Here is a 288358-nt window from a genome sequence, read left to right on the forward strand (position 1 = left end):
AGTCATGGCTGGCTCTCTCAGCCTGTGGAGATCGGGCAGCTTCTTTGAGCGACAGACCTCTTTTATAACATGAGTGGGTAGAACGAGGCTGGGGGTTATGTGCCGCAGTATTTGTGAGAGTTACTGTTGATTGCTGACAAGATCTAAAATCACCTAGGAGACAAACCTCTGGTCATGTATATGAGGGAGTTTTTAGATTACTTCATCATTGAGGCCAGGACACTGTCTTCCCTTAACCTGGGTGCCTGGACTCTGTAAACAGGAGAAAGCTGGCTGTGAACCAGTTTTTGCCTCTCTCCGCCTCCTGACTGTAGGTACACTGTGGTCAGCCTCAAACTCCTACAGCGCCTTCCGTATCATTGATGGACTGTACCCTCAAACTGTGAGCCAAAGCAAACCCATCCTTCCTCCCTCCCTCTCTCTCTCTCTCTCTCTCTCTCTCTCTCTCTCTCTCTCTCTCTCTCCTTCCTTCCTTCATTAAATTGCTTTTGACAGGTAGTCTGGGAATGTTTCCCATTGAGCAGCAGTGGGAAGAGTAGCTAGGACAGCACCGGATGAAAAGTCATGGGCTGGTGAGTTGGCTCAACCTGTAAAAGTTCTGGTCATGAAGCTGGACAACCTGAGCTCAATCCCAAAAACTTATAGAGAGACTTGGCTTCCATAAATTTTCTACCTGATCATTGTGGGTTGGACACACACACACACACACACACACACACACACACACACACACACACTACAAAATAAAGCTGTTATTATGAACTGTCAGGTGGTAGATCCAGGACAGCTCCAAGTCTGCTTGGCTCTGGAGCCTGTGCCACTGTCCTCTTGGGATTCAGTGCAACACGTATGGTATTGCCTTCCCATCTGTCCACTACGGAGAGAGCTACATAACCAGCAGCCACAGGCTGGATACAGTATAGCTCGCTCCATCCCTTCTGCAGGTTCCTTGGCTAAAGTCTCTACTTCTAACTCACAGCCAAGAGCCCCTGTACGCTCACTCTAGGTGGGGACTCAGAAGCTTAGGGATTACTCTTGCTTTCTGAGGAAACAGAAACTAGCCAAAGTCTTTCAGACCTATCTCCTAGAGCTTCTTAGAGGACAGAGCCATGGGTTCGAGGAAGAAGACCCATCCAGGCCTCTTCAGGCCCTGCCCTCCTCCTTGTAGCAGGCAGGTAGTGATGCTTCTCGGGCCTGGAAGCAAGGCTCTCAGCTATCTGCTTTCTGCTAGGGCAAGGAAAAATGCCAAAGTGTCTTCAATTGGACTGCATCTTTTAAATCTAGTATCCCAGAATTCTAGTGGTGAAAAGTCCTAAATTAAGGTGTTAGCCAGTTCACACTGCTGACAGCCCCTGTTGCGCTGATGTTTCCTGGGAGCCCTTAGCTGTCCTTGGTGTGTAGTTGCATCACTCTAAGTACATGGCTGTCTTCCCCATGTCTTCACGTGTGCCCCTGCACATGGTTCAGATTATCCCTTGTTATAAGGACACCAATGACGATGAATTGGAACCACTCTGATGATTTTGTCATCAGTTGATTTCTTCTGTAAAAGACTTGTCCCCAAGTAAGGTGCTCTCTATAATACCCAGGACCTAGGACTGTAGGCTGCCCTTTAGCGGATACAAATCAACTCAGCACTTCCTGTGGTTAGTTTTACAGGTCAACTTCACTAAGCCACACTGTGTGGAAATTAGGTCACATATCATTCTAGGCCTTTCTGTGAAAGCATTTCTTTTTCCTCTTCCTCCTCTTCCTCCTCCTCCTCCTCTTCCTCCTCCTCCTCCCCCTCCTCTCCTCCTCCTCCTTCTCCTCTTCTTCCTCCTCTTCCTTCTCCTCCTTCTCTCTCTCTCCTCCCCCCTCTCTCTCTTGCTTGTTTAGATTTCTGAGACAATCTAATGCAGCACAGGGCTATCTTGAACTTGCTATGTTTCTGAGAATGTCCTTAAATGTCTGATCTTTCTTTCTCCACCTCCTCGGTGCCAGGATTATAGGTATATACCACAAGGGGGTTACATGCAGTCCAGGGCATTGAACCCAGAGCTCTGCACATGCTAAGTAAGGACTCTATCACCTGAGTTACATTCATAACCCCTCTGAGCCATTTCTTAGATAACATTAATGTGCAAGTCCATAGCCATTGGGGAAAATGAAATATCCTCAATAACATGGGTGAGCCTCATCCAACTAGGTGAAGGATGTAATGGAAAAAGGAAGACCTCCCACACAGACAATCTTTGAACTCAAAATGAAACACTTGCCTGTATCCCCATCCTTCCAGTCTGCCTTGGAGCGGGTCTGTGCCACAGGCTTCATACCCAGATTCAACCAACCACACATGAAAAATGTTCAGGAGACAATGGTGCTCAAGGATCACGTAGATTTTTTTCTTCTTGTCATTAGCCCCTCAATATTACACCATAACAACTTTCTGCATAGCCTTTACCCTGTACTAGATATTGTGGGCAAGCTAGAGGTGACTCAGGAATATAGCAGGATGTGTGTGGGTTCTATGCAAAGCTACATCATCTGATGCATAGTTGGACATCCTCAGTGGGTTTTGAACCAGTCCTCTTGGGTACCAGCATCTTTGGTTTCATTTCTCTGGAGATCCCTATTCGTGTCCAACGGTCCCTGTCCCAGTGGCCTCCCAGAAGGCTCCAGGCCCTTGGCAATGGCGCTGCAGCTGGGTAGCATAGGCACAACTCATCTGGGCAGAGGAGGTCCACTGGGGATGCCTTCCATCTCCACACCCATCGTCGTCCTGGGGCCAGCCAGTTGCTGAGCAATCATTTCAGGACCTTTATTATTCCTTTTGGCAAAGCAAAGTTAAACAGTCCAGTCTCAGTGTGAATTGCTGTGAGAGGTGACAAGGTGCTGTGGGGAGGAAACAAGAAGAAACATCTTAGCCTCACAAGTTAACACCATCCCAGAGGCTGTTGTTAGAGGGGTTAGAACAGTCAGTTTTCTAAAGCCATTGTGTCAGATATAAAGTATCTATCATTGTTCTTCATCCACCCACTGCTGTGTAACAAACGGCTCCAACTTGAGTTCTTCAAAATCGTAGCGGTTTTATTTGTTCATGATTCTTAGGTCAGTGTCTTGCGCTGGGCTCAGTGGGGTGGCTCTTCTGCTTGGTCGCTTCTGGGGTCACTTGGGCAGCGACTCTCATCTGGCAGTGTGACAGGAACTAGAGAGTCCAGTGTAAACGGATATCAAGGAGTGGCTGCATACATTCTGTTGGTTTTGTGGTCCTCAAAAATACAACTAGCAGTTGTTGCTGGCTGTTAGCTGTTCTCTGTCAATGAGAGGTCTGGTCTTCAAGATGGCTAGCCTGGGCTTTCTTATCTGATGTGGTCTGTGTTCTAAGACAGTGAGACTGGAAGCTGCAAGGTTTCTTAAAGCCTAAGCTTAGCTGTTGCCAAAATATCACATCCATAGCATTCTTTTGATAAGTGTTTTTCTCAACTCTTGCAGGGAGGAATCAATAGATCACACCACTTAGTGGTAGACAACACCATCACATTGCAGAGACAGGCAGGCACTGACATGAGGCTTCATTACAGCCAATCTTGCAAACAACATGGCCTTCCACTATGCAGATTACGCCAGTGATCGGAGGAGGTGAGTTATGTCTGGATGCATCAGTCGTGGTGACAAACGCAGAACCGATCAGATCCAAGGATCAGAGGGGGTCTTGGATGTGGAGGACATCACTGTGGGCTACACATGTGATTGAGAACCTGGCCGAGGAACCTTCTGGACGCTGCCCGATGCACAGGCTAGCCTATAATTCTTTTTCCTGAGAAATTAGAATGTACCTCGTTCCTGCTCAGCGTAGTCAGAGGCATCTGGTAGGGCTCGCTAACTTATGTTCCTAGATTTTTCTTGGCAGGAATTAATTTTTCTCTCTGAAGAATCCTTTTCCTCTCCAAGGCTGTTGTTGGGTTAATGCTGAAGATCTACAATTCATAAATTCTTCCTCTTGCTTTATTGTTTCAAAATGAGACTTTTAATAGATTCCAAGGTCTTAATAAGAGAGCTGCCTAGACACATAATGCAGTTACTGTACACATGGTTGATAGGTAGTGATTTATTATTATCCTAAGCCTCTGATAAGAGTCACACCAGACACAGTGGGTGTCTAATAAATATTAGTGATAACAACATGGCAGTGGAGAGAAATTTTGTCTCCGGTGTCTCAATCAACCATTAATAATGCACTCTATTAACTCTGTGTCTATTTTCTGTCAATGTTATCAATTATCTGTAAAAAGGAGCTAGATTCAAATGTCATTATTACTGTTAGTCTAAATGTCCTAATTCATTCTGCCACCTCGTTTTGCTTAACAGAGCACGTCACAATATTTTTCTGTCCCTGCAGTGAAAGACTGCCGTTAGTTGATCTAGCTAACAAGGGATAATTATTAGCTTCCTTGAGAATGTTACCCCGTATGCATTCCTAAGCATTCAGGAGGATTAATATTTCTATGAATTTTAGACAAGGTTAGGTAGCAGCAAAGCCAGATAGAGCTGTTTTCATATTTGTCCCCTCTCATTTGCATACGTATCACTGGCGACGTGTTAATAGTGCTTGCTTGCGTCTCTGTGGTCACACCAGGAATGAACAATACCTATTGAGTAGCTGACAAACTCCATTCAGAAGTGAAATCTAGGCAAGTCAGGGTTAGGGGGAGTCGCATCAGGTGCTCTAGGCAATCACCAAGTCTGAGTTCTCTAGAGCAACTTCCCACAGGGCGATGCTTTTCTGAACAGAGCATGGGGAAAGGGCCGATTTGAAGCACGGTTCATTGCTGGTCAAGGTTGTTTTCCTTGGACAAGCAGAGCTGTCCTGGGGCTTGGGAGTGCACAGCAATTTTTGTGTCCATTTGGGTTCTGTTGTTTTTGGGAACATGCGGCCGGAAGACAGGGTGGTTTAAAATTCAGCGGAAATTTGCTTTGCTGGGAAGGTGTTGATTACAAAGCTCAGGGACTCAGAGAAATGAAAGCTGAACCCCAGGGTCCATTTGTGTATCGATCATGCTAGACACTCAGCCGCCTGCACATATGTCTGTGGCATGACAGTTCATTATTTTAATATCTTCCCAGTGAATCTTTCTATTTAGGATAAGCCAAAAGAAGGCAGATATCGATATAAGATTAACCTAGGGCTGCAATTTGGCTGCTGCTATTCACCGTTTAGGAAGTATCTTGTTCAATCATTCATTTGATTCTGTTTTACCAACCGACAGATAATTATCAATCACTTCACTCATCGGCACAACAGGTCTCCTCTGTACCAGGTAGTGACAGATTGAAACAGTACCGTGACATGTGCAGGCCAGCATGGAATTTGTGACAGGGTCTGGTCTACAGGGAGGTCCAGAGTAGAGGGTGTTGGGGGTCAGGCCTCTGGAGGAAGTGACCTTCCAAGTGTGATGGCAGATGTCCTGAGAAGTGAAGTGGGTGGCAGCAGTGCCTGGAGGATTAAGACCCAAATCTTCCAGTTTGGACAATGGGTTACATTGTAGGCCTTAAGTAAGGCAGTGATAAGATCAGGCTGTGGTTTCAAAAGCCTGTTCTGCATGCAGGGATAGTGAAACACCTCCAAGTGGGTGACCAAAACACTGGTCAGGAATAGGCTTGTCAGCACAGGGAGGATTGTGCTCACAGGTGAAGTCCGTTTGATGTAATGTGGTCTAGCCTCCTCCTGGTCCTGTGGTAACTCAGAAATATGGATGTAAGCACAGATTCCACTACCATGGACCCTTCTATCTGGTGGATATAGGTCGTCCCCAAAGGGGGAAACAAGCCGGGGCATTGCCAGCCAAGTGAGTGAAAGGCTAAGGGAAGGAACATGATCTGACAGAGTGACAGCTTGTGTGTGTGTATGTGTGTGTGTGTGTGTGTGTGTGTGTGTGTGTGTGATCCAGGAGCCTAGGCAGCACCAATTTTCAGAGGGACAGAAGAGCAGGCCGGGAGGCACTTGATGTCCTCTGTGTGGGGGGGAGGCTGCTTTCAAGGCTGGAAAGGGGAGACCCAATCAGCCCTGTAATGGAAAGCACATTAGGCTTTCTAGAGATTGCTGTGGAATCGCAGGCAGGAGCTCAGGGACATTACCGGCAGCTAGGCTAAGGGCAAGACCTACAAGGCACCTCCATCTACCATGGAGGAGGAGAGAGGCCCGTGATGGAGAATTTATCTGAGACAGAGGGAGGAGATTTGAGTCACACACAGGTATGTGACGACAGGCAAGGCAGGGCCAAGGCTATACCAGTGTTCTAAAAATAAAGAATTCCCTCCTGTTTCCTTCAGAGGCACTCCGGGGTAATTTGCAAACATTTGCAAGCAGGTTTTCATGGTGCTGAACTGCAGGCAAAGCTCTCACTGACTTCAGTGAAACTCCCCAGGGACACCAGCAAGGTGAGGCCTTGGTTCTGGGTAATTAAGACTTATGGCACCCTTGTTAGTGCAGAAATCCCACAGCATATCATTGAAATGCAAGTGGCTTGGGAGCCCGGGGCCCCTACGAAGCCCTGGGCCATTAGAAGCCCACTTGAGCTGTCATTAATTTCACCGTCCCTCACTTTCGGAAATCAGAGAATGACATCACTTTGATTAAGAGGGACAATCATGTTTCAATCAGTCGAGTCAGCTCGCCTTGGTAGCGCTGCACTGGCGGTGGGGTTGGTGCTTTACAAGCAGCAGGAGCAGAAAGGGGTCAGCGCTAATGCTCCTGTTGCCTTCTGAGCAGGAAGCATTCTCCCAGACCCTCTGCTGCATGCTGATAGGACCGTTCCCCGCTTCCTTGTCCCCTTCCTGTCCATTACTCTAAGAAGCAGGTGTCCATGGGAGGGTGGGAACAGCTAGGAGGAAATCTCTCTAGGACATTCTGTATACCACTCTTCGGATTTAGGGTAGAGGAGGGCTGAATAAATAAGTGGGCAGATGTGGGAAATCGGCAAACCAATCGTGACAGCTCAGGAGGGCACACGAATTCAGATTCTCCAAGGGCTTTATACAGGGCAGGACACCTACCAACAGGACTTGGCGCACACCTTTGGGCCCAGGTGGCCCTGTTGTGCCATGCTGACTATGTTATCTAAGCCTCTCTGTAAAATGGGAGTAACAATAGTGACTGTCTGTAGTACTGGTGTGTAATTTGAAGAATAAATAAGTTAGGGAAAGGGCTTAATCTAAAACATGGCCGTCGTGTGGTCTATTTGAGCAAAGCAACCTGAGAGAAGCGTTTGGTATGCCTTACCACATGTAATCTGTGAGTGGGGGATGGGAGACCTTCATTATACCCTGCTGTGGTTTGAGCATCCTTTCCCAAGCATGTTGAAATGTACTTGTCATTTTAATAGTAATGAAATGCCAAACCTGTGAGAGGCATTAGGCCTTGAGGCTTGTGCTAGCACGAATAGATTTAATATCGTTATGACAGGAATGGGTAAGTTATGGGGGGGGCATGCCATGTACCATGTTGTGGTACAATAAGAAGGTGCCTACTGGTTATTGCCTCTTGACTTTGGATTCCCTAGCCTCCAGGACTGTGGGCCTAAATGACTCCTACTGCTTGCAGTTTTCTTGTCTGTAGTACTGTGCTATAGCAGGGGGAAACTTGACCAAGACGTTTTCCCAACCAAGCGATGACGTTTAAGAAAAGTCAAGCAGCCAGTTTAAACCCCAAAGCCAGGATGTGGCCAGTTGTGGGATTTGTGCCCAGAGGCAAGGTACTTACTCATTATTCTATATGGTGTCTCCTCTAGGAAAATCAGTGAGGGCCACGTGTTCTAGTTTTCAAAGAACAAAGTTCCCTGGGAAAAGAGCCACCAGGGACAGCTTGCTTGGAGTCTTCCACTTGCAGGGTGGTGGTTAACATCAATTACCTGTGCCAATGCTCTGTCTAAGCTTTTTACAGGAAGCCCTCAGAGGGACAGGGTTTGTTTTGGTTTACTCTTTAACCCTTTCTTTTGTTATTATCATTTTTATGTTAAATGTATGAATGCGTATCTATATATGGGTATACTTACCTGAGGACGGGTACCTCTGGAGGCCAGGAGAAGGTATCACATCCCCTGATGTTGCCCTCACAGGTGGTTGTGAGCTGCCAGATGTTGGGAATCAAACTCAGGGCCTCAGAAGGAGCAGCACGATTGTCTCTTCAAGGTCTCTCTCGGCCCTGCAGCACTGAGAGTCGGTTTTCAACATGAGAACTTGAGGCCACATGAAACAGCATGAAGGACAGGTAGGATCACGAAAGCCTTCCCGAGAAGGTGGGGATCCCAGGAAAGAGTATGAACAAAAACTCATGGAGATAAAGTGGCAGAACCCAAGGTGATGTAGGATTGCAGGGTTTGGCTGTAGGCACCAGGCGCATCTGACTTTCCTGTTTCCCAGGAGGGGACAGTTCACAGCTTACAGCCCATAGCTAGCCCACCACCTAGTTCTAGATTCTTTACAGGTGAACAGTTGCAATCCATGAGGGTCTCAGAGAATGCTACCTGTAAATCCTACCTGAGCACAATGCTATCCCCATCTTAAAAAAAATAAATCCTAATGTCATTCACACTAGTAGACATTGATTGCAAAATTGTCCACAATTATTATCACTTTTTCCAGATTCAGCGAAGTACAATTGACAAATAAAACATGTATATTCAAGATGCACAGCACAATAATTTGATTTACATATACATTGTGAAATGATTGGGACAATCAAATTAATTTACATATCCATCCTACCGCCCAGTTACTACTGCATGTGTATATGGGTATACACTCCAGATTTGCAGATTTCAAGCACAGAATACAGTTCTATAAACTGTCTGATGCTATGCATGAGATCAACATGCTATGTACCAAGAATCCAGACTTACTTAACTTCCAGTGAAAACTTTGGATCGTTGTAATTTCTTCTGTTAACGGGGTTGAAAACTTCATGTGATCTAGATGGGCTTGGGGAAGCCACATCCATGAGACTGGAGGGGGAGAGGGGCAGGGACCATGTTTAGTGGATCACAGAACCTACCCGCTTATACTCAAACACACACACACACACACACACACACACACACACACACACACACACAGGGCTAGGGGAGGGAGAGAGAGATATTCATCATGTAAGTTACTCCTGGAATTAAACTCAGGCCTATGCCAGTGAGCTGGCCAATCCCCTAGCCTAGCTCCTTAGATCGGTTATGCATGCAATTATGTATTTCTCTTGGCACATGTGGACGCACATACACATACATACGCTGTAAAAGATCATAAAGGTTGTATTTTTTTTTTCGGAGCTGGGGACTGAACCCAGGGCCTTGTGCTTGCTAGGCAAGCGCTCTACCACTGAGCTAAATCCCCAACCCAAAGGTTGTATTTTTAAGTATCTCAGCATATATATTAATGCACACATAACTTTCTGATTAACTGCTGGGGCTGTTGACTTAAAAGCTTTAAACATTTCCAAATAACACTGGAGGAATTCTCAGTGCAATCTAGAAAGTTTAAAGAAGCAAAGTCAAATGGCTTCTCGGTCTTTTGGCTAAGATCAAGTGAAAAAATAAAGTCAAGAGAAGACTCGGCCTCTGACTATAGAAGTCTGAGTAAAGAAAAGAATCTTTGATTATCTATTTATGCCCTGCTGAGCCCGGACACAGAGGAGCCAAACGCAATAGACACAAATCTCCAGCATCTTTGGCTTCCTCTCTTTTCAGGGTCTCCCTGGCCTTGAGGAGTTCTGCGGTGAGAACAGGTAGAACTCTGCCTTGGAAAGTTTTAGAGGAGCAAGGGAAGCTGGCCAGAAGGACCAAGAGGAGGAGAAATGACATCGTCACGACTGAGTCAACCCTGAAGGCCGAGAGGATTCTCATAGATGCATTCCCCCAGAATCCCAGAGAGAGATGAGGAGAAAGGAATCATCCGCGTTTTCCCGAGGAATGGAGGGTGGGTGGAGGTTCTGGGTGTGCCAAGCGCTGGGGATGTTTGCCTTGGGTGTCCTCAGGGCTGCGCCTCCTATAAGATACGGTGTGCAAGGGTATGGATAAGCCACGGACCCTGACCACCACCCCACAAGAACAAAGCTAAGTAATAGCAGTTGAAGACTGAAGTAGCCCCTGTTTGCCTTGTGGGGTGAGGCTGTGTGCAGTTCAGAGCGGCACATATGCTCCCTCCCCTCCCCACCCCCACCCCACCTGCTTGTCCTGTGCACTCCTTTCTAGACTAATAGAATTTTAGAAACCAGCACTACAGGAAACCCAGTGACGTGGCAGTGATCAGCGACCAACTTCACATGTGTAGTCTCACACACCAATTTGCCCTTTACCCCAGATAAACAATAAAGAGGTAGGGCTGGGGACATTTGCCAGGTGGTGGCCTCTAATTTTGCCTGGATTTAACTAGAGGAAGCATCCAGCTGGCACTTAGGAAAACTGAAGCCACGCGTGGAGATTGCTGGGTTTTCTCCAAATAAACCATCCTGTTTGTTCTTAATGGAACTGGAGGTAAACCCACAAAGCTTTTGTAAAGACTACGTACAATGGTCCCACATTCCATATGAGAATGAGATTTTTATGTGATTTCTACGAAAGAGAAAATGTATTTGCCAAAATACAAAATGGTAGACTCAGCTAGAACAATAATAGTGTGTGTGTGTGTGTGTGTGTGTGTGTGTGTGTGTGTGTGTATGCATAGGCTGCATAGGACATAGGTGGGAGAGAGATTTGCATATTTACCTTTGAACTTGATTTGATTTTAATATGCTATCATTTGTGAAGGAGACTTGCTTATTAACACTCTGGAAGTGGCTCATGAAAACAGCTGACAGTCGAAGCTGTGACTCATACCACAGGGTCCCAGTGGCCCCAGCTCAACCAGGCTCTGCAGTGAGTTTAACAAGTGTGCAAACATGTGCTCAGCTGCCTCTCCATGCCAGATCCACAGCTAACCCCGGAGTAAACAAAGATTAATAAGGCATAGCCTGCGTTTGAAAGGAGTTCACAACCCAGCAAGGAAGCAGCAGATTAAAAAAAAAAAAAAAAACCTACTCCACCCGATAAGGTTAAGCCATTAGAGATGAATTGGAAAAAGGCTGCTGAAGTTATATTGATGAAGTGTGCTTCTGTTCAAAGTGCTGTGGGAATATGGAGGGGATATCATCTCAGCCTAGGGGTGCTGAGGGAAAAAATTGAAGGCAGAGACACTTGAAGGATCTCTTGAAAGATAAAGCCCATTTGGAAGCAGGAAAGAGGGATTCCTGGGGAGGGGCGGCAGTGCAGGGAAGGGGTCAGAGGCCAGGCTCTGCACAGACAGCAGAGGCAGAGGAGAGCTGTGGCTGGTCAGCATGGTGTGTGCTGGGGAGGCAAGGGGAGAGGCTGGAACAGACGCAGAGGCTCAGTGTGGATGCAAGACCAGAAAGTTCTCAGGCCAGGAGTGCTTCCGACGGCCTCTGAGCACAGAGAAGATACACTCAACGTGGCGCACTTCAAATGTGCTCTCTGGTGTCTCTGTCATTTGTTTCAAAGTCTCAGAAAATCCATTTCCCAACAGTGTTTTCTCAGTCCTAAATATGGCTGGACCTCACCACAGGGGTCTTCGAACCAGAGGTAATGGATCGCGTGTGAACCACTGCTTGTTCTTGTAAATAAAGTTTTATTGGGACACATGTGTACCTGGTAACTGCTATGGCTGATTCACTGCTGAGCTTAGTGTTTGCAGCAGAGACTAACACACAAGATCCAAGATATTTTGATTTAAGGAGACACTGTGTCGAGCATTTCATTTCAGTTCCTTTTTCCAAGGTCAAGGTCATGCTTGCCTTTTAGATTGAACCAGGAAAATTTGGAGCCTCTTCCTTGGCCTCCTTACCCCTCTGGCTAGCCTGGAACTGCCATGTAATTCTGACTGACAGAAACCCACTTGTCTTTGCCTCCTGAATGCTGAGATTAAAGGGACTCACTAAGCCCCTCCTATTGCTGCCATTATGAAGTGGTCAATTTCAACTGGTAGATGACGTCAGTGGTAGAGGGGACTTGTCCAGAAAAGAGAGAGAGTGAGTACCCAAACCAGACTGATCTGGCCAGGCCACTCTGCTGCCATTTCTGGGGGTCGCTGAAGATGGCTAGGTGGTTATGTTGTTAGTTGTGTGACCACCCCTAAAATATGTGGCTAGTGAGTGCACGTCATGGGCTACCTCTTAGCCAGCCCTGCTCTCTGGTTTCTGTTCTCCCCAGATCCCCATCCTTAGGAAAACATAGGTCTGGTTTATATCTGGCACAGTCCCTAGGGAATAGTGTCCTTAAGGGACCCCGCATCCTCCACCTCCAGGTCGGGGAAGAGACTGGATGTATTTCTACCTGCCTTTCAGCACCCAGCCCTCCCCCCAACCCTCACAAGCGCACATGTACACACACACACGCACACATACACACACACACATACACACACACACACACACACACACACACACACACACACACACACACAGAGCCAGGAAAATGATCACAAAGCCTGGACACACAGTAAGCAAATGGCCCAGACAAACCCCCATCAGCCCACGCCTCACAATCTTCTCCCTAGGTGAAGTTCTGTCTGGGGATAATATTTTTTGGCTCTGTTATTAAAAAAAAAAGGTAGGTGGTGGCGGTCTTTAATCCCAGCACTGGGGAGGCAGAGACAGGTAGGTGGGTCTCTGAGTTTGATGTCAGCCTGGTCATCTACAGAGGGGGTTCCAGGGCAGCCAGGGTCACAGAGAGATACCTTGTCTCAAAAAACAAAAAAACAAAAACAAAACAAAACAAAACAACAACAACAAAACAGAAAGAAAGAAAGAAAGAAAGAAAGAAAGAAAGAAAGAAAGAAGGAAAGAAAGAAAGAGAGAAGAGAAAACTAAATAGAATAAGACATCATGAGTTCCTCTCCATGCGTCTTATTTCACTCAGTGTTTGAGGCTCACCTGCGATGCTGTATGTAGTTGCAGGACACTGATTTCCAATCCTCTACAGCATTCCATCGTATGAGTTCATTCATACAACATCCTCGTTGATGGACGTTTGGGTAGATACAGTGGATTAGTCATATGCTATCGCCATGAACATTCTCGAGACTCTTCCTTGGTGGATATAAACATGAATAAGGATTTTATACTTATAAGACACCGTATACAAGTGGATTGTAGAGTGGTGGATACATTTTGGACATTTTAGCTGAGTTTGTGTAACTGTGACAAAAATTCCTGACAGAATGTCTTAAAGAGGGAAAAGATTGCCTGAGGCTCACTGCTTCAGATAGTTCAATCTGTTGCCCTTGGACCCCGTCACTTTGGAAGAACATGGCAGTGGTAATGTGTGGCAGAGCATAAGGGTTAGACTCTTGGTAGCCAGGGAGCAGAGAAAGGAGAGAAAGGGCCAAGGATAACATACCCCACCCCCACCCCCAGTGATCTTCATCCTTCAGCTAGACTCTACCTCCTAAGGTTTCTAGAACCTCCAAAAGCAGAAAGCACTTTCATGTGGGAGCCATGGAAGTCTTTCCTATCACAATTGTGGGAGCTCTCTCTCGGAGAAGGCCGTTCCATTTTACAACAGAGCCGTCGAGGCTAGCAGTTTTCATGGCGTTGGTTCAATTGGCCCGTGTCCTTACCTGGAGGATTTTCTCTCCTGCAGATTTACCTGCTCCACATTTTCAGGAGTTTGCTTTATTCTTTTCCACAAGACACTCACATTTATGTCCTTGTTGAAAATTTATAGTTTTTTCCAGAAAGGAGAATAATCTTTGTAGGAGTTCTAAGTTTATCTCCAGGCTTCACCTGTCCCCAGTTAAAGAAAGGTAATTGTTTGCTAGTTGACCTCTTGGGGGTGTGTGCACATTCTATTTTCCTCTTTCCCTTGCCTTTGGCTGTCCCTACTTCCTTCCCCTCTCCTCTCCTCCCTCCCTTTCTTCCTCCCTTCCTCTTTTCCTTCCTTCCTTGCTTCACCCCCTCTCTTTTCTCTTCCTCCCTCCCTCCTAGCAGATTCTTACATGTAGCCCAGGGTGGCTTTGAACCCACAGCAGTCTTCTTACTTCCTCGCAATGTCCCACGTGTTGGGACTCACCGACACGTGCGGTCACTCCCAGTACTCACATCATAATCTTCTAACATTTCAAACTCTTTCACACTCAACGGCCAGCATCTTCCTATGCTGGCACAGCATCTGTCACTGTCTGGCTTGCCTCTGAAACCTGGTTTGTGCTGACTGACCTTCACTCCACTTTCCAAAGACAGGGTTGGTTTTTTTTTTTTTTTTTTTTTTCTGAGCAGTTTTATTCTGCTTGAAGGTTCATCTGTTTGTTGCTTGGATTGGTCCCTAAGTCCTCCTGAGGCAACGGACCATGTGCTTCCTTCCTATGAGTCTCCATCACCTGAAAGAACACTCCAGACCCCATAGGGAGCAATCAGTATTTGCTAACCAACTGCCTGGCTCAGTGTAGCTTAAAATCCATCTTTATTTTTATATGATAGTTCAAATGATTTAATGAGTGGTTGTCATTGACAAGGCACTTGGGGACTGTGCATAAAACGACACAATAATATAAAAATAAAGCTTTGCTCAGAGACTAATAGGCAGGACTGCCTTCTGCAGGCACATTGTTCTTCAAGCCAGAGGAAACAATTCTTCTGCTGGTCAAGTACAATTGTTTTCATTGATAAAAATAAGTAAATCTGCATTCTCGCCTTCTGCTTCATCCGAATGCTTACAAAAACCAAGCGTCATATATAATATTCATTTCAGCCATGAATATGCAGAGAACGCGGCGTCTCTTTATTTAGGGATTTTTTTTTCAACACTGCGGTCATGTTTGTGGTGGCGACTGTAGGCTTTTCTACGGAGGACAGACCCATTTCTCAAAGTCATGGTTAAATATCTCGGCTGGCCTTGTGGGTATGGCACAACAGACAACCCGGGAAGGAAGGATAGCCTTGAGGAGGGGATGTAAAACAAGGCTTCGGATATTCCGTGATTAGGAAGCGTGGGGATGGGGGAGACCCAGAGAACGCAACTGAGCCACACTGCCAGAGGAGCTCCGCGCTGGTCTCTTCCTGGAGCCGTGTGTGGGCTGCACGTGGGAGCTGGTTCCTAACTCAATGACGCTCTCACAGAGGTCGATTGGTGTCTTTCTGAATTCCAGGGTCTGTAGGTAAGATGTCCCTTCTGCACCTTGAAATATACTAACAAATCCCAGGACCCCTCGGGTCGTCAAGACCCAGGCATCCTTGACCTCCCTAGCATTCTGCTTCTCAGTGTAGAGCTCAGGACGACTGCACTTGTTTGGTTATTTTTCATTTGTTTAGACTTTAAATGGTTTAGGATCCAGGAAAGTCGCCCAGTGAATTGAATAAACCCCTTGCCACCAAGCCTTGGGCCCCACATGGTGGAAGAGTCAACACTCCTGTGTTCTCCTCTGACGTCACATGGGAGCTGTGGTGTGTAAGCATACATACAGACGCAAACACCCTGAACCACAAGATAAATCTGCAAATGAAATGTGATTTTTAAGGGTGGTTCAGGAATGGTTCCTCACACCCACTTTATGAAGCTGTATCTGTATGTGTGGTGGTTTAGGGTATTGTGATGAGTCCTAGCCAGACTCCATGCCAACAATACACATGTAATAGTAAAACTGCACCAGAATGAAGGGAGAACTACTTGTATGGTAGTGCCAAAGAGGCCTGGGAAGTGTCCGTAAGGAACTGATAGCTTGGACAACCTTGGTCAAGTGAGCAGGTGTGCTAACAAAATGAAGGATCAGAAAGAGAAGCCTGCAGAAACCAGAGGAGTTTGTGCAAAGGCCCTGTGGTGACAGAGTGTGACTTTTAGGAAGGCACCAAGGTCAGTGTGGCAAGAACAGATGGGTGCAGAGAGTGTTGGCAAGGCCTTGAGGGTCCTAAAGGAGCTTCATCGTCACCCTAGGCGGAGCTGAGGTAGCTGAAAGACAGATGGGCAGGAGACAGGAAAGGATCCAGTTTCACAGTGTGGCCCATGAGACTTAGAAACACACAGGTAGAGGATTGTGGACCCCCTTCCAGCCTGACTCAATTACAGATGTCCCCCGACACTGCGAGCTCATCTCCCAAGTCTGAGCTCAAGGAGGATGCTCAGGGGGGGTGAGAGACATGCTCCAGTGGTCTGGGTCTTCCTTCTCCTCTACACACAAAGAGCCGTTTGGGCTGGAAGCCTGCGCGCATTGCTTGCAGATCTGAATGTGTTTACCTGGAACAGTCTGACAGGGAAGCCTGGCTTCAATGTTAACAGAACACGAGGCAACCAACCAGCTCGCGTAATCTCTCTTCTGAAAGGCAATATGTGCCCTGTATGTCCCAAGGCTTCAAAATATAAACACTCTTGATTCCGTGTATAAAGCTAATAATAAAATATATCATAATGGCTTTTCATAGTCTAGGCATTCAACATTTGCAGGTTTAAAAGATCTGGAAAAACTTTCTGGTTCAAGCTTCTGCATGATAACATCCTTGAGAGGGAAGAACTCATCATAGTATGCTAAACACTATACGCTCTGCATCTGTGGAGCGGGGGCTGCGGCAACTCGGGCATGCACAGGTCAGGAGCTGCTGGGAAGATGGCTCCGTGGGTGAAGTGCTTACTGCAAAAGATGAGGACTTAAGTTTGGATCCTCAGCTGGGTGTGGGGGTGCACGCCCAGTGAGGGCAGGGCACAGACGGGTAGGTCCTGGGGGCTCACTGGCCAGACTGAAACAAAAAGTTGCAGGTTCAGTGAGAGATCCTAGCTTTAAAAAATAAAATGGAGGGGGCCGGGCAGTGGTGGCACAAGCTTTTGATCTCAGTACTCGGGAGGTAGAGGCAGGTGGATCACTGTGAGTTCAAGGCCAATCCAAATTACAGAGTGAGTACCAGAACAGCCAGGGCTACACAAAGAAGCCCTGTTTCTTAAAAACCAATGGAAATAATGATAATAATAATAATAATAATAATAATAATAATAATAATAATAACAACAACAACAACAACAACAACAACAATAGGAGAATCATAGAGGAAAATACTTGGTGTTGATCTCTGTCTTCCACAACACCACACACCCACACGCACATACACATCTACACACATACACACATACATCTACACACATCTACACACATACACACATACACTCATACACACACATACACACATATATACACATGCACACATACACACACAGATACACAGATACACACATACACACATACACACATCTACACACATACATACACACACATCTACACACATCTACACACATACACACAAATATACACATATGCACACATACACACATATATACACATGCACACATACACACACAGATACACAGATACACACACACATACACACACATACACACATATATACACATGCACACATACACACACAGATACACACATACACACATACACACATATACACACACATACACACACATACACACATATATACACATGCACACATACACACACAGATACACACATACACACACATACACACACATACACACATATATACACATGCACACATACACACATACACACATACACACATATACACACACATACACACACATACACACATATATACACATGCACACATACACACACACATACACACACATACACACATATATACACATGCACACATACACACACAGATACACACATACACACATACACACATATACACACACATACACACACATACACACATATATACACATGCACACATACACACACAGATACACACATACACACATACACACATATACACACACATACACACACATACACACATATATACACATGCACACATACACACACAGATACACACATACACACACGCATATACACACATACACACATATACAGACAGAGACAGAGAATAAAGGAAGCATTCAAATGTTGACGATCGTGTAAATGAAGCAGGGTCCTCAGTTTCAGTACCACTCCTGTTTTGGATCAGATCGTGCTGTGCTTCAAGAGATGCTTAACTAATGACACTCGTGACCACTACCCTCAGGTGCCATCCCACTCCCATGCTGTGACAACCCCAAATCTCTCCATACCTTGTTACATGTTTACAGGAGACGGTGGAGTTCGCCCACTTCTGAATCACTGTAAGGAGATGTCATAATTAATACAAACCTGATGTGGAGGCTCTTACGAAACAAACACCTGAGCTTGTCTCTCTGTGTGGATGTGTTCATGTGCGTTTACAGATGCACGTGTGCATACACGGTGTGCAAGAGTGTACAGGCACGTGCACATGTGAATGCATGTGGAGGCCAGAGGTCCACCTCAGGTGTTTTCCTCTGTTACTTTCCACCTTGTTTTTGAGCCATGGTCTCTTGTACACGGGGCTTGCAGATCTGGCTAGTATGTCTGGCTTTGAGCCCCAGAGATCCTCTTACCTCTGTGCTCCCTGAGATTTCCAGCGTGTACCACCGCATCCAACATTTTTCTTTTCTGCATGGGTTCTGTGCACCAAATTTAGGTCTTCATGCTTATGTGGCAAATGTTTGCCAGCCAAGTATCTTCTCAGCCTAAGGACTGTTTTGAATTACAACCCCAAACCCCCCCACACCTGTGATGTGGTCAGAAATTTCAACCTGAGACCGGCCTTCTCGCCCAAACACTTCAGACACAGAGCATGTGGATGTAGGGGCTCTGCCTTAACCTAATTCTAATGGATCCCTCTCTAGTTATTGAAGAATGTCGAGCTCAAGACTCCACAGGTCAGCATTTTAATTAAAAGTTTAACAGAAAGGAAAGGAGGAAGGAAGGAAGGAAGGAAGGAGGGAAGGAAGGAAGGAAGAAGGAAGAAAGGAAGGAAGGAAGGAAGGAAGGAAGGGGGAAAGAAGGAGGGGGAAGGAAGGAAGGAAGGAAGGAAGGGGGAAAGAAGGAGGGGGAAGGAAGGAAGGAAGGAAGGAAGGAAGGAAGGAAGGAAGGAAGGAAGACCAAAGCCCAGCAATTGTTTCATTTATAGAGAATAAGAAAGGAAATGGTTGGCTGTTTCCCCTAGAGACTTTACATATTTCTCCCGCTTTGATTTGGAGGGAGACGGAAGGGTATTAAAAGCTGTAATGGAATCATTTGGATTCTTAACTGTGGTGTGGAGGAATTGGAAAGGCCCTGTAAAATTTCCCAAGAGAGCGAGGCTCTCAGACAGGGGTCAGCTGCCCAGCGTCCTCCACTCGGACAGAAATCACTGCTCAGGCACTAGTGCGTGCGGACTGGAGACAGCCAGCTTTCTACCTCTTTACCATGCTGTCCGTGTGTGACCTTGAAAAATGGCAAATCTCACTGGATCTCTACTGTCCTTTTTCTGAAAATAAAACTAAAAGCAGTGGCTGAATGCGTCCCCAGCATGTGTGGAGTTTAATGAGATTGCAATTGGGGGAATGCCTTGCCGTTAGCTGAGGGGCATTGCTCTTCCTCCCGGAGCCTGCCGGGCCTTTCCTAGTATGTTGTCTGTTTCTTGTTGTTATGTGGGTTAAAGAGGCAGTTTCAGTACTCATAAGTGTTCCACAAACATTTCTACCCACCATACACTTATAGCTGGTGTACTGGAAGGAGTATAGGTGGGTGGACCCATTAGATGACAGATGATGGACAGATAAATAGATAGATAGACAGATAGATAGAGAGATTATAGATAGATAGATAGATAGATACATTATAGATAGATGATAGATGGATACATTATAGATAAACATAGATAGATAGTTGATAGATACATTATAGATAAATAGTTGATAGATAGGTGATGGATACATGATTCATATAGATATAGATAGATAACAGATAGAAATAGGCAATAGATACATACATAGGTGATAATTATTTATATATAGCTATAGCTATCATATTATAATAAATCTTTCAACATACACTATATGAATAATGAAGTATCACCTAAAATTATTCACGGTATCATGACTTTTGTCACTTGCAAAAGCTTTCATGTTGCATTAGAAAATGTACGCAATATCCACCCGTCTTGATCAGCATAAGCTGCTCCAACAAAGTACCACAGACAGGGTGGCTTAAAACTGAGGTTCATTTCTCAGTTTTGAATAGAAGAGGTCCAAGGTCAAAGTGCCTGCATAGTTGGTGTCTAGTTAATCCACTCTCTCCATCTACCTCCTTAGAGTGGAGAGGTAGGGGAAGCTCTTTGGGTCTCTTCCTAATATGATGCATGAGGGCTCTGCCCAGAGAATCAAAGCACCTCCCCATCCCATCACGTCGAGAGAGGCTGCAGACTCAGCCATAAGGCAGTGACACAGACAATAGCATCTGTGAGAATATGAATGGAGTTCGGAGGCCTAGAAGGACCATAATGTAAGCTATAGCAGAAACAGCCAGGCAGCCAGCGCGCATTTCAGTCTATCTTTTCAAGGAGGATCCGTTTACAGGTCCTGGAGGAGACTTCGAGAGACGGTCTCTCCTTGTTGCGCTCAGTGGTTCTCTGCTATTCACATCACAGTACTTAGGCAGGAAAGTGCGGGTTTACGTTAGCGCTAAAGACTGATCCCCGACTAATGCTGAAGTTAGCCAACTAAAACTGGGTTGAGTACAAGAGGCAAATAAAGTAAAAAAAGGATAGATCTTTTAAAGCAGAGTGTGATTCTAGAAAGTTCCAGTAGCAGGAATATGAGACCTGTGTCTCACGGAAGAGGGTGGAGAGTCGTGTGCCTGAACAATACAACTTTTATCTCAGTCCCCAAAATGACACTAAAAACCCAGTGAACTCGTGTATTTCACCAAGCACTTCCTTGGCCAGGTCTTGAAGCAATCCACACAGCAATCCTGAAAGTGGCTACTGCCATTTTCAGTGTGGAAGGCTGACTTAGAAGGTCAAGGCATCTCAGAGCCTTTGATTAATAATTGGTGGCATCTGGGCTCAAATCAATCTATTCTGTTCACCAAGTCACTTATGAACGAAGTAGGGGGTGGTGTGACAGAGAGACAGAGGAGACCGAGAGAGTCTTTAAAAATACCCAACAAAATAAAATTTGATAGAAGAAAGTATTCCAAGATGAGTTAGCTAGGAAGCTTGTTTACTTTGTGCAATCCCAGCACACGGGACAGGGAGGCAGGGAGATTGAGAGTCCAGATGGGGACAAGATGATTCAGTGAGTAAAAGTGAGACCCTGAGTCTGATCATAGGCACACATGTGAAAGAGCACATGTAGCAATATGTATCTATGCAGTCCCCACACATCTCTGATAAAATGAGAGACAGAAACAGGAGAAACAGGCCTGAAGCTCATGGGCTAGCCTGAGGTACACAGCGAAGCAGAAACCAAAACCACAAAGACAAGATGCAAAGCCAGGTGGCACACCTCTTCAATCCCAGCACTCAGGAGGCAGAGGCAGACAGATCCCTGAGTTAAAGACCAATCTGCCCTACTTGGTGAGTTCCAGGTCAGCCAGGACTATACGGGGAAACCCTGTATTGAAAAACCAAACCAAAATAAAACAAACGATTGTGGGATAAGAGAACCAACTCTAGGAAGCTTCCCCATCCCCACTTCCACATGTGCACAGTGACCCATGTGCACTCCCACTCACACATGCTCAAACACACACATGAATAATGTAAGGGCCGTACATTTTTAAAGAGTTCAGGCTCACCCTTTGCTATGTGGAGTGGTCAAGGCCAGACCTTGTCTCAACAACAACAAAATGTTTGTTTAAAAACACCTCTCCCTTACCACTCTCTTTTTAGATTTTTACTCCCCGGTGGTGGTTGTAGTAGAAGGTCACCTCCCATTCTAGAATGAGAGGAAAACCTCTCGCCCCTTTGACTGCTGTGTTTGCTTCCGCCCTGTACTTCTGCAAGTCGCTTGCCTGAACCTCAGCCAAGTATCTTGGATAATAATGTAGACTTCATTTCACAGTGACATATACCTGGCTAAATGCACATTGTGGCTTTAATTACTCCATCTCTCCAAGGCTGGTTTGTGCATCTCGGTTTCCTGGTTTTAAGAGGCAGTGTGCAGAAGTCAGTTGCTCTAACTGAGCCCATGTAGGGATTAAGAGCCCACTGTGGAATAAAAGAACCAACTTTAGGAAATTGTCTCCCCTCACCCCCACCACTTCCACATGCGCACTCCTACTCACGCATGCACAAACACACACATAATGCCCACGCGCAATGCCCACGAGCCCCTTGCTGAGCCTCTGTCTCACTCACGACAGACTTTGCTGTGCCCTAGTGGCTGCCACTGTCTCTTGTCTTTTTATAATTTGCTAAATTTTGCTCCATTGTGTTGTGTTTGACCTCCATCGGTTCGGCAGATTTGTTGAATGTTATTGTTATTGATGGTCTCGGGGAGCAGGGTTGTGCTGGATATGTGTACGCGCAGCCCAGGCTGATCTCAAGCACACAGGGACCCCCCTCCCCCACCTCAAGCTCCCAAGTGCCAGGACACATGTGCCACGTCCTGGATCCTGTCAACAGAGCATGGAGAGTAGTTTTAGGAACTGAAAATGTGATAAAACACAAGTTAGTGGATGTTTATTGCTCCCTGTTTGCCATTCGGCCTTGGCAATTCCGCTTTATGTAATACCGTCATTGATATTCTTGATTTAAAATATGTCCTAACTTTGATCTTGAAGGCGGCATGTTTTCAAAATGTGTTCCATTCTGTCTTCTAACAGCGCGCTTCCCCATGGTTTCTGGTAGTAGCTCATTCCCGCATCTGCTTATCTATTTACCTAATGCATCTATCATCATCTATCTCTCCAAACAAGACCTGCTCAATCTGGACTGCTCAAACGGAAAGCCTCCCAGATATATCCCTGAAGTATTCATTAGCCCCAGAGAGTTTCCCCTGTTGTGTGACCTCAGTGTGGGCACAGGGGATTGTCTGCTCAAAGAGAGAATCTGGTTGCTATTCTCCAAGCCTCTTGTCCACTTACGGAGTCATTCTGCTGCCTCTCCACTCAGATTTGAGAGAGTTAATTATTTAATATGTTTGCAAAGCACATCGGGTTCCCTGGAGAAAGTGTGCCACATAAATATATATAAATGAATAATTAATTAAAGTTTAAGCAGATTACTTGGTGAGTTCTTCCTTAACTGCCCCATTTTCCTAATGAGGTGTTTGAAGTTACAGTTTTGTCTCCATTCTCCTTCCCCTCTCATCATCATCACCACCATCCTCTTCCTCATCCACTTCTTCCTGTTCTTTCATTTCCCACAGCTTAACCCTTCGTTCCGGTGACAGTTCCACCAGTACCTACGCTACCTCGAGTACTGTCAGTCACCGTGGCTCAGTCCCAGACCTATAGATAAAAGCCTTCATTAGCGTCTATGGGCATCATAAATTTAGCAGAGCTCTAGATTGAGATTAGGTAATGATTCTGGGTAATGATCTAATGTGATGTGCAAATGCCCACGAAATACTGAACATGCTGTGGTTATGGGTAGCCCAGGAAACTCTTATTTTCTCACCCCATCTCCCTGCCACACAGGAGATTCCATCTGGTCTAAAAATGAATACCAACCCAGTCAAGTCTTCCCTTAACCTCAACAGTCTCTCATCAGGCAGAAAGTTACAGGGGGTTGCGATCTCAGTGGGTTTTGGAGGTCTGGTAAATACTCCTGGTGGCCCCTGCACTGACTTGGCTGGAGTCTGACTGCTCATGGAGCAGTGATGTGCAGACCCTCATTATTCCTTTAAGATTAAGAGGAATGAGGAGAACAATTCATGTCTGTCTGGCTAAACCTGACCTAGTTTATTTACACTCTAATCTTACTTCAGAGCATGAGAGGTAAAAGGAGATGCTCTTATCAATTAATAGCTGAAGAGAATTTAGATTTCAAGTTCAAGTAAAGAGCTGTTTATTCTAAAACAGCAGAGAAGCAAGGAGGGGCTCCTGGTAGTCTGAGGTGAGGGTAGGAGCAGAAGTGCTGCCAAGAATTTATGCTTTATTATTTATTTTTTTTGTGGTTATGCTTGTTCTTTCTTTTTTCTTTCTTTTTTTTTTTTTTTTTTTTTTTTTTTTTTTTTTTGCTTTCCCTCTTAAGAGTTGGACTGAGCCCACACCGGCGGATCCCGGACCGCAGCAGCTCTCTGCTCCCAAACCCCGTGGGAGAGAGACCTCACCGTCTGATCAAGTGGGCACTCCTGAGGCTGCAGAGCGGAGGAGACCACCAACACTGCCCACCCCTGCCCACATCCCTGGCCCAAGAGGCAACTGTATAAGGCCTCTGGGTTCCCGTAGGGGAGGGCCCGGGAGCGGCAGGACCCCTGCGCCTGAGACACTGCCGGAACCTGAAGGAAACAGACCGGGTAAACAGTTCTCTGCACCCAAATCCCGTGGGAGGGAGAGCTGAACCTTCAGACAGGCGGACACGCCTGGGAAACCAGAAGAGACTGCACTCTGTGCACATCCAGGCGCCAGAGGAAAACACCAAACGCCATCTGGAACCCTGGTGCACGGAGGCTCCTGGAAAGAGCGGCGCAGATCTTCCCGGTTGCTGCCACAGCAGAGAGGACTTAGGCAGTACCCCACGAGCCAACTTGAGCCTTGGAACTGCAGGTAGGACCAACTTTTCCCCTGCAAGAAACCTGCCTGGTGAACTCAGGACACACAGAGGCAAAATTCCTCTAAGGCCGGGCACTTCCTGTGTTTACCGGAAGTCCCACACCGGCGGATCCCGGACCGCAGCAGCTCCCTGCTCCCAAACCCCGTGGGAGAGAGACCTCACCGCCTGATCAGGTGGGCACTCCTGAGGCTGCAGAGCGGAGGAGACCACCAACACTGCCCACCCCTGCCCACATCCCTGGCCCAAGAGGCAACTGTATAAGGCCTCTGGGTTCCCATAGGGGAGGGCCCGGGAGCGGCAGGACCCCTGCGCCTGAGACACTGCCGGAACCTGAAGGAAACAGACCGGGTAAACAGTTCTCTGCACCCAAATCCCGTGGGAGGGAGAGCTGAACCTTCAGACAGGCGGACACGCCTGGGAAACCAGAAGAGACTGCACTCTGTGCACATCCAGGCGCCAGAGGAAAACACCAAACGTCATCTGAAACCCTGGTGCACGGAGGCTCCCGGAAGGAGCGGCACAGATTTTCCCGGTTGCTGCCACAGCGGAGAGGACTTAGGCAGTACCCCACGAGCAAACTTGAGCCTTGGAACCACAGGTAGGACCAACTTTTCCCCTGCAAGAAACCTGCCTGGTGAACTCAAGACACAGGCCCACAGGAACAGCTGAAGACCTGTAGAGAGGAAAAACTACACGCCCGAAAGCAGAACACTCTGTCCCCATAACTGGCTGAAAGAAAACAGGAAAACAGGTCTACAGCACTCCTGACACACAGGTTATAGGACAGTCTAGCCACTGTCAGAAATAGCAGAACAAAGTAACACTAGAGATAATCTGATGGCGAGAGGCAAGCGCAGGAACCCAAGCAACAGAAACCAAGACTACATGGCATCATCGGAGCCCAATTCTCCCACCAAAGCAAACACGGAATATCCAAACACACCAGAAAAGCAAGACCTAGTTTCAAAATCATATTTGATCATGATGCTGGAGGACTTCAAGAAAGACATAAAGAACTCCCTTAGAGAACAAGTAGAAGCCTACAGAGAGGAATCGCAAAAATCCCTGAAAGAATTCCAGGAAAACACAATCAAACAGTTGAAGGAATTAAAAATGGAAATAGAAGCAATCAAGAAAGAACACATGGAAACAACCCTGGACATAGAAAATCAAAAGAAAAGACAAGGAGCTGTAGATACAAGCTTCACCAACAGAATTCAAGAGATGGAAGAGAGAATCTCGGGAGCAGAAGATTCCATAGAAATCATTGACTCAACTGTCAAAGATAATGTAAAGCGGAAAAAGCTACTGGTCCAAAACATACAGGAAATCCAGGACTCAATGAGAAGATCAAACCTAAGGATAATAGGTATAGAAGAGAGTGAAGACTCCCAGCTCAAAGGACCAGTAAATATCTTCAACAAAATCATAGAAGAAAACTTCCCTAACCTAAAAAAAGAGATACCCATAGGCATACAAGAAGCCTACAGAACTCCAAATAGATTGGACCAGAAAAGAAACACCTCCCGTCACATAATTGTCAAAACACCAAACGCACAAAATAAAGAAAGAATATTAAAAGCAGTAAGGGAAAAAGGTCAAGTAACATATAAAGGCAGACCTATCAGAATCACACCAGACTTTTCGCCAGAAACTATGAAGGCCAGAAGATCCTGGACAGATGTCATACAGACCCTAAGAGAACACAAATGCCAGCCCAGGTTACTGTATCCTGCAAAACTCTCAATTAACATAGATGGAGAAACCAAGATATTCCATGACAAAACCAAATTTACACAATATCTTTCTACAAGTCCAGCACTACAAAGGATAATAAAGGGTAAAGCCCAACATAAGGAGGCAAGCTATACCCTAGAAGCAAGAAACTAATCATCTTGGCAACAAAACAGAGAGAATGAAAGCACACAAACATAACCTCACTTCCAAATATGAATATAACGGGAAGCAATAATCACTATTCCTTAATATCTCTCAATATCAATGGCCTCAACTCCCCAATAAAAAGACATAGATTAACAAACTGGATACGCAACGAGGACCCTGCATTCTGCTGCCTACAGGAAACACACCTCAGAGACAAAGACAGACATTACCTCAGAGTGAAAGGCTGGAAAACAATTTTCCAAGCAAATGGTCAGAAGAAGCAAGCTGGAGTAGCCATTCTAATATCAAATAAAATCAATTTTCAACTAAAAGTCATCAAAAAAGATAAGGAAGGACACTTCATATTCATCAAAGGAAAAATCCACCAAGATGAACTCTCAATCCTAAATATCTATGCCCCAAATACAAGGGCACCTACATATGTAAAAGAAACCTTACTAAAGCTCAAAACACACATTGCACCTCACACAATAATAGTGGGAGATTTCAACACCCCACTCTCATCAATGGACAGATCATGGAAACAGAAATTAAATAGAGATGTAGACAGACTAAGAGAAGTCATGAGCCAAATGGACTTAACGGATATTTATAGAACATTCTATCCTAAAGCAAAAGGATATACCTTCTTCTCAGCTCCTCATGGTACTTTCTCCAAAATTGACCATATAATTGGTCAAAAAACGGGCCTCAACAGGTACAGAAAGATAGAAATAATCCCATGCGTGCTATCAGACCACCACGGCCTAAAACTGGTCTTCAATAACAATAAGGGAAGAATGCCCACATATACGTGGAAATTGAACAATGCTCTACTCAATGATAACCTGGTCAAGGAAGAAATAAAGAAAGAAATTAAAAACTTTTTAGAATTTAATGAAAATGAAGGTACAACATACCCAAACTTATGGGACACAATGAAAGCTGTGCTAAGAGGAAAACTCATAGCGCTGAGTGCCTGCAGAAAGAAACAGGAAAGAGCATATGTCAGCAGCTTGACAGCACACCTAAAAGCTCTAGAACAAAAAGAAGCAAATACACCCAGGAGGAGTAGAAGGCAGGAAATAATCAAACTCAGAGCTGAAATCAACCAAGTAGAAACAAAAAGGACCATAGAAAGAATCAACAGAACCAAAAGTTGGTTCTTTGAGAAAATCAACAAGATAGATAAACCCTTAGCCAGACTAACGAGAGGACACAGAGAGTGCGTCCAAATTAACAAAATCAGAAATGAAAAGGGAGACATAACTACAGATTCAGAGGAAATTCAAAAAATCATCAGATCTTACTATAAAAACCTATATTCAACAAAACTTGAAAATCTTCAGGAAATGGACAATTTCCTAGACAGATACCAGGTATCGAAGTTAAATCAGGAACAGATAAACCAGTTAAACAACCCCATAACTCCTAAGGAAATAGAAGCAGTCATTAAAGGTCTCCCAACCAAAAAGAGCCCAGGTCCAGACGGGTTTAGTGCAGAATTCTATCAAACCTTCATAGAAGACCTTATACCAATATTATCCAAACTATTCCACAAAATTGAAACAGATGGAGCCCTACCGAATTCCTTCTATGAAGCCACAATTACTCTTATACCTAAACCACACAAAGACCCAACAAAGAAAGAGAACTTCAGACCAATTTCCCTTATGAATATCGACGCAAAAATACTCAATAAAATTCTGGCAAACCGAATTCAAGAGCACATCAAAACAATCATCCACCATGATCAAGTAGGCTTCATCCCAGGCATGCAGGGATGGTTTAATATAAGGAAAACCATCAACGTGATCCATCATATAAACAAACTGAAAGAACAGAACCACATGATCATTTCATTAGATGCTGAGAAAGCATTTGACAAAATTCAACACCTCTTCATGATAAAAGTCCTGGAAAGAATAGGAATTCAAGGCCCATACCTAAACATAGTAAAAGCCATATACAGCAAACCAGTTGCTAACATTAAACTAAATGGAGAGAAACTTGAAGCAATCCCACTAAAATCAGGGACTAGACAAGGCTGCCCACTCTCTCCCTACTTATTCAATATAGTTCTTGAAGTTCTAGCCAGAGCAATCAGACAACAAAAGGAGATCAAAGGGATACAGATCGGAAAAGAAGAGGTCAAAATATCACTATTTGCCGATGACATGATAGTATATTTAAGTGATCCCAAAAGTTCCACCAGAGAACTACTAAAGCTGATAAACAACTTCAGCAAAGTGGCTGGGTATAAAATTAACTCAAATAAATCAGTTGCCTTCCTCTATACAAAAGAGAAACAAGCCGAGAAAGAAATTAGGGAAACGACACCCTTCATAATAGACCCAAATAATATAAAGTACCTCGGTGTGACTTTAACCAAGCAAGTAAAAGATCTGTACAATAAGAACTTCAAGACACTGAGGAAAGAAATTGAAGAAGACCTCAGAAGATGGAAAGATCTCCCATGCTCATGGATTGGCAGGATTAATATAGTAAAAATGGCCATTTTACCAAAAGCAATCTACAGATTCAATGCAATCCCCATCAAAATACCAATCCAATTCTTCAAAGAGTTAGACAGAACAATTTGCAAATTCATCTGGAATAACAAAAAACCCAGGATAGCTAAAGCTATCCTCAACAATAAGAGGACTTCAGGGGGAATCACTATCCCTGAACTCAAGCAGTATTACAGAGCAATAGTGATAAAAACTGCATGGTATTGGTACAGAGACAGACAGATAGACCAATGGAATAGAATTGAAGACCCAGAAATGAACGCACACACCTATGGTCACTTGATTTTTGACAAAGGAGCCAAAACCATCAAATGGAAAAAAGATAGCATTTTCAGCAAATGGTGCTGGTTCAACTGGAGGGCAACATGTAGAAGAATGCAGATCGATCCATGCTTATCACCCTGTACAAAGCTTAAGTCCAAGTGGATCAAGGACCTCCACATCAAACCAGACACACTCAAACTAATAGAAGAAAAACTAGGGAAGCATCTGGAACACATGGGCACTGGAAAAAATTTCCTGAACAAAACACCAATGGCTTATGCTCTAAGATCAAGAATCGACAAATGGGATCTCATAAAACTGCAAAGCTTCTGTAAGGCAAAGGACACTGTGGTTAGGACAAAACGACAACCAACAGATTGGGAAAAGATCTTTACCAATCCTATAACAGATAGAGGCCTTATATCCAAAATATACAAAGAACTCAAGAAGTTAGACCGCAGGGAAACAAATAACCCTATTAAAAAATGGGGTTCAGAGCTGAACAAAGAATTCACAGCTGAGGAATGCCGAATGGCTGAGAAACACCTAAAGAAATGTTCAACATCTTTAGTCATAAGGGAAATGCAAATCAAAACAACCCTGAGATTTCACCTCACACCAGTGAGAATGGCTAAGATCAAAAACTCAGGTGACAGCAGATGCTGGCGAGGATGTGGAGAAAGAGGAACACTCCTCCATTGTTGGTGGGATTGCAGACTGGTAAAACCATTCTGGAAATCAGTCTGGAGGTTCCTCAGAAAATTGGACATTGAACTGCCTGAGGATCCAGCCATACCTCTCTTGGGCATATACCCAAAAGATGCCTCAACATATAAAAGAGACACGTGCTCCACTATGTTCATCGCAGCCTTATTTATAATAGCCAGAAACTGGAAAGAACCCAGATGCCCTTCAACAGAGGAATGGATACAGAAAATGTGGTACATCTACACAATGGAATATTACTCAGCTATCAAAAACAACGAGTTTATGAAATTCGTAGGCAAATGGTTGGAACTGGAAAATATCATCCTGAGTGAGCTAACCCACTCACAGAAAGACATACATGGTATGCACTCATTGATAAGTGGCTATTAGCCCAAATGCTTGAATTACCCTAGATCCCTAGAACAAAGGAAACTCAAGACGGATGATCAAAATGTGAATGCTTCACTCCTTCTTTAAATGAGGAAAAAGAATACCCTTGGCAGGGAAGGGAGAGGCAAAGATTAAAACAGAGACTGAAGGAACACCCATTCAGAGCCTGCCCCACAGGTGGCCCATACATATACAGCCACCCAATTAGACAAGATGGATGAAGCAAAGAAGTGCAGACCGACAGGAGCCGGATGTAGATCGCTCCTGAGAGACACAGCCAGAATACAGCAAATACAGAGGCGAATGCCAGCAGCAAACCACTGAACTGAGAATAGGTCCCCCGTTGAAGGAATCAGAGAAAGAACTGGAAGAGCTTGAAGGTGCTCGAGACCCCAAAAGTACAACAATGTCAAGCAACCAGAGCTTCCAGGGACTAAGCCACTACCTAAAGACTATACATGGACTGACCCTGGACTCTGTCCCCATAGGTAGCAATGAATATCCTAGTAAGAGCACCAGTGGAAGGGGAAGCCCTGGGTCCTGCTAAGACTGAACCCCCAGTGAACTAGACTATGCGGGGAGGGTGGCAATGGGGGGAGGTTTGGGAGGGGAACACCCACAAGGAAGGGGAGGGGGGAGGGTGATGTCTGTCCGGAAACCGGGAAAGGGAATAACACTTGAAATGTATATAAGAAATACTCAAGATAATAAAAAAAAAAATTAAATTAAAAAAAAAAAAAAGAGTTGGACTGAGTGTGAAATCCTGGATTTTCTGGTGACCTATGTTAAAGCCCTGGGGCGAAAGCAGACCCATAATGGATCTATTTCTGAATTGTTCAGCAGTATTGGAGTTTCAAACAGCAGTAGTGGTACATGCATACAATGAGGCCAGCGACTCCTTCTGCATCCAGGAGGGCATCGGTCACAGCTTTTGTGGCCTCTCAAAGCACACGGGAGAGCGAGATCTTCCTTGGCCCGCTTCCAGAAATCTCTAAGGAGCCAGTCCCATATTGAACCAACATGGAAACTTCTTACGGGCTCTGAGATAAAGGATGAGTGAAAGCCCCAACCCTGCATGCCTCTTCCAGTTCTGTCCTCAGGAAGCCATGTCTCTCAGTCAAGGCTTTGCTCTCCATTCTAAGACCACAGGCTGGGGACTACACTGCTTTTACCCATTATGTATAACTTAGTACCTATTTGTGCTCAATTTACTTATAGCAGGAATAAGCGGGGAGAGAAGTTCAAGCCCACTGCCACCTTTCTTCAACCTCAGTTTACAGGCCTGCAAAGCCAGGAGCTAGCTTAGCCCTCCAGGGTCGCTTTAAATCAGACACTGGTGATGATGGGCAGGGTGCAGGGGCTGGGGACTCTGGACACTGTGCTCAAGGCAATGACGGAATAAGTTTAGAAAGTCACAAGCCTGCTCAGGAAATTTTGCTACTCTATGTATTACTTTCTAGCCTTGGGTTTGGGTTCCAGAGTTTAGCACTGAGCCTGGAGCATAGTAAGTACCCAAAACACTGGACTTAACACTGAGAAATTAACTTCTAACTTAGCTATTTTTTTCTAGACTCTCTGAAGTAAAATACCATATGCTGGAACAATACATTTTGGGACTGGGATGTGGCTCACTTGTTTAGTATCTTGAGTTTGGGGTTCAGTTTCCAGCATGGCATAAACTAGGTATGGTGGATTATGCACGTCTTCTCACCACTTGAGAGTTGAAAGCAGAAAGGTCAAGAGTTCAAGGTCATCCTCAGATACATATAAAGTTGGAGGCAAACCTGGGAGACAGGGGGCCCAGCCTCAAAATAAAACCACAGAAAAGTGTAACCTTGCAGTTCAGGAAGAATGGAAATCCAAACCCAAGGCCCTAGTAAAGCTTTGTAGAGCTCTACTCCCTCCCAGGTCTCCAGAGGGGACCCTTCCTTACCTCTGCGGGATCTGGGCCCAGGCACTCTTTGTCTTATGGCCTTATAGCTCTGACGTCATATCCAGCCTTCCATGGCCATCCTCTTCATGTTGTACTGTCACTCCCCTGTGCATATCTACTCTTACCAGGCCACCAGTCACTGAACTGGAGTCCATCCTGTGACGTCATTTTACCATGTCTCCAGCCAGATAGCTCCTATTTCAAAACCCAGCCATACCCATAGGTGTGGTGGGGAGCTGGACTCCTGTGTATCTTTTTAAGCACCACGATTCAACCACAGCAACCTGTGTCACAGACTTGTGACATGCGGAATGAAATAAGACACAGATACAACTGTCTTGAGAAGAGAAAGTGTTGACACAAATTCAGGGCTGGGAACTTGGCTGGGGCTTGAGCCTGGTGCTTTCTCCAGGAAAGTGTCCGCAGACAGAAGCCCACTTTCGGGGAGAGAAAATGGATGAGATGAACGGTCAAGAAATCGAGGTTGAGGCACAAAAGACAACCCTGTTACCTTCAGGAGTCACCTGGGTCCAGTTAGGGTGCCTAAGGAAAGGAGTGGCCATCTGGGCATCTAAGAGTTGAGACCAGCGGGCAAGGCATGCTCATCCCCAGAGCCACCGTGAGAGAACCCAAACCACACATTCTCTAATCTCTTAAAACTCCATGCCGCTCACCTCTCTGACCTCAGAGGTCACTTCATGAAGAACAGCTTTCAGAAGTGCCAGGAACTTCTCAAAGGATCGACGTACAGACCCAAGGACACCGCACAGGTTTTCTGTTTTTCTCCCTTCTGCTTTTTAGGATTAATTCCAGAAAGAGGTGCGTCCTGGTTGATTACAAAGCTCAGGTCTAAATTTCAATTCTGGGCTGAAAAGTCATTTCTCCTCAAGGTTTGAATAAATCATCCAATCTGCTTTGGTCTCCACTATTTTCAGCATTTCTATTTTCGTCATTAATTCTGCCTGCTTAGGACCCTGAAGTCACTGAGCCTGTTTGTGACTTAATTTGGGATGAGTCTGAAGCAGTAGGCACAAGAAATGGTGAAAAACAAACGAGGGGGGGGGCTTGAGCTGATCTGACAGAGTCACCCACAGGGGACTTCCTTCTTTGTGATAACCATGATTCTTTTGGTTCCCCTAGTCAGGCAGGGTACAGAGTCTGAAGGGCTGGGCTGTCTATGTTCTGGTAAACATAGCAGAGACTCCTGAGTGGTTTCAATTTTCATCCTGATTTGTCAACATTAAAGTAGGTTGACTCTGTATTCGTGTAGGGCCTTGTACTAGAAGACAATGGATGCAGCTAATTCATCCTGCTCCCGTCTTTGCTTTGTATGCTAGGAAGCTCTGGGCTAACAACATATTTGAGTTAAAAATATCAAGTTGTTAGGGGCTGGAGATAATGGCTCAGCGACTGAGCACTGACTGCTCTGACAGAGACCTGGGTTCCATTCCCAGCACCCACATGGCAGCTCGTAACTGTCTGTGACACCCTCACACAGACATACGTGCAGGCAAAACACCAATGCATATAAAATAAAAATAGATTATTAAAAAAATTACCAAGTTGCCCAGGGTTCTGTTTTGTTTACCCACTGCTATGGACAAGCTGCCTACAAGATGAGTGGCTCACATGACTATTTATTTTTATCTTTCATGGGTCAGCAGATGGACAAGACTTTATTCAGTCGTTTGCCTAGGGACTTCTGGGTATTGGAGGTGGTGTGCTCGTTCATCTATCAGCACCTGGGCTGGCACAGCTAGGCTGAGGAGAGACCAGCCACGCATCACTCTCGCCCTCTACGTGACTATCGTGGGCTTTCTCACCGAGTGAGGTGATCACGGCATCCCTCACACCGTACCTGGCACCTCCAAGAGGACAGACTTCCCACAGCACTCTAATGGGGCTGTGGCTCATGGGCGGAGCCATCCTTGGAGACCAGTGGCGGGCGTTACATGTGCACCTTTTTCTGTTTTCCAGGATCTTGCAAATCATGCATCTTTCTCTGTGAGCTTTAAAGTGAAGTTGGTGAACACACACAAATGCAGGCAATGTGTTTCTCTTATCCAGGGCCTGCCAATGTGCCCTCCACCATGTGGGCATAAGAGGCCAGAGCAGCCGCTGTGTTCCAAGTCTTACAGACGTGAGGACTGAGGTTCAATAATTATTAGAGGCAGTGGTCAGCTGGGCCTCGGGAAGGTGTCTGCCGTGGCATCCCATGTTCCCCTACAACTAGTGAAGAAGTGGCAGAGATCCAAGTCTGAAATCCACGTGGGACCTCACATTCTGGGCAGAGCCTGGCTACCTCGTTAGTCCCTCACAGCACGAGTCTGATATACTGGTGGGGGAGCACCAGGCCTTGTGTAAAACTGCCCTGAGTGAAACAGTGGCAGTATGCTTGCTGAGCACACACAGCACCCTTTGCTCAACCCCCAGGCCCACGATGATACTAATAACTAATAAATAAATAAGGGCCCGGACTCAAACTGGCTATGCCACCTTCCAGCCGTGGGCCTGGGACTTTCAAGTACCCTAATTTCTTCATCTGTGAAATAAGATTGATAACCGTGGCGGCGCCTGCCTCAGAGGCTTGTCATATGGGCTCACTGAATAGGTATATCAAAGGGATGTTTGATAAGAATGAGGAAGACTTGCCTCCGTGGGAAGAAGTAGGGAGAGCTGCTGCCGAGAGGACCCAGGTCTTGTTGAGCCTTCTCTGCTTTCCCGGGTTTGGTGTGGAGCTTGTTAACCAGTATCTGCCTTGCTACTGCTGTTTTCTTTGGCTTGATAGAGTACATTCCCAATAAACCAGGAGCCCCAAATCCATGCTAATGGCTGCTGGAGGACTGCAGGGTCAGTTACGAAACAGAGCCGTGACGTGTAGGCACATCCTTTTCCAGGCTTTCTCGGGAGCGTTCCTGTATATCTCTTTTTGCTGATTTGTCTGGCACTTTCTCTGGCTACAGATCAGTTTCCCCTTTCATTCCCCAGAACATCTATGCTCAGCCTCAAGTTCTCTCCACTGCACTCTTTTTCCACACACATGCTCTCAACTCACGCACTCTAAGATACCCTTACCCTTACAGATCCAGGTCCTTGGCTTTCTGCATCCTGGGTACCTTGCCTGGATGCTCTGGTAGTTTCTGCGCCCTCTAAGCCTGCAATGTTCCTCTATCCTATCCTAAGTCCCCATGAGGATGGCCAAAGAATCGGACAGGAAGGAAGCAAGATAGGGCTCTGGACACCTGCATCTACCTGACCCGGGATGTTCAGCCCTCAAAACTCTTCAGTGGTCCAAGAAGACCAGAGAAAATTTCTCCCTTTAGCCAACCAGTACTCTGCCCGAACAACCCATGTGCAGGGCAAAAACTGCCGTTGTGAGCTGCTCTTGGTGGCGCAGGTGCTCCTGACCCAGGAAAGGCTTGGCAAAGGGAACTTGCCTGTTTCTCCAGCTCAGGGTGAGGGAAGAATTGAGCTGAACACGCACCTATGCAGAAGGGCAAAGAGCCAAAAATAACTAGGAGCAACGACATTTCATTTGACAGGCCCAGAAATAGAGCTCATTCCGGAGCATACCAGGGCTCCAGCCAGAGAGATTCCGAGACCTTCAATATCCCCCTCCCTCCAAAAAAACCACCAGGATTCCAGCACTCCAGCCCTGCCTTTGTGCTTCTCAGAGCCAGGCTCTGTCGTCTCAGGAAATACTGACTGGTCATGGTACAAGGTTCACGAGGAGTTGAGGATGGAATCTGGTAGGGTGGTCTAAGGAAGGAGCAAGGGGGAGTGGCAAGAAGTGGGAGGGTCGGAAACAAAGAAGGCCCGGGTGAGAGACTCCAGGGATCACCAGAGGTGGAAATACCAAACGTGAAAAGCCACCTGACTTCGGATACAGCCGCCCCGAGGTCATCCATCTAAGGCAGAGAGGAAAGGCCATGATTTCCCTTCCTGGGAGGGCGGCCTGACTCACAGCAAACTCCTTTCTGTTTTTGCCTCCTTCCCTTCTGTTTTGGTCGGAAAGGCAAATGTTCATCATCGACCCTTTGAATAACTGAAATCGCAGAAAAGAGAAGGGAACCCAAGTGTGGAAACGGATCGGGAGATAACATGGGTGGGAGAGGAAAAGAGGCAGGGAGGGAAGGAGAAGGACAGAAAAGCAAGCAGACATGAGAGGATTCGGTGGGTGGGCTGCACATGAGGCGTGTGGCAGGCATATATACAGCAGCACTCAGGAAACATGCACTGCTTTCCAAGACACCGTTTTATTTGAGGGGAATAAGCTGCCACCCAAGCAGGATCTGAGGCAGAAGTGACCAGTGGCTACTACACAACTGACTGACTGCCTGCTTTGGAGAGGGAGAGAGAAGGTGTGTTGGCTTAGTTGGGTGTCAACTTCACGTTAACTAGAGTCATTGGAGAGGTGGCAGCCTCAACTGAGAAAAATGCCTCCATAAGAGGCCTATAGGGCATTTTCTTAGGAATTGACGTGGGGAGGACACAGCTCATCTGGGGTGGGGCTACCCCTGGACTATTGGTCCTGGGGTCTATGAGAAAGCAGACTGAGCCAGCAATGGGGAGAAAGCCAGTAGGCAGTACTCCTCCATGGCCTCTGCATCAGCTCCTGACTCCAGGTTCCTGCCAATTTGAGTTCCTGTCCTGACTTCCTGTCGTGAACAGTGCTGTGGAAGCGTGAGCCAAACAAACCCTTTCCTCCCCAAGTCACTTTAGTCACGGTGTTTCACAACATTAACCCTATCGGAAAAGAAGGCTTCCTAGAGCCACCGACTCCCTGGACCCTGGAGATTTATATAGGAGGGAGTCAGAGAAGAGACATGCCACAGTTCAGAGTGCCTTTCCACCTCTTAATGCCCAGGGGTTATGTGCCTCTGTGGGACTAGATCTCTTTTTGCTGGGTACGCTCTTTGCCTGGGGCATAGTTTCCAAGTGTCCTCATGGACCATACTAGGTCAGAGGTGAGTTCCTACTGACCCTTAGCAGGAGAAGACAAAGAAAAGTTGTGAATTCTTCACAAGCAAATTACATTATAGCTAAATGATTATCTATCTATCATCATCATCTATTTCTGGTGTGTATGTGTGTGTGTGCAGATGTGGAGGGCAGAGGTCAACACAGGGCATCTTTTGTCACTCCTCCATCTTTTGAGACATGGTCAGTGCATCAGTGAACCTGGAGCTCCCTGCTTCGAGTAGACTGGATGGCCAGCAAAGTCCAAGGCACCCCCTGTCTCTGTTCCCCAATGGTGAGGTCTCAGCATGTCTGGCTTTCCCACGACTGCTGTAGTTCCAGACTTGTACAGCAAGTGTTCACCCCCGAGCCAGCTCCCCACCCTGGGAGTTAGTTCTCCTCTTCTGTCACAGCGTAGGTGCTGTGAATCGTACCCAGACCATCGGCCGAGCTGCGGAGTCGGTATCCTGTCTGTGTTCTAGACTGGCCTTGTGTTCTTGCTCCTCTTGCCTCAGTTTCACAAGTGCCGGTGAGACAGGCATGAACTGCCTCTCCTCTCTACCTCCCCCATTCTCTAATTAAAAAAAAAAAAGCCTTGTCCTTTGGATTAAATGACGTTGACAGAACACTTTTAGACTTTCCTTCTCTAAGTGTTTTTTGCTCATCAGGCTTGCTGATGTTAAACCACCTCAGGGCTTGAGAATAACTGGTTGAGAGACGGTTCTTGCAGAGATGAGCAGGGCTATTCATTCCCCATGGTTCTAGATCCTTGGCTTCTTCTCCCACTGGGTCACCTGAACTCCCTTGATTGCCTTGGTTTTGGTCAGGGTTCGATAGGGGTTTGCTCCTCTCTCCCTGTCTCCTTAATGGGGAGATGATAAACTATCTTACTTTAAGGTAGGCACAAGGGAGGCCAGATTCAAACAGCCTCCTCCTGGGGGCCTTTGTATTTTAGTGGAGTATAAAAACTTAATTCAAACCGATGAATTGTGATGATGGAGTTTCAAGTCCTTCCACAAGGCAGTGGGGGAAACAGATCTGTTTCCAAACAAGGAGCTTTCTTCTGAAATAAAGCCACACCCTTCAGGCAATCTAGTAGAGCAGAGCCTTGAGTAATAAGTGATTGTGTCTTCTAGACCCAAAGATCGCTGTGTGAAGAATTCCTGACTTTTCTCTGCCCCTTTCCAATATAGGGGTCATCAGGCAAGTCCATTCTCACTCCCTGGGCAGCAAAAGTATTCACAGGTCATTTTAGAGGAGCAAACTGTATTTAGGTCAGTTTTCTGTGCCCATTGCTCCAGATAGATGTTCCTGCCCACTTCTGAATACCTCAAGAGTGGGACAGTACCCAGAGTCGCAGAAGACAAACGAATACATGTCTGGATACAGAACACTACGTGAAGTATGGCCCAGCTCCAGTGGGACACCTCTGCATGGACTACACTTGGGAAAATGCAACTGCCTGAAGCTGACAACACTGACCATTTGGTCTCCCTGGGGATAGAAGTAATCTGGGCTCCCCAAAATAGGACAGAAACTCCAAAAAAGCCCAGAAGGCAGGTGGACACCTACAAATTCTGTCTTGCCTCTGACACCCTCTTTTCTTAAACAAGCCAACAATTCCTCATACACATATATTAACAACCTAATGTGGTGGTCCTTGCCTGCAGTCCCAGCATTCAGGAGGCTGATGCTGGAAGATCTCAGGCTTCAGGCCAATTTGGGCACATAGATTCATGGCCTGTCTCAAAAGAGGGAAAAAAGAAAGAGGGAAAAAAAGGAGAAAATCAGGGGGAAAAATCTGTGGAGTATTTTTTTTTTCTTTTGATGGAAAAAATACAGATGGGATCTGGGACAAAGCCACCCCATCTTTTGTTCCCTTGGACACTAAATGGAATAAATAGTTCCCTGCATCACAGAGGAGAATTTTAAGTGCTTTGTCTCTGTGGAAGTGGGACAGGCATCCTGGCAACATCTGTCAAACTTCCCAAGTGCTTTATTGTGCCTGCAGCTGGCTAGGCAGTCAAGCATCCTTCCTGTAAGCCAATGGTTCCGAAAGTGAGACCTCCCTGATTTTGTACTGTCACCCTGAAACTCACTCCCCAGGAGGCTTCTCAACACTATCCAGGGCTGACTGAGGCAGAACTCAGGGGCACCCAGCCATCTGTTTGGTTTGCTCTCCAGGTGCCTTTAACCAAACTAAGGTCTGAGAGCCTTCTAGCTGTGATTGGCCTACAACTCATAGGCAACCTAAGAAACTAAAAATGAGCAGGGAGTCCCAGCTCTCTGCTGATGTCCTCACTGTAGCCAGGTCCGTGAACCCCCACTGGCATGACTTGGACCACAGAAGTGACAACTCCTCAGGGAAAGGATTGTGCTCCGTGACTTCCAATCTATTAATAGTTCCCAACCACACAAATCCACACCAGTGCCAAAGGGACAAACTTTTCAAGATGGGTTAACTATCCTCACAGCAGTTTTCTCAGCAGCAAGACAGCCAAGGACTTCTCGGAACTACAGGGCAAAAACCCTGAATTTCTTGCCCTGTGCACGAGGCCCACCTCAGCTGCGACTGGCTACAGAACCAGGTCTACTAGCATCGGTCCCACCCTGCCTCCCCAAAGCCTAGGATGTGTCCTGATTTTCAAAAGGGCTGTTTGCGCACTTCAAGGGCCTCACCTCCTTTCATTTGGGGCTTGGGTACGATTGTACTGGCCTAATTAATTCGTTTTCTTCATGTCCAAGTGGAAGCCACAGCTCAGGGATGCAAATCAAATACAAACCCGCTCTGGGCGCCAATACTCCGGACAATTAAAACAAAGAGCGCAGAGGCAGCAGTGGCTACACCACACAAAACCCTGGGGAAACATCCAGAACGCGTCGCCAATCAGGCGGCAGGGTGGGGCACAGCCTGGGCTCTAAACGTGCAAGCAGGAAAGCGGCCCCAAGCCCTGCAGGTGGACAGGTGGAGGTTGGCAGGGGTCAAAATCCATCCCTAAGGATTAGAAACCAAGCTGCTGCAAGGCTCAACTCCAAGAAAGCACCCTCGGCCCCCGCCCTGCCGGAATGGCGCCCGGGCCACCACTACCCCTCCGCCCCCAAGCCACTAAACAAACCCCGCTGCCTAGTGCCGGGACGCGAAGTGGGAATGAGCGGCAAGCAGCAGGGTGGGCACCGGCTAGAGATACGAGAGGGAGAGATGGAGAAGGGAGGGAGTTAGGGAGAAAGGACGTGGAGGAAACGGAGAAAGTGGGGAGTAGAAGGGGTTGGGGGGTGGGGGTGGGATCGCGGACTGCAAGGGCGCGGAAGGGGCGGAGGAGGGAGCAGGAGAAAGAGATGGGGGCGGCCGAGAGCCCCACGGACCCGGGGGCGAACAGCGGCCGAGGGGCGGGACCACGCGGTCCCCACCTGTGTGGGCGCCCACAGCCCGGAGGGGTGGACGCCGTGGGTTCGGAGGGAGCGACCAGGGAGGCGGGCTGGGCAGGGAGGCCGAGGGAGGGAGGGGACGGGACTGCGAGCGGGGAGGAGCCGGCGCTCGGTTGGGGCTGCGGGGGCGGCGGCGGGAGCGGCGGTGGCGGCGGCGGCGGCGGGTCCGGTGGCAGCGGCAGGTGGCCGGGCGCGCGGCGGGCCGCCGGCCGGGGGCGGGAAGGAAGGTGGCGCCTCGGGCGGGGGCCGGTCCCTGCACCAGGTGACCTGTTCCGGCCGGGATCCGGGCGGCCTCGCCATGCAGTGGCGCGGCGCGGGGCTTTGGTGGCCACGGCGGCGACAGCAGCAGCAGCAGCAGCCGCCGCCGCCGGCTTTCGGTCCCCGGGCCGCAGCCATGGTCCCCCCGAGCGGCGGTGTCCCCCCGAGCCTCGGCGGCCGCCCTGCCAGCGCGCTGCTCTTTCTCTGCTACCTGGTGAGCGCCGGACCTTATTAGGGTCCTTCCTTCTGCGCGGGCCCTGGGGACAGGGTGGGGGTGGTCTGGGACCCCAACCGCAGGAGGTAGGGACCTCGCCGCGACTTTGTCTCTTTTCCTTGTCACTGCGCCCCGGGCGCTCCCAGCCCTTGGGATGAGTACCCGGTGCGTGGACCGGACTTGCCGGCTACTCTCGATAGAGTCCATTCCGCTTCCTCGCTGCCTCGCTGGAGACCAGGGCTAGGTTCCCCTAGAGTACCCTTCTTGTCCCCAGCAACGCTGGACCCTCCCTACCCTGCATTCTTTTCCCGCCCCTTGGAGTGTGGCTGTCCGGCCCTATCCCCACCTGTCCTGGGCTTTTCTTTCACCTTCTTGAAGCTCCTTTCCTTCTTGTGCCCAACTTCTCCTTTTCCTGCCCCCCAACCCCGACCCTCCTTTGAGTTTGCATCGGGTCCTTCCGGCCCAGACGGTTCTGTGCCACCGCACCTCGCGTTTCCAGAGGCTCTTCAACTCCTTGGTCACTCCAGCCAAGTTGCGGGTGCCAGAAAGAAATCTACTTTGTACCACGCTTACCGCCAGAGTGGTGACTTTAGTTGCGTCTTGAACGTTGTCATTTCAGAGCTGCGTTTGGCTTATGCACATCAGTTCGCAGTTTACACACTTCTTGCCTTCTGTTAGACTTACAAACTAGATGGCAGTAACCTATTTTAAATACCACAGAAATGAAGACCCTCAGAGTAAGGTGAGGAGATATTTCCCAGTTCTTTGGATGACTTGCTTTCTCCCATTTGTCCCTGAGTTCTAAGCAAATAGTAAATTTACAGAAGGCTACACCCTTGCTGCCCAGCCTACCTTATGTTCCAGGATCCTGCGATCGAGCTTAGGTTATCTCGCTATATATTACTGTAAATAAATGAAAAGGAAAATGCTGAATCATGAAACTGATGTAATAGGAAATTCACAGAATGCTAAAAAAACAAGCAATGTCAATGTCCTGAACCCCATTCATGTGGCGCTGCCAGTGTTCGGATCCCAGTCTTCTTCAAAGCTCATCTGCTGAGGGGATGCTGACAGGACTTGGAATTCAGGTTTGAAGAATTTTGTCGCCTATGCAAGCTTGCTGTTGTTTTCAACACTCTTTACTTGGCTTTCATTCCTTGAAGCAAGACAGTGTAAAAATGCAAATATTTACTGTGCCCCTCTCTCTACCTGTTGAACAATCTCTGCTTATATTTGCATTTTAGAATTAACAATACCATTTTTTTGTGGTTGGGTTTACTTTATATTTTCATAAGAAGATGCAGGTAATGGGAATGATTTTTTTTTGGCCCAAGGGATGTTATTATTTAATATTTATGCCACAGGGTTACAGTACACAGACTCATAAATAAGGCTGCCGTGACAGATGACAGGGGTTTTGTTTAAACAGATGATCCTGTATACAGGGCACTGCTGGTTAGTGCAGCGCCAGGATTTATGTAGTTGAGCAGTCCATGAAATAGTTCCATTCAGATGATCTGGAAAGTTCCATGCGAGACTCTCAAGGCCTGGCTGGGGGAGGGGCATTTCTTGACAGCTGACAAAATCAGAGTAACAAGTGTAAAAACCTAAAGGCTAACGTGGCAGAGAAGGAAGCTCCATGCTCACCAAGGGGGACTGGGGGTTTGCAAGGATAGATCCAAGAGGGGAAATGATCCAAGAGTCAACAGGAGGGACCAAGGGAGGTGAGCGGTGAGGAGTGGATATGAGAAGATGAGGGAGGCACCTGTCAGGGTCCATGCTTGAGTGCCTCCTTCTGGAGGGTGTGCAGGGGTGGAGGGGGGCAGCGTCTGATAGCAGGATATCAGACACTTGAATGAGCAAGAGAGCCACACATTGCTGACCTAGAGGGGTTTGCCCACCTAAGCTAAAGCTGGTTTCCAGAGGCAGCCTCCATATTCTGTTCTGAGTGGCCAGCCATGTGTTGGTGACTGTGCTGCTCTGGTATGCTTTACCTGAGACACTTGTGGAAGGTGGGGCTTCTACATCTTGGAGACGCCTGGGGCGTGAACTGGGGGAAATGTATAAATCTGTCATGGGGCGGGGACAATGAAGATGTGGTGTGCTATGTATGGGTTCTCCTTGATGAAGGGGTGCTTCCTGGAGAATCTGACTGGTTGGGAGGGAGGTAGAGGCAGGCAGGTGGAGCAGAGTGTCTAGACAGGAGCTGGTGGTGAAAGCCACTTCAGACCTTGAAAGCCATAATGGCGGCTTCCACTGTGCTAAGTCACGTGTGGCCACTGTCCAGTATGAATTAATCTTAGTATGTGAGAGAGTGGCTCTTGTGGTCTCCACTCAGATGAGAGAGGAGTCTCACAGAGGTTAAGCAAGCTGTTGCAGGCCACACAGACAGGCTGAGGTGAAGCCCACATCAACCTCCTTCCCGAGACCCATGCTAGCTCAATTGTCTTCTGGAGTTTGCTTCTGGTAGACCATCCCCCCTTACACAAACGTCCTGTGCATTAGCCGAGCTCCAGCAATTGCCAGCTGCCATGCAACTGTCCAGGATGTGAGGTCATGTCTACAGTAACCTAAGATGGACGGGCCACGGAATAGAAGCAGGATGTTAAAGAGGAAGGCAAACAGAAAGAAAAGTAAATCCAGAAACTGTTTACCATTGGTAAGGGTGAGGTAAAAACTCAGGTGCAGCCTTTGAGCTGCCTTGTGTCCCAAGTAGATGGTGACCGGACAATGGGTGCTACAATGCCAACTTGCTCACGACTTGGTGGTTCATTCCCATTTTCTGTCAGCCTGCTCACAAAGACTGGGATGCAGGTAGCTTTCTGTGCATGCCCTTCTGGAGGAGTCTGTCCCCTGGAGTCAGGGTTCTGAGGAAGGGCACCTCCCTTCTTCATTGGCTGGGACAAAGTAACCTTCAGTGTCAGCCCACAGGAGTTCTGTCCCTGTAGCTAGGATATTGCTAGAGCATGAATAATTGTGACGAGGCCTGAAAGATAGGCTGAGAAGCCATGCCAGGCAGATTGCTGAAAGATGATTCCTGGTCCCAGTGACTGCCACAAAATCCTGAGGTCACCAAAGGTCAAGATGAAGAGAGCCTCCAGAGAGAGTAAGGGCCTCTGAAGCAAACGGTTGGACTGCTTCTGCTGAAGTCGCTGCTGCTGAGAAAGCTCCTCACACAGGACTCACCCTGCACCACAGAGCCTCCTGCTGTGTTCTGACACCATTGGGCTTCCCTTCCTCTCCTTGCCTGGCTAGAACTGCCCCTAGTCCTGCCCTTGACATTGGAGCTTCTGGAAGGCAATTCTGCCAACTGAACTCTTGTCTCCAATGAGTAATTTTTTTTCCTTAAGTGAGAAAATAAATCTCACCGTAGGCAATATGGATGTCAGCTGGATAGCTGAAGTATTCAGAGCGGACATTTGAGCTTGTTAGACAACTAGGGACAAAGAAATAAGAGGACATTAGCAACTTAGATATATAGAGAGATCGTTAGCCGACAGCGACTGTGATAGAGTTCTTGTACCGGAAGCCCTGTTAAGTGTGCACATCCCATCCATTATCATCCAGGATTATTCATTATCCTTTCACAATATCAGCACAGGATGTAAAAAGTTCTTAAAAAAATGTTAAAGACCCTCAGTTACTCAGCTTGTGGAGCTGTGATTGTGGATATTTGGAATTCAGAGGTGATCTCCAAATGTCCTGTTTGTCACTGACATCCCTGTTCGTCCTGACCGTTGCTCTGGACTCCCCCACGCTGTGGTCCCCACCTTTTGTCTCCAGCTTTCACTGCCTGCCAAGAGTGCAGGAGCAATAGGAACTGTGGTAGAGAAGAAATAAAGGACCCAAGCAATTCTCCCAGATGATGGATAGGCTGGAGCAAACCATAAATAGTCCAAAGTGAATTTAGTTACTCTTTCTATTGGCTTGTCCTGTCCCTCAGAGGGAGGATCTGAGGGAAGAGGTTGAGGAATTGCTGACAGGGTTGTGCCTTGGCAGCTCCTGCCTTCTGTCTTCACCCAGAGAATGGGTTACTCATGCTGGAGTGTATACCCAGGCCCATGTGTCTCTGTGTGACATACTGTCTCTTCCCTGAAAAATGTGGAACAGATTGACCAGAGGGAGTCTTGGTCCTTCCCTTTAAAAGATGAGATGCTGGTGTCTCCAGGTCTCCTTGCCTTAAAACAAAGAGTGGAGACAGGAAGCGGGCTGAGAATACTGTTCGGGGGTGCTTCTGGAAGACAAGAGAGACTGTGCTAGAAAGTGGGATGGGGAGGTAGGCTGCACCTGCCACAGTGCCCAGCACATAGTAGGCCTCCAATCTACTTTATTTAGAAACCAAACCAACCCTCATTCGTCCTTATAGGGTGTAAGCTAGAGTGAAAGTGCATGCTAACTAGTATTGAGGGTCTCTGACACAAGCAGAAATATTGATCACTGTTGGGATGGTGAGTCTCTGGTCAGCTCTGACTGGGAAGGGGCTGAGCTTGATGGGAAATGTCTCCCCAGACGTATCTTGATGGTGAAGGCTATGTTGACATCATTGTCCGGTCTGCATAATTGCATGCTTTGTGGGCATCAAGGGAAGTTTTGCTTATTTACTCAGCAGAAATGGAACAAAATGGGACCTTTAAGCCAATGCAATTGCTTTTTTGACCGTGGAAAGTTTGATCCAGCCAGTTTGGAGAGAGAGTGCTCTGGAGCCAAAGTCTTAGGTGATGGATGGAGTGGCCAGCAGGAGAAAAACAGCCGTGGTTATTGTTTGCGTATCTGACCTGCTCCCACACACTGGTAAGTGTAAATGAACTTCCCATGCAGAGAGTGAATGATTTTAGATTCTCCAACCCCTGCCCATTCCTTCAATACTCAGTGGACCATGTAGAGAAGAAAGCTGGTCTCCCAGCTCTGTGGAACAGGGCTATTCAAACAGACTCACTCCTCATTGATTTGTTTAAAGGAATCAAATGCACTCATCCTAAAAGAAGTTTAGGCCATGTGGATAGTTTTGCTTTGTTGCTGTTGTTTTGTTTTGTTTTTTAAAAATCCGGAAGATCTATGGGCTCATCTGTCCTTGATGCCCAGGCTGAATCAATGAGTTAAGGTTTCTAACTTGGGTTCTTCTATTATGAACACACATTCATAATAGAACCGATCTATTCCATTTTCTAAAAATATTACAGTACTCAATTACAAAGGCAAAACAGTTTATGTTTTGTGACAGCGCATGACATTCTTAAATTTGACTTTGATTGGGGCTCCCTTCTGCCGGAACCAGTCATCTGAGGGCTCTGGAGTCTTTCCCCGGTCCCGAGTGAACAGAGCAATTCTTTAGTTTATGGAGTGGAACATTGATATGGTCGCTTAAACAGCATGATATGAAAGGGACCAGAATTTCCCCTTCCCACCCTGAATGCCTAGCTTAGAGCTGCAGTGCATTTGAGGTTTGTGTGTTTTTGTTGGTGGTAGTGGTCCCTCCCCAACCCCCCACATTATCTCAGAAGCCTAGAATACAAGTTCAGAGATGTGGCACTGCCATGATCAACAAGAATGAACCTGTCAGATGAATCAGAATCCAGCAGGGTAAGGGGCATGAGTGGAAAGTTTTTTAATAATAATAATTTTAAAAAGGCTTTAAAAGTTTCTAGAGGCATGGAGAAATTTCAGGATGTAGGCTGGTCGTCTGAAAGATCAGGAGGGAGGAAAAAGCTGGGAGAAGTCTATCCCAACTGGTCCAATTGGTGCCACCTTCTAGAACCTCTCAGGTCTTAGCTCAAGGCTTGTTCCTTGGCCTGGCAATGCTGATGGAAAGAGGGAGCCAGGGAGGCTTCGTGGGGAGTAGGCTGATGGTCATCCTTTATGGGAGAAGTTGGAACAGTAAGGACGGACAGTGCACTCTCAAGTTTGGATCAGCTGTTTGGGTTTCTAGGTACCTTCGAGGGCTGTGAGGCAGGAGATTGACCATCCAAACACCTGGTGGATCCTCTTTCCTAATGCTTTATTTTTTTCCAAGGGACATACTAAATCCCACCATATACCAAGGTCTCTTTCAGAATCTGGAGATGTGACAAGGATATAGGCTCTGGCCTTGGAGTTTCTAGACCTAGGGAAGTGCGGGCAGCCCTTTTAGTCTATGTTAATGCAACCTGGCACAAGAAAATACCTATGACGCCTGGACCCGTGTCACACCCGAAGCTGGAACTCTTCAAGTTAATTGCCTTATTTTCCTGGCAGGAAACAGCTGACAACCACACACATGGCCTGAGCCAGGAAATCAGCTTTGGCTTAATCAATATTTAGAGTGTGATGTGTTACTAATCGGTGTTGGTTTTGTACATAGCAGAGGTAGCTGCAGCTCATGGTGTAGCAGCTGCCCTCTGGGCCTGCTCCCTCCTGGGAGAAGCCAGCTTGCTTCGTTGTGGATGTGTCCCAAAGACTAGAGATCCTAAGGGCTGCTCAAAGGCCTTAGGCCAATGCTGTGCACACCACACGTGGGGTGATTTTAGGACCAGCGTATCCCTATTACATTACAGAGATGCCGCCCTCTTCCTGCAGTCCTGTTTATGCTGCAGCCACCACGAGACTTCTCCTACTTCTCAAATGAGCTGCCTCGCTGCCCAGCCTAGCATCAGGTTCTCATCCAATTTGAATCTTTACTAAAAGAAACAATAGCAGGATGTCAACACCTACCACTCGGGTGCCTTAGAGAACACAGCCAGGCCCCATCAGGTCACTGTTCCTGTGTCTTTCATCCTGTGTCTCCCACAGCAACTCCATACAGAGCTCAGCTTCTATCACTCTGTGTTTCAGAACTCCACCTAGAAAAAAGCTTGATGTTGTTGAACAGTGGTTGGCAAACTACGGGCCAGCCCAGACAGTGTGCCTGTTTGCGAACAGAAGTTGTGTGGTACAACAACCTCCTTCAGTCATATGTAATCCTGTTGACTGTTTTCCCACCACAAAGGAGTGCAAGTGGCCAGAGATACCCAAGATGAGTCAGACTTCACATCCCATGGCTTCTAAATCCTGAAGTTCAACCAATCAAGGATCAAAAATATTGAACGAACGATTGCGTCTGTACTGGCAGATGCTTCCTCGTTATTTTTTCTGGAACAGCATAATATAACAGCTATACACAGAACATTTATGTGACGTAAGTCACCTAGAGATCATTTACAATATATAGGAAGAGGGTCAGAAAGATGACTTGACCAGTAAAATGCTTGCCTTATAAACACAAAGCACCCAGAACGCATGTTAAAAAAAAAAAAGTTGAGCATTGAGCCGACATAGTAGCACACACCTTTAATTCCAGTACTCAGGAGGCAGAGGTAGGCAGATCTCTGAGTTCAAGACCACGCATTTGAAGCTAGCCAGAGCAACATACTTAGACCTTATTTCAAAAAAACAGATGACCAAATAAGACCAGATGAATGTGATGGTGTTTATTTTTATCGCCAGTCCTGGGGAAGTGGAGGCAGGGGGATCCCTGGGACTGTCTGGCTGAGCTTATTTGGTACGTTTCAAACCAATGAAAGACCCTGTCTCAAAACCTCAAAACAACACCACTCTCTGAACAAAACATCTAAACAAACAAAGAAAATTAGGGTGGACAACAGCAAACGTCATCCTCTAGCCATCATATGTGCATGCACACACATGTGCTCCTGTTACACACACAGTTCTACACAGTTACCCTGTACTGTGTAAGGCACCTGAGCATCCACAGACGTTAGTATTGTTTGGGGGATCCAGAAACCAATGCCTTTCAGAGACGGAGAGATGAGTGCTTTCTTACCATTTAGCCTTAAGAAAAAGAACAAGTTCAATGACCTCAAATCTCGAATAGCACGATCCCTAGAACAGTTCGAGCTACGTCTGTAATTTTACATTCAGTAGTTGCCACATTGAAAAAGTAAACAAGAACAGGTATGATTCATTTTAATACATTTCATTTAATCTGAAGTATCCAAATATTATCATTTTGACGTGCAATCAATGTAAAAACCATTAATAAGATACTTCGCAGCCTTTTGTTAAATAACAAAGCTTTGAGATTCAGGGTATGTTTTACACGTCCAGCATGACACAAGTGTCTGCTCTGCCTCCTGACTATCACAGTGGAGAACATATGTGTCGAATCTGCATTCTCTCCGTTTGCTTTTGCTGACTCTCAGGGCTTAGAACCAGAGGAAAATACAATAATCTTCATACGAGTATCCAGGCATTTTCTTTTGAAACGGAATTTGGAAGCAAGGCCCCGGAGAGGTGTGGGGTGAGGTGTGACTCCACCTCCGTCAGCCACAATGTGACGAGTGTAACGCGCTGGGCAAACTGTGGCACTCTGCCCTTATTAATGCAGGAAAGTGTGACGGGCGCATTTTCAAGCAATCAGATGTAAAATAATGAACAGGCTTATTAAGAACCACACTTCGCAGGGGAATCAAATGGCTTTCCCCCTGCTTTTCTGTTCAAAGGAGAGCTCTCTCCTTTCAGCATTGAAAATGTGCTGGGGAAAAAAATAATAAAATAAAAGCAAGAAAACTGGGCCTGGGTGAGTCTTTCAGAAGGTTTGGAAAGAATGGGAACCAGTGTTATTCTCTGGAAGAGAACATTGCTGTGGTATGCGCTGTACCAAGGTGGGCTCTGGACTCTGTGTTTGCCCGGCCTTAAGAAGTGAAAGGTTCTTGCATGGATTCCTATGGGCAAGCATCTGGGGCATCACCCAAGCATAAGATGCGCTGGCCAACTGTCTGCTGGCTTTGGGGAAATTATGTTTGAATGTTGAATGAATGCATTCTTCCTGTGGACCAACACTGGAGTCATCTATTTGTGCAAAAGGAGGATGCAGCACAGAGTTCCCAGGCAGCCATGAATCTGTCTAGCCATGATGTGCTTTGGGGTGGGCATTGTGTCAGTGGTGGGTGTGTGAAGGTGAAGAAAAAGAGTCTGTCTCCTGGGTCAGCTCTGCTAGCCCATCAGTGGGGAGACATGACCGATGCAGATGCTTGCTGTTTCCTCGTCTGCAAAGTGAAGAAGAGGGCCAGCCATTACTGATGGCTCCTGCTCCTTCCAACTATAAGATTATTTGTAATGTGTGTTTCCTCCCTGTAATTTAGTGGTATGGATGAGAGCAGAAAGCAATTAATCCTCTTCCAGAGGGGTGGACAGTTGGAGCTGTTCACACCCCTTACAGATTTCGTCCCCCTGGTTGCCCATGCTGCATGTAAAGGAAGAGTCAGCCCTACCACTCCCTTTTTGCCATTTGTGGAAACTGACACTTTCCTCTCTTAGGATGGTTGCTCTCCACTCTGAATATTCATGTGGTCTAGAATGCAAACTATGATGATATAGCCACACATATCTGCTCCCTACACTGTCTTCTGGCCACCTCGTCCTTCCACATTCCACAGCGACAACTAATCCTATGTGTATTCAAGTGATTTTGTTTTTAAACGGAACGACGCATGCATGCATGTGCTCGTGTGTGCATGTGTGTGCATGTATGCATGCGTGCACGTGTGTGCTTTGCAACCCAGTATGGTATTTATGAACCCTCTCAAAAAATGGCAAGAATAACAAAAGTTACAAACCCAAAACAGCCTTCAGAGATAGTCCCGTCGTCTGTATATAAAGATGTCGAGTCGTTGTGTGGATGTAGAGTACTCTGGAACCGGAAGTACTTCATTTACGTAAGCAGTGGACACGTACACATTTTATCTTCCACTGTGACAGATAGTGCTGACATGAGAAGCCTGTACTTACCCCCTTGCCCACAGATTTCAGACATTTGTAGGATAAGATCCTACAGGTGGGATGTTGGGCCAGGCAATGATTGCATTTCCTCTTGGGTAGGTGTTGCCTGATTGCCTTGCAGAAACAACCAGCAGAGTACATGTGCCTCCCCACGCTGCAGCCGGCAGAACCTGAAATCTAACCTTGATCTTGAGAGTCTAGTAGGTTGAAAATGCCATCTCTGTGTGGCTTTAATCTGCTTTTCTGTCCCCGTGAGTGGAGCCATCCTCATCACTGAGTTATGAGCAGCTCATATTTCTGTTGAACAGTTCCCCTAACCCTCGTGCATTAAATCCAGAAGAAAGCACCACCCCCTTCTCAGAAACCTGCAGAGGGGAGTGCTCCAGCTCTGGTCTGGCACTCACCGTTCCCAGAGCCAGACTCGCTCTTCCTTTGTTTTCGTCTCAGGTTCTCTTGCCTGCTTGCGTCTTTGCCATTGTTCTAGTCTCTGGCCAAACCATACATGTTGCTTTCTCCTCAACGTTCGGATTCTTTGCTTCGTTCCCCGATTTGATTTTGCTGTTCCTATTACGTTCAGCCTCTCCCTTGCATTGTCTCCTGGAGAACCTCTTCCACCCTACAAAGCCCAAATGGAATCCTTCTAAGCCCGATCTAGACCACCCACTCCATTGTGCTTGAGTTGGTGATCTGGATTAGGCTTGATTACCATTTGATTGGCACACTGGACATGTTCGCTTTGCTCTTTTTTTTTTTTTGAAAACAACTATTGACAGGTTTGTTTCCCTGATACAAGACGTCAATTCTCATCCACCTTTGCTCCTACGTGGCTCTAAACTACAATGAAAAAGTGAAGAAGAACCCCCTTCTCTTTCTTTGTAAGACCAGAGTAGCTTTAAAGGTCTACAAAAAATATTTGTTTTGCTTGTGTGTGTGTGTGTGTGTGTGTGTGTGTGTGTGTGTGTGTGTGTGTGTGTGTGCACGTAGGTTCCAGGATTGATCTCCGGTCGTCAGGCAGAAAGGGCCTCTACCCAGTGAGCAATCTTGCCTCCCCTTTCTCACTTTGGAAACAAGGTCTCACTCTGTGCCCAAGTCTGGAGTTCATCATGTAGAACATGTCGGTCTCGAACTTGGCAAAATCTTGCTGTTTTCTGCCTCCGGAGTGGTGGGATTGGAGACATTCGTAATCAAAGCTGGCAGGTGAAATGACCTCTGCTGTGAGACAGTCTTCATTTACACAGCTGACTGTTTTGAAGGGTGGGGTTCAGTAGGGTTACATAAGCTCACATTGTGCACAGCTGCTACTCTTCTCATCACCGGACGAAACTCTCACATCAGCCACTCATCCCCTACACACACACACACACACACACACACACACACACACACACTCATGCACACCTTGTTGATTCCTCCTTTATTTTGTCTCCATGAGTCTGACTCCTCCACCTTCTCCTGTAAGTGCCCCATACAGCGCTTCCTGCTTCGTGCTTGGCTTCTTTCATTTAGCTTATCTTTAAGGTCCACCCATTTTATAGAATCGCAGAGTCCCATGCCACTGTAGTATGCATAGGCCACCCTGTTCTTCTCATCACTGATGAACACGAGAGCTGCTTTCGGCTATCTCAGTGTGGCTGTGAATATCAGCATCTAGTTATTTCCTCAAGTTCTTGCTTTCAACCTTTTGGGCTATGTTTGTAAGAAGAATCATGGGATCAGACCACGTGGTTCTTACATTTTTTAATTTAAAAACAGAAGAGGCTTGAATCTTTACCGTAAAGGCTCTATCATTTTACCCTGCCACCTTCAGTGCACAAGGATTACAGTTTCTCCGAGGGCTCACCCATGGTTGCCTTCTAGGCTTTTTTTTTCTTCCTATTGTTTCTTTTCTTTCAATCATAGCCATCAAAATGGGTGTGAAGTGGTCACAGTGACCTTGCTCTGGACACCTGAATCACAAAGTCATGTCAAGAAGGGCTCAGCTAGTCATAGTTCATTACCTCAGGCTAACAGCACTGCCTAGATTTTTGTAACCAAGCTCCTCAGATGTCTGGAAAGAAATGCACAGAGTGAGAGGACTTGAAGAAACAACCAACTGGGCACACTGCTAACATCTTCCTTGGCACTTGTCCCATCATGCATGGTGAAAGAACAGGACCAAGCAGCTGTGGTCCAAGCTTGCCTGTGTGGAGCAGCAGAGACCTCCTGCTGGGCCATTTGCAGGCTAGGAGGCTTGCAGGCTTGCCCTGGCTTCACTCTTACAGGAGATAAATATGCCAGACTGGCCTTCTTTTTATGTTCCCTGGTGATGCCCTTTCAACTTCTCTCCAGCCCTTTGATTGGCAGTGTCTGGCCACCATTTGAAGTAGTTTGTCCATGTCTGAAGCCAGCTTGCCTCTTTCATTTTAAGACAGGTTCCTTTCCCTGTTATTTCTGCCGGGGACCAGCCTCACCCTTTGGAAGCCAGCTCTGGAATGATTGGCATATAGCTTTGAAAGCCACATTTTGATCAGTAGATGTTCCTGACCTAGGGAGAGACTTCGGCATGGCCCAGTCTTCATTTGTGTGTGCTGGTTTTTCTCCAGTCTAATGGTCGCGTGTTTGACATCTCTTACTGTCTGCATTCATTGCCTTTACATAGATCTGTAGTTTTTAATGCCAAGAAAATAGCAATTTGTGCACGCGTTAATAGGATAATGTTTTAAAACATTGTGTGTTACCCTTTCGCTCCTTTTCAGAATTTTGTGCCATCTTTGGGCAGGCAGACTTCCCTGACGACATCGGTGCTGCCCAGAACAGAACAGAGCACAACGTACACAGACTTTATTTATTTTACTGCCTTTGAAGGGAGCGTGCGCAATGTCTCTGAAGTCTCTGTGGAGTATTTATGCTCCCAGCCTTGTGTTGTCAATTTGGAAGCGGTTGTGTCATCCGAGTTCAGAAGTAGCATTCCCGTGTACAAAAAGAGGTGGAGGAATGAGAAGCATCTTCACACCAGCAGGACACAGATAGTACACGTGAAGTTTCCGAGCATTATGGTGTACAGGGATGACTACCTGATCAGACACCCCATCTCGGTGTCCCCAGTGATTCTCCGAGCCTGGATCACTCACTGGCACAGTGGCGGGGGCTTGAACGTGCGAGGGGAGGAGAATTTGCTGCACGCAGTAGCCAAGAATTACACCCTGCTGCAGACGGTCCCGCCTTTCGAACGGCCTTTCAAAGATCATCAGGTGTGCCTGGAGTGGAACATGGACTATCTCTGGAGTCTCTGGGCCAATAGGATCCCACAGTGTCCTCTGGAAAGTGGTAGGTCACTGCCTCACGGCACAGCACATTCTTGTGTGTGGAGATTGCCGGATGTCATCGCATGACAGCAGGTGCAAGGTCCTTCTGTAAATTACGTGTGTGTGTGTGTGTGTGTGTGTGTGTGTGTGTCTGTCTGTCTGTCTGTCTGTCTGTCCCGTTGACATCAGAGCACAATTTGCGTGAGTCATTCCTCTTTCTTCCTGTCAGTCTGAGGGATAGAACTCAGGTCAGGCTTCGCCAAAAGCACCTTTACCCACTGAGCTGCCGTGCTGGGCCCAGGAGCAAATTCTTAAGTTAGCATCAGGAAGACAAGGGAAACGGAGAGGTCTATTGTGTCTGTCATTTTAGATTTGGAAACAAAAAGGAGCGAAATAAAAAAAAATGAAAGAAAAGAGGAAGATTAAGGGAGAATAGTGAGAAAGATGAAAGACACAAAGGAATCAAGGGGCTGTGGAGGGAACCTCCGAGAGAGCTTAAGAGCTGCTTAGAAACAATAAAGCCTCTGAAGGGGCACTGGCTCCCTAGCAAGAGGGAGGCTGTGCCTCAGGGTAGTAACTTGTGGCTGGGGCCTACCAGCTCTGCTGCTTCTGAGTCTGAAGCCAGCCTAGCCTCTGTTTCCTTAATCTTTAAAACAGGCTAACGGATCCTTCCCTCAGAACAAAGTAGTGAATACTGAACGAGCTGCAGTTGCCTCACAGGTCATCAGCCCTCAGCCCAAGCTTCCACACTGAAGGGAGAGTCTAAATTCTGCAATTTTATCCTAAATGTGGCAATAGCCTACACAGGATCCATACAGAGGCTCCGGGGGCATTCCACGGCCCCTACATATCAGTGCCGGAGACCTATAAAGTAGGTCCAGAGTTCTCCCACGGGAGGAGAGGCACCGGCTCTGGGGGTGCTGAGTGCCTGCCAGTTCTCCTCACCTCACTTGGAGAGTCATCATGGTTCCCAGACCCCCACCCCCCAGGTCAAGTATTATTTCCACCCATGAACAGTTGCAACAGAATCATCTGGTGTTTTTGCTTTAAACACAATATTCTTCCCCTACCGAGGATTGGAATGGACTCAGCGTTTGAAATGGATTCTGATGTACCCAATAATTTCAATCTCTGGGCTAGGGGTGGGACTGTGGATAGGACTTTGATCTTGTTTTGACTATGGCCCAACTCCCAGGCTGGCTTGGAAGGTACAGGAATTCCACAGCCGGTGACAATGGACCTTTCCACAGTCAGTTTCTCAGACCAGGTCTTTTTAGATCTGGCATGGGAGGTGACTTAAGGACATCACCCCATCCATGCTCTGCCTCTAGAGACATGCTTTTTCTCAGCTTTGGGATAGGGGAAACAGTGGTTGTGGTAATTCCTTAGTAGGTCCCAAAGTGGCTTCGTGTGTGTGTGTGTGTGTGTGTGTGTGTGTGTGTGTGTCCATATAGGCCCATAGTTCTTGCTGCATACATTAAACATTTGGCATCTTGAAAGCTCTTTATTTGACTCTAATTGTAGAGCCACTAGAAGTTATAAAAATGGTAGAGAAAGTCCTTTGTGCATGGCCCAGCTTTTCCCACTGTTACTGCATCCAGTAATCACAGCACACTATTAAAACTAGGGAACAAATGCCACTGTATACTGTTATCTGTGGACTAGATTCGGGCTTCATAGTGTTTGCATTTGCTTGTGGGGTGTGTGTGTGTGTGTGTGTGTGTGTGTGTGTGTGTGAGAGAGAGAGAGAGAGAGAGAGAGAGAGAGAGAGAGAGAAAGAGAGAGAGAATAATTGTGGGAAGAGCTAGGTAATTAAATGTCTGGAATACGGGAACTATGTATACATAGGTGTGCCATTCTCCTCCAGGCAGAGCTGCCATGTTAACACCTGTCTGAGCCTTGCACGGGGATCCCTGATTTGTCGAGCAGAAGAGAGCAGTGCAAGGCACATGCACACATAGTGTTGCTTTGCCTCTGACTTCATCAGGCTTAATGATTTCATTTCATGTTTTGAAAATGTATATCTTTCTCATTGAAAAAAATGACCAAATTGCAAGTGGGGTGTCTTGAAACGAAATCATTTATAAACTGGCTCGTTCTCAGGGTGCCCTGAAAACGGGAGCTGCCTTCTCTTTCTTCTGTTGTTCCTTGCCCGGGAATGGCACAGTGGGAAATTTCTACCTGCCTTCTTGAGAACATTACTTTTGGTGTGAGGACCAATCTAATCAAATCACAGCACACAAGAAAACCTTTCTTAGGAGTTAAAAATCACAGAAAATGGAAGGGGGAGCTTTTTGCACTCTCAAACCAGCTCTGCACCTGTAACTATGATTTGTTTATCAAAATGAGACCATTTTCCCTCTCTGTAAAAGAGAAGTCACCTGAGTGAGTGCAGCAGGCTGTGGGGCGTGTTGTGACTTTTGTTCTGGATGGGGTTGTGGGCTGGCAGGAACTAGACGGAGACCTGGTTCCTCACAGAGCCCTTCGTACTTTTGCTTCCAGGCAAAGACAGTTGAGGATATCAGGAGAGCCCAGCTGAGCTTCAGGGGTACCTGTTAGGTCTGGGCCCCTTTGTAAAGTGCAGCCCCATTGAGACAGGGCTTGGGAAATGCTTTTTGAGTCAAGCATCTCACTCACATCCTATATGGTCCTGCCTCTGTAGCCCTGTCTGGCTTCATCTTTTTTTGTTATATATGAAAAGGCTCGATCTCCTCTCGCCTGCGTTTTCCAGGAGAATGGTTGAAGTCCTCTCTATTGCCAGATTAGCTTATGTTCCAGGGTAGGACTGAGTACCTCAGGAAAGGCCCAGGTCAGGCCACTGATTTGACTATTGGAGAACAACTGGCAAGTTTAAGCCCAACCCAGATCCAAAGTCAACAGCTTTCAGATACAGTGTACCAAGACTCTGGCATGTGCCCTTCTGCATACCTGCCCCTGTTGTGTTCTGGCCATGGGGCCATAGGTGGTTGAGCAAGCAGCCCCTGTGGCTCCCCCGATAGCTGTCTCTTTCCTAGGGGAAGGGAAGGGGCCTCATCCCTTAGGTCTAGTCTGTGTCTGACTCATTCCTGAACTCACTAAAACGCAGGGTGGGAGGGGCTGGAGTTAACATTCCTGGGCCGCCCTCAGAACCTCTTCCTTGTCACACCCTCAGGAGAGATTCTGCCAGTGCTGTTGGCTACAGTCGAAGCTGTATATGCTATGTGTTCAATCCCTCTTTGCCACGTGTACCGTTGGCACCCTTGTCTAAGTCACCACCCTCCTGGACTTTGACCACAGCCTCGTAGTGGCTTTCCAGCTTCACCCTTGCCTCCTCTCTCTCACTCTCCTGGGAGTCTGTGTAGTGTAGGCTGGCCACCTCATTCCCCCTTTGAACCTCCTCACTTTGCTGCTTGGGACCCAGCTATGCTGTCATATAGCTGTCGCTGGCTCCATCTCCTAGTCACCCGAGTCTGCTGACTTCTACCTAAATGGGCCACATTCAGCCCCACTTTGGGACATTTGACTGATTGCTGCCACCTAAAATGCTCATCTCCAGACCTCTACTCAGTTTGCCTCCTTCATCCCTTCACTCAAATGCCCTCCTCCACGGCCGCCTGGTCTGAGATAGTGATTTTGCCCACTGTTATCTTTTTTGTCTCCTCCATAGGCCATAACCACTGGATGCTGTAATTAAATAGCCATGGTTTCTGATTTCCTGTAGACCATTATAATGCAAACTCCTTGAGCTGTGTTCCAGTGGGGACCGTACTATGACAACACACTATGACCTAACCCCTGTTGCCACATGGGGTGGAGGACAGGGAGCTGTGGAGCTGGCCATGAATCTTCCCTTGGCCCTCTGCACACAGAGCCACTGGCCATAGCTTCCCAGATGGCATATGGCACTGGCTGAAGCTGCAGAGTTCCAGTCACTTCTCTTGCAAACACTCATGACTCAGCTCTGCCTTAGTAGGTTGAGTCTGACACCCCCACTTTTAGGTCCTTTGACCTAGAATGCTTATTGTCCTACACTGTCCCGACCAGAGCCACCACCTCCATCAGCAGGTAGCCTTACCTCCTGCCACCTTCCATGTGTCCCTGCTGAAATCCTCCCTAAACTTTGACTGTCAGTCCATATTGCCATCTCCCCTTGTCCCAACCACAAATACATGTGTGTTCATGAGCATGTTTTATTTCCACAATCAGAAATTGCCTCTCTGACCTCTAGCTTCCCAGGCCCTCTGTGTGTACCTCTCCTGGGATGTGCACTGTGTTCAGCTAAATGAAGTGAAGATTAACAGAGCCTCTTCCAACCAAATCTGGGAATTCACGGGTGGAGACCTAGTCCCTCTCTTTAAGGTGGGTGTGTGGGAGACAAACATGGCTATGGCACAGTCACAGCCACTCTCTATTTTCAAGTCCTTGCCATGTGCCAGACACCGTGGGAAGAGTTTAGTTACTCTACCCAACACTGCCTTCTAAACTTGCAATTGGGAGTAGACTTGGGGAGTAGAATTGGGGAGTAGACTTGGGGAATAGACTTAGGGAGTAGACTTGGGGAATAGACTTGGGGAATAGACTTGGGGAGTAGACTTGGGGAATAGACTTGGAGAATAGACTTAGGGAGTAGACTTGGGGCATAGACTTGGGGAGTGGACTTGGGGAAGTAGAATGATCCATCTCAGGTCACACAACTGTGAACTCCGGAGCTGGTGTTTAAGGCTGGATCATCTCGCCTTCCAAACATCATATTTAGCCATCGGGTTAGACAGTTGCCTGGGGTTATAAAGCTCATTATTTATTATTTATTTATTCCATGACATTCATGTAGGACTAAGCTACTATAGGTGCCTCACTGGGCTTTGTCACAGAGGAGGTGACATTTGGACAGAGACCTGATGGCTAAGCAAAGTCTCCATTCACAGTCAGAAGAATGGAGATCAAGATCTCAGAAAGGCAGAAAGGACAGAGGGAGCTATGGCGCTGTGTTGGAGAGGGGGTTGCGTGGCATAGCCTCCATGTGCTGGATGGCAGTCAGGCTGTGTACCGCCTTCTTGCGGCAGGAAGTTAAGAGGGTTCTGAGGCCCAATTTGCACTGATGAGAAAGGTTATGTCAACTGACTGCCCGAACCCTCTCTGGGATGAAGATGCAGACTGGCAGGTTCTTGATATGTGTTTGAAGTCCTTTTCTTGCTCTTGAAGGCAGAATGTCCAGTGTGAGTGAAGTTATTCAGGACCACACTGTGAAGATTTTCAAGCACCACACTCACAGTAGTGACCATTCTGCCCTCATGTCTTATCACAATGGGCGTCTGATAAGAAACTCCTGAGGGATCATGGGTGATATTTAAAATTACAGTTATCTATGTATTTGGCACACGTGTGGGGGGGCATACACATGCCAAGTTGTGTGTGTATGGAGGTCAGAGAAAAACCTGAAGGGGGAATCGACTCCCTCCTTCACCACGTGGATTCCAGGGTTCAAACTCTCGGCTGCAAGCACCTTTTTCTCCTGAGCCATCTTGCCACTTCAAAGTATGGTTTCTTATAGCAAAATTCCATTACAATAAGACAACTGAAATTAAAGTCCTAACTTGGATCCAGGCTTGACTTGTCTTTGTGGGAAAAAACAAAATGGACTCCCAGACAAACTGTATATGCAACAGGATTATTCAGGCCAGTGCCGTGATGATCCATTTCTAATTATTAACTATATATTTCAACTTAAAAGAACCCCACAGACTCAGGCCCCCTATCCCCAGTTAATCACAGTGGTCTGAGGTTCCCGGTAACAACACTAATTAGTAGTTCGCATCAGCATTGCCCTTTACAATGAACAGAACACTTTTTCCAGGCACATTGTCTCGCTTAATCCTTCTAACAATCTCAAGGGAAAGACAGTATTATTCTCATCCTCCTCTTAATGAAGGGGAAAACGGAGGCTCAGGGAGATTATTTAACTGGAGTCCAAACCTCCGTTCTTTCGGCTTGGCTACGCCGCCTCTCTGAGATATGCTAATACAGCCCTAACCCAGGTTCTAAATTAGAAAGGAGACTTTTTTTAAAGTTGAATTTTTATCGATGTGAATCATGTTTCCTTCACCCACTGGACTCTGTCTCTTTGAAGCGATTGGGCTGAGCTGAACAGCCTCAGAGGCCCGGGGTGGGGAGGCCAGTGGATACAGCTGGCTTCTTCTCTCTGCCTGCATAGAAATATTCAGAGCCTTTGTTCTTGTCTTCCTTAGCTGCAAAGGTAAAAAATTCAAATCGTGTAAAAAAGGTTTAGCGGGAAGGAGAAGTTCCACCCACCCCAGTCTTCTGGTCCTTTTCCCAGAAGCAAACTCAGTACAAGCATTTCTTGTTTCTCCTTCCAGAATAATCCTCTGCACATGGAAGCCTTAAGTTTAGCCCCTTGTCTCCACAAGCAAATGATAGCCAGGAGCGATTCTGCCTCACACTAATCAGCGACACAGCGTTTTCTCCGTAAGGACATGCTGCTTGGCTCGTTCTTTCTGACAGACCCTTAGCAGCCGGTTGCCTGATGGTCCATCACTATTTAACCTGTCTTCTTGGATGGGAGGCAGGTCAAGTGTGTGTGTGTGTGTGTGTGTGTGTGTGTGTGTGTGTGTGTGTGTGTGTGTGTGTTTGTTTGTTTGTTCTCATGTATTTGGGGGTGCACATGTGGAGGTCAGAGGTCAAAGGTCAGAGGTAGGTTTCTATTACTCTCACGAGCCTGTTGATTTGGCTTGATATGCTGGCCTAGCAATCTCCTGGCTTCCTTCTGTCTTCATCTGTCAGCCCTGTGATTACGGTGAAGGAGGCTATGCTGAGCTATTTTTGCATAGGTGTTGGGGATCTGCTTATATAGGAAGCAGCTTACACACCAAGCATCCCTAGTCTCCATGAAGGTCTTTTCTCTCTTTTGCCTCTGACAGTGTTCCTTCTCTGAACATCCTTAAGGGAATCTTTGCATATATGTATGTTTGGAAGGAAGAGTTCCAAGGACCGGAGCCTATACTCCCAGGACTCCTGAGAGTGCAGATTCCACAGACTTCCAAAGGAACCTGCTTCATCACCCAGACAGACCCCTTTGAAGGCATTTTTTGACTTAAATCATCCCTCTTAGAACATACTAATTTTATTTTCAGGCTTGGCTCTAAAGGCAACAGTGCACACAATATATCCACCGCCTTTTAGGGACCTCTGTTTGGAAAACATTTCTTCTCAAGATTAGATTGAAAATGTGTACTTTCTCTCTCCCTAGCTTCTGTTAGCCACAGAGATTCTTTGCAGGGAAATGCCTAATGTCTCCATGTGTGTTGGGGATCTTTCTCTGTGGTATATTCTGATGTGTCTGAAGCTCATCCTCAGAAGGGTCTCACTGCATGGACCTTCCCCAGTGTTAGGCTTCCAGTCCTTCAACTGGACTAGGCAATGGATTACAAGATTCCTCTAGTCCCTGCCCACCGAAAGAGAAGACTAAAACATGCAACAGGGACTGGGAAGAAAAGTGTCAATAGGCATGATGACCTAGGTTTAATCCCCAGAACCCATGTACAATGCTGGGTAGTGTGGCACCACACCCACAACATAGGTGTGTGTGTGTGTGTGTGTGTGTGTGTGTGTGAGAGAGAGAGAGAGAGAGAGAGAGAGAGAGAGAGAGAGAGAGAGTGTGTGTGTGTGTGTGTGTGTGTAAGACCCTTGATCTTACTGGCTAGTCAGTCTAGTTGAATTGGTGATTTCAGTGAGAGACCATGTCTCAAAAGAAAAGGAAGGAAGGATGAGAGAGAGAGAGAGAGAGAGAGAGAGAGAGAGAGAGAGAGAGAGAGAGAAGCCAGGCATGGTGGTTCACACCTTCAATACCAAGAAGAGGCAGGCAGATCTCTGTGAGTTTAAGGCCAGCCTGGTCTACAGAGTGAGTTCCAGGACAGTCAGAGCTACACGGAGAAACTGTCTCCAAAACAAAGTAAACCAATAGAAAGGAATAAAGGAAGACTGTTGATACTGATCTACACACACACACACACACACACACACACACACACACACACAAATATAACAACCAGGAAGAGATCGGGGTCTACCTACCTCATGGGTGGGATGTTAGCCTTTGTGCTGAAGCAGGATAGTGCTGGATGACCCCTCCACTCATCCAAACTATGCTGAGCCAGGCTCTAAGCTGAAAGTGAGGCAGAGAAGGTGGTAGGGCCTTGGAGCAAGGCAGCATTAATGAGCTAACCATCATCGAAATGTTTTAGTGTTTCAGCAGCCAGTAGGCATGGCAGCTCTACAGCAGCCAGTGTTCTCTCAGAGGCTTGTAACATGTAGTTTGGTTAGTAAAACCCCCACTGGTGTGTTGGGGGGAGCTCCAGTTTGAGTCAGAGCTGGGTCTCTTATTAGCTACACCAATTTTCATCAAGACGTTGACATTTTTCTTCTCTCCAAATGAAGGGATTTGCACCATTTGATAGCCAGGGCTTCTTGCTCCTTTAAAATTTGAAGAAACAAAACAAAAAAATAGTTCAGAAGAATTTTAAACATGCATTGCCTTTATAGCAGTGTGTGCATGTGTGTGTGCATGTGTGTGTGTGTGTGTGTGTGTGTGTGTGTGTGTAAATGTTGTTTCTCATTCTTCAACCACATCTCATACAAGAAGAATCAAAGAAATAGAATTGAGGGAAGGATTTGAAAGGATTATTTGTCTTAGGTAGCTTGGTGCACATTCTAGAATTATAAAAGAGTGTTGGGAAAAAGAGAGACAGACTTGAATTCTAACTTGGATATAGTTATATGTGTTCATTTATTCACCAATATGTATGAACGCCTATCAAGAAGCGGCCACTGTTCCAGGCTCTGAGAATGGAAGGGAAGGAAAGAAGGAGGGAAGGAAGGAAGGTCCCTACTTTCATGGACCATGTAGAGACCATTGGATATGTCACTAAATGTGTCCCAACTGACCTGTAAGTGTTTCGATGGTAGATGATACTATCACTCTCTAGTCTAGAATTATGATAGATATCACTCATCAATGACAAATGATTCTTGCAGATGACAGATTTGTTTAGGATTTTTTAACTTCTCTCTGTGTGTATGATGTATGTATATATGTGTATGCAAGTACGATCACATGTATGTGTACATGGAGGCCAAAGAAGGGCACAGGGTATCCTCCTTTATTGCTTTCTGCCATATTCCTTTGAGATTGGGTCTTTTCCTGAACCCAGAGTTTGAATTTTGGGATTAGGCAGGTAGCCAAAATCTCCAATGATAATCAATGCTGGGATTTATAGACATGCACAAGACCATGGCTGGCTTGTTACATGGTTACCTCAAAGTGATTCCAGGTCTCCTGGTGGGCTAGCAAGGACTCTTAACCACTGAACTATCCTTCCAACCCTGGGAGTTTTAAACTTTTGACAGTGTAGAATAATACCTACACAACCATTGTGGTTCCCATCTTTAGTACAGTATTAGGGAATCATATGAGCCAACACTTCATGGTAAGGTAAGTTTTCTGAAAGATTATTTTATTCAACTTTAGGCTAATGTGCACACTTAAGCACATTTTAGGTAGCTAGGCCAAGCAATAATTATCTGTAGATTAGGGTATAAAGTTCCTTTTTTTGTATTTAATTTTTACTATTGAAATTGTTTGGGATATAATCCCATCATAAGTGGAGGAACATTTGTCTGATATTCTCAGTAGCCACTGTCAGCTAATGGACAAGCCCACATGCTCTCCTGTCTTAGATGGAGTCCAAACTGTCATTCTTGCTAATTAGTTTTAATTGCAAAGGACGCATAAGATGATACAGAGGGAAAACACAACAGAACTATTAAAGCTAGAGTTGCATTTAATTTTATTGGACACCAAGACTGTGTACATTTGCAAAGTTATTTTAGACGTTTTGGTTGAGAGTTCTCTTTCCACAGTCCTTGGCTGTGGGGCACTTTGATCCCAGGGTGAGCAAACCTCTTTCTCAGAGCTTTGTTTTCCTAGTGTTTTGTTTCCTTATGTGCTTCGGGCTTCCTGGCACAAATGTGGCTGTCTGGCCTTTTCTGCTTTTCTCAACACATAGAAGCCAAGTGAAGGTTGAGCTCAAATCAATTATTTTTGATAAACTATCCAGAGTCTCAGGACCTCTTTGCAGTATTTCCATTGACAACTTCCGTCTCCATGCTCATAACAGAGCAGCAAGTCCTGTGTTCCCAGATGGAGCTGAAGTTCATTTCATGATTTAGATGCTTCGAAGGAACTGGCTTGCTTAATCCTATTAAATAAATATATATACAAGGGCTGGAGACTCTAAAAACTGCTTTTGAGATTTTCAGATCATATTAAACTCAAGGTACTTCTACACCTACAACAGTTTCTCATTCCTCTTTGGGAAATGAGCTGAGCTGATTAGTGTCCCAGGCTGAGAACACCTGTAATATATACCGATACTCTATGTTTGACGACTTACGGAAGCCAACTCGTCTCTCCAAGAGTCCAAGGAAGAGTAGGCTGTTTCTACCATTGAATTATGGATGTTTAAATCCAGGAGAATTTTAGGAAAGAGGAAGGCATGGCTATTCCTAGGCCAAGTGAATATGGAGAATAGTAATATATACTTAGCCTTCAGGAAAGCAGTGGTTGTCAGATAAAGCACTGGAGAGCCTGGTTTTCCCTGTGCAATTTGTCAAGGACATACCGGTGCTCTAGAGCCCCATGTTTGTGAAGAAATGCAGAGGTGAAAGTTCTGATGTCCTACTTGATCATTTGTCATAAAGATTACTGCTAGGACCTTTGAAAGGTGCTTATCACACTGTCTGGCATACAGCATTGTTAGTTACTATGTTGGCACGGTTTGTGCCTCTGTTTCCCAGTCTGTACACTTGTCATAATGAGGATTCAACAGGGTAACACATGTGTGGTGTGTACAGCAGCGACTGCACTATCAAGAGTTCTGTCAAAGCCTTCCCTAACATTAAAGGGGTGTATGCAAGGTGGTTACGAACCCAAAAGCTGGACATGTAACGAAGTGTGCTTGCCTTCCTTGTACAAGACCCTGGGCCCATCTTGGAAATGGATGGATGGATGGATGGATTGATGGATGGATGGATGGATGGATGGATGGATGATGGATGGATGGATGGATAATGAATGATGGATGGATAATGGATAATGGATGGGTGGATGGATGATGGCTGATGGATGGATGGCTGATGGCTGATGGATGGATGGATAATGGATGATGGATGGGTGGATGGCTGATGGCTGATGGATGGATGGATGATGGCTGATGGATGGATGGATAATGGCTGATGGATGGATGGATGGATGGATGGATGCCAGAATTTAAACCTAAAAACCTATCCTTTAAAGCTTCTGAACTTTGTGAATTTAACCCTGGACTTCTCCACAGAATGGGACTGATAACAAGACCTTTTCTTCTAAGACTGTAATGAGAATGAATGGGGACAGTCTTACTGACGTGCCTAGCATGGTGGTTCCTGGCTCCGATTCTGTGTTCTGCGAGTGCTTGTTCATAGTTTTAGGCTGCTGCTTTAACCATTTGGCTGGAACCGAGGGTGCCAGGAAGGGTGTGAGTTGGGAAGGGGTGCTTCTCTGGAGAGAACTGAAGGTGGCTTCTGTGATGTTTGCAGATGCAGTTCCCCTCCTCAGCTTTCCCTATGCTTCCAGTGGAGAAAACACAGGCATCGTAAAGAAGCTCCCAAAGTTCCAGAACCGAGAACTAGAGGCCACCCGAAGCCAGCGCGTGGACTACCCCATGTAAGAGTGGGCCGGTCAAGGGCTGGTGGGGTGGGTGTATCTGGCCACCTGGCAGGCTAGGGGAGAATCCCTTCCAAGGTTTTCTGCACACATGCTTAAAGAGAATCGGAGAACCAGGAAACTTTAATGTTAGGTGGAAATCATTTCTGCACATGGGAGTCTTCTATTTTCCTTCATCATTTTAGGCAGCAAGGTATTGAAGCTTAGGTCTGCTGGGGCTTCAGGTGCAGCCATCCACAGCCAGCATAGATTGTAGTCATGGCCTTGGCCCATTCGGTCCTGGAAGATTGGATGATCTGCTAGAATACTCAGGGCCTCTGATCTCCTCCATTGATTTCAGCAGAATCCACATCTATTTTTCCTTCTGCTGAGCTGAAGATCCTGGAAATGGCTCCTCGCTCACCTCCGATCAGATGGATTTAGCCGAGTGATTTAATTCTTCCTGTGCTGCTGGCGGTAGAAAGATCTTGAGTCACTCGGCGAGCGTATGTTCTCGCTAAGCTTCCTTGTAATAACTTATCTTCATGAGCTTGCTCAGCTGGGTGGGTCAGGAGGGAAGTCTGTGACACCATCTGTTTGCATAATGTGACACTGACTTCAAGGCCAGCTTACAAAGCCCAGAATATTCTGAAAGAGTTCTTTGGCTGCATCCTCCAAAGAATTGAGGGTCACCGCCACCTTAACCCAGGCTTCAAATTAGCTATTGGGGTAAGTGGAAAAAGAGGATGCATTTGTTTAATATCGAGTCGTGTGTCAGACGCCAAACACCCTGATTCCCTGTCTCTGAAGTATTGGTCTCTAGCACAGCACACAGCCTACTAGTGTTCGGCAAGTATTTCCTGAGTGACTGATGTGTCACGTATCTTCCTAAAACTGTCCTAGTTGTGCTGGCTGCTGTTATCCTCGTTCCTTAAGTCACAGATGTATAATTTTTCCCCTTGTGTGCATGGGCGTGTATTTTGTTTGTGTGCAGGTAGATACAAGTGTGCATGTGTTTGGAGGCCAGAGGTCAACCTTCAGCTGTCCAAGTTGAGTTGCCCAACATGATTTTGAGGCAGGGTTTCTTACTTTCATGGAACTTGCCAACTAGACTAGGCTGGCCAGTGAGCCCCCAGGGATTCTCCTGCCTCTGCCTCTCCAGTGCTGGGATTACAAGCAAGTATTCTTGGCTTGCTTGGCTATCAGGTCGTTGTGTTTCTAGGCAAGCCCTTTACCCACTGAGCCGTCTACTCTGCCATAGTGTCGTTGTCGTCGTCATCGTCCTCCTCCTCCCCCTTCCTCCGCCCTCCCCCCTCCTCCTCCTCCCCCCCTCCTCTTCTTCTTTTCCCCTCCCCAAACTGAAATAGCCCAGTGCAGGACTGGAATAATTAAGTGAATTGTATCGTATTAGTTGGCTGGAATTGGGCTGCAGCACCCAAGCATGAGAGTTAGAGTGATACATTTGTGTCCACGTGTCATGTGGGGATGCCATTTGCAGAGTGTTACATTTAGGGCTTTTTATCTTTGAAAGAAACAAAATTGCTCAAAAAGCCCTAATTATGTTTTTCCCCCCTTCTAATCACAGATATTAGAATAGCTCCTTATCACATCACCTCTTATTAAAATCCATATTTTTATTCACTGTCTTGCTTTATCAGCCTCAATCAAGAATTCAGATTGCTGGCACGTGAGCGTCTCAGAGAGCACCACTTCCACCCTGCTCCCCACCCCAAACGTCTGGGCGCAAGGTAGAACATCAGCGATTCCATACAAAGGAGCTTAACTCCTATCTTTGCAGTTACTATAACTACCTCTTTTGTCTCAAAATCTCAGGCTTTGCAAGCTGATCTCCCATGATGAACACTAAGGCAAACCCACCCCTTCGTTAGAGAGAAAGCAATTTACTTGGTCATTGTTAACTGTAATTACCTGTTCTTGGATGATATCAATCTGCGGAATTTTCTTCTGCCTCCCTCCTTTAGGGTCACCATTTCACTGTGGCTTTATTTACTCCATTATTGCGAGGCCAGCCTCTGTGGAATTCTGTACTTTGTTGATTCTAATGAGATGTACGGCACGCCTTCTGTTTTTCTTACGGAAGACGGTGAGTATAAACAGAGGCTGGGAATGATCTTGTACTTTCCTTACACTCTTTCTCCTGGCAGAAGCATCTGTGTGGGATAAGGAAGCAATTGCCAGTGCCACAGTCCTAGGAGGGTTAAAATGTGCTTTATTTTGCAAGCAGCCAATGGTGATTGTATGGGTATTGTAATTATGGCACTTAGATGTGTAACCCAATAAAACAGGAGTGGGAAAGAGAGGCGTTCCTTCCATTAACACACACACACACACACACACACACACACACACACAGAGACACGTTGATTATTTTGGGTAGACTCAGCCTTACTAAAAATGATTCTGGAATTATGACAACTGTACAAAGTTGGGAGAAATAAACTGGAGGGAGACAGATGAATTTTGAGTTCAGGTTGTTACAGAAAGGTGTCTTTGTTCTCTTTTCATTTGGAAATAGAAATTGAAACTAGAAACTGGGTGTTGTTTATGCAGACAAGACCATAGGGAATCAACCATGAGCTTCGGATTAAGTCTTTTCTCTCTCCTTAAGGGCTCAGAATAAACACCACATTTACAAAGAAATGTATGTCCAAATGCATTTTGGAGTATGGCTCATTTTGTTTTGTTTTGCTTTTCCCTGTGCTCACTCTCTCTCTCTCTCTCCCTCCCTCCCTCCCTCTCTCCCCCTCCCTCCCAACTTTCTTTCCCTCTCTCCCCCCTCCCTCTCTTTCTCTCTATCTTTCTTTCCTTCCCTCCTTCCTTCCTCTTTTTCCTTTCCTTCTTTCCTTCCCAATCAAGGACTCCCTGTGTAAGAAGAGGGGAACTTACTGTGTAAGGCCAACTAGTCTGGGACTGGGACTCCTGCCTCAGCCTCTCGTGCTAGGATTACAAGGGTTCAGCAGACCTGGCTTGGGGGGATGTGGTTTAGTCTCGTAACTTCTTGAAAGGGTTATTGAGAAAGAACTGCCTCTTCATACACCATGAAGTGTTCCCCGATCCCATGACCTCTCATTTTTTTTTTCATTGTAGGCAGTTTGCATATTCAAATGCATCTCATCAAAGGAGAAGACCTGGCTGTAAAAACAAAATTCACCCTCCCTTTGAAGGAGTGGTGCCGACTGGACATCTCTTTCAATGGAGGCCAGGTATCTGCGTTTTCTCTGCCTGGAGTCCTGGGGGCATCTCTTTGGAGCTAAACATTGTTTCAAAGGCAAAGGAGCCACAAAACCTGGGAGGGAATTTGGCAAACGATGAGCCCTTTACAATTACACACTTGCTAAATCGAACTTTATAGAAGGAAGTTTAAATCATAAGACTCTCATCCCATTTAATTAACTTTTAAAGTGCTTCTTTCCCCACTCTGTGGTGAATGAGTAAATAATATAGCCAGCTCTGTAGCCACAATTATCTGAGTTATTCAGTCCTTCTCCCCGAGGGAGATAGGTTTTGTGCACCTAAGTATCAAAATCACATCGGCCACAATTTACATGGCCTTATGAGATCTAAAACTTTTTTTTAAGGGAATTTATTGGTTAGTTCAGCCTGGAAATGATTTGACTGCTTTTGGCAGTTGAAACAATTGCTTATGCTTGGCACTAAATACACTCGTAATAACCAACACATATAAGTGATGATTGTGGCGGGAGGGAGGGTCTTTATCTATTCTGTACATAAAACATCGCTCATAGCTCTTTCAAACCCTCCATAACAGAGGTTTTTATAGACTGTGGGAAATCTGTTGTTGTAATTGAAGATGATTCCATTTCTCCATCGATGCGATGCCAGCATGCTAGCTTTTTCTGGTTACTTTATTTTCTCATCAGCTTTTCTTATTGATTTGTGATTTCCCCGGAACAAAACTGGAGGAGGCGTTTTGTTTGTCTCGTGCATCACATAACGTATGGCCCTCCCTCGTGCTTAAGGTTCCCACCATTCTGAGTACTGAAGAGAATAAAAAAATTAATCAGGTCAGCTCTTGCCACCTTCCCGAGAGGACCGCGTAAGATGCTAGCTGGGAATTTTTGTATGTTACTTCTTTCTCCTTAGAACATCTTCAGTAACATAGCTGAGGTCCACGTCCCCCATGCCCATGTGTGTGAGGCACACGCTGTGTCACCAAGACAGGCATCACATCACCAGAGCAGATTCATAGATCTGATTCTGCACCTGCTGTATATGTATGGCACCAGGCACCAGGCTCCAGTTACTTATAGGCTATTTATGGAAGTAACATTAAGCACGTGAAGAGAAGTCATAAGGCAAGCTTAATTGCCAAATGATTCATATTGATTTCTAGAAGGAAGACAGCGTTCCATGCTGGGATGCTCAGGGAAGCGTTCGTGTACAAGGCTTTTATGTTTGGGCAGAATTTAAATGGAGAGAAAGGAGCAGGGATTTCTGCTATGATTGGGAAGTTCACAGATAAGCCAAGTGGACTGGTGTTACAGACTCTCCGGAGACAAAAAAGTTAGTTCCTCATCGTTTTGAAAGCTCTCGCTGGCATCCAGTGGGAGCCCTCTTGCTGCATTCCACCACAGTACGGGCATCACTAGATGATGGCCAGAGAGAACATTCTGCCTGAGGTCTCTCTCTCTCTTCTTCTTAATTTTTTATTACATCGATAGACATATACTTGGTTTAGTATGTACATATGATATGTACATGTGAGTGCAGGAATTCTCATGCCACAATTATTACATGGAGGTCAGAAGACAACCTTTGGGAGTCAAGTCTTTCCTTCTACCTCGTAGAATGAAACTCAAGTCTTGAGCCTTGGTAGATCTACCTTCACCCATTCGGCCATCTTTTAGGTCTTCTCAGGTAGCTGCTAATCCCATCAAAGGGACCCATCCTCATGGCTTCATATAATATGAACCCAGAGTTTTCACCTCCAAATTCCATAAACATATACATTTAGGAATTAACTTTCCGGTATATAAATTTGAGAAGCATAGAAAACTAATAAAGTTATGTCTTTGGAGCTAAATGTGAACTTCAATTTGGACTTTAGCTTGCAAGGCCGTAGAGAATCATAGTGTGAACAACTGAAGAATACAGGCCCTTAGGTAGAGAGAAGAGCTGCATAGTGTTGTGGTGCAATGAAGCCACAGAGAAGTAAAAAGAGCAAAAAGGTGGGAAAAAACCCAGGGCTCCCTGGTATGTGTGTGTGCGTGCGTGCGTCTGTGTGCGTGCGTCTGTGTGCGTGCGTCTCTCTCTCTGTGTGTGTGTGTGTGTGTGTGTGTGTGTGTACGTGTGTGTATACTCTTTTCCCAGTGGGTTTCAGTTACTTCCTGACTGGCCTTTCTTGCTGCCTCCTCTGGACCCCTTCATGTACATAGGTTTAAACCTCTGGTGGGATTGCCATACTTACTGCTCTGGTCCAGTGGATCAGCCACTTAAAGTGGTTGTTAAGAGAGACAACTAGTTGGGTTCTTTTTGCTTCTCACATGCCCTGTGACTGGTAGGGGTGGTTTCATTTGAAGGTTGATCTCTAAGTCTTTGAGACTCTAAAAAGGTCAGGATACATTTTAAACACTTCCTGTGGAAGTGTCTGAGAAAAAGTGTCCCCGTTAGTCTCAGGGGCCCACACAGTAGTCCTAGATCTAAAAGGAACCTACTTGAGACAACACATAGCGTCACGAGCAGAACATCGTTCTCACACCGAAATGAGGGTGATGACTCTTGTTGCTTACAGGGGAGGTGGGTTCAACAAGCAGCGAAGAACATAGAGCACCAGACTTCTCTCCCCTTCCTCACCCCCGCCATGGCGCTAGTAAAATCAGTAAAACTTCTACGCCTACTGTACTGTCAGGTGTACTTGTCTTCTTCACAAGAAGTTCAGAAGCACAGATGGACACATTCAGAGCACAGACAGACAGACACATCCAGTCAACCTCTGGCTTGAAGTCTGGAGCATAAAACCCACTGGCAGAAATTGCATTGTAGATATTTTTAGACACAGCATCCAGTCATTTGGGGAGAGCTAAATTTATTAAGGCTTAAAATATACACAGGGCTAGTAAACTGTTAATTTTATTTTTGTAGAAATTAATCAGGAGAAGGACAAGCACATTTCATGAGTAATTTATACCAAAGATTGTATATATTTGTAGCATGGGGTGTGCTGCCTTACCTGACCTTATATTTCTCTCCCGATGTAGATAATGGTCACTGCCAGCATTGGATGGGACTTGAAAAGCTACCATAATCAGACCATTAGGTAAGTGTCATTTTCGTCCACAAGTAGTCTGTTGTAGGGCTAAGGAGTCTTCACACTGTAACTTTCAACCCTAAGACTATTCTGCACACAGCATTCAGCCTTTCCAAGCCAGGCTGTTGTTGTTGCTGCTTTTATTTTGTCCTTGGTTTTTACATCTTATTTCCCACCAGCCCCCTCACGTGTCTGTGCACCACACATACATGTATACAGATACTATGGTGTACATGTCGAGGTCAGCCATGTTGTACATGCAGAAGTCAGCCACCATATACATGTGGAGGTCAGAGGTCAATGACCTTCAGGAGTTGGTTCTCCCTTCCCACCATGTAAGTCCCAGGGATCAAACTCAAGTTGTCAGGCTTGGTAGCCAATGCCAGAACCCACCAAACAATCTCTGGGTCCAAGCTAGGCTCTGAATTTTTATCTTTTAACAAGCATCCATTCTTCCTGCAAGTATATATGTATATTTATTTGGTACTAAGCAAGGGAAAGTAGCCAATCCTTTTTCCAAATCTCACCGTAAATTCTTCCTTCGTGGCACTTCGTAATTTATTTTCTTTGAGAATTATCTTCTACGAAGGATCCTAAAGAAAATAAATCTAAGTATTAATGTTGCTCATTGAGAATGGCTGGAAAGTTTGGTGTAGTGTAGAGCATAAAAGGAGACAGTCTTCATATTTATGTTCATAATCTAGATTTGAAATGTGCACAGCTATTGATACCGCCACAGCTTTTCATCCCTCTGCAACGGTCTCCATAGCATTTGCAGAAGCTGAGAACTGGGGCCCTTGCCTTGTGCTTTGTTGGTTTCTAATTTGTTCCTACACCCGCATGTAATAGTGGGTTTTATAGGGTCAAGCACAGACAGCCTTCATTAGGTATTTGGGAAACCCCATCAGAGCTGGATACCCAGATTCCCTCAGGAACAGGCTACTGAGGAAACCAGAACAGAGAGGGAGTGGGGTGGGAAGAGAAACCATACACTTCTTCAACCTTGTTCACATGTAAAGCTCACTGGTTTCTAGTAGGCTCCAGGAGTTTAGAGCAATTCTTGTTTTTTGTTTGTTTTTGTGGTGAGTGTGTGTGTGTGTGTGTGTGTGTGTGTGTGTGTGTGTGTGTGTGTGTATTAAAGGGTTAGGGTTTTCTAGAAAGGCTAAGGATGTATCATTGCCTAGCTGCCACGAGGTAAGAGTAAGTCCATAGTTATATGGAAGCATAGAGAGTGAAATCATAGAGGATGAAGGCTAGGAATGAAGCAGAAGTCTTAACGTGTGCCAAAATTGGAAGCACCCAACACAGGCAGGTTTTCTTTATGGAAGTTGCTATTGAGACTAGATCAAGGGACAGAGAAGCTCGACAGGATCTGAGGCTCCTTTGGAAATCTGTTCTGTGCAGTAAGCCCTAGATATTAAAAGTCTCAAGATCCTCTCCAGCCCCGCCCATCCCGGTCCCAGGGCATTTTTAACAACTGGTTAGATTGCGAAGGTGCCCTTTCATTTCTCACAGGAGGGCTTCCTTTTCTATAAAATCCCAAATCCCAGAGGCCCACACAAGTGAATATAGCTGGTCACAGTGTGAGGGAGTGAGGGGTGGCATTCCAAGACGAGACATCATACGAGTGACAGCAGCTCAATGCTGGCGTGGCCAGAGCCCAGTACCAAAACCCAGAGTTGCTGTGGCAACAGAACTTCATCTTGTCCATTCTCCAGCACCTGTGGTGTTAGCAAGACCACATGCTAGGAGAAGCAGCCAGGACATTCCTCTAGGTCCTGGTGTGATGTCCCTGTGTGGCTGCCCCTATACAGTGTCTCTTTTGGATAAAGCTGGTCTTGTGGGTTGGGAGCCCTTACTGGTGATGGTGGGGTGGGAGGCAACTCAAGAGTGATAAGAAAACGACGTTTTGATTCAATATTTTAAAAAAAATGAATGCAAAAAAAATCATCTATGAACAGGTCTCAGACCCTGTAAAGACAGAATCAGTATGAACATGGACTGATCGGCAGGTTTGTACCAGTTCCATATCCCCGGTAGAGCATCCGACACGTCATACCGACTCATATTCGCCCCAGCCCTGCGTGTTCTTCACTGCCATCTCTGGGATCTCAACCAGAGCCCTCCTGTTACAGTGATGCCAGCCAGGGAAGTGAACAGCATCACGTTACAGGCTTCCCGGTTGTGAATATTGTGAGGACACCTTGCTAGCTCTCTTGTCCATTCTTGAAATGGAAATGTGGTATTGGCTTTATGAAGGGTTGGGGACAGTGTCACAGGAACAGAAATTAAGTGTTCAGCAACTTGGGCTGGCACAAGTAAGCGACAGGAATACCTTCAGGTTACATCCATCTGTCCATGTATCTATCTGTCTGTCCATCACATATTTATTGAGCATATTTCATATTCCAGACACAGGATTTGATTCTAGGGTTGGGAGAAGATTTAAAAAAAAAAAAGGAATGCAGTCTCTACTTCCAGGAAATTGGGGGAAAATCCGATAAAGGAGAATTGTTTGGTAGAACAATGAATTCACAAATAAATTTAAATTTACAGGCTATCAGAAATGATAGAAGAAAAAAAAACAGATAAAGTGGCTTGAGAGACTCAGAACTTAGATTAGGTCCTGAGGAATTTACCCCAGACAAACACTATGAGCAGAGGCGAAGGGTCCTCGAGTCTCTTCTTGAAACTGCAAGCCTGGCTATCTCCTAATTCTGAACAGGGCTTATCCAACAACATCAGTCAATCTTCTGGGCTCCGGTGCTCTCCGTAATAAACCAGGGCCCTATATGTCCAGATAAGAGAAAAGACAGTTTGCCAGAGTGTCTGGGGTTTTCCAAAGAGACTAGTCGGAGCTCTGGAAGAGTCTAAGTCAGCTTTCATGTCAGGGAAATTGATGACCATCAAACCATGCACATCACAGGGTTGTCTTACAATCTTGTGCAAACACTGAGCATTTCAGAAGAGAAAAATATAGGAACATGACATAGAGATGTAGATGGAGACCAAGACAGTTGTATCTACTGATGGTTGATAATGATGACAGTTTAAAAATTACTGGGCAGTGACATAGAGAACAAGTTCTCTATGTTTCTTGGGGGAGGGAAGAACTGGGGAAAGCAAGAGCCCTTATCTTAAGCATTGTGTACTAACTAAAAGTCATACAGTGGTTCCCCATTACCCAGTTCACTTTCCATGATTTTCTTATGCACAGTCAGCAGAGGCCCAAAACTATTAAATGGAAAATTGCAGAAGTAAGCATCGTGTATATTTTAAAGTGCATGCTGTGATGATGTCTTTTGTACTGTGCATTGTCCTTGTGTATCCACGAAGTGGGTGTTACCTGCCCGTTACGTAGCTGTGTCTTCAGTTATCTTGCCAAGACACCAGCGTTCATTCCATTCTCTCTCCACTTTAACATTCCCCAAAGCACAAGAGTAGTGGTGCTGGAAATTGAGACTCCCAGAGGAGCTGTTAGATGCTTCTCCAACATATCACCTCACTCACAGAGAGGGTGAGCACAGCCCTGAAAGATACTTCAAGGGTATGCAAAAGATAGCACATTTGCATACAATCATCATAGTATGCGGCCCAAAGTGCTCTACTTTGTCTATTGTCACTGCTCGCCCTTTACTGAGTGGACTTTATTGATTAAAGCTGATCATTGATGTGGAGATACAGGGGCAGGAAGCCAGCATAGGTAGAGTTTGGAGCAATACAAGGTTTCAGTCATCCACAGGAGTTTGGGGGCTGCACCCCCTGAGTGATTAAGGACTATGAACGGGGACTGCTGTATAAATTTGCATCAAGCTTTCGAGACAGGGCCTTCCCTTTGCTCTGAAAATTGGAATGCTGTTCTCTCTCTCTCTCTCTCTCTCTCTCTCTCTCTCTCTCTCTCTCTCTCTCGTAATAAACACACACAATTTGTTTTCTCCCTTCCCAAACAGGAGGAAAGAAAGAAACACTTATGAAACAGTTTCAGCCCCAAGCTCTTCCAGATTTCTTTCATCTTTAATAGTTGTTTATTATAATTCCACTACTAAAATAACTTTCCTTTATTGAACCTACTCAAAGTAGTAACGAATTTGCATACGGGTGTGGGTTTTGGTTTTTGTCTGTCTGTCTGTCTGTCTGTCTCTCTCCCTCTCTGTGTGTGTGTGTGTGTGTGTGTGTGTGTGTGTGTGTGTGTGTGTGTGCCTGTGCTACTAGAGACTGAATATATAGGGTCTTGCATGCCAGGTCCACGCTCTCCCACTGAACAACTTTGTTGTTTTATTTTGAGGCTGACTCTCAGGATGTTGTCTAGGACAGCTTTGAATTTTTGGTCCCTCTGACTCATGTTTCTGAGTAGCCGGACTTACAGACCCAGCTTAACTTGCTCTATGATAGAAGGAACTGTCTTTCCCCCTAGTTCTATTTTAATTGATTGCATATTGAGGTCCATGGCAGGATTACAATGAACACGGAGTTGGCAGTATTTTGTCCGAGGAATGAACACATGTGTGTCTCACATGGTAGGAGTAGAAGTCCAGCGGGGAGGTGGGTATTCACACCTATAGCCAACAGTCATGGCCTCTGCCATGTGCCTGGCACTGTCTTAAGTACTTTATGTATTAACTGCTGAGGAGCCACAAATCTAAAACCTAAATGCTCAAAGTCTGGCAATGTCTGAGGGCCATGTCAGATTTTAAAGCCTTTTAGACTTCTGATTTCAGAGAATTGGGGGTTTCTAAGTTTGCTGATTCCGGATGTTCAAACAATTGTCTATGCACACACTGCAATATCCCGAGTCCTCTGAAATATGCAACCTTTTGAAGCATTTTGATCATTCAACTGGTAGTCCAGTCAACCCTCACCACAGCGCAATAAATAGACATGGTTATTTTCACATTTAAAAGGAAGGGGAAGGGATGAGGGTTCCAGAGAGCCTCTACTAGGGAGCACCCCCAGCGTACTGTGAGCACCAAGAGAGTTGCAGAGAACTGGGGACCTCGACAAGCTGAGTCAGGATAAAGCTTCTCATCCATTCAGCACCAAGCACTCACATGAGAGTTAGAACATTCCAGGGTCCTGAGAAACAGGGTCTGTTCTGTAATCAGAGTTACTAACTTGGTGGTCTCTCTTGATAAAAAGGAAGGAGAGAGGGAGGGGGAAGAAGAGGAAGGGGAGGGAGGGGATGGGAGCAAAGGTGGATGGAAGAAGGGAGAGAAAGAGAGACAGAGAGACAGAGAGGGAGATTCTGAAAAGATAAAAACAGGAGTGGAAGGAAGGCCTTCTCTTCCATCAGTGTTGCATGTGCCTAAGTGGATTTATTTCTTGAGAAAGTGGTTCACATTCACACACGCTCATGCGCACACTCGCGCAGTCGCACACACACACACACACACAGACATACACACACGCACACACACGCACACTCGTGCGCGCGCGCCCCAATCCCCACCCTCCCCAGCCTCCTCCCTGACCAGGTATTCCTGCTAGAGAACAGGGTCTTGCTCAGAGGCAGTCAGACCATCACTGTCCTGGAATAACCCCGGGCTGCCTGGCTTCCCGGAGCCACCTGTCAGGAGCTTGCTGTCCCCTGGCTTCTGGCTTCTTCAGCTCCCTGGCTTCTGGCAGCCTGCCTGTCATTTTGTTCTCTCTTCTTGGCTTTTCCATCTGCCCTCTCTGCCCATGGCTCTCTCCCCTCTTTGGCTGGCTTCTTACTTGACTTGTCTCAAGTTTTACCTACCCTGCTGCTCACATATGCTCTGGTCACACGGTCACCTAGTCCTAGTTTGGTTTCTAAATAGGTAATGAGTGCACGAGGTTTACCAAGCCAACGCTAAGGAAAAGAAAAATAACAAAAACGAAGATATGGCCAAGCCTCGCCTCCAGCTCTCCTGACTAACTCCAGCCTCTACCTCATGCCCTATGGGGAAATGGTTTCATTAGTTTATTTCAGAGTTTGTGCAAATACAAAAATACCTGCTTACTGTCCCTACACAGATAGAAACTATCCTCTCTCTCTCTCTCTCTCTCTCTCTCTCTCTCTCTCTCTCTCTCTCTTACACACACACACACACACACACACACACACAGAGTTTCACGTGGCTTACACTGGCCTTGGTCTCACAGTAGTTGAGGGTGACCTTGAGTTGTGAGTGAACCACAGAGAGCCAGATTCAAGAGGGCTTTGGACCCTGAGGTAATTCACTGTATCCAAGACACACATCCTAACATTCCCACAGAGGACACAGCCGTTCTAGTAGAGGACTCACCCTCCTTCCTCTTCCTCTTGAGCGCTGGGATTTTTGTGGTGCCGGGGTGCAAACCGAGAGCTTTGTGTGTGGACCAACTGAGCAACCTCCCCGGGCCTCCACATCTTCACTTTTAAACTTAGCAGCACATTCCTTTTCTCAGGTCTACCCCCTTTTCAATTTACATAGTAAAGAAAGTTGTGCCCGAGCACCACAGGCTGACTGTCCCTCATGGGGAGACTCCTGAAGTTTTCAGATCTTGAGTATAAAGAACACAGCAAGAAGCACCTTGGTGCCCTTCATATACACCAACTGTTTGGTCCCTGTCTCCTTCCCTGCAATATGGGCACAGGCACGTCACATGCTGCTGGCCTCTTGTATCTGGCCATGACCTTTGGCCTTGCCGCGATGCCTCCTCCTCAATGAATTTAACTTCCCATTCTTATCAATCAGTCTAAATTCTAAGTTTCCCCTTAACCTGCCTTCTGTCTACTCAATAAAACAACTTTTCCTTGTAAAGCAAAATATTAAAGGAAAATAATTCCCAATATTTCTCCCAATTCTAAACAGTATCACTAACAGACGTTAGGTGTTTGTTTACCTGGGACCACAGTACATCAAATCCTAACAGTTCATTATGTAGGAAACTATCATTTTACAAAGGACAATAGTCTTTAGGGCTTAGCTTGTTGGGACAAGTTCACACAGCGGCTGACTGGCAGAGCCAGGATGTAGCCCAGGTCCACCTGACCCAGCAGTGGGCTCATCTGCAAACCAGACTGAGAGGCAACTTGAGTTAGGTCAAAGGGTCTGGGGATGTCCACGCAGAGTCTCTTTTACGATAACCAGGTCCCAGTCCCCGGGGCTGCCTCAACCCTCTGTGTTCCTCTCCAGCTTCCATGAAGATTTCTATTACAATGACACAGCTGGATACTTCGTTGTTGGAGGGAGCAGGTATGTGGCAGGCATCGAAGGGTTTTTTGGACCAGTGAAATACTATCGCCTCCGCAGCCTACACCCCGCACAGGTGAGCCGTGGGGATCGAGAAACTTGCCAGGAGTGTGTGTGACAGTGGGCCACTGAGAGCAAGGAACACAGTGTAAACAAAAGATTTACCCAAGCGGACTGAGCCATGCGTGGGCTCAGCCACCAAGCATAATTAATATTGAGGCTTCCCCTGAGCCAGCCCAATAATAGATTTCTGTTACCGTGCGGTTCATTTAGTACTCATAAAATGAGAACCATTTACTTCCTCTGTTTTAATAACTACTAGCTTAATTATAGAGTAGATTTTTATCAGGCGGTTGCCTATCCAGTGATTAAGCTAATGAAAGGAGAGAATCTTAGTTATTTGGTAAAGCTTCTCTTCTACGCTATTATTTAAAGTATCAGAAGAAACTACACCCCAGCAAATTAAAGCCCTGTGCCAGCCAATCTTTCACTCATTTTCCCAGAAGCCCTGCCTCAGCTCATGCTGGGATGGGTGGACCACAGAGAGCCAGATTCAAGAGGGCTTTGGACCCCGAAGTAATTCACTGTATCCAAGACACACATCCTAACACGCCCACAGAGGGCACAGCCATTCTAGTAGAGGACTCACAGCCCCCTACCATGCAGCCTCTGAACAGTGTCTTCTCATCTCTGCTAAGGAGATAGAGGACCCCACCAGATGCCTGAGAGGGAATTGTCCTCTCTTTCCCTTGACCCCGTGGAGTCCAGGCAAAGACACAACAACAAATAGGAAGCCTGACTCCCTCGCTCCCTCCGTCTCCCCCTCCCTCCCTTTGAGATAGCTAGGAAAGGAAAAATTCATGTATCTACTTCTGCACTAAGTGCTTCAGAGTCCCTACTGCAGATCAGACCTGGAGCTGAGAGGAGAAGCAAGAAAGATGGGTGAGGCTGAGCTTCAAACATTTCACTGTTGTGGCATGTAGTGGTGGTGCACACTGGTAATGCCAGTGGTCAGCAAGTCGAGGCAAAGATCAAGAGCTCAAGATCAAGTTGTATGCCAGTCTGGGATACAGGAGACCCTGTCTCGAAAAAACAAAATAAAAATATTTCTTGGTCCTGGAGCTCAAACACCGCCAAGCTTTCTCTCAGCTTTAGACTCTTTCCTTTCTTAAAAATATTTTTTAGATTTTGAGACAGGTTTTTACTAAGTTGTCCTGGCTAGCCTTGAACTCACCCTGGAGTTAAGGCACGCTTTGAACTTTTGATTTTCTGGCCTTAGGCTACTGACTAGCTGTGATGACAGATGGATGTCAACAGACCCAGCTTTAAAGGATGTTTTGAAGATACTCTAATTAATATAACGAACAACAAACAGATATACATATATGTATTTATCTATGAAACTAAAAATAATTTCACTAAGACTGCCTCCTCTTCCTTCTCCTCTAGTGTGCTCTAAAGTTTTGGATCCTTCTATATATTAAAAAAAAAAAAAAAAGAAAAAAGAAAAAAAAGCCAGGACTGGTTACAACCCAGTGAGCCCGTTTCTTGAACCTCTCTTGGGTCCAGACATGCATTTGAAAACAGGGTTAAGTCCCCTGGCCCCAAGGGACTTGCTCTTTGGGACTCCGACCCATTTCTCTTAATAAGTCACATGACATGAGTTGATTCCCACGAGCTCCGGCTCACTGAGGTGCACATGCACATCTGGCCACATGATAAGGTGGTAGGGAATTGTGCTTTGGAACAGAGGCCCATCTTTGGCTCTTGCTGACTGAGGATGCTGCAAGCAGAAGGAAACAGGAGGGCCTCAGGTGGCAGGCACCGCTTGGGTAGAATTAGCATTTGGAAATGGAGATGGATGTAATTTTCTAGGGACTACACATGGAGGGGGACAGGTCTCTACTGATGTGTAAGAAGCTTTGCAGATGAGAAGGTAGCACACACAAGAGGCTGGCAGGCCTCGAATGGATCCTAATGGCATCAGTTTGCTGATCCAGGTGGGGTGGCAGCTGGTGATGCCAAAAGAACCTCAGCCAAGCTGAACACCTCCGTAGGTATGAGCCAGAGGACGTTTGATGACGACTACAGTTCGTGCAATCTCTTACCCTCCTGCAGGTTCTTAATCCCTTCCTTGAGAAGGAACTGGCTGAACAAATCAAGTTATATTATGAGCGTTGCGCCGAGGTCTGGGACATAATATCCTCATATACTGCAACAGTCCAGGCTGGGGGTGAGAGGCGAGAGACATGTAAGTACGGCACTCTGGGGGCATTTTAAGCTCTGCATTTGCATTGACATGTTTAGCTTTGCTCTGGGGCGGACTAAAATAGAAACGTATCCCACGTACCACTCGGCCCAGATTCCAGCAGGATCAGGTGCACCTCAAGGCTTCCAAAGACAGATGGGAGCCACAGTGTGCATTCCGCCTTGATCCTTACCCCCACCCAACCCCCCAAAGCACCAGCAACCGCCATGAACGGAGACTGTTGGAAGCCCCCGCCACACCTGATCTTGTTTAAGAATACAAATGAACCTGGCATGGCATTCTTTCTACCTAGAAGGCATGCCAAAGGGAAGGGAAGGGAAGAAGGGAAGGGAAGGGAAGGGAAGGGAAGGGAAGGGAAGGGAAGGGAAGGGAAGGGAAGGGAAGGCAAGGCAAGGCAAGGCAAGGCAAGGCAAGGCAAGGCAAGGCAAGGCAAGGCATTTGGATAATATAAATTAATCACTAGAAATTATTATACACATCAGTGTATTTTGCCTTGGACCATTACTATCTCTGAACAGTGCCTCTGCTCTCTGGGGCCCTGTTTTATTCTTACATCCTCAGATCAGCTCAGGAAGGCACCAGTAAATTGGGCAGAAGGAATGGCTCTCAAACAGACTGCAGAGCTCACCTGGCCCAGGCTCTCCTTCCTCACCCAGGGTGTGGGCAGAGCTTAGTCCTGTCTTGTCTAGTAGGGTCCCAGCACAGAGTAAGCACTTAGTAAAGTTTTCTGTGCTCTAGATCTCCACGTTTGATTCGGTAACACCACAGTTAGTCACATATGTTCCTTCTGGAAGAGAAATCCCTGTGGGGCGTTTGTCATCCGCAAGAGCTAGTTCAGCATCTCGATCTTGCCTTGCTTATCTCATGCCCCCTCCCCCAAGTGGAACTCCCAGTTCCAGGCTAGGGAAGGAGAGGCCATAGATGTACCTAAGCCATGCGGGGCTGACAGGGTCACATAGTGGTCTGAGTGGGTGGCAGGTGCTCAACCCCCTGCAGTTCTCTTCAGAGGCAGGTTATCACGTGGAGAGGTGGCTAGGTAGGTAAAGGCATCTAAGACCAAGCCTGACAGCCTAAGTTCCCCAGGAGCTGCACTATGGAAGAAAACTGACTTCTCAAAGTTGCCCTTTGATCTCCACCTAAGCCGGGTGGAACACACAGGATCCCCCACCCTAAACAAAAATCTAATTTGAAAATAGTCTTGGGCTAAGGAGATGGCTCAGTTGGTAAAGGATTTGCAAGCATGAAGACTTGAGTCCCATGCCAGGTGCCCATATAAAAATGCTGGCTATGACTTCGCTTTGCTGGAATGCCAGCTCTGGGGAGGTGGAGACTGGTGTTGCTGAGGCTAACCTCACTGACAGCTGACTGGGCTAGCTCCAGGACAGTGAGCAACCACATCTCAAAGGCTCAGTGATGTTTCTGGGAATGATGCACCCCAAAGGTTGTTTGTCCCCCTGCCTCTATATGCAAGTGCATACGTACATGCACACCTACACACGTGTACCCCCTCGCCATGTACATGCAGGTATTAAACATTAAAAAGAAGCCACTGTCCTAATCCCAGCTGCTGCTCTTACCGCTTGCTGAATCACACAGAAACAAAGATGCTGCCAGGAGAGGGGGCAGACACACAGGAATAGTAACGTCCCCTTGATTGTTCACACAGCGCCTGGAGTGAGGCCTTGAGTTGAAAAGCCAGCCCTATATGCCGACCTGTTTGGTGGCATCAGGGAAAGTCTCCTAAAGTCTTCAATTGCCTCGCCTCTCTGGGGGCTTTGGGGCCTTGTTCTTCAACATACATGCCAGCAAAAATGGCCTAGACTATTGGCCTCCTGGGGACAAGTCAGGGGTCAGCTGCTCATTCTGTAGAATTAGTCAACAGCTGTCAGCATCTTTGGCATGTTTCTCTTGGACTTGGCTCCATATGCTGACCCCCAAGGCAGAGGTATCATGGCCAGTTTCAAATCCCCCCGAAAGACCCAAGTCAAATCCAGGAATATTAAGCCTGCTCTCCCATCCCAATTCTCTTTTAGGAAGGACAGCTTTTAGAGGGATAAGATCATTGCCACTCCTGAGCGGGTGATGTCTTCTGCTTTTGTGTAGGTGACTTCCGTAACTCCTACCTGGACCTCAAGCGCAAGTATGGGAGAGCCGAGGTGTGCAGAGCCTTACCCTGGGAGAAGGGGCTGAGAGACAGGCACCCCAGCTTGTTCCAGACTCTGCTGCAGATGGACCTGCTGACCGGTAACTGGGCCTCTGCCTGGGGTTTGGAGCTAGCTAGGAAGGCGCCCTGCTTTTCTGTCTACTCACTCTCTCTCGGTGAATTATGCCTTAATGTTATTTTTAACCCTAGTGTTCTAGTTTAATTTCAGATTTAAATTCTGCCCTTGTGTGTCCACAGCGCTGAATATATCTGTGCGCATTTCCAAAAACTTAAATTTAGGGATCACTCAAGCGATGCTTTATCTAAAGCCAGGGCTGCAAAACGGACAGACCGCCGCCAGAATTGGCCTCCAAATGGAGTTAGTTTGCAAAATACCTTTCTGTGTATTTGAAAAGAATTTCATTATTGGTATCTAAAAACTTTCAGAAAAATGCAAATTTCTAGCTTTACTTGGAAAGAAAAAATATCAAAGACGTAGCTGCTCTGGCCCTCTGTTTCTACAGTCAGTGATCCTGGAGGGGAGGCCTGAGTCCATGCATTTTTCTGTCTGCCCATGGTCCCTCTTCTCTGAGTTTTCACCTCCTGTCATGTACTGTCATGGACGGTTAGATGACGTCTAACCCTTAGGCATTTGAACGTGAGCCTCCTGGTTTGAAGTACACTTCAGTGTCATCTCAGATTCGAAGGTCGTTCTTGGATGCTGATGGCTTCCTCTTAGGCCCAATGCAAGTTGTATTTGTTTAGTTAAGTACACACTGTAGGGCTCCAGGAGATCTTGAAGTCATGCCTCTTAGAAAGAGGAGCTGGTCCCACGGAGCCCGTACTTGTGTCAAGCGATAAAAAGGCTCATTGTGTTCTGGTTGGGGAACCAGCCCTTTGAGTGGAGGAAATTCAAAGATGTCCTCCTGCAAATGGCACTGTCACAGAGCATGGGCTTTCTTTATACGCTGGCCCTGCCCATCCTGGAAGAATTCAAGCTGTACAGGATATTTGATCTCCCGTTCTCTAATATTGACTCACTTGGCTGAGTAAGATGGCAGGAGGTTCCTCCCTCTTGAGTGACAGGCTTAAAAACAAAGACAAGCTGTAAGCCCTTTGAGTAAAAGCCATGGAAGTGGAGGCACAAAGAGAGGAGTGGCTGCTTCTAGACTCAGGTGTCCCAGAAGGGCTTCCAGGAGGAGGTGACATTGAGACTACTTCTGGAGGTATTTGCCAGAGAAGAAAGACAGGAGTGGGTTCTGGAGACAGGGCAGAGGCAAGGAGGAGGGACAGCATGTATGCTAAGGGATGGGAAGCCAGAGATGACCCAGGGTTTAGCCAAAGTTTAATGGCCCACTGGAACCTGTGTGGTTTTTCCTTTCAGGTGTCTGCAACTAGTTGGAGGGCTTCAGGCTGTAGGCAGAGTGTAACCAGAGGGGAATTTCTGATGCTGGCTGACAGCAGTTGGGGAGAAGGAGGTGAGCTAGGAGAGTGTGGAGCAGGGAGGGGATTGCAAAGTCCTGGAAGAAAGGCTGGAGGTCTGAGGAGGACAGAGTGATGGAGACAGAGAAGGTGGCATTGCAGTGTCCACGACTGCTGGGTGATCTGAAGAGTATGTCCCGTGACACCGTGGTCTCTGGAGCTGGGCGAGCTGCTTCCACCTCGGCTAACACTCACTCACTGTGCTCCTAAGCAAGTGCTTGTTTTCGCTGAGCCCTGGTTTCCTCGTCTACACAACGGAATGTGGTGGTAGTGATGGTGTTAAAAAGACCCAAGGAGAAGGAGTGCATGCAGAACTTCCCACCACATCTACTAAAACTCGTGTCTGTGATTTCTAATCACAGTTAAATATAGTTTCACGGTTGGGGAGGAGGATCGAGTCATTTTCACAATACGTTCTTTTTAAAGGAAATACTCTCGATACAAATGTTTTCATGTTATTTTTACAGCTCGAGGTTTTGTTTGTTTGAATCTAGGACTATTTTATTCTCCATGGAAGACTGGAAATAGAATCAAAGGAAAGACTCAAATCATGAGCTTGCAGGACAAGCTAGACCAAGCAAGTCCTGTAGGCCAAGGTCAGGCTGTGGGACTGGTAGAAATGGGGAATGAGTCCCACCGCCTCCAAAGCCACACCTCCACATTAGGACCCACTATGCTAGGCTTGCCCGTCAAATGCAGATTCCAGGCTAAACGAGATCAGCAGGAAGCAATGCCCCCAAGCTCTGTGCCTCTCCACAACCATGGCTTTGGCCTCTTTAGGGCACACAGCCACTGCTTGTCCCCAGTCTCTCAGGGCAGGGGCACTCAGGAGTGGAAAAGAAGGTAAATTTGTGGAGCTAATGCCCCATTCTGCCAGGGGCGTCTACTTTTTTAGGTTGTGTTGGAAGGGCCCAGCGGCTACTGCAGAGGGAGAGCACACATACCGTCAAACTCTTCTCTGCTGGGGTCTATAATAGCATCATCTGGCTAGCCCAAGAGACAGAAAGTGTCATATCTCATACCCAGCTTCCTAACAAGGTTGAGGAAAATGCAGAAAACTTGATCTTGAAAAGTGAAGGCAGAAAATCAGTTTACATATTTAATGGACATTTGCCACGGTCCCTTATCCAAAGAACAGCTGTAAGGCTGCTGTGCCCATGTTCCTGGCTTCTGGAATACCATTTCTGACAAGGTCATTCTGCTGCTAGTGTCTGGCCAGCCCCAGCATGCTCCTCACAACTCATTTGTAGAAAGTGTGTGCTCATTATCTCTGTACTGTCGTCCTGGTACGTCTGACCTCATTGACCGGTAGACAAGATCAGACCTCCCTTCACTATGGTTTGAATGTGGCTTGTCCCCTAAGAGTTCATGTGTCAGAGGCTTGGTCACTAGTGTGGCATTGTGGGAGGAAAGGGAAGGTTTGAGAGGTGGGAGTTGGGGGCTGGAGAAATGCCCGTACAAACATGAGGACCTGAGTTTAAATTCCTAGCACTCAGACGAGGCGATACGTGGCTATAATCCAGGGTCTGGAGAGGCAGAGACAGGAGGATCCAGAAGACTGGCTGGCCACGTAGTCTTCCTGAATCGGTGAGGTCCAGGCTTGGTAAATGTCACAGTCTCAGATTTAAGGCAGAAAAGGAAGAACCTTTGGTTTCCACACATGTGCATACAGGCAAGAAGTAGGCACGAGTTGGAGTGTCTCTCAGACTCTGCAGGCATGGCTCTCAGAAGGGATTATGGCCACTCTCATGGGACCTCTGACCTTTAAAGACGTCGAATTATTGTAAGAGTAAGGCCAGACACAGACTCTCTCCCTAGACTCCTGTTTGGCCCTGTAGAATCTCTTACTTGCACAAGTCCCCATTATGAGATGATCCTCAGGGCCAAGATGACGCAACACTGCTTTAACTTCTACAGATGGGCCTTGAACCAAACCTCTTTTCCAAAAGAGAAAGTACCACACTCCAAGAATTTCACCCACAGTAATACAAAGCACATGAATGCATGCATATTGTGGTATTTCCCACATCTGAGATAAGCTGTGAAAGTGGACTCGAGTGCAGATGCTCCATGCTTGGATCTCTTGTTGTTGAACTGGAATAGACACAAAAGATAAGGCCAAGTGTCGTCCTAACTCATTTCCAATCGTTTATCCCTTTATTCATGAAACAGGTATCGGCCGAATGCCCTCCCTAAGCCGGAACAGAACAAAGAATTAAGAAAGACTGTTAATTTGTTTCTCCGTGTGTGTGACTGGTGTGTCTTTGTGGCTGTTCTTGACAGTGCATGTGTGTGAAGGCCAGAAAACAACTTTGTGAGATGAGATTTTTCCCTCCCACCTTCACATGGACTCTAGGAGCCAACTCCGATCGCCTCACCCCCTGAGCCATCTAGCCTGCCCACGTCTTGATTAGACAAGATGGTTTTATTTTCTTACACTGACAGTTGATTCCAGGGCTAAGCAATCACGCCACCACTGAGTCACATCCCCAGCAAGGCCGTGCTGTAACATGAGTTAGTCTGGCCAAAAGAAAAGATAAGCCACAGGTTCCTTTATGTCCTTAAAGAAATTAATTTGTAGAATTACTATTTCTGGGGTGTGTGTGTGTGTGTGTGTGTGTGTGTGTGTGTGTGTGTGTGTGTGTTGCCTACATATATGTATATCACATGCATGCCTGGGACCGAGGGAGGTTGGAGGAGGGCATTGGATCCCCTGGAACTGAAGCTATGTTCATCTGTGAGCCACCATGTGGTTGCTGGGAATCAAACCCAGGTCCTCTGGAAGAGAACTCGGTGCTCCTAACCACTAAGCCATCTCTCCAGCCTTTGATTTTTCTTTTTTTAAACAAGAGAAGATGAGACCAGACAATGGCACTTCTGATTCCTTATGAGGAATCCTTTTTCCTTGGAAACATCTGTTCCCCTCCAACATTCTGCCCCTGGGCCTGTGCACATACACATTTCAGACTTGAGAGTGATTCCCCACTACACACACTGTGTGACTTCAGCCAGCTCATCAGCTCCCCATTGAAGCCAGCACTTGAAAGCAGAGGTGGAATTTGCAGGGGCGGAGACATGGTGGTTCCATTGGCAAATGAGATGAGCAGAGAGTGGACTGTAGGTCCCCAGCTAGAGGGGTCAGCCGCTGTTTACTCTTTAACTATTTGAGGGCTGTGCCAAAATGTTTAACATAAAAACTGCCATTTTTTTACTATTTCTTTATTGTACAGGTTCAATATTATTAGGAGTATTTGCATGCTATGCATCAGGTCACCAACACGATATCTTGAAAAACTGGTTATATGCTTGTTTTTAAAAAATTTCCATCTGTCTGCCACAGACACTGAAAGCCACCATTCTACTCTCTGTCACTGTGAGCGTCACTATTTCAAATGATCTCTAGAAGTGGAACCATCTAGCTTTTAGTTGTTGGTTCATTGCACTTAACATGATGTCCTCACCCACGGTATAGCATGTGTCAAAATCCCCTTCCTTTTTTAAAGATGAACAGTCTTACGTTGTGTGTCCTGGCCACATTTGACTTACTTACGCATTTGTGCATAAATGAACACTTGGGTCCTCTGCTCCTTGTCTATTTTAAGAGATGCTGCTTTGAACCTGGGAATATAAATGCCTTTGGCCATATTTGCTCTCCATGTTTTGAGGTGTGTATCCACCAGTAGGATTACTGGATCATGTGGAAGTTCTTCTTAGCCTTTTGAGGAACCTCTACCGTTATCACAGTGGCTGTGCCATTTTCTGTCCCTACTAACCGTGCACAATGAATTCAATTCCTCCAATCCTAACCAACACTTATTTCCCACTTATTTTGATGCTAGCCACCATTACGACTATGCGAGTTGATAAGTTATATGCAGTATTTTAATCTGTGGAGAGTCTGTCTGGCTTTATGGTGACACACTGTCTAGAAAAGAACTTCACAGGCAGAAAATGGCCCTGCGGGTATGAGGGACAGGCCCCTGTGGATGGACTGCTTTGACTTAGGGCTGTTGGATCTTCTGTGTGTTCTTATGATCTCCTCAGGGGATAGCTTGTGCAGGGCAGCACATAACATCCACATGATCAGTGTGTGCCAGCCAAGCTTATGGGGGCATGATAGCTACTTAGTGACAAATTCTTCCTCCACATGATCCTGCCCATACTGTTCAAAGAACCCAGCTCACTTTCCCCTTCCTTCCTGATAAGCAGCCTTCAAGGCCCAACTCAGTACACCTTCTCCTGCCTTTCGCCACCTCTGTAGGTCCACAGCTCCCCTCTCATGCCCCCTTGTACAACCGCCCAATTGCTGCCTTCCCATATTACAGTGATGAGCTCTCTTGTCTCCTTCCACTACATAGCTTAGAGTAGCAGTTCTCAATCTGTGATTGCATGAGTAACCCTTTCACAGGGGTCACATATCAGATAGCCTGCATATCCAATATTACGGTATGATTCATGTATCAAAATTACACTTATGAAGTAGCAACAGAAATGATTTTATGACTGGGGGGGGGTCACCACATCATGAGAGACTGTATTAAAAGTTTGTGGCATTAGGAAGGTTAAGAACTATTGGTTTACAATCCTCAAACATGGAGGGCAGTCCCTCAGCTTCCCTTATTTGTGTGTGCTTGTGGTTAGGCTTGTTCATGGAGAGTTTGTGCATGTGTGTATGGGGGGTACGCATGCACATGTGCACACACATGTGTGAGGCCAGAGGTCACTCTCAGGCACCATCTACCTTGTCTTATGAGTCTCCCTGTAGCCTGGACGCTCATCAAGTAGGCTTGTTTGACTGGGTAGTGAGACCCAAGGATCTGCTTCTCCAGCACTAGGATCAGAAGCATGTACTATCATGCCTCGATTTTTAATGTGGGTTCTGGGAATCAAATGCAGGTCCTCTTGGTTGTGCAAAAAAGCACTTTACCAACTAAGCTTTCTTCCCAGTTGCTGTTTGCTTTTAAAACAGAGTTTAGCATGTAGCCCAGGTTACCCCTAAGCTCACAGAAAGCTTCCTCCCTCAGTTTCCCAAGGGCCGGGGACTCCAAGTGTCCAGTACCACAAACAGTTTTTCCTGCTGTCTTAAAGACCCTCACTTCAAAAGTCTGGAGATGCCAAGAACCTCCCAGTACCTGGGAATCAGTGTTCTCACCGTCCTTGCACCTTTGGCAGAGGCCTTGCATCAATGAAGGAATGATGAATTTGAATTTGACTCCTAGGAGTCCCAACATCGAGGAGGTCTGCTTTGACAAAGCTACCGTTCCAGTCCAGCCTGACAGAGTCCACTGGGTTCCCTCTCCTACCTTCTGTATTTCTCTCCTTCCCCTTTCGTCATGAACCTATTCCATCCGGGAAGCTACCATCTTGGTACTGTAAAACACCGCTCAGGTCCTTGGAGCTGTGGACCCCCTCTAGAGTTCAGGAAAGTAGACTGGAATCGTTTCAATTCTATGCGTACCAAAGGATTTTGGAAATGTGGCTTTCATCCTGGTCCTGGTACCAAAGCACTCTTCAAAGGGCTTTTTGGCTATAATCTGGTGGTGAGATGTACAGGTGCCCAGATGTAAAATAGTCCTTGACGTACATTGCACAGCCAGTTTGGAACCCATAGACTGAGTTCCTCCTGGCACTGTGCTAGGCCCTGGGGCAACCACACCGAGAGTGGGACCAGCCCACACACAGCTCTAGGCCAAGTGCCCGGGGGCGCTGTGGGGGAGGCTTGCTAAACGTTGACAGCTGATGTGCTAACATGCTGTAAAACTCAGCTGTTCCCAATGGTGTCTGCAGTCTCAATGTATAACAGGGCTTGTTCTTCACCTCACAGAGTCTGCAAGCCTTTGAATTAAAGATGGCAGCACTCCTGGGGTACCCAGCTGCAGTGCATATAGATGCTCTCAAGATCCCCCTCCCCCAGCGTTCCAAAGATGAGCTCTGCATCCTGATTCCGTTTCTTGATCTGGTAAATCTATCCCTGCTCTGTCCCTGAGTTTCTACTGTGCAGGGCGCTGGGGCAGCAACCAATACAAGATCCTCTGATTGAGATTTCGGTGCATTTGGATAGGTCAGCTTTAAGGCTGTCTCCTGAGCATTGAATTCTCTAGGAAGATGGCAGTTGCTGGAGCATGGAGATAGCCCTGTTAACATTTGGGCTTTTTTTTTTTTTCCTGATGCTGCAACAGTAGAATTTAGCCTACGTGGTTTTCATTACTTAAGAGTTGTTTTGTCCGTTTTGTTCTTATATTCTCTTGTCCCACCATCCTTGTCAAAATGCAGTAGTTTGAAATCAAAAGCCCTTTGAAGAGTGCTTTGGTACCAGGACCAGCAAGGTGCCAGGTAGCACTGGAGGCTGGGCTACAGGCTTGAGAGCTGCGGACAGTGAAGAAGACCTCAAAGGCTCACATCCCGGTTAGGTAGGGCTCCATGGTTAGGACCAGGTGCCATGAAGTCAGGCATGTGTGAGTGAGGCCGGTGTGATAGCTGTGTACCCATGGGGATATCTACCCCTGCCCAGAACTACGGATGGTCTTCTCCACCTCCATTCTGCAAGGGTACCATTAAGTCATATTGCTGCTGCCAGTGCCTAGAGGAAGTCTAGAAGCTGCCAATAAATGGTGCTCTGGGATGAGGCCAGGTCCAAGCCTGGGCTTCTCTCCCAGGGCTGCCACCATCTGCCTTGCTTCTACAGGGCCTCTTGCCCCAGGCTTTGGAGCACAATTTAGAGAAGTGTCTCCATACAATCTGCCGAGGGGAAGGCGGCCGCACCAGAATGCTACTTTAATTTCGATTTTGCCAACAATTCCACTGTTTGCTTGAAGACCCTAAAATACAGAGGACGGACAGAATGGAAATGCAGTTGTGTGAACCAGTAACGGCAGAAGCATCACTTGTCTTAAGAGCTATGCTTGGCTGTGGGAGAGACGTCACCTTTATTACTGGGAGTTGAAAGTATGTATTGTTAGGTTTTAAAATACATTTATACAGAGGTTATGAAGAAGGAAACAAAGACATGGGCTACAGTTTTCCACCTCCACCAACTCCCCAAAAAACAATGCTGAAGGGAGATATGGAGGAAAGGAAGATTCGGGAAAAGAAGAAGGGGGGAGGAGGAGGAAGGAAGGAAGGAAGGAAGGTCCTTTTTGTTTTGTTTTGTTTTGGTTTTGGACGGTCTATTTTTTTTTAATCATAGGTAAATATTTAGAAAATGATGATTGACGGAGCTCTGGGGTAGATGTGAGGCCTTTGGGCCAGTCTTCAGCAGTACCCCAAAATAAAAATCACAAGGGAAGAAATCACATCTGTCATGAACATGTTCAGACATTTTTTCCCCTGTTATTTGCTCCTAAGCCACACAGAGCAACACCTATTTCCAGAGCATTCCCATTGTGTTAGAGGGAAGGGGAAGGAGACACAGCGCGGATAGAACTGGTGTCCCGGTGCTGAAAGGCACAGTGCTGTACTTGAGCACTCCATCAGCCGGCTCTTGAAGCTCCTTGGAGCCATCAGGACCTAGGATCGGAATGCAAATGAGAAGCTCGATGAGTGTTTTTTAAGTCCATAAAGTTGATGAAGAGGGCTCCTCATGACAGTGGCGTGATAGTTCCTCTTCATTCTGCTCTCTTCTTGCAAACTTCTACTCTGGATGCATGTTGCCATTCAGAAGCCCGACACTCAAAATGACTTTCCTATTGATGTCTCCGTCCCTCTCACAAGGAGCAAGGCTGCCTCTCTCCTTCTGAATCCTCAATCAGAAACCAGCTCCAGCTCGTGGGCCTTAAGTGGGTGGTTATCTTCTTCCATTTGCCTCTTTGAACAATCAGCACACACCGTCTGATGGGAAGGAAGAGTAAAATAAGCCATCGCATGCTTAAGCGATGGCGGCTACGGCTTTAATTCCTTACTGTCTGGGATAGAGAGGAAAAGGAAGTGGAGAAATGGGAATCTCCCACTCTGCTTGTTTGTTTCTTCATTATACCATTAATCTCCTCAAACAAGACATGTTTTCAGTTACAGATCGGCTAGGAAAAAAATGCATATGCTAAACCAGATGGATGAAATTAACAGTTTCATTAAGCTGGCTTTAATATCACCAAAGACACCACGGCGTTGATTTTTTAGACAATAGTTATCATCTAAACTTTAACTATTGTGCGAAATGAGTAATTTTACCTTAACTTTATTATTTTTATTAAATTCACCAGTGCAGAAAATTGTTTAGAATCTTGGGCAGAGAAAATACCAGTTGGTGATATTTTTCTGGGAGGGAGTGAAGAATTTTAATATAAGGGAGAAGTGAGCACGCTCTTTTGGTCTGCAGGGTTTTTTGAGCCCGGAGTCGAGACTGGAGAATTCCATGTTTGTTCCAATTTTCCCAGCAGCCTCAGCTACCTGGGTGCTCCTGATGATTTCTGGAGCTCTGCACCAGGGGTCAGAGGGGCAGGTGTTTCATTTAGAGTTTCATTTCTTTTGGAGTCCTCCCCTCCTCGAAGCCTACAGAGCTGCATCCCTGTGGCTCACCCATCATCTTAGTTAGGGATTTGGCAGGGAGGCAAGGCCAAGATGAATCATTAACGATAATTCAGATGCCACTTTGCCGGGAATGTGCACACAGGGGCATCTGAAACGAGCACGTTTAAAACTAAATACGTAAGTAAGGAGCAGTAGGATCTCTCTGTACTATCGTGTTCGCCGCTGAATCCATGGTCCCATAGAGTGGAGTGCTTCCCTCAGCGGACAAAGAGAAAACCCAACAAAATAAGATTACCAGAGTCCTGGTGGAAAGGGGCGTTATTATGTAAATATCATCAGGAAGACAGAAGTGTCCAGGGCTGACTACCCTGCCTTGCTGTAGCAAAGTCACACAAAGCAACCCAAGAGTCTAAAAATAGAGAACTTAGTTCAGCCGTAAATGCAAATGCGGTTGGCCCTCCGTTCCTGTGGATTCAGCATTAGTGCACCACGGACCATGGATCGAGGCTATTTAGAGTATCAGGCTGGGGGTAGAGCTGTGATCTCCAATGCTTGATGTGTGTGAGGGTCCTCAGTCAATACCCAGCACTGGAAAAACAAAACCTACAATAATCAGTAATGAATATGTTATAGACATGTTTTTCTCGTTGTTAATCCTTACAATTCAGGGTAACACCCTCTTCCTTAGCATTCCCAATGTATTAGACACAAGGAATCTAGAGAGGGTTTACCTCCAAGGGTGTGAACAGCCGATTAACAATGTCATAGGACGTTGTCATCCACAACATTCATGCTCTAGAACCATGCAATGGAGTTGAGAAAAAATAATGATCACAAATATCTCAGAATGTTTCAAGTAAGTTTAGATTTCCTGTTAGGCTGAGTTCACACTGTTCTTGGCCACAAGCTGCAGGTGGGACATACTTCACAGAGTGTGCAGGAGGACGAGTATGGACAGGGAGATATATGCTGGAGTATATATAGGAACACATACACTGGAACATACTCTGCCATGTTTAACATGCCACTTGGATGACCGAGAATGGAGGGAACCGGAGGGAACCCTGGAAGTAGTGTCCCAATTACTACCATCTGTTTGTTTATTTATGTATGTATCTATTTATTATATTGGGAAGATATGTACATGTGTGTACCAGTGTGTGTGAAGGTCTGAGCTCATCATTGGTGTCTTTCCTCAATCATGTCCCACCTTTATTTGTTTTTAGACAGGTCTCTCATTGAACCTAAGGCTTCTGGATTAGCCTATGCTAGCTGGCCAGTGAGCTCCAGGGATTGATCTGTCTCACTTGCCCTAAGGCTGTGCTAGGGGCATATATCACAGTGTGTAGCTTGTGTGTGTGTGTGTGTGTGTGTGTGTGTGTGTGTGTGTGCGTGCGTGCGTGTGTGTGCGTGTGTGCTGAGGATCTGAATTCAGGACCACATGCTTGCACAGTACACATTGCCAACTGAGCTGTCCTCCCCTTCTTCCTCCTCCTCCTCCCCCTCCTCCTCTTCCTCCTCTTCTTCTGAGTTACTGGAACATTAAACAGAGCGGACTTGTGATAGCCATAGAGAGATGTTAATAATACATAATTAATTTAAAAGAGAAAGTTGGGCCGGTGAAATGGCTTAGTCGGGTAAAGGGGCTATCACAGAGCTGAAGACCTGAGTTTGCTCCCTGGGATCCGGAGAGGGGAAGGAACGAACTGACCTATGCCCCTCCACATATATACACACAAACACATAAGCAAATCTTAATAAAAACTTAAAACATATAAAAATGAAGTCAGAATCTACAGTGGCATACCATGCCACCGGGGAAATGTATATATGTAAATAAATGTACACATGAATTATTGTGCGTACAAAGGAAAGTCTCCACACAGAGGGAGCAAGGCTTTTATCTCCACTGAGCACAGAGTGGAGGAGCAGAGACTTCTGTTTTATTTAATACCATGTGCATTGTTTGATTTGCCTTACAAAAACAAACAGTTATGTTTCTTACATAACAAATAGTTATGTCTTTGGAGAGTAAAGCAAACAAATATGCAAACGGAGAGGATATGGAAAAGGCACACTGCTCTTCAGGCAGTGAGATGACTTTCAGTTACTGTGGGTCTGGGCTTTGGGATCTGAAGAGCCCATGCAGAGTCTGTCTGCCTTTCAGGGGTCTTTGGGTCCAGATCATAGCTGCCTTTCCGAGGCTCAGGCTCCAGAAGCAACTTGTAAAAGAGTGTATCAGCGTCCATGATTCCAGGCCTGGATCTTTCTGGTGTGTGTGTGTGTGTGTGTGTGTGTGTGTGTGTGTACGTGCACCTCCATGTGCCGATGTACATGTGCCATGTGTATCTCTACTGGGCACCTCTAATATTGTTGCGCAGAAGTCACGTCATGTCCCTTGTTTGTTGAGACAGGCCCTCTCATTGGCCTGAGGGTCACCAGTTCCACTTGGCTGGCTGGCTTGCAAGCTTTGGATAGCTCTGCCTATCCAGTTTCAAGTAAATGTCTCTATACCTGGCTCTCTGTGATTGTTAGGGGTCAAACTCAGGTACTCATGCCTTCTTGGGTAAGTACTTTACCAGCTAAGCCATCTCCCCAGCCCTTCTGTCCCTGTTTCTAAAGTGAATCACTGCAAGGGAATTACTCGTCAGCAAACTTAATCCAAACTTCTCATTCTCCGCAAAAAACTTCTCAGCTCATTCCTTACTGCTGTGCTAAGAAACTGGTGGTTTATCCATTGGCCCCCTGGACACTTTTTTTAAAAATAACTTTTTTAATAGGATGAAGAAAATAAAAATGTTGGAAGCACCAGTTTCTAGGCATGTAACACTTTAGTCCTAGTTGACATCTAACTTAACATTCAAGCTGATACTGTTTACGCTTCAGTCCTGTGTCTCCTGTGAATAACGTCTTTCCATCCTGTATGGTCTTTTGTCACATGTCACCTACAATAGTGCCTTGTCTGTCCTAGAGGCATTTCTTGGCTGCATTAATAAATAAAAGAGATGGGTCGCAAAGACAAATTTTAGAGAATCCTAACAGTCACACTTGGTCTCTCGGCTTGGACATTGATCAGCATATAGATCTATGAGAGGTTTCGGAAAAGAAAGCACCAAGCGTATTTAGGTAGACCTGACAAGTCCCCATCCCTGCTGGGAGGCCTGGTGAACATAGCTGCTTGCCTGTCCCCAAGGGGCTGAGTGTGAACTCTGGCTTGTGTGACCTGCCACCAGGGGTCAAAGGTTGGCCGGCCCTTTGCCAGCCTTCGTAACTGTAGACAAGTTGTTCTGCTTCTTCAGGCCTTCCTTAATCCCCTGTGGTGAAGGAGGAGGTTAATAATAGTATCAACCATCTAAGTCTGTGCAGGTCCAATAGCCTCATTTGCGTAGGATGCCCGACCCCGAGTGTGGCGGCTTGTAAGCCTTCCATAGGAGTTGACTCATTCTTTTCATTATAGCGAGAGACCCACAAGCAAAACTGGAATCGAAAGATGGTGAGGAAGCATCTCAAAATAAAATGCTCCTGCTCAAATTTTGGGAGCGGCACCAAGGAACTATTTCGGGGATAAAACACATTCTTCTTGCGAGTCTGAGAGGAAGAGTCTCTCTGGAAGTTTCAGCAGCCCTGATTGGGCGGTGAATTACACTGAGTGAATTACTCTCTTGAGGCATCTTCTCAGCTATGTGAAGCACATCCTTTTCCCCGGGATACTAGGCTGTCATTTAGTGCCAGCGGAAAAGCTTTTTACACAGTGACACCATAGCTTCCCCCAAAGGGTTTAATTTACTTCCCCAGAGGGTGGTATATTTCAAGGTACTACAGGACCCACCTTGTCAATAACAAAGGTTTTTAATTGGCTGTCCTTCCTTCTTCTCCAGCCACATCAGCCCCGTGGTAATTAATTCTGTGTGCTGTGAATTGTGTTATTTACAGCGCCACGGAACCAAAATGACTCCGTATTAGAAATCGGTGCGAGGATATTTGAGAAGGCTGTAAAGAGACTCTCTGGCGTTGATGGCCTTCACCAAATTAGCTCTGCCGTCCCCCTTCTGATGTATTCCAGCTGCTGTGGATACCATAAAGCATCCTACTACCTCACCGTCTTCTATGAAACTGGGTTAAATGGACCTCGGGATCAGCTGCAGGTGGGGTATTTCATGCTCTCTGGAGCACCTGTCACCTGGGTTATGTGTGCCGAGAGATGCCCCTGCTAGCACCAATGTGTTGCAGCTCCTCAGAGTCCCCTAAAAATCTCTACACCCAGGGGAAAAAAATGTCCTTGGGCTGTGGAACTACACAATAACCTGTTTTCAGGGAGGAAAAAGAAAAACACTTCTCCATTTCTGCACATGGCTTTCATGTTTTGGTCAACCATCCAAGGGGCAGTTTGAGGAGAGCAGACTGGAATCCTGTCCATCAAAATCACGAACATCTTCCCTGATGAATGAACGGTCCTCAGGTCGAAGCCCTCACCCCGGTTTACTTTTTAGCTAATAAAAGTCTTTGGACCTCGTTGTCACCACATCTATCCTTCTACTATCAAAATAAATGCTGCAGTAGACAGTTTTACTTTGGGTCTTGAATCCAAATTGATTATGCAACGTGCCTAACATTTAGAGTCACATTTCCCTAAGTGTATTAGTCAGGGTTCTCCAGAGGGGGAAAAAAACAGAACGAATGAGATTTTATATATATAGGAAGAGAGTTATTCTGAAGAATCAGCTCATGCAATTATGGAGTCTGAGACGTTCTCTGCTCTGCCATCTGCAAGTGGGAGGCCAGGAGAGCTGCTGCTGGGCGGGGGGGGGGGGGGGTTCTAGTCAAAGCCAGAAGGGCCTGCTGACCAGGGAGCTGGTAGTGTGAATTCTACCTCTTCTTAAACAGGAAAAGATCAGAGTCCCAGAGCGGGCAGGCAGGCAGGCAGGCAGGCAGGCAGGCAGGCAGGCAGGCAGGCAGCCAGCCAGCCAAAAGGGATGAGTTCCTCCTTCCTCTGCCTTTGGTTCTTTTCAGGCTCTCAATGGGATGCTGCTCCCCCACCCTGAGGAGGACCATCTGCTTTACTCAGATGCCCATTTCCAAGCTTCATTGGAAACAGCCTACCAGACTCCCTGAGAAATGACTCTGGGCCCCTGCCAGCATAGTCACGTTGACAGATAACACTATCACCAGAAAACACTATGTTCTCCAATCACTTTTAATTTCTGATCTCTGCATATGATTCTTGTCTCTGTGTGTGTTTTGTTTTTGTTTTGTTTTGTTTTAAGGTACATTAACCTTATAACCCAACCTAGGATGGCTGGGATTATAGAGATGGAGCAAGGCAAATGACCTTTAGGCTTTAGGGGGTTTTATAACCTTATCTATACAGTCTTGCGAACACTTTATCGATTATCGGTTTCTTCCTAACAGGGCATGCTATACAGTCTGGTTGGAGGCCAAGGCAGTGAGAGGCTGTCATCAATGAATCTCGGGTACAAGCACTACCAGGGTGTTGACAGCTACCCCCTGGACTGGGAACTGTCATATGCCTACTACAGCAACATTGCTACAAAGACACCCCTTGACCAGCACACACTGCAGGGAGACCAGGTACGCTGGAGATGCTTACGGCCTGGTTACCAGGGCCTTCTGAGCAATGTGCTAGCGTCTGCACCTGCATCTGGTTTATGTGTTGACTCTCTGAGAATGTGCATTGTCGGATGGAGAGAAAAGCGTTAGTGCCTTATCTTCCGTTCCCATTTCCTACATCTGTGCAGGGTTGAAGGCCGACTGCCGGCAAGAGCCTACATCTGTGAGCTGTCCATGAGTGGGCAAAGTGCTATGTGAAGGTAGAGGTGGGCTCCTGAGGCAGATTTTGAGCTTGAAAAAAGAAAACATACCAGAAACATAAGTATTTTGGTTCATATGAGATGCTGGGGTCTGGAGGTGTCAGGAGGGAAGGAATTGAATTGAGAGGAGGCATTAACCTCCCAGCACCTCTATTTGTACAAGCACAGTCCAAGCACTCACAGAAGCCAGCCTTATGTCCATCCCTGTTCCCAGTGCTGGGGTCTGAGAAAGGGCTCCTTTTTGTGGATCCTGCTACTCACTGCTCCCAGGGGGCTGATGCTTAAAGACATCACCATGGCATAGGAGGCTATAGATGAGGGGCCCTAGCGGCAGCCTCTGCTTCTTAAAGGCTTCCCAATCTTGCTGACTCACTGGACAAAGACATCAGTGGCTCACATCTGCCAAAAAGACATAATGTGTTAGATTAGAGTCACTGATGTTGTTTCCGGGATGAGAATAAAAGGCTGCCAGTGAAGGTGTCGACACAGGAATAGCAGCAAAGCCTTCTGGATGGCATAGGCCTAGGCCTGGGAGAGAGGACTGTGGGCTAGTTGGCTTCAGGGACACAGAGTGGCTGGTGAGTATTTCAAGCTTTGACTATGGTGGAGGGTTTTTGGTTTTTTTTGGTTTTTTGTTTGTTTGTTTGTTTTTTGTTTGTTTGTTTGTTTGTTTTGCACCTGCTGATCTCCGCCAGAGAAACATGGAAACAAATAGGGCATCTGAGTCTGCGTGGCCACAGACGGTATAAAGCTCTGTGGCAGGTTTTGTCTGTGATCTATGCCATGAACTTCACCTTTCCTTGCCTGCTGGGCAGGCCTGCTTGAGGGACAGAGCTGGCCAAGTCACAGTTGTTGAATCTCAAGCTTAGTGATTAACTGGAAACCAAAACTGCCCTGGGATTGAGTCAGAAGCCCACAATGCAGAAAAATGCTGTTTGATACTTGGAAATGGATGGTTTCTGAAAGAAAAAAAAAAAGTCCATCACCAGTGGCCGCTCTACTGTTGTGAAATAAGTCACTCGGAGAGATGAGCCCTTCAGTGAATGTTAAACGTCACAGCGTGGGCCTAAGGATGTATCTCAGCCAGTAGGTCGCTTTCCTAGCATGGACATGGTTCAATCCGCAGCACCGCATGAAACCAGGTGTAATCAGAACCAGAGGAGACAGGAGGATCAGGAGTTCAAAGTCATTCTTGGATACAAGCAAATTAATACCAGCTTGGGATTTGTGAGACTCTGTTGCAAGGAGCAGGGAGGAAGGAGGAGGAGGAAGTGCAGAGAAGAAAGAGGAAGAGGAGGAAGAGGAGAAGGAAAAAGGACGGAAGTCATAAAAAGGAGTCTGTCTCTAGAGAGATTTTCTAACTCCTTTAGATGATATCAGTTTTTTTTCAAACAATCCTGCACACACTTAAGCTGACTATTCTTTGTGTGTACACAAATAATTTGCAAACTTTGACCTCCGCCTCACAGCAATTAACCAATATCTTTTTGTCAAAAACTATTGCCCTGCAAAAACACATTTTTACAAAATCAGGTTGTAAGGCAAGAGGCTGCCTTTACCTTTCTACAAAGCCCAAGCGTGTTCACCACATCCTGCATGTATAGATCCCACGTTTAAGAGTTCGGGTTCGGTATCAATTAGCAGCAGGAAGCGGTGCTTTGCTGACAAGCTCCTTTTCTTTTGAAGATTTGGCATGTGAAATGTTATGATTATGAACGAAAATGTTTAATTGGTCAGAACCGGAGGAGATGAACAGAAAAGATGTGTCTCGCAGCTGAAAGGCCGTGTGATTAGGCACTGTGGGTAGGAATTATACACTTAGAGCTGTGTCATCGCTCATTTTCTTAAGAATTCATAATTAATGGCTTCTTGAAGATTGAGGCAGGTGTCACACGTTCATTTAAATGTCCTTTTGTTGAGGTATCTATTAATTCACCAGCGTGATGTAGCAAACGAGGAGCTCTCGAAAGCCAGACCCCTGATTAACAAACGAAGGGTCTGTCAATAAAGCCTCTCCATGCTCGTTGCATCTCCGCCTCTGTGGTCCACATCGCTTCATCTTCATCAGGATTCTCACTTTGCTCCCTACTTGTGACTGATCGAGACTTTGCTTCAGGTAAAACTGGAAGGGCTTCTTTTTTCTGTGGCTTAAATTCCAAATGAGTTCTTTTTCTTCAGCCCAGTTCTTATCTTAGATCGATCTCTCGATCTCTCGATCTCTCTCTCTCTCTCTCTCTCTCTCTCTCTCTCTCTCTTTCTCTCTCCCTCCCTCCCTCCCTCCCTCCTTGCCTCTCCCTCCTCCATCTCCCTCTCTTCCCTCCCATCTCCCCCTCCCTTCCCCCTCTTTCCTCCCCCTCTTCCCCTCCCCCACCTCCCCCTCTGTTTCGTCCCTCCTCCCCTTCCCTCCCTCACACCTCCCTTCCCCTCTCTCTTCTTCCCTCCCTCTCCCCCTCCCTTCCCATTTCCCCCCACACTTTCTCTCTCTGAGGCTTCTGGGAGGCTGGAGTCCTATGGCCACAGCTGTCTGCATATTCACAGTACTCATCTTTCTCTCTACCTCACAACCTTCTTACTCTTCATTACGTCACAAAGGAAGCTTGCCATCCTCGGTTCTCTTCCTTTACAGCTGATACCTCCCCAGAGGACACCAAAGGTCACACTAAGAAATGGGATGGCCTCGACCCCTCAGCCCCTCTAACAACCACACCAGTTTCTCTCTTTGCTCCACCACTGCCTCATGTCCTTCCTCATCTATCCCCTGAGCTGCTGTGACACATCTTAGGGGCAGGATTGTGTTCCTCCTAATTCAAATGTTGATGTCCCGACCCCCCAGTATCCCTGATTATGATCACACATAGACAAAAAAGTAATATACGTGTGTGTACTGCTGTTTATTTTCTTCCTGAGAAGCCACCCTCTCAGATGCAACCTCGCGGAGACTGGAAACATTCCAAATGAACAAGGTGTCTGCCCTCAGGATGTGTTGATTTCTTCTCTTTTCACTGCTCCCTAAGAAACACAGCATAATAGCCATCTGTATGTTGCTTACACTATATTAAGCCTTGTAAGTAATCTAGCAGTGATTAGGAACATGGAGGAAGGGTTGGGGCTGTGGGACTGAGGTCAAGTACATTTAAGGCACATTTGAAGCTCTAGGTTTACAATTATCATATCACTTTAGATAAACAAGAATCAAGGATTCATTGCTTGTAGGGGTCCTGGAACTAATCCCTGTGGGATACTGAGGTGTGTGTGTGTGTGTGTGTGTGTTCATTTGTGAACAATGCACATATGTATATGTGATATGGTATGTGTGCATTTATGTGTGCATGAATGCATGAGTGTGCATGCACACATATGTGTGTGCATGCGTATATGTGCATGTGGTGGTGTGCATGCTTCTGCACATTAGAAACTCATCATTATAATGTGTGGTTAGGATTAAGACCCCATAGTACCCAATCTACTGCAGAGCGTGTAAGGCAAATTTTTGGTGAGTCAGTTCTTTATACAGGTAGACACATAATTGGATGTATTTATTACGTATGGTGCAGTATTTCAGCACATACAATGTAATGGTGACAGCGGGGGAAATTGGCATAGTGTCATCTCAGAGACCTATCATTGGTAATGTTTAAAATTCCCTCTACTACTTCTTTTTAAATATTGACAGCCATTGTTCCCCTACTGTATGACAGAACATTAGATCCTCATTCCCTCTATAGCAAGTTAACAATGGGAGCGGGGACTGTTTCTGACTCCTACCTACTTGCAGGGCCCTTTTCCTCTTACTGGGTTGCCTTGTCCAGCCTTGAAGTGATGGTATGTGACTGGACTTATTATAGCTTGTTATGCTGAGGTTGGCTGATGTCCCCGGGAGCCCTGCCTTTTCTGAGAGTAGGGGGGAGACGGGGGGGGGAGGGGAAAGTACAGTCGGGATGGAATGTATGAGACAAGCATGCAAGTCATTTCTTTCTGGCACTTTCTCCCTCTACCCATCCTAACTCTTGGCTCCCCAGCCTTGGCCACAGTACACTGTTCACAGTCCTGGCTCTGTCCACTCTTCTTGCCTGGCTTTCTCTCTCCTCCCCTACAATTTCCTCTGGAACCTTCCTCCTGTACCTTATGATCAGCCACAGCATCCTCTATGGCCTTGTTGGAGCTTCCCACACAGCGCCCGGTCACATCCCTGTCATGGCTCAGTCATGCCTGTAGAGAACATGTATATTAAAGTTCCCCTTATAATGTGTCGTTAGGGTTTAGAGTCCTTCCACAGACAGCCAGGGCGAGGACCTTGGCAGGCTCTAGCTGTGAGCATCCATGGAATCTTTCTTCCTTTCTCTCTACCGGTATAGTCAATACTTTTCCCTTCTTCACTTTAAAACAAAAATGTTAAATTTCACCTAAGAACCCCCCCCCCCTTTTACACAGGGAGCCAGCAGTACAACTGGCTAGAGCTGGCAACGGTTAGCAGGTGTGCGCGTTGGCTGGGACCCTGGCCCTGCCTCTTGCCAGCTTCTCCTTGGCTCTCTGGGGTTGCCTGGGCAGCAGCCCACAAGTCCTCAGAAAGCTGCATTTCCAGAGAATATGGAGCTGCTGAGGCTGTCCAGCTGCTGCTCAGCCAGCTGTCCCATCCCGAGGTCTGTCTCTCCCCTTCAGTCCGGTTTCCTCTCTTGTTCTGGTCTTCTTTTCTATCTTCCCCATTTCCCAGCACCATCTTCCTTCCCTCTTTCCTTCCTGCTCTTCCTATCCCTGATTCATTTTCTCATCTCCCTCTTCTGCCTCTCTCTCTCTCTCTCTCTCTCTCTCTCTCTCTCTCTCTCTCTCTCTCTCTCTCTCCATCCCCCTTCTGGGCCCTCCCCTCTCTGCCTTTCCTGAAACCAGTGACAATAGCCTTTAACAGGAACAGTACCCTTGGCAGCCTGCAGTCTGGGCAGAGGGAAGGAGGTGAAGTTTCTCCTGGACAATGTGGCGCCTTCCTCTGATGCTTGGTCCAGGGGTCTGAGGCTGGCAGTTTCCAGACACTGGTCCTCCTGGGACTTGGCACCAGGCTCTAACCATGTGATGTAAGGCATGAACTTTAGGGCTGCTCATTCTGCTGACACTGATTTATGAAAAAAGCAGTTAAAGAAAATTCCGGAAACCTTGGCCTTTCTCAGAACAGTCCGGTATGGCGTCCCTAGCTCTGCATACCTTCCTCACTCCAACCACAGCTCCTCTCTATCCTACCCCTCCCCTGGCCACAGCATGCAATTTGAATGGGTGATCAACATGGAGCCCCTCTTACGGCCATTCTGACCCTAGGTGGTTTTACAGGCCTTCTTTCACAGAAGGCGCAGCACCTGATGTGGTTCTGGCTGCCACCTTAGGGTTCCCCGAATCTGCAGAGGCAGCCCTTCCCTGTCTGGGTGCAGCACACAGTGTGGCTGGTCAGATTTGACTGGCTCACTCCAAGTCTGTCTACACTAGGGGTGATGCCCTGGGCCATTCTTGCTCCCCATTTCTCTCTCCTCCATGGGCACCATGACTGTCTGCCTCTCACACAGTTGTTAGAGCACGCAGTAGTCCATCCGGGTGCCGAACGGGGCTCAGTATGGGATATGAGCTCACAAAAACCTTCTCTGGCCTTTATCCATCCTCTCCAAATTGTATTCCTTCTTTTTTCTTTTTCATAGTGAAACTCATTATGTAGGATGACCTTGAACTTCTGATCCTATGGCTCCTACCTCACCAGGGCAGGGATTATAGATATGCATAAACTATATATAGACTGTAGATATGTATAGATTACATATAGGTCTGTAAACCTGTAAGGTCAGTATATTATTTCCATCTTATTGAAGAGGTAGCTCAGAGAAGCTAGTCACTTACAGTCGCCCAACACATGAGTAGCAGATTCTAGATTTCAGCCTAGATCTTCCTTTGTACAGCACAAAATAATGGGTCACATCTTGAGTGTTTTGGAGGTGGGAGGTACTATACTAAGCCACTTTCCCTGGTTGCAGAAAAGCAGGACCATCTAAATAAAGTAACTGGCCCAAAACTCACATTTAGTTAGTGGTGAGTCAGAACTGAAGTCCCCTGTGTCACACAGGAAAGGACATGGCCCTGATATCTTTCTCTTGCTTCAAAGCTCAACGGTAGCCACACAGCAGTGTAAGGGCCATAGAGTCAGGAGCAAATCTGTTCTTTTCTTACAGCTATGCATGCAGAGACAGGGACTTAGCCAAGACCTAGCTGACAGTGCCCGCAGAGAGTCCATGTGTATGGGACAGCAGGGAACATTCAAGCAGTCCCATACACTCCTTTTCAGGTGCACTGCTCCTACAAGGGAGACTAAGGGCCAGACATGAATGTGAGCCAACCTGGACTTGACTCCTAAACTTAAAGCTATGATCTGGGAAGTTTAGTTAACTTCTGTGGTCTTTGTCATCCGCATGTGTGCAATGGGAGCATGGATCGTGATAGTCTCCTCAGATTACCCAGTGTGGGTGTCCACTGGGGTAAGGAGTGGGATAGTGCCTGGTTTACCACTCATGAGGGTCACGGGCAGCTGCTCAGTGCCACAGTCACAGAGACCCATGAGTCGAAGTTCCCAGGGAGAACTGCTTCTGTGTGTCTACTTTCTTTCACTTCTAAGGATAGGAAGGAAATAGAAAACAAACAAACAAAGCAAAGAATTCTTTACCAAGGCAGGTTAAGCTTCTGCCCAACCCAGACTCCACAGAAAACAAAAGTGTTCTTGGAGTGCCAGCTGAGGTCTCATCACTTGGTCAGACTTGCTCTCTCCCAGCTGAGATTGAGGATCTCTGTGGAGTCCTGACTAGCCTGGCTGTCGGGGCAGAACGATGTGAGCTGAGCTCATGTTTTCACTTCAGGAGCCTCCATTTATTACTTTGTCTGTAAGCTGGGCGTGTGTGGAGAGGAGGGGTGAGTCACACTTGGGTGTGGGGATTAAGTGAAGGTGTGTTAAACACTCTGCCGCCATACTTGACTTCAGTAAAGGGAGGAGGCCATCTTTATTGTTTCTGGGTTGCACTTGGCAGGATAAATTGCACTGGGTCCTGAACCTTACTCCTCGGTCCCAGTCCTTTAATGACCCCAAAAGGGACCCTGGGACCCACACAGTCCCAGACAGGAGGCAGCTGAGAGACCTTCTAAGAGATGGAGCTACAGACCAGACCAGAACCTGCAACTGAATAATTTTCTCAATGAACAAAGGCAGTCAGAAGGGAAACCACACTTGGTTCCTCCTTTGCTAAATAGAGCTTCTCTCTGGACAGCTCACACCTGACTGTATTGTGGCAGAGCTGGGGTCGCTTGCTCCAGGGTCCCCTTGTGGCATGCATACGAGCAGTCCACAGAACAATGGGAGCTGGTTTCTAACACACAGCCAGAATGTATACACTGGGATAGATCTTATTTTCTTCAAAGAAGTCAGCTATCTGGCTGGCTGTGTCCCAAATTCCAATTCCCTGTGAACTCTCCCTCTAGGTTCGTCATTGAGAGCATACAGAACATCCCCATCTCAAATTCTTAAGAATTTAGCATGTTTGATTTTTTTTCAAGGTACATTCCTAAATTGGGGGGGGGGATATAACAGAACTGAGGCTGAGCCTGTGAAATAAACGTTTATTATGTCAGATAATGATGCTTCAGTAAAGATTCAGGCCATAGTTAGAAAATATCAATTTACCCTTTTTGGTGCTGTTGGGAATGAGAGCTGGCTCCGAGAATCATGACACCAGGCAGACTTTTGAACAAGCTTGAATAATGAAGTGGGAGTGGAAAAAAAATCCTGACTTCCCCAAACAAATACTTTGATCGGAGCAGACGTCAATGCAGACATGCAAGATGTGGTACATTCGTTTAAAAATAAATTCATTCCTGTGACGGTGTAGTCACGCCTAAGATCTAAGTTATTCATATGGGTTTTGCTTGAACAATTGCTGGCCTGAAGATGTTATGTCCATGGATGCTCCTGGCATTTGGGAGTTTACCGCCTCTCTTTCCCTCCTCCCCTTTTGCTTCTCTTTCTTTTTAGGCGTATGTTGAAACTATTAGACTCAAAGATGATGAAATACTCAAGGTCCAAACCAAAGAAGACGGAGATGTCTTTATGTGGCTGAAGCACGAAGCCACCCGCGGCAACGCGGCAGCACAGGTGTGCATAAGCCCATGTTGGAGCGTCTGTCAGTGGCTTACAGCAGTACTGCTGTATCTTCCGTTTGCAAGCATGGAGCTTTGCCTCCTTACAGCCAGATGGATGAGGCTTCTCCATGTACTTAGTTCTTTATTCTCAGCCTAAGACATGTTAAATGTTATTATTAGCATATATTAATTGTTATGTGATATGGGTTCATTATATTTTCACACACGTGCATAATGTATTTCAATTTCATTTACCCCTCCCACTATTTCCTCTCCTCTTCCCAACTACTTCAGTGAGAGAGGGGATGGAGAGGGAAAAGAGAGGGGGGAGGAGGGGAAAGGAACAAACCCCACTGAGTTCCATTAGAGTTGTTTACAGGAGCATGCGCACACTGGAGACAGTGTCTCCCTAGCGCTCATCAGCTGTTAGCCCCGCCCCCTTCCATGGTAGCTCTCCCTGCCCCCTTCTATGGTAGCTCTCCCTGCCCCCTTCTATGGTAGATCTCTCTGCCCCCTTCCATGGTAGATCTCTTAATAGATGTCACGTGCAGGTAATCACACCTGCTGTGGCTTCAAGAGTGAAGGTGCAGTGGGAGGACTGGAGCACAGCTCAGTCCTCCAGAGCATTTACTGCTCCTGCAAAGAGCCCAGGCTCAGTTCCCAGCACCCACGTGGCGACTCACAACTGCCTGTAACTCAACTCCGGAGGACCTTGTGCCCTCCTCTGGTCACCAGGGACTCCTGCATGCATGTGGTGCACCCAAACTTTCTTGGGTACACACACATACCCATAAAAATAGTAAGTAAACTTTTTAAAAGTGTACAGTGGCCTGGTGATATGGCTCAGTGGATAAGGTTACTTGTCACCAAGCTTGATGCCTAGGTTATCTGAATTTGATCTCTGAGACTCAACTGGTAGTAAGAACCAACTCCTGGAAGTCTCTCCATGCACACGCACACACGCACACACACACACACACACACACGAGTGTAACAGCCATGCCGTGCCTAGAACGCTGCCCCCCCCCCCACTTCTAAAACATTCCCTGAGCCTTCGGAGGTTGATACAGATGTCCTATTTGTGGCCGGTCATTCAGCCCAGAACATTTTACGCTAGGCTTCTTCTCTCCTTCCCTCAAGTGTCGTGCAAAACATTACCCAGGAAACTCACTGTTCTAAGTTGCTTTTGTCTTTAAGCAACGATTGGCTCAGATGCTCTTCTGGGGACAGCAAGGGGTGGCCAAGAACCCTGAGGCTGCTATCGAGTGGTACGCTAAGGGGGCCCTGGAGACTGAGGATCCGGCACTGATATACGACTATGCCATTGTGTTATTCAAGGTAAGAATTGCTTAATTTGAACTAAAATTGTTCGATTCTCATAATAGACATCCTGAGACATTTCCTGTGGGCGTGCAGGCAAACAGAGAGTCTGAGAACAAGTGGCTGACACCAGTGATGGAGAGGGGCGCCCCTGAAAATGAAGAGTCGGAAGCTCTTCCCTGGGCGCATCTTTAATTGACAATCTTACGCTTGACACCCGGCTTCTCTATACTTCTGTGACATTCTGAAGGTGACACCCATGTATCATGGTTTGGTACTTGGCCCGCCAGCCCCACGGTGCTGCCCGTTTGTCACTGGTTCAACAGAGCGTGTTTAGGCCAGATCTCAACAGTCCCCGTGATGGGGAATAAATGAAGCTGGTTCCAGGCTAAGGAGGAAGGTCAGGGAAGAGCTCAGGAGACAGAGGACAGGTATTAGAATCTGACCTCTGTGACCATGTGGACACCTCTGAAAAGCTTATATATTCTGGGGTGATGCTCAGACTAAATGAAACAGTATTACCAGCTGGCTTTAAGAACTGTAACATGAGTATGTCTTCCACAAGAAAGTCATTGTCCCCACTGATGAATGGAGGACCCTGTGTAACACAAACCACAACAGTGAATTCTCATGGCCTGGGAGATGCTATAGGTCATGTTAGTGTCTTATACGGATATAAAGCATCAGAAGCACCCAGCTGGTCCATTTCGAACCTGGAACAGGGACTCAGGCAGGCTGGCTTTAAAGCCTGTGGTCTGCAGGTCCAAATGCACGTGTATAAAATCAGCAATCCCAGAAAAGTCTCCCATCCGAGTGTGAAGCAGACCTGACCCTACTTAGCTTCTGAGGTCAGGCTTGAACAGGTGCACTCAGGATGGTATGGCTGCAGACCCAAGCTTGGAAAATGGAGATGCTTTGGCTTTGGTAAGGAAATCCTTGGACCTTACTTACGCCCATGCCCCAAATGAATGTCATCAAATAACCACGTGCCGCCTGTGCGCCTGGCCGGGCCTGCCTCCAGATCCACAGCTGTGGTCACTCACTCACTGACAACCACGATGTTGCTACAGCTCTATCCTCTACGTCCTAAGTGGAGCCTGAAAGCCTATCGGTTGTTATGGTTTCCAAATTGAGGCCTAGACCTTCTCTTTCCAGGCGCCAAATCAACAGAAATTATTTGAATCTTCTCCATATGCCAGTGTGTTTATCTAATACAGATCCATTCTGTGCTGGCCACATGCCAACCTGTGTGCTCGGTGCTCAGTGGAGGGACATATGGAAGCGTGAGTCACATCCCTGGCCTCAGAGGCCTCATACACTGGAGGAGAAGACAGGGCAGGAGTGGGATAGGGCAGAGACACCTGTCCACCGGAGTTGGGGCTGGACACTGGAGAAGGAGGTGTGGGTCAGGCATCGTTTCTGCCCACCAGGATCTGGCAGTGTAGAATGGGATACATTCTGTGTGTGTGCGTCTGCGACTGGATGCTTCCTCGCCTCTCCTTTCCCAGACAGCAACGCTGTCTGTTTTCCCAGTGCTGTTGAATTCTAGCAAAGCTCTCTCTGGGTCGTAAGCAGGAAGCCTTCCTCTCAGGGAAGACTGGTGCCTGGAGCAGGGAGCTCTTTTTAATGTAGTGCACACAGAAGGGCCTTCCAAGGAAATGGGCATTCTGGGCGAAAAGGTGACGATGTGCATTGGCTGGGCAGGTCACCCAAGGTACCATGTGCAATGATGGTGCCTGAACGAGGGTTATGGCGGCCACATGCATCTCATTTGGCATCCCCTGACAGTGGAGCCTTGACTTTGACTCCCTATTTGTCTTCTGTCACTGTATTCAAAGGTTGCTCACCAAGCACCCACTCTGCTGGTGTATGCCATTGGTCTCCCTTAAGAACTTTCGGTGCTGCTCAGACTAGCATATGGTGCTGCAGTCTTTGTGCAAGAAGTTGTATGATTAAGCTGACTAGAATACTGGATTAGCTAGCAAGGATACCGGAAACATTTCTACCCTAGAAACGGGAATATCTGGATTCAGGGATGTGCTGCAGTTCTGTGAGACTTTGTATAAGTCAACTACTCTGGGCCTGGTTAATTCCTTCAAAATAACTGGGATAGATGAGCCTGGGTTCCATTAGTCTGCAGTTTCTTATTCTTCTTGGGGTCCAAAGTTATCATGTTCCCAATCTAATTCTTCCAAGTGCCCTTCTGTGTTGTCCTTCCTCTTCCTCACTAATTAAATGGTGTAATGGCATTGTCTTAGTTAAGGCTTCTATAGCACCATGACTAAAAGCAAGGTGGGGAGGAAAGGTTTGTTTGACTTACACTTCCACACTGCTGTTCATCATCAGAGAAAGCCAGGACAGGAACTCAGTCGGGTCAGGAGCCTGCAGGCAGGAGCGGATACAAAAGCCATGGAGGAGTGACCTCACTGACTTGTTCCTCATGGCTTGCTCAGCCAGCTTTCTTAAAGAACTCAGGACCACCAGCCCAAGGAGGGCACCGCCCACAATAGGCTGGGCCCTTCCCTGTTGATCACTAATTAAGAAAAAGCCGGATCTTATGGAGGCACGTTTGTGTGTTTGTTTGTTTTTTGTTTTGGGGGGAGTGAATCGAGACAGGGTTTCCTTGTGTAGTCCTGACTGTCCCAGAACTTGCTCTGTAGAAAAGACTGACCTCAAACTCAGAGATCCACCTTCGGCCTCCCGAGTGCTGGGGTTAAAGGTGTTGGCAGCACCACCAGGCCAGAGGCATTAGGTTCCCTCCTCTTAGGTGACTTTAGCTCGTGTCAAGTTGGCATAAACTAGCCAGCGCAGGCATACTCGTGGAAAACATTCTCATCCTTACTTTTGCTTTGGTTTCATTAAATGAGTAAGTTAGAGTCCAGTAGACACTTGGATAGAATTCAACCTTTACTTGGATTTCCACTTTTATCGGAGATCCTGTAAACTGTAGGGCTAAGCACACACGGTGTCTTTCCTATTACCATGCAGGAAGTTAGGAGTCATTTTACTTTCTCAGAGTAGAACCAAACTGCATACTAGAAAGTATAGTATGGGGGTTGGGGATTTAGCTCAGTGGTAGAGCGCTTGCCTAGGAAGCGCAAGGCCCTGGGTTCAGTCCCCAGCTCCGAAAAAAAGAACCCCCCCCCCAAAAAAAAAGAAAGTATAGTATGGTAGTCAGAGGCTCAGTCTGCTTGCGTGGGTTCGAATCCTGCCTCCCATATTGGCATACCATACAGTTCTGGGAGTCTGAGGTGTATGGGAATGTCAGTGGCTCCCCTGTGGGGTTGGGTGTGGTGATGTGGGTGCTGGCCCATGATCACACTGTATGTTGCTCACCACCTCCAGTTCTTATCGAGCCAACTAAACAGAGTGATATCCCTATTCCTGCAAAGAAAGTCCTCTGCACGGTCACATCATGCGACCCCATTAGTCTTATCTAAGTTGAGGAGGATCCACTGGGGCATTGGGAGAGTGGAAGGGGTCCATGATTATGGATAAATCTGGAGCAACAGAGATTTTCAGTTGTCTCCCCTCAGGGACCCTTTTCTTCTCCACACACCAACCCACCATTTCCCTCACACAGCCCTCTAGATGCCCAAGCTAGGTGCTTTTTGCAACAAGAACTCCAAAGCCTGTTTCTATACATAGAGGATGAGCCATCTTTTCTGGAAATCTCACATTTGCTAGAAGGAAATTTGTCAGCTTCTGCCTCAGACGCAGGCAACTGATTTCTCAGGATCCTAGTTCCTTTTCAGCACACTCTCAAACTGAGTCAGAAGCCCCAGTGTCACCACTGGGGAACCTGAGCCAAGAACCATTGACTGATAAACCGATAACATGTTTTATCTGGGTGTCAGATTAGATAACCCCAGAGGAAAGCACCCAGGGTTGGCCAAATTCATCCAACCTGCTTCACAGCTTCTCCCCCAGCATATGTGAGTGGTCGGGACACAGTTCTTGCCACAATCAATGGAGGTGATTGATGGCTGATGAAGCAGAAAATTGGGGCTCATTGCTGTTCCATATATATGAGCAAGATGATGGAGATGATGATGATGATGATGATGATGATGATGGAGATGGAGATGATGATGGTGGTGATGGAGATGGTGATGATGGAGATGATGATGATGGTGTTGGTGATGATGATGATAACAATGGTATCTTGAAATACTGTGGAGCCTAGAACCACTTAAGACTGTGGAGTTTTTGTTTTGTTTTGTTTTGGTTTTTTTTTTAAAGGTTCAGGGTTTATATGTAAGCATTTTATATTGAATGCTGGAGTTTCTGTGTGATGCTTGTGAGGATTCCGGGTTTATTTTTCTCATAATCATTGCTGTTTATCAATGTTTAGGGTCAAGGAGTTAAAAAGAACAGACGGCTCGCCTTAGAGCTCATGAAGAAAGCTGCTTCCAAGGTAACCCATGCATATTGTCAGGAGGAAACAGCTTCTCGCACACCCACGCTCTCAGAAAGCTGTGCAAGCAAATGGCCAGTTTTCTTCCACAGAGCTGAGGTGGAAGCGAGATGGGGAGGGGTCCCCCACCCCAGCGACTAGTCATTTCTAAGTTATAACACACACTTACTCTTGCTACAATGAGGACAGCACCATTCAAAGCCTGAATGTGCCTTGCCACCAATAGAACCCCGGCTGACTTTGTTTGAAGGCTAAAATTATAATCGCAAGCTGCCCTGGTAACCAGCAGTGCGACTCCTTGGCATTGAATGAGGAGAAAGGCCATTGAATCAGGAAAACCCAAGCCTAATTTCCTGGAAAGTTAACCCTCTTCTGGCCACTTCCCATCCACTTCTTGTGCTTCTTCCATGGGCTGTTTACCAACGTCAGAGCTTCATGAGTTATTGTGCCTCTCTCGCTGTTTATATTTCAGCCAGCGGTTCCAATGGAGCCCTGAAGGCTGAAATAGCCCTTGAATAAAAACACATACAGGTGCGCACATGCACACGCATGCACACACGCTTGTCCTCACACACATGCACCTGTGTACAAATATGCAGATGAGTAGATTCATGGAAGCCACTCTGATACTTTTCGGTCCCTGGCTCGTCCTTTCTTCCCAAGGCTTCTGAAACTAACGACACTAAGTTCGTTTCTTGGGGAGAGCTCGGGGCATCCTGCCCCTTAGACTAGGAAGCTGAAGCAGGAAGTAAGAGATTCAGAAGGCGGGGTTGGGGATTTAGCTCAGTGGTAGAGCACTTGCCTAGCAAGCGCAAGGCCCTGGGTTCGGTCCCCAGCTCTGTAAAAAAAGAAAGAGAGAGAGAGAGAGAGAGAGAGAGAGAGAGAGAGAGAGGGAGAGAGGGAGAGAGAGACTCAGAAGGCTTTTCTATCTAGGTGCTAGCAGTGCACACGATCCTGTGTGTTACGTGCGTACCTGCTACTGACCTAAGCCAAGGGATGCACAGAAATAGACATAGCAGCTCAATGATGGTCACTGCGTTTACTGTGTCCAGGGCATCCTCAGGTGAAGTCCTGTGAGGCTTGTTGGGGCAGATGTATCTCTTTAGTCCTCCACACAGTGGTGAATCCCCCTTTAGCCTGCCTTACTTCAGATTACAAAGCAGACCACAAAGAGTCCGTGTCCTTAAGTGATGTGTGGCTCTCTCTCTTTCATTCAGCAAGGATTCACTAAGAGCCCAGCATTTCACAGAGACTAGAAGGGAAGGTTGCCTACAACAGTTTTGGAACTCGCAGGCACACAGGGGGCAGATCTGGTGATCCAGCTACAGAGATGCTCAGAACAAGGGTTGAGTACAAAGCCATATGACAGGATTTCTTATGGACTCGTGAACAGAACCCAGTGCAGTTCCCAGAGAAGACCTAGCTTTCTGCTCATTCATGGCAGGTGCATCTAAATCAGGCTGTGTCCTCTCCAAGTAAGCCACGAGAAGCCATTTGGATGCCTCCTTAGTATACACATGTCCCCCAAAATATTTATTACCATTTTATACACTGCCTTAGTCTATTGCTTCTTTAGACAGAGTGTGAAGCACTTACAGGGAGTTTACATTGTCCAGGCTTAAAAGAATTCGCCTGTGGGTATCACAGTGCTGACTATGCTCAGTTGATGCCCTGAGTCTGGGTATCTCGGTGACCTGCAGGTATGACCCTCCACCTTAAGGGTGTAGGGTTGTGTTTTGCTCCTGCATTCAGAATGTAGCTTCTGTTCATACTATTCATGGCACTTAAGTGTCTACCCTGTGCTGGGCATAAAAACCAAGATGCCAGTCCTTCCCTGATGAGAGGGGAGGCTGAACTATATGCTTTCACAATGAAACTCTGTCCTCACAAGTCCACAGACACAGGGCACTGTTGGTCCCACTCCCCATTCTTTTGGTCAGGCAAGAAGTGAGAAATGAGAGCTCAGTTTGTACCCAGACATCTAATGGCAGAGCAGGAGTTTCTCTCAGGATCATTCTTGTCCTGTAAGATACCCAAACGCTCACAATTTAAGCATCTAAACTCAGTAAGAAGGATGCTAACACAGACTGACATAAACCGCTCCTTCCTTAGAGCCGACATTACCAGCTCAGTTTTGAAACCGTCCTCCTCACCCCCCCCCCTGCTGCTCCAGTCCCTGTCAGACCCTGAGTCCCATCAGAGCTGGGGATGCCAACTGATCTCAGAGCACCAAGGCTGCTCTGCGATGCAAGTGAATTGTCACAGCTGCTGCCCTTGGAGACTTGCTGGTGTTTAGGGCAGAAAAATCAACAGATGGGCAGGCGGGTCACCTAGAAACCATCCCAAGCCAGCTCAGAAGTCAAACTCAAATATCCTGCCACAACCCATTTCTCATAAATGTGAAGGGCACGCTGGGTCCGGCTGGGTGAGGAGAGGCATCTGCAGGTCTATTACATAAGAGCCCATAGGCGTGGAGTGATGATTTGGGGACCAGCATCACTACTGAGCTGGAAGGCAGAAAACCCAGCAGCAGCCGGGCAGAATCCGCCTGGGAAGTCTCTTAGGCGGGCTCATGCTGTCTAGCAGCTAGCTTTCTTTAATGCCATCTGCCCCTCGAAAAAGAGAAAGGGGAAGATTTGGGAAGAATGCTGCCACAGCAACGCCTCCAGATGCCTTTAGATTCCGTTACAATGATGATGATGATGATGATGATGATGATGATGATGATGATGATGATGATGATAATAATTTCCCTCTTGTTCTAAAATTTAGGGATTGCATCAGGCTGTCAATGGCCTGGGATGGTATTACCACAAATTCAGGAAAAATTATGCCAAAGCAGCAAAGTACTGGTTAAAAGCTGAAGAAATGGGAAACCCAGATGCATCTTACAATCTTGGGGTCCTATATTTGGACGGCATTTTCCCAGGACTTCCTGGGAGGAATCTGGTGAGTGAAACTGAGAAAGTTCTATATCAGGTCAATGGCTGGCCAGGAATGATTGTGGATGGGATGCTGAGTGCCCAGCCTGGACTAGGCGTGGCCGGGGTTGGGGGAGGGTATAAGAGGAGGCCCTGAGGTGTGGGCCTGCCCTCAAGGATCTGGGGGTGTAGTGAAGAAGGCGTGAGGGGACATCTTAGGCCACATGGGAGGTGATCTAAGTACTTCCAGGGGCAAAACCATGGAAGGCCAGAGCAGCCATAAAGTTCTTGTAGAGGAAGAAAGGTTACATGAAGGACAGAAAGGAAAATGATCTACTATTGGAAAAAAGAATTGAGGTCTTAGGTAGACCAGGCTGACTTCAAACTTATTTGATCAAATATCCTGAACCTCCTTCCTCTGCCCCTCAAGGGCTAGGATTACAAGTGTGCATGCCACCATGTTTGTCTTCAGAAGCTACATTTTACAGTTGAAGACAAACACAAAAGAGGTTTGGAGAGAATAAGGCCACAGAGATTGTCAGAGAGTGTGCTGGGAAGCCCATGCCTTAAAAAACAAAAGTTCACCACCTTCTGAAAATAATGGTGATCAGTGGGAGTCAGTGTACACACACACACACACACACACACACACACACACTCACATACACACTCTCACACACATATATACACATCCACACACGTATACACACAAACATATATACACATATACAGATGGACATACACATACACACTCACATACACACACATACATACACATCCACACACATATACACACAAACATATACACACACATATACAGATGCACATACATACTCACATACACACTCAAACACACATACATACACATCCACACACAACTATATACCCACACATACTCAGATGCATACACACACACATATACACATATGCACACAGACATACATACATACATACACACATACACTCACACACATATACATACACATACACACACATACATAGATGCACACATACACACACATACATACACAGATGCACACACACATATACACATATGCACACAGACACATACATACACACATACACTCACACACATATACATACATACACATACACACATACACACACATACATAGATGCACACACACATACACAGATGCACACACATACATGGACACACACACATACACACATAGATACACACACACACGCACACACACACACACACACACACACACATCCCAAACGTTTGTTGTCTTTCCTCCCTCCACCCCTCCCCGACTGCACTAAAGCTGAAATTTTTATGCATTGCCAATGTCTGGTACCCCTCCTACACATCTGTGAGCGTGTATTTATTCCCCATTATGTTCTAATTCTCACTTTGCCACTAGAAGTGGTTTTTGTGCATGAGCGTAAAGAAAGGTATTAAGCAAGGTTACGAAAGCAAACGCTTGAGTTGTCACCCGGTGTGACTCCTGTCACGCCCCTCCATGGAGCATGCAAGAGCTTTTGTGAGGACCCAGTGAGGCCGTAGTACATTCCTGGTTACATGGTGTCTTCTTTATTGGCTAAACTTAATCAATAGAATAGCTCTAGGAGACATCCTATATCCTGGGCCTCTGGGATGGGCTGTCTTTTTGGAACTATTTCTTGACCTGGTTTGCTTTAAAGAATCAGAAGACATAAGCCCGTGACAGCGCTGGCCTTAAGGTACCTCCTGCCCTTGGCTCTGCTGAAGCCAGTGTGGCCAGGAGGACTGTGCACTTATGAGAGGGACTCTTGCTCATCTCTCTTTACAGACACTAGCTGGCGAATACTTCCATAAAGCTGCACAAGGTGGGCACATCGAAGGGACATTGTGGTGTTCTCTTTACTATATCACCGGAAACCTGGAGACCTTCCCTAGAGATCCGGAGAAAGCTGTTGTGTAAGATTCTGTCAGATGTTGCCTTCCATTGAGAAGCCGTGTCCTCTGTTCACCTTGCCTAATAAAAGGGATCTCTTTCTTTTCCTCTTGCCCTCCCTCCCTCTCTCCCTCCTTCCATCCCTCCCTTCCTCCCTCCACCCTCCCACCCTCTCTCATTTCATTCCTCTTCCCACTTCCTTCCCCTTTCTGCTGATTTCTTTGTCTCTTCGCACCTTTTAAAAGTCAGTTTTTACCTTTATCAGTTACACGTGAGTGTAGATTTAAAAGAAATAAAACCAGCTAGGGCTGGAGAGAGGGTTCAGAGGTTAAGAGCACTTACAGCCCTTGCAGAAGACCCGAGTCCTTTACACACACACAGCAGCTCATAACCATAGGCCCTCTTTTGACATCCTCAGCTACCAGGCACACATGTGTTACCCAGACACACATGTGGGTGAAACCAATAAAATTAAAACCTACAATTCGTGTATAAAAGAAAACCAAATAGTTGATAGGAGAAGTATTTTAAATTTTTAATTTAAAAAATTCAGCAAGGCAAAACAAGCAACCCCTGCCTCCACCCTTCACCCCATTCCAGTTCCTGGTCCATAGAATAAGACCCTGACTATACTTATCCCTTCCTGGCCCCTACCTCTAGGCAGCGCGTCCTTACCACTGTTTTTAGTATTTTCCCTGCAGGCCTTGTGTAGGGATGCTTCCTGGGAAACAGAGTCACGGTTTTCTCTGCTACCTTCCAGGATCCTTCCTGGTTTTGGTCCTGGTTAAAATAGTATCAGGGTTGAATTAATATTGCAAAGCCATGAGTCACACTATCCTAGCTTTTTCTTTCTTGTCTAAGTATCTTTCGAGGATGTATTATTGTTGTTTCCTATATATGTCTGTGTGCATCATTTTCTATATCATTTAAAAAATAAACCTCTATTTATTTTTAGCCTTATTTTATTATTTTATGTGTCTGGGTGTTCTCCTCCACGTATATGTCTGTATATGATGTAGTATGCCTAGTGGCCAAGGAGACCAGGATGGGGGTTCGGCACCCTGGAACTGGAGTTATGGAAAGTCGTAAGCATGATGTGGAGGTTAGAAATGAAACCCAGGTCCCTGGAAGAGCAGTGGGTGCTCTTCACCGCTGAGCCGTCTTTCCATCATTTTCCAGATTCTTGATCAAATTCGTGTGTCCCTTAAATCCCGCCTTGGTTTGCCCAGATACACAGCGGTTTCTAGCAATTGATCTCTCAGCATTATCTTCCCGGAGTCTTTCTGGGGAACAGTGTGTGACCCTGCACTCCCATCTTCCCATCTGACAGTGCTCCCAGGCCGACCCGCCCTTTCCCAGTCCTCCTCTTGCCAGGGTTTTGCTGGCACAAATCCTGCAATAACTTCCCGAAGATAGGTGAGGAGGCTCATTTTCAAGCAGGACTCGCTCCTTTGTATTTTACGTGCATGTACACCTGTGTACTGTGTGAATGCAGTGCCCACAGTGGTCAAAAGAGGGCGTCAGATCCCCTGGAACTCGAGTTATAAACAATTGTGAGCCCTGTGTGGGCACAGACTCAGGGTCCTTCGCAAAATCAAAAAGTGCTCTTGACTACTGACCCGCCTCTCCAGCCACTAAGGAGGGTGACCCTAGCTTACCCAAAATGCCTTTTAAAGTCTGGCCCGCTGTGGCTCATGGATGGGATATGGGCTGCTGCCTGCTGGGCTGGGCTCTGCAAGCTCCTTGCATTTGTAACACGATACAAAGAAAACAAAGAAAGCCCGCCTGTGGCCTACAAAGTTAAGATATTTCACCCTTTGTAGGAAAAAGGAAACACCCCTCTGGCTACGTCTCACCTGTAGCCTGGCTCTCTAAAAGGATGTTTTCCTAAAGAGGTCTGGGATCAAATCCATCTTGACCTTGCCTTAGTGATAAAACTTAGGCTAATTTGAAGCCTTTTCTCATTGTTATGTAGGGTATCTGGGGTGAACATTGGCGCGGTGTAGATTTTCTTAGTACTCTTTTGTCTTTGATGATCAGACAGCATATTCTAGTGACCTCCGTCCTTGTGAAGCATTCTTGGTGAGCAGTGTATGAACAGTTCTGTTAGAAGCTTTCTTCTGTCTTTAAAACTCTGTTCAAAAGTCTGCACACAAAGTCTACACCAAAGTTGTTGATTACATTGTGCAGAGCTTCTGTATTCCTTCTGCTCTTCCTGCCCTGCTTGTTAAGCCATTTGCTGAAAGAAATGTGTTAGAATTCTCTCTGTATATAGACTTAAACTTGTTTCTTTATATTTATAGACAATTTTATACTGTATATCTTGAATTTATATAATTGGATCACATAGATTTGTTTTGCTTTTTGAGTGAACTCTCATATAATTTTTTTTAATTCTTTATTTTATTTATGTACATGGGTACACTGTAACTGTCCTCAGACACACCAGAATGGGGCATCAGATCCCATTACACATTGTTGTGAGCCACCATGTGGTTGCTGGGAATTGAACTCAGGACCTCTGGAAGAGCAGTAGGTGCTCTTAACCTCTGAGCCACCTCTCCAGCCAGAATTCTTGTATAATTTTACAATGTTCTTTTTATCTTTGTTAGTGGGCATGGCCTTAGTCTTCATTTATTTTAATTTTTTCTCAGTCCTTTAATGTATCACTTTTTTTCTTTAATGTATAATTTTTTATAAGCAGCATAGAGTTGAGTTTTATATGAATGATTCCATCTGACAGCTTTAGAGTTTATTAATTTGGAGTAAACATTTTTTAATTTTTTACTTTTTAATTGGCATATTTAGCCCATTTACTTTTAATGCAGTTTGTAAATATACTTGGCTCTAAAATCTAAGAGCACTTATTGTTCTTGCCTACTACACTCCTGGGGACTCACAGGCATCTATAACTTTTAGAGAATCCAGTGCCTTCTCTTGACTTCCTTCAGAGAGTACCAGGCATGCACGTGATACACACACACACAAATACTCATACATACCAAATAAAATAAATAAACCTTTAAAATATACCATATTATTATTTTCTGTTTACCTTACCTGATTCCTTTTTCATCTTTTGTTTTGTTTTTCTTATCCTTCTTTTGTGTTAATTAATTGTTTTATAGTTTATTCTATTTTTCCCTTCTACTAACTCAAAGCTATTCATTTTTACACTTTTGATTTGGTTTGGCTTGGTTTGAGCTCGGCTTCTCTGTGTAGTTCTGGCTGTCCTGAAGCTCACTATGTAGACCAAACTGGCATCAAAACTCACAAAAATTCTCCTGCTACCTCCCAAGTGCTGGTACCACCACACCTGGCAAGACTTCATACTTTTTTTTTAGTGGTTTAAGTCTACAGATTACAACGTAGTAATTAATTGTTAATAACCCCTCTAGGGTACATTAGGGAGCAGATTAAAGAACACAGGAGCCTTGACCACTGTACCATATGTCAGTATTTTTTTTTTTTTTTGTGGTACCAGGGATTGAACCCAAGGCCTGACACGTACTAAGCCACTGCTGTACCTCTGGGCTGTACTGACGGGTCCAGTAATCTTAGTTTACTAGGAGAATTGTCGGAGATGTCTCTCTGTCAGTAGAATGCTCTAGCATGTGTGGTACATGTCTTTGTTTCCACAGCCAAGTGCTACTCAGCATTTATAAATGAGGACGTTGAACGAGAGCTCTCAAGATGTATTCTCTTTACCTTCTTAATATTCCGTTCTGCTTTGCTGCTTTATAAAAATTCAAACAAGAAAATATTCCCCAAGTGGGATTTATGACGATCGTATGAGGGAAGGTGATTGTTTAATCTGCTGCAGCCTGCAAGGTTCCCCTCTCTTTCCTTTCTTTTTCAGATGGGCAAAACATGTGGCTGAGAAAAACGGATACTTGGGACATGTCATTCGCAAAGGCCTCAATGCCTACCTGGAGGGTCTGTGGTAAGCTGGGGGCCCTCCCCAGAGTAAACTTCCCCACCCCTTCATGTTCAACCTGTCAACATAGTCTTAGAAGAAGGAACCTTAAAATGCAACCCAAAAAGCAATTTGCAGGGAAATCACAGCCTCCCAGTAATGATATTCAGAGTCACACAGACTGATTGGCTGTTGATTGGAAAACATTGCATTTCCATGTTTAATTATACACAAAAATTAGTTCTCTAGGGGGGAGTGTCCACATTCATCAAGTTGAGAAACTCGCAGACGCCAATTTCTCTTTCCCTCAAACCTGTTTTTCTTGGCTGTAGAGTTAGAAACTACAAGGCAGTCCTGGGTAAGACCTCTCTTTCCCCTACCAAGTGACTAGTAGCATACCCACTTGGTTGGTGGGAAGAAGAAAGGCCAGTGCGTCTCCTTCACAAATAGTTGGCCATACCTGGGAACCCAGGATTGTTGGATGTCACTCACTAACAGATGCCCCCTTTCTGAGCTTTGCATGGAGATGAGAAAACTTTTGCAACCCCATGACTGTTTGGAGATCTTATAAATCTGTGGGTGGGCAGCTTCCAAGCACCACCTGCCTCCTCCCCCCCATTTTGCTTTCTTCTGTGGAGCCTAGCACTCCATCTTTGCTCCCTTGGGCCACATTTTCTTGGCCGGCTTATTGCCTAAACGATCTGGGTATTTCCATAATAACGAAAATGGATATGCAAATCATCAGAAATCCCCTCGGTCCACTGCCTCAAAGACATTAGACCAGACCTAGAATAGATCACACTCTGATACGAACCTTAATTAAAAATAAAAGCATAGACCCAAAAGGATGCCATTTTCCCTTCTGGTCCATAGCTGAACCAACAGATCAGTGAGCAAGGACCTTAAATCAAAGCATGCTGGGAAATGAAGCTCTTGGAAAAGCACCACATACAAATGTTTGTTTTGTCATCCCGGAGCAGCTCATTATCTGTAGCTTCCCCTCTCGTGATCAGGAAGATGTTTCTTTAAATGAGAGAACTGTCCCCAACCATGAACATGCCTTGCCATGTCTGTGTTGTGTTATATCTTGTTTCCCAAGTGAAATTTACCTCATAAGAATCTCAACTCCCGGAGCTGGGAGTGGTGGTGCAGGCCTCTAGTCCCAGCACTGTGGAGAACCGAGACAGGAGCATCACAGCAAATTCAAAGCCAGCTGAATGTGCAGAGTGAGTTCCGGGTTAGCCAAGGCTACACTGCAAAACCCGGACTGCAAAACAAACAAACCAAACCTCCTCGAATCTAACTTTAACTTATTTCCCAACCTCCCTGACTCTGCTCCCAAGCTTCTGAGGGTGAACTAAGCACCCAGTTATCAAAGTGCTCCTTTGTGGTGTTTTCCTCAAAGAGGAACGTGTCTATGAACACATTCAGGCCTGCAGCACACCCTCAGATGACTGAGGACTGTCTCTCCATACAGAGGGTTTGCTGATGGTTTTGTTTTCTTGCCTGCTTTTGAATTAAACTTCACAAAACACTTCAGCTCACACATTTCAAAACTTGCCACAAAGGGTTGGAAGATTAGGGGCGTTGCACGGCTCGTTTTCTTTCTTAAAATCCAGCCGTAGCACGGGGTCCCCTACACATTACAGGTCGCAGGGGAAAAGAAGGGGACTCCTGCCCTCTGTGCGTTTCTGATTCACTCTCGTGGGCTGGAAGGTTGGCTGAGTTTAAGAGCACACACTGCTCCTCCGGAGGACCTGAGCTTGTCTCCCGGCACCCACATCAGGCATCTCACAACCAACTCCAGGGCAATATCGTACATTCCTGTGGCCTCTGTGGGCATCTCCACTCATGTGCACATTACTACACAGACAAACACATACACACAATTAAAAATATTAAAAATAAAAATTTTTTAAAACCTTAACTGTATGAAAAAATACTATCAAAGAATAAAAAATGCATTATTTAAAGAAAAGCAAAAGTTTAGCATAGTACCTAAATATAGGGTACCTTGCCACCAGCCACAAGGATGGCAAACGTCGTCTCTCAGCTGTTCACCGTCCTTCCTCTTCTACACTGTGTTTTCTCACGTGGCCCATGTTCAGTCTGACTCCAAGCCTCTGCCCTTATCATTTCTTCTACCCAGGCAGGAATCCTGCCCAGCTCCTCCCTGTTCTTGTTCATGGGGCACGCCTGCTCCTAGCTTGCTGGTTGTCACAGCCTGTATCCTAGTGCCCTGCATGTAGGGGCACCTGGGAAGCGTTCAGAAACTGCTAAATGAATTAACTAAGGAGAATGAAGGATGTTGGCAACGTCTTTGGAAATGTGGATGAAGAAATGATGCTACCTGGCTAGGGAGGCTTGGGGAAATCTTAGCGACAGAATTAGGGCGAACACAGCCCTGAAGGATGGATAGAAGGTCCTCTTAGTCATGCATGGAGCAGAGTTTCTAGCAAAGAAAACTACAGAAGCAGAAGTAAAGAAAAAAAAAAGAGCAAGGTTGGAAAATTTAAGCCATTCCATTTGCAACAAGAACAACTCTTAAGAGATGTAAAGCCTAAGACACTCTGTTTGATGGGATTACGAGTGACAAAGTATCTACTTCTTACATAATTGATGACAAGAATAGAAAGGGGGATAGTTCAGAAACCCAGTTAAGGGAGCCAAGCTTGTGAACTGAAGATGTGGTTTGAATCTGTTGACTGGTTCTCCTTTGTTTACTTAATAGAGACCCACACAAAATAGTGTGTTATGTCAGCATGAGTTCAGAAGCTAACAGTAAAGGTCAACAAGGTCTACTCTATCTAAGAAAATGAGTGTGAATATAGGACCCAATCAGCCCTACGTCAGGGAGGTCCCACTCATGGAAACACAGAGATGGAGATTGATGCAATAAACAAGAGGTTTATTAATACCAGTACACTGGGGTGACCCTGCAATTGGGACAGAGGTGACCCCGAAGAACAAAGGCCCACACCATTTATACTGTTTCGGGGTGCAGGCTTTAGGTTACAGCATGAGTTGGTTATTTCTCATTGATGGGGCCTATTACCTTTTGAATTCATTGGTGGCCGCCTATTGTCCTTTGAATTCATTGGAGGCCCTTGGTGGGGAAATAGCTTTGGCACGCAGACTGGTGGTGACAGAGGGGGTGGTGAAGGATCCCTGCTAAGGGCGGTCAGCTCATTTCCTGGAGCACGGTGTTATCCCAAATTCCACCTCGTGTTTACCTAGGGCAGCCTTTGTCCTTAAGTTTGAATCGTACATGAACCAGGGGTAGGGTACATGCCTTGGATCCTAGCACTGAGGAACCTGAGACAGAAGGTTCTCAGGTTCAAAGTCAGTCCGGGCTGTGTAGTCAGTTCAAGGGCAGCCTGGGCAACTGAGTGAAATCTTTCATCAAGGAAGAAAGGAAGGAGGGAGGAAGGGAGAGATGGCTGAGTGTGACAGCAATCCCAGCAGGCAGTGGGTAGAGGCAGGGAGATCTCTGTAAGTGCCAGGCCAGCCAGGGTTATATGGGGAAGGAGGGAAGACAGGATAGGAAGGGAAGGAAAGGTGAGGAGGCAGTGCTCTGATCCTATGATGCATGTCCCTCCCAGACTGAACAGCAGCAGCTCCACCCTACGACCTGGAAGTACATACCCCTTGGCTGGATCTTCTTATGCACCCACCTCTTGTTTGCTTTTAGACTCTTCTGTCCATGGATGTTTGTATGCAGTGGGTTTAGTTTGGCCTACTTCCGACCTTAATATTACTAAGATCATTATATAGTCTTCCACCGCTTTTCCAAGCGGGCATGTCTCTACAGTTCGATTCCTGCCTCTAGATAGCACTGTGGCGCATCCACAGCTGTCACTCACCAAGGCTGTCTTGTTAATGCATGTTTGTCTTTCCTTTTTGTTGTCTTGAAACCCCGTGTGGCTTGAAACTTGCCAGTGGGGTCCCTGCACCTCTGCAGAGGTATCCGTTACCTGTCCAGCCTCACATAGCAATGCTACTTGCCTCCCCAAATGGTTTCCCTTTGCTGTCCTGCCCTCATCTACGCGTCTCTGTTCCCCCTCGCCCTTGCCAGTATGGCTGATGCAATCAGTCTGGATTTGAGGCCTCAGTCTGACAGGAAAAAATATCATCTATCTCCTTCACAGTGGGAGGATCTTTGTCAAAATATATTTGGAGCAAAGTGCTTCTAAGGTTTCCTGCTCTCCCAGCTTCCCAGCCCTCCCCACAGGTAAACAGGAAATAGACAGTGTTTGCCCCAACCCCCGACTGTGAGATGCCTTCTATTTTGCTGTAATAGAACTAAGGCATCCATCAATGTCCCCAGCCTCTGGATGTTATTTCCAAATTGCCTGTGTCAGTTTGATGTGCTTGTGGCTTTTTCTGTTGTTCTAAGATTTATGTGGGATTCTCCAAGAGAAGACTGTGATGGAGAAACGGGCTTTGCTGCAGTGGCACAACTCGGAAGATAATGTTGTCATGCCCGAGGCGGTCCTCGGACACTGGAAGGAGTTAGCAAGGATGGGCCAGCTGTCATGTTCCATTTCTGTCCGCTTTATTTGTGTTGTTTTATCTTTGAGTTTGACTGCCCTTTGTCATCAATGTACCCCACAAACTTAGCCCTAGAGGTTAGCCAGTACACGGTTGCCTTGCTCCTGGCAGAGAAGCACGCCAAGCTGAAGAATTCCACCGGAGACTCTAAGTGTTGGGTTTTTGGTTTGGTTTATTATTACTATTATTTCCCCTTCATCTTGTCTGAGCTGCTTCAGGCATTAGCACAAAAGAGCACAGAGGAAATAGTATAATTGTTGGAGAAGCCACTCAGAGATGCTCAAGCCCGTCATTCACAGCAGGTGTTCAAATAAGCCGTTATGAAGATGCATCATCAGGAAAGTGCTAAGAACTCTTTATGCCAGTCTGAGGCGAGAGGATAGAAACTGTCTCAGTCCATTGTCTGTGAATCCCTTCTTGTTCGTGCCCACCGCTCTCTCTGTCACAGTGACTGTCCCGGAAGAGTTGTGCTTTGATGCATGGGAATTCTAGTTGCCCTTTTCAATCTTGAGGGACTTCAACGGAAGAACAGGGGAGCTTTGAAGTCTGCCTTTTGGATTCTGAAGAGGAGCAAAAGCTTGTCTCAGAGTGCAGGAGTAGAGATATCTGTAAATAATGCTTCCACATGATGTCGGTTGAGATTGTCAACTGAGTGCTGGGAGGTTACATGTAGAAAGGTCTGTGTGTGTGTGTGTGTGTGTGTGTGTGTGTGTGTGTGTGTGTGTGTGTGTGTGTGTGTGTGTTATGTGGAGGTCAGAGGTGGAAATGAGGTGCTTCTTCTAGTGATCTCTTGTTCTCCGCCTTATTTCTTGGGTTCTGCTGACCGAACCTGGAGTTCTTCATCTCACCTGGGCTGTCTGCCCAGCAAGTCCCTGAGATCTGCCTGTATTCGTTCTCTCCCACCCCAATCCTCACAAGCTCTAGGGTTACAAACACATACTGTCATGCCTGGCTTTTTAGGTAGACACAGGGAATCTGAACTCAGGTCCTAATGAGTGCACAGCTAGCCCTTTCCTCACTGAGCTGTCTCCTCAGCCCTTCCAACATTTTAGTAAGTGGAGAAGGTTAGCCTGGAGTGACTCATCCCTTACACAGGCATCAGGTGATTGGTTCTGCTGGAGGGAAGATGAGGTGAATTCTGTTGAGCACCTATATTGCCTAGATGCTTTTAGACATCTCATTTTGATGGATTTCAGTTCTTCCTTGATGGAAATGCTTCAGAGTCCTGTAAACTTCCCTCTTGGTTTATTTATATAATAATTGGACAACAGAAGTCTCCTTTCTCCCCCATCACCAAGGTAACCTGAGAGATGAGGTACTATTAGAAGCCTTCTTCTAGGTCTGCTCTTATGTAGAATGTCAATCTTAAGCTCACCTCTCACTCAGTTCTCACAACCGGCTGAAGTTTCTCTTGCACAAGAGAAGCTCATAACATTATGTTTTAATGTCAACCACATTCCATCTCTTCATGGCCCAGATCTTGACCTTGGATTGAAAATCAATATCATGTCCTTCCCTTGTGCTACTGCTGCTGCTACTGCTCCTTCTTCCTCCTCCTCCTCCTCCTCCTCCTTCCTCCTCCTCCTCACCTTCTTCTTTCTCTTCTTCCTTCCTCCTCCTTCCCCCTCTTCCTCCTCACCTTCTTCTTTCTCTTCTTCCTTCCTTCTTCCTCCTTCCCCCTCTTCCTCCTCACCTTCTTCTTTCTCTTCTTCCTTCCTTCTTCCTCCTTCCTCCTCTTCCTCCTCCTCTTTCTCCTTCTCTCCCTCCTTCCTCCTCTTTCTTCTGTAGTCCTAGCTGTCTTGGAGCTCCTCATGTAGACCAAACTGGCTTCAAACTCAGATATCCTCCAGCCTCTGTCTCCTCCAGAGTGCTGGGACTAAAGGCGTGTGGTACCTCACCAGGTTCTTGTGCCTTTTGGGTGGAAACCAAGGCATGAGTACAACCCAAGTGTCTCTGAAGCAATTTGAGATGTTGAGAGGGCTAAGGTTGTAACCGAGTTGGTAGAGTGCTTGCCTAGCATACTAAAGCCCTGGCCTTGGGCCCCAGCACCAGTGGCGGGGATACAGCCCTGTAATTTCAGTACTTGGGAAGTGAAAAAAGGAGACAAGGTCACCCTCAGCTACAGAATAAGTTCAGGCCAGCCTGGTGTACAGATACATAAAACCCTATCTTAAAACGAAGACAGACAGACAGACAGACAGACAGACAATATGTAAGAATAGAACCTTGTTACTGAAGGAGGTAGCTTTCTGCTGAGTTCCACTGACATGATATGCTCTCTGGGGCAGCTCTGTTCTGGGGAATCTGATACCAAAGCATCGTGTTGCGGCCTTTGTGGTATTTGCCATCCAGTTGCCTGCTTGTTTCTTGTCTTTGCAGGGGACACTGCTTAGCTGACCTTGTCTCTCTTTAGCATGAGTCACAGCTAATAGGTCTGCTCTCTTGGGTCTCTTATAGCTAAGAATTAACTCCTTGTTTAGTCACAGGGCCCATGGCCCACATGTGTCTGATTGAAGTTCTAACCACCCTAATTTGACCTCCTAACACCTCTTTGTCCCAAGACATGATGACCCAAAGCTGTGTCACAGACATGACTTTAGTCTGCTTACCTGGCTTTGTCTCACCCATACTCTCCCCTCCCCCATCCACTTCCATAGTAGAGCTAAAATGAAGGAAGTGTCACCAATACCAACAGCTCTGAGTGAAGAATAAGCTTCTGAAACAACTACTTATGATTCATTTTTACTCATAAATTGGGTCATATACATAATTAAGGAAGCAGGTAATTAAAAAGAAAAAAATGAAAATTACATGCACTCTCACCAACTGAGATAGATAAGGAGAGATAATTTAGTGTTGGGCAGAAGAGTTTTGTCTTCTGTGTGTGCATTTGCATGTGTGCATGAGTGCAAACACATGCTTTCTGGTTATTGTTATTTTTTGTTTTTTGCAACCCAGACCTTTGTGTTTGGTAGTCAAGCACTCTAACAATTGAGCTTCAAGCCCAGACCCCAGGTTTGTTTGTTTTTTAAGGCAAGGTCTCATATCACTCAGACTGGCCTTTAACATATTGGGTAACCAAGAATGACCTTGAACTATGAATCCCCACCCCCACCTTCTGCCTTGCAAGTGCTGAGATTATGGGCAGGCACCAGCCACCATCTTGTGCTGTTCTGAATGGCCACATCTGAAAGCAGCTACACATGGAGTATCTGTACCACTCACTAGTTGTTAGATGTTTGTTTCCTGTTTTCTTTCTTATGGTTTATATGAGCAGCCCTCCCACAAACTCCATGACTATGAAGTCCTTGTACATAGCTCTGCTTTTTCCCTTTAGAGTAAACCCCACGGGTGAGGTGTATAGGTGGTATATGTGACCATGTGGTACATATATTACTGATGCTTTTTGGGTTGGCATGACGACCTCATCCTCCAGAGCCATTGGGTTCATTGCCCTCCCTCTCCCAGTGGATGTAGGACCACTGATGTAGGATGTATAGCCCCAGGCCTTGTGACAATCCCCTGCAGAAATCCTAGAAAGTTATTTACTGTGTTCACCATCTATTTTCTTGTGTATTTTGACAACGCTCAAGCACTTGTAAACCTGCCTACTTTTGTCAAACTTCTAATGCACAACAAAAGCCCAGATTAATTAAGCTTGTTAGAACTCTAAGCCCCAGAAAGCCTTTCAGGCTGTAAAGCTCTGGGATTTTTCTCAATACCACTCATCCTAAATGATGAAGGAAGGCTTCAGGGACCTAGGACCTGAAGAAAGTCCCCAGCCAGCATGGCCACATGCCTTTTCAACCAGTAGAGGTAGCTGTTGCATCAAGCACTCCCGGCCTTATCTGTTCCTTCAGCTTTTAAGAGAAAATAAATCAGTGCAGGCAGTATTTTTAACAACAGTATTTATTTAAAGGGGGAAAAAAACTCATGATTTTGTGGTTTTAAAAAACTGCTTATTTTGTGCCCTCTTATGTCTGAATATAAAGCTCTTTGAGTATTAGTAAGAGCCACTATATGAAATTTATTATTAATCATCTATTTTTAGGCACGAGGCTTTGCTGTATTATGTTTTAGCAGCAGAAACTGGAATTGAAGTGTCACAGACAAATTTAGCACACATCTGCGAGGAGCGGCCAGTAAGTAATGTAATCTATTCTTCTCTCAGTAGAAGCTATGAGGTTAAAGATAATGAATTGAGTTTTACCGGGGCCAAATTAGTCACTGGGCCGAAATATTAGTGAATTAACTTTCTCTCTCCTTTGCCTCCTAGGACCTGGCTGGGAGATACTTGGGCATTAATTGTGTTTGGCGATACTATAATTTCTCTGTTTTTCAAATCGATGCTCCTTCATTTGGTATGTATAGAAAAACAGGTGCTAAACTGGAGGGTTGGGGGAGGTTTTAGTAACAGGGACCATCTAACAGTTTGACACAGAGTGTGATATTTCTAAACAATTAGGGGAGAAAGTGAAAAATGTCTGCTATTAAGGTCATGGCTAAACTGCTGTCAACCCCCTGCTGTGTACTTCCTGCAAACTGACAACTTCTTCCAAACCAAGACATTTGCTGTTATGATGTGGTTCCCTGGCCTAGTCCTTTGTCTTTGTGCTCACAGAGGGGCTCCTGGACTCTCCACTCTGGTCTCTGGGTAGAGGGCAGCTTCCAGGAGCTACTGTGCCCAGACTCCATTGCTCAGGACATTTGGGTGAATGTCTACCAATTGGAGGCATTGTTGGAAGATTGCGTCTCGGGAGGAGGGGAGAACCTCAGGTTCACCCCCATCTTGTTCTTTGCCCTTAGCTTCTGGCAGTAGCCCTCAGTGTTCTAGCCTCCCCCGTGCATCTCTGTTATCTTTGGTCTCAGCTCACAGAGGACCATGATGCCCTGACAGCATCACAACTGTCTTTTGATACTATCCTCTTGTACCCTAAAGATGACATCTGCTTCCTAAATGCTGCTCTCTGAATCATCTCCTATTTCCCATTCACCCCTATGCTCTTCCAACACCAGCACCCACGAATTCCACATGGTGAATGTCCCCTGTGCAGCCTTCAGAGATGGATCCTGCATTTCCCTTTTAACATTGAGTTATAGCTATACATCTAGGAAGATGAACTACATGGCTGAGAGAAAGTCAAAAGATGCAGGACAGGCAGCACAGCACTGCAGCTGTGACACGGTGTCAGAGGCAACCTCAATGGATGGGTTATAAGTCTGCTGATGGAGATTCTCCCAGCGGATCTGTTCAGGGAGCCAATAGGGAAATACCGCATGGCTACAGATGGAGGCACTCTGGGCATAAGACTTCCACCAAGGAAAACATAAAAATGTTCGTTCTACTTTCCTTGTTGCTGTGACAGAAACACCCCAGTTGAAAGCAACTTGGGGAAGGAAGTATTTATTTGGCATATATTTCCAGGTCACATGGCATCAATGAGGTAAGTTGTTGTGGGAGCTGGCTTGCTGGTTTGTTCCCTGGTATTCTCATCTGTAGGCTTATGGACTGCCTAGGGATGGTGTCACCCACAGTGGACCCAACACCCCTGAACCAATTATTGATTGACCTAGGCAATTTATCAGCTGAGATTTTCCTTTCAGATGACTTTAGGTTGTGGCAATTTTACAATTAGAGGTTGACATTTAAAGCTAGAACAGTGATTTACAAGCCTGTATAAACATATTATAATAGGAAATATCAGTGATTTAACATGTTGGTCTAAAACAGGGGTGTCCACTTGTGACCCAAGAGAGTATAAAATAGAGCCAAATCAGAATCAAACTTTTTAAAAATGATATGACCTTTTGGGGTTTGTTTGTTTTATTCTTCTTTGTTTGTTTGTTTGAGACAGTGTCTCACTATGCAATTCTGGCCAGTTTTGGAACTCACTCTGTAGACCAGGCTGGTCTCAAACTCACAGAGATCTTCCTGTTTCTGCCTCCCAAGTGCTGGGTTAAAGTGTGTACCACCACACCAATCCACTATTGTGGATGTTTTTGCAAAATTTTTGTAACTTGATTGCATGGTTCTAGATTCTGAGATCTTAGATGATAATGTCATATCACAATATAACCCCAAATAAGTGTATATGCTCTCGCAGCCTATGAGAAACAGATTAGATACCCCTGGAAATAAAACCATCCGACAAATAGATACATGGTTGTGTTCTACAGCATATTTGAAAATGGGAGACCTTTACTACTATGGCCACCAAAACCAGTCCCAAGATCTGGAGCTGTCTGTGCAGATGTACGCCCAAGCAGCCCTGGATGGAGACTCCCAGGTAAGCATCAGTAACTGTCTCTCGAGGCCCTGGACCTACCAGCCTGTTCTGTGGCTTCAGGAGCATGACTGGATGTCATCTGTCCTCCTTGCCACACACCCTTCCCACAGTTCTATGATGAATCTTGAACAGAGTATTGACTGTGTTCCCCCAGGCCAATCTCACACCAATCCTGCACAGCTGAAATTTTCACACTGTTTTTTCACCCAGACATAGGTCAAAGTAATAAATTTCCCAAAGCCAAATAACAGATTATAAGCAAAATAGCCAAGGCCACATCTCTGCTGGAAACCTACAGTATTTCTACCATGTTCCATAATACTAACTCACGGGGTAGAAACTCCTCAAGACCCTAGAAGCACACAGGAGGAAGTGGCTTGCTCATACACTGAGCCAAGACTTAAGTGATGGGACATGATCCCCTGGGACCTTTTTTGGAACCTTATCTTTGTAAATTTCAGGTTTAAAGAAAGCTTATACGAAGAACCCAGAGAGTCCACCGTGCATCCAGCTTCCCTAATGTTTACCTCTTACAGGCACAGTTCCCGTTGACTGAAGACATTAACAGAGGGCAGTAGCATTACCTAACTCCAGTCTTGATTTACGTTTCCCCTGTTTCCCACAGTATCCCTTTTCTGTTCTAGAATCTCAAGCAGGATCCCACATGACATGAAGATGTTGTCTTTCTTTCCAATCTCCAAGCTGTGACAATTCCTCGGTCCTGTGTCTTCATGACCTTGAGTTTCTGAAGACTCCGGGTAGATAGTTTGTAGGACAGCCCTCTCTTTGGGTCTGTTTCTTGTTTTCTAATGATTCTATTGAGGTTATGTTTGTGGGACAAGAATAACATGGAAAGTACTTAGTGCACCCAGGAGGCAGAGGCAGGAGGGTTGTGCGTTTTAAACCAGCTTAGGCTACACAGGAAGGTCTTGTCTTGGTGGAAGGCACTGCAGAAGTTAATACCCTAAGCATGGTATCAGGAATGCATACAGTCAGAATGCCTTATCAGTGGCAAACTTATTTTAGCTATCTGGTGTGACAAAATACCGTAACCAAAAGCAATTTAAGGGAGAAAGGGTTTTGGCTTTCCTCTATGTGACAAGAAGGAAGGGAGGCATGCTGGGGAAATAGGAGTTGGCTTATTACACTCTGAAGGCAGAAAGTGAACAGGAAGGGAGCCTGGGCTGTAGAGTATGAAGACCAGTTCCCCTGGCCCACTTCCTCCAGTGGGCCTACAACCTTTCCGAACAGCTCTACCAGTTGGTGTTCAAGGACATGACCCTGTGGGAACATTTCACATTGAATTCACAGCAGGTGATTTCTGTAAAGTTAATATTTTGTATTTCTAACTCATAAATATCTCAGAGAGATAGCTGAAAACTATTCAAGGATTTTGCTTACCTTCAATTTTTCCTAAGAAATTTAGGAGATCTTGTGTGCCACAATTACTAACAGTGTCTAATGATATTTCTTTTTCTCCTCCCCCTTTGGCTTCATAATTGAAATTATGGAAAGATCTCGGGTTCTTTTCTATAATGAAGGAATAGAAGGTTGCTGCCTGCTTGTGTGGGTGGCTGGTTTGTGGTCACAGAGCAAAGTTTGAAGTTTATTTCTGTCACAGCCTTTTTCTTTTTCTTATGTCATAGAGGCATTATATCAGTAAAGTCGGGGGCCCAGGTTAAAAGTCCTGCCTCTCTCCCACTGAGATACTCTCACATGACAGGTCACTAGACCCTCAGCTCTCTATTCTCCCACCTGTCAACTGTGGTCATTATAACCCTTCCCCCACAGGAAGTGAGTACTGAGTGAGATGTCTGTTACAAAGCTCTGATCCCATGCCAAGTACACTTAATGAACATGATGTATCAAATATTACTTTTCCAAGATCTGCTAAACAAACACTCTCACTTGGCTATCAGCCATTGTTTAAAATCAGGCCTGCTAGCTTGTCTTTCAGTTTTATTCTTGTTTGTTTATTTGTTTAAAGAAAAACTGTGTTTTAAAACCAGTAAAATTTAATCTTTAAAGGCAAAAACAAAGCAAACAAACAAACAACAACAAAAACAACCAACCAAAAAACAAAAAGACAGTGAAAACAATAAATGTATCTACAGTTCCATGGAGGGCCTTTTATTTCTTAATATTTATTTGTTTGTTTGTTTGTTTGTTTGTTTATGGGAGGGGGCAAGCATGTCATAGCATGCATGCAGAGGGCAGAGGACAACTTTAAGGGAGATGGTCCTCTTCTTTCCCCATGTCGGTTCTGGGGATCAAACTCAGGTTATCAGGATTGGTAACATCCTGATACATTTACCCATCGAGTCTTCTCTCTGGAGACTATGGCTGCCTTCCACTTCTTCACACTGTCTTCATGTCCCCCTCCAGTCCTGCTCATCAGATGTGTCTGTTACATCACCTCGTTGTTGACTGATGCACTGCACCTTCTGGTACACAGCCTCTCTCATTGGCGCTCATTATGATTGCTCGCTTACTCTTTCATGGGGTGGCGGGGGACAGACAACCCACTATTCTTGCTTTCTTGGGATTGGGAATCTCCTGGTGGAGAAGGGGAGTGCCTCCTCTCTGGCTGTAATGAATAGTTTTGGGTCTCCCCCTCTCCCCCTCATTTGAATACCTCTCTGCTGAGAGACCCTGTTATGGAGTGTCAATGGTTTTCTGACTACACGGTAGGATATTGCTGGTTTATATTTTCATCTCAGGGAGCAGCAGATAAGCAGAGGACAACAACAGAAACCTTGCTGACTTGGGTAGTTTAATTCTGTTAACTTCATAACTACAGGCTGACACTTGACTCTCATTTCAAATTGCTTTTTATGTAATGCCTGGTAAAGAGGGCCATTTCATCTCCACTTGTTGACGATGAACTGCTTTTCATATCTTCTTTATGTGAATTCTTTATTCTTGTTCTCTGCCCGGTTCTTTATCTCTTGGTCCTTTGATAGTTTTAAAAACTCAAGTCATAATTAGTTCTTTATAAAGTCGCCTACTTGATAATGAACCATAAGCCACTGAGCTGCATACAAACGCTCATTCCCCTAGTCTACTTACTTACCACTTATTTTGATCTCATTTCCCCATTGATCAGAGTCCTTACGGTTTTATAACCACTTTCTCTCTTTTCTTCTAACACTTCAAATTTTAAGAGTTCCTTTCAAAGCCAGGAGAATGGTGTGCGCTCTGCTGAATGTGTGTGTGCATCTTAAAGACACATCGCACTCAATTTAGAGGTTGTGTGCTGAAGGTTGAGTGGAGTCCCTGGACCCTGTCCTCTCTCATTTGAATCCTAGATCTGCCATTTTGCAGCTGGGTGACTCGAGCACATCCCTTAACTTCTCTGTGCCAAAATAGGGAGGGTGAGAAAAGGACCTAAATGGAGTCACCTTATGAGATTACGTGAATGTTTATAAAGCAGAGCACTGCCTCCCACACAGCAGGTCCTCCCAAGTTAGCTGCTATTGTGTCGACCATGACTGCATGGGCTGGTGTGTCCTGGTATGTGCAACATGGTGCATCTTTATGGCCTATTAGTTATTACCAGTGACCATTGAAATACAATGTCAAAGGGAGGCCATTAAAATGTGACCAGACATTCTTTGAAGGACAACACCAGTTTGTCTCTGTGGATCTCTAGTCGTAAAGGCCATTTACTTCGGGGGCATCCTAGTCTGGCCACATACCCTCATGTTGAAGGGGTTGTCTCTTTCTGATAGTTTACTGGTACCCATGTTTTAGACACATCCCTACCATCTGGCTCTTGAATGACATTCTTTTATTAGAACTACATAGTCCAAAAGATAGGTCCTGCTCTGAGCGTTGGGAACAAAATATAGAAGGAAGAGGTGGGAAAATTCCCCATAGTTGAGATTTGCACCAAGAAGAATCATGGGAGGGTTTCCATACTTACCTAGAACATCTCAATCATGTGCTCATATATTGTTTATCTTATTAGGTGTCCAGTAGGCTAATGGTTATAAAAGGCATGGCTTCACTGATGATACAAGAACTCATTTCCCCAAGTTCTGTGTGGGCTCTGGAGAAGGGAAAGTTGGCTCACTTTCCTGGCATTTGAGCAGATGGGTTGTAGTGTTCTTTGAAAACCTCCCCACTTTCCTGCAAATAAATTTCTCAGATGCATATATTTAGGGGAACAATTCATCAATGAACATGACAAAACCATCTGGGTCTAGGGACCGTGGGAAAAAAATTAGAGGTTGTAAAAGTTTATATCTTGATGAAGGGTGTGTGTGTGTGGTGGGGGGTATTTCAGGAGTTACTGAGTTCGACTTTTCTCATTTTTTAGGGATTTTTCAACCTTGCTGCACTGATAGAGGAAGGTGCTGTCATCCCACACCACATTCTGGAGTTCTTGGAAATCGACCCATCACTCCATCCCAGTAACACCTCCATACTCCGGGAGCTGTACGAAAGGTGAGCTCTGAGCCACTCTAATCCTATGGAAGGCAGGGAGGGGGCAAGTGGGTGATGCTTTGGCCTTACTTCAAGTTAGCTCACCCCACTTTTGGGATGTCGAATGGTAGAAAGTATTGCCAGAATTGCTTCTGTCAGAGAGCCTTCAGCTAAGCCCAGGTGCTCTTCTCTTTCCATTGAGCACCTGGTTTGTCATAGAATGTTCTAGATCTGAAGTTCAAGTGCTCACCAAGATTTTCTACAAGAGTGGACAAAACAACAACAGTAACAACCACCAAAAAAACCCAATGGAGAAAACAAAATCAAAAACACCTCACCTAGTTAGCTTTTCTAGAAGATAAGGAGGCCATCCTACACCTGGACTTTGTACAGACGCTCAGAAATATTTGTTTCAGTAAACCCTATGCCCAGGGCCTTCCTTAAGAATGAGGTATGACCTTTCCAGAAGTTTCTGCTAGGATCTCCAAACACTAAGTCAGGCCTACGGTGCTTAGAAGTGATTAGTTTCATTCTCCATCATCATCTTGAGGGAGTTTGGGTATGCAGAGCAAACACCTGTGGGGATGAGGGCACCGGTCATGGTTGGTGCCACCAAAGGCAGTGACACCAGTTCCCCTGGGCTTTGTTGCAGGTGCTGGAGTCTCGGTAACGAGGAATCCCTGAGCCCCTGCTCCCTGGCTTTGCTCTACCTTCACCTGCGGCTTCTCTGCGGTGCCCTTATGCACTCCACCCTGGTGAGTATCCTCCCCCAGCCCTACCAGCTCCGCTCTCCCACAGTCATCTGACGCATGCTCCAAATGTCTGCAGATCTACTTCCTGGGGACCTTCCTGCTGTCTGTGGTGATCGCCTGGATGGTGCTTTATCTCCAGTGTGTCTCAGGTAAAGCTTCCTTCAAAACCACGGCAGGAGGGAAGGACAGAGGAGCTTCTTTTTCTCTCCCATCAAGTGGCACACTCTCTCCTCATAATCTTGGTCATGCTTCATTTCTTGAGCATGGCCGTTCATGGTACAAAGGAGTCCTTATGGTGCCCCCCAGTCCCCAACTGTCAGGGAGCCTTAGACTATTACAAATCTTAAATAAAAATGGTGATTTATTGGTTTATCTTTTGAGCTTAAAAAAACGAAAACAAACTAAAGTATTTTCTTTTCCCCTATATAAGCTTGAAACCCCCATTTTAAACACAGCTACTGTGTGAAGTATTCCCAGTCATTCCAGTCATACAGTCAAAAGTGTGAGAGAATAAACTAATATTTATAGTGCATAAGTGTTCCTAGCTAACTTAGAAAGGCCACTTTGGTTCTTGCTAGACATGGTTCTTTTTCAAGCTAGCATAGGAAGTAGTTAACGGAGTAAGCACTCTCTCATCTGTTCTGTTTGGGCTTAGACTCCAGACTTAGCCACTTGGTAGCTGTGTGACTTAGTACAAGTTACTCAACCTTTCTGATCTCCCAGTTTCTCATCAATCTAGAGAGAGTCTAATATAACTTCTAAAAGATGTAAAATGAGGGGAATTGTTTTAAAAAATGCATATAAGATGCCTATCCTAATGGTGACACTGGTTAAATGAGAGCTGTTTTACTTAAGTAGCACATTAAGCCCTCTCAATGGATGTTAGCTACTTTATTTGTCTTTCTAGGGTTAAAGATGGCCCAAATTTTACCATTTACATTAATATTTCACACTCAGCAGAGGCTCAAACCCACAAACATCTCTTGGTGGAAAGCGACAGATTTTCACCAATGGCAACAAGGAAAGGAAGCAGATCACAAAGACCAACAGAAACACTTACAAATGGGCAATTAGGGGCGGAAGGCAGCGGAGTGTTCGCATGGCTGTTATTTGTGTAACAGATAATCAAAAGTGAGAGGAGTGGGCTGGCCTCTCTCTGGAGAGGAGCGCTGGCGAATGCAGAGTCTTCCTCTCATTTCTCCAAGGAGGTGCGGGCTGCCCTCCATAGCCCTGGCAGGCTGGAGGCCTCGTCCTCTGCACCGGCATAAATCTCCCTGGGGCGCATTCTGTCTGGTCCCCGAGTGTGCTACCAGGTAGGGCACATTTATTTTGTATCCTGTCAGTGTTTTCCATTTCAAATTATCTTTGTCATTTTTACTCTGTGGAAACGCTGTTGTGAATGCAGCTCTGTTAAGGTTGCTGAAAATTGCCTTGATGGTTGTAGCCAGCTGGTGGCCATGAAAATTCATGGGCAGGTGGGAGCTCCTCTATCAGATCCTGGCTTCTTCCGGTCTTCATTGTCAGCCATCAGCATTCTCATCTCCCTGTCCCTCCTGCCCCTTCATATGCCACATATATTTCCCTGCCCTGTCTCCCTGGGCCACTCTGTCATTCTCTTTCCCTCACTTTTCAAATTTTTTTCTTTGCTTTTTCCAGTATACCCCGCCCCCCTTTCTTCTTGATGGCCACAGAAGATTTAGTTGGGATGAGATCTTTTAAAAGAACTTAATTCTCCTTGTAGCATGTTACAGACAATGAAACTGAGGCGGGAGAGGTGAACTGCCCTGTTCAACTAAGGAAGTGAGGCCAAGAGGGATGTAAATTAGAAACTAAAAATGTGCTTTCAAAACCTCCACACTTTAAAATGTCTACCTCAAACTAATTACCCCTTTCGCAGGAGGAATCTTTCCTAATTGGTTTTAGTATCTTGAAATAAAATTCATAATCAACCTGCCCACACACATATTGCCTTAAACGCACTATAATGGATAATTAAAAGAAAATAACTTATTAAAAAATAACGTTTCTATATGTAAGTTCTAGCCTACTGTGTCTTAGTTTTACTGGGCACGTGAATCACACAGGAATCAGACCCCATGAGGATTCTGATGGAATGAGCCTAGATTAGACATTTGCAGCAAGCCTCTGGGGTCATGCCCACACTACCGGCCTGTAAAATGTGCTTAGACCAGGCATGGCAAGAATAAAAAGGGGAGGCTCACTGCTTCCAGAATGTGCCTGCCCACAGCAGCCCCACCAGCCCCATGTGAACTCATGCAGAGAGTGGAAGTGTCTCTCTCATTCCTTTTACTGATGTCTAAAGTCCGTGTTCAGAGTAAAAGCACTTCAGCCATTTTGAAATAAGATTGGTCAACCCAGAAGAGCAAGTGACTAAAGAGGTGATGGGCAGAATGATAGGGGCCCAGAAGAGTGGGCTCCCTGGAGACTAAAGCCTCTGCCACTGGCATATCCTTGGAGAGCTGATGGAACCCACATGTTCCTTCCTGGCACCACAGGAATTGGGGGTGTGGATTACTGGTACTTGTGGTAGATGAGGGAGTGGTGCTGGTTAGTAGTGAGTCAAGAATGCATGGACTTGAAAGCTGGGAGCTTCCCCAAAACAGCATGGGGCAAGGAATGTTCCTAGAAATTGAAGTTCTTATTCATCCAGGATTTTAGAGTTTGTTTTTTAATCAATTGATTTTACATTTTAATGGTTCATCAGGAAGTTGTTCACATCTGTTGTGTGTTCAGCTCCAGCCAGTCTCATTTTCCTCCCAAGTTTGTATGATGCCCTCTGACACAGAGACAACCTGCCACAGCCTTTGCCACATGAAATGGTCTCGTGTTCGGTGGTGCAGGACAGGAGTTAGCCCCTCCAGAAATGGGGAAGGGACCTGCTAAGATTCTGACCCTGTTGTTACTTGTGGAACAATGCTGACCAAGGGAGAAGCTTGCTTGTGCCTCCATTTGTTCTATAAAATGGAAGAAAGAATATTTTGCTTACTTCTTTCTGTAGCTGAGAGAACCAAATGAGATGACTTGGTGTATATAAGCTGGTAGCTGTTAAAGAGTCCATCCTGTCCTGTGGGGCATTTTGCCTGCAACTAGAGAATTTTGCCACAAGGAGGTGATCATACTTAACAAGACTCATTTATTTGCCTCTGTTAGAGTTAAACAAAACCTAGCATGCTTTTGCTATGCTGTGGGACTTTTACTTTAGAAGCATTTAAATGAATGTGTAACCAATCCATCACAAGTAACAAGATAAGGGACACGCACTGCACATCTCTTACTGCCATTATCGTTTATGGTTACTTGCTTCCTCAAAGCAGCCACATCTTTTAGGAGACTAGTGCTTCTCAGAGAAAGAATGTCCCTGGAATTACTTGATTGCTCCTAGGGAAAGGAGGGGTGCACTTTGTCAGAACAATCCACAGACAGTTCAGTCCCCCTCTCAGACTCCAGAAAGAGCTTTATTTCACTGCTTGAGATTGTTGCAAAAGCATCACTTCCCACTCGTACCACAGACATCAAGCCTAATTACCTTAATGGAGCAGCAGCCATTTTGAAACCCCAAATATCCCAAAGTAAAGTAAGTCCAGAGTAAACCTCCACCTGTGTCTGCTGCAAACATCCCTCAAACAAAAGAAGCCTGGAGCCTGACTGCTTGCCTGAAGGGAGGAGAAAAAAACAGAACAAAACAAAAAGACAATAGGGGGGTTGGGGATTTAGCTCAGTGATAGAGTGCTTGCCTAGCAAGCGCAAGGCCCTGGGTTCAGTCCCCAGCTCTGGAAAAAAAAAAAAAAAGACAATAGGAAGAGAAAGCAGAAGTGCCATTTCAAAGAAAGAGTCCTCCTTTTGAAAAATTGACATTTGAAAACAGAGTCAGGACGACACTAAATCTTGAGGAGATATATATATTTACATTTCAGTGGTTTCCTGCTAGTGTTCACCTCTGTTAAGTCCTGGGTTCTTAAATCCTGAATCTTGAGTGCCAGCACAAAGCCACAAGAAGAAAATTCTACACCTGACTTCACGTAACAGGTCGCAGTCAAAATGCAGAGGCACTAAAAATAGCATATGAAGTTACCTTTCAATTTATGCACATAAGGAGTATATATGAAACAATGGATTTCACATTTTGACTTGAGGCCATAAGATACTCCATTAGGCATAGTCTAATTTAAGCCCCAAATCTGAACTCTGAAACCGTCTGGTCTTGTTCATTTCAGAAAAAAAAAAAAAAAAAAAAAAAAGACAAAGCTCCATCTGCAGCAGGACTCTAAACTTGATGTCTAAAGAATACACCGCATAAAGCACGATGTGTGGCGCGTCCAGCTCCCAGGGATGACTGTGTAGTCTAAGTCCCGGCCAGTCTGTCCTCACACTGCCCATGTACCCCCCCACACTGACTGACTCATCCCTCAGGCTGTGGTTAGCCTTGGTGTGTGTGTGTGTGTGTGTGTGTGTTTTTAACAGAATGTAAAATGATCTAAGTAAGACTAATTAAACCTTTCTCTGCTCTGTTCCTATCACCTACATTTCTAGCTAATGAGGCCTCCGCTAAAAGCACAGTGAAATGCCACACAGAGTGCTCGTGGAGAAAGTTGATAGTCTTGAAGTCAGAGATTTTTGCAGCAAGGAGTCTTCCCCACCTCTCCTATTCCCCAGCATTTGGTGCCTTCCAGTACCTGCGCTTAGAAACCCCCTGGTGACAGGAATCTTGTACTGTCCGGGACTCAGCAGGCTCCTGAGGACAAACACTCATGGTGTGAGATTTCCAGGACCACCTGTGTGTCCCTCATTCTTCCCAGTGGCCTGCCACTTCAGTATACGCGCTCATATTTTATTTTATTTTTTTGTTACAACCCACATCTGATCAACTGGCAGCTGGCAGCCAAATGTAAGCAATGACTGTAACAGGGGTCGGCAAAGTCCCTGCCAGCCTCAAGCTTGCCCTGTAGTAGAGCCTGACCTCTGAACCTCCTGCCTCTCCTTCCCAAATGCTGGGCTTATAGGCCAGCATCTCTAGTCCAGTTTAATGCTAAAGATGAACTCAAGGGCTTCATGCACATTCGGCAAGTGCTCTACATCCGAGCTACCCCCCAGCAGCACACTGTTAGATGACAATTGCACTGCCTTTTCTACTCTGTCCCTGGAAATCCGAAGCACCTCTCATGGCTAGGCTTCTAATAAAATCGTACTGTGGACACATTTGAATTTCAAATGCTTTCACACATCACAAAATCTTATTCTTGTTTTGATTTTTTTTTTGTTGTTCTCCCCTTTAAAAGTGTAAAAACCATTCTTAGATCGTGAGCCATACAAAAACAGGCAGTGGCTGCCCTGGGGTCCTGTGTGTGCCAGCTCCTGTTTATTCTCACTAATGTACAGAAAATGATCCCCTAGCCAGCAAGTAATCCACAAATCAGTCCTCTTTGGCTCAGGAATTACTCTGTAATTTTTTTAAGCAGCCTGATGACATTCCTGGGTACCTCGATTCTAGCCCAATAATAAAATTAGCATGGCTTCCAGGCGAGCAGCAACAAAGGGGCCACTTTAAAATTAGGACGTGCAGTAGGAGGGCTCATGTAGTGATTGCAGACCCTCCTCCCCCCCCCCCCCAACAGAAGGGAGAGAACCCTCACAAAGATAATAACAAACTTGCTGTGGAAACAGCAGCATTCCTTGCTGTCCTGGTCCAGGGGCATTACGTGGTGGCAGTGCTAATTAGGCATTCTTTCTACATTAACACATTGGCACTTTTTGTTTTCATCGGAAAACCCATTGCTGGTTTATCTTGTTACCATGGTGACTTAGACATTCCCTAAGCTTGAAAGTCCATGCCTTAGTGTTGTATTAACTCCCACAGAGGTCACCGGAAAGGCAAATCTTATGGCAAAAGGGGGTCCAGACACCAGCTGCTCCAAGTCCTTCTGTTCCCAGGAGAGGAAACAGAGGAACCAGTGACTCTAACCCATTAGGAAGGAACTATCCGCAAGTCAGTATCTAGCCCAGGGGTAGATAACAGCAGGTAAAGAAGACACACCCAGACTAAGCCTCCTGACTGTGGCACAGTGGTCTTTGAACCTCCTCACTTGGTCAGCTGCCTCTGAGCATATAATAGCCCTAGTAATGTTCCACCATCCCACAACACCTGGCCTCTCCTCTTCCCTCCCCTCCTTTCCCTTCCCCTCCCCTCCCCTCTTCTCCCCTCCCCCTCCCCCTCCCCTCCTCTCTGGTTCCACATCTCCTGTGGGTGTTGAAAGAGGCCCTAAAGAGAAGTCCTGTGCATCCGCAGAAAAGCCAACCCTCTAGGAAGCTCATGCCCCGATTTCCCGATGTGGCCCTGGGGGCGGGGGTGGGGAATACAAAGACAGGCATTGAAGAGTTGGATTGTCAGCACAGAGTGGCATCTTTCTATAGTACATACATTTCAGAATGGCCTTTAAAAGTGGCTCCAAAGAGCCATCAAGATGGCTTAGCAGCTAAAGAGGCTTGCTGTCAATCCTGAAACCCTGCATTCGATCCCTGGACCCATGTGTTGGAAGAGAACTGGCTCCTGCAATCTGTTCTCTGACCTCCACATGTGCCTGGTGCGTGCACACACTTATACATATGCATTATAAATAAATAGGTATAAAAATGGTACATAAGATAAAAGTCTCTCTCTCTCTCTGTCACACACACACACACACACACACAAACATACACACACCCTGCTCTCTACAAAGTTAGTAAAGCTAAAACTCTACCAAGTTTAATTTAGATCACTGCTGACAGGTAAACCAGCTGTGTCTGCACAGACTTTGACCACTGAGCTAACCATTCATCACAGCTCTGGATGTCACTGTCCCTATTTTTATAGCTAAAGAAACTAAGGCTCGGAGTAGTTAAAAGCCGGCTCAAGATTACCTACCCAGCTGGTAAACATCAGCACTATTCAACTCTCTTCTGGCTTTGATGTTCATGTTGTTTTTATCCTGGAGCGTCAAACAGGGGACTGCAGGCATCCAGAAAACAAATACTTTAATACCTAAAAGGACAGATCTTAACACATTTCCCCAATAACACTTCCCGCATACCTACACCTGCCAAACACTGTTCTAAGCCTCTTAAGTAAGTGCATTTTCTCGTTTAAGCCGTGCCACAGAGCCACCCGTTTTCTCTGTTTCTTGGAGACATGTGGATAACTCACCTAAGTCACACAGCTGTTAAAGGTCAGAGCTTACCATCACCTGGGGCACCTCTGGGTTTTAATTCATACAGCAGGCTTTGTGGACTTCAGCATGGACGGCATTCAGAGCTGGTCCCTCCTAGCTGCAGGCATGTCATGAGTCCTGCAGGAGGCTTAACAGGATTCTTGGTTTCTACTCAGTAGATACCATCATCCTATCCCCAGTCCTGGGGCCAGTGTGACAAGTGGAAATGTCTCCAGACTGGCTCTGTCCTTGGGAAGGAAAAACCAACTACCCTTTGAAAACCACTGACATGGCGGGTGGAGAGAGATTGCCTTAGTTTTTAAGAGCATTGGCTGCTCTTGCAGAAGACCTGGGTTCAGTTCCCCAAACCCACAGGACTGCTCACAACCATCTGTAGCTACAGTTTCGGGGAATCCAGTGCCCTCTTCTGTAGGCACCAGGCACTCGAGCGGAACAAAACGTACGCACTGGCAAAACACTCATAAGATACAAGTGGAAAAAAAAAGAAAATTGCTCCTGACATAGACTTGATATGCACTCCTCTAAAAGCTGGGTCATTATCTTCTCTTTTAAAGATATATTGAAAACCACTGAAACCTAATAATTTTGTGGAAAGGCAACAATTGTATTTTTTCAGTTGTGTTGTGCAATTATTTAAATAAAATAACTTGGGCTGAATTTGACACATCATCCAAATGGGATGAGGATGTAAATAAAACTAGCCCTCCTCTGACTGTGTGACACTATTTATGGTGGTATTATATTGACATCATGGGGGAAGGGAAGGGGACTAGGGTCTTAGCTCATGAAACTGATCACAGCAACTTTTTACCTGAAAATCCTTGCAAATATACAGCGACTTAGAGCCGTAGGCCACGAGAACCACCAGGGATCTTTTCACAGCTGTTCCAACCTGGTATTTTATAGAAGGGAACAGCAAAGTTCAACGAACCTAGATAATGGGTCCAAGGTTTTCTCTCTACCTAGAGTTTGGGCACCCCGCCAAGGAGCACCCCTCCTGCTTACTAGATCCTGGGTGGGACTTGGTGTGGTATTTTGCATGGGCCTCTTTCAAATGCTCAACTCTGTTTGTATGTGTCTCTGCAGCCAGTGGCTCCTCTCCAGCACCAGCCTGGGTCTTGGCAGACCCCGCCTCATCCACCCCAAGTCCAGCTGTGCCTCCAGCTGCAGATGCCTCCGACCACGACCCACCTATGATGGCTAACAACCCCGAGCCTCGTGGGTGAACTGTGCACCTCTGACCTCTCCAGCTGAGAGACCACCCTTTCAACAGTTGGTTCTGGAAGGCTGGGGCCAGGCGTTATACTGATAAATACCTTAAAGGTCTTGTGAACTGGATGCCGACTTTGCCCTTGGTGTCTTTTTGTTTAAGTTTAAACAAGAACATACCCAGAGCAAACAAATTCAAGGATTACTTTGAGAACAGGGGCATGGAGGGAGGTGAGCTGAGGCATCCGACTTTCATTCTTGGTGATTGTTCTGGGAACCACAGTCCGCCTTGCCAAGCGTTCGTATTCCCACCCATGGAGAGACATTTTTAAAAGTTTTAGTCTTTCTTCATCCCCTTTTACCAGGGAACTGGCTGATGAGGCTTCAGTACCTCTGCTTGCCACATCCTGCTCCTCAGAGGCCCAACTGGCAGATTGCTCTCTGAGTCCCAAACCCAGCAGATAGAAAGAGCCTTGAAACAAACGGAACAGCATATATTGGGAAGGCGATAGCATTGCACATTGGTTTACATTTCTTTCCCTGCGGATTTTTCTAGAGGTCATAGTGCTTCCAAATCGTTTGATGACATTATTGGGTATCATTTATGTTTCTGTCATAATACATGCAATAACATCTAGAGAATCTTCGCAATTTAAGTGTAGTCTTCTTCCCATGAATCACCGTTAGCATAGACTGCAACAATGGAATACGCAGAGAAACAAGATGTTAGTTCATAGGTTCCTCACCATCCCCTATGCCTGCCTGTGTCTGTATAGGGGTGTGTGTGTGTGTGTGTGTGTGTGTGTGTGTGTGTGTGTGTTCTTTGTATGTGTGGTATGTCTGTATAGGGGTGTGTGGTATGTGTGTGTCTATATAGGAATGTGTGTCTATATAGGGGTGTGTATGTCTATATAGGGGTGTATGTCTATATAGGGGTATGTGTGCTGTGTGTGTCTGTATAGGGGTGTGTGTGTGTATAGGGGTGTATATGTGGTGTGTGTCTGTATAGATGTGTGTGTGTGTGTGGTGTGTGTGTGTATGGTGTGTGTGTGTCTGTATAGGGGTGTGTGTGTGTCTGTATAGGGGTGTGTGTGTGTCTGTATAGGGGTGTGTGTGTGTCTGTATAGGGGTGTGTGTATGTGTATAGTGTGGTGCAGTGTGATGTGGGTGTGTAGGAGGGTAAAAAAGAACAGCGTGTCTGTGCACCGTATGCTGCTACCGTAGTAAATAAATGAGCAACGCAATACTGTGGGTTCAAACTACTCTCTGCACTGCTTTATTTACAGGAGTAAATAAAATTATTTTTCTACAGTTGACTCCCAGGAAGTGGCTTCTTTTCCTTTCATTGTCACTCTGGTCATTATTCAAAGTGCTAAGGTCCAAGTGTTTTCCTTAGGAGCCTCCCCACCCCCAACATACAAAACAACGCCTGACAGGAGAGATTGTCCTGCTAACCATTGACAAGGTGGAGGTGAAGGCGGCAGGAAGTTCCCTCCCAAGAATCCTAAGCCAACACCTGTGATGTTTGCCCAGCCTCACACTCTGTTAGGGCTGAAATGAGTGTTTTCTTGAATTTTAGATTAGCCTTCCAGTTTACCCTCTCTCCTAGGTGTGTTGTTCTTATTTGAGCAAAAATATCTAAGCCATTTGTGTAAAAGCCAGACTTCGGGCTCTAATAATCCTGGTCCTGCAACTTACTCAGGAATGCTGGGATTAACCCTCCTTGGGCTCCATATTCTTGTGCTATAAAATGAGGATATTAAAAAAAAATCTACTTCTTGGGCATCTCATAAGGCTTACACGAGATTGTGTGTGTGTGTGTGTGTGTGTGTGTGTGTGTGTGTGTGTGTGTGTGTGTGTGTGTCTGTGTGTGTGGCCCACAAGAAAGTGCTCTGAGTGCAGGTTGATAGTGCTGTTGGCATGAGAAATATGAGGAGCCCTCCAAGGCACTGGGCTCTGCCTCCAACATCCATGGAGAACAAACACACCCGTTCCCTTTGTGCTGGCATCTAAGACCGCTGACGGCTCACAGCTACACAGTGGGTCCCACCCTTGCAAGAGTATCCTCCGTCCCACTGCTCATGACATAGGAGCAGTTCCTCAGTCTTGCCTTCACCATTTACTTTTCCGTTTCTGCGGTAGAACACCATGACCAAGAGCAACTTAGGAAAGTTCTGGCTTACAGTTCCAGGGCATGAGAATCCCTGTCATGGAAGAAAGGTAAGACAGTCAGTGATAGGTGTGGAGGTTGGGAGAGCGCATCTTCAGTGTAAACATGAACCAGAGACAGTGAACCAGCAGTGAGATGAGGGTATGAACTCTCAAGGCTCGCACCCCGCCCCCGTGACCCCCAATGACATACTTCTTCAGCAATGCTATACCACATCACTAAACAGCGCCACCAACTGGAGACCAAGTGTTCTACTTGGACTGGATGGTTCTTTGTCATCCAGGGTTCTAGGGTAAGAATCCACAGCAGCAGGGTGTGGATGGTACCAGGTAGCAGGAGCAGGAAGCTGAGGGGTCACCTCTCCTGTCATACACTGGAAGCACAGAGAACAAACTGAAGTGGGTCAAGGCTATTCACTCCTGAAACCCACCCTGAGCGACATACTTCCTCCAGTCAGCCACCGCCTTCTAAAGGTTCCACAACTTTCTCAAACAGCATCACCAACTGGGGACCACGTCTTTAAATACATGAACCTGTAGAGAACATTTTTTCTCATTCAAATTTCATTCATACCTGTCTTCTCTGAGATGTCCTCAGTTCTTTTGCACAGTTTGAAGGTATCCATGCATCTGCATGTGACTTGGAGCGAGATGCACATGGGGGTGGGGGTGGGGAATGGGGATGGGGCATGGGGCTTCAGGATACGGGTGTTGGCTTTAGTTGCTGCCGCAGCAGCTCTGTTCATAGGAATCTGTAAGCACCAATGACGCTGGAAGCAGGACCATCAGTGAGAGGAATCTGAGGAGAACGGCCTGAGCAAAATACTACGTTGCCTCACAGTAGGTGCTGCCATGACAGGCCTGCTGTCGTGGCTGGACAGTATCTAATACATCCCCACCAGGCTCCAGCATTATACCAGCTTCCAGAGGAGTGAGGGTTATGGGGACACATTCCGAGAGTGATGGCATTTGACTTTAAGAGACTATGGGTTTCCCAAAAGAACCTATTAGTTTATTACGTTGGACAAAATAGTGTTTCCAACCTTGCAACCGCCTGCCATTATTGACGTCCAGGGACTCAGAAGGAAAACTTGATTGTAGATAAAAGAGAAGATATTTCAATGTACATCTGAGCGTTGTATAAATACATTTCAACTCCACTACCACGACAGACACAGCAGATGTTTCAAGGTATTCAGCAATGAGTGTGGCCATTTAATACAAAATGATTACAGAGGTGGAGCTGAACCTTGGCAGGTGGGCAGGACTTCTACAGGGTAGATGGAAGAAGGAGGTGTCACCTGCTGTGAATTACCTAGCCATGGGCCTTCACAGTACTGCAGGAACAGTGGAAGGTGGGGGTGGGGTGGGAGGACATAGTCGAGCACCTATTGATTACGAGGCCAACAGTATCCCAGTTGGTCAGAATGGCCCAGAAACCCAGTCATGCATGAGCTCAGCAGACAGGCTCTCCACTGGCCCATACTTGCCTTCTGGAAACTGCGGATAGAAGCTAGGGATGTGTGGCTACCCAGGGCTAGCTGCCCACTTCACAGCTCTGGAAACTGAAAGTGGTCCATCTGACATCTCTCAGAGTGGCAAACAGCTTCCAAGAGTCACTGAGAGAAAGTAGGATCTGTGCTTCAGGGGCAGGTCTGGGACATACAGTCCCCAAACGTTGCTCCCCTCCCGGAGAGCAGCATTAAGAAGCCAGCTGACCCGGCCAAGACAGCTCATATTTTATGCTTTCTCTTTGCTCCACAAAGATGCATTGGATTGATTTTGCAGAACTGGGCTCACATTCCACATCACCTCTGTTGGTGATTGAGCCACTCAGCCAGGCAGAACGTCTTGCTGGAAGAGCATAGATGAGAACAGTGCCAGTCGGTACAGGCTGAGATCTGGGCGTGGCCACCCCTCAAGGCTCCAGTAGGTTCTGCTCAACAGCCCCTTTCTGAATCAAACAATCCCCCCTCTTTCTGTCCTTCCCTGTCTCTTTCTGTCCCTCCCTCCTCTCCCTCTCTCTAACACACACACACACACACACACACACACACACACACACACACACCTGTCATGGGACACATGCAAGTCTATCTGCACAGGATGAATCAGTGTTCTTTTAAAGTGATGAGGGCATGTGAAGCCCAAGGCTGCCCTCTGCATGGCTCCAAAGGAGAATGGGGGGGGGGTGCATGACTCCCACCCTCAAGGGAAACAGATCAAGGAGGGGAGGAGTGGGCTCTGCCTTGATGAGTCTCTGGCTCCATGGAACCATACATTTCTGTTGCTCAGGCCACCCAGCCTGTGACAGTTTGATATTGCAGGCTTTGCAAATAAATACAGAGACACGGCTGTAAGAATTTTGTACACATTAGGACTTAGGAGATGTCTGAAGAGATTCTGGAAAGCCTTAGAAGAATTTCAGCACCACAAGAGGGCTGAGTTGTCCTGCAGAGGACAGTAAGCACCCCATTCTACCAGATGCACAACCCAGAGGTCAGCTTCCAGGCCCCTCCCAGGCCACTGGGGTCTATCTACCTCAGGCCTCGAAGCACTAACATAACTTCCGAAACGCATTCCAAATGCTCAGCATGCAGCTATTTCCTCTCCTCCGGAGTTAGAGATGCTGCAGATCTTGCTTGAATGTGCTCTCTCAACAAGCTGCTGCTTTCCTTGTCACTGTGTGTGGTTAGCACTGTCAAAATGGCACAGACTAGAGTCGCCTAGAAGAAAAACCCCTGCATATCTCTGAAGGAATTTTTAGATTAGCGTTGTGAGAAGATCCATTCTAAAAGTGAGCCACACCATCCTATGGGCTGGGGTTCAAATAGGAGAACGTGAGTTGAACTCCTGCATCTATCTCTCTCAGCTTCCCGACTGCAGATGCCACCTGGCCAGCTGTTCTGAGCTCCTGCAGCTTCCCCTCCCCTCCCCTCCCCTTCCTCCCCTCTCCCTTCTCTTCCCCTCCCCTCCCTCCCCTCCTCCCTAGTGAACCATGTCCTCTCTTATTGTAAGACGAAACAAGTCCACCTTCCCTCCAGTTGCTTTGCCACACCTGTAAGCAGGGATCCTGGTGACACCCAGTGCATCAGGAGGCTTGGTTGTACCCCACAAGAATATACAGACTTGGACCAGCATGGAGACTACAGTGTCCTGTGGGAAAATATCTTGACCTCTGCTGGTGACTAGGGTTCAGATCTCTCAAGTGACTCTCAGTACTCTCAGATCTGAGGACCATCCCATCCTTCCCATCCCACAACCCAGGGGCCAGCATCCAGGTCACTTCCTGGTCTAGCTCTTCGATCCCAAGCACAGACTCCAATGGTGGAGGTGGGGCAGACACTGACAATCTGGGGCCCAGACCCAGCCATAGGCCCTAAAGGCTGAAGGAGACAGGGCAAGTGTATTGTTATTGCTTTCAGAGGATCTAGAAGCTTCTCAAAATCAAATGAGTTGTTTCTCCAAACTGACTTCCTGAGGTCTGAGGAGACTTTGTGGTTCATTCCTGAGCACAAGGAGACAAAAAACCATTTTTGTCCTTGTCCCCATGTCGCCATTTTAATAGTTCTACATCTGGCTCAGTGTAAACTTTCTCCAAGTGTGGGACAGATGTGCCGTCCCACATGGTGGAACTCAACTCTTCTGCTCAGTCACAGTAGCTACTGCATTTGCACTCACGACCAGCCTGAGTCCATTCAAGGGAGCTGAGCCAACTCAAAACGGCCATCTGGCAGAGTTTCAGTCAGCACTTCGTAGGACCTTCTTCTGGGACGGTGTTTTCTTCTGGTCTGGAGAAACCATGGTAAATCAGCCTTCCGTGTAAAGGTGACCGCAATTGCATTCTTGGAGTGTCGAAATCTGAGACTCTGGATAGATGTCTGATTCCCACAATACCACTGCAAATCAAGATACACACTTCCCGCATCTCACAGATGAATCAGCCATTGCTACAGCAATTCTGAAAAAGAAACAACAGCAAGATCTTTAGGCTGGAAGCCAGGCACCTGGGGGGCATATGTGGTTCAACAGATCCAGGCCGGACTCTACTTGTGGTTCCAGCCCGTGGGTGTGGGGATCTGCGCATGCTCTATACAACTCCTTCTTCTGGGGTGAGTGGGCAGCCGGACCTTACTTCCCTTAAATAGACCAGGATATGCCACACGACTATGCTACTTAAGAAGTCTTCAGAATCAGTAGATACAGAGGAAATGTCTGCCTTCCATTTCTCTGCCTAAAAGCAAGGCAAGTGTTCTCCTTGGAGGGTGCCCTCTCGTACCAGGAGAGGAGACTCGTGATCAGTAAGACTCAGTTCAGAGTTGAGCGTGCGTTAAGGCAACCTAACACATTTAAGGCCTGGAGACACTGCTCAGAGGCAGAGTCCCGAGCAAAGCCTTGGGCCAGTAGAAACAAAACAGAACAAAAAACTCTCTGAAACCCTTCTCCTTCACTAACACCCCAAGGTGTCCTAGGGACTTCCCATGACTCACTCTTCATTGAGGTACAGACTCCCTTTCCTTGGTTACAATGATACTCAGGACCCTGTTTCTGCTACCTAGGTTTCTCTTCTTCCTTGGTAAGCTCCCATGCATAAACACAGTCATGAAAACTGTGTCTTTTCACCTGTTATTCTCTTGTTACTTCAATTGGCAAACCTCCCCAGAATAAAACAAAAGAATGAACACACTTCTGTCCTTAGTCAGGCCTCCCTGTTCCCTGATATTTGTTTTGTCTCCTGCATGTCACTGCTGGGTTATTAAGACAAGGGAATTTTCAAATCACTCCTTATTCTAGTTTTCTTCCTATTGAGGCAAAAACAAAACAACAACAACAAAACTCAGCTGCCTACTTTCAGTCCATCATGGAAGGGAAATTCAGAGCAGGAGCTCAAGGCAGAAACGAGAGCGACTCAGAGAGGAGGGCTGCTTACTGGCTTGTTCTTTGAGACTCACGGAGGCTTACTTTATAATACAACCCAGGACCACCTGCCTAAGGGGAGTTTTCATATTAATCATCAATCAAGAAAATGCCCCCAGAGGCTTGCTTATTAGTGTCCCTGATGAAAACATTTTGTCAGTTGATATTCCCTCTTCTCAGATGTCCCAAGTTTGTCTCAAGTTAAAAAACAACTAGCCAGCAAAATTGACCCCTAATCGACTAGACATACAAATACAACTTGACATACAATGACACATGGACACCTGGGAGTCAGGGAACCCCTCATCTCAGACTACATTTTCCCACCCCCAGAGCAGTGCTCAGCACTTCCCAGAAGCACAGCAGCATGGGATAAGCACAGTCTAGCTTCCTGTGTTTTGCCTTCCCAGGGTCATGCTCACACTCCAGAGCTGGGGCTAAACTCGGTCCCACAGGTCTCCATCTATGTTTAAAATGACAAGCTTCCTTTTAGGAAAGTACTTGACTGAAGATCTCAGATTTTCTCTTCTAAAAACAGCTAAGAAACTCGGGCTTTATCTTATTTTTGCATGCACATGTATATTTATATTATATCTGTCCATAAATAAACATATATTATGCATTTATGATTTTTCATATTAAAATAACATGCAAATTATAGGAAAACCTAAAGATTGGAAAAGCACAAAATTTTCCCTGATCCTCCATAGTTTTTAGCCTTTGGAAATTATATCAGCTACCTTTCTCTTTGCTATGATGTAAATACCCAGCATGAGCAGCCTAAGGAACGGTCTGTTTTGGCTCATAGGTTGAGACTGCAGTCTGTGGTGATGGGAAGGCATGGCAGTAGGGAAATAAGGTGGCTGGTTACACTGCACCCTGTGAAGAAGGAGAAAGACAGAATGCTGGTGTTCAGCTCACTTTTCTTTGACTCAGTCAAAGACCACAGCCCATGGGATGGTGTCAGGGTAGGTATTTCCACTTTAGTTAAACCTCCCTGGCTACAGATACACTCAGAAGTGTGTCCCCTAGGTAGTTCTATATCCCATTAGGTTAAAAGTAAAGATTAGCCATCATAGTGATAGATGGAGAAAGAAGAGGAAGGGAAAGCAACACTATACACCTTTTCATTTAACTCTTCTTTTTCACTTACAACAACTTTCTTTTTAAATATTTATTTTATTTTTAAATCTATGCTTATATGGTATGGTCCAGTATCCATGTGTTTTCAGGTGCCTCTAGAATACAGAAAAGGTTGTCAGATCCCCTGGGGCCAGAGTTACAGGTAGTTATGATCTGCCCAAGCAAGTGGGGGTAGGGGGATCAAACTCTGGTCCTCTATAAGAGTAGTTTGTGCCCTTAACCACTGAGCCATCCCTCCAGCTCTAGAACAACTTTGTATTTCAAAACATGACTTATCTTTTTAAATGCTCAAATTGTATTTTATTTGATTTATTTTATCCTTTACATGAGAATTTTATGTCACTTCAGATCTTGGTTATTATTACATAATCAATTATGAAGGGAAATTAATCATTCAAAGTTTGAAACCAGCTTAGACTGTATAGAGTGTTCAAGGCCAGCATACATTACATCTTTAGATTTGTCTCAAAAAAATCAAATCAAAACAAGCAAATAAGCATAACAAAACCAAAATATACATACCGCATACCCTAAGCCCATCTTATCTACATAAATTAAAAGACTTAGCTATATTGGCTCTGGTCTAGTTGACTGGAGGCCTATACACGATTCTATTTAATTGGCTGAAATATATATATAGGCAAGAAAGGCTCCAGATTTAATTAGTTGGGTCTGTTTGGGGCTTATTTATTTATATTTTTGTATTTTAACTAAGATTGCTTGGGTTTTCGCTGACATTCTCTAGTGTGGACCCAGAGCTCAGATCCAGTTCTTATATTTTGTTTTGTTTGGGGTTTTAGTTTTTCAAACAGGATCTCCTTCTATAGCTCAGGCTAGCCTAGAACTCACTATGTATCCCAGGCTGCCCTCAAACTTTGGGCCATCTTCTTGTTTGACCACCTACATGTTCTTTGGATTACAGGCATCTCTCAGCTTCATCTACCTCTTAGAAATCTGCCTTAAATATGTAAATATATTACTATCAAAGCTTCCTAAAATATATACATTTACATGGATTAACGAAAGAAATCTGTCTTAAGAAAGAATATTAACTTATTTTTGCTTCTTGTAAGCATTGATAAGAATATTTCACAGGCCACAGCAAAAATGTGCATTCAGTAAAATGCCAGTTGTAATGACAAGATTGGACCATGTTTGGCATTCAGAAGTATTAGGAAAGCAAATAAAGGAAGTGAACTGTTCAAGTGATGGGAAATCATGTCACCTCCCCTGTCACATGCATGAGCTCCAACTATTGAACTTAGATATTATCATAATGATTTGTATCATTAGTCTTATGCATTTTATGACTCAAATCATTCACTGTGCCACTCGAGTTACTTTTGATAAAGGCATCAACCAAACCCTCTTCCCACTTACAGTAAGTCCTGCAGCTCTGGAACCCCCCCCCCCCCCCAGTGTCCTCTGACATGCTGAGGAGCCTATCTCAGCATCTTCCCTGTGGCTAGACCAAAAGAGGGGTCACCAACTTTTCTCCACTTGTTCATGCCTACTCCAGAGAGGTGGAAATCATAGAGGGAGACCATTCAGTGGGGTTTTTTGTAATATTGGTACTGGGAAAACTGAGTTTTTCCATTGGTGGTGGTGGTGGTGGTGGTGGTGGTGGTGGTGGTGGTGATGATGATGATGATGATGATGATGATGATGATGATGGTGGTGATGATGATGATAGATCTCAAAGTGAATAAACATTCTGAATGTAGCAGCTAAAGCCATGAAGATCCCGTGGAAACCTGGAATAAAATGCTACGACTTTGGGTCTGGTGATGGACTGTGATCTGTGACATCACAGCACATGCAGGAAAAAAAGAGAGAGAGAGAGAGAAATTGGTTAAACTAGACTTGATCAGATATGAAAACTTCTATGCATCAAAAGGCACTATCAAACTAGATTTGGTGGTGTGCACCTGTAAGCCCAGCCTTCAAAGACTGAGACAGAAGGATTACCATGAGTTCAAAGCCATCCCAGGAAACACAGGAAGCACCAGAATAGCTAGGGAAACCTAACAAGACTTTTTTATTATTATTATTATTATTATTATTTTTACAGTCCAGTCATTACCCCCTCCCAGACCATCCTTTTACAGTTTATCATCCCATTCCTCCTCCCCCATCTTCAAGAGGATGTCCCTACCCCACCCTGCTAAACCTCCCTAACTAGACTTTTTCAAAAAGAAAAAAGAATGAAACAAAATTAAAAAGACATTATTAATGAAGTGAGAAGACAACCTACATATGGGAGAAATTGTTTGCAAACTGTGGTGGTTCAAAAGAGATGTCCCCATAAAGCCTCTGGCATTTGAATTTTTGGATACCACTTGGTGGCTGTTGGTGGGGGAGTAGGAAGTGCAGCTTTGCTGGAGGAAGTATATTACTTGGGGAAGGGGGCATTTTAATGTTTCAAAAGACGTACCATTTTGAGTTAGCTTCTCTTATGTTTGTGGATAGAGATGCAGGCTCTCAGCTGCTGCTTCAGCTGCCTGCCACTGCTTCTCCACCACCATGGGCTGTTATCCCAGTGGAATCATAAGCTCCAAATAAACTCTTCTGTAAGTCACCTTGGTCATTGTGTTTTACCACAGCAATAAAAAAGTAACTATCCGTATATCTGGTCAGGGTTTAGTATCTAAAAACCTGGCAAACCTGGGGCTTGTGTTGAGAAGTATTGTACCATACGTTTTGAATCGCCATCTCTTCATGGGCAAGCAACATTTAATATAATATCCTATATCCTCTCAATGTTCGCAGTACTGTGGATTATTCTCTGAGTTTAAGCCAGTACAAAGTCTTTATTATCCTGCTGGCGACTTCACGCTGCGTGTTAGGAATCCCAGTATATCCCCAAGCCTTTCTCAGGTTGAGCTTTTAAGCACAAAAACCATATCCTGGGTTGACTTATGTAGGGGGCAGTTCTGATGCTTTGATCGAGAATCTGCTTGTGAACGCTGAAGGCCCTGTTCCCCAATTAGTTCTTGATCAATCAATAAAGATGCTAGCAGCCAATGGCTGGATGGAAGAGGCAGGACTTCCAGGTTCCCGTGGACAGGCTAAGAGATGCAGGAGGATAAAAAGGATTTACCATGCTTCAGAGGGAGAGATAGCAATGTGAGATCTCAAGTGGAATAGCCATTGGCAGCTTCCACTAGGGTAGCAGGAGGGAGATTAGTAATGTAACTAAGCTGAGGGAAGATTCAGTGTACTGAGCAAGAAGATAACTGAGCCGAGGAAAGATTTAGAGGTGTTGAGCTGGGAGTGAAGGTAAGGGCACGCTACCTGAGGAAGGCTTAGAAGAGCTGGGCCATTGAGCTAAAAGTATATTAAAATAAGTGTGTGTGTGTGTGTGTGTGTGTGTTTCACCCGCAGACCCAAGGGAACCTGGCTGGTCAGGGGCTAGTAGTGTGGTCTGCCCAGAGCCTAAAGCAGTGTAGTAGAAATTACACTCTACAGACATATTTCAGTTAACAGAAACAGGAAGAAGCAGGGCTAGAGAAGCCAAAGAGGAAGGTTAGTACATTTAGAGATTTTTTTTCCATAACTATGGACTTTATTTTCAACGCGGCTGGTGATATTGAGTTTCATGGCCTGAATGGTATTGCCATCATTGTGTAAGTTGTGCTAAGGTCTGGAGACCAGTTACCAGTAAAGCAGAAAGATGAATTCTGGAAGATAATCAATGCTTCATTGTGCTATTGCTACATTGGGGGTATTCAGTGCATTTTTTGATCTATGATATTTTCAATTTATGTTGGCTTTATCTGGACATAGCCCTATTCTAAGTCAAGGAATTTGGTCTAAAGGGCTCTCATAACTCAACAAGAGTCAAAAGTCACATTGAAATTGGGTTGCATTGTAGACATTAGGAGTTGGCACACTTAAGAGGTAATTACGTCATTGTCGTACATTGTGGACTAATTAGTGTCACTATTGTGGAGAGGATTATTAACTGCAGGTGTAGGCTCCTGCTAACAAGAGAAGTTCAGTTTTCTTCCTGTCTCTACTCTCCTGTGTGGTTTCTCATCATTTACCTCCCACCATATCATTGTACAGAACAAAGATCTGGTGCTAAACTTTTAGATTCCCTAGATTCCAAAACTATGAACAAAATAAACCCCATGTACTTGTAAATTCCTAAGTCTGTGCTTTGTGTTGTAACAACAAAACTGGTGAAGACACGAATCAATTTAAAAAATATGTCTACTTGAGGAGATGTTTCTCCAAAGGAAATACACAAAGGGATAGTCAGGAGAAGTCAGTATCATTAGTTAACCACAGTGAGATACAACTTTCTGAACCCATTTGGTCATAAAGAAGGAGAAGGAGAGGATGAGCAGGAGGAAGAGGAAAGAAGAAGAAGAGGAGGAGAAGGAGGAGGAGGAGGAGGAGGAGAAGGAAGAGGAGGAAGAGGAGGAAGAGGAGGAAGAAGAGGAGGAGGAGGAGCCAAGTATTGGGACTCGGGACATAGTACTTGCCTAACCTGCACAAGGCTGTGGAGTCAGTCCCTAGCATCACAAAAATAAATGAAACATGTTGTTGAGCATGTTGAGAAATTTTACCCGTGGAACTGTAAGGTGACTCAACTTCTGAGAAAAACGGTTCAGTGATTCCTCTAAAATGTTTTATGAAGAATCGACGTACAACAGCACAGTACTCTTCCAAGGTATGAGCTACAAAGAATTGAGAACAGAAATGAAAGCAGGTGCTTGTACGTAAATGTTCATCTCTGTGACACACAAGAGGCAGAAATGACCTAAACATTTATCAAAACAGACTGTACTTTGCATACATAATAAAGGATCTCTTTCGTCATGAAGATGCTGGTGCATCCCATGATATAGAGAAACCTAAAAAACACTACATTAAGAAAAAAAAAAAAACCAACCCAGAAACCAGAAACGACAACAAACGCAAAATTAACACCTTGAGCCAAGCATGGTGGCTCTTACCTGTAATTCTAGCATTCAGGAGGCTAAAATGGGAGGATTATTATGAATCTGAGGCCATATTAAGGCATAATGAGTTCTAAGCAAGACTTAGCTACTAAGATCCCATCTCTAAAAGAAATTATGTATATGATTCCCTTATACACAATGTCCTGAACAGGGAAGTCTAGAGACAGAACACAGATCTGTAGGTCCCAGTGTCTGTTAATAGGAAGAATAAGCTTGCATATTCTAAAGTAATTGCATATATAATCCACTATATGCAATGTCCTAAATAGATCAATCTAGAGACAGATTTGTGGGTTACAGTATCTAGAATGGAATAGGAGGAATCTACTTAATGAATAAAGTAAATGTTTGTAAGTTAGACAAAGCTGATAACGATACAACATTGTGAATATAATAAATGCTGTTGCATTTTCCCTTTATAGTAGTTCATTGTGTAAAGATTTCACCTCAGGGGCCTGGAGCTGTAGTACATCAATTAAGAGCACTGAACGCTCTTCCAGGAGACCCCAGGTTTGATTCCTTGTGCCCACATTACAACTCACAGCTGCCTGTGACTCCATTTCCAGGGGATCCAATGTGTGCCCCACCCTTACTCATACAATTAACAATTTAAAAATTAAATTTAGATTTTAAAAATTAATTGGCTCCATCCACATCCTTTATTCCTTTCACTTACCTAAATACCTCTTTAAAAAAAATAAGTAGAGGGACAAAGATTTTCTCCAACAAATAAAGATCCTAGCAGGAGTATAGTTGAACCTGCTTTTCTATTTTTGTTTTGTTTTATTGGGTTTTTTTGTTTGTTTGTTTGGTTGGTTTTGTTTGTTTGGTTTTTTGTTTTTTGTTTTTTGTTTTTTGTTTTTTTTTGTTTTTTTGTTTTTTTTTGAGCCAAGACTACCTCAGACTCTCTAAGTAGCCAAGGTTGACCTTGAACTCCTGATCATCTTACCTCCACTTCCCAAGTGCTGGATTAGAGGCATGCAACACTCTTGCCAAGTGCTATCCTGTAAACACAGCAACTGTCATCTTCAGGAGAGCAGCTATGACTCCCTATATGACATGCTCCAGATTGGGACTGTTGACTGCTCAAGTCTGCATGCAGAAGGACAGGGTGGGCTCCCTGCCAGCCTTCTGATTGTGCCCAATTGTCTGGGCTTCATAGTCTAGGGAAGTGCTAGAGTTCATAAACAGTGGAAAGTTAACTGAAAGGGGATTTTATGTAGCTGTGGGGTTACCCTTGTCCATGCTGGGATGAGACTTTTCAGTGGTGCTGTGTTGGGAGTCACACGGGCTCTGAAAATAAGCTCAATAAATTCACAGTTGCCCCAGTTTGGAGGAACAGTCCCTTGGTTTGCTGTAGTGCCCTGTCTGAGTCAGGAGAGATTTGATCACTTCTTCTAATGGAAAGTTCTTGCGTGAGCCACCACTCCTGGTATACACAAGCCTGCTCTCTGAGCGGTGTTATTTCCTCTTGTATAAAATCAGATTGCAGTGAACCCTGCTGGTACATCGTGTGTGCAAAGTACCAAATCAGGGCTGCAATGTGAGAAACGCCCTATCTATTGGCCACTTTTCTCACCACTGTGACAAAATGCCTGACCAAAAGGACCTAAGAAAGGAAGAGTTTGGTTCCGCTTGCAGTTGAAGGGGACACAGTCCATCAGGGCAGGGAAGGGTTACTAGCCCAAGCAGGGGGTGGTTCAGGTCACAGGGATCTGCAGTCAGATGCTGAGAGACTGGAGGGCTGGCTCCTCCTATGCTTGGGGCCCCAGCCCAGGACACATTGCCACTTACAGTTAAGGTGATTCTTCCTAGCTCAATTAACCTAACTAGATCATCCCTCTTAGACACACCAAGGTGATTCTAGATCCTGCGAGGCAGGCCATGTAAGACACCATACACTGGAAAGATCTGGTATCATTATCACTAAGCTTTGTGGAAGGAAAACTTCCTCAAAAAACCTTGTGCTACAATCACTTCCTCCATTCATATTAAGATTATAGAAATGAACAACCATCGTCTGAAAAACAAAACCCAGACACAGTAAGAAAACTCAGAAGTGACTATCGTCACTGGAATGTGAATGCACTGCCTGCCAAACACATCTCAGGTAGAAGCCATTGAACCTTCCACCCTCTTGACAGCTCCATTCCACAGCTGCAAAAACTGAGACCCAGGAGGCTAAAATAACTTTGCCCACACTCTCTCTGATGGTCAGTGGCAGTCCAGAATTCAATTCAGAACCCACTGCTGTCGCTTCATCCAGAGGCTCCACTCCATGAGATGCTTTCTTTCTGGAGCAAGCTGACTGGTAGATCTGGGATGAGAGGTGAAGAAGGAAAAACCACGGGACCAATGGCAAGTCCCCAGGGTGAAAAAGCCTGCTGACTTTCTAATTGGCTCCATCCACATCCTTTATTCCTTTCACGATACATTAATCCCAAGTAGCAAACTGGGAACAACCTGATATGGTCTCGCCTCGCCACATTACCCCACTGATTTGAAAGGAGTTCCAAGACATTGGCCAGGACAGATGCATGGCAAGTCTGAGACCTCTCCCTGTCCTCTAGTTCTGTCTCACTCCCATCCTGTGCCCTTGCATAACTCACACAGAAAATTCAGTAGCATTTAGTGTGCTTGCATGTGCAACCACTACCCCTTCATCTCATTCCAAGTTAGATCTTCTTACTCATCACTTCACTCACACTGGATGTGGTGGGTTCAAGCAGAGTTGTCCACCTGTCCTCCCGTCCGTCCATCCCAGAACCCCAAGATCCTACCCAGTGGTGTCTAGAGTTCTCTGTCATCAGCAACCCATGGTTGATCAAGCCATGAAAAAATAAAGGACATCCACCAAATTCCACACTTCATAATGACTTTTGGACAAGGCTAACCAATGGCTGAACTGGGGAACCCCTCTGTTAGCAGACGCTGAGCGGGAAATGAGAAAATGTCTAGGGCCATGTGTTTGTTTTTACACTAGAGGACACATGCCTGTTAGCCAGCCTGGTGTGGTTGGGACTGGGTGCAGGTTTCTACCCCTGGACAGTCCTGTTGTGTGGGCACTCAGAACACTGATTCTGTTGAGTCAGTGGAAACCTTTATCACCCGAGGACTCTTTTTGCCCTGTCCTTGGAGTGATGGTGCATCTAAGAGACATGAAAGTTTGCCTGTTTTTTTGTTTTTTGTTTTTTTCTTTTGTCACACCAGGAGCCCGTTCTTTGTTCAAAGGACCTCTCCACCTAGAGGCAACTGGAGTAGGCCTTAACCTTAACTCAAGGCTGTCCTCCCTCTACAGCAAGACTGTTTGTGAGTAGAGATGGCTCTGCGTCATGGCAACTCCTCATGAGTGTCCCAGGCTGAGATTATTAGGGCGAGGCAGACGATCAAGGGCTCAAAGTCAAAGGAAGTGACTGGAAGGTTCTGAGCTGAACGTCTTCCTCAGACCTTCCATCCGGTTGCCTCCCTCTACTCTCTCCAGTTTAGAGTCCCTCAGCCGCCACAGGCTCAGAAATCTGAAGCTGCCCATCAGGTACACTGCAAAGCAGACTGGCTCTCATCTACCGCCCCCAGGAGGCTGGTGATGAATGCCAGAAATTCAGTTTATTCATCTGTGGGGAGATATGGATGTGTGTTGGTAGTCGAATCCCCCCAAAGCAGCGCTTACAGTATGTTCTCTCCACACAAAACGTGGGAGCTGGAGAAGCTGAGCACGGAGTCACTCAGTCAGTGGATCCCTATGGCCACTGTGGGGATTTCAGCATGGACCCTTGCACCAGATCTCCTCTCCCCTGATACTCACTGGAGGGGTCGGTGAAAGGCCTCTGTGGTTCACCATACACACATGCTTTTAACAAGCAGAAGTCACGAAGTCAGTTCTGAGGCAGTAACTTTTGTTGTCTTTCTAGCCAAGTGTTTTGGGTGGGAGTTGTTCTCTTCTGGGTGTCTGTATAGGTCTACTTTGACGTCATTGTATTGCTCTGAAAAGTTCTTCAAATGGAAGCCATGTTCCCCATTACTTCCAAGGAGATGCCACACTGACAATCCTGGACTCTACATGGTCTAAGGTAGACAGACAGGACAGCAGAAATCAAGGCTCAGAGGTCACATTCAAGAGTTTGGCTTCTAGATAAATGTGGTGGCATACTTCTTTAATCCTAGCACTTTGGAGGCAGAGGCAGGTAGACTTCTGTGAGTTCAAAACCAGCCTGATCAATACAGTGAAACAAGAGCAACAACAAAGTCTGGCTTCTCTCTCACCAGCAGTGAGATGCTGTTAAAGAATTGTGGTGGGAGAAGATGGCTGAGTGGATAAAGTTCTTGCTGTGCAAATATAAGGACCAAAGTTCAGGTGCTCAGAGCCCATGTAAAAAGTCAGGCAGATGTGGCAGGTGTCTCTGATCTCCACCGAGAAAAGGAATTCCAAGAGAAAGTTGGCTATCTAGGCTGGCTGATTTGAGCACCTCAGCTTTCAGATAGACTCCACCTCAATAAATAATATGCAAAGCAATCGAGGAAGAGACTTGTTAATTTCAGGCTTTTTGCATGCATGCATACATAAATATGCATAGATACTTATGAGCACACATGCATACATGCATGTACATAACACACACACAAAAGAATTGTAATTAAGAGAATACCATGATCAGAGTTTTACAAAATGGCTTTGCTAACAACAGTAAGAATGATTAGGAAGCAAAGAATGATTTTAAAATAGATCTATAAATTCATTGGTAAGTCTGTCCTGGAGAGATTTTCTTCTCTTTGACAGTGATGCTCTGAGATTCCCAGCCATCTGACGAGAACTCAGGAGATATTCTAACTGATAACAGCACCAGATACAAGCAAAGTAGAGATGACATCAACCAAGCCAGCATTTGACAACAGTTGCTTCAGAGATCTGGGTGAGAACCATCTCACTGAGCCCAGATGTTATGAGTCAAACTGATTCCAAAAAAAGATATGTTGAGGTCTGTATTAGTTATTTTTCTTTTTCTGTGATAAACACCATGGCCAAGAAAACTTACAGAAAAAAATAATTTATTTGGAGCTTATGGTTCTAGAAGATTAAAGTCCGTGATGGTAGAGAGGCAGCAGGTGTCCGGCAGCTGGAGCAGCTCCTGAGAGGTGAAGGCTTACAGCTCAAACCACATACAGGATGCAGAGAGAGCTAACTGAAACCAACATGAGTCTTCTGGAACCTCAAAGTCTACCCACCCTAAGTGACATTCTTCCCCCAACAAAGTCATACCTTTTAATTCTTCCCAAATGGCCACCAGCTTAGGACCAAGTATAAAAATGCTTAAAATGCTTGGAGGCAGAAGAAGTGCATCTCTGTGAGTTCAAGACCAGCCAGAGCTCCAGGACAGCCAGAGCTCCAGAGAGACATTTCCAAGACTTATGAGAAATATCAGCTCTAACTATCACAAGTTCCTAACCTCCAGCTCCACGATGTATCTTGATTTAATAGAAATGTCACCCAGGAAAGTGAGTGGAATGTGTTCCTTTGGGCAGCCTGTATCATTATAACAAGGGGAAATTTGGAACTGTGAACAGTGGACACAGACAGAGACACCATGACGACACACAGGCAGAATGCGCTAAGTATTTAGAAAAGAAGTGCAATGCGTTTTCCAACAAAGAAATGCCAGAGTAAGGGTTGTCCCACAGGTTCTAGGAAGATTGTCTTAGTTAGGGTTTCCATTGCTGCGAAGAGTCACCATGTCACCGCAACTCTTAGAAAAGAAAGCATTTCATTGGGGCTGGCTTACAGTTTTGAGGCTTAGTCCATTATCATCATGGCGAGAAACACGGCAGCAGACGGGCGGATGCAGTGCTGGAGAAGGAGTTGAGAGCTCCACACTTGGATCCACAGGCGGGAGGAAGAAACGATGAACCATTAGGCCCACTCGAATCCCAAAGCCTGTCTGTGCCTAGTGACACACTTCCTCCAACAAGTCCACACCTACTCCAATAAGGCCATACCTCCTGATAATGTCACTCCCTATGGAGCTACGGGAGCCATTTTTACTCAAACCAACACAAGGAACATGGTTCTTTTGAAATCTTCATGTCAGACCTTCAGTCCCCAGAACCGAGAGACTATCAGTCTCTGTGGTTTCAGGTGCTCCAGTGTGTGTAAGTATATGTATATGTGTATAGCTTTGTAGTTGTGGAAAATCAGAGCTTTAATGTATGAAGGCACATCTAACTATGTAGCATTCCCAGCACAAGGACCAGACCCTGCTCCATAAACTGGATCAGTAAAGGAGTGTCTTACCCCCATCCCCAAATGTGAGGGTCTATAGTAGACACCTCTTGCTAGTGAACACTAGGCCATGCACAGGGCTTTGTGACTTATGTCCTGATCTTATAGGGCTTTGGACTAAGAGAAATGACACCCAGGACACGTAGACCTGAGAAATCACCGGCCAGGATCTTCGTGCATACTTGAAGTTAATGTAGGTGACTGAATCTTGGACAATTGACCAGGTCTGGTGCTGTAGTAAACATGTCTGGAAAAGACAGAAGGGAGGAATGTAAATGATTTGAGACCATAGGGTGCATTTTGGGGGTTTCAAAATGTGCCTGCAAGTGTCTGTCAAAAGACAGATTCTATTTCCCATAACTGAAGAGTGCTGTCGTCAGAGACTCCCTGCAGAAGCAGCATTGGAGTTTTTCTGGTGCTGGTGGTGGTAGTGATCTCGTGTGCGTGTGTGTGTGTGTGTGTGTGTGTGTGTGTGTGTGTGTGTGTGCGCGCGCGTGTGTAAGAGAGAGGGAGTGTAGTGATTTCATGTGTATATGTGGAGAGAGAGAGAAAAAGGGAGGGGGAGAAAGAGAGATCCAATATTGTTCAGGATAGCCTTGAATTAATTATTCTCCTACCTCCACATTCAGGGTGCTGGGATTACAGGTGTGTGTAGTGTCACCCGGCCCAGCTAGTAATGTGATTTCTGAAGCTAGGTCATAAAAGATGACACAACCTCATGGGTTTCTTGGAACATTTTTTGTTGATCCCTAGGTGCCTTCTGGTGAATCAGTCCAGGCCACGTGATAACTGCAGTTCATGTGACAAGACAAGATCATAAATGGACTCTAACCCCAGCCACCATCTGGATGCAGAATTTTGCGAAGACACAATTTTGCACTCCCAGAACTCTGGGGGAGAAGAAGTGATCATTGTTAATTTAAGCTCCTAATCTGGGATGTGTTAGGCAGCTGTAATAATGGGTGAAGAGGTTCAGCAGTAGTGTAGATATTAAAACAGATATTGTGACCTCCCTTTGAATATCAGATAATTAAAACAAGGACCCTGTGGTGTTGGAGAGATGGCTCAATGGTTAGGAGCATTGGTTACCTTCCAGAGGACCTGAATTCAATTCCTAGCACACAGAAAACTGCCTTGTAATTCCAGTCCCGGGGGAGTCTGATGCTTTCTTCTGACCTCCTCAGGCACTGCATATACACAGTGCAGAAACCTACAAGCAGGCAAAAAACTTATATACATAAAACAAAAGTAAAGGTTAAAATGTATCCAGATGTGGCAGTGTACACCTTTAATCCCAGCACTTGGGAGGCAAGTGGATTTCTGTGAGTTCCAGGACAGCCAGGGTTATGTGGAGAGACCCTGTTTCCAAGAAAGAAAGAGAAAAGAAGGGGGGATGGGGGAGAAAATAAAGAAGGGAAGGAAATAGGGAAGAAGGGAAGAAGGGAAGAAAGGAGGAAGGGAGGGGGAGATGGACAGATGGAGGGAGTGAAGGAAGGATAAGACACCTCAAGAAACTGAAATTGAATTTCATGCTGGGAGAGGAAGCAAGTTAGGAGCCTGGTGATAGCCAGTGGGGGAGCTTGTCTCCTGGAAAGAGAGGTCATCAAGTTCCGATTATCAGTCAGACAGCCTTGCATTAGAAACTGGAGCTGAACCAATGACGATGGACGTAAGAGCACACCTTCACCAGTACTACTTAGGATACTTCTGACCCTCCGTCTAAACCTCAACCTTAAGTTATGACCCCAAAGAGGCACTCAGGGGGTCCCAAACCTCTCTCCAGTGTAGTGACACTGAACCAACCTCTTTCCATTTTTATTATTACTTATCTGTTTCATTGACATACTGAAGACAAAGGTAGGTAAGCCTGACTTGTGGAGGTGCTGGGGACCAGGTTCTGACTATAACTTCTCCCGTGACAGCATGAGTTATAATATTCATACCTAGTCTTTATTGGACATCTACATGCTACATAAGGTAAGTGCTTTACCCTCACTGTCTCATGTCACCTCCACAATAGCTTACAGGTGTATATATCAATAGGCCATTCCCACTTGACAGATGGACAGACTGAGACCCGATGAGATGAAGGCACTTGCTTAGGCTTCTGTGGTCCCTGGGAATGCACATATACTCAGAGAGAGGCTGCTCCACAGATCACTGCAACACAAGCCCTGAAACAAGAAGAGTAATGGTCCCAAGAGGGGACAAGGTATGCTCGGCATTGATGGTGGTAATGGCGGTCTCCTGGCCTTGCTTTGTGGAGCATGAACCAGAGGAAGCAGCTCCTAGGTCAGGTCTGCACCACCAAGCAGGTGCAGCTTCTTTGACACAATGCAAGCAGAACAAAGCACTTATTTCTCCAGAAATGAATGGCCTGATCTACTTGCGGACCTGTGTTTAAGACCCAAGGGAAGCACAGAAGGAGGAAACAGGATGTGGACTTTAGTACAGTCAGCCAGAGTCACCCCGTGAGGTCCTCTCCAGCTGCACCACAGATCCCGTGACTCCCAGGCCTAAAGCTCCCGCCCCCACCCTCCACCCCCAGCATGGACATGGGGACAGGGTTCAAACTCTTCCACAAGAACAGGCTTGCTTTTCTTTATCTTCATCTGAGTTCTCTCCCTTGCTTCCCTCTTGGTGCCGCCTGCCCAGCAGACAACGTTCTAGTGTCCTAAGGTCCTACTACCCTTGCCTGTGACCTTTGCTCCTTATTCTAGGAAAGCACCACCCTCATCTCCTTTGACTTGCCTCATGACCACTGAGGCCCCACTGCTGTTCTTGCTGTCTCCTGCCTCCCCTGTGTCTGCCCCTGCATCTGAGGTCCTCTCATCTCCCTGTGCTTCCTCTCACAATGGACAGAAGGTCTATCAGCCATACTGGCACCCAGCCTACGTGAGGAGTTTTCAACGCACCCTTCATTGATGCCTACACTGATGCCCTTGGGGAAGGAAGAGCTTTTTTATGTAGTATCTGCTTGAACTTTTAAACTTCTAGTAATCTAATCCTCTAATGCCTCTAATCCTAGCACTCAGGAGGCTGAAGCAGGTCATGAGTTTGAGGCCAGCCTGGTCTACATAGCAATTGTCAGGTCATCCAAGGCTACACAGGAAGACCCTGTCTCCAAAAAAACATAGTAATTTGACTTTACCATTTGCTTTACCATTTATTAGAAAAAATAAGAGTGCACTCCAATCCCTTGACTTCACAAATATTGTTGCTCAGGGTAATGCTAATACAGGGGTTAGGAGACCGAGCTAACTGTTTTTGTTATTCTTTTGGGGTCCCCTCTCTCCTCTTCCTCTCTCCCCCTCTCTCTAGTCTTAGCTGTCCTGGTACTCAGGTTGACCTTGAACTCAAAGATCTGCCTGCCTCTGCTTCCTGTGTGCTAGGATCAAAGGCTTACATCATCACCACCCAGCTTATTTATTTATTCTTATGGAACTGGGAATTGAACCTGGAACCCTGTGCATGCTAGGACCCAAGTGGAAGTTGTTCCCTGACTTCCACATGTGTACTGTGGCAACACACTCACACAGACACACAGACACACAGACACACAGACACAGACACACACACACACACACACACACACACACACACACACACACACACACCACAATTTTTTCTTAAATTGCAGAGTTCTTACCAGGACCCACCGTCATCTCATCTTCTGGTTTGCCATGGTGGGGACAACTTCTTTAGTATAACGGACCCTCAGAGGTACTCAAAACACATTCATAAGATGAAAGGCATAGATAGAATTCACTCTCAGGTTGAGGCCAGCTCCCCAGCAAGGGTTGACACACTGGACACTATTTCTGTGCCTCTCTCCTGGGACAAGGGATGGTCCTTGGAGGTAGGACTGCGTGCTCACCAGCTGGGTGGGTGCAGCTTACCTGCCGTACTCACCTGCGTCCACGGAGACTCACCAGTGTAGGGAGCTAATGAGAGCTTGTCTTCATCAGCTCACAAAGCCCTACCACCAGCCTTTGATTGGATTCTCTGGCCTTCAAGCTGAGAGGGACGCAGATAAAGAGAAGTCTCTCTGAGATGCCACAGATTCCCAGAGACATGGAATGTGGGGGTGGACAGAGACAAGAGCAGAGGAGAGAGGAAAGGACTGGGAATGGTGTAGTTCTCTCTGCAGATAGCCTTGAACCTTGACCCCGATTCCTATTTCTGCATCTTACCTCAGTAGCCGAAAGCCAGAACTTCCTGCCTGTGGCATATACTACCATTTTAAACATTTTATTTGAGACCACTGGGATGGCTCAGTCGGTAAAGCTCCGAGACACTAGACCTGATGATCTGAGTTAGATTCCCAGGACCCATGAGAAAGTTGTTCTCTGACCTGCTCATTTATGCTGTGGTAACACACACACACACACACACACACACACACACACATGCTCACATATATATACATGCACATGTGCACACACACTAAAATGAGATGTAATGAAATATTTTTTGAGTTATATGAAAAACAGTATCCATGGAGGGAAATGAGGCATCACCCCTGAACAAGAATAGACTCTGGGCAAAGCCCAGGTTCCCAATTGTCATTTGAGGTTTTCTGTCTCTTATTATATTTTCTTACTAATGAAAAATAACATAAGTTCATTATGGTAGGTAAGTGAAAAATGGCAGAAGGAAAAATACAAATGGGGTATACACAATGGCTTGTAATTTCACGACCCCATTATGACTATAAATTTTTATGTCATTATAGCAAAAAGGAATAGTGCAGGAAAAGCAGTGGGGGTATGGGGGAGTGGAAGGGAAACTGAAGGAGAGGAGGAAGAGAAGAAAATCAAAAAAAGATAGAAGATAGGAAAGGAGGGGGAAAGGAGGGAAGGGCGTGGCAGGCTTCGGGTGAGTTGTCCTAGAGTTTGACCTTTGCCAGGATTCTTAAAGGCCAAACTAAGGATCACCTAGTCAGAATGACAAGGAACAATTGCTACAGATCTTGTTTCCAGCTCTCCTGGGTCCTGTATTTTAGCGGGTTCTGCAAAATTGAGAGTCCCCCATCAGAACGGTGTCTGGCTGAAGTTGTTTTGGGGGACAGGAGGGCAGTGGGGAGCAATGTTTGTAGAAAGAGAAAAACTATCCCACTGCTCCTGTCCAGCAGGGCATCTGCGACTTTTAAATTAATTTAATAATGTCTTCGAGTGTGTGTAGGAGTGTAGTGATTTCATGTGAGTGTGCGCACGTGGGTGCCATGGTGTGCTTGTGAAAGTCGGAGGGCTTTGGGAGTTGGTTCCTTCTTACTGAGGGTTCTGAGAAGTGACCTCAGGTGTCAGACCCATGGAGCAAGCACTTCTATCTGCTGGGTCATCTCCCCAGCCCACACATGCAATTCCGAAGGAAGTCCAACCAGTCTGTGTAGTAAAGGGCGTGCATATCTCAATCAGCCTGTATGTTAGCTGAGATCCCTAATGGGCATCTGTGGTACAGGGACTTTGAGGGCCCTGTGCCTGGCTGGAGGTTGGAGTCCATAGGCTTTAGCACCACACTGGGAAGCCATGGAGAAAGTTAGACCATAAGGGATTCAGATGATCTGACCATGAGATTTAAGCTTTCATTATGAAAACGTTACCTGCTCTGTTGCATTTTCAAGTTTTTAGAACATCCTCTGGCTTTAAATAGCTGGGGTGTGGTGCTCTGTGGGCTGACAGAAAGGACAGAGAGGACAGAGTGGGACCAAGCTGCAATTCAATGACTAGGAACAGCAGGCCTAGAGTGTGAGGGAGAAAGGATCCCAGAAGCCCGAATGCATGCCAGAAGTCATGACTAGCACTTAGACATCCTCAGCTGAGGGGACTGAACCTGCATCCCATTGTTTTAGAGACAGGGTGGATCCCAAAGGGAACATCTCGGGACCAGAACAACACTTGGGTGTCCACATGTGCACACACACAGCCACAGTCTTGCTCATTTCTCTCCTTCACACTATGAATGCTGTACCCTACGGTAGTGGAAATGTGGAAACATGGGGTAGAGGTGGGGTTCCATTTGTAGAGTGCTTGCCTAGCATGCTTCATGCCCTGGATTTGATCCCTGAAGTCCACTGGGTATGGCAGTGTATGCTAGCCATCCCAGAACCCAGGAAATGGAGCGGGAAGATCGGAGACTCAGGGTGATCCTCAGCTATACATCATGTTTGAGGATAGCCTTGGATACATAAGACCCAGCCTCAAAAAGAAAATATGGAAATAAAAAAGGCCACCTGACTTTCTTTTCTGGTGCTAAGATTATAGGTGTGTTACAACATCTGGCTAAAGATTTGTTCTCGTCTGAAAGGCCTAGAGCCCCAGAAGCCCGAATGCATGCTAGCTGAACTGAGGACTTTAGCCAGTCGGAAAACCTGATCACACAGCATGCTTGCCCTCTGGTGACTTTTACAGCCAGGTGGTTATCATCAAGTTTCCGCTGGACTCAGTGGAGGAATTTGAACTTCAGAGTACGGAAGGGAGAAGCAGATTCAGCCCCGGGTTGCTAAGAGGATAAGAAGAGGCACATTGAGGGTGTACTGGGGAGCAGGCAAGACTTCAGGAATCTGGCAGCTGTGAACTGGAAGTGCATCCAGAAAGGGGGCTCTGCAGGAGGACTGAGATAAAGCCAAAGAAGCACGTGGTCGTTGAGTGTTGCAGCTATGCAGTTCAGTCTAGGCACTAGAAACCCATGGTTCGCTGGCTACCTCTGACTGGTAGAAAAGAGTTCTGTTTTTCTTCGTGTAGGCATTTGTCTCTCTACTTGTTTATTCGTTCATTTGTTATTTGTGTGTATGTGTGTGTGCACGCACACTGGCGCTCACATGAGTGTTTACGATATGTAGGGAGGAGGGCTAGATGTGTTGTGGTGCTTACACTGATATCAGAAGACAACTTCTGTGGAGTGAATTTTCTCCTTCTACCTTTCCCACCCGTGGGTCTCCCGGTATCAGCACAGACCTTCATGCCGAGCCTTCACCAGCTGAGCCAACTCAATATAGAAATTTATACCTATATTGAAAACCAGTATAGGCATTTATAAGAAATAGCTTGGGGCTAAGGTCACAGAGGACGTACTTAGAGTGTGTGTAGCGGCAGACTTGGACCTCAACACAAAACAAACCAACACACTGAGATTAAGTTTTGCTTAAGTTTGTGCAATTCAACCAAGGCTTAGGTAACGAATGAAATCTAACTAGTGTTCTCTGCTCAGGGATTCTTCAGACCTGGTCTCTGTTTCACTGATGTTAACAGCTCCCACGTTTTGATCATCCTCTCAATACACTGATAATCTAATTAAATATAGCACTTCTCCCAGTCAGCACATCTGGCACGCTCCCAGGAGCAAAGCCATATAGATCTTATCATCACTACTGTTTGAGGTATGTCAACGGATGCATTTGAGCAAAGGTCACATAGCCACCATTATCTGAAATAACCATTATCTGAAATAACATTGTTCTGGGCTGGGCTGATAGTACCCTTGAGCTTCCTGAGTGTCTAATTCACATGGCAATTACTTGATATGTAACACTAGCATGTATTTAACGTCTTTGAAGTATGAAACTTTGTGGGGAGGTAAATAAAATGACAATAAAGACAATGATGACTCCAAATTGATTCCAGAATCCTAAGAGCCACATCTCCGATTAGACATTCAAAACCTCCTGTAAACTAAAAGTCCCGAGAAAATGTCTTGCTCAGTTATGTCTTGCTACAAGGCTGTCAGGTTTTTGTTGGGACAGACAAGGTTAGGTATGATCTCTATCAGTTCTCTGTCAGGGTTTCCTGGGATTAAATGTTGTCTTGATCTCATCACTATGAGAAATATTTTGGGGAGAAAATACCTATGTTTCCATAAGGTTGAGTAGTTTTTATTAACTCTAGCTGCATTTAATACAGAGGAAAGTTTCTTTGTTGAATGGTATAAAATTAATCTTAGAATGTTCTAGGAATACTGGAAAAGCCACATTTCATATTAGTAGTTTAAGCTTGTGGTATCAGAATGTACCATCGAGTCGTGTGTGCACTAAAATATCCTGGTAGCCGTGTGGTAGCATACTACTGTAATCCCAGCATTTACAGTCAGTGGCAAGGGAATTGCTATAAAAAGTTTCAGACACATCTGATCTACAGAGAGTTCCAGGTAAGTCTGAGGGACCCTGTCTTAAAAGCAAAGAGGCTGGGTAGTAGTGGAAGGACGCGCACACCTGCACTCGTATGTGTACACGTGCGCGCGCGCGCACACACACACACACACACACACACACACACACACACACACACACACGTGCGCACCTTTAATCCCAGCACTCAGGGATTAAATCCCAGGAGGCAGAGGCAGGTGGATCCCTGTGAGTTTGAGGATAGTCTGGTCTACAGAGCAAGTTCCAAGACAGCCAGGGCTACATCGAGAAATCAAATCTCGAAAAAAATCAAACAAGTATGAGACTAAAGAAATGACTGAAGAAACAGTTAAAAACACTTGTTCCTCTCCCAGAGGATCTGAGTTCGGTTCCAAGCACCCATACCTAGCTTGAGGGGACCCAACATCCATCCTCTGAATAAGTCGATGAATTAATATGTTGTGTTTAACCCAAACTATCCAGGATATTGTAATTTCAGCAAGCACTCAGTATAAAATGTAAGACTTTTATAAGTGTAAAATGCAGGGTGTGTTTTACACTTCAGTTCAGGGCACCTTACAGTCTTCTTACTCCTATTTTTCATCCCACTGGGCTATCATCAGCTAAAATGCATGCACAGAGAGTTTTACACTGCCAGTAGCTCCAGGTCAGCTAAGCAACTGCTAGAGTCAAATGTCACTGCATAGTGACACTGAGCTTGGGTCAGTTGGAGGCCTGGGCTCTGCACCTAGCTGCCATTTGCCTGATAGTGTCAGTTTTTTGAACCGGGACAGTGCACTTGTCCGGATGTGATTATTGAAAGGAGCTGCTGTCCTGACCCTCAGCGAAGACTTGTTCTAGGATCACCTTTGCCCACCACAGCAAAATCCAAGCGGCTCTAGTCTTTTCTGTAAAATGGGGTTGTTTCTTCCAGAATACTTTGAATCGTCTTATCTATAATGCCCAATCCAAAGTAAATGCTCCAAGGAAATGGGCAAGAACAGTCTCCACATCCAATCTATATGTGACTGAGACGTGTGGACTGTAATCCCAGGTCAATGGCTAGAGTGAGCCAATAAAATGGTGTCACAGCACTGAGTTTGGGGGTTGCTTGTTACGAAGCACAAGATAACAAGTGTAGACACTGTCTCAAGTTCTAATTCCTGAATCTCCCCGCCCACCTGTTTTTCCCTGGGCTCCTTCGGTTGAATTCCCTCAGAATGGGCCTCCTGTCTACTGTGGGGGCATAGTGACAGCTCCCAGACTGACTCATTTGTTTTAGGTCACTGGTGCACTAGGGTAGCAGAATTCTCCTCCCCCAGTTCTGGCTAAGGTGGTGCCGATGAGCACAGAATCTTTGAGATGCCAGGAGGTAAAGCATGCTTTCTCTTTTGGTCTAGGTTAATTACAGAGGAGCAGAAGGAATTCCAGGGCCTGCCTACTGGAGTGAGCGGTTTGTAGAGTACATTTTGTTGGTGTCCAAGTCAAATAAGTAATTAACATAATTTACCATATTGGAATTAATATTTTTTATTTTTCTTTTTCACTTTACATCCCACTCACTGCCCCCCTCCCCTTCTCTCTTACAGGTGGAATTGATTTTTAAAACAAGACTGAAAAGATAACCTGCATACAGCTTCAAAAATCAGCTTCCAAACCCGGTAAGATTCATTAACCACAAAATGCTATGCTTTACTTAGCATAGCTCTCAGTAGCTAGTCCACAAGACCAGGGAAAGAGAAGGCTGAGTGAAGGTGGGACTAAGTCCTCTCTGTGTCCCAGTGTCACTGGGAACCCCAAAAACTACAGCTTCCCATGGTGGTGTATGGTGAGGTTTGAGTAAGGAAATACACCTCTCTTGTTTACAGCACCCTGCAATTGGAAGCAGTACTTGGGGGCGGGGGTGCGTATTTCTCCCTTCCCTCAACCCGTTTTAAAAAAATACAATTAACACAGAAACAAAGATCCCATTTTTTTTAAAAAAAGTAATCAACAGAAGGCAAAGCCACTTCCTGGGGTGTACCTTACATATTTACAGGGGGAGGTGTAGCATGACCTCGAGAGTTGTGTTTAAAGGCAGTATTACAAAATATACAAAGGTGTTCTTTCTGTTCACAGTACATAAAAGAACCCTGCCTCATTTCCAAATGAGACACTATAAAACAAGTCACTATTTACTATAAGTTATGAAGTATTCTGTACAGATGCATGGCTATAAATTATGCCGCATAAATGGCTCTTGGGGAACGTTTATCTACAGAGGGGCTCGGGCTGGCCCTCAGCCTCTTCCCATGCAGTATGATGGAAGAGGATGGCCGTGGAACCACACAGCCTGACCCAAGTCAAGCTGAGGCCTGTTCTTGTGGGGAGGGGGATGGGATGGGAATGGTTGCAGAGCCACCATGGGGACTGCACATGAGCACAGCGTATGACTATGGCATCCTGTGCCATACAGGCTCCCACATGCACACTCCCAACCCTACTTACTGGCTTCATCTTGATTCTAAGGGCATTTTAGCCATTTCCCATCTCCTCCCTCCTAAGCAATCCCTTGGAACTTTGTAGGCATGGAAGGGGTAGGAAGCTCATCTGTGTAAGACGATGGGTTTGAAATGAATACATGAGCAGGAGGGTGAGGGGGTGGATGAAACAGAGCATGAAAAGCTGGCCCGGAAAGTCTCCTTGCACAAAAGAGAAAGATAGGCAGACCCTTCACCAGCAGATGACCCAGGCAGTAGCAATGGAGAGAAGGCCTGGGACACAGGTCTTACAAGTTCCATCAGAAATATGTAGCAACAATGTCTCCTATTCTAGTCCAGCCCTAGGCATAGAAAAACCAACAATGTGCCAAACACGTCGTGAACCCCATTCACTCCATCCTAGGAAGCTGAGCACCGCGGACTTCAGAGGACACTGTGGTCAGCTGCTTGGCCTGACTATACCAGACGATGCCTTAATAGAACATGCCCTGCAGTGTGAGCTAGAAAGGCTCACACCTATGGGCTACAAACATTCAGTGTGTTTGAACTTGGCTGCTCTGGGGCAGGGGTGAGTAGGAGAAGTTATTGGGTAGGAGTGGACTTATAAAATGAGAGATGTGGCTGAGGTTTTATACCAAGAAACAACTGCTTTGTACATATATTTACAAATACTCTTTACATTGGATCTTTCCAGAACCTTCCCTAATGCCTCCCTCTTAATGTCTTTGGGTGAGGATGGACTTTGAAGGCATTATAGGCCATGGGTGGATGTGGTCATCTGTGGGCCATGTTCACAGTCTACATCTCTGTTCTGTCTTATGGGAGGGAGGCACCCCTGACTCCTAGGTGCTCCTAGAACACTGTAGTGTTGGACAGGGCCTTCATGCCCAGAACTTCCACTTGGCCCTTGCCCTCATCTTGGCATTCTTTGCTCATAGCTGTATTGTCAAAGCCCCCAGAAGCCTTGACTGGGACGTCCTGCTCCTTTTCCTCCTCCTCCAGGTTCTTGCAGCACTTGCTGCAGCGGCAGCACTTGCAGCCACACACCATGCAGCAGACACGGCAGCACACACGGCAACAGCAGCAACAGCGCCTCTGGAAGCAGGAGGTGGCCAGGGAGATGATGTTGTCCCAGGGTTTCAGAGAGTGCATCCACAAGGGTAGGAAATTCCAGTCCCGGAGCTTCAGGGGCAGGATGCGAGGGCAGCGGGCCTGCAGCATCCGGAGGCACAGGACCAGGAGGATCAGCAGAATGATGGGCACACCCACGCCCACCAGCACTGGCCAGCCAGCCAGGGACAGGCCAAACACTGTCAGCGGGGTCAGGAGGAAGAAGAAGATGAGATAGAAGACTGCGAACCAGCGATACTTGGCAGAGATGTTGCCCAGGCCTTTAGCCAGACGGATGGGCAGACGGGTGAATGGGATTGGGTACCACAGCAATATTCCAGAGATGTTGAAGAAAAAATGGCACAGGGCAATCTGAAACAGAGAGGGTAGGAAGAAATAAAGGTCACCCATAGTCTTCCTTGTGTATAGTATAACCAAGTTGGCTCAGGGCGTTATATTCTGGGAACACACATCACTTTACTGTCTAGAGATCAGGAAAGAAGGAAGCAACCCCACTGAATAGCTCAGCCTTCAGATCCTAACGGTGTCATCTGACATGGCTTTTGCCTGCCGCTTCATCCATTGCCTCATAGCAGAGTAGATGTTCTACATGCCCACCTCTTAGGAACCCATAGCTCCTCATTCACAGCTCCCCATGGCTTCACCCAGTATTAGTTCTCCCTTATGGATATAACAGAGGGCATGGCTCTCATTAGAAAATAGTCTGCATGCTAGGTATGGTAGTGTTGCCCATCCCTTGCCAGCCCAGGAGGCAGGACCTCTCAAGGCCGTTCCTAATACGTTTGGGGACAGCATGGGCTTCATGTGATTCTGACTCAAACACAGAAAAAACACTGTTCTGTAAAACCAGACACGTTTTAACCCACTCAGAACCCAGTAGCAGTTGCTGACCTGGAGGGAACTCCTCAATGTGTTGCCTGGGCTGGCCAAGGCAGCCAGAATGGCAGTCGTGGTGGTGCCAATGTTGGAGCCCAGCGTGAGTGGATATGCCCTCTCGATGCTGATCACCCCAATACCTGTTGAGAAAGCATAGAACACATGGAATGAGCCCAAGTAATCATGGGAAGAGGCAATGGTGATCCAATGAAGGCAGGGACAAAACCTCACCGATGAGTGGCGTCATGGCAGAAGTGAACACAGAGCTGCTTTGCACTATGAAGGTCATGCCTGCCCCCACAAGGATGGCCAGGTAGCCAGTCAGCCAGGCAAAGGGAAAGGGGAAATCTGGAAGACAAAGAGAGGGCATGCCATGAGTCCCTAGGACTGCTGGCACTTCCTTAGTTAGGACTGAGGAGCAAGCCAGAGTGAGTGAAGGGTTATAACCCCACACATGACCTGGAATTACCAGGTAGGCTTCTAAAACCCTTCCCTCATCTACATCATCTTAACAAGTTCACATAAGCCAAGGATATGTTGAGAGCAAGACCAGATTGACAAAGATGGACACCTAAAAATACACCCCCCCTCCTCAGCCTGGTCTGGCATCCCTGCACATTTGGGGATGAGCTGTGAACTCACCCCTGTACTGTCTGTATGGAATTGGGCCCCTGGTTCTGGCAAACCCTGAGATGCAAATGCTCAGAGCCCTACTCAGGTGTCCACACACACACATCCCCCGAAGGCTAGAACAGGGTGCAAGTGTTGGACTTACCAGTATTAAGGGTCTTCTTGATGACAGTGGCAACCTGTCCCCTGAGCACAGAACCCAACAGTTTGACAATCATGATCAGACAGCCGCAAAGGATCAGCAGGGAGACAGTGAGCAGGATGATGCCCACAGCGAGGTCTGGGAGGCTGAAATTCACGAAGATGTGCTGGCCTGAAGAGAGACAAAACAGGCTGGTGAGGAAATCAGGGCCCACCCTGTCCAGATTGCTATCTATTCATTCTTTCTCATGGAAACAATCTTGCCTGGCAACTAGAAATATGGAGACTCACTTGATGGTGTCCCAGTTTGCCTTGACAATGTTGTTTGCTAACTTCAAAAGAAAACTTGGGTGTGTGGGGGGGTGGGGGAGGAACCCACCTGTCTTGTGTGCACACCTGTCGTGCCCATGCCAGGTGCCGTATACACCAGAAGTCAGAATTTGCTACCATAGAAGTGCATCAGTATAAGCACCTGATGTAGGAACTGCAGTTCTTTGCATGAGCAGTATGCTAACTATTGAGCCATGTCTCGGCATCTAAGTTTTGTTTGAGAAAGGATCCGGTATAACCCAGGCTGCTCTCCAACAAGACTAGCTTGATCGTCACTCCTACCTCTACCTCCTATGGTTAAAAGCAGGCACCACCAGGCCTGACCCTGGTCTGTGTTAATTGCACTCCCTGAGACTGGAAAGTCAAGCAATCTTTAAATCATGTGCTGAGGAAGCCCTGGTGCCCAGCCCAGTTCTACCACTGGACCCCTTGATGATTTCCCTAGTGATGGTTACTACAAAGCATTGAGACATTACTAACTAAAGTCCTTCCTATGTATCCCTTGTGTCAAATCCAGGAAAGCATAGTTCTACTGACAGTTAGCAATTAAGGCATTGGGGATGACATGTTCATCCTGATTCTGCAGGGATAATCACACCAAAACATGGTGGTAGGATAGAAGAAAGTGGAATTCAAGAAGGATGAAGGGCTTTCTAAAATACAGGAGTATCAAGTGGCCTCAGTGCCTTGCTCAGAAGGAACTCACTAAGTGAACAGACCCCATATAATCAATTATCCCTGACTTATTGACCAGGAGATCCTAAGGTACACCAAGGGAGCACTGTGGAATCCCATCACAAGCGCTTCAGGTGGCATAGAGTCACTGGAAGTCCGGGCATAGTCTTCCCTTCTTTCCTGTAATCACTGGTCACTGTAATCCTGATACACTAGTCAGATTCCTGGACTACCCACCCAGCTGGCCAGCCAATCAATTCCCACTCACATTTAGCAATGTTCTCCTTCTCAGTCACATTCTGGATGGTCCAGGTCTGTATGCCATCAGTCCAGCAATATGAAGGAGAGGTGCAGTTATCAGGCGAGGGGACAGTGACATTCTCCTCAATCTAAACAACAATGACAAACATGAGGTGCAACCATGGTGGGAAATAACAAAGTGGGGACCAATGGGACATTATCCTTGGGTTTCTACAATGGCTCCATAGCAGGGTACTTTCCTTCCCTTCATCACCAGTCTTTAGCAGAACATGTATGCATGCATGGACATGCTACACCCCAGAATTAAGGGTGAGCTGTACCCCACTGCACAGCAGGTTGGGCAAATTCCTAGAGCAAGTCATAAATTGTATGCCAGTTCAGAAACAGTCTGGAAAGCAAGATGCCCCTGCTGCCAAGAGTCAGCCTTCCATGAGACATACACAAGACCAAGGAGCAAGCATCTAATAGTGATGCAAAGGTGGCCCTGAAAGGCAGAGGCCAGGTTTCCAGGTGCCCAATTTTTCCCCCTCCCTGACTTCTGACTTGCTGCTTTGAACCCTTCCAGTGACACACTTATTCATCCCAGTGATAACTTACTCATCCACCGTTTCCACACTTACCACATTGCTTATAGTTTTACACCAGATCTTGATCAGGCTCTTGTTCTGGGCTTCTGAGTCACCCATTGCAATTTGTTGGATGACTTTTTTATCCAGCTGAGGGGAACAAGGAGGTAGGGTGGGTCAGCATATCCTCAGAAGTGATGCCTGACAAAGTGATTACTGCTGATAGGGGACCTGTGAGCCCACTGGTATAATAAAGCCCTATATGTAATGACATATACCCTTCCCTACCCTCCAACCTCCTGCTGAGAACAGTATTATCCTGTTGAGAGCTGGTGGCTCTCAACCTATGGTTCTCAGCACCTTTCACAAGGTTCACCCAAGGCCATCAGGAATATCAGATATTTACATTATGATTCAAAACAGAAAATTACAGTTATGAAGTAGCAATGAAAATAATTTTATGATTGGGGGTCACCACAACACGAGAAAGTGTATTAAACGGTGACAGCATTAGGAAGTTTGAGAACCACTGCCCTGGAAACTGGCAGACATTCAGAGCATGACTGTATGGCAAGGGTGCTAATAATCAGCAGGTCGTAGAGACCTACTGTTCAAGTCCTGGCTGGCCCTTTCCACCCGTATCTAGGACAGACACCAAGGATCAGAAGGCATGACTGGGCTCAGCTGGGAAAGGTGGGTAACCACCAATAAAATGGAAAATATATTCACAAATGCTCACTAACCACACCCAATTAGCCCCCATTCCTAATAGGGCAAACCAGGCTATGTCAAAGAAAACAGGTGACACAGATACCCCTAACCTCTGCCTCCTATGGCTTATGTCCTGCTCCCCGGCCTCTTTAGGCTCAGAGAGGTGAGCTGTACGAACAGCCATTACCTGGATGATGAGCTTTGTGAAGGGGTCTGTTATGACTTTCAGAATGTCTGGGGCATCTTCTCCATTCTGGAAGCTGAAGGTTTCCAACACAAGGTTGGTCAGTTTCTCCAGGTAATGGGTGGCAGCCTCCAGAGGTAAGAGCACCAACACAGAGAGCCAGTTGAAGAAGTCATGGACAGTAGCTCCTGCAAATGCCCTATGGGAAGGAAGCCACCACAGCTCTATCGTATTCTGAGGAAGGGGGTGCAAGTCATTCACCTAAGTACACACAGGTGGCTGGGCTAAGACTTTGCTGACCGGTATACTATTTTAGGACTGGAATTGTAACAAGTTCTGTTTAGCAGAATTACATTAAGAATACTCCCAAGCCCTCCTTGTTCAAAGTTTCAAGACTGGAGTCACTCAATTGTTAAGAGCACTGGCTGTTCTCTAGAAAAACCTGGGTTTGATCCCACAACTCCAGTTTCATCAGGTATGCAGATGGTGCATACATACACACATTAGAAGCAAACACAATAGTAAGCTAATAAAAATCCATCAAGGGGTTGGGGATTTAGCTCAGTGGTAGAGCGCTTGCCTAGGAAGCGCAAGGCCCTGGGTTCGGTCCCCAGCTCCGAAAAAAAAAAAAAAAACTAAAAAAAAAAAAAATCCATCAAGATTTAGAATTATGAATGGTTTCCCTACATGTTTGTATGTGTACCACACCCACGACTGTTGGGTCACCTGGATCTGGAGTTAGAGTTGAGAGTCACTACATGGGGACTGAGAATCAAACATAGGTCCTCTGCAAGACCAACAAAGACTTAACCACTGAGCTGCTCTCCAACCATGCCTAGACTACTTTTAAATTGCTTGGAAGGTAGAGTAGTGGGGCAGACAATCAGAACCTTCTGATTAACTCAATTCTTTTTTGGGTATGGGGAAGGTATTGAGACAGACAGGGTTTCTCTGTGTAATAGCTCTAGATGTCCTGGACTGGAACTCAGAGGTCCACCTGCCTCTGCTTCCCAAACGTTGGAATGAAAGGCCACCATTAATTGTGTGCGTGTATGTGTGAGTGTATGTGCATCACAGCAGCACAGATCTCAGAAGCCTAGAGACTGGAGCTACAAGCAGCTGTGGGCCAGCATATGGGCATAGGAGTGGAGGGAGCTAAAACCAGGTCTTCTGAAAATGAAGGAAATCAACCAGAAGGTCCATTTTTTGGCCTATGGTATTAGCTAGTCTCAGTCTTCCTGAATAAGGCAACCAAAAGCTCTGCTGATGGCATAGAATAATTCAGATTTCCTGGTGCTCGGTAAATGTACAGGAGTGGATTAACAGTGGATACGGTAATTGCTGTAGCTATCAATAACCCAAACTTTTGTCACTATCTAAGGCAATAATCCAAACCTTCAAGAAGGATGCCACATGTAACCAATATTGGTTGTGCAAAGCATCCTGGGATTTATACACTCAAGGGGATGGATCTAAGCTAAGTCAGTTATATCAACATGTAGGTAGCTCATTAGGTCTTACTTAGGTTTCTTTTCCATAGGCTACAAGGAAGCAATGGGTATAAATAAATGAGCCAAAATTTTCCAGAATTGAAACCTAACTGGATGGAATCCTGGCTGGGCCAGTCAATGACATCACTTTGTTTCCTTTGGCTTCAAGATGAATATGATGGGGGATAGAGAAGGCTGTCTGGCTTCACGAGGTGATCAAATTAGAGAGTGCCCATCTTAATGTGTGTTATCATGTTCCATCAAGACATGTCATCAGGGACCAAATGAGGTGGCTCAGGTAGATGGACCACTGTGATAGCATCTCCTGTTGACTCACCAGCAGACAGGACAAACATGACCAATCTCCCCCCAAAACCTGCTATAATGTCAGCTGCTTGACCGCACCACGATGGCATCATAGACAAGCTGGGAATTGCTTCTATATTTTAATAAGCTCTGGCAGGAGTCTGTGGCTGGCTGGTTAGAAAAGAAGCGGGGGGATGGCCTTCATTCCCATGCTAACCACTGAGACAGAGGGTTTCCCTTTGTCTATTTCCACCTGCCCTATTTTCGTACCTCACACGTCATAAAAAGTATATTCGCCTGTGCTGGCTTACAGGTGAAGAGATTGGCAGAGCTAGCCCGGAATGGATGTTTTAGGAAGTTATAATTATCTATGACTAAGTGAGACAACGAAGCCTGCCCCACCCAACTGGCCTTTCTTACTGCCACCCAGCAGTACAGTCTGGCTGCTGCTGCTTTTTCAGGCACCCTGACAGGATGCCATGTGTTTGCCCACATGCCTGTTTAATCATTACAATAACTTATTGGTGCTGGCTGTTTGTTATTCTCGCTCTACAGATCAGTTAGTAGATTTTAATCTGGGATTCCCAACCCTTGCTGGACTCCCCAGGCTCCTAGGTAAACCCCTGAGCGCACCTTCATGACTGTTAAAGGCATTGTGAGCACAAAGCCTGTGCCCCGAATCACCCACCTTCTGAACTCATTTCTGTCTCCTGCCTGCATAAGTGCCACAATCGTGTTGGTGATGGAGGTCCCGATGTTAGCACCCATGATGATGGGGATGGCAGCGCGGACTGACAGCACTGAAGAGTGAGAAAGAAGAGTGAGGGGACCTGCAAGGTGGGGGAGCCATGCTCTACACACCAATGTGCTGCGTGAACAACCATGGCTAATTATTCTAGAACGAAGTTCTGTTTCTTTAGGAGGTGGTGTGTCATATATAACACTATCAAAATCCAGAGAGGGCAGTCAATGAATCTGCATGTACCCCATTCTTGGATGTAATTTTAGTGTAATTTTAGACCCCCTAAAGTCCCTCTGTCCTCCCATCTCACAGGGATTAGTGAATTAGTGAGCCAGGGAACCAGTGATCAGGGAATGGATGGGTCCTGGAGCTGAAGAAACATGTACTTATTTCAAAACATTGTGTTGTGTAGCTTAGGCTGGCCTCAAACTTACTTTGTAGAAAAATTCTAATAATAATATTAATTTTGGCTAAAATACTGCCATGAGGGAAAAAATGGAACGATAATTGTGACACGCCCTAGGTAATGCATCAGAACTCACAGGAGGAGGCAACCATGCTGACGATGATTGACGAGGACGTGCTGGAGCTTTGCACCATGACTGTCACCAGCACCCCTATCACAAGTCCAGCCACAGGATTAGACATAATGGAGTTGTTGCTGAAGAACTGGCCGGCCATTTTTCCTAGAAGACAAAGAGTGGTCATTTGGAGATAGCTGAGAATGGTGCCACGAAGTCCCAAGTGTCCACACAAGGGCAGATGGCTGTAGCGTAGGAACCTAGCTTTTTTTTTTTTTCTTCCTGTTCTTCCCTACGTTGTTCTAAGAGGGAAGCTGTCTGTCCATGTAAGACTCCAGTCCCACCATCCACCCTCCACCCTCTACCTCTGTCTAGCCTTTTTACTCTATAGATTCCCTCCTTAGCCAGCCTCTTTCCGTTCATCTTTATGACACCCCTAAGTCCCCTAAGTCCTCTAAGTCGATCCTTTATTCCTCAGCATCTTCAGCTGCAGCCCAGCCTGAATTCTACAGGAGTCTTTTGGGGGTGTACCTATGTGACCCTCAGTCTTTCCTCCACCCATTTTATAATGGAGGCTTAGAGACTGGATGTGCATTATTTAAGGTAATCTTAAGCCAAACCCCTTATGAATGTTTCTAAAGATCAGAGAGACCACATTCAACGATGTGGCCCCTGACAATTGACCTACCTACCACCCACCCTTCTCCATCTCTCAGGTCAAAAAATCAGGTCAGCTAGGCCCATGCCTTTAATCTCAGAATTTGGGAGGCAGAGACATGAGGATGTCTGTGTGTTCCAAGCCAATCAGAAATAGTGGGCCCTGTCCTAAAACACAGGATTGGGAAGGATGAGATCAGCTCTCTGTAATCCCACTGTGTTCATTACAGGCTGTGTTTAAAGTCTGATTAGTGACCTCTGAGCCTTGGTCATCTCTTCTGTGTGGGAGGGACCTTAGAGAGGGCTCTTCCAGACAGGGCCACTCAGGGTGCTATCTGTGGTTACCCAGAGGGTCCAAAGTTAACTGAGCACACATGGGCACTTCATTCTGGGTTTCTGGGACATTGGCCACTGTGATCTATGCTCAGGCCAGGGAAGGTATCTACTGTGGGCTCTTCCCAGCAAGGGTCAGCTTTGATCTTTCCCACTTGCTTTGGCCTAAGGGAAGACTTTTTTTTTTTCAAACTAGAGAAGCCTTGAGGCAGCAGGGATCCTGCAGATAAAGGGAGTCAACAGTTTCCTGCTGGAGGTTGGGTACAATGGAAAGGATTCTGATAGCTGACATCAGCTCCAGCCTGGGGTTAAAGCCAGAGCCACTTAGATGCTTCAGTTCTTTGCTGTATGATGGGGGATGGGGAGGAGACAGTCAGGTTTGCCCTCACCCATGTCTGAGATAGTCAGTCATGTTGAAGTGCGAGAAGTCCTGTGAGCTGCCCACCTAAATTGAAAAAGTAACCATTGGGGTCCTTACCTCCAACAAGCTGGAAGGCACTACTGAGTACATCCAGGGAGCACACAAACAAGTAGAGAAACCCCAGGAGAAGGATGAATTTCCCAATCCCCTGGAAAATGCAGAGAATCTTCCCTTTGGAGTCTCTCTCTGTGATCAGGAAGAGAGAAGGCAAAATTAGAGTCCTTCGAGCTGAACAGAGATCCTTGGCAGGGGAGCTGACACACAGCTCTACTTCCTACCAACTGGCTTCTACATCAAGGCCTAGATGTGGGGCAGCCTCCACTGAACCCTCATGTTTCTACAGAGTCAGAGGGGAAGGAGAGTTCAGTGTGGTCTGGGCCCAGAGAAGCAGCAGAACAGGATGGACGAACGGTCAAGTGAACTACAGTGTTGCTGAGGTAGTGAGCAGTTAAGCTCAACAGTTAACTGTTTCTCAAATCATCTTCAGAAATCACAGAGAGTCAACCCCTGCAATCAAAAGCTGAAGTTTGTTGAGGGCCTGGGCCTTGTACAGCCAATTGAGCTAGCAAAGTATTTCTCACCTCTCTCATTCAATTCCCTTCTCTGCCTACCACCCTCCTATGCTAGGTGACTCATCATGGGCTTGATTGTAACCCCAAACCTGAAATGGAAATATAAGCTCTTGCTCACCCCAGGTCTTGTGGGTCTATTCTCAGCACTCATAACATAATCAGCATTCACAAAATCATGACCTTGATCCCTAGGACTTTGCGTCCCCTAGTTATCCTGCTTTATGAGGTAAATGCTGTGGACAGGCTAGTTCCCTTCACCCACTTACCTGACCATTTGATCCCATTGTCTTGGAGTTCAGGCAGGTCCCAGGGGTCGTTCCCCTCAGGGGGCTCCTCTATGAGAACCAGGGCGGAATATGAGGGTAGAAGTTCAATCTTGGCTACAGGAGTCCCGCTGTCATTTGCTGAAACAAGTAGCAAAGGCCATGAGAAATGGGGAGCTGAATTTCCATGGGTCCTCAAAGGTGGTTGTCCCCAATTGGTGAACACTTACTTTTGCTGGTCCCCTTGTCTTTGTCTGGTATGCTAGACTGTGGACCTGAGGCCCCTTCGATGAATTTATTGGGGTTGGGGTGGGCATTTTCCAACTCGGGCCAAGGAGCCATGGTCTGTAAGAGAAGACAGAGCTTAAGGGTATAGCCACTGATGTAACAGTTGCCTATGGGAAACATTGCTTGCAAATCTACTTAGGAGTGGGAGAGGCCAAACAGGTCTCTATACCAATGGTCTTCACTGGCTGCACTGGAGCAAGTTCAACTGTAAATCTGCGTCAAACCTCACCTAGTGGCCACCTAGACAGCCACACGTGCAAGCGTGTGGTGTATATGCTCCTAGACAACCCACCCATGTTCCCTACCATCTGGGGCTTCTAAAGTGTAATAGTGCCACTCTGGAGGGTGCCTCTGGAGGGTGCCTTTATGCCTCTGGGTATGCGGTACCAGTGTTCTCTCTGTAAGACATACACAGCTCTTCACACATCTATTGGGGCTTCCGAGACTGGTAGTGAAATTAAAAGGCTAATGAGTCGAAGCTAGCACCAAGTCATCCTACCACCAGCAACAGCCCTTTATCAGAGGGGCATTGTCTGCAGGTACTGCAGACTTCCTTGTAACCCATTTTCTCCACAATGTCCCTCAGTTACAAGCCAGTTCACCTGGCTAGCCACAGTTTGTGCACTCTGTCCTGACACCATTAAGCGGAACAATCCAAAGGACAGAAAATTCACAGAAAAGGAAGTACAAACAGCTAACATTCTGACTAGAACCTGAGTTCCAGCCCCAGCACCAATTCAAGATATGCAAATTAAGTGGCATTAGCAGAGTGTGATCTGCGCTGCAGTAGCTAGGAGTGCTGTCCCACACCTGCAATCCCAGCACTCACAGAGGGCTTCCCAGAACCAGAACCAGGATCCAAATGATATCTATTTCCTGCTTACAAAGCACAGGCCCTACCAAGAAAGGGGTATCCTTGGGACCTGAAGTTCTGTCTGTCCTGCGATACTACCCAATACATATTCACTGAATAGAGGGCAACACTTTCCAAAAGATCCTTCCTGCTCAGTCATTTACAGATTTGTGAAATAAGAAATGGGGCAGTGTGTTCTACTAACTAAGAGCAGATCAAAGTGTCACAGCGGGCAAAAGGGGTGGCCAACAGGAGTGCTCTGTACCAAGAATATGTATGGTTGGACCAGGGTAACAAAGACCCTAAATCACTCCCTAGTGCGGACGGATGTCCACGTCTATCCAACTTCAGGTTAAAAGGTATATGGCATGTGATGATTTGGAAGCCAGACACAGACAGACAGACAGACAGACAGACAGTAGACAGAAAGACAGACAGACAGACAGACAGAAAGACAGAAAGACAGACAGACTGTAGACAGAAAGACAGAAAGACAGACAGACAGAAAGACAGACAGAAAGACAGACAGACAGAAAGACAGACAGACAGAAAGACAGACAGACAGAAAGACAGACAGACAGAAAGACAGAAAGGCGCGCGCGCCCGCGCGTACGCATACACACACACACACACACAAGTTAATGGTTAATGCCAGATAGAGAACTCACTAGGACCCTACTTAGAGAGGTGAGATTGGGAAGGTTGTGAGTTCCAGACCAACATGGAATAACTAATGTAGTAGTTAGATACCTTAGCCCCTGCTCTCCAACTAATCAGGGACCCCCCTGGCCAACCATCTTGACAGAATATGGAAACTCCTGAGAGAAGGAACAGGGACGTGTCTGACTAAGTCAGTACATATTAAGTGGGAAATACTCTTGCTTCAGCTCATATGCAAAAATGGAGCCAATGGCCACTTTCAGGGCACACAAGTCAGATAGAAGAGGAAGAGTCTATGACTCAGAGCTCAAAGCAGAGCTTCCTGCCTGTCCTAGGTGAGTGTACGAGTATCTGACCTGCATTCTCCCTGGGGCTATCAACATGTACACCTGCTTCGGTTTCAACTTCTAGTTCACCTCAGCTAATTCTTCATTCTTCAGTCAAGGCACATGTTTTCTTTCAGCATAACTTTCCTGTTTCTAACTCTTGCCATCACTGTCCCAGATTTTCAAAGCCATCCCTGACTGCTCCCAAATCTCCCAGACCTCTGATTGGCTCTGCCTGGAAGAATTTCCTGATTCAGTTGAGATACCATCCCGCCAGCCAGGGCCTCTGCATTCCCCAACTGAATGGAAGTCACAACTCCCCTAGTGTGATCCACGTCTCCCATGGATGAACCTTCCTAGCACTTATACACCCCAAAGCCCACTGCCTATTGTTACCCTCAATAGATGCCGCGCCTCTAGGTGTGCCTCCCCCACAGTGAGTCTCACTTCTGTCCTGAGACAATGCTTCACAAGTCAACCTACATCTTCCTTCCTCTCTGCTCTGGCCTTGCCCTTCTCAATCCTGGCACGTGCTAACCGTGTGACTCATCTGGCACTTCCTCACACATCACTATGACATCTATTAATTTCTAATAACAAGGACCATTTAATGAGCATCAAAGAGCTCAAGCTGGTGCCCAACATACATTCTTATTCAGGTCTTACTCACAAAGGGGATGGCAAACGCTGAATATATAGTTCTGCCAGGCCGGGTCTCACCTACAATATTGAGCAGTCACATCGAGAAGACTTGTCTTCCCACTAGTGTAATTTTACTTGTGGAATTAGGAAGGGGTGGCAGGCCAATAACTGATATGATCTACATTTCTGGTGTTTTCCTAGACATTAACAGGGACGTACCAAAGGATAGATATCTAGCATTGCCCCTGTCTCTACTAAATTAAATGTCATGATCCCCTCACCCCAAATTTAAGACAATGTACCAAAGGACCATAGACTACTGTTCCAGAGGAAAATTGGATTTTTTAGATTGCAACTCCTCTGCACCCTTGGGTAAGGCTTTTTGCTTTTTGGTTTTCCTGTACATAAAATGACAACTATGTCAATGGGGGTTTTCAGAACAGTGCCCAGCACACTGACTGGCCCTTGTGGTTATGTAGTTATCCTAAAATGACCATGAAAGATTTTTCATTAGGATATACGATTAGAACTTCAAGCTGGGGTTGGGGATTTAGCTCAGTGGTAGAGTGTTTGCCTAGCAAGTGCAAGGCCCTGGGTTCGGTCCCCAGCTCCGAAGGGAAAAAAAAAAACAAACTTCAAGCTGGGTGTGGGGACACACCCAGTACTTGGGAGGCAGAGAAAAGAGAGCAAGTTCAGAACTGCCAAGGAATCAGTGTGACCCCATCTCGAAAGGGGAGGGAAAAAAACCTTTTCAGACCAAGCATTCAAGTTCACCAACAGTAGCAAATCTGAGTTCAAGGCCAGCCTAGTCTAAATAGTCCCAGGCTAGCCAGGGTTACAGTTCACACACACACACACACACACACACACACACACACACACACACACACACACACACAGCCAGGCAAAATAATGAACTCTTGCCTCTTGCAAGGCCAGAATTCAAAGGGTTGGTGCAGGAGAATGGCAAGCTGTAGGCTATAGATCTGGATCAGGAGAGTGGATATAAAATAGAAGGTAGGATGGATGTACACCCAAAGATTGCCATGAGCTATTTGGGGTTACTGAGCAGGATGGCCCTTCACATAAGGGACTCTATTCTTGGAGGCGTGCTGAGAAATTTCTAGAGCCATTTCCCACTTCTTAAACAACCAAACCCAGGGCCTTGCGATTGCTAGGCAAGCGCTCTACCACTGAGCTAAATCCAACCCTATTTCCCACTTCTAATAATCTGAAACTCAGGGATTGTCTAGCTCCTGAACTTCCATAAATAAAAAGCTCTCATAGGGCAATAACCTGCTGGTTTCTCTCCCAGCATCCAAGGGTATGAGACTAGCTAGCGAATGGAAAAGCCAGTACTGGAGGCCTGCTGAGGGAATGCATGCTGATTGTGACTAAGTAGCAGTTCCAGCCTGTCTCCCTGATTGGAGGCTGTCCTCATCACCATATGCAAATTGGATCCACTGGGATTGGTTGGCTAGAGCAATTATTCCCTAGAAACTTTGGCCATGATGGATGGTCAAGTGTGACTGGGGCGGTTATTTCCCTGTTTGCTACAGGATGTGTTTCTGTGACCAGATTTCCATGACTGGCCCAAACCCAACAAGAAAGAATGTCCCAAGTCTTTGTGGCATTGTCTTCACCCCTCCCGGTGCCATTTACTATTAGCTTATGCCAAAAGGGAGATAGATTTCTACTAATCACCTGTGCTCCTTCTTGGGAAACTTCCTTGTTCCGAGCCCAATTACTTGGCATAATATAATGCTTCCCCTATGAAGCAATGTGGTACTCAAAATTGCTGGGGCTCTTTTTGTCTAACCTCCATCACCACTTGTCAAGTTTCTGGTAGATCAGGACAGGATCCACTTGGCACAGCCATCTTGGGCCAGCATCTGGAAGCATCCACCCAGCATCCATCTGGCCATTCCCTTCCTGACTCTCCAACCTCACAGCTATGTGTGCCCTGAAAGTAGGGGACGTATGACAACCATCTAGCTAGCCTCTGCTGCTTTGGCACACTAGCCCCCATGCTCTCAGCCTCTTGTGCTGTCTATGCAGGATGAACCAGAGCCTGCATCTAGGACTCTGGAGCAAAGGCTGGACCTGGAGCAAACAAATCTAGGTCATCATTCCAGACAGGAGAGAAAGAAAAGAGAAAGTGGAGAAGAGAGAGAGAACCCAGGGGGAGGGGGAGAGAACCCAGCACACATTCCAAAGCCAGAAGCCTTTTCATACACCATAAAACCTCACAGCCAGGGGTTATAGGGAAGCCTTCAGGCCCTATCTAACCACCAAAGACTTCACCAACGCAACTGCAGGAATCACTCCTCTGTCCCTGACCATATCCCCAAATAGTGATCGAAAATTCTGTGTAATAACTGGCTGCTTTTTCCAACAGACTTCAGACCCAGCAGTCCTCCTGGTATGAGTGCTGGGGAGGGGACAAAATAGTAAACAGGGCAGACAGAGGGATTCCATGTGAACCCAGAGACATGGCAGACACTAAACCTGCTTCCTAAAGGAAAGGTCTTAACTGTCGAGCCCCTCCAAAGGTTTCCCCTATACCCAGATGCCACTGTTCTCTCTGCTTTCCTGTCCAATGCCATTCTTGTGTTCTTGCTACCTTCCAGAAGCAGCAGGCAAGGAGGGAGAAATACTGCATCTAATAGGGTATCAACTGCCCGACAAGACCAAGTACCATCCTAAGGGCCCCAGGTCCTGAGGCCACCCCAGGCCTGCTTCCACAGAGCTGGCTGTGAGCCTCACTCTTGGCTCCACTCACTTCATGCAGCCACACACAATGCCAAGAGGAACTCATTCCTCCTGGCAGCCTCAGAAGGGGAAACTTTCTGGGCTCTTCTAGGACTCAATCAGGGAAACGTGAGGCCGTCACCCACACCCTTCGCTTTGCATTCTTTGGGCTTCTCCAACCAGGACCTGATTGGGACAAGCTGTTTTCAGAGCTTGCCCCACTAAGGCCTAAGGATGAAAAAGTGAAATGGCCCAGGTTAATGGCCCTGTGTCCTCTCAGATATGGCCATAGCACAAGAATGACCACTGAATTAAAGAGAATGGTTGTCACTGACAGGTGGCCCAATGTTGAGACTTACAGGCTGTGATGTAAGTCATGTACACAGATTAACTCAATTTTTAGGGTTCTGTCTCACTTTCTTTATTGGTGTGGGGCCAGATGTACCATATAATCCACAGAACTCAGGGCCATCCCCCTATCTCAGGCTCTCCAAAGTAGTGGGGTTGCAGGTGTGCAAAGCACAGAGCTCAGCTAGTGGGTCTTTGAGACCAACTTTATCTCACTCTACATAGAGATTTGCTTTATGTAAATCCTTTAGTACTAACTGCAGGGCTGTATGACAGAGAGGAAAACCCGAGATACAGAAAAATGCTCAAAGTCAGAATGAGCCAGTCTTGGAGGCCATTAAACTCCATAAGTGTAAATGTTCTCAGAGGCCTGAGTTCTTATGCTTTGAAAGAATGGCCTGGAACCAGGGGGTGGGATATCTGCTGCCCCTTAGCTTCCTGTGAGCATCAGAAGAAAATAATCCCCTGAAGGGAAGGTAGGAGTGAGAGCAGGAGGGTGTGGTTCCCGTGGGGCATGCCTGAAATTCCAACACTGCAGAAGCTGAGGCAGGAGGATTGTCCCAAGCCTCAAGGATGGTCTGGGCTGTGGCACTTGAAGGGGAGGGTGACTAACTGCTCTAGTTCTTACACCGGAGAATGGCTTTAGTTTTAGATTTTAGATGAAAAAATACTATTTTTTTTAAAAGACATTTAGCCTATCACTATAAACCTGGACTCATACAGACTGCCACAATACCTTTTAAATTTGTATTTATGGTATTTTTTAAAATACATTTCAGTCAGGTGTGGTAGGTCAAGTTTATAATCTCAGCACACACTTGGGAAGGCTGAGACCTAACAAATACAAGGCTAGTTGGACCTACATGAGATTTGTCTCAAAAACCCTAAGGCCAGCTGTGTGGGATAGTGACTCCAAAGCACGTTAAGGTTAACCCTTAAGTTGCCAAGTGTCATGTAGTTGACCTGTGACTATTATGCCTTGTTTAGGGGAGTTAAAAAGCTAAACTTGTAAAGATAAGTACGTGACCATCTTTATTGAAATCAGATCCCCCAAAATACTGTTTTGGGGGCTTGCTTTTTTCCCCCCATAAATTCGGGCTATTCTGTGCCTGACAGCTACAGTCATGGTACTCTGGAGGGCTAGGGGAAGAAGGTAACTTGTATGGCATCCAAAGCTATTCCAAAGCCTGCCCTTCTTGCTACTATTTACAAAAGCTTGTAAAACAGAAAAGGTCATTATCAGCTGGCATAGGATAAGACAGTCTCTCAGTCCCCAAACAATGGTCCCTGTAGGGAGGCTCGGGTTTTCCAGAAATGCCTAACAGAACAAGCTTCAGTCTACAAGACAGGAAAGGGGACACACATGACAGAGCCACCCTGCCAGCAGCACAAAACTCTCCTGGGAGCCCACAAGTAGTTAGTACAGGACATGGCATCAACAGGATTAAGATATGCCCACAGCACCTGTGGTAGACACCTATCCCCATAGGAACTGAACTCCAAAACACACACACTCCTCTTTCTGGCCTAAAAATACTGTCTCCCTGGACCCTGTGTATCTCCCTCTGCCAGAAATCAAATCCTAGGTTCTGCTCAAGATATCTGAAGGGCAAAAACCTTTGGCCAAGTCCCCAAGAAGGGCTGCATCCTCCAGCAGCTAGAACAAACCTAGAAATTGCAGGAAAGACCCAGGTGTCATTAGGAGGGTCACTGCACAGCAGGGACCTAATAGGAAGTCACACAGGTTAGTCACCCGGACAAAGCGTGAGTTCAGCCCAGCAGATCCTCCCACCCCAAGCCACAGGCACAGCTAGTAGAAGCTCCAGGTGAGGCATGTCCACTAAGAGTGAGTTGTCCTGACAGCAATCACAACAATCTTTTAAAAAAGTTTTAGGAAAGTGTGCTCTTATATTCTCCTCTGCAGCCCAGAGCCAGTCAAATTCCTTGAGGGGTGTCTAAAGAAGTCACTTAAAAACTCAGTGAAGGTTCTTGAGAGCAGAAGCAGCCGGCAGCGCCGTAGCGGCGGCGGTGTACTCACCAGCGCTCCCTTCGCAGGTAAGGGACAGCAGGAGGCACCCAGGTGGAGCAGGGCTGAGCGCCCGGTATATATACAGCGAAGGTGTTGCGCAAAGAGGCCGGCGGCAGTCGCTGTCATCACGCCCCTCGCACATTCCAGGACCGCCTGCCGCCGCCGCCGCCGCGGCACTGCCTACCTGTGGGCTTAGTGAGCCCATCGCCACCTCGAGAGCTGCGGGGGAGAAACCTCAGACCAGGCCCGCAGTAGGAACGGCCGAACGGCCTGCGCCCCGGTGGAGCCCCGCGAGCCCCGAATCCCTGCCTCCCTCACAGGCGGGGGTTCCTGCGAATGCAGGACAACTGGGCCCTTGCCCTCTGCCTCATTCTCCTAGAGAGTCTCTGTGCTGTTCGTCTCATCTCCGGGGCTGGAGAGGTTAGACACTAAGCCACAGACTGAGTCCTGGGACAAGATTCTCCGCAACAAAGCCAGAATTGTTCCAGATGCCTCTGCCCTGAGACTTGTCTGGCCTGGGCAGTTAGAACAAGGACGTGAATCTCAAGACTGACTGGGAGTGGCAGGCCTGGAAAAGGGCCGTTGTCTCTACTGTGTGGACGCCCTGGGTCAGTCGGTTTTCCCCCACCTCCACCCACTGTAAGGTAGCCGGGAGATCAGCCCCCGGGAAGTCCCCAGGCTAGTATTGAACAGGATGGAAACTGTGGATTTAGCCTCAGATCAGAACTTAAAAGCCTTGCCTGAGGCCAACAAGCCAAGACTAAGTAAGTCATAGGGTAATGGCACACACAGGCTCACACAGAATCTGCTAAAACAGAGCTAGATCTCCTTTTGCCTCAAACTTCAGGTTTCCAAGCTCCCATTACTAATGTTGGGAAGTGCTGCTCTGGGATAAGTTTTCAGGATCTTAGCTGCTGGTCTTGAATTCCCTGCTCTGCCCCCTTGCCTTTCCCTCCCTTTTCTCTGGTGTGAAGTGTGCCCTTGGCTCAGGGCACTCAATGTGTTAACCGGCCTTACATTTCAAAGGGACCTTTCAGTGTTGTGGGGGAAAAGGAAGGTTAGACTTATCACAGTGCTAATACTGTCTACAGCAACACAAAGCACAGGACTGGGCTGGAGGGTTGGAGACAGGGAAGAAACAGGTGGCCCTGCTGAGGAACAGTGTTTGCTCTGCAGGGCAAACTAGGGAGTGCACAGCTCAGTAAGCAACTGTCCAAGAGCACAGGCCAGAGGAAAAGGATCCACCCCCACATGATGAAGGACCTCTTAGCCCTGCCTGTATCCAATGGTGAGCAGGGTAGGCTGCATTCCCCACCTACACTGTTCTCAGGAACCCTGAGGCCTTCACTCAGTGGTCATCTATCCTGTGATCCTGCCTCCCAGTGGCTAAAGGTTTTCTGGAGCTAACTGCCTTGCCCCTTGCTTTAAAATCATTTCCCAAAATGCAGCCCACCTAACAGCTCTGTGAAAACCTTTGGAAAGGCCCCATATGTTCTGGTGGACAGGGAAAGTCAAGACTTTTACAAGTATTTATGGCTCTCAGGGTGGTATCTTCTTGGTTCTAGCTTGACTACATTAATCCTCTGCAGTGTATGTGTCTACATTCACTCTCACCTCCTTTATCAGAACGAGGTCTATCATTTGATCTCTGATACCAAATATCTTCATTTAGTAACCTAAAGCCTGTGTTTACATAAACTTCTATAATTAGCCCAGCCAACCTCCGATTATTGCGATTAATGCAGCACTGTAAGGTAGGATTCGGTCAGATCGTGTCATTAATCTGAAATTGAGGTCCAGACCATCTTCTCTGTGCTTCAGACTTGCTTCTGTGTAGCTGTTACAGGTCTAAAGTTCAGTGAGATGAAAACACTTGAAATCCTATCATTGATTTTTGTGTTTCCATGGTTTGGCTTTTTACTGTAAAAATGTACACATGCTGATACCAGTCAAACATGTTTGACTCCTCATATAAAAACAGAAATTATTTGTGACCTATGCTATGGAGAGCTTACCATGAACTCTATAACAATTTGCATAGTAATGGCAGACACAAGAATCAGATGATCCTCTCTGGCTAGATAGCAAGACAGGTCGGGGCTACAGGAGACTGTCTCAAAAGAAACAAATCCAGGTGCTGTGGCTTTAATCCCAGAGGCTAGCCTGCTCTTTAAGTTACAGGATAGCCAGGGCTAGGTAGATAGACCCTGTCTCAAAAGTAAACAAAACAACAATGAGGGCTAGAGAGACAGCTTAGCACTTTTTGCTCTTACAAGACATTGTTAAGAGCACTGACTGCTCTTCCAAAGATCCTGAGTTCAAATCCCAGCAACCACATGGTGGCTCACAACCATCTGTAATGAGATCCGATGCCCTCTTCTGGTGTGTCTGAGGACAGCGACAGTGAACTCATATAAAAAAGAGATTGTCTCAGGTTCTGTTTCTACATGGAACTCAGCCCATCTGTAACTCTAGTTCCAGGGAGACCTGAGGCCCTCTTTGACCTCTGTGAACTCCTATGAGAAAAATAAAACAGAACACATGGACAATGTAATGTCACTGGTAGTAATGATGGTAAGCCAAAGAAAATGTACGTGCATCAAGAAAGCCAGGGTACCAGCACAGCTCTGAACAACCTAGATCCTCATCCCGGGAAAGAGAAATTAGCTGAGAACACTGGAATTATTATATTACTATATTATTAACTTTTGCTGTGGTCAAGTAAAGAAAGTGCATCTTACCAGCATTATGTTAATTTAAAGCAAAGGCAGGAGAGCACAGTGGCTCCCATTAGTTAAACTCCTCAAACCAGCCTGGCTGAGTTCTAACATCAGGGATGCATACTTTAGTTCAGGAGCAAGGATGTGCCATCAAAGTCACTCTGCCTGGGAGGACGGTATGGCTTGCCCAGGCTCAAGTCCCTAACTAGTCTGAGGAATGGCCATTTCCTTTGTGAATAAGTTTCATTAATTTCCTTTCATTTGGTTGAGACAAAATAGTGATCATAGAGAAGTCAGGCCTTGAACTTGAGATAACCCTGCCTCGGCCTCCCTTTGTTTGGATGACACTGTGCACCAGCACACATTGGTCAAGCTCTGCACAGTAACTGTAATGTGATGGCGCCTGACCTAAGAACACTGGGTGGTTCTAAGTCCCAGCGCTTTAGAGGCCATTGGGTTCGAACTCCTTGCCGGCTGTCACATGAACAGTACCGTGGTCAGCAGAGCTAAGAAACCCTGCTTACTCCGCTCAGGACACAGTTCTTAAGTTTCCCACACAGTGACTCATTTCTTCCTACAAGATAAGTTTATCGCTCCACTTTATGGATGAGCAAATTGAGATAGGGATGGTCTTGCCCAAAGTCACAGTGCGTGATAGAATCTAAGCCAGGTGATCTGGCTCCAACGGTTTGCAAGGTCATCTCAACTCTGTTGCCATCTTTGCAACTGGATTTCTAAAAACAGTTTCTTAGAAGCTAAGACTCACTCAGTGTCTCAACGTTGTTGTTTAGCAGAAACAGAGAAGAAACAGTTATGAACACCCGTAGCCCAGTTACTCAGGAGGCCTAGTCAGACTGCATGACCCCCAGCAGTATGAGGCTACCTTGAGTGAGAAACTGTGACAAACTAGAGATGCTTTCCTGCTGGGAACAAGCTGATCAGCCTCTTGAAACTCAAATCATCGTTTACTAAACCCAAAGCCACCCCCTAATTCCTTAACTCACAGCCCTTATTCTGAATTGACCACACTTTTGTGTGTCTGCCTTCTTAGGGGTGGATCTTGTTTCCGTCCTTACATTATGATGTAACTGTGCAACTTGTGGAGAAAGCTCCCTGTTTCAGCAGCACCCAAGTCATCAGCGTTAATTTTCTACTCTTCATCTATTATAGTCTGGGTCCGCCCAGCCTGAAGAGTTATGCGTTATGCTAGAATTCACTGTGGCTAGATCATGGAGGGAGGGAGGGAGAGAATCAATGTGCCTGTCTCTCTAAGAACACAGTGCTAACCCGGCATCACCCATATAAATGCTCTCCCTGACAGAACTATAATCCTAGCACTAGGAAAACTGAGGCAGGAGGATTGCTTCACATTTGAAGCTAAACTGAAATGAGTATCTGGGCCACAGACGTTAGATTGTCTAAAGGATGTTTTAAAAAGAGAACAAAACTTTGTTTTGCCTTAGGTCCCAGAGCCCCTAACAGCACTACTCAAAGTATTTTGTACTTTAATATTGCCTAAGGGGACGACCGCTGGAAGGCTTAAATGGATGGATAACTAAACCTCGCACACTTCCGGAGGCTGAAGGAAGGAGCATAAGTTCCAGGCAAGCCTGGCTCCAGTGAGGCACTGTCTAAATAAAATCATTGTCTGATACATATTGACATACAGAAATAGGGTATACTCTCAAAACAAAACAGAATGCTAAGCCCGGACTGGCTGGCCTTGAACTCCATGTCCTTCAACCTTAGCCTCCTAAATGCTTGGATGAGAGACCATGTAGACAAACCGAATTATAATCTCCAGTATGAGATAGCCAAGGCTCTGCCCTTGTCAATTAATCTATCCATGCAATTAGTGGATTAATGGTTAATGGAGAGTGGTCTGCAATAAACTCCAGTTTGGCTTAGATCTTCTAGCACCGATTCTGGGTTTTGCCAACAAGGCCACCAAGATGAACTTTGGACCAGAACTATGAGCCAAAATAAACATTTTCTGTGACTAACACGTGTGTGATATAACATCCAGTGGCCAGGTAGACGGATTTTCTGTTTCATAATTCTATGATGAAATCAATATATTGCACCAACCATGGGCAAGGAGTAGCTATGTATGGCTCCTACACAGATAGGTTAGATACAAGGATACAAACTGAGCATAGATAAGGAGGGAAGATTATGTATCATTAAGAAAGTCTGTATCCGGGCTGGAGAAATGGCTCAGCGGTTAAGAGCACTGACTGCTCTTCCAGAGGTCCTGAGTTCAATTCCCAGCAACCACATGGTGGCTCACAACCATCTGTAATGAGATCTGATGCCCTCTTCTGGTGTGTCTGAAGACAGCTACAGTGTACTTATATATAATAAATGAATAAATCTTTAAAAAAAAAAAAAAAGAAAGTCTGTATCCAAACGTGCCAACTTCGAAGTCAGAAAAGAACTGTAAATCCTCGTTTGAGCTTCCTCGCCCATTAAATGGGTAGAGCGTACAGACCAGACCCCCTTACCTAATACACAGGTGATGAAAATCTAGTTCCTCAGGGGTTGGAACACAAATCAGTCAATCAATCAATTAATCAATCAATTAATTAAACACTGCCGGGTATGGTGGAAGTGGAAGTTGAGGATAAGAGTTCAAGATTATCCTGGGTCACATAGTGCATTTCAGGGCAGCCTGTCTCAAAAAAAAAAAAAATCCCAATAAAGTAAAATCATGGGCTAGGAGTGTGGTACAGTGGTTAAGCACTTGCCCAGCATGGGCAAAGTCTGGGGTTTAATCCTTAGCACTGAGAAATAAATGAAAAACTGAACGTTGGGAAAGTCAAATAAAGTAGGTGTGGACTGCCAATGTCCACGCTGACCCTGATGTCATCTCAGATGCAAACGGACCTTGGCCCCTTGTTTCTGGCCAGCGTCTCTGGGCCCCCTCTTCTCTTCCTGCCTGTTGGCTAAGCCCCTGGCTGGAACAGTTCTCTTTAAGAACTGGGAACTACTGCCCTGTGAGAGGGAGAAGACCACCCACAGCCAGGCTCTAGTGTCTCTTCCTGGGTGCCACGCCCCACCCTGAGTCACCAGGCCTGGGAAATTCCCAGGATGGAATGAAATGGAAGAGCTCAGACCAGCTCTGCTCACTGCTAACTCTAATTTGGAAAGGTGGAGATGACCAATATGGCCTGCATAGCCCCAGCTGACTGGGCGGGCCAGGCCCAAGGGGCAGCTGCATGCTAGACCTGCCTGTTGGGGTCCCCCTGTGGATGCTGAGCCTGAACTATTGCCCCAGTTTGCTCCCCTGACCTCAGACAGTAGATGCAAGGAGCCTGAAGTGGATTGTGTCATAAACACCTGAGACAGTGGCTCCCAGTGAACCACAGGAGCAAATCCACTTTGAGCTCCTGCCTTCTCTCTCAGGAGCTGCTCCCAGACCCCATGGCAATTTTGATAATCTTAGGACGATTGCTGCCAGGGAACCCATCCTCTTGGGCCAGGATTCAAAATACACCAAAGGATGCATTACACACTCACAAGAAAACCCCAGACTTCAAAGAACCAGGTTTAAATGAGGCAGCGTGAAGGGGAGAGAGCACAGGGCTGACAGAATGGTCGCCCATTTTCAACCTCACTTAGAGACTATCCTGAAAAGCAATTCTCAAAATCATGCTTTGGTAGTGGGCAAGGGGCGTGTATTTTCCCATGTTCTGCTGCAACAGATTTTAGCGCAGCTCCAGTGCAATCGATTCAAGCAGGTCGCATGGGCAGAGGAGGCAGAGCAGTGGAGGGAGGTCTGGGGATGTCTCCCTTCAATGATAACACACTTGTCCAGCATCTTCAAAGCCAGTGTTGACCCCACCCCCACCCCAGCACTAAAAAGAACATTTGTAATTTGAGCTAAAACTTTAAGCAAAAAAATAAAAAATAAAAACAAAAGCAAAAACTTCGGTAGCTCATGTTTGTGATCTCAGCACTTAGAGGCCGGAGAATCATGAGTTCAAAGCTCTACCTAACTGTATAGCAGTTTCTATGACAGCCTCGGCTCAAACAGTTCTGCCCCAGCACTTGTGAATAAGTGTGCACACACTTGCACACTTATCTGTGAGCTGGAACCCAAATCTTCAACATGGAACTCTAGGGTCACCCCAGTGTATATATACTCTTCCACCACTTTCTTCTCCAAATGCACTGGTCAATGACAGAGTCCTGACCAGGTTCTGTCCTTTCCTACTGAACCAACTTACAGAGTTCTGGGTCTTGTTACCTACAAAGCAAGTACCCTACCAAGCGACAACCCCAGTCCTTCCAAGCTTCTAACTCTCCAACAGTTACAATATAGTGGAAAAGCTCCCACTTCACTACCAGCCAGAGCCTTCCTGCTATCCTCAGCCTCCCCTTTGCATGTGCTGTCTCAGGACTGTTGACCTTCCTGGTCCCGTTCTTGGAAAGTTCAAACAGCTTCCTTGACGTTACCTTAGATTATTTTACCTCAACTTTGAACTCCTCCCCCTGCCTCCCCTCCCTCCCCCTCCCAGTCCTTGAAGGGTAGGTATGCCTGCCCCCACCTCCTGGGCCATCCCTCTTCTATTGTTCTGCCTAGTTTCCCAACACTACAAAACACTGCTCTGCACTCACATCCCCATTGCTCCTTAACTGAGGTTGATATTTTGTTTACTGAATCTAGACCTGACCACGCAGGACTATATGTGTAATCCAAGCTACCCAGAAGACTGAAACAGGAAGATCAAAGTTCAAGGCCTGCTAGGTCACAGAGTGCATTCAAAGCCAGCCTGGATAACTGAAACCCTGTCTCTAGGTAAGGAGGATGTGACTGGTGCACTCCTTGCTCTCGGAGACTTGAAAGAAATCTCTCCAATCTAACTGGAGTGGCCAGATGGTAGCTGATAGGGAGAACGTAGGGAGAGAAGCGTGAGCCTTGAGGCTATGTAGGACAGATCTCCTGCACCAAAGCATTTTAAGTTCCCAAGCAAAGAAACAGAGCGAGCCCAAAACATCCCTTACAGAACCCAGGTCAATTTTATAGGTTGGGAGGGAGTGAGGGGAGGTGAGAGGTATCATGAACTTCTACTTCCAAGGAGGTTCAGCAGCCACCAAACATCACCCAGGCACCGTCCTTTCACCTGAGAAGCTTCTCTATGATCCCTGGTAAGGACATAGAGATGCTCTGAAATCTTTTAAACTCAGAAAGCCCTCAGTAATTTACACTTTCAAGGAATACCTTGTTCAGCAGGGTTCCTGCAAAGGGCAGGCGCGTATGAATTCTCCCCTTTGCACCAAAGCTCGGTTTTGTTTTTGTTGTTTGGTGTGCTGTTGGTTGTTGTTTTTAAGCTGTATATATTTAAGCAAGCATTTAACCCCTGAGGCGGGTGTGAGGGTACATTTCTGTATTCTCCATACCTGTAATCTTTAGTTTTCTAGGTGAAAGGAGTGTCGCTGGCCTGGGCTACAAGGTATCTTTTCCATTTTGTGGGACTTTTAGTGTTGCCCCACTGATAAGCAACCAGAGGGTCCAGATGGGACCTTGCAACTAAGATTGGTGAAGCACCAGCTTGGCACGTCATTTGCAATGATTGTGTCGTCCCTTACAGAGCTCCTGACTCTTGACCCTCCTAAATTGTATTCTGGGCATTTTATTTCTTTCTAGTTTTTATTTATTCCCTCACAACCACCACCACCATCCCCCCAAAAAAACAGGATTTCTGGGTAGCCCTGACTGTCCTAGAACTCCGTAGACCGGGCTGCCTCTGCTATCCAAGTGCTGGGACTAAAGGCATGTGCCACCACTCAGATTCTTTGTCAAAAGAATTTCATGTAGCCCAAACTGAACTTTCTGGATATCGAAGGATACTCCTGATCTTCCTACCTCCTCTATTCTGGGAACTGATGGTGCTGAGATTATAAGCTAGGATTACAGGCATGCACCCCCAAGCTTGGTGTACGTAGTGCTAGAGGTCAAATCCGGTGGATGCTCGTGCTTGCTAGGAAAAGGCAGCCAACTGAGCAAACCAACACCACCGACACGTTCAGCATCCCACATATCTCAGGCTGGCCCAGAACTCTGTGTAGCCAAGGGTAACCTTAAACTACCCAACCTCCTGCCTGACTTCCAAACACTGGCGTGTAGGCATGTGCCGTCCACCTAGTAGCTCTGAATGCTTTGTCGATAAATATTTCCAAGGAACTGAGTCTCCCCCTCCCCTACACTTGCAAACGTTTTCCAGTCCTGCTGCACGACACTCCTTTCCCTCCTTCCCATCTTTCATGGAGTTGGGAGCCCTCTACATCAGGGGACCTTCATCAACAGGCTGTTGATCCATCCCAAAGGAGGTAGCCCCACGACCACCCCAGACATCACTACTTCCCTCCTACTTTAATTCCCAGAAGTAAGAAGGGCAAACCATCTGCTGAACCAGGATCCAGAGCCATGCACGAGCCCTTTCTTCTATTTAACAATCCACCCTTCCTCTGGAGGAGGGAAAGACCTCCCGCTAAGCAGGCACAATCTGTGCAGAAACCATATTTCCCAAAGACAGAGTAACACGACGTGGGGATAAACCCTGGGCTTTGAGTTGAATCTTCTTTATCTTCTGCCACCCGGGAGCCTGGGAGCTAACCCCTCTCCTGTACTACACAACCAACCAGGGATGACAGATCCCTGTACTTTTCACATCTGAACTGTTCAGGCCACACACATATTGTTAAATTATCTGCTGATTTTACCTCCGTTTCTCAGATAAACTCAAAAAGCTCAGAACATGTTCATGTTCTGGCCCAAGTTTCAACATAGTTTCTATGAATCAGAGTCAGACCCTAACAGCCAACTTCTCATAGGCCTAGAATGATCAAGTGCAACCCTTTCTTTAGTTCCCAGCAGGCTGCCTTGAGGGGTGACATAGCACAGGGACACCCCCATTACACCAGGTAAAGGTACTCTCACTCCCAATACATACAAAGCCATCATGGTTGGCAAACAAGACAATCTATTCACTATGCCTGCTTCCAACATTCACACAAAACCTCCACATTTACAAAAACCATTGCTAAACAGAAGAAACCATTTCTGAAGCCCCCCAACCCACAGCAGCTTTCTTACCTGGAGACCTGGAGACCTGGAGGGCTGGAGGGCTGGAGGGCTGGAGGGCTGGAGGGCTGGAGGGCTGGAGGGCTGGAGGGCTGGAGGGCTGGAGGGCTGGAGGGCTGGAGGGCTGGAGGGCTGGAGGGCTGGAGGGCTGGAGAGATCCTGGGAGCAGTTGCAAAGCTAGGAACTGCTGAGAACTACTGCCTAAGAACCAGACACTAGCTTTTATACATCCAGGTTAAGCTACGTCATTTAGCCACACCCTTAGAACCAGAAAGCTCAACCCAGAATCTTCTCTAATCCTCATTTAATCTTTCTTTTTCTTTTTTTGAGAGGAAGGGGCAGTATTGCTAAATGCTCAACTACCAAACTATGTTCCTAATGTCAAACTGGTTTTGGATTTCGTTTGTTTGCTTTTAGGGTGTGGGGATGGGGGGATCTCATTATGTAGTAGTGACTGGCCTAGAACTCCAGGCTGGTCTTGAGTTTACAGTGTTAGGATTAAGGGCCTGTGTCACTAAGGATTTTGGGTTGGGTTTTGGTTTGGTTGGGCTTAGTTGGGTTTGGTTTTTTGAGATGGGGTTTCACTACATAGCTCACAGAGACACACTTGGCTCTGTCACCCAGTGTTGAGTCCAAGGCATGCACTACCATGCCTGGCTAATATTATCATTTACTTTTAATTTTACTTTCTATTCACGTATTTACTTATCTTGGTTTTCTGAGACAGGATTTCCCTCTGTAACTTTAACCGTCCTTAGCCTAGCTCTGTAGACCAGGCTGGCCTTGAATTCAGAGATTCCCCCTGCCTCTGCCTCCGGGGTACTAACATTAAAGCCACGTCTCACCACCATACGAGGTTTTTTTTTAGGACAGTGTTTCACACTGTAATTCAAGCTGGTAGCCCAGGCTGGCCTCAAACTTGAGACATTCCTCTTGTCTTAGCTTTTGAATTCTGGAATTATAGGCACGAGCCACCAAGCCGAGTTCCCAAATTATTTTTATAAAGTTACTTATGTAGAGGTTATGAGAATGGTGCCATGAAAATTGTTCCTACAACCTGGGATGGTTTGCTTTCAAAATTTTGTATGTGTTTCCCTTCCTGGGCCTAAAACACGTAAGCAAACACTCCACTGAGCTGCAGTACCCAATTCTAAAATCAATTTTAATGTTGAGTTGTGTAAGGCAGGTTGGCCCTTACCAATAAACCTGACACACAAAGCTAGCTTGGGCTACAGACTGAGACCTTGTCTCAAAACAAACAAGGGCTGGAGAGAGGATGACCCACTGGTTAAAGATATCTGTTACTCCTTCAGAGGACCCAAATTCAATTCCCAACACCTACACCAGGTGGTTTGCAACTGCCTATAACTAGAGCTTCAGAGAATCCATGCCCTCTCCTATATCCCATAGGCTCAAAAACAGATACTGTGGCACTCCATAGGAGAAAGCGAAAGAATCAGGAATTGAAGGCCTGCCTCTGTTACGTATTTCGAGTCTGTGGCCACAGTGGGCTACATAAGATCCTATCGCAAACAAACGGTCATTTAAAAGGTCAAGGAAGATCAGTATGCTTCTAGAGTAACTAACTAGCTCACAATTCAGGGAAAATTAACTCAGGCTTGCTGCGAATCCCAGCTCAAGAACACAGTCTTCAAGACTAAGATCAGTCAGGCATGATGGATGGCACATGCCTTTAGTCCCAGCATTTGAGAGGCAGAAGCCAGGATTACACAGTGAGATCCTGTCTCAAAATAAAAGAACTCAGATCACAGGATTAAAAAAAAACACAAACAAACAAACAAACAAATAGGTGTAAATTAGACCAAAAGCCATGTATTTGGTTAGTCAGCTGTCCTAGTAGGCAAATTTGGTTAAGAGAATTTTCCACATTGAAACAACAAAAGCCAGTATGCTCTGTGTTATTTGTAAAGCCCATCCACATTAGTAATTCAAACACTGAGACGATGTCACGTGAATTAAAGAAATAAACAGAAGTCCCATCTCAAATATAAGTGCTCTACACTGCTGAGCCATCTCAGATCTCAACATCTTCTGCATTTGTTTGTTTGTTTGATTGATTGATTGATTGATTGATTGATTGATTGACTGTTTTCATAGGTACCAACATAGCCTTGGTTTGCATGTAGCTCACAGATCTGTTTAACTCTGCCTCCAGAGTGCTGGGATTAAAGGCCTAGGTCACCACAGCCAGTCTTTACTTTTTACACTTTAAGTTACATTTTTAGTTGCTATATAAAGTCGTGTGTTTTGTTACATATATGTGTTTCATACATATGTCACCATGCCTTGCTCACAGCCACTCCCCATTGTCCTGACTCCTTGAGCCCATATTAAAACTTCCCCAATGGCAGAAGTTGTTTGAAGCATTACTGAGGAAACAGTGAGACCACTAGTGTCTGCCACTGTTCTTAATTCAAGTGGATACAGTTGAGGGGTGATGGGTGCAGTTTATTAAGAAATGTAAAGGAAGCCTGGCAGTGGTGACACACACCTTTTATCCTGCACTTGGGAGGCAGAGGCAGGCAGATCTGGGTTCAAGGCCAGACTGTCTACAGAGGGAGTCTGGGGACAGCCAGGGCCACAAAGAAAAACCTTGTCTCCAAACCAACCAACCAACCAACCAACCAACAAAAAGCATGAAATATTCATTACAAAATAAGAAACAAAGGAGGAGGAAAACTGTTCTCAGAATAGGTGAATGGTGCCTTCACACCTGGTAAAATTATAGCACTTTCATTGGATGAACCAGAATCCTTTTTGTCACTGAAAATTAACATTTCAGAAAAACACATAGCAAGGAGATCCAATGCAACAAAGAAATTATGAAATGAGTCTGGATGTAGCCCCCTCACAGGGTAGATTCCTGGACAAGCCTAATAGCCCAGGTCCCGGGTTAGGAGGGATGCAGTTGTATGGGCCCTAAAACCATTCTTGGTTGTTTTCAGTGTGTCACTATGTAGCTCCAGGCTAACGTGCAAGTCATGACAGGCTACCTGAACTTGTTTGGATCTTCCTGCCCTGGCTTCTCACTGCTGAGGAGAATACACCACCATACCCGCTCCAGAAGAGTCTGCAACCATAAAGCCTTTTTAAAAATTTATTCTTAATATTTTAATAATTATGTGTGAGTGCGGTATATGTGCATGTGTGCTGGTACCTGTGGAAGCCAGAGGCATAGGACCCCCAAGGATCTGGACTCACAAGCAGTTGTGAGCTACCCAATTAAGTGTTGGGAACTACACACAGGTCTTCTGCGCGCTCTCTCTCTCTCTCTCTCTCTCTCTCTCTCTCTCTCACACACACACACACACACACACACACACACATACACACATATTTTGGGGTTTTCGGTTTTGTTTGGTTTGGGTTTTTTTTTTTTGTTTGTTTGTTTTTGTTTTTGTTTTTCTAGACAGGGTTTCTCTGTGTAGCCCTGGCTGTCCTGGAACTTACTCTGCTGACCAGGCTCACCCTGAACTCAGAGATCTGCCTGCCTAGGCCTCCCGAGTGCTAGGATTAAAGGCATGGGCCACTAAGGCCCAGCTAGGAAGCACTCTTAACCACTGAGCTATTCTGCCAGGGTCCCTCCTCACACTTTGGGAGATAGGATCACATCTAATCTAGGCTGATCTCGAATTTGCGGTGCAGCGGAGAATGACCTTGAGCTCCTCATTCCCCCCACCTCCACCTCCAAGGCTAGAATTATGGGCATGAACCACCACACCTGCAGTGCTGGGGACAGAACCCAGGGCTTTGTACATGCTAAGCACTTTATCAACCAAGCCCCAGCCCCAGCTCCCATAAACCATTTTGTTTGCTAAAGCCTGTCATCCAACCTCCAGCTGTTTTTTTTTTTTTTTTTTTTTAATGTTTTTAAAAGAGATGTCAGTCAGGTGTGATAACTCAAGGCTAATTCGAGCTTTCTAGAGGCAGAAACAGGTGGTTCCAGGATAGCCAGGGCTACACAGGGAATCCCTGCACCTCAAAAAAGAGGGGGGAGGGAGGAGGGGAAGGTTAGTAGGCTTGGTAGTAAATTCTCAGCACTAGGGAGGCAGAAACAAGGGGATCATGGGACTCAGGATCATCCTAACCTATGTAGTAAAGTCAGAGGCTAGCCTGAGCTACCCTGGATCCTGTCTCAAAAGAAAAAAAAAAGATTACTACGATGACCTGGGTGGAGTAATTGCCTAGAATATGGGAGGAAGCCACAGGTTCACTTCCTACTCCCCGCTTATCCACCCACCCCAAAAGGAAACACAATAAAGAGTCTCGTGCCCACAGTCTGACTTTAATTTAGAGGAAAGTCAAAATGGCTGAAGCTGAGTCTTTTCTTAGGAAGACACTGCAGTGGCTGCTCTGCCTTCATCTGTGGTCGACCAAGGCGTCCCCACCATCTTGTCTTGCAGTTAGTCTTATCAGCTAGTGTTGAGAATGATGCCATGGCTAGTTACAAACGGAGGCTCTGAGCCAGGCACATCGGAGCCCTGGCCAAGTGTGTCAACTGTCTCATCCCCCTGGCAGCCCCAAGTACTTCGCCATTCCCACCTGCGGGAGACAGAGAGTACAGAGAAAAATGGAGTTCAAGGAAACTGGGTGACCTGCCCAAGAGCATTCAGCTGACTGGGGTTGAATCAGAGACAGGCAAGTAGCGATCCTTCAGAACCTGGAATGAGTTAGGGGATGGATGAGTCAAGTAATACACCCTTAAGGACCACGGAAGGGTAAAGCCATCCCAGAGCGTGGGCCACAGCAGATTCAACATGCTCCTGAGGTCTAGCCTGCTCCTAACCTGTCAATGTTGGAAGGAATGGTTGAGTTGTTGTTGTTGTTGTTGTTGTTGTTGTTGTTGTTGTTGTTGTTGTTCTAAGACTTATTTTATGTGTGTCAGTGTTAAGCCTGCGTGTATTTCTGAGCTGCATGTGTATGCCTAGAACCCATGGAGGTCAAAGATGATCCTCAAACTATGGATGGTTATGAGCAGTCTTGTAGATGCCAGGAACCAAATCCGGGTCCTCTACAAGAGCAATCAACTGCTGAGACATCTCTCTAGTCCCTGGTGCACTGATATTATGAAATAGGGTCCTGACTGGCTGGCCTAGTCCTATTAGAAGGCCCCCTGGCCCAGCCTCCCTGGAAATGTTGGCATTACAAACCTGTTCCCACCCTGGCTAAAAGCAGGTTCCAATATCACTCTCCTTTTGTTTTTCTGAGACAGGCTCTAAGGTAGCCTGAGTTGGGCCTCAGGCTGGCTGAGGTCAGGCATAAACTTGGAATTTTTTGTGTTTGTTTGGTTTGGTTTTGGTTTTAGTTTTCAAGTCAGGGTTTTTCTGTATAGCCCTGGCTGTCCAGGACACTCTCGCTGTAGACCAGGCTGTCCTGAAACTCAGAGATCTGTCTGCCTCTGCTTCCCAAGCACTGGGATTAAAGGTGTGTGCCACCAATACTGGCTAAACTTGGAGTCTTAAGCCTTCAGCTCTTACCTCTGAAATGTGGCTGCCTACCATCCCAGTGTAGGCTTCGTGGATGTTCAAACCTGGGCCTCTCACATTCCAGACCTGCCCTATGATCCCAGCAAAATCATGGTTCTTGAGTTAAAACCCTCTAACTGTGTTATGGCTGTTTGCTTGGTGTATGTGAAGCCCTATCTAACACCACAAGAAAGAAAGAAAGAAAGAAAGAAAGAAAGAAAGAAAGAAAGAAAGAAAGAAAGAAAGAAAGAAAGAAAGAAAGAAAGAAAAGAAAGAAAGGAGAAAGAAAAGAAAGGAAGGAAGGAAGGAAGGAAGGAAGGAAGGAAGGAAAGAAAGAAAGAAAGAAAGAAAGAAAGAAAGAAGGAAAATCATTGACTTGAGGCCATCTTGGTGCCTGATAAACTCTTCTTGTTTCCAAAGGGTAAAATAATGTGGGAAGGAACAGCTGCTCCCAGGGGACATTTGGAAACAGGGAGGTATTGTTGGCCGTCACATCGGAGGACAAGGGCTGCTACTGTTACTAGTAGGCAGAGGCCAGAGGTACTTTGAAGACCCTAGAATACACAGGACTAACCCTCAGCAAAGAACTGCCAGGCAGGTGTCATTGTACCAGGACTGAGAAACCCTGGCAGGCTGCAGATTTCTGTTTTCTTCACCACAGGTGGAGGTTGCCCCTGTAACCCAGGCCTGGAATCCGGCATTCCTACTCCAAAGTTGGCAGGTTAAAAAAAAAAAAAAAGGTCTGTTCTTATCACAGAGCTGGGAAAAGGGAATTTAAGGAAAGTTAAATGATTGTTTTCTTCCTCTGATCCTAACAAAAACAGATTAAGGGAGTCGAACAGATGTTTGAAATGCCTGGGATGACTTCCTGGAGACCTAGTGAAAGGGGAAGCTCCTGGAGACAGAGAAGTTCCACTAACTACCTGAAGGGATGCCTGCCTCACACACACCAGCCTCTGATTGCTACCCCAAACTGTCAGCCAGCAATCAGGGTCTGAGACTAAGCTCTGGTGATCCCAGGGACTTCTGGGCTGTCACATACCTTCTCAGTGTCGATCTTTCTCTTCCTGTCTCTGGCTCCTGCGACATGCTTTGTTCGTTCACTCATTCATTCATTCATTCATTCATTCATTCATTCATTCATTCTTTTCTCTCCCAGCTACAGGCTCAGTTCACAGTGCTACTGTCAGCTTGGTGACCCGAGACTTCCCTCACCCCTACGAGCAGTTCTCTCTGCTCCATCAACTCAAGGTCACAGCTTAGCACGGGTGAGTCCCTTACAGCCTTGCTGTGGTGGTCAGCGTGGTCGCAGATTTCTGTGACCAGGAACTGAGCAAAGCCTGGAGAGACGCAACCAGGCAGGAGCGGATTATCTGAGGGCGGGGCCTGGGAGAGATGAGAATGGATTAAGGCAGAAGAAAGAAGTTCTTCAAACTTAAGAGTCTTTTGGGTTACACAGAAAGGATACTTTAAAAAATATCCTAAAACTAAAACAAATAAAAAAAATTTCAACAAAATCCAATTTAATCTAAGAATGCAAAAAAGAAAGAAAGAAAGAAAGAAAGAGAGGAAGAAAGATGAAAATAAAAGAAAGAAATCAAGAAAGCTGTCCATTTCAACATTGCCTCCTGGATGGAGGGGAGGACATCAGCAAGAGAATGAGGAACCCCCACTTTAGGACCCCAGGACCTTTGACAGGACCGTGAAAAGGATTCAGCCCCGGACCAACATGGTTTTTTATCTGTTTATCAATGAACAAATTTCGTCCTACTGGAGATTCAGAAATAATCACAGTAGCAGTCTCGGCAGCATGTGCCAGGAGACAAGCTCTGAAGAGGACAAACGAGACAGGAGGATCAAGAATTTGAGGCCAGCCTGGGCTTTACCTGGGCAGTGTTGCTCAAGTTTGAAATGCTAGCCCTTGGGAGTAAAAAGGGCTGATGAGGAGCTCAGGCCCATCCTGCTGGCTATGCTGTCAGTTCCAGACCAGGCAAAGCTACGTGAGACCTTATCTCAATAAACAAAATTAAACTCCAAAAGAAAAACTGTTTGCTGTGATGGTGTCAGCACACAGGAAACTGAAGCAAGAAGCATACAACACAAGCTTCAGGACAGCTTAGGTGACAGGGTAACAGTCTTATGAAAGAAAGACAGAATAGCAAAAATATTAACATTAGAAGTGAGGCTATACCCCAATTGATAGGCACTTGCCTCACACAAGGTCATGAGTTCAGTTCCCAGTTCCACATAAAATGAGGCTTAGTGGCACATATTTTGGTTGTTTTGATTTTTCATAACAGAGTTTTCATAACAGGGTTCATGGACCAGGCTGGCCTTGAACTCACAGATTCACCTGCTTTAGCCCCCTGAGTGTTGGGATTAAAGGTATGTACCACTACCACCCTGCCCATACTTGTAGTCTGAGTACTTGGGAGCTGGAGGCAGGAGGATTAGAAGTTTGAGGTCATCTTCAGTTACCTAGGGAACTGAGATCTCATAATGAACACACACGCATGCACACACACACACACACACACACACACACACTGTCAACGAGGTTGTGGCTGTGGCACAGTGTAAGGTACCAGCCTGACTGCATGAAGTCCTGGGATACCATGAGCTCCCTTGTACCACAGAGAAAGAACAAAAGAAGAAGCATAATTGAAGTATAATTGAAGTTTATGGTGTAAGTTGCAAATAAAAGACTTTTAGTGTTGTTTGCTCAAGCTGTGTCAGCGGGTTCATAAATCATGTAACAGTATTTACTAAATGAATTTATGGGTTTGGGATGTAGTTCAGTTGGTAGAGTGCTTGCCTAGCATGCTTGAAGTCCAAGATTCAGTACCCAACACTAATTTAACTGGGTGTGGTAGTATATGCCTCTAATCCCAGTACTCAGGAAGTACAAGCAGGAGGGTCAGAAATACAAATCTTTCTTAGCTAAAGATTTCAAGGCCAGCCTGGCTACAGGAAACCATATCTAGAAGAAGGGGGGGGGGAAGAGGAGGAAGAGGAGGAAGAGGAGGAGCTGAGGAGACGGTGTTGGAGGAAGAGGGGGATGGGAAGGGGAGAAGGTAGATAAGGGACAGAAGATGGCTCAGTGGGTAAAGCCCCTTGTTGACAAATGGATGACCTGAGTTTGACCCCCAGGTTCAATCACATGGTGGAAGAAGAGAACTCATTCCTGCAAGTTGTCCACATGCACGCCATGGTGTATGGACATATACACAATACATTAAATGTTTTGTTTTGTTTTGTTTTTTTAAAGAAAGCAGTATACATTAATTAATAGCGCAGTTTGTCCCAGGACTCATGATGTCGGTGCAGGAACCCTTCCTGCCTCTGTCTCCCAAGGGATGAATGCTAGCCTCCACTAGCCTGGGTGTAGGGACTCAGATCTGGGTGTTCCTATCGTATGGTAAGTGTATGTTGGAGGGAGGCAGGCACAAACCGTGGAGGAATGGGACAGGTAGGAATGTAGCCTGAACAGCGGAGAGGTGATTCTGTTAATGGGAATGCAAGAAGGAAACAGAAAGTTTCGGGTCAAGAGGTTGGCTCTCTGAGATCCCATAATGAGCTCTGATAAATCCCAGGCAAGTGGCAAAGCCACTGCAGCACTTAGACGTCCAGCTCTCTCAGATCTAGAGATGGAAAGTGGATACAAAAATAGACACCTGGACAGAAGCAAAGTCACTCACTCTAGCCCTGCAGCTGCAGCTCACAGAGGAGCAGCCTTTGAGCATCCTTCCCAGAGGGAAGCAGCGGGTCCCTGCAGCAATGGCGGGAGGCTGTGTGGGCTCTGGCCTCTGAGCTCTGCCTGCAGAGCCCACTCATACCAGCCTGTGATGACTGCAAAAGTAATTCAGAACTTTAAAGAGGAACGGGGTGGAGGGTCAAGTAAAGTTAATGAAGAAGGTGTCTTCTGTCTCTGTCCCTTCCCAACAGGATCCTCCCCTTGTGCCTTTTCTCCCCTCTGGGACATGGCAGCTTTGCCTTGGCATTGGACCTTTGGTTTTCCAGCACATGGCTTTCACAGAGCCTTTCCTGATCTAGCAGATCCTCTCTCCTATAGCTGCCAAAGGAAACACTTTGGTGTCTCATGCACAGGCCTTACTCCAACAGCCTGCCCCTGGGGAGCCACACTCTACATTGGACGGCATCCCTGCATGGCCTGTAGCAAGGGCCACTAACTCCTCCTGGCAGCAGCTCTCCCACTGCCCCTGAGACCTGCCAGCCATCAGTCTATAGCTCAAGAATACTAGAAGGTTCTCTGGAACCAACTGGGAGGAACGGAAAAGGGGGCCAAGACACTCCACTCTCTGGCTTGCCTGAGAGTGTTCAGGCTTTTCTTCACTGCGTCTACCTCTTTCGCTCCCAAGCGTCCTGGAAAAATGGTGACATTTTGTTTACTATACACTCTGTGAGGTTGGTGTGTGTGTGTGTGTGTGTGTGTGTGTGTGTGTGTGTGTGTGTGTGTGTGTGAATTAACTGTAGTTATTTTATTTTTTATTTTTATATTGGGATTTTGAGACAGGATTTCTTTGTGTAATCTTGATTATCCTGGAGCTTGCTCTGTAAACCAGGCTGGCCTCAAACTTAGAGAGATGCACTTGCCTCAGCCTCCTGAGTGCTGGGATTGAAGGTGTGTACCAATACCACTCAGCTTGCTTTGTTTTTAAATATTGCATCAAAATATCATTTCTAAACCAGGTTTAGGACACGCACCTTTAATCCCAGCACTCAGGAGGCAGAGACAGATGGATCTATGGGTTTGAGGCCAGCCTGGTCTACAGAATGAATTCTAGGACATTTAAGTCTACACAGAGAAACTGTCTTTAGAACAAAACGAAACAAAATAAGTCTTTTTTGTTTGTTTGTTTGTTTGTTTTTGTTTTGTTTTTCCAGAGTTGAGGACCGAACCCAGGGCCTTGCGCTTGCTAGGCAGGCGCTCTACCACTGAGCTAAATCCCCAACCCCACAAAATAAAACATTATTTCTGTGGATTACTTTTTGACGATTCCTTTAATTTTGTGACTAACAGGAGACTCCTTCACTTCACCCTAGGCTAACACATTAGGTTGATCCTGATGTATAAGGTAGAAGATTCAGATTTAAAACTAAGAGAAGCTGGGTGTGACCCACACCTGTAAAATCCCAAGACTCAAGAAGCTGAGGCAGGAGGACTGGCATGAGTTTTAGGCCAGCTTGGGCTATAGAATAAGACAATGTCTCGAATGAATGAATGAATGAATGAATGAATGAATGAATGAATGAGTGAGTAAATAACGGAGCCAGGAAAGCTCTGGAGAAACCAGGCAAAGCTAGTCACACAGAGTGTGCCTGGGTTAAAACACCAGCAATATCATTCTGGCTTGGCCCTAGACATGGCATGTGCTCTCTGTGCTCCATTTCCTGTTCTATCCAGAAAGAATAGTGGCTGCGGGGAGAACTGGGCTAACTCAGTAAGCCTGGTAGTGCCTGAGATGGCGAGTATCCAGAAGTTGAGCCAGGCTATTCCATTCTTAAGTTGTCACAGGTCAACTAATGGGTAGACAGTGGTGCTGAGGATGAAGTAGCTCGTATCCTGTCAAAAGTCAAACTGTGACAGGTGTTAGCAAGAATTTTATGTGCAATGCCTGTGCCTGGTCACAGGCCAGGAGGCATGGAGCAAGGAGCTGTTTCCTTCCCCTCCCTTTTCTTTCTAACCTTCCTCCTCTCCAGATTTCCAGAGAGGCTGGGCCTTGCCAAAGAGCCGAAGATGTGGACTAGTTTGAAAGCCAGCCTCTGCCCTCAGAGCTGGTCTTATGCCATGGCCCCTCAGTACCTCTGGAAGTGTCTAGCATGGCTAGGGCACAGGAAAATAAAGAACAGGTTTCTGGGTTGACTGTTTTTGGTTTGATTTGACTTTTTTGTTTGTTTGTTGTTTGTTTGTTTGTTTGTTTGTCAACCTGACACAAGCTAAGCTAGAGGAACATGAAATGAGGGAACCACAATAGAGAGAGTGGCCTGTAGTCAAACCTGTGGGACAGTTTCCTCTTTAGAGATTGGTGTGTGGAGGCCCAGCCTATTTTAGGTGATCTGGGATAGTATAAGAAAGCAGACTGAGCAAGCCATGGGGAGCAAGTCACTAAGCAGCATCCCTCCAAAGTTTCCGCTTTAGTTCCTGCCTCCAGGTTCCCATCTTCAATTCCTCAGTGATTTCCCTCAGTGTTGAAGTGTGACCTGAGAGTTAGAGGCTGAAATAAACCTTGTCCTCCCTAAGGTGCCTTACCACAGCAATATAAACTCCGTGTAAGACAGAAGCCAACCAATTAGCTTTCAGAAACTTCCTCACATCACCAGCTAGTATCCAGCAGTTGGTTTTCTGGAGCAACATGGACAACACTACCAGTTACTGCTGGGGCCTCCAGGGCCTGGGATGAGAGGGAACCCTCCTAACTGTGCTTCTGTGTTCTTCAACTTGGTGCTCTCTGAATATTTTTATTACCAATTTGTAAATGAATACTAACCTTCAGGTGCATCCCAACACTTGAAAAGCTGAGACAGGAGGATCAGACATTCAAGGTCAGCCTGGATCACATAGGAAGACACTGTTGGGGACGGTGAAGAAGGGAAAGGAAGGGAGAGCTAAAAGGTGCCGTGGGCCGGGTGGGGAGCTGCCTAATACAGCTGGCCGTGGTGGTATGTACTTGTGTCCTAGACATTTGAGAAGCTGAAATGAGAGGATTCCTTGAGCCCAGCTCTTGAATTGAGCACTAACCTGGGCAATATAATAATAAGACAATACCACACAAACACACATGCATATACACACACAGAGAGAATAAATAAGTAAAAATAGAAAATATAAACAAATCAAAAAGCTATGAGATACCATTGGGAGTACACTAGAGGTGATTAAGTTACAAACCACCCAATTTTATAAATGCCCTTGTGGGACCTTGTGCTGGTTAGTTTTTTGTCACCTTGATACCAGCTAGAGTCATTCTGGGGACCCAGAGAGTGCCTCCACGAGGTTAGACTATATCGAAGTCTGGGAAAGATTTTTTGGTTAATAATTGGTTTTGTGGGGTGGCCCAGCCCACTGTGTGTGGACTCACACTTGGGCAGGTGGTCCCGCATTACATAAGAAAAGTAGTTGAACAAGCTAGGGAAAGTAAACCAGTAAGCAGCTCTTCTCAACTGGACACCAAGTTTTTAAATGAAAGAAACCCCTTCCTTCCCAAGTTGCTTTCACTTACAGTGTTTACCATAGCAATGGAAAGCAAACTAGGACAGGCTCCCAGAATAGACTTTTCTAATTGGCAAAGTAAGCCTGTCTCTGACAGTCTAAGTCTCTTGGGTCTTCAAGACCACCTAGATGTATGGCTTCCTGCTCATCTCAGACAGACCAGGAGCAGCATGGCCTAGATCATTTTCCTTGAGACTCCAAATGGTTCAGGCCTAAAAGAAGTTTCACAGAGCAGGTTTAAGAATGTGCCGAGAAGGTTTAACCTGCCCTTAATCCTTTCTTGGTTCACTGGAGTGTGTACGAGGAGGGGAGGGGGAGGGGAGGCTGTGGCAGCCATCAGCTCACATTTGGGATTAACTGTGAAGTCCAAGGGGCACCAAACCACAGTCCTTCTGAAAGGAATTCACTTACTCCTTCCTGGCTTAGTCACAAGGTTCAGAATAAAGCACTGTTCAACAAAAGAGACACAGGATAGTGACCAGGATGCGCGGAACTCAAGTCGTGGCTCTGTCCCTAAAAGGGTCATCAAGAAGGCTCGGCTCGTCAAACCTCTGCAACTGTGTATTTAGGAGTGGGCTACTTTCTTGAGCTCTGTTCACCTGACCTCTGCCATTTTTAGCCTTCTCTTTCCATTCTCTTCTCCCACAGACCCACAAGAGCAGAGGTCACATTGAATTAGCTGTATGTAGGTCACCTAACCCTGGTGCCAGGAATTGGATTTTCATGTTACAGCTTAAAGTCAACAATTTCACACAGGTTGTCCCCCCCCACCCCCCCACCCCACCCCCCGCTCCAGGGTCACAGGGGTTACCTGGACAGGTGAAGCTTGCCTCTTACCTCAGGTGGTACATGTCTTATTTCCATCGCTTTAGTCTCTGAAACCTGGGTACTTGATATGATACCAGGTTAGACCAGCTCCCTTGAGTTTAAACTGGAGATCTCGGTGCCTTAATGCACTGAGGACAAACCGTTCAGGACAAGTATTGACTTGTGAGCCACATAGCCTGGGGCTCGAATGCTACAGGAAGTCCTCACCATGCTATGCAAAGTGCAATCTTCTGCCTCTCCACTCTAGTGGAGAGCTTAGACTCTGTTCTCCTAACCCCAATCCAACTGGTTGGACCAGGGGAGACATCAGACCTGAGCTGGACTAATTAGCTCCTTGCATAGTATTTTGAAATAGTGCTGAAATGTTAGTCCCTCAGTGCCGGGACAATTGAAGGAATACTGAGGTCTGTGGACATCCTTTTTCTACCCTGTGAAGCCAAGAGCATGGAGGCATGTACCTATGATCTCATCACTTGAGGATAGAACCAGAAGGAGCAAGAGTTCAAGGCAAGCCTTGGCTACGTACGGAGTTCCAGGCTAGCCTAGCCTACACATCTTGTGTGATTGTCTCTAAAAAAATTGAGTGTGCTGCTGCATACCTATAGCTGTAGCACTTGGGAGGTAGAGGCAAGATGATCGTGAACACAAGGTGTTCCAAGATTACTTATGAAGTCATAGGCCAGCCTGCACTACTTGACTACTTGACACACTGACTCAAAAATTAAAAGGTCAACAAAACAAATGACAACAACAACAACAACAAAACACGAGAGAGAGAGAGAGAGAGAGAGAGAGAGAGAGAGAGAAACATGCTGTTAGTGCTTATGATGCTCCACTCAGCCAACCCATACAAAAGCCTGTAGAATAAGTGACTTTTAGCTCATGTAAAAGACAGTAGGAAATAGGATCAGAGAAGGTGAGGCTAGGCAAAGAAGGCAATGGAGTTTTGGGAAAGCTTTCCAGAAAACCATGAGGAACAGGCAAAGCTTAGCAGGTGTGTTGCCTGGCTAACTTTCTCCAGAGTAGTTACAGGAGTGTGCTTTCATGCCCTACTATATTACTGTTCATATAGAAGGGACAACAAGATGACAGAAAGTAAATAATTCATTTTAGTAATTTCTGTTTCCTTTATTTTAAGACAGGGTCTTAAGTATTCCAGTCTGACCTTAAACTCAATGTATAGCTCTATACAGCCCCTATAGGCTCATATGCTTGAATACTTGGTCCCCATTTGGTGGAACTGTTTGGGAAGGATTAAGAGGTGTGGTCTTATTGGAGGAGGTGTGTCACTGTGAGGGGGGAGGTCTCAAAAGATGCTTGTCATCCCAGTGCGCTCTCTCTCTCTCTCTCTCTCTCTCTCTCTCTCTCTCTCTCTCTCTCTCCTCTGCTTATGAATCAAGATATAAGCTCTTATTCAGGCATGCCTTTAATCCCAGCTCTTGGGAGGCAGAGACAGGAGGATCTCTGTGAATTTAAGACCAGCCAGATCTACCTAGCACATTCCAGGACAGCCAGGACTACATGCCTCAAAACCCAAACAAAACAAAACGATGTAAGCTCTCAGCTTTTCCTGCTGACATTGCCCTGCCATCATGAATTCTAGCCCTCTGAAATGTTAATCCCAATTAAATCCTTTATTTTATAAGGTGCCATGATCATGACTTTTGTCACAGTAACAGAAAAGTAACTAAGACACCCAGCTTTATTTGGTGCTAAGGGATTGAATTCAGAGCTCCATACATGGTAGTCAGGCATAAAATATACCAACTAAGCCACAGCTCCAGCCCTCGCCTTAATAAGTGTCTTTGTTATCTTTGTTTGTTTGTTTTTAAGATTTATGAGTTGGGGGGTTGGGGATTTGGCTCAGTGGTAGAGAGCTTGCCTAGCAAGCGCAAGGTCCTGGGTTCGGTCCCCAGCTCCGAAAAAAAAAAAAAAGATTTATGAGTTGGACATGATAGTGCATGCCTTTAATCACAGCACTCAGGAGGCAAAGGCAGGCTGATCTCTGTGAGTTCAAGGCCAGGCTGGTCTACAAAGTAAATTCTAGGACAGCCAGAACTGTTATACAGACAAACCCTGTTTCAAAACAAACACAAAAACAAACAAACAAACAAAAAACAAAACCGAAAAAAGCCCAATACCAAATTATATTTCTTTCTATCTATCTATCTATCTATCTATCTATCTATCTATCTATCTATCTATGAATGAACGAACGAACGAATGAATGATTGGGAGTTTTGCCTGCAAGTACACTTGCATACCAGAAAAGGGCATTGGGTTATTTGGCAAAGATCACACAACCAGGATCGGCTTCATAAAACTGGTTTGCGTATTGCGAGTGGGGAGGAGGCAGGGGTATTCGTACCCTTGGGTAGGTGGCCACTATCTCTGGGGCAAGGTTTGTGTGGCCGTACACAATTGGGCAGGACAGAGGTGTTGGAAGGTGCTTCATCTGCATACTGAGAGGTTGTAGGGGGCAGGGTAGAAACCTTATAAAATCAAACAAGGAGTGGCAGGGCAATGTAGAGTTGATGGTGGGAGAGCTGACTTTACAGCACCAGCTTGGAAGTGGGAGAGAGCCAACTCCTGTCATCCTCATCTGAGATGTGCGGTGTTGAAGTTCTCCATGACCTTCCTCCATAGTCCTGGGCTATATGGTCCCACAGGATTCCATAGGACTACAGCTATAGACTGTTGTGAGCCACCACGTGGGTGGAAATGAAAATCAGGTCCTCTGGAAGAGCAGCTAGCAGTGCTCCTAACTGCTGAGCCATCTCTAGCTCCTGCTTGTTTGGACACGAGGTCTTACTATGTAGCTATGGCTGGCTGTCCTAGACTCACTATGTAGATGAATCTGGCCTCAAAATCATAGAGATCTGCCTGCCTTTGCCTCCGGAGTACTAGGATGTGCACCTCTACCCAACTTCGCAGTAATACATTTCTAACCCTAGGGTCTAGTTATTTAAAATAAAAATTTATAGGGTCTAATAGAAGTTTCACACCCAGTTCATTTGTATTTTCATTCAGTGAAGGTACATTGAATATCTGCCATTAACCAGGCACCAGTGTTGAGGACCAGAGGAGACAAGAAAAATAGCATTTACATCTTTCATACGGAAGAGATCACAGGCAAGGAGATATTAAACAAGCTAAGCACTGTGTGGGTGGGGAATGGAAAGGTGGCAGGCGTTAGTGAAGCCTGGCTGAGGGAGACACAAATAAAGTCATTCTCCTCCCTGCTCCCTGCATTTCTGTGTCATCCTCCTGGACCTCACAGTCTTCCCAGATGAAGACTTCTTGCCTCAGAGAATCATGGGCAGCATCCCAAGATGGGGACAAAGAAACCAGACAATCACATTCTCTTTCCAATGAGCTCTTAGGGAGAACTCCTGGTTTTTAGAAGGAGTTATTGTGTGCCTGGTAGGTAGTCAGAAAGCTGTCCTGTAGAACCTGCAGATTATGTCAGCCATGGAATTAAGGTTCCCTGTGGATGAGATGGCTTCCTTCTCCATGGTTTAGCAATCAAAGGCTCTGCCCTGAAGACTAGAATCAATAGCTGAACACAACCATCACTAATTCACTGGAAGATCTGGAGGTGTTTTAGTCTCAATCTCTCTCTGTCGTCCTAAAATGACCTACCTTGGAGACTTCCTCTGGTCTGACTCCTTGACAGGAAGCTGTGTGACCAGAAGCCTCTTGCTGATTGCTCTAGGAATAGCAACTGTCCTGCTCAGCTCCAAAAGACAGTCTGTGACACCACTTACACCCTCTGCACGGCTGGTGTCCTTGCAGGATTCATTTCTGTGCACCTGGTACCTTCCCCTGAAGGTTGTTCATAAAACTTCCACCTGCTTCCAGCAAGAAATCCTGGGACAGAGTCCAGTTATGCTTCACACGCCACAGGCATGTGTGTAATCCAATTTAAGATGGTACTTGATTGGGTTTCTGGAACCATTCTGTCACTCTTCAACCCCAGGAAGAAGAATAAGAAATGTCTGTGTGTGTGTCTCTCTGTGTGTGTGCACATGCGCATATAAAAGCCCCAGGTCAACACTAGTGTCTCTCTCAGCAACTCTTCACCTTTAGTGAGACAGAGTCCCTTACTGACTGAACACAGTACTTGTTGAGACCTGAAACTGTGTGTGTGTGTGTGTGTGTGTGTCTGTCTGTCTGTCTGTCTGTCTGTCTGTCTCTGTGTGTGTATGTTTGTGTAACAACAATGAAAGCAAAATGAGAGCATGGGAAGGGCTGGAAGGAAAAAAAGGAAGGGAGAAATTATATATAATATTAAATATTATAATAAAATATATGTCTGTATAATGTAATATATTTATATAATGTATGTAAATATATACACGCATATGTATATATGTATAATTATATGTATTATATGTATGTCGTTTGAAACAGGGTTTCTCTGTGTAGCCCTGACTGTCCTAGAGCTCACTCTGTGGACCAGGCTGGCTTTAAACTCAGATCCACCTGCCTGCGCCTCCCAAGTGCTGGGACTAAAGGTGTGTGCTGCCACCCCCAGCTGTAATTATATTTTAATTTCAAAAATAGAAAGAAAGAAGGGATGTGATAGCAGCAGCTGAGGACATACCTGAATGCTTGCCTAACAGGTACATGCTCTAGCTCTGTTCCTAATACCGGGGAGGGGGAAGGGAGGAAGAAACCGAGAGAAAGAATCTCTCATACATGCAGGCTCCTTGGGGCCAGCTCAGATCTCTCAAACTTCTGAGGACATATTTTCCAGGAGATGGGTGGCCAATGACAAAAGCAGCATCTGGAAAAAAAAAAAAAAAAACAGAAAGAAGAGACGAGCTCTGACATTTAGCCCATTGTGTAATTTATCAGGACTCAAAAGCCGAATTCACCAGGCAATTACGTCACTACAGCATTTAACAGGTCAGCAGAATCTGTGTCACTGGGGTAAGGGGCAGGGTCTATGGGAAATCACTTGTTTAGAATATGTAGGACTCTGGGTTCTAAGCTCAGGAGAGAGAGAGAGAGAGAGAGAGAGAGAGAGAGAGAGAGAGAGAGAGAGAGAGAGACAGAGAGACAGAGAGAGAGAGAGAGAGAGAGAGAGAGAGAGAGAGAGAGAGAGAGAGAGACTCTTTTGATCTGCCTGAATCAACTGCTACTGCAGCAGCTTGCCCCAGGAAACTAAGCAAGGAGAAGGAGTGTGGACCTTCAGCATCATGGCTATGATATCTACCTCCTAAGTTCAGCCAAGAACATCACACAACTTCCGGGGTAATCACCGAGAGTCTAACAGGGAAGGGAAGGAAAAGGACTTTGCTGTGATACTGGTTGCAACTAGAAAACTGATGTGTATCCATGGACAAGAGTCCCCCTGCTAAATTCTATCCCAGCTATCGCTCCCGCCCCCTAGTCGCCTGTGTGATTTGGCATACATAAATGCTTAAGTAGTTCCCCTCCATTACCGCTGAAGTAGAACTAAAGGGTTTATAAAGTGTGAAATGAGAAACGGACTCGGGTTGGCTTCATGCTAGGTGCTGCCCAGGTGAGTGCCTGGCCTCCCAGACTTCCAGCTCTCAGGTCAGAACGTGATCAGTGACTATTTTAAGGCCACATTATGAAGTCTGCCCAATGCTTCCTAAATTAGGAGAATGTGATGGGTCACACGAAGCTTTCCACGTGCTAATTGTTTCCAGGACCTTGTGTATTCAAGGTGACTAATAAGCAGTTAAACCATTAAATACGTAAAACAAAAAAAGGTTTTTTTTTTGAGTCAGGTTCTCAGTATGTAACCCTGGTTGCCTGGAACTCTTTATATAGACCGAGCTGGTCTTGAACTCACAGAGATCTGCCTGACTCTGGCTCCTGAATGCTATGTGCTACCACAGCAGGCTAGAGAGAACTGTAAACCCAACATTTCCCTTTCCAAAGGTCCGTTGTCAAGGTTGGGGATTTAGCGCAGTGGTAGAGCGCTTGCCTAGCAAGCGCAGGGCCCTGGGTTCGGTCTCTCTTGTCTCAGAAGCAGAGAGCACAGTCTCCGCACCTTCCCTTAAGTTTTCAGTTTCATCTAAAAATGGTGACTCTTTTGTGCTTTCTCTTGGGCTATCATGATTGGGGTGAAGCTGGGCTAGGACAAAGAAAGGAGCCATGAGGGAGACTAAAGTATTTAGTGATACAGTTCTCACAGTGTCTCTGTTGAGTCACAAAATTAATAATAGCGTACGTAATGTTTCCTTCACCTTGCCTTTCAGAGGGTCGGGCACGCAGCTCAGTTGACAGGGTGGAGAAAACCCTGGGTTCATTTCCTAGCCCTCTATAAAAATGTGTTATTGCGGGACTGGAGAGATGGCTCAGTGGTTAAGAGCACCGACTGCTCTTCCAGAGGTCCTGAGTTCAAATCCTAGCAACCACATGGTGACTCACAGCCATCTATAAATGAGATCTGATGCCCTCTTCTGCTGTGTCTGAAGACAGCTAAAGTGTACTCATATATAATAAATAAATAATCTAAAAAATGTGTTATTGTATGTGTCTGCAGTCTCAGCACTAGGGAGTATAGGCAGGAAGATCAGGGGTTCAATGCCATCCTTGGCTGTATAGCATGAGACCAGGTCTCAGAAAACAAGAATACCGCTTCCTCTCTTATCTCTCTGAGTGCACACTCCTTTCTCTTTCTCTCCCCTCCCTTTTCCCCGTGGTGACTCCCCGGGCTTTGGTCCTTGGGGCCACTGAACCCACTCACCTGAGAGCAGCTTCCCAATAAACCTGCCTTTGACACAATCTAAAAGGAAGGAAGGAAGGAGGGAAGGAAGGAAGGGAGGAAGGAAACGAGATTACTGAGGCTGGCAGATGGCTGAGCGTGTGAACACTCCTGTCACACAAGCCTAATAAACTGAGGTCAATGCCAAGAACCAAATGTAAAGGAGCCAGATTTGGCAGCACACAGACGTAACTCCAGCATCCCTAATTCAAGATGGGAGGTAGAGGCAGAGACTCACCTAGAAGCTGGCCCAAGGCTGAAACAAGGAAGACTGCATCAACAGGGTAGATGCAGAAGGCCAACAGCTAGAAGTTGTCCTACGGCCCTCAGAAGCTCACCACCACCTCACATACTCCCCGACAACTCACACATAATGAAAAAAGAAGAAAAAAAGCCGCCTTTTTATTTTACCCCCTGTTCATCTGCTAAAACCCAAAGCCAAGTAGCCACCTTTGACTCTTACAGCTTTAAGCCCACCCACCTCCTTCTAATCCTATCCCTCCATCTCCAATCTGCTCTGAACCAGCTCTAAGTTAAGGCCAAACTCTGGGCCCTTCCCCCGTGCCTGGCACCAGTTACTGTGGTCCCCGCACTGGGCCTGGCTGTGTCTCTGTGGGGCAGCATGCCCACACTCTCTGACCACAGCCAGACCCACTCCATCTTGCCTGTGTGATTATAAAGCCCAGTCCAGGCTGTGCCTCCTTATCACACGTCAGGTCCGCTTTAGAGTGCCCAGGCACCGCCCCTCCAAACACAGTGCTCCACAGGTCTGCCTTGCACTGGGGTCTTATTGCTTACAAAACTATCATCTCCCTCACTAGGTTCATGTCCTGGGCTGGAGCCATGACTGGCTAGAGGAGGGTACTCTTATACTGAGGGGGTGTCTAGAAATCCTGGTAGGTTGCAACCCGAGGGGCTGCTTACTTGCTGTAGGCATCACACAGCACCCAGCTTGGCTAACTTCTCAGAACACAGAAGGAGGGATTCCAGGAGTGTGGCCATTGTCCATCAACCAAGATCCTGTCGTGTTGGAGACAGTCTCCTCACAATGAATGGGGCCTGTTTCAGGGTGTGTCCTCGTGTTTGGCTTAACGCTCTGTTGTTCCCATCTTGAAACTCAGAAGACATTTTTGCTGGACAGTCAACATTTTTCTTTGGCAAAAAGCCTAGAAAACTATATAGAGGACCTGACCATTACACAGGGAAGTCTTGAGGTTCAGGGCCTTGCCTCTTTCTTCTCATCCTTGTCTCAGGGAGATGGCTAAGTTCCATCTCCTCAAACAAGTGTTCATTATCTTTGGCTAGCCTAATTATGTAGCACAGGATGCCCTCCACCTCAATTCACAACATTCCTGTTGCCTTAGCCTCCACTGGGATCATGGGCATGAACGCATGTGTTCTTTTTTTCAAAGGCATGTAGGCACTTACATTTAATAAGATACGCATTTACCTGAAAGAGTTCCTATATTCTAAGGGGACTTGTGAGGTTACATATATTTCGTGTGAAAAGAATTCTCAGGCTGGAGAGATGGCTCAGTGGCTAAGAGCACTGACTGCTATTCCAAAGGTCCTGAGTTCAATTCCCAGCAACCACATGGTGGCTCACAACCATCTGTAATGGGATCTGATGCCCTCTTCTGGTGTGTCTGAAGATAGCTACAGTGTACTCATGTAAATAAAATAAATTAATAAATCTTTAAAAAAAATTCTCACTTGGGTACCAGTAGCTGCTGCACGATTCTCTTAATACTTGCAAAGCTCCCTTGGTGAACAGTTGGGAGGAGGACACAGACTTGGAACTTAAAGCAGAAATTGAAGGTTCAGTCAGCCGAGGCTGCACCGTGAGTTCGAGGGCAGCCTAGGCTGCGCTGTAAAGCTCTGCCTCAAGACAAACAAAACAGTATTGGAGGTACAGTTCAGTTAGTAGGGTGCTGTCTCATTTGTATAAGCCCTGGGTTTGGTCTCTAGTACGACATCAACTGGATGTGGTGGGACATGTTGTAATGTCAGCACCAGGGAGGTGAACGTAGGAGAATCACTCGGTAGTGAGTTTGAGATCAGAACTTTTCTCAAAAGCCAAACTAAACCAACAATGCCGAGAGGCCTGGATGAAGGAAGAGAAGCAGGAGAAGGAAGGAGGAAAAGAAGGAAGAAGAGGAGAGGGGAAAGGAGGAAGATGAAAAAGGAGGTGAAGAGGAGAAAATAAAAGTAGCCCAAGCACTCCTACTCAGGAAAAGAGGAAGGTGGAAGGCATTTCACTTGCCACTAGGTCTCCTGACGTGAGTTCAATCCCTGGGCAGAGCACACGTGGTAGAAAGAGAGAAACAACTTCTGTGGGTTGTCCTTGAACCTCTATATGCTGGAATGAAAACTATGGCTGTGAGCTCAGCCAGAGGAACAAAGGCTACGCCATCATCCCCAAGGTTTCATCTGCAAGGATCCTCCTCTGTGCCTACCTGTTTTCCCAGCCTGAATATCCAGATACCTAATCATGAATTCCCTTTCTACCTATTAATCAAAACTGACTAGAAGCCAGACACATTGGTGCATGCCCATGATCTCAGCTAGAGGCAGGAGGGATAGGAGTTCAAGGTTTTCCTGGACTACAAATAAGGTTCAAATTTGGCCTGGAATACCCGAGGCCTTATCTCAACAAACAAACTAATACAAAACCGATTTCCAAGCTGAGGGCCCTCTGGCAGCTAAGACAGAAGGATAGTGACTATCAACAATAAAATAAAACCAAAAACATCTGAGTTGTTGGAGACTCCTCTTCCTTTTGTTCCCCACCCCTGCACTGCTGGCATGGACCAAGTGTGACAACAGATAGCATCAGTGGCTTCAAGATCCACCCAGCACTGCTGCCCTAGATCCACCCACAATGCACGTTTGTCATTTAACTGGCTAGGACATTGCTATTAGTCCCCACCCTTCTCTCCATCTGTCTTCCTGACCTAGAATTAAGAGTTAAAAACATGTACTGTGTCTTTGTCTCTTTGAGACTGGACACAGGGTCTGGAACCAGATGGCTGGGGTTGTTGGTTAGGGGTTTTATTTTCCTTCCTTTCTCCTTCCCTTCCTCTCTCCCTCCCTTCTTTCTTTCTGCATTTTCTGGTTTGTTTGTTGTTTTTTTTTTGTTTTGTTTTGTTTTGTTTTGTTTTTGGGTTTTTTGGAGGGGGGGTTGTTTTTGGACAGAATTTCCCTGTGTGGCCTTGGTTATCCTGGAAGTCACTCTGTAAAGCAGGCTGGTCTTGAATCAGAGATCCGCCTGCCTCTGCCTCCCCAGCACTGAGTCTAAAAGCATGCACAACCACCAAGTGCTTGTTTTCAAATTGGTTAAAAGACGACCTCTCACTGAGTAACCAAAGTTGGTCTCCATCCTCCTGCCTCTGCCTCTGTTAAGATGATAAGCCCATGCCACGTGTATAGATTAACAGGAGACAGTGTTTCCTCTGCACTTTGGGGTAGCTGCTGCGAGTTCCAACCCTGAGCTGCTCCAACCCTATTCCCATCTGCAGAGTGCTTTTCTAGCATTTGATCCTTTGCATACAGGGACATGGCAGTGGCACACCTGTGATCCCAGCACAAGCCATAGAGACATGAAACTGAAGGTCAATGAGAAGCAAACCAGTCCCCCTCTAAGAGGAGAGCAATAGCCTGGAGTTCAGAGTCTTCAACCCCAGGTCTTGGGAGTAGTAGCAGGAAGGCCTTGTGAAGGAGGTAAAGGAGTTTAAATGACCCTAGTCCAAAGGCAGGGCCTTGATAAGATTTATTTATTTAATGTAGGAGTGCTCTATCTGCATGCACACCTGCATGCCAGAGAGGACATCAGATCCCATTACAGATGGTTGTGAGCCACCATGTGGTTGCTGGAAATTGAACTCAGGATCTCTAGAAGAGCTGCCAGTGCTCTTAACCGCTGAGCCTTTTCACCAGCCCTGATTTCCTTGTTATTTCTGTGTCATTTAGTTCTAATAAGCCAGAAAAGTCCTCAGTCAGGGTCTTTCATCAGCACTGCCTTCCCTGGGACCGTGTAGGTGAGCGTAGTCTACTGGGACGACACATGTTTTTCCAAGCCCTCTGTTCCAATCCTGCGCCATCTTGAAGAACAGCTAACTAAATCACATCATATTTTTCATCAAGAGACTCTTCACCAGCCAACCCCAATCTGCAACAGAAACCTAGGCCATGGTGAGTTCAAAGCCAGCCTAGGCTATAGAGTTTTCAAAAGTGCTTCATCTCTGTGTGTCACCAGCTTAATACAGCATTCCCAGTAGAATTGTTGTCTGTGTCCTCTTGAGGAGGCCTGAGAGTACAGTGTGGCTGGCAATGCCTGTGTCCCCTCTTTACCACTGGAAGCCCCTCCCTCCATCCCAAGGACTTGTTATCCCAATGCTGATGCTGATGCTGCATCCTGGGTCCAGTCATCTGAAACCTCTCATGTCTGCATGCTTGTTTTCATGTGGCAGGTTGCCTGGCACCAACCAGGCCTTGCTTTTCCATAAATCCTGCTATGTTTTGCTTCAACATTTGTCCTATTTATTTATTTATTTATTTTGGCGATGTTGTGATCGGTTTGTGTTTGCCTTTGAGCTGGCTGCAAACTCACAATATACAGAAGATGACAGTGAACTTCAGAGATCCCGGCTACCTCTGAGTGCTAGGATCACAAACCTGCACAGATATATCCAATCCGTGTGGCCCTGAGATTCGAATCCAGGATTTCATGAATGCCATGTGCGCTACCAGCCTCTGTTTGCTTGAGCAGGATCTCAATCTTCATCAATGATCTTTCTGCCTCTGCTTCCTAAGTCGTGAAATTACAGAGGCGAGCCACTGTACCTGTCCCATCCCTACCTCTATAGATTTGTTAAAAGTGCTAAGTGACCACCTCAATTTATTCTTTATTATTTTTACTATTAAAGACAGGGCTTCTCTGTGTAGCCTTGGCTGTTCTGGAACACCCTCCGTAGAGCAGCCCAGTCTCAAATTCGTAGATCCTCCTGCCTCTGCTTCCGGAGGACTGGGGTTAAAGCCATGTGCCACAACCACTAGGCTCCAATTTAGTCTTTTAAACTGGTGTTTCACATATTAACATATGTGTAGTTACATCACAGACATATTAACATATGTGTGGTTACATCGCAATTTATCTTCCTGTTGGCATAATGGCTATTTCTCTTAAAAAATAGTTTTTTTTAATTGTATTTTTTTTTTGTTTTTATGAGTCAAGGTTTCTCTGTGCAACCCTGGCTGTCCTGGAACTCACTCTGTAGACCAGGCTAGCCTCAAACTTACAGATTGTCCTGCCTCTGCCTCCCAAGTGCTGAGAATTAAAGGTGTGTGGTGTTATGCTCAGCTGAAATCGGTTTGCTTTTTAATCAAATCTGCGTTTACTGATTCATCTAGACTGGTTGAGTAGAAAGCTCCTAGGATCCTCCTCTACCCTTCGTATTGGGGTTACATGGAGTATGGTGCACTGAGCCTGGCTCTTCTGTGTGGCTAGCAAGTTCTCCCGGTTCTGTGGCAAGCAGATTACGGACAGGACTATCTTCCCAGTACCAGATGTGGTCAATGATTGCTGAGTTTGACAGATTCTAGAATCACCCAAGATAAACCTCCCAGACTGTGTGGCTGAGTGGGAGGCATCACCCCTGAGCTGGGTATAGAGGAGAGTGCAAGCCGAGCGCCAGTGTTCATCTTTCTCGCTCTTCCTGACTGCCGGTGCCAGGTGACCAGCTGCCTCAAGCTCACGTCTCCATGACAGCCTCCTTGTGGACTGTACCCACCATAAACCCTGAGGTCATTCACAGCAATGAGGAGAGGAGCCAATACGTGGATATAGTTTAACCTTCTGAGGTCTCTTGGGCATGGCATTTCTACTATTCTCAGTCAGGCAAGAGAAATGTGTAGCAGTGCGCAGAGCAACAGCAGGGACCGTGCCTTGAGTGCAGAGGCATTCCCACCTCTGTCTTTTTTTTTTTTTTTAATTAACTTGAGTATTTCTTATATACATTTCGAGTGTTATTCCCTTTCCCGGTTTCCGGGCAAACATCCCCCTCCCCCTCCCCTTCCTTATGGGTGTTCCCCTCCCAACCCTCCCCCCATTGCTGCCCTCCCCCCAACAGTCTAGTTCACTGGGGGTTCAGTCTTAGCAGGACCCAGGGCTTCCCCTTCCACTGGTGCTCTTACTAGGATATTCATTGCTACCTATGAGGTCAGAGTCCAGGGTCAGTCCATGTATAGTCTTTAGGTAGTGGCTTAGTCCCTGGAAGCTCTGGTTGCTTGGCATTGTTGTACATATGGGGTCTCGAGCCCCTTCAAGCTCTTCCAGTTCTTTCTCTGATTCCTTCAACAGGGGTCCTATTCTCAGTTCAGTGGTTTGCTGCTGGCATTCGCCTATGTATTTGCCATATTCTGGCTGTGTCTCTCAGGAGCGATCTACATCCGGCTCCTGTCAGTCTGCACTTCTTTGCTTCATCCATCTTATCTAATTGGGTGGCTGTATATGTATGGACCACATGTGGGGCAGGCTCTGAATGGGTGTTCCTTCAGTCTCTGTTTTAATCTTTGCCTCTCTCTTCCCTGCCAAGGGTATTCTTGTTCCCCTTCTAAAGAAGGAGTGAAGCATTCACATTTTGATCATCCGTCTTGAGTTTCATTTGTTCTAGGCATCTAGGGTAATTCAAGCATTTGGGCTAATAGCCACTTATCAATGAGTGCATACCATGTATGTCTTTCTGTGATTGGGTTAGCTCACTCAGGATGATATTTTCCAGTTCCAACCATTTGCCTACGAATTTCATAAACTCGTTGTTTTTGATAGCTGAGTAATATTCCATTGTGTAGATGTACCACATTTTCTGTATCCATTCCTCTGTTGAAGGGCATCTGGGTTCTTTCCAGCTTCTGGCTATTATACATAAGGCTGCTATGAACATAGTGGAGCACATGTCTTTTTTATATGTTGGGGCATCATTTGGGTATATGCCCAAGAGAGGTATAGCTGGATCCTCAGGCAGTTCAATGTCCAATTTTCTGAGGAACCTCCAGACTGATTTTCAGAATGGTTGTACCAGTCTGCAATCCCACCAACAATGGAGGAGTGTTCCTCTTTCTCCACATCCTCGCCAGCATCTGCTGTCACCTGAGTTTTTGATCTTAGCCATTCTCACTTCCCACCTCTGTCTTAAAGCAGTGCCCTGTGATGCATGCCACAGCAGCACTGAGGGGCCACTCCAGAGTCCCCGCTGGACACCTACTGTTGAGGCTGCTTCAGATAATGACTCATGCCAGGCAGCACCTGATCTCTACCAGGAAACGAAAAATCCCCTTGAAGAGGTGACTGGTTTCCTGCTATGGCCACACCTGCCCCGGTGCTGGGAAGACCCTGGTAGGTCCCTGGTCACTTGTGGAAATGGTCTGTTACCTCTGCCAGGAATTCCAGATGCAATTGCAGCTTACATGAAACATTTGGGGGGAGTTTATCAGCCACTAAGGCTTAACACTGGTTACTTTGTCACTTGCAGTTACTGAATCACTGAAAGTGGAGATGCCTTCGTTGCGGTTCAGTTCCTCGGAACTCCCCTAGATGCTGTGAATGAGGCTTTGCACTCAAGCATGCACACGCTGGGGCTCTGCCACCTTCTTTGCACAGAGCCTTTCCGGTTGCACTTTGGATCCCTTGTCTCTTATTGGGAACTTAAAAGACAAGCCGATCTGGGGATCCGTCAGCAGAGTGCTTGCTTAGCATGTAGGAGGCCCAGGGTTTAGTCCCCAGCACCACATAAACTGAGCATGTGGTACACACCAGGAATTCCAGCACTCAGAAGATGGAAACAGGATCAGAGGTTATCTTCAGCTACAGAGTAAGTTCCAGACTAACCTAAGATCTTATCTCAAGGGAAAAACAACAACGACAACAGTAACAGCAACAAGAAAAAAAATTGGTTGAATCAGGTATGGTGGCAAACTCCTAGGCCAGATAGTGGATTCCTGGACATTTTAAAGTATAGAGTAAGACTCTATCTCAAAAAGAAAAATGGAGCTGGGGGGAGGATGAGCAAGGAAGAGGAAGATGAGGAAGCAGAGGGAGACAAGAAGGAGGAGGATCAAAAGGAGGAGGAGGAAGAGGAGGGTCATGAGGAAGAGAGGAGGAGGGGAGGGAGGGAGGAGGAGAGGGAGGGAGGGAGGAAGAAGAAGAGAACATCTCTGGCTCCATTGTCAGTCCACTGGGCACCAGCACTCTGACCTTCTAGAATACACTGCTCCCTCACTCAAGTTTTGAATGGTGGTACCACCTCCCTCTTAACTGCAAAGGTGATATGGGAGTTGGGGTGTTGACTTGACTAGACAACGTGTGTTCCTACACCAATCAGGCTTGAAGGCAGGCATGAGATGGAGTCAAGGGTAGTGATATAATAAGACTCTGTAGGCCACAGGAATTGGCTCATCCTGGCCTTGGGACTGCTCTGGAGTAGATGGCAAACTTGAACTTCTGCTGTTGGCCCTCAAGTGTTGAGATTATAGGCATGTACTGTGTTGGCTCAGCTGAAATGAGATTTTCAGTTTCTTTGGAAGCTCTGCTGCTCTTTTCTGCTGAATGTGAACTTGAGAGGATGTGAACCTGGACTCCCAGGACTTACCAAACTTCTAACCAAGATTAAAACATTGCAGAAGACTCTCAAGACCTATTGGCATTTCACTCCCAGATCAAGCGATACCAAAGGCTGAAATAAACTCTCAGCTTTCCCCTTCATTATTAATGTGTTTGCTTATGGTAAGCTGAGTTAGGTTTCTACGTTTATAGCGTATAATGTTGGCCGTGAGATCATGTCTCAAAACAAGCAAAGGAGCAAATAAAAACAAAAATAGTGGGGCAGAAAAATCACTTGGGCAATATAATGACTTTCTTAACATATTTAAATATCATATAAAAAAGAGTGATATCTAAGCTAGGCATGGTGGCACATGACTTTAATCTCAGCATTTGGGAGGCCGAGGCAGGAGGATCTTTGATAGTCTGGGGCCAGTCTGGTATATATACTGGACACTAGAAGAGCCAGGAATACATAGAGAGAGACCTTGTCTAAAGAAACAAGGGAAAGAAAGACTAGACCGAGACAGCAAAACTTATCAACTGAATATAGGTCAGCAGCTTGATGTTTTGCTTTGTAAATATTTATTCATTTATATTTATTTAAGTTTTTATTTCTTTCTTTCTATGTGTGTGCACAGATGAGACTGCAGGTAAACACTTGCCATGGTATACACGTGGAGGTCAGAGGACAATTTCTGAGACTTAGTTTTTCCATTCTGTCTTGTTGAGATGGGGTCTCATTGCTGCTGCTGCTGCTGCTGCTGCTGCTGCTGATGGTGGTGGTGGTGGTGGTGGTGGTGATGATGGTGATGATGATGATGATGATGACAACAATGACAATGATGTTTGCTCCGTGCCAGCTGACTTTTTAGGTCATTCTCCTGTCTCTGCCTCATATCTCAGAGTAGGAGTGCTGGGGTTGCAGAGACACAGAATCCAGTTATTTGGAGCTGGGATTTTTGAGACTTGCAGAGACAAAACTCAGATCATCAGGCTTGTGCAGCAGTCATTTTTACCCATTTAAGCCAGCTTCTCAGCCCACTTTGTTTCTAGAAAGACAGGTCTCTGGATTGCATCAATGAGGAGCAGGATCCCCACTGGAGTGACCGTCTTGTTCAACATGGAAACTGACCCTTGTGACCTTCTGGGAGTTACTACTTCAGGGAATGCTCCTTTTGCTTAGGGGATGTCATACTTAGATAAAGTAGCAAGTGTGATTTCCATCCATGACCCTAGCACATCAGGGTCTACAATAGATTCTTCTAATAATAAAAGGTTTTATCCAGGTGTGGTGGCACACACTTGTAATCTCAATCTATGGGAAGCAAAGACAGAGGGATCCAGAGGTCAAACTCAACCTTGGCTGCACAGTGAGTTAAAGGCTGACCTGAGCTACATATGACCCTGACTCAATAAATCCGAGACTCAGAAAGAGAAAAGACAGAAATGAAGACAAGAAAGAGCTTTGTTTTCATTTTTATTTTTATGTATATGCATGTTTTGGCTGTACAGATGTCTGTTTACCACATAATGTGAAGTGCCAATGGGGGACAGAAGATGGCATCAGATCCCCTGTGTGGTGATTTAAATAAGAATGGGATCTATATTTGAATTGAATATAGGCTCATATTTGAATGCCTAGTAACCAGGGAGTGGCACTGTTTGAAAGGATTATAAGGACTAGGAGGTGTGGCCTTGTTGGAGAAAGTATGTCACTGTAGGGTGGGCTTTGAGTTTTCAAAAGCCTACATCAGGCCCAGAGTCTCTCTGCCCACATACAGGTTGATATAGAGGGATGTTAACACAGTAACAATTCCACTGTGGTTGGAATATATAGATATGCCCTCAGCACATACCTTTAATCCCTCTGGCTGGAATACAGACACATCCTTTATCCCAGTGAAGGTAAAATTAGTTTGTAAAAAAAGAAGAAAGAAAGAAAAGCAGTTTATGTGATATCTTTTTTTTTTATTAACTTGAGTATTTCTTATTTACATTTCGAGTGTTATTCCCTTTCCCGGTTTCCGGGCAATCATCCCCCTAATCCCTCCCCCTCCCCTTCTTTATGGGTGTTCCCCTCCCCATCCTCCCCCCATTGCCGCCCTCCCCCCAACAATCACGTTCACTGGGCGTTCAGTCTTAGCAGGACCCAGGGCTTCTCCTTCCACTGGTGATCTTACTAGAATATTCATTGCTACCTATGAGATCAGAGTCCAAGGTCAGTCCATGTATAGTCCTTAGGTACTGGCTTAGTCCCTGGAAGCTCTGGTTGCTTGGCATTGTTGTTCATAAGGGGTCTCGAGCTCCTTCAACCTCTTCCAGTTCTTTCTCTGATTCCTTCAACGGGGGTCCTATTCTCAGTTCAGTGGTTTGCTGCTGGCATTCGCCTCTGTATTTGCTGTATTCTGGCTGTGTCTCTCAGGAGCGATCTACATCCGGCTCCTGTCGGCCTGTACTTCTTTGCTTCATCCATCTTGTCTAATTGGATGGCTGTATATGTATGGGCCACATGTGGGGCAGGCTCTGAATGGGTGTTCCTTCTGTGTCTGTTTTAATCTTTGCCTCTCTCTTCCCTGCCAAGGGTATTCTTGTTCCCCTTTTAAAGAAGGAGTGAAGCATTCACATTTTGATCATCCATCTTGAGTTTCATGTGTTCTAGGAATCTAGGGTAATTCAAGCATTTGGGCTAATAGCCACTTATCAATGAGTACATACCATGTGTTTTTTTATGTGATTGGGTTACCTCACTCAGGATGATATTTTCCAGGTCCAACCATTTGCCTACGAATTTCATAAAGTCATTGTTTTTGATAGCTGAGTAATATTCCATTGTGTAGATGCACCACATTTTCTGTATCCATTCCTCTGTTGAAGGGCATCTGGGTTCTTTCCAGCTTCTGGCTATTATAAATAAGACTGCTATGAACATAGTGGAGCACGTGTCTTTTTTATATGTTGGGGCATCATTTGGGTATATGCCCAAGAGAGGTATAGCTGGATCCTCAGGCAGTTCAATGTCCAATTTTCTGAGGAACCTCCAGACTGATTTTCAGAATGGTTGTACCAGTCTGCAATCCCACCAACAATGGAGGAGTGTTCCTCTTTCTCCACTTCTTCGCCAGCATCTGCTGTCCCCTGAGTTTTTGATCTTAGCCATTCTGACTGGTGTGAGGTGAAATCTCAGGGTTGTTTTGATTTGCATTTCCCTTATGACTAAAGATGTTGAACATTTCTTTAGGTGTTTCTCAGCCATTTGGCATTCCTCGGCTGTGAATTCTTTGTTTAGCTCTGAACCCCATTTTTTAATAGGGTTATTTGTTTCCCTGCGGTCTAACTTCTTGAGTTCTTTGTATATTTTGGATATAAGGCCTCTATCTGTTGTAGGATTGGTAAAGATCTTTTCCCAATCTGTTGGTTGCCGTTTTGTCCTAACCACAGTGTCCTTTGCCTTACAGAAGCTTTGCAGTTTTATGAGATCCCATTTGTCGATTCTTGATCTTAGAGCATAAGCCATTGGTGTTTTGTTCAGGAAATTTTTTCCAGTGCCCATGTGTTCCAGATGCTTCCCTAGTTTTTCTTCTATTAGTTTGAGTGTGTCTGGTTTGATGTGGAGGTCCTTGATCCACTTGGACTTAAGCTTTGTACAGGGTGATAAGGATGGATCGATCTGCATTCTTCTACATGCTGACCTCCAGTTGAACCAGCACCATTTGCTGAAAATGCTATCTTTTTTCCATTTGATGGTTTTGGCTCCTTTGTCAAAAATCAAGTGACCATAGGTGTGTGGGTTCATTTCTGGGTCTTCAATTCTATTCCATTGGTCTATCTGTCTGTCTCTGTACCAATACCATGCAGTTTTTATCACTATTGCTCTGTAATACTGCTTGACTTCAGGGATAGTGATTCCCCCTGAAGTCCTTTTATTGTTGAGGATAGTTTTAGCTATCCTGGGTTTTTTGTTATTCCAGATGAATTTGCAAATTTTTCTGTCTAACTCTTTGAAGAATTGGATTGGTATTTTGATGGGGATTGCATTGAATCTGTAGATCCCTTTTGGTAGAATGGCCATTTTTACTATATTAATCCTGCCAATCCATGAGCATGGGAGATCTTTCCATCTTCTGAGGTCTTCTTCAATTTCTTTCTTCAGAGTCTTGAAGTTCTTATTGTACAGATTTTTACTTGCTTGGTTAAAGTCACACCGAGGTACTTTATATTATTTGGATCTATTATGAAGGGTGTCGTTTCCCTAATTTCTTTCTCGGCTTGTTTCTCTTTTGTGTAGAGGAAGACTACTGAATTATTTGAGTTAATTTTATACCCAGCCACTTTGCTGAAGTTGTTTATCAGCTTTAGTAGTTCTCTGGTGGAACTTTTGGGATCACTTAAATATACTATCATATCATCTGCAAATAGTGATATTTTGACCTCTTCTTTTCTGATCTGTATCCCTTGACCTCCTTTTGTTGTCTGATTGCTCTGGCTAGAACTTCAAGAACTATATTGAATAAGTAGGGAGAGAGTGGGCAGCCTTGTCTAGTCCCTGATTTTAGTGGGATTGCTTCAAGTTTCTCTCCATTTAGTTTAATGTTAGCAACTGGTTTGCTGTATATGGCTTTTACTATGTTTAGGTATGGGCCTTGAATTCCTATTCTTTCCAGGACTTTTATCATGAAGGGGTGTTGAATTTTGTCAAATGCTTTCTCAGCATCTAATGAAATGATCATGTGGTTCTGTTCTTTCAGTTTGTTTATATAATGGATCACGTTGATGGTTTTCCGTATATTAAACCATCCCTGCATGCCTGGGATGAAGCCTACTTGATCATGGTGGATGATTGTTTTGATGTGCTCTTGGATTCGGTTTGCCAGAATTTTATTGAGTGTTTTTTCGTCGATATTCATAAGGGAAATTGGTCTGAAGTTCTCTTTCTTTGTTGTGTCTTTGTGTGGTTTAGGTATAAGAGTAATTGTGGCTTCGTAGAAGGAATTCGGTAGGGCTCCATCTGTTTCAATTTTGTGGAATAGTTTGGATAATATTGGTATGAGGTCTTCTATGAAGGTTTGATAGAATTCTGCACTAATCCCGTCTGGACCTGGGCTCTTTTTGGTTGGGAGACCTTTAATGACTGCTTCTATTTCCTTAGGAGTTATGGAGTTGTTTAACTGGTTTATGTGTTCCTGCTTTAACTTCGGTACCTGGTATCTGTCTAGGAAATTGTCCTTTTCCTGCAGATTTTCAAGTTTTGTTGAATATAGGAAAAAAGCAGTTTAAAAATAAAAATGGTGTCTAATTGAGTGACAGACAAAATGGTGAATCAGAGAAAGACTTGGCAGACTAGTATATGCCTAACTCTCATGAGAACAGAGAGAAAAAGAGAGGCTACTTAAGAGGAAGCAGCTCAGAAAAAGAAAAAGTTTGCAGAGCGAACAAGCTAGACTCAGGTGAGAACAAAAACAATCCAGAAAATGAGAAGGAGCCAGGAGATTAGAACACAGTGCTAAAGTCAGTATGAGGCCAAGCACAGTAATTCAGTCAGAAGCTGAAAGAAGCCAGTTTGAGTCAGCTTGGAGAAGAGTTTGAGCAAGAACCAGCCAGCCAGAGAGCAGAGAGAACTAGGAAGGGTGAGTTTATTCAGCACAAAGTCTCAGAGACTGAAAGCATTCTTGGCCTAGATTAGGTTCTACAAAGGCTAGAAGCTTCTAAGGCTAGGCCTGGGCTAGCAGATGGAGGCAGGTAAGTCTCAGAGATGACAATGATATCAGGCAAATAAAAGATACTTTTACATCAGGATATCGCTCTCAGTGACGGCCTACATGATGAGAACGCACTATATCTCTGACACTGTAAGCCTCCAAGTGAATGCTTTCTCTTTTAAGAGTTGCTGTGGTCACGGTGTCTCCTCACAGCGATAGGTACCGTGGAACAGGAGTTACAGAGGTTTGTTAGCTGCCATATGGGTCCTGGGAAACAAACCCGTGTTCTCTGGAACAACAGCTAGTACTTTACATCACTGAGCCATTTTCCAGCCTTATTTATTGTCTGCCTGTCTGCCTGCCTGCCTGCCTGCCTGCCTGCCTGCCTATCATCTATCTATCTATCTATCTATCTATCTATCTATCTATCTATCTATCTATCTATCTTTCCTTCCTTCCATCTATCTATCTATCCATCTATCCATCCATCTATCTATCTATCTATCTATCTATCTATTTATCTATCTATCTATCCATCTATCTTTCCTTCCTTCCATCCATCTATCTATCTATCCATCCATCCATTCATCCATCCATCCATTCATCCACTCATCCATTTGAGATTCACAGTGTCTTTTAGTACTAACGTCCCTGAGACATCCCTCAGCCTACTAAACTAGTCAGCTTCGTTCAGGCCAGCATTTCCCAAGGACCTGTGGCCATGAGGCCCCGAGGAATCTAACAGGTCACTGCTGTAAAGGAGTGGAGCCTGGGACACAGATTCAGCAAATAATTTAATTCTCCTCTAGATTAGTCGGCAGTCTTGGCAGAGAAAATTATCTCAGCTGCACAGATGGCAAGTCCGTTTTCCTGGAGGGAGAAGAGACTTTGAGGTTTGCGAGCAGAAGGAAGACGTGAAGACACGAGAGCGCTGCAGGCCCACACCACACTGTGTTGAGTCACAAGTGAGGGGCTTGGAGTGACACTGGAGTCTAGGAATAGACTGTGCATTGGTCTGGCAGATCTGGTTTAGCTCTCTTGCTTGTTTGTTGTATTCCGCAGGGTTGTGTGTTTGTTTGTTTGTTTAGTTTTGTTTTCTTTGGTTGGCTAGTGGTTGATTTGTTGATGGTATGCCATCCTGACTGACCTGGAGCTTGTTACAGAGATCCCAAACTGGTCTTGAGTGTACGCCAATCCATCTGTCCCTATATCATGACTTTTGGAATTGTAGGCATGGACCACTACACCCAGGTAACACCGAGGCTCTTTCAAACAGTTAATTAATTGAAAAATGTTTTCCAGTACCGGTGATTGCAGCAGGAGCCTGAAACATGCCAGGCAAATGCTCTCACACCCTGCCCTGTGCCATCTCATAAGGGTGTAATCTTAAACAACTTAATTAACCTTGCTTGCTTCAAGTTCTTCAATATAAAATGGAAGTAATTACAGTGCACCCTTCTCCAGGAGTTGCATAGGCAGTAAATTAAACTGGGCAAAAATGGAAAAGGCACTCAATAGATGTTAAGTACTTTGCTCCTTTCCTGACCACCACACATGCTAGTACATGGTCAACCATGCTGGCTGTGAGTAATGATCAGCTACTGTGTTCTTATGGCTAGTTTGTTCTCAGACCAGTGCACACTAGTGCACAGGGCTGACTGAGCTAGGCAACGTGCTCATCCCTTAGAAACCATTGTGAAATGTGGATCTCACTGTGCCTGTTTCTGTCACAGAGAACTGAGACGTGGGAAAGTAGACGTGGCTTGAGCTGGATTGACAAACTGGCATCAGAAAAAGCATGGATAAATCTCTGCTGTCTGTACCTAGAACTCTGCCTCCACAAACTCCATTCTTTGTCTTCAAACCGGGTCTTCATCCAGTTTGGTGGCACAAGGTCTTTATGCCAGCACTCGGGACAATCAGCCAGCAGGGGCTCACGGCAAGACCCTCTTGAAAAGGGGTAGGGAGGGAGACTAATAGCTATTTGGAAGGCTTAAACAGGGGTCTCATAGGTTCAAGGTCAGCTCGGGGAAGTTAGGGAGCTCCTGTTCTCAAAATAAAATGAAAACTGGGGATAGACTGGAACAAGAGCCCAGAGGTTAAGAGAATTTACTGCTCTGGTAGAGGACATGGATTAGGTTCTTAGCATCCACCCGACAGCTTGGCCATCGCCAATTCTAGTTCCAGGGCATCTGACCTCCACGGGCACTGAGCACACATGTAGTATGGACATACATATATGCAAGGAAAACACTCATACACATAAAATAAAAGTAAATAAATCTTATTAAGGGGGTGGCAGCTAGGACATAGTTTAATGGTAGTTCACCTAACACATGCAAACCTCCGGGTTCACGTCTCAGTACTGAATAAAACAAAATAAGCAGGCGTTCAGTTTCCTCTGTGACCACATCTACCACACACCTTCTCTAACTTGTCACAGGTCTGAGCCTGTATGAGAAAGCTCACTCGAATAAACTCTCGGCTTCCCTTAGTTTTGCATATATTAGCCCATCTGGAACCTGCTAGAAAGAATGGCAAATCCCTCTGTTTGTCTTGTCATGTCTCCACAAGTTTGTCCGTTCTAGATAAAAGGCCTATAGTCTCAAGACTAAACATTTGGAGGGCTTTTGTTTCCTTTTCTGTGAGATTCCCCTTTATACATAAAGGTTAAAATACACATGATTCTCTAGAGCCTGAGGTAAGAGGATTTCCTGGGTTCTACTTCAGCAGTTCAAGACCAACCTGAGCAACATCAGAATCCATCTCAACCACAAGTTAAAATATTAAATTTAAAAAGCTTTTATATTTTACACATTTGTATGGTTGGGAGGGCTCACTCGTATGCCATGGCAGGCCCGTATGCTATTTGTGGGAGTCATTTCTCTCCTATCATCTGGGAATCAAACCAAGGTCACCAGGCTTGGAATGGGCCATCTTTACCCACTAAGCAATCTTACCAGTCTGGATCACCTCAGTCTATCCTACCCCATGGACTCTGTCTGCATAGCTTCATCTGGATACCAGCTCATTTCTTTAGAGGAGAGGAGAGTTGAGATGACTCTCACTCTGTTGCCAAGACTGGGTTAGAATTTACTTTGTAGCCTAGGTCAGCCTAGAATTCAAAGCAATCCCCCTGCCTCAGTGCTGGGACAACAGGCGTGAGTCAGCACATAGCTCAGCTTTGCCTTCTTACCCAGCTTCCACACGCTGTAGCCAGGGCTAACGTGATCATGGACTTCTGCTCACAGGTCCAGGCTGATGATGTCCCCGGTGGGCCCAGCTCTGCTCCCTACCTTCAGGCCCTCCAGATCAACCAGCAACCTCCAGGTTCCCAAGGATGCCTTCTTAGTTGTGGTGGTTGTGGTTATTATTGTTTTGAAAGAGGGTTTCTCTGTACAGCCTGGGTTGTCCTGCAACTCACTCTGTAGACCAGGCTGACCTCAGACTCAGAGACCCACCAGCCTCTGCCTCCCGAGTGCTAGGATTAAAGGCATGTGCCACTACTGCCCAGCGCACAGGAGGCCATTTTTTCACCCTCTCCCCAGTTTTCACGAGTGCTGTGGCACTCCTCCCTCTCTCACACCTTCCTCTTCTACCCCTCCTCTGCCCTGCTGCACCTCCCACTCACCCTAACCAAATGCATCCCGCACCCTTCTTCCCCCAGTCTGTGAGAGTCTCTGTCCCTCTGAGAACAGAGCAGCCTGAATTCCAGGGGGTACTTCTGCATGTCCACCGCCTGGCACAGAACAGAGGAATCAAATGACTTCTGTGACGGATGCATGGCGGAACAGGTAGCTGACACTAATTTACACCCTGGTGTTTCAGATTGCCATTAGCAATCTTCTCTCAGCAGATTCCTATTTTTATCAGATCACATAAGCAGTGTGCCTACAGCGTGGGCACAGGCTCGGTTTCAAAGTCAAGACCATCTACTTCTACCTTTCCCAGAATGCGCCATCTATGTTATTTCTGCCAAATTTTATATATAAGCTGTTTGGCTCATGTTACTTGGTACCAGGAAAAAAAAATGTTTCCATGTTCAAATTCTGGGTTCCCCGTTTCTGGCTGGGGTGTGTGTCATCAGTGTACACTGGCGCAAGGAAGAGGAGAAACCAGTTTGCTCACCCACGTGAGGTGTGTTCACAGAAAACTGATTCTACAGGCAGGGGGAAGAAGACAAGCTGTGTCTGTTCATCCGGATCCTGAGACTCTCTTGTAAGCTTCACAGGCAAAGCCTTTTACCAGCCAAGCTATCTGGTTGTTGTTTTTGAGACAGTGTGCCATGTAGCTGAGGCTAGCCTCAAACTCATTCAAGAGTCAAAGATGGCCCTGAACTTCTGTTGATCCCACCTCCACCCCAAGTGCTGGGATTACAGGTATGCAGCGTCTCCATGGCAGTTCAGCTCTAGTAAGTGAAACAGAACTGCCCTTGCTAGAACGAGGCTCCCAGGCTAGCCCACCTCACAGGCACAGCGAGGTGAAAAGGTAAAAGACAAAGTACAAATAAGAGTATTTCAAAAGTCTAGAAAGCTCAGTGTGGGTCACTAGAGAAATGACAGCCACAGCCTAGGAGCCCAAAGACAATTTGAGATTCAGGATTCAGGTAGCCAAAATCTTAAACAGAAATCTAAGTGTCATGTAGGCACGTTACAGTCTAAGACCATGCTAAGATGAAATTCGGACTCAATGGGCCACAGATGTGGACTCAAGTGTCAGCATTTTCACCAACACTTTTGGGACAGGATGTACCTGAATCCTAACAGTAAGTCTCTGGGTGCTGGAGAGATGGCTCAGGGGTTAAGAGCACTTATTGCCCTTCCAGAGGACTTGGGTTTGATTCTCAGCACCCGAGCAAATGGTGGCTCATGAGTATCTGTAACTCCAGTTCCAGGGGATCCAGTGCTTTCTTATGACCTCTGTGGGCATGAGAAACTCATATGATGCACACAAACACACATGCAGGCAAACACCCGTACACATGGTAATATAAAATAAGCAGATAAGTCTGAAACAATAACACTGAGCTGCTTTGCCCATTCGAGCACAGGACAGGCTGTGCCATTCACTCCAGGAGGATCCAGTTGAATCAGCAAGGTCCAGGCATAGGCAGTTAAAGAGGCTAGAAGGATGGCTCAGGGGTTAAGAACACTGGCTGCTCTTCCAGGACATGGGTACTAATTCTCAGCACCTACACAGAAGTTCACAACTGTCTGTAAATCCAGTCCTAGGTGATCTGATGGCCATTTCTGGTGTCCACGGGCACTGCACACATGTGGTGAACAGACATAAATGCAGGCAAAGCAGCCATAGGCGTAAAACATTTTAAAACAAAAAGAAAGGGGAAGGTTGGGCATGATGGTACATGCATTTAATCCCAGGACTCAGGAGGTGGAGAGGCAGGGAGATCTCTGAGTCTGAGGTCAACCTGGTCTACAGAGTGAGTTCTAGGATGGCCAAGGATATCCCAGGCTTATCAAGGATTTGGAAAGTCCTTGATATATGAGCTCCTGGGATTATAAAATGCATTTATTTCTAACTGTGTGTGTGTGTGTGTGTGTGTGTGTGTGTGTGTGTGTAATATTTGTGCATGTATGGAGACATATGTATGATGAGATGCAAGTGTACAAGGACACACGCTTGCCTATGTGCAAGAGTATGTGGGGTTAGAAGTTGATGTCAAGTGTCCTATGTCAGTGGCTCTCTCTGCTTCTTCTTTCCTTCCTTCTTCCTTCTTCCATCCTTTCTTCCTTTTTGCTTTCTTTGTTTTTTTTAAACTGAATCCGAGTCTCTCATTGAATCAGCTCAGTGACCCTGCTGGTCTAGTTAGCCCAGGGTTTCCCAGACCCGCCTCCACCCCCAAGCACTGGGAATACAGATGAGCTACTAAGCCCACCTGACTTCTAGGTTGATTTGGGGATTCAAACTCTACTAAGCACTTTAGCCACTCTTTCCCTGACTCCTGCTTGTTGTTTGTTTGTTTGTTTGTTTAGACAAGGTCTCACTGGGTAGCCTAGGCTAGCCTGGAACTCATTCTGTAACCCAGGCTAGCCTCAAACTCATTGCGGTTCTACTGCCTCTGTCCCAGTGCTGTTCCAGGCATGAATCACTTGCCTGGCTATTTACTTACTTACATATTTGTTTATATTTGCATTTGAAGACAGAGGCACCCTATGCAACAGGCTGATTTCAAACTCTTAATTTTCCTGCCACTGCCCCTGGGGTGCTGGCAACCCTACTATATGGCACCACACCCAGCGTGAACGGCACCTTCCTACAATCCTAACTTGACCCTGCTCCTGGGCCTGCTTGAGCAGGGTGACTCTTCCTTTGGGTCATCTAATTAGTGTCCAAAGAGGGTCCTTTGTGAGGCCCAGCTAGAAGGCCACTTGCTGTACGATGTCATTACAATGATTAGAGTTACCCCATCTGTAAAATGGGCATGAATGAGGCAGGTTGTTTACAGAGCTGCTGAAAGCAAAGGCCCACGGGAGCCCAGCTAATGGCCTCCACCCTGCTACTCAGATAAACCAACTGCTCTCTGCTCGCCTGAGGGACACGTGCGTGCACCCTGACCAACCTAGAGGAGGCAAAAGGAAATCTAGAGTAGACTGAACGTGGGCAGGAGAAAGAAAGGGGATGGTCCTGGAATAACAGCAGGAGGGGAAGGGAGCAGGAAACTCTCTCTCTCTCTCTCTCTCTCTCTCTCTCTCTCTCTCTCTCTCTCCCCCCCTGTGTGTGTGTGTGTGTGTGCGTGTGCGTGTGTGTGTGTGTGTGTGTGTGTGTACTTGTTACCAAGAATACAGATAAATTCTAAAATTTCTCAGCCTTAAGAGCAGGAAAATCACGTGCTTCCCTCCTCCCAAATTCCACAAACTCCTTAATCCCAAAATGGAATCAGCTGTCATTCAGGTCATGAGCTCTTTGGCCAGCACCATGCCAGGGCCTTTCCAGGTTCCAGACACCAGAACTAGGGCAAAGGGAGGGAAGGAGGGCAACCAGGCAGTGGCATCCGGCCCTTGATGGACTCGGGCACATTTCCTTAGCAGTTGTCACTTGGAGAGAAGCAAGCATACAGGCAGGGCTTAGGATTGCTCTAGGGGTTTGCAGGGTCACAGGTCAGCACAGCAGATTCAGACATGAACCTTAAGGAAGATGCATTGGCTTTATGGCTTTGGCAGTTTTCTTCCAATCCTGCGCTGTTTCCGGAGCAGTAAAATGGGTGCAGTCTCTAGTAGCTACCAGCTGGGGATACTGTGAGGATTCCAGAGTTTCTGTGAGTACAGGGATTGGGGTTCTGCCTTCCACATGGCCAGAACACAGAAACCCTGTTTTATAGCGAGCCTACATCCCCCTATCAAATTTGCTGGGGGGCAGGGCCTGGTATTTCTGCACAATTCTTCCTGGAACCTTCCAGTTTGCTTTCGACAGGGTCTCACTATATAACTCCCTGGCTAGCTCGCAACCTGCTCTGTAGGGTAGGCCAGCCTAGCCTCAGACTTAAGCAATCTTCCTGCTTCTACTTTCTGAGTTCTGGGATCAGAGGCATACATTCATCATTACACCAGCTTCTTCATGGAAACTTATTTCTCCCAGGCCAGGCAGGCTGCCTCTCTCTGTTCAAATGCTCCAACCTCTTCTCTTAAAGATTTATTTGTTTATTTTATGTGTATGCGTACACTGTCGCTGTCTTCAGACACATCAGAAGAAGGCATCAAATTCCATTACAGATGGTTGTGAGCTACCATGTGGTCACTGGGAATTGAACTCAGGACCTCTGGAAGAGTGGTTAGTGCTCTTAATCACTGAGCCATCTCTCCAGCCCTCCAACCTCTTCTCAAGGGCCCCTCTGTGGGATGCTATCTTTCTTTGTCTTGAGTGGGATAAGTGCTGTCAAACTTCCCGAGTTTTGCCTCCTGAGTGGCTGTGCCCTGGAGGCAGGAAGAACTCAGACCCACAGACAACTTGATAGTTTCAATACTACCCATGATACCCAGGATTTGTACTGTGTATTGATGATGGTAGTCTCAATCTTCATGACCCTGTGTCTCCCTGCCCTTCTCTCTGATGCTCAGAGAGCTCCCTGTCCAGCATACAACACAGTCTCACCCCTAAACCAAGCCTGATGAAAAGCCAACCTCAGAGTTCCCAATCACACAGCAACCAATAAGAGTGACAGGGCCTGACAGGGCATTGTGACCACAGAAAAAGACTAAGAGAAAGACAGAGTCAGCAAGGCTGTGGCTAGACAAGAAAGAGCCACTTTGGAATGGTAACTTGGTCTCAGAAATCAAGAATAGGAAAAACTCAGATTAGAATGACCCAAGACTGTGACAAGGCAGGCTTGGAGCCAGGGTGCAAGGTGTCTGTGATTCTCTCTAGTGTCTTGTTTCTCCTCATGAACCTTAGGGTTTTTGTAGCTTTCCGAAGTCAAATACACTGCAAGAAGATTAAAAGCTAAACCAGGCCTCCATGGCTGGAGATGACGAAGATGCTGGCAAGGCCAAGGGATTAAACTCTGTCTCCTGGAGCAAAGTGTGAGTGTGATAACCTGTTTGTACAGGGCTGGCATGCAGGCATCCTGGAGTCCAAGGGCTGTAAGACCCTGTGCCTCTGTGGGCCAGTAGTCATGAGTTAATCATGCTGCTAGAAGCCTCCTGATCATCACAGAGGAGACTTGTACCTGGCCAGGAAGGCAACAGCACTGACCTTCAGGTGAACCCTGACTCAGGGGGTCCAGAGGAAGGAAGACTTCCTGAGATTAAAGGTCCTGTCTGATGGATTGGGGATTTAGCTTAGTGGTAGAGCGCTTGCCTAGCACGCACAAGGCCCTGGGTTCGGTCCCCAGCTCCGAAAAAAAAAAAAAAAAAGAAAAAAAAAAAAAGTCCTGTCTGACTGCGGCTTTCCACCAAGGCAACAGGATCCCAATGTGGACTTGGGACCAAGGATTGATTCTTCTGGTCACCATGGCCCAAGTTTTGGCAGTCTCTCCCTCCTCACCTATGGTCAGGGAAGAGGGGCATTGGATTCCGCAAACCAAAGGAAAACAAGAAGTTTTCAAGGCTCTCCATTCAGAAATGCCATCAAGCCAGGGCTGGTGACACAGGCCTGTAGTCCCAGCACTCAGGAAGCAGAAACAGGTAGATCTCTGAGTTCAAAGCCAGCTTGGTTTACAGAGCATGTTCCAGGACAGCCAAGACCACGTGGAGAAACTCTGTGTCAAAAACCAAAAAAAAAAAAAAAGAAAAGAAAAAGAAAGAAAGAAAGAAAGAAAGGAAAATAGCCAGTCAATTTGAAAGTATTCTCTACAAAGAAATGGCTCAGATTTACAGCTTCTTGTCCTCCATTTCTGATAGGGTCTTCTGTAGCCCAAGGATGGCCTTGAACTCCTGATCCCCCTGCCTCCCACTCCTGAGTCCTGGAATTATAGGTGTATACTGCCATGCCTGTTTTATGTGGTGCTGGGAACTAGACTCAGGGCTTTGTGTATACTACACAAGCACCCTACCAACTGAGCTACATTCCTAAGAAGAGAGTCTGACACCTGTGTGTCCGTGTGTATGTCTGAGCGCATGTGTGCACACGTGCGCTCACACGCAAGGCAGACACATCAAAGCTCACAGGGTAGGATGACTTCATATGACAGCAGGAAGGGCTTTAAGTGGGGTTCAACCTCAGAGCACTTGCCAAGCATACAGAGCACTCTAGGTTCAATCTCCCATTCTATATTTTTATCTTATTTTATTACTTTTGTTGGGGGGTGGGGTGCACGGGAACATGGGTGTGTAAGTATGTGGGCAATTGGATCAGAGGGTAACTCACAGGCGTCCATTTTCTTCCTCCCCCTTGTGAGGCTGGTCAAACTCATTTACCCACTGAGCTACCTTGCCAGTCCTTTTCAAGAAACTTTTATAACAGAAAAATATAGACTCACAAGGAGTTATCCACAGGAACCATGGGAGGGGAAGGAGGCAATAAAATCAGGGAGGTGTCTCAGGAGGAGGAGGAGGCAGAAACAGTCTGGCTTTTACCTGGAGGGAGCTAAAGAAAGCAATGAAGGGATATGGCTGGCTTGTATTGTGAAAGGATTGTCTTAAATCCTGAAAGAACGGGTCAGAAGGGGAGGGATTGGATCCAGAAAAGTCCACCAGAGGTGACTGACGGAATCTAGGCTGGGTGTCGTTTGTTCAGATCTGGAGCAGAAATAGTCAGATGTGAATGAATCAGAGGCATATTCTGGGGTGGTGCCAACAAGCTGGGTCAGTACTTTATCTGTGGCTGAGGAGAGCGGCTGATAATGCAAACAGTCCCTGACTTACATTGATCCTGCTATGACTGATCTGGCAGGAATTCAAGACGCTCATCCATGTATGAGACAGGGTCTCACTAGGTATACCAGCCCAGCTTCGACCTCTCAGAGAGACCCCACCTCTGTCTCCTGAGTACTGTATTAAAGGTGTGAGTCACTGTACCCAGTAAGATAGTCTAAAGAGACAGTTACATCTTTCCGTCTATCTGACCACTGAAACAATGAACACCCAAGGAACAGCATTTTCCAGAGTCTCATGCTGGGAGAAGGGAAAGGCATCAGCCCAAAGAACTTGTCCCCACAAAGATTTCACAGTTCTCCAACTCCTCATCCACCTTCCAGGAAGAGACTGAAGCCCAGTGGTGAGCAGGACCACAGTTCCACTGGGACTTCTTAGATGTGCAAACCCAGGGCTTCAGATTAAACGTTAATCTCACTTCAGGACCCTGAAGATGGCCTTGTGTTGTGGCCATTGAATCTCTTTGTCTTTTTCCCCAGGTGGCCACTTTGAATGTGTGTGGCCCTTTTCTGTGTTTTGTTGCTGTTGCTTTGTTTTTTGCTTTGTTTGATCGACTGTTTGTTTGAACTGGCTTAGTTGGTTTAGTTGACAGAACTTGACTTTTTGGTGTACAGACTGTGATCCAAAATTTGACTATTTTTCAAATTCACAATGAGACGAAAGTTAATTTTCAGTAGAGTAGTCAAGAATCTGGTTTGTTTGTTTTGGTTTGGTTTTTGCTTTTGTTTTTGGGTGTTTTGTTTGTTTTGGCTTTTTGGTATTCAGAGATCTGTTTGCTTCTGCTTCCCAAATGCTGGAATTAAAGGCATGTGCCTTGATCACCAACTGTTTCTTTGCTTATAAATTACAAAACTGTCTTGGGGGCTGGAGAGATGGCACAGTGGTTAAGAGCACCGACTGCTCTTCCAGAGGTCCTGAGTTCAAATCCCAGCAACCACATGGTGGCTCACAACCATCTGCAATGGAATTCGATGCCCTGTTCTGGTGTGTCAGAAGACAGCTACAGTGTACTCATATACAAAATAAATAAATAAATCTTTACAAGAATGTCTTTCCTTTTCCTTCCTTCTTTGCCTCCCTTCCTACCTTCTCTCTCTTTCTGAAAAGATCACGTATAGTCCAAGGATGGCCCGGAACTAAATATCTTGCTAGGCATGGTAGCTCACACCTACAAACCAGTTCTCAAAAGGCAGAGCCAGAGACTCTCTGTAGGTTCGAAGCCAGCCTAGTGTGCATGGTGAGATGGTGTCTTATAAATAAACAAACAAATAAATAGGTAAAGGCCATATAGCAGAAAGTATGGCTTTGTCTTTGATAACTTTGTGTCCAGTTGTAGGCAAAGGTGAGTGTCTGAGTTAGGCTAGACTAGCCAGCCTGCTCGGGACACTAAGGACACTGCATTTCCACCTTGGGACGCTTTCTAAGCACTTGCTCTTTAATCCAGGCAGTATCTGTGTTTGGTCTGGACAAGTAGAAAGCTGCCACTGACAGGAGAGGAGGGCGCAGGTTTGCAGGCTCATCAGGAGTTCAAGCCCATCGGAGGCAGAGGCCTTGCCATTTATTGAGAAGCTTTGAGCCTAAACCCATGGATGGGAAAGCATGCATGTAAGCCAGGTTTGGTGGTGCCGAACGTGATCCCAGTGTTTGAGACATTGAGGGAGGAGGATCAGGAGTTCAAGGTCATCCTTAGCTATGTGAGATCCTTTCAGAGAGATAAATTGAAGGAAGGCCATCCCCAGATGGTCCATGCTATTTTTCTGCACACGTTCTTGTTAAGGATCACACAGTAAATATTTTCACCCTCATGAGCCACATGCCCCTGTTGACACCACTTTATCCTGCCACCATAGAACAAAGCAGCCTCAGACACATGTGAGCAGTGCAGGCTGACTTGACCTGCCGCTGTAATATGCCAAACCCTGGTAGAAACAAATGTGACCCTAGGAGTTGCACAATGCGGACTGAGGGTGGGAGAGCGGATGTGCTGTCTGGAGGCCGAGTTGGCAGAGTGCTGCAAGGCAAAGTGGGATCAAATACTGCTGACAGCTAGAGTGGAAAAAAGACAATCAGCCAGTGACAATGGGAACACGGGGGATACCGGTAGCCTTGGCTACTGCAATGAGCAGGCAGGCTGATCAGGGTGAGAGCCAAAGAGTGGGAATTCCTTTGAAGAATTCTGGCTCCTGTGACGGGAGGAAGTGGGCGGAGCTCAGAGAACAGCCATTTTTTTTGGTCAGTGAACCAGGAATGTGGCTGTTGTTCTCACAGAATCCAACTGTTACCAAAGCACGGGAGTGCTGGGGTCCTTTTAGTCAAGGCAACCCAGCATTGCCATGTTGTTACAAGGAGCCCACATTATTCAGATTCACAAGAGCAGAAGCTTGGGTTCCAGCTTCGAATCAGAAGCTGTGGAGAGAGGGCTTCCGTATGATGGTACTGTCCTCAGGCAGCATTCAATGACAAGAAGTTAAGCGCGGTGCACACCTGTAACCTCAACACCCAGGGGGATGAGACAAAAGGATGTTACTCACAGCAGCTACTCAGTTTGGGACCAGCCTGGGCTGTGTGAAACCCTGTTTTGGGGTGGGGGAGGTGGGGGGCAGTGAGAGCCAGGCACAGTGGTTCATGCCTGTAATCCTAGTGCCCAGAAGGCAGAGACAGGAGGATTGGATGGCAGAGTGGCCACCCAGGGCTACAGTAAGAGACTTTGTCACAGGGAGAGAAAAAAATTAAAGAAGAAAAGAAGGCTGGGAGGGAGGGAGGGAGGGAAGGAGGGAGGGAGGGAGGGAGGAAATAAAAGGCAGGAAATCTGTGAGGCAGAAGCATCACAGATATACCAAGTCCACAGATTTATTGATCGGAATCATTTTTTTTTTTTTTTTTTTGGTTTTTTTTTTCGGAGCTGGGGACCGAACCCAGGGCCTTGCGCTTCCTAGGTAAGCGCTCTACCACTGAGCTAACTCCCCAGCCCCGATCGGAATCATTTTATCCTGAGATAACAACAGTAACCCATACAGTCCCACCGCCTACACAGCCAAGTGAGTTTCACAATAACTGCAATAAGGTATTAGCACGGGGGTCCATCCAGTGATGAAGCCTAAATTTATGTCATCCTTTGCTTCCTGGGGAGTCCAAACTATTTCATATCAATTACTCCATCAATCGCCCAAGTCCTCCTGTGAGATTTAGAATTATTATTTCTTCTCCATTTCTGACATCCCGCCTGCAGAAGGGTGATAAATATTATATCTCAAGGTTTATGCTGTGAGACCCAGGACCATTTGGTTGGTGGCCTTTGCCTCTGTGAGGACCCCTAGAGGGAAGCAAGGAGTTGGAGAGGTTTGGTGTAACAGACTGGTCCCTCTGTGAGCCCCATACCCCCTTCCCACACATGCAACACACACATAATCTTTGTGTGGTCAAGTTCAGGGCCTAGAATCTACCACTGAGCTATATCCTCAGCCCAGCTGAAGATGTGTCTTGGCCAAGTGTCTTCATCTGACATTGATGTGGAGGAGGGCCTGGGTGGAGGGTGCAACCCTGAAGATTCAGCAATGTCTACAAACAAAAGAGGGCTCCTGAGCTGTCTTGACTTTGTTCTTTCATTTATTTCTTTTTAAAACAGATTTATTTGTTTTCTTTTTTTTTTTTTTCTTTTTTGGAGCTGGGGACCGAACCCAGGGCCTTGTGCTTGCTAGGCAAGCGCTCTACCACTGAGCTAAATCCCCAACCCCAGATTTATTTGTTTTATGTATGTGAATGCACTGTCGCTGTCTTCAGACACACCAGAAGAGGGCATCGGATCCCATTACGGATGGTTGTGAGCCACCATGTGGTTGCTGGGAATTGAACTCAGGACCTCTGGAAGAGCGGCCAGTGCTTTTAACCACTGAGCCATGTCTCCAGCCCCTCATTTATTTCAAAATGTATTTCTCAGGCTGGGCTAGAACTCATGCTTTTCCTATTTTAGCCTCCTAGCAATGGGGTCACAGGCATATACTGCCACACTGCGTCTTTTTGTGAGCCTCTTTCCTATCACTACTGCGGCAGAACTCCAAGACAGATTGCTCTCTTTGTGGAGAGGGAATGCAAATTCCCTATGACCCAACACAGTCAACTCACTCAGTCAGGGTCAGTAGCTGGGACCCAAAGAACAAGCAACACCACAGTGCCCTGTCTGTTAAAAACACTGAGGGTATTAGGTATGGGGGTACACAACTTTAATCCTAGCACATGAGAAGCAGAGGCCCAGGACTTCATGAGTTTAGGGCCAGCCTGGTCTACATAGTGAGATCCTGAACATCCAGTTTCTGTCAAAAAAAAAATTTTTTTTTGCAATGCTGGGGACTGGACCTAGCATATGATGTCAGGGTGTCCCCGGCAGACATTGCTGGTGTATTTTTATCTAGGGAAGTAGAATCTGGAACTGTTCCACACACAGGGATCTCCAACCCTTATTTCCATGAGCTAAGACACAGCTTTACAGAAGGACTTACCTAGAAGCAAGATCCTCCTCCGGGCATAATTCCTTGGCTCTCCCTCTTCTAATGTCTACTTTGCAGATAACTCCTTATTTTAAATTCCTGAAGGACAGCCACTCTTCAAACTGAGCCCAGAGCTGATACTAAGCCACCACACACAGTTGTAAAACCATAAAACAATCAGCAATAATTCTGCTGCCAGACAATAATTACCAAGGGAATGAAAAAATGTGCCTGAGTCCCAGTTTACGTAATGAGAGAGCTCTAAAGCCTGCCATTCTGTGAAAGCTCATACAACATGGTTTTCTGGAAAGATAATTGAAGGTGACTTCTTCCAGGTCATCAGGAAGTAGCCTCAAGCAGCGGAGATCCAGTCTCCATAACAGACTAATGGACACTATAATTGCCCGATTCTCACCAGAGCCAAAAGCTTTCTGGGAAGTTGGAGGGGTGAGGAATAATAATTGAGTAGATAAAACCGTATAAGTTGGGGTTGGGGATTTAGCTCAGTGGTAGAGCGCTTGCCTAGGAAGCGCAAGGCCCTGGGTTCGGTCCCCAGCTCCGGAAAAAAAAAAAAGAACAAAAAAAAAAAAAAGTATAAGTTAGGGAGGCGTGAAGACTACCATGAGTGAGACTTGGGAGCTCTGTTCCTAGAGTACCAGCCAAGGTTCATGTCAATAGAGAAACCAGCACAACTGTGTTCTTGGAACTGGCTTTGGAGGTTTACCAGTTGGATGACTGGCCGTAAGTCTTGCTTCATTTCCCTGTTCAGTACAAAATTTCAGGTTAGCAATAGCAGTATCAGAAGGGCCCTCTGCCTTGTTGATTCGAAGTCCTTTGGGGTACTTTGCCACTGCTCTAGTTGAGACACCGAAGAGGATGCTTCACTTTGCACTCCCCAAGAGTATTTGAGTTAAGCCTGAAGAGGAAACAAGATGTTGGGGGAAGTTGAGCAAGGGCTGACCGGTCATGGTTCCGTTTGGTTTCTTACGGGATCAGCTCTTCAGTTCAGAAAGCAAATAACATCTGTTTGTAATATTGTTCTTACAAAAGCTCTCCAGACTGTTCATTTTTAAGAGCAGGGGCCGGCAATAAGCTAAGTGGCTACTGTTTGCTGTAACTCAATCATAACTGGAAGTCAAGATGGTGAGTAGGAAACTGGAAACGTCCACCTTCCTAGAGGGGTGGGCGTTGACTTGGAGTAGCTACCTTCAGAGCTGCATTCCGAGTAGGGTTTCCATAGCTCGTAGCACAGTCTGTAATTCCTCTTGTGAGACTGCATTTCAAGGTCAAATTAAGACACACACATACATAGCTAGTTTTCAACTCAAATAGTGACCCATGGTTCATCTGCTACCTCACTGCTTTGTTTCTGTTCATTTGTTAATTGTTAAGAGTCAACTCAGGCTGGATAGTAGTGGAGCTCTATTTTAATCCCAGCATTTGGGAGGCAGAAGCAGGCAGATATCTGAGTTTGAAGCTAGTCTGACCTAGAGAGCTAGACCCCAGAGTAGCCAGGGGTACGCCCAGAAACCCCACCTTAAAAAAAAAAAATAAAAGATGGGCTGGAGAGATGGCTCAGTTGTTAAGAGCACCGACTGCTCTTCCAGAGGTCCTGAGTTCAAATCCCAGCAACCACATGGTGGCTTACAACCATCTGTAAAGAGATCTGATCCCCTCTTCTGGTGTGTCTGAAGACAGCTACAGTGTACTTATATATAATAAATGAATAAATCTTAAAAAAAAAGAAAAGAAAACTTTAAAAAAAATAAATAAAAGACAAAACAAAACAAAAAAAAGAATCAACCTCAGGGCCTCTTGCCTACTCGGCAAGTGCTTGCCCTTCCATTGAACTACACTCCAACTTTAAACTTCTATTCTCTGTTACTCCCACATTTAACCTCAAATGGCAGTGTGTTTGTTTATAAACATCAAACCTACCTTGAGAAGATTCAAGTTTGGAACAGATGAGAAGTCGGTGGGTAAAAGCTCTGGCCATCAAGCTAGACAACCTGAGTTTGATGCCAGGGCCCCAGCACCGTGAATGTGGAAGAAGAAAGCCTAGACCAGCAAGTTGTCTTTGACTGGACTGCTACATGCACAACATGGCGTGCATGCACTCGCACACCCTCCCCCCACTAAATACATAAATAAGAAAGGTTCAGGTCTGCCACAGTCAAGAATGTAGGAGGGAATGGTGTGTAAGGAGAAAACATTCCAAGGGGTGGGGGTGGTGACTTTCAAGGCCACAGGTCCTTATGCCCCAAATCACCAACTGAAGAGGTTGTAGAGACAGGATAGGCCTTGAGGGACAGCATTGCGATGACCTTTTCACATTGTATATGGTCACATGACATTCCTGGTGCTGGACGAAGCTCAGTATCACCCTCACATCCCTGGTGCCAGGCCCACATTAGCAGTAGCATCTAACACAGCTGAAGAAAAGCTCCCTCAGACACTTCGTTAAAAGCACCAGTCTACAAGACATTCACGTCTCGGGAAGCACAGTTCTAATTTTATATTTTGTTTTTCTTTCTTTAAAATAGGGTTTCAAAACATCCAGGTTGGCCCCACACTCTCTACATAGCCAAGGATGACCCTGACTCCACCTTCTAACTGGTGTGGGCTGCCATATAAAATATGGTGCAGGGGGCCGAACCCAGAGCTTCACGCATACTAAGTGAGCACTCTACCAACTAAGCCACATCCCCCAGGACCATGACGCGGTTCCGATTCGTTACAGTAAGAGCTGAAAAAGCTGGACAACTTGCTTGCTTGGACATAGTGTCTGTCTCCCATCACCTAGAAATAAGAATGTTCCAGCACACCAGGGGTGCAGGAGAGATCACCTCAGCACTCACGGGGCTGAGGCCCACAGGAAGGACAGGACTTTCAAGGTCACCCTGCTCATATCATCCTAATGACAGAACAGCAGCCTCGCACACAAAAGGCCCTGTGTTCTAACGCCCAATACAAAGTCACCAGGTTCAATAACGCAGACAAAATGAGTTGGATTCAAGAAACAACACTACGGACACTTTCTGATTTCTTTGGGGCCAGACCGGTCTTCTAGTAATCCTCTGCCTCAGCCTTCCAAGTGTGGACAGCACAGGTGTGTGCCACTGTTGTGTGACACTGTTTCTGGAGAGACAAGAAGAAATATCCACTTAACCCAGACAAGGAACTGGGGACCAAAGTAACAACGACACCACGGTGCAACTTGGTCAACCACTGAGTTGATTGGGTACTTGCAGGAATATGGGTGATCATGAATAAATCAAAGGTGGCTGCACTCCAGAGTGGGTGATGATGCACAGAAGCCGGAAACAGAGCTTTCTGCATGACTTAGAGTCAGCGCAACAAGTTGACAGGTCAGAGAGGCTCCTGTTCTCGGCACTCTGACTAACATCAGGGAGACAGGGGCGCTATGAATCTGGTAAGTGGCTGGGACTTCCTGGGACTTCTGAGTAGCTTTCAAGTCTTTTTGTTTGTTAGGTTTTGTTTTGGGGGCAGGGTTTCTTTATAAAACCCTGGCTGTCCTGGAGCTCACTCTGTAGACCAGGCAGGCCTCAAATCTGAGATCCACCTGCTTTTAGCTCCTGAGCCCTAGGATTAAAGGCCTATGCCACCACAGCCTGGCTTTAGTTTCAGAGTCTTTAGGAGTTTCCCTTTATAACTTTCTAAGGCTTAAGAAGCTTCTTCACAGGATGGAATGGTTCAGCTCTGAAGAATCTGCTAGATAACCACGTCCACTCATAGATCACTAAGAGACTGATGGTGATGGTGATCATGGTGGTGGTGATGACAGTGAAATCAATGTGCTAGTGATGATGCATACTGTGAGGTCACGGGATAAACTACAGAAGCTGGCTTATGCCTCCTGTCTTGTAGAGGCAGCTTCTCCGGTGTTCTTTCTACCACAGTGAAGTGCACACCAGGGTAAGTGACCCTTCAGCTCCTGGCCTGTTCTGTCTGTCCTTCCCATGTCTAACCATAGGCTAGAACACAAATGTGTGCTACTCCATCTCAGGCTGTCCTCAACTCACAGCAATCCTCCGGCCGCAACCTAGGAGTGCTGGGTTTATAGGCATGAGATGCTATACTTGGTTCCCAAGAGTTACTATCTTATCTGAAAGTAAGAAATGGACCATGGCTGCTACCAGGAAGTAATGTCACTGTAGGCTCCACTGTTTCCCACGGCACGCTGCCACGGGAATGATAAATGCTATGCTCACAAACCACACACATGGGTTTCTTGCTAAATTCTTGGTTTATCTTTAAACTTAAACCGATACTAGCATTGATTTGCCTGAGACTGGACCTGCTATCAGAGCAGAGGGCTCTCTCTGGATAATCATTAAAACCCAGGCCCAGACAAATTAGAGAGGAAGCAGGAAAACAGGTGCAGGAAGAATTGGGAGCAGACATGACAAAGAACGGAGGAACGGAAAGTAAAGCTGCCCTTCATCCCTCAAGAGTCGGAAGGACCTACATGAGGAAGTACAGAGAGAGGCTTTTACAGAAAATAAGCAGTGCACTCTGGTCCTCCTGACAGTTGAGGGGGTCTCAGGTTTCTGTCACATTGAAGAAGAGGAATATTGTGTAACCTCCACATGTGGGGCTTATTCCTAGCTCATTTAAACATGTTTTGGTTACATTTTTTTAAATTTATTTATTGGGAAGAGAGGCATCCACATACCACTGTGCATGTGTGCTAGTTAGAGGCCACTTTTAGGTGTCAATTCCTTCTACTATGTGGGTTCTGGGGGTGGAACTAAGGTTTGATGACAAGCACTTTCACCACTGAGAAATATCACTAGTCTTATTTATTTGTGTGCCTCTGTGTGTGTGTGTGTGTGTGTGTGAGAGAGAGAGAGAGAGAGAGAGAGAGAGAGAGAGAGAGAGAGAGGTGTGTATGTGTGTCCTTCCTTGTGGGAATGTGTGTGTATAATGTGTATGTGAATATGTGTATGTGTGTCCATGTGTGTGTGAGAGTATGCATGTATGTGTGTCCATGAGTGCACATTGTGTGTATGTGTGAATGTGTATGTGTGTCTATATGTATATGAACATGTGTAAGTGGCTATGTGTGTATGTGTCCCTTTGTGCACATGTGTTTAAGTATATGTGAATGTGTGTGTGTGTGTGTGTGTGTGTGTGTGTGAGAGAGAGAGAGAGAGAGAGAGAGAGAGAGAGAGAGAGAGAGAGAGAGAGGGAGAGAGAGAGAGAGAGAGAGAGAGAGAGTAGGTCAGAGGGTAACTTTCTGTAGCTGGTTTTCCCCGTTGGCTGTTGGTTCCCGGGATGACACCGAGTCATCGATCGGCTTGTGCAGCTCTTTGACCTACTAAGCCATCTCACCAATCCCAAGTCTACACATTTTTTGACTAGAACATTATTCTCACCTTTTTCCTGATTTCAAGTGAGATTTCTTTGCCTCCTTTTAAACTCAAAAACCCTCTCACTGCCAGGAGTCTTCCCGATTAGTCAGGGGAAGCTCTGACCTCTTACCCGTTTCCCAACTCCTGGAAAGTCTTTGCCTTTTCATCTGAGAGAGTAGGAACAGCAGTAAACCCAGATAAGGAAGGGCTTTGTGTCTGGGTAAATCTGGAATTTTCTGATAAGCCTAGGGTGTGCCAATGGGAAACTGGAATTCAAAGGGATCTGGTGACTGCTCGGTGTCTCAGAGTTTGGAAGGCAGTGTCTCTGGTCCAGAAACACGGGTTCCTTCCTTTCTGAGAGGAGCTCTTCCTTCTCCCTCGTGCATTTCATCGTTTACACACCACACTTTCTTCACCTGACAGGGGTTCACAAGGACTCCGACTTGCTCTCACCAAGGATAACCTTTAACCTGCTGAGCCTCTTGGAAGACCACAGCACACCCAAGCTTCCTACAAACGCCCCTCAAATTCCAGTCTCTTCTGGAATAGAGCCACCCTTCAAGTGCTGGGATTGCAGGTGAACCCCACCCTTCAAGTGCTGGGATTGCAGGTGAACCCCATGATGCCCTTGTAACGCGCCATGCTGGGAATTGAAGCCAGGGTTTTGTGACTCTTGGGCAAGCGCTCTATCAACTGAGTCACGTCACCAGCTTCTCCATGTGTGTCTCTCCTTTCTGCTACAGGGCCTTACTGATGGGCCTGGCACTTGTGGCAATCCTCCTGCCTCACACCCAGCTGTTCACTGTCCATTAACTCTGTTAACATTCCTTGTGACACCAGCACTCATGTAACTGAAGCCACGAAATGAGGTTTCAGTTTCATTTTAAAATTATTTCTCTAACTTTTTGAGAGCATAATATAATTAAATAATTTCCTTATAAACCCTAACATGTACCCCTCCTAGAACTCCTAGAACTCATTCAAATTCATGACCTCTGTTTTTATTAACTGTCATTACATACATGTTTTTATTTATGTATATGCATATATTCCTAAATACGTAAGTATAAACTGCTCAATCTGCATATTGTTATTTGCCTATATGTTTTCAGAGCTGAGCATTTGGTACTATGTGACCAACTGCCGTAAACCTAGGAATGTCAGCAGCTGTACCCATCCAGTCTTGCCTACATAATTGCCAGACATGAGCTGAACAAGAAAGGACAACAGTATTAGACATGCTAACATGGAGGGGGAGAGCCCTGGAGGCCTCAACGCTCCACAGAGAGCTGCAGGCAGCTAGCTGAGCACGGGAAATCACGTCTTCTCCAGATTATTGTTGTTGGTTTTGTTTTTATGTGTATGTGAGTGAATGCCACACGTGTGCAGGTTTCACGGAGGCCTGGAGAGGGTGTGGAACTTGGAACTGGAGACATTTATATAATTGTGAACCATTTGGAGTGGGTGCTGGGAACCAAAATCAGCTCCTCTTTAGGAGAAGCCAGTGTTCTCAACCTCAAAGCCATCTCCTGAGTTCTTATCACCACAAACTCACAGTAACACCCAGAGCTGGGCCTCTCTTTATTTTATCTCTGTGCACAGGAGTTCCAGTGACCTTTCTACAGCTAGTCAACAGCAGCAGTGTGGACCCTAACTTCCTGTCTCCTGTACCCCTGCCCACTTAGCCACCATACACTAACCTTCCTTTCTTGAGGACGAGGAGTCATTTTACAGTCAGTCATAGTGTCTCATACCTGTAATCCCAGCACCCAGAAAGCTGAGGCAGGAAGATTACTGTGAGTTCAAGGCCAAACCAGGATAATAGAGTGAGTTATAGGCCCATCCAGACCACAGGAGGAGACCCTGTTTCAACCTTTTGCTATATCCTGCAGAGTCATCTTATCATCCTCTCAGACCCACCCTCACCCCTCCCAGCCCCCTACCCCCATTGCTATGCTCAGCACCATACCCACAGCAGAAGAGTAACAGATGCTACACCTACTAGTGTAACTATAATGGTCATGAGGAGGTCAAGAGGATGACCAGCTAGGTTGGCGATTAACTGGAATGTTGGTAGACCTTCAGAAATCAGATACATAATCAAACTGTGGTGGTTTACACAGTAATCCCAGCACTCTGGAAATGGAAGAAGGAGGGTCCTGAATTGCAGGGAGCTTGGGTTAAATAGCAGGAGCTGACAACCCAACAACAACGAAACCCACAACCAAATCAAGGGGAAGATTCTTTAAGAAAAGCAGAGATATCCAAACAGAGCAATTCCAGCCCAGGCTGGCTGCCTCCTGCCTGAGCCTCCTAAAGACAGGGAGTGAGCCACCACACCCTAACTACTATTGTCTCTTTAAGAATTCCTTCAGGGTTGGACTGGAGAGATGGCTCAATGGTTAGGAGCACTGACTGTTCTTCCAGAGGTCGAGTTCAATTCCCAGGAACCACGTGGTGGCTCACAACCATCTGTAATGGGATCCAATGCCCTCTTCTGGTGTGTCTGACAGCTACAGTGTACTCATATACATAAAATAAATAAATCTTTAAAAAAAAAAAAGGAATTCCTTCAGGCCAAATGGTTGGGTCACATACCTTTAATCCCAACACCCAGGCAGAGGCAGGTAGATCTGTGTGAGTTCCAGGATAGCCTGGTCTACAGAGTAAGTTCTAGAATAGCTAAGAGGACATAGAAAAATTTTATCTCCAAAAAAAAAAAAAAGTGCAGAGGTGACTAAAGGTGAGACAGGTCATTGGGTGGGATGCCCCAGGCCACGCAGCAGAAACTGAGCTTTGGAGTCCAAGCCCAGTCCCCTGACCTGAGGTCTCCTCCCTCTCCAGAGTGCAGGTTCACGCTCCTGGGTTTACTGACCTTGTGCTCTAAGCCTGGAGCTGGATGAATCTTTTGGACCCCACGGCACCTCTGATGTCATGAAAGTTTGTCTCAAAGGTGCCAAGAGGGATTTCCCAGAAGAGGTGAGGTGCTGAAGTTGAATACAGCCCAGAGAGACAGGGTGGAAAGACTGTTCTTGGCATTAGCTAGTGAGTGGAAACTTGAAGACCCACAGAGGAAGGGGCCCTGCCCAAATTCCAGAATGAAGAAAGAGCTAGAAAGTAATGTCTACACCACGTGGAGTGCAGTGCATCCCTTTAATCCCAGCACTCAGCCAGAGGCAGGTGGATAGCCTCATCTACATAGGGAATTTCAGGACAGCTACACCATAGAGAGAACTTGTCTCAAAAAAAATGTGTATGTATGTGTACACACATGTATATACACACATATAGATCACTTATTTGAAAAGGTATAAGCTAAGTATGTGTCTTATGCCTATATTCCCAACACTTTGGCTGCTGGAGCAGGAGGATCACCAAGAGTTGGAAGGCATCTTGTTGTAGTCTGACTCTACCTCTCCATGTACCTGTTTGTCCATGCCGGCCAGCTATTTCATATAGTTGCTGTCATATGCCTGCCAGTCACTGACTGACTCACAACAAGGTCACACTGACCACATCCCTTGTTATGTTTGTTAATCTTAAGAAATTCCACAAAGTTTTATGTAGGACCCATCAAGTCAAAGGCCAATATGAACTGTTACATCTAAAATGACTTGAGTCAGAGCTGACCACTGCATCTGCATATGGGCTCATTGTGGGTTTTTTTTGTTTCTCCTTATAAACCTGCCCTGAGAACAGACTGGTACCCAATTAGGTTCTTGATTTCTTTTTGTGGTCCTGATCTACTCAGTGCCAGGGTGTCCGTTCAATAAACTATTCTTGCTAAAATAAGACCAGTGTTCTTACGGTCTGTGTGGCAATTCTTGAACCCCAAAATCACAAGCTATGAGGTGAGTTTCATTCAAAATGGGGCATGGTGTCTCATGCCTATAATCTCAGCACTCCGGAGTTTGAGGTATGCCGGGCGTGGAGGTGCATATCTTCAATCCCAGCATTCACTCAGGAGGCAGAGGAAGGTAGATCTCTTGCCTGACAAACAGGAGGCCTAGTGTTTGATTCCCAGATTTAAAGAAGCAATGGTTGTGGTGGGCACCTTTAATCCCAGCACTCAGGAGGCAAAGGCAGATGGATCCCTGAATTCTAGACCACCTGATCTACGGAGAGAGTTCCAGGACAGTCAGAGGTACCCAGAGGAACCCTGTATTGGGGCTGGGAGGAAGAACAGTTTAAGAACTTGCTTCGTGAGCCAGGCAGGCAACCCTTTGCCTGACTCCCTACTTGTGGCTTAGTTAGAAGCTATTTCTTTAAGATTGTCTTCAGACTTGAGAAGTAGAACTAAGAATAGCACCTAACACACGATTGCCATGGGCATTCACCAAGCTCTGAAGGCAGTGTGCTAAGTGTGGTGCCTGGCACACAGTAGGTGCTTAATAAAATGGCAGCTGCCATGCCGTTCCTTCAGTTCACACTGCGTATGATTAGTTCCACTCGTTATGAGAGTAATGGCTGATGAGCAGTATCCCTGCAGGATGATGGGGAAAGAAAATATCTGTTCTGGAGGGGTTGAGGGACTTGCCCAGGGCAAGAGACAACTCTTTGGGAAACGTCAGGGTATCAAAGGGTCTCTGAGTACACCCACTGCAATGATCTCATCCAGGGCATAGAGCGTGAGATGTGTCTCTGCTTCCCACCATCCTGTCTCCTAAGCTGAGATCTCTGGGCCTTCAGTAGAATAGGCCACAAACCGAAGCAAAGACACAGGACCCAAGCCGCTTGCAGGCCCCACATCCAGCTCTATTTGAATTTGGAAATCGCTCTCTTGATTAGCTTGTTTATCTTATTATATAGTAAAACATTTTGCTGTTGCTTCTGTTTTGTTTTGGAGACAGGGTTTCTCTGTGTAGCCCTGGCTATCCTGGAACTTGTTCTATAGACCAGGTTGGCCTCAAACTCAGAGATCGCCTGCCTCAGCCTCCGGAGTGCTGGGGCTGAAAGAGTGTGCTGCCATCACCTAGGTTTCATATAATAGGAAAACATTTAAGACAGGGTCTCATATGTAGTCCTGTCTGTGCTATGTAATACAGGCCAGGCTTAAACTCACAGAGATCACCTCCTTCTGTCTCCTGAGTCCTAGGGTTGAAAAGCTTGTGCTGCTGTGCCTGGTATGTGGTTGTTTGTTTGTTTGTTTGTTTGTTTGTTTGTTTTGATACAGATTGCTTAGTCCAGGCTGCAGGGAATGAGGATTTATTTTTAGATCTGACATAACCTGAGGGATTCATTACATATGCGTCCCTCATTGACTATAATGTCATATAGTACAGAACACCTCACCTGACTTTTCCCTGGTAAAGAACCAGGACCCCTGTCTTTGATGTCCCCATGAGATAAGAGATACCTGGAGCCTATCGCACACATCACAATTTTCGCCTTCATGAAGGAAGAGGCCTGGTGACGGCATATAAGCTTGCACATTTCAGTGAGGTGCACACTGCACCAATAGTAACAAACTAACAGCACAAAGTAAACACCCCACCATGGGGCTCATGGCTTCCTCACGAAGATACCACAGATGAGTTAGGATGTCGGCTGACCAAGCATGGTCAGGACAGAGACAAACTGGTTGCATGAGGGAGAGAACGTTGACACTAAGAGCTTTACAAAGCTTCTCTGGGCTGGTGACATGGCTCAGTGGTTAAGAGCACTGCCTGTTCTTCCAGAGGTCCTGAGTTCAAATCCCAGCAACCACATGGTGGCTTACAACCATCTGCAATGGGATCCAGTGCCTTTATCTGGTGTAACTGAAGACAGTTGCAGTGTACTTATATATAATAAATAGACCTAAAAAATAATAAATCTGATCCTGTTATCCTGTTGTAATACATTGAAATAATTTTTTGAGACAGGATATTCCTGTGCAGATCAAGTTGGCCTCAAATTCTCAAGGCTCCTGCCTCAGCCCTGAGTGCCCACCATCCTAGCTTTGGACCAGTTTTTCACAGTTGAGGGATGGGAGTTCTTGAATAAGCAGTCTGGCTGCTTGTAATTCCTAGCAGTGACTCTGGCCTGAGACCCTTCTGGAATAAGGTGAACAGCATGTAAATGACTTTACAATCCAGCTTCTTCTCAGGTCTTTTCTGCACTCTGTAGAAGGGCAGAAATGTGATTAAAACAAACAAAAATGCAAAAAAAAAAAATCACACTTGCCTTTTCACTTAAAAGTAAAAATACCTGGGCAGAGAGATGGCTCAGTGGTTAAGGTCACTTGCTTTTGCAAAGGACCCAGGTTTGATTCTCAGCACCCACAAAGAGGCTCATGACCTTTTCAACTACCAGGCAAGCATGTGGTACATGGACATACATGCAGATAAAACACTTATACCAACAAAATTTTTAAAAAATTAAAAATGCCTACTTTGGGGGTTGGGGATTTAGCTCAGTGGCAGAGCGCTTGCCTAGCAAGCACAAGGCCCTGGGTTCAGTCCTCAGCTCTGAAAAAAAAAAAAGAAAAGAAAAGAAAAAAATGCCTACTTTGTTATTTTATTATTGTTGTTTTTGGTTTTGGGGTGTTTTCGTTTGTTGAGACAGGGTTTCTCTGTGTAGCCATAGCTGTCCTAGAGTTCACTCTGTAGACCAGGCTAGCCTGGAACTCAAAGATCCGACTGCTTCTGCCTCCTGAATGCTGGGAAAGGTGTGTGCCACCACCCAGTTAAAACACCTACTTTAAAAATGACTCAATTAATCTGGCATGGTGTGCAGCCTCTGCACATGGGGAGGCAGAGCAGAGACAGGAGGATCGGGAGTTATGAATAGGAGTTCAGGGTTATCCTAGGCTACATAGAAAATCCAGTCCTAGTCCCATAAAAACACAGCTATGCTGTGGTGGAGGTAGGGATGGAACCCAGGAAGCACGGCAGTGATCACTACCCTGGAAATGTAGCTCAGTGGTAGTGATCACCACATTCATCATGGGTTCCTCCCCTAGTTCCACCACAGCGTAGCCGTGAGAGCCCAGCATGGTGGAACAAAACTGAAACAGTGAAATCCTAGCACTTGGAAAGTGGATGTGGGATGATCAGAAGTGCACAGCCAGCCTTAGCTACATAGCAAGTTCAGAGGGCCAGCCTGAGCTACAGGAGACTCCATCTCTAACAAAGAAACAAGCAAACAAACAACTGAGTCAGCAAAGTGCTTGCCACCAAAGCTCAAGGAGATGAATTCAAGAGATGAATTCAAGCCAAGCACCCACAGAGAAAGCTAGGTGTAAATACTAGTGCTTTGTCTCCCTCCTCTATTTTTAAAATAATTTTGTTATGCGTGTAGGTGTTTTGCCTGCACAAATGTATCTATGCCACACACATGCGGTGCCTACAGAGGCCAGAAAAGGGAGTTCTTCATTCTTTTTTTTTTTTTTTGCATGTGTTGATTACTTTTATTTTTTTTTTTTTATTAACTTGAGTATTTCTTATTTACATTTCGAGTGTTATTCCCTTTCCTGGTTTCCGGGCCAACATTCCCCCTAACCCCACCCCCTCCCCTTCTTTATGGGTGTTCCCCTCCCCTATTCCCTGCCAAGAGTATTCTTGTTCCCCTTTTAAAGAAGGAGTGAAGCATTCGCATTTTGATCATCCGTCTTGAGTTTCATGTGTTCTAGGCATCTAGGGTAATTCAAGCATTTGGGCTAATAGCCACTTATCAATGAGTGCATACCATGTGTGTTTTTCTGTGATTGGGTTACCTCACTCAGGATAATATTTTCCAGTTCCAACCATTTGCCTACGAATTTCATAAAGTCATTGTTTTTGATAGCTGAGTAATATTCCATTGTGTAGATGTACCACATTTTCTGTATCCATTCCTCTGTTGAAGGGCATCTGGGTTCTTTCCAGCTTCTGGCTATTATAAATAAGGCTGCTATGAACACAGTGGAGCACGTGTCTTTTTTATATGTTGGGGCATCTTTTGGGTATATGCCCAAGAGAGGTATAGCTAGGTCCTCAGGCAGTTCAATGTCCAATTTTCTGAGGAACCTCCAGACTGATTTCCAGAATGGTTGTACCAGTCTGCAATCCCACCAACAATGGAGGAGTGTTCCTCTTTCTCCGCATCCTCGCCAGCATTTGTTGTCACCTGAGTTTTTTATCTTAGCCACAGAAAAGGGAGTTCTATCCCTGTGACTGGTGTGACAGAAGGTTGTGAGCTGCCATGTGGGTGCCAGGGATCAAATCTGAGTCCTCTGGAAGAGCATCCAGTGTTCATAATTGCAGAACCATCTCTCAAACATTGCTTTGCTTTTCTTTAAGGATTTATTAATGTATTATATATAAGTACACTCTTGCCATCCTCAGACACACCAGAAGAGAGCATCAGATTCCACCACAGATGGGATTTGAACTCAGGACCTCTGGAAGAGCAGTCAGTGCCCTTAACCACTGAGCCATCTCTCCAGCCTGGCTTTGAGGTTTCAAAAACCAGGCCTCATTTTCTGTTCGTCCTCTGTTTCCAAGATGTGATCCAAGATGTGTGTTCCCAGCTGCCATAGGTACCACCTGTTGCCATCCTGTGCCCTCCACCACAGATCCTAACCCTCTGAAACTATAAGCCCAAGACACACTTTTTTTATACGCTGCTTTGGTCACGGTGTTTTACCACAGCTTCGTTGGTATTTTGTTAGAGCTACAGGAAAGGTAGCTAACCTTACACACGCATGGCCTGAAGCCCCGCACAGCACCAGTGCACCTGGCATGAGAGTCGGTGCACATAGCCTGCTCGTAACCCGAAGACGGCACAGATTTATGGGATCACGGGGCTGAGAAACTTAGGGGATCCCTTGACAACCTCTCCTAGGTGAGACCCCAAGATTTAGGAAATTGCAGGCTCTTGCCTAGGGTCACATCTTGAGCAATTATTTGACCACTTTGACCCCAATTCACAAAGGACTCTTCATGCTCTGCTGGGAAAGGCCAGAACTGGAGTGTTGGAGCTGGAAACACTTGGCTCCTGCTCAGCCTCTCCCCGGGGCTTGAGATCCCACAGCTCTCCAACTTGGAAGGTAATTTTTTTCTTGTTTTTGTTTATTTTTTAAATTTAATTTTATTTTATTAGATATATTTCTTTACTTACATTTCAAATGTTATTCCCTTTCCTGGTTTCCTGTCCATAAGCCCCCATCCCCCTTACTGCCTCCCCTCCATATTCCCCTGCACTGGGGGTCCAACCTTGGCAGGACCAAGGGCTTCCCCTTCCACTGGTGCCCCAAAAAGGCTATTCTCTGCTACATGTGCAGTTGGAGGCCTAGGTCAGTCTATGTATAGTCTTTTGGTAGTGGTTTAGTCCCTGGAAGCTCTGGTTGGTTGGCATTGTTGTTCTTATGGGTTTGCAAGCTCCTTCAACTCTTTCAATCCTTCCTCTAATTCCCCGCAAGGGGGTCCTGTTCTCAGGTCAGTGGTTTGCTGCTAGCATTGACCTCTGTATTGGACATGCTCTGGATGTGTCTCTCAGGAGAGATCTATATCCTTTCCCTTTCAGCATGCATTTTCTAGCTTCATCAATCTTATCTAGTTTTGGTGGCTGTATATATATGGGCCACATGTGGGGCAGGCTCTGAATGGCCTGCTGCTCTAAACTTTGCTTCCATATCTCCTGCTATGGATGTTCTTTTTTCCCCTTTTAAGAAGGAGTGGGAGCATCTGCATTTTGGTCATCCTTCTTCTTGAGCTTCCTGTGGTCTGTGTATTGTATCTTGGGTAATCTGGGCTTTTGGGCTAATATCCACTTATCAATGAGTGCATACCAAGTGTGTTTTTCTGTGATTGGGTTACCTCACTCATGATGATATTTTCTAGTTCCATCCATTTGTCTATGAATTTCACAAAGTCGTTGCTTTTGATAGCTGAGTAGTACTCCATTGTGTAGATGTACCACATTTTCTGTATCCATTCCTCTGTTGAAGGGCATCTGGGTTCTTTCCAAGCTTCTGGCTATTATAAATAAGGCTGCTATGAACATAGTGGAGCATGTGTCTTTGTTGTATGTTGGAGCATCTTTTTATGTAATGTTTTGAGTGTACCTGTGTTCTGTGACCATGTTCTGTCTCAAAAGGACAGACGTGGAATTTTTCACTTTTATTTATCATACTAGCACTCAGAATGTTTTAGATTTTGAGCCTTTTGATTGTTCACACTTCAAGGGGGAGATGTTCAACTTGAATGTAAATGAGGGCCTCTGGGGTGGGGTGGTCAGAAAGATCCTTTACAAAACCAAGTCTTCATTTGCAACCTCTTTTTTTTTTTTTTTTTTTTTTTACCAATTGGCATTGTATTCTTTCAGAACAGGTTGGAGTCTGGAGGCACCAGGCATGTAGAATATTCTGGTAATCCACTCAATATCAATGCCTTTGCTCAAAACTGGAGCAGCTGGCGCCTCACTGCAGGAATGGTAAGAGGAAGTGGGTCCTCCCGCTTTGAGGCTGTGTCCTGAATGGAAAAACGTGTAGCATCCTTCACCACGTCCCTCGCCAGGCTCTGCAGAGCAACCTAACAGGTGGGTTTCTGGCATCACCGTGCAGATCTCTGGCTCCTCCATCCCCTAGTCCTCTGTGAACCTCTCTGCAGGCTAGGGAAGCCAGGGCCGGCCTTGGCGAGTCTAGGTAACAAAGAGCCGGTGTCCGCTTGTTAGGTTAGGATCTGTTTTCTAGGTAGTGTTTCCAGCTGCGCATCAGACAGAAGCAGGCCCCAGGCTCCGTGTCTAGGTTTGTCTGCAATGTCTTGAGTCTGTAAATAAGTCCACACCTTCGTGCCTCCAGCCACTCTGCTGCCTGTAAATGGAGACCGTGGGCTGGAGATGATGTCTGGTGGTAGCCCTTCCCGAATAAGACTATCTGAGATTAATCAGCACTAGAGAAAATGACAAAATCAATAGCATCAACAGGGACGCAGCAAATGTGAGTGGCACCTCCTACACTGTGACTGGCATCTCCCACCATAGCCAGTGTTCTATAAAAATAGCAATATATTAAAAGGCCAGGTAAGCCTTCTCACACCTATAATCACAGCACTTGATGGGTTCATACGAGAGGATCATGAATTCCAGGGCAGTTTAGGTAACACAGGAAGACCCTGTCTCGAGAGAAGAACAAAACAGAACTAGGGTTTCGCTTCATGGTACAGGGCGGGCTTAGCATGTACGAGGAGCCCCGAGTTTCAACCCCTAGTTTCCCCTTAACAAAGAAGAGAGTGTAACAGCAAACCGTTTGCAGCAAATACTAGTATCAAATATAAAGTGCTTTCCAGGATTTTATTTTTTTAATTTTGAAACAAGGTCTCACTGTGCAGCCTTGGCTAGCCTGGAATTCACTTGGCAAACCAGGTTACCTTAAAATTCACCAACATCTGCCTGCCTCTGCCTTCTGGGTGCTGCAAGTAAGGCATGAGCTGCTATACCCTGCCCTAAGGTCATTTAAAAAAAGATTAATCCATTATGTTGTTATTAACTAAATGGTTTTAGCATATTAACAAACAAAACTTGCAAAGGCCCGAACCAGGCCTTTGCTGCAGACTCGAAGTTGGGCCTGTGTTTAGTGGCTCTCTCCTCTGTTTGCCTCACTTACACATGCCATCTCCTCTGGTCCAGAAGGCAAGAAAGGAGTTGGCTGGGGCCCAACCCATCCCCTCCCTGAAACCAGCCTTTTCAACTCTAGCTGTTTCTGGGGTCAATGCCCCAGCCAGCCAGGAAGAGGACAGGCTTTCTTTCCCACACCCTACATTAGAAAACAGAAGACAGAGCCCCTCCTCAACCTGCTTGTCAGACAGGCAGGTGATAAATGCTGGTGAGGAACTAAGGCCTGGCCCTTTAATGACAGGGGCTCTGGCAGCCCGAATTTCGAATTATTTCTCCGGCCCTTGGAGACCATTTTTTTCTACTCCACCATCTATAATCGCCTCCAGGAAAAGGAAGAGGCCCCTTGGGCTCCTGGACATAGAGGAAAGGAGTTGGCTGGCCTGGATACACCAGCTTGAAAACATTTAAAATGGCTCACCCATGAGTACTTGAGGGACGCCTTAGTCTCTCGAGCCTTCCATCTCAAAGAGACTTAGTCAGTGGCTGCACTTGTCTCTGGAAGTGTCTGACTCCAACGTGTACCTGGCCAGGTAGGGAAGTGGAGTGGATTGGGAGCTGAAAATGTCCTTCAAGGACCACAACCTCCCAGCCCCCACATCTGCCTTACAGCAGCCCCATGAGCCTTGCGATCCTTTCACATCATGGTGGGCTGGGATGCAGCTCACTGGGAGACCTGTAACCTAGTACCTGCAGCAACATTACTCTCTCTCCTAAGGGAAAACCAGAAAGAACTTTCCAGCATTAAAGGGCCCAACCCTTGTGCCAGCCAGTCTCAGCCAGTGCCAGCCAAAACCAGAATTCCCAGTCTCTCAGGTTTAAGTCCACCACATTATATTATTGTTTCCTTTCTCCCCAGAGGCTAAACACAGCTCTAAGAGAGCTGCCTACATTACCCTAGGGGATGCCTGGAGGTTCATCAAACTCCTGGTTTGGAGAGTAAAGTTGTTTTGTTTTGTTTGTTTGTTTTGGGGGGTTTTGTTTTGTTTTGTTTTGTTTTGTTTGAGGCAGGGTCTCCTGCGGAATACTTTTCAGGCATTGTCTCCTGCACACCCCAGGAGCTTGAGCTTTGACTTGTGGACATGTTTATTTTCCTAAGTCTTACAAAGGAGGAAACAGGCTCTCACAGAGCTTAAGCAATTTGCCATAAATCATAAAGTGATTACATAGAAAAAGAGATTGTATCTCAACCCAATACCATATCCCCCAAACTCTTTAGTGCTGCTGGACCAGATGTAATCTTTGCCAGTTATCTTGTTTTTTGTCTTTGTTTTTTTTTTCCCCCCTCGGAGCTGAGGACCGAACCCAGGGCCTTGCGCTTGCTAGGCAAGTGCTCTACCACTGAGCTAAATCCCCAACCCTGTAATCTTTGGGAGAGGAATGGAGGAGAGTCCAGAGGGCAGTGCCAAAGGACTCAGCCCTAGGACATTGCCAAAACCCTTAGCATCACCCACCTCCCCCTTGATGGCTAAATAGAAGGGTGGCCCAGACCAGGAACTGAGGCTCTAATAGGTAGATTTGCATTTCAGAAGCACGAGGAATATTCTGTTTGGGTTTTGGGTTTTTCAAAACAAGGTTTCTCTGTGAAGCTCTGGCTGTCCTGGAACTTTCTGTATACCTCAGGCCAGCCTCTGCCTCCCCAGTGCTGGGATTAAAGGCATGTGCCTGCACCACCAGGCTTCAAGGAATAGAGTGTGTGTGTGTGTGTGTGTGTGTGTGTGTGTGTGTGTGTGTGTGTGTGTGATTGGGGCTGGACAGACAGCTGGTCAAAAGTACCACTAGCTGATCTTAGAAAGAACTAGGGTGCAGTTTGAGGTACTGACATGGTAGCTTACAAGCATATGCAGCTCCAGTTAGAGGGGATGCACTGCCCTCTTCTGGCCTCCCCGGTACTGCATGCTTGTGGTGCACATTTTTGCCACAAAACACTCATAGCATAAAAAGAAATATTTTGTTTCTAGAAAGCTTGCTAAAAGCACATGTCCTCAGCTCTTTGATCTCTCAAGGAGCAAACCAAGTAAGCGTAAGGCCCTGTGACTGTCATATTCTGTCTGGACCATTGCTCCACCACTAAAGCAGCATCTTTTGGCCTCTCCATGACACTTTGAGGTGGGCATGATTTTATCTCCCTCTAGGAAAAGAGCCTTTGTCCACACAAAGTGGCAGAGCTAAAACTCAAACAGATACTCAACAGAGCCAGACCCTGTCTCAGAAACAAAACAAAAGACAACAAAACCTCCTTCTAAGCCACGGGAGCAGGACCCATTGGCTGCGAGCGTGGCTTAACCCCACCTGCTTTTGCAGCTTTGCTTTGCTTCCTTTTTTTTTTTTTTTTAAGATTTATTTATTTTATGTAGATGAGTACCCTGTAGCTGTCTTCAGACACACCAGAAGAGGGCGTCGGATCCCATTACAGATGGTTGGGAACCACCATGTGATTGCTCAGATTTGAACTCAGGGCCTCTGGAAGAGCAGTCGGTGCTCTTAACCACTGAGCTACCTCTCCAGCCCATTGATTCACATTTAATAACACACTCTGCACACACTTCTGCCCTGAATGGAATTCTTTTTTCCAAATAGTATGCAATGCATTTATTCCCTCTACTCGTCTGAGGCGTCCCTTGTTTGTGGTGGGGCTGATCCACGCTCGGTGTGCTCAGCCTCGAGTGCAGGTGCGTCTGCTCTGCCAGACGCTGTCCACACGACCTCAGGTGCTTGTGCTAGCTAGCCCTCCTCACGGGGGTCCCAGACTCAATCCTCGTGGAAGATTAGAATCTTCGCTTTCTGCCCTGGTAGGAGAAGGAAAATCATCTTCCATTCAGCTTTGTTTCCAGTGACAAGGGCGCTGGGAACTCTTCCCAAGATTCAACTCTGAAGTTTCTTTCTGAGTCACCATTCTCTCTGGGTACTCGGCCTTCAGGATTTTCAAATTTCCTTTTTCCCTTTGTTTAACATCTATCAACCGTATTTATGTCACATTCCAACGTGTGCATATATAGTATGAAATGGTCAAATCCAGCTCCCCCTACTCTTTCCCAGCCTCAAATCACCGCCCGCCATTCTATTTGGGTTGAGAACTCGGGGCGCTTCTCTTTCTACATCTGGTTTATTTCATGTAACATCTATCCTTCAGTTCTACCCATTTTTTCTCACATTTTCTTTACCCACTCATTGTGTGTGTGTGTGTGTGTGTGTGTGTGTGTGTGTGTGTGTGTGTGTGTGTGTGTGTATAGAGTCCAGAGGTCAACATAGGATGCCATCCTCTCTTCCTCCACCTTATTTTTTGAGACAGGGTGGCACGCTAGGCTGGAGATCACTGATTGGCTAAACCAGCTGGCCAGTGAGTCCCCAGGATTCTCCCATCTCTGCCTCCCTCACACCAGGATTACAAGCATGGGCCAACACACCAGGCCTTTTTATGGGGTGTTGGAGGGCTGAACGCAGGTCCTGGACTTGAATGAACACTTTACTCACTGAGCCATCTCCATAGCATCTCTCTTATTTATTGATTTATTGATGTATTGATTTATTTATAGACAGAATCACACTATGTAGCCCTGACTCATTATGTAGACCAGGCTGGCCTCTTACTCACAGAGATCCATCTGCCTCTGAGTGCTGGGATTAAAGACCTGAACCACCATGCCTGGCCTATTCATCCCTTGTGAGTTTCTTTGTCTATTCCATATCTTAACTCTTGTGAATAATAATGCTGAAACAGACAAACATAGGCACATGCCTATCTCATATGTTAATTTCAGTTTCTGTGAGTAAACATCCCAGAGTTGGAAGTCTGGGTCACAGGCTACGGCTAGCTCAAAATTTCCAGGAACATCCATGCTGCCCTCCACACATTCCCACCAGAATGAAGAAAATTTTCTTTTTTTCTTCTTTCTTTCTTTTTTCTTTTTAGAAACTGGAAGAACACTTCCTCTTCCTCTGAGTAACTTTTTCATTTTTTAAGATTTATTTATTATTTTATGTAAGTCCACTGTAGCTATCTTCAGACACACCAGAAGAGGGCATCAGATCCCATTACAGTTGGTTGTGAGCCACCATGTGGTTCCTGGGAACTGAACTCAGGACCTCTGGAAGGGCAATCAGTGCTCTTAACCACTGAGCCATCTCTCCAACTCCCCCTTCTCCCATTATTATCAATATTTTTTCTAATATCTATTCTGTATTGAGCCAGATGCTTCACTGTACTTTTCACTTATATTTTCCTGATAGTAGCCACCTGTATCTTTTTATCCATATTCATTATTGAAGAAACAGGACTATTGGCAATTTTTTTAAGAATGGGAGGGGGTTGTAGGAGCTCAAACCCAGTCTTATGCTTGCTAAATAAACACTCTACCCATATTCAGCAATTAAGTAAAATTAGTTAATTACAGTCTCGATATGTAGCTCAGGCTGCCATCACACTTACAATCCTCCTGCCTCAGCCTCCTGAGTGCTGGGGTGACAGGCATCTTTTGTTCCATTGCCTGGCCTCAATAAATGATTTATTTAAGCTCTGGAATGATTGGAATTTTGTCTTCACACTTCTCTTTCTAAATTAAGGCCATTTGGTCAGTCATTACCCTGCTTGGAAGTGGAATTAGTAATGGACCGCGAACGCACCTGTCGGCTGTTTCCTGTGCAGGTCACTGTGTTATTTGTGCAAAGGAATGGAAACTTGTTTTTGGAAACAACAACCTTCTGGTCAGGACAGCCAGCCTCTGACTGGGAAAGCCCCATCCAATTAGCACCTCAAGTGATGAGGCAGTACCAGTGTCTAAGCAGGAGAGAGTGAACAGCTCTGCCAGGTAGTGAGAATGTGGATGGAGCCCCTCCCTTTCCTGGATTCCCAAGGGTGGGTGGGGCAGGGGCGTGGCCAGGAAGGAGGCTGGAACCAGATTGCTGAGTCCATCTGTCCAGCTCTATACACACTACCGCGTTCTACAACAGTCTTGTAGGAGGGCGGGCCATGTGCTTGGAATTTTGTTCGTACTACTTTCCTTGCACAGGATGATACAGGGTAAAGAGATTTGTCTTTGCTCTACTTCAAATGGAACCCAGTGCTTCCGGTTGACCGATATGCCCAGTAAAAGCAACTGTTTGGGGAGTATTTGTTTGTTTTTGAGACGGCTTTTCTCAATTTTGGACCAGCCTGGAATTTGTCACATAGCAAAAGATGACCTTGAACTTCTGACCTTCTTCCTTCTATCTCTCAAGTATCACCAAGCTCTATTTATGCAGTGTTTGTTTGGGATCCAACTCTGAGCCTCCCGAATGCTAAAAGCTACTTCTCCAGACCCAAAGAGGGTTAAATAAGGAGAGAAGACCTACTCCCACTGTGGGCATTTCATGGACTGGGACCCTGGACTGAATAAAAAAGGAGAAAGTGAAGGGCTAGCAGGATGGCTCAGCAGGTAAAAGGGCTTAGTGTACAAACCTGACAGCCTGAGTTCCGTTGCTGAAGTCTGCATAAAAAAGCTGGAATTTGTAGGTGCATCTCTATAAAGCCAGCACTCTTCAGGCAGGATGGAAGGCAGTGACAGAAGAACCACAAGAAAAGCTCAAGGACCAAGTAGCCAGGAATACACACCGGGAAACAGTGAGGGGGCTGCCTCAACACTGTTTAAAGATCACTGATTTCATAAAGCTGCCCTCTCTCTCTCTCTCTCTCTCTCTCTCTCTCTCTCTCTCTCTCTCTCTCTCACACACACACACACACACACACACACACACACACACACACACACACACACACACACATGCATGCACACTAGGGAAGAGAGAGACAGAGACAGAGAGAGGCCTTATCTCTGCTTTCTGCTGGAGGGTACAAAGCAGCCAGCTGCCTCAGGCTCCTGCCTCCACGCCTTTCCCACCAGGATAGATTGAATACTCAAACGTTCCACAAAATAGACCTGCTGAGGGTGGTCTACCACCATGTATCATAATGCTGAATTCTATCCTGGAAGGTCTAGGCCAATGAGTGACTTCTCCTGTTTACAAGCTTTTGTTGTGCAAACCTTCTTCCTTGATTTAAAACTATTGGTTAAATAAAATCAGCTTCAGCCAATTACTGGAGCAGTTAGAGGTAGCTGGGTTTGAAGTGACCTGATTGGAGGAGGAGAGACCAGGAAGAGAAGGAAGAGGAAGAAGGTGAAGAGGAAAGAGAAGCTACCAAGGATTAGGTGAATCATGAAAATGTGGCCCTGAGGGAGTTAAGAGCAGTCAAGATAGAACACAGCAGTAACTCAGGGATAGAGGGTAAATACCTTCCCAGCTCTTGTGCTATTTAAGGTCTATTATAAAGGTTGTGTGTGTGTGTGTTTTATCTGGGAACTGAATGATCAAGGTGAGGCAGAAACCCCAGATTGGGATAGAGGGGAAATGAACCATGGACACTGGCCAGGAGAACCAGCAAGTATCTGGGGTACACCGCTAGGAAGTAGCCAGGCCAGCAGTTACAAGAGTAGATTAGATTAGGGGTTACCTCCCAGAAACTGTCAAAGCCAAATGAAATAACCATAGCTGAGTCTCATTGATTTGCAAGCTAGGGATAAGCTTAAATTGGTTGTACTACATAAATCCACCCTTCCTTAAATTGCTTTTAAAAAATTTTTTCATTTATGTCTTTATTTATTATGGGCTCGTGCATATGTAGACAACTCTCAGGAGTCCACTCCCTCTTTCCAGCATGTGTGTCCAGGAAGTCCGCATTGAGCACAGGTCATTGGGAGTGGAGGCAGGTGCCCGCCCTACTCACTGGCCGTCCATCGTTCTCCTTAAACTGGTTCAGTCAGGCGTTTTGGTCACAGCAACAAGAAAAGTAACTGCTACACAAAACAATTTCCAAGAGATCTTACAGTCATGTCACTGGGACACACAGCGAAACAGAAGAGATGAGACAACAGCATTAAAGGCAGAGAGGAGGATTTAAAAACAAACGCAACTGGGCTTCTAGACATAAAATAGTCATTTAAATTAAAAATTCAATGAGCACATTACACGACACACAAATCAGAAGGCAGAATAAATAAACAGGCAGCTTTAAGGAGATCATTCTGAATGCAGCTCACAGGGGCGGGAGTTGCAGAATCTACAATCGGTCTTTAATGGGAGTCCTATAGCAGGGACAGAGAGGACAGCCGAGCAGTCTAGCCAAGCCATTATGCAGAGAGAGTAGAAAAGTACATTTTAGATATAAAAGTCTTGGAATTTTTATTGCTAACATCATCTTACTAAACAAAATCACCAAATGTGATTTTTTTTTTCCTTTTAGCAAGAAAAGCAAAACCAGAAGGAAGGGGTGAGAGAAAAAAGCAAACAGTGAATTGAAAAATTATTGACGGGCTGATGAGGTGACTCAATGGGAAAAGGGGCTTGCTACCAAGCCTGAAGACCCAAGTTCAACTCCCAGGACCCACTTGGTGGAAGTTGTCTTCAGTTTGCTCCACGAATATTCAAACACAAACATGTATATACATACAAGATGGATAAAAGTAATTAAAAAATAAACAGGTGAAAAAGTAAACAATATTGACTTGGGAATTCTAACAATAATAGCAATAATGGAGGCCAGCTGAGAGCTCTTATTCTATTTTTAAAGATTTATTTATTTTATCTATGTGAATACACACTGTAGATGTCTTCAGACACACCAGAAGATAGCATCAGATCCTATTACAGATGGTTGTGAGCCACCATCTGGTTGCTGGGAATTGAACTCAGGACCTCTGGAAGAGCAGTCAGTGCTCTTAACCAGTGAGTCATCTCTCCAGTCTAAGAGCTCTTATTTTAAAGGATATATATATATATATATATATATATATATATATATATATATATATATATATCACCCAACAACAACAGAGACAGGCTGTTAGGAGCACAAACCTTCTACTTGTACAGTGGAAGGAAATAACAGGGATAATGATCGCATCTAAACCTTTATTCATACATGCCAATAATTAGCCACCAAGCAAATAGACATTAAATATTTAACTTCTAAGCCAAGACAGGAGAGGAGACAGTCAGAGACGCAATCATAAGCCATATTAAATAAAGAAAAACATTCATGGGCTGGAGAGATGGCTCAGAGGTTAAGAGCACTGACTGCTCTTCCAGAGGTCCTGAGTTCAACTCCCAGCAATCACATGGTGGCTCACAACCATCTGTACTGGGATCTGGCGCCCTCTTCTGGTGTGTCTGAAGACAGTGATAGTGTACTCACATACATAAAATAAATAAATAAATCTATTTAAAAAAAAAGAAAAACATTCATAAGCCAAAAAGAGTAACAACCCGGGGCACATCAGCAAAAGCAATACAAACCACCTCATGGATGCTCCTGGACATCCCCCACCCCCACCCAGAGAAAGCCTGACACTCATCACAATATGTTGAAGCTGAGTTTACCTGGATAAACACATTTTGGTTTATTTATAAGTTTGGGTTCTCTAATGGGATAAATAAATAAAATTAAGTTAGTTATTTTTTCTTTTGTTTGTCTAGACAAGAGTTTTGTGTAACACAGGCTGCCCTTGAACTCATTGGATAGCCCAAGTTGGATGTAATCTGGGTTTTCTGCCTCTGCCTCCCAAGTGATGGAGTGCTCTCTCCCAAGGAAGAGCATGCCTTACACCCAGCCATGAAATTGATTTTTATTTATTAACACGAATAGGTCACGAAATTACAAGTGGAAAATTGAAATTGCAGACTGTTCTATGCAGCAGAGTGACCTTTACTTAAATTGTTTAAACAAACAATGTCTCATATCATTTATAAAGTCTGGAAGGAGGAAAGGGGCCAGGCTGCGATCCCAGCCCTTAGATGGTGGAGGCAGGAGAATCAGGAAGTGTGGTCGTCCTGGCCTGTATGTGGCATTCATTGCCACCCTGGGCCACCTGAGACCACAGCCACAATTAAAGCATGAGCTGGGAGGCTGCACATGAAAAGAGAAGGTCCACTGTAGGCACGGAGGGTTGAAGTGTGTTGCTTAGTCTTGCAGACTAGGTCCCGTTCCTCTCCCTCCACTGACTCCCGAGCCCTCAGCTGTACCTGTGGTGTTTGATTCCCTCCCTCCTTCTTTCCTTCCCTCCTTCTTTCCTTCCCTCCTTCTTTCCTTCCCTCCTTCTTTCCTTCCCTCCTTCTTTCCTTCCCTCCTTCCTTCCAATTTTGGATTTCTTTATAATTTTCTTTTTTCTTTTTTGTGTGTATGGGTATTTTACCTACAGGTATGTCTATGTACCTGGTGCCTCCAGAGGACAGAAGAGAGCACCAAATCCTCTGGGACTGAAGCTACATGGTTGTCAGTCAACAATCAGGGGCTGGGAATGGAACCCGGGCCCCTGAAAGAGCAGTCAGTGCTCTTAACCACTTAATCATATCTCTAGCCCTAGTGTTTTACTTAAACACACACACACACATGTATGTATGTATGTATGTATGTATGTATGTATGTATGTATGTATGCACAGAAGGCAGAGGCAGGAAGATCATTGCAAGTTTGAGACCGTTCTGGTCTGTATAACAATTTCAATTCATCCAGGGCTACATACTGAGATCCTGTCTCAATTAGTAAATAAATAAATGAATACATATCGGTAGCACACACAACCAAAAAAAGTTAACCTGCTTATTCAGGTTGGTGGTTTATTATACTTCCTGCATGTTTTCTGAATGTTCAAATATTTCATAAATCTCTCGAGTAAAAATATATCTTGACTAAGAATACCACTCAGGTAGAATGCCTAACAATTAAATTAATTGTGCCGGCATTAAAATTAAATTTAAAATCCAGTTCCTGGTAGTTTTAGCCACCTGTCATGTGCTCAGGAGTTGTGTGTGGCAAGTGGCTGCACACCAGACTGTGGGATGTTTCCCACCACCTGGCAAAGCTCTCCAGACAGTCAGAGCTCAAGAGCAGACTGAGTCTCTCTCTCTCTCTCTCTCTCTCTCTCTCTCTCTCTCTCTCTCTCTCTCTCTCTCTCTCTCTCTCCCTCTCTCTCTCTCTCTGGAGCTTGAGCCAGAAACCATAGACAGTCTCCTAGCTTGCTCAGATAGTTTGTTTCCTTCCTTTCTTTCATCCTTCTTTCCTTCCTTTTCTTCCTTTTGGGAGAGGGGTTGTTCATTTGTTTTGAGATATGGCTTTTCTGTGTAGCCTTGGCTGTCCTGGAACTCACTATGTAGACAAGGTTGGCTTTAAATTCACCTCTGTGAATTTAAATTCACCTCTACCTCTATTCCCAACCCCTGGGATTAAAGGCCTGTGTGTGTCACCACTGACACATTTATTTATTTATTTATTTATTTATTTATTTATTTATTTATTTATTTATTTATTTATTTATTTGAGACAGAGAATCACTATGCAGCTCTGGCTGCCCTGGAACTTCCTGTGTGGACCAACTGGCCTCAAACTCACAGAGATCCACTTGTCTCTGCCTCCTGAGTGCTGGGATAAAAGTTGTGGGCCATGATGTCTACAGATAGCTTTCTTACATAGCTACCTCAAGCCCACCTGCCTGGGATGGTACCACCCTCAGTGGGCTGGTCCCTCCCTCCCATAGCAATTAGCAATCAAAAAACACCTTATGGACAAGCCCACAGGCCAATCTGATGGAGACAATTCCTCAAGTGTGCGGGGAGGGGCCCCTCTTCCCAGGTGTGTCAGGTTGACAACCCAGGTGAGCTGTCACACTTTGTTTTCCATTTTCTTCCTTAGTTGTTTCAAGAGTTGGTGTTGGAGATTGAATCCAGGACCTGATGCTGACCTCCACCATTGAGCTGTACCCCACAAACCCTTACTTCTCAGCTCTTTAGTCCAGCTAATGGGTACTAATGCCAGGACCACAGACATGCAGACTGGATGTTCAGTGAGCAAGGAACACAGCCGTAAGAGCCTTAAGACCAGCTAATCGAGATTTCCCCAAATCACTTCTCACGATATGGGAGCTTGTGTGGTGCTTTGAATGAGAATGGCCCTAGAGGCTCATATATTGGACCACTTAGTCCTCTGTTGGTAGAACCATTTGGGAAGGATTAGGAGTTGTGGCCTCAGTACAGAAAGTATGTCACTGGAGGTAGGCTTTGAGGTTACAGAAGCCACACCAGGCCCAGTCTCACTCCGGCTCTCTTGGCCTGCAACTGGTGGTTTAGACTAGAATTCCCAGCTTCTGCTCCAGCACCAGGCCTGCTCGCCACATCCCTCCCCACCATGACAGTCATGGACTAACCCTGTGACACTGGAAACAAGTATCCGTTAAACACTTGCTGTGGTCATGGTGTCTCTTTACAGTAACTAGGACAGTGACTAAGACAAGTGGTAACAGCGATAAGCTTGCTCCAACCACTGTACATTTGACTCTCTTCTAACTCTACACAATGCCTCCCGACATATAAATCTGGGGAAATTTACGTGAAGAGAGACATTTCCTCGATTTTCTCATTTGCTAAAGTGCTGTGAAGAGTTATCTGAATAGCCAGTAATTTACTAGCAATTCCAGCAGCAACAGCAAAAGCCCATTATGGAAGCTTCTAGAAGGTTAGAAAAGTAAGCATTGGCTTCAGGAAGTGAGAGACTTGAGGCTTGAGCCTCAGACCACAGAGTTACTGCAAGCCATTAAATGCTTTCCATTTGGACCTTAATTGACTTTCTCTCTGGTACAAATCTTCCTGAATCTCCTCTAACTGTCGAATCAAGGGCAAGCCATGAGACATACCCCAGATAAAGTAAGCTTTATATAGTCAGTTCATCAGCACCATTGGGTCAGCACATAGAAAACACTTGGGCTACAGAAGGCTTTGGGGATGTAAACCCAGTTTTTGACTCCAAAGTAGCTAGTTAATATCAATGCTATACTATAATCCCATGACTGGACAAGATACCCTTCATTCATTTATTCATTCATTCAAGTGGTAGTATTTGGGGCCCCGACTAGGTATGAGGCATTGTCTAGGAGGTGTCTAAAGCAATATGGATTTAGACACTATTCCTGTCTTGTTGAGGATCACAGGGAATAGTTGTCATCCTGGCCTAAGGTATATGGTAATTTACAGGTGACTTCTACACTACCAAACATTCTAATAAAGGAGACAGGGGCGGGAAGATCACATGTTTGAAAACAGCCTGGATTATCTAGCAAGACCTGGTCCCAAACAACAGCAGCAGCAGCAGCAACAACAACAACAACAACAGCGAAGCTAACAGAATGCTTCGTAGCTAGGCAGACTGTTGACAGTGGATCTGGAGCCTCTGTAATGGGTGAACCTATTTTTTTCCCAAAGTCCTCAAGTCACTGCAGGTCTCAGTAAGGAAAATATCACCCTGCCCTGCCAACCTTCCATCCATACCCAAATGCCGTCTTCCTGAGATTGATAGATACCACACTAGAGGCCCTAGTCTCTGACAGAGGGATCTAGCAAGGAGAAATAAGGCCTCCTTTACTGGTATCTCACAGTGAAAAGCTGCAGGAAGCACTGTGCATGTCTCTATGGGTGGGCACTTTGTTCAACATCTCCTTGGACCCGGACACCATTCCTGCATCCATTCACAATGAAAATGGACAGCCTCACCCTATCACCACTGATAAAAACAAGGCACAAGGGCAAGCCACCACCCCAACCCCCAAACACGACAAACTAAAGAGCAGACCTCAGAGCCCCTAGGTGCTCTAACCTGCTCTACTACTCTGGCAAGGAGACACTCAGGTCCTGTCCAGTGTCTCTGAATCAACACACTCTCACCTTTCAGCATGAAGTCAAGGGCAAGTCCGGTGAGGCAGCGAGGCTATTGGTAATTAAGGAATCAATAATTAAGGAACTTGGAACCAAAATGAGCATTGTTTCCTGTGTCTCTTTTTATTACTTTCGAGTTTTGTTCTCTTGATAAGGTAATGGGAAAAATGAGAAGATCTAGGAGTCGCTGGCCCCTCTCGATACCTGGGAAACAGAAGCATCTTCCATCATTGTGTTTGGAAGATAGATTAGGCATTAAATTATGGAGCTCAGCTGTTCAGATATCAGGAATAATGTCGACTTTGATAGAGCGTCACTCACTATGGAGATTGGCTTCAAAATTACCTGATCTGACTCAATGAATAATTTAACAATTGATTTTCTGACAGAGACGCTGAAGAATGAAAGGCATGACCTCTGTCCTTTGGAGGATAAAGTGATAATCTCAGGAGGAAACATTTTCTTCTCCTGGAGACCTATACCTCACTTTGGTCTGGAAGGGTCTGGAGAAACCCCATCATTTGTCCCCATGATTTCCTTCCTGATAGATCTAATGGCTGTCACTTACAAGTAAGTTCTGACGTGCAGATACATATCCAAGTCTCTGTTGAGGGTACCAAGGTCAAGAATGACACACACTTGGTCCAGAACTGGGATGCAGAAGTCAGCAGTGCGTGGTCATCACCCTGGGTTAACCTAAGCAATGATGGTAAGGCAGCAGATGCAGCCTGAGAGACATCTGGAGGACACCTCCTTCATGCAGGGCTGCTGTGGACACTACTCAGCCAAGGGACGTCTCAGCTCAGTGAATACAAGGTCCAGGAGGAAAGAGACCACCCGGTACCTTTAGGGATCCAGGTCGTGGGGCCCAGCCTATCAGAAACCATAAAGGAGCAACCAGATTTCTGTATCTCAAGATGGGAACTGTGAAGTCAACAGCCACACTGACCCATCAGGATGAGCTGTATGACTGGTGGGGAGGATGTGGCCAGAGCCATGAGCATCAGAGTGGCTGAGAGCCAGTCCTCCAGGAAAGCCCATGTGTCTGGTGGCAGCTGGGTTAATAAAACCTGCTTGCTTCAGATACATCAATGATTATCCCATGAGCAGGATAGAAACGAGACCTCTTCCTCCACAGTCCACAGAAGTGGGATATAAGCACTGCTCAGGAGCTGCCTACGGGCCCATAGAAGCCACTAAAGTCCAACAAAGTCCATCACACGGCAAGTATGGGAGAAGACAGAGGAAGTTCTAGAAGGATCCTAGGCAGAGTAAAAACTGAAGTCAAGAAGTCTTCGAGAAGCTGCGGGGAAATGAAGATGCAGAATTGTGAGTCAGGTAAGTTCAGAGGTAAACATCAGATTGGCTGGCCCTTCCCACACAGGACACGGTGAAGAGAGCCTGCCCGGACTTCTGCTTTTTACTTTGTTTTAAGGACAGGGTTTCTCTGGCTGTCCTGGAACTCACTCGACAGACTGGCCTGGCCTCAGGTTGACAGAGATGCACCTGCCTCTGCTTTACTTGGCCTTCTGAAGTCTGAGAGACTAGGCGTAGCGAGAAGCTCTGTAGACCACACCAGCAAGCAGGTGCCTTTGGCTCTGGCCCAGCTTAGGTGTATCTCCACTTTACACGGCTACATCTTCTTTCTCCTCACATTCCTCTGCCAGCAACTGATGTACAGGCCACCATGTGAACTCAACAGTGTCCTCCACAGTGACCCACAGAAGCCAGGGCAAAGGGGCTCCGGCTATTTTTTCCCCTGTCATCTTCTTAACAACCCTGAGGGGCATTGTTACCCACTTTACAGGTGGGAAAAGAGAAAGCATGTCAACACCATGTGTCCCCTTCTCTGACAAGTGACAGCAAGTGACAGCTCTAAGCCAAGAACCCAGACAGGACAGAAAGAACAAAGAACTAAGGGGAAAGAAGTTGGGTGTTGTGGCACCTGCTTATCACCCCACTCTTAGGAAGCTGGGGCAGTGGAATCCTGAGTTCAAGGCCAGTCGAGACTATATCGGAAGATTCAAGAAGAAGGGGGTGAAGAAGGAAGGAGGAGAGGGACCCAAGGTGGTAGACTTATCTGGTTCTTAAACAATGGAAAAAGCAGTCATGAAAGAGTGGCTGGCAAGAGAGCAGAGGATAGGTGATGGCTTTGCAACGAGGTCCACCTAGAGACACAAGTCTGCCAGAGCTGGTAGCGCCTTCCCGTTCACTCTCAGACTCACTTCTTTGCTCATAAACAACTGGTGCCAAGGAGTCCTGTCTGTGTAGAGATTTAGGGTTCAAAAAGTGATAACTAGGCAAGTTCTGGCCCCGTCTTCAGTGGCACCATAAACTGTAAGATTTGTAAATCTTGTAATAACCATAAAATAGTTTAAAAAAAGATCATTTTGTGGTTAAATATATTTTCATATATCCACAAGATGGGTGCACTGGAGCCATTAAGGAGTGTGACGTTGAAGACTTATGACTGGCTGTGACAACACTAGTCAGGGGAAGTGTATTTGTGGCCAATATCAATGACAGTCGACTCGGGAAACAGGATTCTAGATATTTTTCTCCTTTTTATACTTAGGCTTCCAAATTTTCCTTCGGTGAGCACTCCTAGTTGGTGCCATTCGGTTTTTATTTTGTGTGTGTCTGAGGGCACACACACCACAGTGCTCGCGTGCAGGTCTGCCCACAGGTCCTCACCATCCGGCCTGTTCAGGGTAGGGATTTTTTTTTATTGTTTTTCTACCCTGAGCATTAGACTAGCTGTTCCCTCAGTCTTCTGGGGATTCTCCTGTCTGCACCCCCTGTCTCCCTGTGGAAGCTCCAGGGTCACAGAGGCTCATGCTCTGGCTTTTGCGTAGTCTAAAAGTTCAAACCCCACTAAGGCAGATTTTACTCTTAACCCATCTCTCCAGTGCTACTTCTGTTTTGAGACAATGTTTCCTGCAGCCAAGCTGACCTCGAACTTGATTTGTAACTGAGGATGACCTTAATTTCCTTATCTTCTTGTATCTGTCTCCCAAGTTCTGGGTTTACAGGTGTGTGCCATTTCCCCTAGCAAAATCCAGTCTCTCCAACACTGATACCATGGCAGTACCATTCCCCAGGTGTTTGGTAGATGTCTTAGTCAGGGTTTCTATTCCTGCACAAAACATCATGACCAAGAAGCAAGGTGGGGAGGAAAGGGATTATTCAGCTTACACACTCACACTGCTGTTCATCACCAAAGAAAGTCAGGACTGGAACTCACACAGGGCAGGAAACTGGAGCTGATGCAGAAGCCATGGAGGGAGCTCCCTACTGGATTGGCTCCCCTGCTTACTCAGCATGTCTTCTTATAGAACCCAGGACTACCAACCCAGGGATGGCACCACCTATAATGGGCTGCCTCTGCCCTGCCTTGATCACTAATTGAGAAAATGCTTTACAGCTGAATCTCATGGAGGCGTTTCCTCCAGGGAGGCTCCTTTCTCTGTGATAATTCCAGTTTGTGTCAAGTTGACACACAAAACCAGCCAGTACAGGAGGGAACCAGGATCCAGAACATTGCGGCTTTCTGTTTGCCATAGTGTTTTCTAAACTCAGAGCTTAGAGCAGGGCAGAGGGCACATGAACAGGCCACAGTGAAGTATCCCTGAAGTTGCTAGTTGACTGAGGATCCCCAAAATTCTGGCTCAACATCACCTCAACATGGCCTCCTCTCATGGCCCCTACAGAATTCGTCCTTAGGTAGTCCCCTGGATGCTGGCTCCTTTCTCAGAGCTCTTCTAGAGGCCTCTGCAGAGTTCTTAACAACTCTTGTCTAGCCTGACTGTAGCAAGCCAAAGGTCCAGTTGTGGCATGACTCCCCAAGGTCCCATGGCTAAAAAGGGGAGAAGCCTCTGTTGGTAAATCCTGAGTGACCCTTTTCAGTGCCCTGCTGCCTGGGGTCCTTCCAGAGCCACTTTCTGGAACTACCTGGGGCTGCAAGAATCATCTTAGGTTGATCTCAAGGATCACCACACTGGCC

The 288358-nt window shown here is 46.0% G+C and overlaps 2 protein-coding genes and 4 long non-coding RNA genes across 14 annotated transcripts; 4 read left to right on the top strand and 2 right to left on the bottom strand.

Moving 5' to 3' along the window:
• Positions 1-2363: 2363 nt before the first annotated feature.
• On the bottom strand, positions 2364-42055 carry LOC148001364 (uncharacterized). 2 transcript variants are annotated; one of them, XR_015637044.1, is made up of 7 exons: positions 42021-42055; positions 41742-41870; positions 18108-18156; positions 12953-13108; positions 8880-8981; positions 8034-8190; positions 2364-2874 (listed from the first exon to the last, which is right to left on the bottom strand). It is a non-coding gene; the product is annotated as an uncharacterized LOC148001364 (long non-coding RNA). The 2 variants fall into 2 exon arrangements; XR_015637043.1 differs by lacking the exon at positions 42021-42055 and having other exon boundaries at positions 41742-41973.
• LOC148001365 (uncharacterized) lies at positions 6313-11082 on the top strand. The gene is made up of 3 exons (XR_015637045.1): positions 6313-6420; positions 8097-8248; positions 9717-11082. It is a non-coding gene; the product is annotated as an uncharacterized LOC148001365 (long non-coding RNA).
• Sel1l3 (SEL1L family member 3) lies at positions 40841-148007 on the top strand. Of its 5 annotated transcripts, none has more exon segments than NM_001427327.1 (25): positions 40841-41168; positions 53657-54227; positions 65834-65960; positions 67922-68043; positions 69048-69163; positions 72179-72237; positions 79365-79497; positions 81540-81672; positions 83794-83934; positions 97715-97926; positions 99191-99370; positions 107654-107773; positions 108958-109098; positions 113435-113497; positions 116270-116446; positions 118218-118345; positions 122182-122265; positions 130841-130931; positions 131066-131150; positions 132967-133076; positions 137398-137525; positions 138157-138259; positions 138333-138405; positions 146569-147732; positions 147777-148007. In NM_001427327.1, coding segments are annotated over 24 exon segments (3411 nt in total). In that variant the 5' UTR covers positions 40841-40994; the 3' UTR covers positions 146709-147732; positions 147777-148007.
• A 27781-nt stretch (positions 148008-175788) lies between these two features.
• On the bottom strand, positions 175789-219070 carry Slc34a2 (solute carrier family 34 member 2). 2 transcript variants are annotated; one of them, XM_087584431.1, is made up of 14 exons: positions 218832-219070; positions 205290-205478; positions 187804-187918; positions 187577-187714; positions 186796-186924; positions 185349-185492; positions 184753-184864; positions 182272-182467; positions 181428-181523; positions 180815-180935; positions 179546-179713; positions 179002-179118; positions 178786-178910; positions 175789-178245 (listed from the first exon to the last, which is right to left on the bottom strand). In XM_087584431.1, exons 3-14 carry the CDS (start codon positions 187913-187915, stop codon positions 177616-177618), a joined length of 2088 nt encoding a protein of 695 aa, XP_087440557.1. In that variant the 5' UTR covers positions 187916-187918; positions 205290-205478; positions 218832-219070; the 3' UTR covers positions 175789-177615.
• On the top strand, positions 195787-212808 carry LOC120096615 (uncharacterized). The gene is made up of 3 exons (XR_015637046.1): positions 195787-196078; positions 202860-202991; positions 211923-212808. It is a non-coding gene; the product is annotated as an uncharacterized LOC120096615 (long non-coding RNA).
• A 14026-nt stretch (positions 219071-233096) lies between the features above and the next one.
• Positions 233097-279141, top strand: LOC148001366 (uncharacterized). 3 transcript variants are annotated; one of them, XR_015637048.1, is made up of 4 exons: positions 233097-233435; positions 257218-258107; positions 258378-258610; positions 260473-262760. It is a non-coding gene; the product is annotated as an uncharacterized LOC148001366 (long non-coding RNA). The 3 variants fall into 3 exon arrangements; XR_015637047.1 differs by having other exon boundaries at positions 233275-233435; positions 258563-258610; positions 260473-262600; XR_015637049.1 differs by lacking the exons at positions 233097-233435; positions 257218-258107 and adding exons at positions 270337-270549; positions 278900-279141 and having other exon boundaries at positions 258225-258610; positions 260473-260626.
• Positions 279142-288358: the final 9217 nt, after the last annotated feature.

Source organism: Rattus norvegicus, chromosome 14 (assembly GCF_021556685.1).
Source record: "Rattus norvegicus strain SHRSP/BbbUtx chromosome 14, alternate assembly SHRSP_T2T, whole genome shotgun sequence".
NCBI classification, from domain to species: Eukaryota; Metazoa; Chordata; class Mammalia; order Rodentia; family Muridae; genus Rattus; species Rattus norvegicus.

Excerpts from the sequence above, each read along its gene's own strand:
- Slc34a2 (XM_087584431.1), bottom strand. The coding sequence starts at position 187,915 with ATGGCTCCTTGGCCCGAGTTGGAAAATGCCCACCCCAACCCCAATAAA. Across the intron at positions 180,936-181,427 it reads GTAAAACTATAAGCAATGTG|ATTGAGGAGAATGTCACTGT; the intron begins GTAAGTGTGGAA and ends ATTGTTGTTTAG. Across the intron at positions 178,911-179,001 it reads TGCCATGACGCCACTCATCG|GTATTGGGGTGATCAGCATC; the intron begins GTGAGGTTTTGT and ends CTTTCTCAACAG.
- Sel1l3 (XM_087583802.1), top strand. The coding sequence starts at position 40,995 with ATGCAGTGGCGCGGCGCGGGGCTTTGGTGGCCACGGCGGCGACAGCAG. Across the intron at positions 54,228-65,833 it reads ACAGTGTCCTCTGGAAAGTG|ATGCAGTTCCCCTCCTCAGC; the intron begins GTAGGTCACTGC and ends TGATGTTTGCAG. Across the intron at positions 131,151-132,966 it reads AATCGATGCTCCTTCATTTG|CATATTTGAAAATGGGAGAC; the intron begins GTATGTATAGAA and ends TGTGTTCTACAG.